Raw genomic sequence first — 288,358 nt, forward strand, 5'->3', positions numbered from 1 at the left:
TGCCCGAAGAAAGAGGCGCTTCCCGCCCCCTGCTATGTACTTTACACACTGAAAGATAGTACTGAAGTGGCCCGGAGACCCTAAAATCAGCAGTTTATATACTCTCGCGGAAAGTTCGAGGCGTTTGAGGAATGAGAACACCTTCCCACAAAAACTTTATTGGCTAGGGTTAAGCAATATATCCCCTCTGGGGAAGATACACCTGATTGGTTATAACTTAATTAAAGAAATTCGGGATTGGCTAAATTCAAAACAAGGGGAAAGAAAGGGTTATACAGCCAACTTAAACAATAACCGAAAGAAATTTAACAAGAAACAAACTTTTGAAATAAAAATTTCTCCAAAAAACAGTTCTTTCACTTCGCACTAGGGTGCACTTTTGTAGTTCTTCAGTAGTGTCCTCTAGAAGAGAAAGTTCACACTTCTTACTACAGGTAAAACAAAAATACGTCGAAAACGACCCAGTTCAGAAACTTCAAAATTTCCAAGTAGTGACATCTTCTGAGAAACTTGAAAATTAATACAGTAGATACAGTTCAGACTTCCTCCAGCAGAGGAGTTTCAACAGGCGCAAAGTTTGAATTAGCGGCGTGGAGGTGTACCGCCCGGTACACTAGGTATAGAAAACGGTGTAGTTTAATAATAATAAAAAAAAACAATTTAGTTCCGCAATCGCAGCAGATATTGAAACACCGGAAGAGTACTGCTAGTTCTATTATGTGTCCCTTGGTAATATTACTGCAAGTGAAATCAGAACGTAGATACATTTAACCGTTTACGTGTTTTGTAAGGCGAATATTTTAACTTACCATCCCTGAATATTTGACTCTAATAATAGAAATAGTTATTCATTTCTTATGGTAAGGAATTACAGGGGCATTATTTGAAGTATTCAATGGATTGTCGCTCGCCCGGTCACGCTCGCCCGGTCACCTACCCTGCGAACCTGTATCCCGCCAAGCACTTTGCCATAATGCGTTGCTCGGCGCCACAGTTCCCCTCCTTTGTAGTCTGCTGAGAACTTTATCAGCGTAAAGTTCAGTTTAGTCAAGTGTTCACGTGTTTAGTGCTCAGTGTATTGTTCTAATGCCATTTTCATTACGTGAACGAGTGTATATGCATAATATCTTCATAAAATTCAGGAAATCTTGTGCGAAAACACTCCATGATCAGTGCCGGGCGAGCACTGGCCACAATACGACAAAATGCTTGGCGGGAGACAGGCTCGCAGCGCAGGTGACCGGGCGAGCGACAGTCCCCTGGATAGATAAAATAATGTCCCTTTATTAGCAAAAAAGGAAGCTAACTTGTAGTTTTACTCGTCATTTCATATCGTGAGCATAACCATGGGACCCCCAGTTGTATTAAATTTTGAAAATTACTTGTTGATGGATTGTCACTTTGCTGGTAAGCGAGTAATGATATAATAGGCTGTTACGTCTCAAGTAATTTTTTTTTTTTGCAAGTTGCTTTACGTCGCACCGACACAGATAGGTCTTATGGCGACGATGGGATAGGAAAAGGACTAGGAGTGGGAAGGAAGCGGCCTTGGCATTAATTAAGGTACAGAACCAGCATTTGCCTGGTGTGAAAATGGGAAACCAAGCAAAACCATTTTCAGGATTGCCGACAGTGGGGTTCGAACCCACTATCTCCTCAATACCGGATACTGGCCGCACTTAAGTGAATGCAGCTATCGAGCCGAGCTTGGTAAAATACTTTTATGAACTTAAAAAGTATATTCTATCAGTTCTACACTCCAGTGAAATCAGGAATGCAATGGTGCCGGAACGCAGCGGAACGGATTCTGAAAACTATCTGGAAAGGCGGAACGCAGCCTGAAACCTATTCCCCTTTAAATTTACTGAAGTTCCTTTGTTTTATAACATTTTAATGTTTTAAATCTCCCGCAGTATATCCAAGCTCAATAGTGAATAATTTCCGTATCAAATCACTACCGCCAGCTGAATTTCTACTTACACTGCTTCATCAATCCCTGGAATGTGTGATATCGAGTATTACCTACTTCAAACTTCTCAGTGTGGCATAACTTTTCATTTTTAAATAAACAGTAAAAATTACTAGCCGTTTTCAGTAGTATAATTTCTTTCTGTTTTCTTTATTTCGTTTTATCCTTAATTCCGCTTGGGTCGGTTGTTCTACAATTGGCTTTACGTCGCACCGACACAGATAGGTCTTATGGCGACGATGGCGCAGGAAAGTGCTAGGAGCGGGAAGGAAGCGACCGTGGCCGCACCAGCATTTGCTTAGTGTGAAAATAGCAAACCACAGAAAACCATCTTCAGGACTGCCGACAGTGGGGTGAGGATGGTTGCCTAGTTGTACTTCCTCTTAAAACAATAATCACCACCACCACCACCACCACCACCACCACCACCACCACCACTACCACCACAATCACCTGCCGACAGTGGGGTTCGAACCCACTATCTTCCGAATTCAAGTTAACAGCTGCCCGCCCCTAACCGCACGGCCAACTCGCTCAGTGGGTCGGTTTTTGTTTCTGGAAGTCTTGAGTCTTGATGAAGTTTATAAACTATATAACAAGTTACCTTTAATAAACAGCGAATGTCTATTCACGAAGGTGAAGAATACCTTGTTCAAGAATCTGGAGAATCTACTCACCAAAAAGAAGTTAGAGATGATGGGCACATGGTTATTGCAGTTGATTTAAGTTCAGATGCCAGTAGTAGTTCTACATGTAAGCGAAAGTTTGCCTTCATATCCAAAGTACTGGACTGCTCAAATCTTAGAAAATTTCTTGAATGCAAACCCTTGGCTAGTTATTGAGGATCAGAAAGTTTGTTGCATGGTTGTTCAAAGAGACTGGAAATTGGTCTGGGTAGTGAAAGTAAATCAGAGCTCTATATTTCAAAACAATGGGAAAACACTGGAGGTAAGAAGGGGGAAGAAAATATTTTAATCATAAAAAGCCAAGGCAAACAGAACAATCTCACATAAAGTGAGATCTTGCACAGAAGCAGCAACTACATCATCATCTTATTGGTTAACAACTTGTGATGTTTGGAACATCACAACATGTACTAAATTATCTAACTGTGTAATTAATTGGATATATGTATATATTAAATTAGTGCTAGGTCATTTTAAATTATTATGTTTATAATGTCATCCATGTCACATCACCTTCTCATTTCTTTGTATCACGGCTGTGACGTATTCTGAACGAACGACTTCTTGAGGAAGGTATTACAACATCAATCGTATTAATAGCTTGAAGTAAATTTCCAGTAGCCGAGGTTAGGTGACCGGACTCACTATGCTAATTTTAGCCCATTACCAGGAAACAGACGTCATCAAGCTTGCAAGAGTCCTTACCCCATCCTTACTCTGAAGAGACAGTTAAAGCCTTGTTAACGCTTACTTTTCGAAGTTCGCTACATGACGCTTTGATTGCCCGGGAAAGTTATGGAACAAGATGATGGATATACACCGATGGATAGGAGAAGGGATAGTACATAAGGTCTTACTTGACCATGCGATATGGTACATGGAAGGAGATTTTGGAGCCTATATACATCCACGACAAGAGCTGGAGAGGGCAATACTGTCGAGCAATTCTGATCTATTATATCATTACAACGGAGAACGTCTTTAGATCGGAGAAGGTATTAACTGCTAAAGATCTTAACTTCGTTCACTTCGCATCTGAATAGGGCACTACTCAAAATTACTCTCATTGAGACCTGATTATTTCAATGACGAGAGGTAAAGTAAACGAGAGACCGGTTTTGACTGGTATAGAGCAGGAGAAATTTTGTTATGTATTTACTTACGCTATACGGAAGAATACAAGTGTATTCTCTCCATGAACGTAACCCAAGTTGATTTTGCTGTTAAAATTAGGACTCATTACAACTTTATGTAAGGCGTACTGTAGGTAGTATTTAAGTCAGGAAAGTCATTGTTCAATTAGTGAGCTATGCACGAATTAGAAATAGGACTGTTACCTACAACGAGAGATGACGACGCCAACACGAGAGGTCCATCAAACCTCGGCTGCTACATAGATCGTGTCCACATAACAGAGTCTACAAATGGTTAGCTAATGGCATAAATTACTGCAAGTCTCCGCGCAACAGTTCAGTTTATTAAATTATATTTCATTCAATTTTTCTTTTGCTTCCGTAAGTTCAGAGTTCATATATGCGCCGTCACGTTTTTCATCCTAATAAATAGTTATTTAAGTGGTTCTTGCAGCAGTTCTTATTAACGATCCTTAATTTCCAAGTGAGTGTGTACTTAATGGTTAGGGTTCCGTCACCCCACCTCTGGGAGTATTTTGAGTCTCATTACCTATTATTATTAATTATCAACTATCGTCTTCAAGCCATAAATTTGAAGGCTGGCTCCCATGGAATATTGCTTATGGAGAAGTATATGAGCAAGTATTTATTTATATTAAAAATCAATTGACCCGACACGTCACATATTGTCGGACATCTGTGGGCAAGAGTGGGTACGTCACAAACTCAGTAAACAGCATGCAGATATCAATAAGGTATTTCGTATAGCACATAGTGTAGCAAAAATTTCATTTCATACAAAAAATACCCTGTTAATAGATCTACAGGTAGCCAGTGGATTGGTTAATGGTATAGACCTCCAGAGTCGTACATCAGCCTGCAGTATAACTACTTGTATTAATATTATGCAAGGAAATAGTTGCAGCTGATTCTAAATTGTCGGTTATTATAAATGAATCGACAAAAATATTATCAAAAATACTTATAATAGTATATATCCGTGCATATTTCATTGGTGACGAAACAATATTTTTCTTTAAATTGCTAAACAGTAATTGGAATTCTGCTTCTTATAACTTCTTATTATATTCTAGTGGCCTCTCTCATGCATTTTTAGCAAAACTTTACATAAGATGGTGCGAATTCTATTATGGGTAAAAATCTGGTGCACTGAAATTAATGAGTCTGAAGTATCCTACTATTACTAAGTGGTACAGTCTGTGTCATAGAATAGAAATTGGTAAAACCGCAAACTACATGTCTGGGGTAAAGTAATTTTAGATTTTCATGGATAAAGTCTATTCATTGTACCACAGATACCCAAAAAATCAGTATCAACTGCAGGCAAATGACCTTCGACTGTAAATAGCGAAAGTAGGAAGAATTCTATCTGTGCGTGGGTAGCTTAATCTAACAGAGCTGCTGAGGCAATCGTAAGGAGTATGAATATCTCCTGATTACATGACATGATCAGAATCAGAGTTCTATGTATAAAGGTCTCTGCCCTTTTATTTGTTCATACGAGTTCGTGTTTGGGAATTACAGTAGTGCTAAATTAAAGTGATGCTGCCAATAAATCAGAGTTTAAACACCACCGATGGAACAAATCAAGCAATGGAACCTTCTACATGACCAGCAGACGTAAAAAAAAAGAGAGGGGAGAGAGAGAGAGAGAGAGAGAGAGATATGTGTATGTATGTATGTATGTATGTATGTATGTATGTATGTACGTATGTATATATATATATATATATCTGCATGCCATTTGACATGGTTCGTGAAGACTTCAGAGATTTCATAAAATAGAAATGGTTAATATATGAAAGGCAATTTGAATAAAGTGAGACTAGATATATCAACGTTGCCAATAACTAGCGCTGACTGTGAAAGGGGATTTAGCACTTTGAATGTTATCATACCACCATCCAAGTACCGTCTTTTGAGTAAAAATATGCCTAGTTTGATGTTCAACTTATTCGGGCCACGAGTCTGTGTGATCCAACACATTATGAACAAAATTGGTCGCTGAAACATAGGACGGTTGATGACATAAGAATCAGACAGCGTCAGCTTCAAGAAAATGAAGGATACTAGACTCTCTGTTAGCTCCTTTGACTGAGTATTTACATTTTATTGCCATTTGAAATTAATTTCTCATATAAAGTATTATCATGACAAATACATTGCAGCTTTTATGCTGTTTTATGTTTTTTTTGTTGTGTAGAACTATATTATAGGTTGAACTTTTATGTGAATTTGAAAAATACCTTCGCTAACGTTTTGCTATTATTGCATTAACGTTATACTTCTTATTGTTATTCACCAGATAATCTAGAACATTAGTAAGATGTATAATAATAACTAATTGACAGTGCTAGTGGCAAATATGTCTTAACATTGGTTTTTGTGGTTTCCCTATAACTGCATAGCCTTTGGTGATGCTATTTGAGGATCCAACCAGCCTCTGCGCTGATGACCTAACAGACAGACATGGAAACCAGCTGCAACTGACAATGCTATTCTACATAACCGTTCAACCCGTTAGTTACGGTAACAGCAAAATAATTCTAACCTTTGGCTACAGCTGTGTTGTACAGCTTTCTTGTCCGTGTGATGTCACATTTTCTTAATATATACAGTGGTATATTGAGACATTTAAATACTTACAACTGATTTAATGCAGTTGTTTTACTGTTTTCATTGGTGGAAAGCCCTTCTCAGTAATCCGTTACACGCTCGCTCATCTTTGTCATTTCACGAATGAGTCTGAAACCTATTTCTATTACCACTACAGCCCTGAGTGAAATAGTTAACTGGGGAGACCCAGCTTAACACGGGGAAAATAGACCAATATTCACTCGGTTGTTATATATGCTACAAACGTTGTTGACAAATGCTGCACATATCCCAGTATTGACATGCTTCCTGGCACTCAGAAGCAGCTTCAATAATATCAAAATTCTAATTATATCAAATTTAAATAATATGTTAAAAATTTCCCACCTTTTTAACAATTTATCACGGTTTCCTTCATAACTATCTTACAGTTTCACAGATAACTATGTAATTATGATTTGTTCAGTCTTTCTTCTCATAGTGTTGTACTACAATCTGTACCTCATTCAGATCAATAGGATTTACCCATATATTATATTTTATAAACATATTTATTTACAGAAATATTGATGTTTTCAGGTGTTCGCAATAAAAACTCGACAAAAATATCTAAATCACAGTCTATGTTAGTGATTGAGGTTCATTTTGTAGGTGGAGGTTTGACACACACTTTAAAAAAAAGGATAGTTTGAAAATTCTTATAAACTTGGAATTGGGAGATTTTGAACATTTTATTTTAAAATATTATAATTATTGGAATTTTGACATTATTGAAGTTTCTTCTGGTTGCCAGGAAGCATGCCAATACTGAGATATGTGCAGGAATTGTCAACAACAATTGTAGCATATTTAACAATCGAATGAATATTAACCTTTTTTTCCTTTGTTATGCTGGGTCTCCCCCCTTAACGAAACTACATGTGGAACATTATAGAACTTTATATTTACTAAGAAGTCAGTTCAATATTGAGCTGGTCATTGTTTTCAAAGAAAAAGTATTAATAATTGGGTGTACTTACATTCCAGCGTTGTCTTTTATGAAAGTGAGAGATTTAATTTCCTGGCACCAAACGGTTGTGTTGATGGGATAGGAAAATCTCTCAGTCAGTAAGGCCACTGGTTCACCGGATCACGAGCTTAGTAAAAGTACAACCCACTTCGGTATAACAACTACTACCTCTAAAGGAACTAAAGGTCCTTTATTCATAAAACTGTTAATATTTTCCAATATGACTAGTGGTCCCAAATTTATTCTTGTAATATCCTTTATTTTATTAACTCCCGTGCACATAGGCCATCTTTGAAGAAAATATGGAGTAACGTTTCACTTTTAACATGGTTTCCTCACCTCGCTGTGTAATATATATAGAGGCATGATTTTTTCGTATTAACTTTAAAAGTGACAAATTTTTTGAAGCGATTTTGAAATATCTTAATGAATCATATGATTCTGATTAAGAAATTAGTAATTTCGCTTTCGCGAATTACAACGAATTAAAGCGAAATTTACTTATTTCGGTATAAGTGTGAAAATGCAGCGAAATTCATAGAAAATAACGACCTTGAAATTGTACTCCAATATCACATGTGTGAAGGGAAACAAGACAGAACAAGGATTTCTCATTTCGACAGAAGTATCTCTTCGTATTAATATTCCGTTAACTGCCTTAATGGTGTGGCCATACAGGGTGAACGCTCTGGTCATGTAGGCTGAAAGGGTAATTTGCTATCTCGATTAGGGCTATATTATAGTTCTAAGGAATAATGAATTATTATAAATTTTGTTTCTCTTGATTTATCTACCTTTCACATAAATAATTCAAAAATCTCATAAATAAAACTTTTTATTAATAACTTTAGGAAAGGATTAAAGCGAAATTAAAGCGATGGGGTCAGTTCTATTTCGCGAAATAAAGCGAAAGTTGTTTCTTTCTCGCGAAATCGAACATAAATTAATGCGAAAAAAGTCATGTCTCTGGTAATATAATGCAAACTTGAAGATATAAAAAGTCAGTTAAGGAAATTAGACTGGAACTTTAACACGACGATGACTTTGCTGGTGATTTAATTTACTGTGAAGGATGCATCTCCTGTGAAGATGCATTGTTCATGATAGTGTTCACAAGACAGTAGACGTATTTGTATGCATGTCTGTATATTTTCTTGTTATTCACTGGATTCAGGTAGTTTTCAATAAACCACTTACCTCTGTGCAGTGTCACGGTGCCGTGAGCGTTCATTCATACCATAAGATGACCGAAAAGCCGAATTTGAGTAAAGTCTATGCTTTTGAGTGAAGCTTTTATTCTTTGGGACTGGAATCAGGAGAGGGGCTCCGGGTTTAGGAATAAACTAATCATAATGATTTCGAAAAGAAATAGTGCGGAAAAACCTGATCAAGTCTACATTAAAGATGACTGTCGAAGTTTAGTACATAGGCATTCAATCTATTCAATGAATTTCAATTCTTTCATACATACTGTTAACTATGCTAAAGGAAATTAAATGTTAATGAAAATAGAGCAGACGACATCTGTGTACGTTCATCGAAGAGGAAAAGGAAAAAAAAGGAAGAAAACAATCACCATCATTATCACAAAATATCATCCAGTACTCTTGAGAATGTAGATCGCCAAAGGAAAAGGAAAGGGGTTGCTGTGAGAGAACACGTGTAATAGTTGAATGTGAGCAAGTAGTAAATTATGTTTGTAAAGCTGACATTGCTGGAAAGTATCTGTAGAACTTTATCCTTCATAGGTTTTCCTCAAGAACCTTGTAAGACACCTGCTTTGTATTCTGGAGTATATTTAAAAGTCAGGGTGAGTAATAAATGCAACAACTTATTTGTAATTTCTTTATTTCATAGTAAAATTAAATCTTATGTTGTCATGTTTGGTCTTGTGTGTTCATGGAAGTGACTGAAATTGCAATATCGGGTTTTTTTACGAATATTTAAAAGTATACTTTGTGTTAACCAAATACTGCACTGCCCTTCACTGTAGCAATTTGTTCTTTGGAATTTACGTTGCACTGGTAGTCTGTAGTGATCTTAGATATATAGTTCTTCTACGGAGTCATATTCTAATACTCCAGTCCGTCTAGAAATTTTGCTTCTTAAGCGCGATTTAAGACTGATGCAAAGGCATAATATTAATCTGCTTTAACAGTGTTGCTTACTATCAAGAGTATATCTCATTTTAAATATGAGTCGTAAGATAAATCTTGTCTCAATATTGATTACAACTCTTTCAAATAGAATTAGTCACGTATATGGACTGGAGAATGAAGAGGTGATTAGATAGTTTGATAGTAATTACAGTAAAATATTTTGAAACTTGCTCTTTCCAGTGTCGAGACATTGGTGAAATATGATGCACTTCCATGAAGCACACCTTAATTCAACAACTGCACAAAATGATTCCAAACGTTCTACTGAGAAAGTAATGATTACCTTTAAGACTAGAACTCAGAACCTCTGATGTTCCATTCTGGTGCTGCAACATTAAATATGGAATATAACAAGGAAACACCCATGAATTTTGTATATACATCTCAGAAGTGGAATTATTATTTCATGTTTTTAAAATCAGAGGCTCTGCATTCCTGCTCAGTTGAGGAGAATACGTAATACCGGAAAGACATAGTTAAATGGGTTGCTTTTGAATAACTGTTTCTTTAAATATATTTGTATGTTTATAATCTGTGTATTATAAGAATATTTTCATCATTTTCAGTCTGATTATTTTGAGTTATAGTAAACAGCAAGGGGTTAAATGACGACAAATGCAGCCTTGTTGTCCGCTTTAGGAGTTGTCATCCACCACAGTTTCCACCTGCAAAAGAAAACAGAACTCGACTTAATTAAAGTATAAAGGATGGACAATCAAATCTCTTTTTTTATAAGTTGTTTTACGTCACACCGACACAGATAGGTCTTGTGGCAACGATGGGATAGGAAAGGGCTATGAGTGGTAAGGAAGTGACCGTGGCCTTAATTAAGGTACAGCCCCATAAAGGGTGAAAGCTCTGGTCATGTAGGGTGAAAGGGTAATTTGTAATCTCAGTTAGGGCTATATTATAGTTCTAGTCAAGATTACGTAAGGAATACCTGGTGTGAAAATGGGAAACCATGGAAACCATCTTCAGGGCTGCCGACAGTGGGGTACGCACTACCTCCCGAATACTGGATACTGGCCGCACTTAAGTGACTGCAGCTATCGAGCTCGGAAAATCATATCTCTGTTAATATACAGGGTGTAATTGAAATACACGAAATCCGATATATTGGTGGTGGAAGATGATACTGTAAGCAAACTTCTTCAAGTATTTTACTCCTATCTCAATTAGTGTAGGGTACGAGAAATTAAATCACAAACCTTCGGTCAATGTTTTTGAGAAGTCAGTAGACTGGATACTCCTCGTCAATACAACAGATTTCCCCATGTCGCCATCCCCTCCGAGGCTGTACAATGTTCTATGTAAGTGTGTGTCGAGGTCAGTGCACTGCGACCTGCAGAAAGGTACACTGCGTTCTATAAGAGGCCCGGAGTCAGAACGTTGGCACGCACTACCAGACCAACAATGCAAGGATAACACACAGCTCTACTTTCTTTATACCTGAGCTAACAGAAGTGCTATTATTCAGATAACAATTGCACTTGAAACACTGAGGTCAAGAAGTAATGAGTGAGGTGTTTTTATGTTTTGTATCGCGGCCTTTTTAAATTTGAAGACACTGCGCCTATGAGCAAGATGGTTTCGTCGCTGCAAAGTGTGCGTTCGGGGTGATGATCACCACATCGACCACATTTTGTAAATCGAGGGTCTGATTCCCATTTTGAATTAGTGAAGGAAGTGCATTTTTTCATTTCTGATTATTACTTATTTCTGTTTGGTTTTCTTTTCAGCAATCTGTAGTAACTATTAATCATAACAGGTAAGTACCTAATTTTTTAATGTACTTGAAAGCTGATTAATGATGCAACTTTAATAATGTCAGAATTTTAATAATTTTAATATTTTAAAATAAAATGTTCAAAATTTCCCGCCTTTTTAACAATATATCACTGCTTCCCTTATAAATTCCAAGTTTATAATAATTTTCGTACTTTTCCTTTTTTTAAAGTGTGTATCAAAACTCCAGCTACAAAATGAACCTCAGTCATTAACATAGACTGTGATTTGGATTTTTTGTCGCGTTTTTCTTCCGAACACCAGAAAATCTTTATAGTTTTTTAAATAAAAATGTTATATAAAATCTAATTTAAATCCTATTGATCTGAACGTGGTACAGATTGTAGTACAACACTATGGGAGGAAACTCTGAAAAATTCATAATTATCCGTGAGTCAATAAGAGGGTTATGAAGGAAACCGTGATATATTGTTAAAAAGGCGGGAAATTTTGAACATTTTATTTGAAAATGTTATAATTAGAATTTGGACATTATTGAAGTTGCTTTTGATTGCTCTGAAGCATGCCAATACTGGGGTATGTGCAGCATTTGTCAACAATGTTTGTAGCATATTGCACCCGCTCACCTCCTGAGTCCCAGACTAGCCTTAATCTCAGGGGTGATCAGTTCGAAAAAGATTTTTAAAAACATTTTATAAAGAAAATATAATTATAAATCGGCGCACCAAATAAACACAGAGATGAACGGGGCATGCAAATTAAGGTAACGGGGACTGCTCATTCATGGATAAAAATTTTAGACTCCACAATAGGACTGGGAAGTGACAACTTAAATTCCATAACTACAATAAAAGAATATGGAAACTGTTTCCTATTGAAATTGCAATGAGGAGCAATTTATTCACTTATTTTGCAAACTACACATGATGACAATTTTTACATTGGGACACTTCCATCCTGAAAAATAAATGACATACTACTTGGATTTACCCCACTACTCTGGTAGTGTAAAACATTTGGTGAATTCGCCCCAATTGGTTACTGGGGGTCGAATTCACATCCGTATGAGTGGACGTTTCCCCGCTGGAGATCTTCTTTCGGAGACGAAGGCATGACAGTAACCTTTTAGTGTCATCTCCTCGTTCCGTTTGGACATGAGACACTTCCGGTACGTACATTCTGGTGAGCCGGACACCCACCGTGGAATTGTTATCGTACCGAAAACGGGAATTTATAGTACGGACAAACTCTAGCCTATTATTTCCAGATTCACAAACATGCCAGGGAGAGCTCAGTAACTCAAAGCCTATTTCAATATTTACACTTGTCAATACGACAAGACGTACGGAAAGGTTCATTTACTACGCTCTGACAACGAAGACATGTGCCGCCCGTGGATTATTCCGCATATACCGCTGACAATCTCCCACGTGGAAACCCATCATCTGGTTCAGACCAGTTCGACACATGACGACTGTCCCTATCATATCCTCCTATGATTATTTTATCATTATCATTCTTTATCTGATCATTATCATATTCTGTGATTACTATCAAATATTTTATTATTATCATTAATTTCAATTATAATCCTACATTTGATTATTATCATTTGCCATCCGGGATGATTATATGCCAACCCTTGCCGACGTTTCAAACGAAGGGTCGTTCTTCTTCGTAATTTATCCGCACAATTCAATGATCAGTTTCCTAATAAAATATTATTATTATTATTATTATTATTATTATTATTATTATTATTATTATTATTATTATTATTATTATTATATTCGTAACAATGAATCATCGTCCAAAAATATCTTAATTTCCTTTCATCAATAATTATTATTCTTAAAATACTATTGCAAGTTCTTCATCTTCTGCTTCTTCAACTTTTCATTATTATTATTATTATTATTATTATTATTATTATTATTTCCATCAGTGGAGATTATCATTATCGCATCACTTATTCATCATGGGTTTAATATTTTACATTCATCTCACCATAATTATTCTCAAATTAATCGAATAAATTCTTCATATTATTATTATTATTGTTATTATTATTATTATTATTATTGTTGTTATGGTAACTTAATTACACGTGTTACACTACCGTTAGCGATATTTATGTTTAAATGCATAAGCTTTTACAGTTTCAGTCTACTTTGGTACTAAGCAATTGATTTAAAACAAGATTCTCTTGGATTATTATTATTGTTATTATTAAAATGGGAAGTTGGATATTTTAATCTCCACTCTTTAGAATTCAGTCACATATGTTAAATCCCGTTATGAACCACCAAGATCTGCTTTATATCGGTCGGGACAACACGGTATTCGATACTGCAACCTTCAGTTTTGTACTGCCGTTAATTTTATGGGGACACGTCCTCCCAAGACACATCTCACAACCCATGGCACGTCGCGGCTGGGCAAATACCTCTAATGCCGGCGATTGCTGACTATTCCTTCCTACTCGTTTGAAATCCAACTTTTTCTTATTGGAACTCTTCAAACATTTAATTCATAAATTACTCCTCGGTGCGTGGATTCTGCCACTCATAACACCGGAATATGCATTTTATACCATCTTAGGCCTTGAGATTCATCTATTTCATCATTACAAACAGTACGGCTCAATTTTATTTCATGCCGAATTCTCGTCCATCATGACTTACAACTCTAAATATGGGCTCAAACCACTCTAGGCTTTTAGCATATCGTGACCATTCTAATTCACGTACCTTTATCGCTTTTAAACAAATTTTAATGGTTAAGATAAAGTCCAAAAACGTGAAATCAACAATTTACGTAAAATCATACTGATTACCCGAATTAAATTCTTTAACGCTCCATGTCATCTCCACATTGATTATTATTTGCACTAGCCAACTCACGAAGCACTGTCATTATTATTATACTTTAACTTGCAAACGCACCAAATCTTATTATTATTATTAATAGTAATAATAATAATAATAATAATAATAATAATAATAATTTACTTTCCTTTGCCACTCACAAAGCACTGTCATGATTATTATACTTTAACTTGCAAACGCACAAAATATTATTATTATTATTATTATTATTATTATTATTATTATTATTATTATTATTATTATTATTATTATTATTATTATTATTATTATTATTATTATACAACTTGCGAACAGCCAAAGCAGATAGAACAGTATCATTATTATATTTATGACCTTCCGTACGCAACACAAATTTTACATACTCTGGCACTTTCATAATCTGGCTGTCTGGTAGCAAATATTCCTAACTAAAATACAAAAAATCACTGCAGTGATTGAAAATCAAATAAATGGGTTAGCACAAAAGAAATTTAACACTTGAAATGAACTTAAATCAAAGTATTACAAACAGCATGCATTAACTGAAAGAAATATATCCCATATTTACATTATATACAACAAACAAATACTCAATTAATTAATCTAATCAATTATTACGTTAATATACATTAGTTCGTCCGTCTAACAAAAAATAAAATCATGGATTCGGGAGGCGGACCATGTTAAGTAACCATAATTAATCTACATTGAACCCCGTTTAGTCGCGATAACATCCCCAAATATTAAATTTGTGTACTCATTCCTATGTAGAATTCCATTGTCTCGTAGCGGATGAGAAGCCTTATGGCCCCATTGTAATTTTACTCGTACTTCATATCGCACTTTATAAATTTAACACAATAAAACAATTCTGGGCGACTACCCATGATTAATACCTTACTAGAGAATTTACACTAATTTATACAAGAATAAAAAAAAAGACACTTATAGGTGCCTCTAGACCCATTACATTTGCACAATTATTCTTCCTTGAGCCCGAATCACACGTCGTGGCACATTACGATGAAGTGTCGTTTCATTCGAACCGGCGCGTATCGCGTTCTTTATCCCGCACTTCCTGAAGTATACGATGCCGTCTTGTGATCGCCTCGCTCCTACAGTTCCCTGCTACAGTAAACACCGTCTATCATGAAATATTTATTCCAGGCTCTGAACACTGCCTTCAAAAAGTATTATCGGCGTTCCTGTCGATCCTTTAAATTCCAACACATGAAATGTTGAGAAATGTATTAATTTCACATACAGTGATACTGATAATTTACACTCGATATACTGAATAATTATCACTGTTTGTCTTCACCTTCATGACTACTAACGTACTTTCAACTCTAACAAAATCTATAATGCGTTTTCTGGTACTGAGTTACGGAGTCACCGTGCCAGCGTATCAAATTATTTCAAACGACTGGTTTATGTGAAGCTCGACTGGTCACAACTGGTAACTGGTAACAACTGGTGATATGAGGTCCCACTGCTGGTTATTTATGGACGATATGGTTTCCCACTGGGGTCATCCGTGGTCATACCAGGGAGAGGGGGTTGGTTATCCTAAATCGGCATGTGCAGGTGGATTTGGATCTCTTAATTTATCCCACTTAATAAACTGGCGATACACATTCATGTGTCGTATTCTGAACTCATATCGTTCGTTGATCATGGAAATATCACTTGATTCCTGTCCTCCACCTTTCGCGCGCTAAGTCGGCGTTCCTGATGGCGTGCTCATCTTGACCAATGGCGAGATAGCGTGGGTCATTTCCAAGCACTCATTACTTTAATTTATTACAATTACAATTAATAAACACGGGAATGATATCACAAAAATTCCCTCTATTCAATTATGTGGTTGGAATAATTTAATTATTGTTATCGGAGAAGCTAACTGGAGTTCACTCTGAGTTTCTCTTATGTTGGTTTATCTGCGAGCCTCTGATAAATTTTGCCATTGGTCAACACCGTATCGGTTAGTTTAAAATCTCTTCGTTGCAACTTGACAACACAGAATGCCTCGAGGCGTTGGAAATACTGGTACGTCATATTCTTCGTATCGGTGGTGCACCTGGCCTCGCCCCTGTTCAGAAATAAATGCTCTTTCACTTCCTTGTAGTCATTACTTCTGTTGTTGTGAGCTCTAGATTTAATCCTCTTAACTTTGGACCAAGAATATTCTCCCCGTAATGACAGGCTTAACTGTGGCGACGGATTGTCGTGACCACGTCTGGCAATGTCGAAATTCTTCTTTCCACACTGTGATAGTACATATATCACACCCCCGAATTATATGTAGAAGTTAGAGATATTATTGTCAGTATTTGATTTATTATTATTATTATTATTATTATTATTATTATTATTATTATTATTATTATTATCAGTATTTCATTTGTATATTTTGCCGTTTATATTGGTAAGCTGGAAGATATCCACATATGTAGGTATGAGTAATTTGTTTTGCATGAGTGGGAAAACATTGCTTTAATAACTCTGGTAATTTGAATGAGTCATATGGCTACCCCAGTGTCTGTTGTGATGTACTTTTGACGCACTGTACGGGAAGGAAGTGGTGCTGATACACGGTACTGGAGTGACACGGCTGCAATGGACTGGACTTCAAACGTTCGTGGAGCGTAGTCTTGTTACGTTTGTGGAAAGTGGCTGATTGTGGAGAGTGCTTGCGCATTAAGTATTGTAGCACTTGTGGCGGCCTAGCATTATATGTTGGTGAAAGCTATCTCAGACTTTCCATAAATTTATGTTGAGGATCGACAGACGTGTGTATATATCTTTACAACAAGTGTTAAAATATGTGAACACAGTAGTACAAGGTACAGTATCTGTGTGATGTGATAACTGCCGATTATGAGAATCGGTAAGTCGAATTGATATAGAGACAGTGAAGGGTATTTATCTTCATACATGTACATTGTTCATCGGACTATCTACAAATGGTAGCTTAGTTCTCGCTTTCGTTTTCCCACGGTTTTCATTATTGTTGTTGTTGTAAATATGGGGTCTTCCAGCAATATTTTATGTGTGTATTATATGTATAATGTTGTATGTTGATGAGGTGCTCATGCACGGAATTTGTTCAGAATATAGTTAGCTATTTTAGAATCAGTGTTATTGATAAACCTAGGTCCAGTTCCTACCTAATTAGTCGTTTTCAGGAGGTTGGGTAAGGCCTGCAGCAGATGTACCAGTACGCAGCATTATGTACACGCCCTGGGATATAAAGTTTATCATGCTCTTATCTAAATTCGAGGGATCCATTCTGGTGAACTCTGGCGCCCATACTACGGACATTTTGGTTAATTATGCTTATTAATTTTATTAAGTTTTTGAGTAATTTTATTTATATATTTTATTCATTTTATTTATCAGTAGTCATCAAATTGTTACAACACCAAACTGACACTGTGCATAATTTAATATTCTGCATTTATCTTATAAAATTAAAATCATGAAAACTAGGGCCTATCTCATCCGGGTACAATATATAATAATCGAATGAATATTGGCCTATTTTCCCCGTGTTAAGCTGGGTCTCCCATCTTAAAGGGCATCAGTTACCGAGGTGAAATTTTCTTATACCTCCCTATCTTTACGCGATCAAATTTAAGTCCAGGCTCTGTAACTTTTGAAATCCGTGTTGTGCAGTCTTACCAAGTTATTACTGAAACAATGTTGTCAAGACACTTTACTCGGTTAATACCACTTCATTTTTCCATTATCTATCATTTTGTAAATTAACTTATGGGGAGTGGGTATGAATAGCCTGGAACTTCCTGTATGTTTGTGAAAAAGGTATGATTCAGCAGGTTACTCATCGCTGAAATAGGTGTAATGTATTCTTTCAATGAAGAATTGTACATAGATTGTTGCCTTAGGAGAGCTCAAACAACAGCCGGGTTAAACGTAATAATGTTATTTGTTTTACGTCCGTCTTAAATGCCAGTTCTTAAGAGGCCGCGGTGTCGGAATTTCGTCCCGCAGGAATTATTTAACATGTCGGAAGTCAACGACACGGAATCCTTACTTTTAAAACACCCTTTTAAACGCCACTGACCTGAGCTGGATTTGAACCCGTGAATGACAGCGGCTAACCAAGTGACCCACTCAGGATGGCAGTCAGGTTGATGGATGAGATGTATCCTGCACTAATTAGAAAACCATAACACCCTTGTCCGGCACAAACTTCACGTGTACCGACAGAGATTTGAAACTGGGATGCAGCGTTGAAAGGCTGATGTTTAACCGCCTGATCATTCCCTTACCCCCAGCAAAATGATGAGCTTTATTTTATTTTATTTTACCTTATTTTATTTTATCCCCTAAACCCCCGCATTGGGAAGAGCGAATTTTTTCTCCTAATTATTCCCCACTGAATATGCGTTCAAATGTCGGTAGGACCATGCGACATGAATATAGGACAGTGGTTGACAGATAATGCATTAATATACGTTTCCTTTCTTCCATACCAGACCTCATTATCGAAATTATTTTGTCCAATCAATCAATCAATCAATCAATCAATCAATCAATCAATTTTACTAGGTGGGCTACTCAGTACTACCGGTGTAAATATCCCAATCCTTTATGTGAAGCTGCAACAACGATAGCAATTTCCTTACGTGGGGATTTTCCAAGACGAGCAGCACTATCATCATATCATACCTCTCCTCTTCACCCCTGCCAACAGGCAGACATGCCTGTCGTGCGCACCTTCCCCTCACCAACCATGCCTCGCACCAAGCCTTTCTAGCTACAGTAGACGTACTTCGCCACTGATGCCTGAAGAGTTTTATACCTTAAATTTAAAGATAGACCAAGGGCTTGACTCCCTTAGAATGGCCTAATGTACCACCAGTTTGACGGACATCACTGATTTCATTTACACTCTATATACGAGTCTCGCGGTGTACGACCCATAGTTCGTTCTAAGATTTTGAATCCTGATCTGAGGAATGGAACGGAGTTCATGAGGTCAACTGAAGAGTGGACCATATGACACTCCGATATATGCAGAACCATATTGAAGGGCTGAAGACAGACCGCTTGAGTTGTTTGTAAGTATGACAAGTGTTTGACTAAATCTATTTGAGGCTTGTTCAAGGTATTCGTACTATTAAGGATTATAAATATTGCAGTCATCATACTCGGGTAAGCCCCTGCCGTATTTGAGGGAAGAGAAGGGGAGGGGATGTGAGTGTATGATGGAGACAGAGATAATGCTCCGCGCGAATGCAAAAGATTTCTTGTTCGACTCGTACAGGAGTTTCCTTGTCTCTTACAGGCAATATCCACAGTTCGTTCACTAAACAGTCGTAACTGAACACACAGTACAAGATCACACTGTCATTAAGACACACTTGCCAGTCAAGGAATGCACCAGATCATTTCTCCTTTCGTCTGTAGTGTTCTTTATTATTTAACATGCTCGAAGATGCAACGCTGTTGCCCTACAGTTGTGTATTCCGTCACTCACAACATTGTAAATGGAATGAAATGCTGAACGAAGGAAACAATACGCCAATGGTTTGACTACAGTAGATGTTCAATATGGACTCTGTTCGGGATGTGTGGTGTGTCGCGCATTACCTGTCTCCCACTTGTGGCGTATTTGTCAATGTGGGGTGCTAACAAATATTATGTTCATACAAATGGCTAAAAGGACGAAAATCTTAGTATAGATAATGATAGGATGGTCGGCCCACAACATCAAAGATCGTCAAACGGTAATCATTAGGACACCATAACGCTGGAAGCAAGCAAATGTTATTTCACTGGTGGTGACTTGTCGGACCACGGAAAGGCATGCGCTTGATGCCTCGTTGGGTCAAACCTAGTATATCAGACTTATTATTCATCAATCAGCAGAGTCAGTGGACGCCACGGCGGGCTAACCGAGAGGGCTGTCCGTGGTAAGTACAATGTTCAAAAAAAAAAAAAGAAAAGGAAAAGGTAAAGAGTGAGAAAGAACGTACAACGAACCAAATGTAAGAAAGGTGGATTGATTTAAAACAAATTGTATTTAAACTTCAAATGACTAGAATAGGCAGTGTATAACAAACAAAGAATGGGGATTACAAACATTTAGCAAGGGCTCAGCCCGTTTGACAACCAAAATACAATCAATATGAATAATAATTAAGAATTCTTGGGAATAACGATTATGATTTTCAAGAAAAGCCCAAGACCAGAGTTCAACAGAAAAAACCAGAATTAGCACCTATTTAAATATACTATACCTTTTTTTAAATTAAAAAACACATTGGTTAAGAATAAAAGGGGGGGGGTACATTAGTATATTTGGAAATAATGATTTAAGGCCACCCTTAAAATCTTCATTTGAAACCCAAAAGAGGGCAAGAGAGTTAAAGCACGTCGGGAGGCAAAATTTTTACAACTCAATACCGGAAAAGAAAAAAGGGAAAGAAAAAGAAACAGAGTGAGAAGGGAAGAAAAGAGGAAAAGGAGGGGGGGAAATCCTTCCAGGCTGCTTAAACGCTATCACGTTGGCAATGTAAGCGACCACTCGGACCTGTATAAAAAGTCCAGGATGTGGCAACACTTCTATCACTTGTCCAAGCACAGTTTATTTTGGTGTATGAAATTGATGAAGGTATCAGTCTGAAGGACTCAGTTAGAATGGAGACCATGAAGCCACCAAATAATTTAACATTCAAAGTTCAGATCTTGATATTGAACCCATGACCTTTGTGCCCTAAGAACATTATGCATAATTTAACAATGAAATTAAAAGTTGGATTCTTGATAGCATGGATTTGACACGTGACGAGGGGGTGATTACCTTCGGTCCCACGCTCTGGGGTACGTGACGTCAGCCACACGTGTCAACGGCGGAAGAAACTCAAGTCATTTTTGTGAACTATTTCAAAGCGCGTGTACATGGCGTGAACCAAGCCAAGTCAAAAAAATATAGTGCCTATCATAGGGGGTCAATCATCTCGCAAATCGAACCCGTAAAAATTTTAAATGTCCATGAACACTACCGCCAGAAATGTAGCAAGCATGTAGTCACTTTCAAAACTCTTGAAATTACAGTTTAGTTAAGTCAGAAAATTTATAGAAATTTTTTTGGCGGCAAAGGGAGATATCCGAAGAGAGGGGGTAACTGCTATAAATATGAAGGGACGCCATGACGAAGTCTCCTTCTCCGGCATTTGTGATACAAAGCGGACGAAAAATTGTTGAGCTGCTCTGCGAAATCAAACAACGAAAGTAGACTGATGAGTTCAACTCCAGAGTTCAGCCAGTGTGGCTAGGTCTTGTTTCCATGAGGAGATAGTTTTCTTGAGTGAAATAATTGTACCAGATAGGACGGTCAAAGTACTGAATAAATTCTAATGTGATTAAGTAATTCGTGTGCGGGAATAATTATAGTCCATCGTGGGCGTTCAGCAAACAAGTGAAGGGTATTTTCTTTTTTTTAATGCTTTATTCCAGGAAACCTGAAGAAAATTAATAATGAACTGTGAAGCCATGAATGTAAAAATGGCTAAATAAAATGCCAGGGTCGCAGGTGAGCCCTATGACTACATGAGGTAGGTGACTTTCCATCTTACTACCTCTTATATCGTGTCTCATGATCTCTAAAAGTGTATTTGAATGGGGATATACGCAGTGGTCACCCCTCCTAAGTTTTGTAAATGTGAGAGTACGACTAAAAGAGTCATTTGTTTTATTTTCCACTTGGATAAATTTTTGAAGTCTTGCGAGTGCCGTATAATGTTGTAAAAGGTTATTGAATAGGGTTTCGAAGTGATATCACGTCCAATGTAAATCGTCATCCGTGTGAGTGTACTGCCTATATTTTGTGATGTCAAATCAAGATGTTCATTCGACGTAAAATTTTTCTGTCTGCAATTTGACGTTAATAATAATAATCCATGGTCACTCATTTTCAATCGAGTGGAAGCGCGCTGTCGGGTGAGAACCTAGGGTGATGAATTTGGTCACGGAGAGAAACGTTTTTCTAGGCCCATTTTAAACTGTGTCTGACTGACAATAAAAGATCTAGTAGAATGTTTCAGTCATTTTCTCGTAAAAATCAAGTTATAAAATACGATATCATTTATGCGAAGTTATTCATGATTAATGCATTGTGCGATATTAGACGTCGAGATTTCTAGTAAGGATTTTATTCCAGTTCTTTGTCGATGATAATTGTGGAGCTGGGAAACAGAGGTTAGTTTTGTTGATATGAGATTTGTGAATCAGGTTGGACCTGTCATTGAAGCCGGGACATGGAAGCCCGAGGTATATTTTATAATGTTCGGAATGGAAAGAAATACATAGAAATCCATAGCGGTATTAATTGGCGACGCGTATAATTAGTGTGAGCATCTTGAAGCATAATCTGTGCATTTTGTTGGTTAGAATATCGTATTTGTTTAATTTTGTCGGCAGAGTTTAAAGAGAGCATTTTGAGAAGCCAATCAACTGTGAATAAACCAGGTGTTTCATGTAACTGCCAAGCGAACTTGGGGGGCGAGAGGCCTCAGCTGTGATAACGGGACAGGCGTGGAATTGAGATTGTACTGTATTCTCGGCCAGGGAAAACGTTAAAATGCTGGATTTAGTTGAAATTCATAGCCGGTAATGGTCTGAGTATTGTGAAATACTGTAATTGGGGATGTAATGAACATTTGAAATCACGAACTTCGATTATAAGGAACAGAGTAACCAAATTCAGGGTTGTCCAAAATATAGAGCGATGGTTGTGATGACCGGTTTTTCTGTGAGGGGTGTGCAAAATTCATAATGGTATGACGAGAGATGACATCGTAATTATATGGCGAGTTGTTTGGTTTGTACGTAGATTCATAGGATATCCAAGTTTTAATAATGGTTAAGACTAGATTAGATTTTAAAGTGTGAAATCATGAGACAAGATATATAACTGGACATGAATTATGTAACAATTCTTTTCCAGCCAGATAAACATCGCAATATTGAATTTACATCACAGCTGCGTAGGAATTTGTGAAGAAACCAGAGTCCGCGGAGATAAAATTTACTGATCTTTAACATTTCGTTAAATCATTTAAATTTATTTAATTATTAAATTCAGTGAAACCGCATTTTGAAATAACTTTAATCAAGCGAATAACTTGGAGATGCATTCTGGAAATTTTAGTTTGTTTTTCTGGGGGAATATTAAAATATAAAGTAACGATTAAAGGGACATATCCGAAGGAAATGGATTTTACTGCCACAAAGTTTGTGAGCATTGCTATTGTTGTAATTATTGAACTTTGATTGATTGAGCAGTGAATGTGCTGGGATAGTAAAGTGGAAACTTTGGTCATCAACCGATGTAACTTAATTGTGTTTAGCCTTCAGCCTAGAAACTTGGATGGTCAGGGGTCATCAACCTCAGTGACTTAGATTAGGGCCATATGCCATTGTAGCATCATTTCCTTGCGGTCATCATCCACAATGACTTTAAAGTAACTTAGGAGATTAGATGTCGGTCCATGACATAGACGCAGGTCACATCGATTCAATTAAGGGTCCATGCCGTAGAACCACTGTGTGGCACACACCGATTGGACGGCCTTAATTATACCCAGAGTCCAGAGTTCGTGTTACGAGGGCTGGACCATAACGAATCACTATGATGGTACATGTGGTCTCACATGGAACCCGAATTTAAGGATTTCCAGACTTTCCTTTCTTAAATAATTAATAATTAAGACAATGGTTTCTAGTATGAATGCCCGTCAGGCAGTTACGTTAAAGTCTCACACCAGTGTTCTGACGTTTATGTAAAAATGATTGTGGTGTCCAGTGGACACAATTGACTACTATGATACCGTTGACATATCGGCATGCTTCAGAATTTTCCTGGATAAATAGGAATCTTTTAAATAGACCTTTCATTCCAGTAGATAGATTAGAATTACTGAACCCTACCTTTACCTCAGCAAGTGACGAAGAACCCGATACGACCCAAGAGACAGATCTCATGAACTTTGCTGATAGGTAAGAAAGGTAGGTATCCCTCAATATGGACCTAAAGGGTTCAATATAAACCACGAAAGATATAAAAAGTTGTAACATTTTGCTCACCCAGTCTGTTGATAAACAATGCAGCTATTCACAAATTAAAAGTAGGTAAAATGTCGCAACGGGCCAGCCGCTAGCGAACAGTTCCGCTCTCTCCACTCGTGTTGTTTTCCAATTCAATGTCTGACCGGGGAAACTAAGGAATAGCTTGCTTATATACGTGGTGAAGAGATTCGAGAAGTTACTCGATGAAAAATACGTAGGTGTGACGTCACAACGAGGGAGCAGCAACAGTGCCGGAGAACAGGCCAGTCAGTGAACAGCTGGGCGAGCAAGCAGATGGACGGTAGAATGCGACAGAAGGCAGAAGGTAAGATGTAGTAGAGCGATCGTAACACACTTCTCCTCCCTTCTTTTCCCTCCTCTGACGCACAGCAACATGCAGCGGCTGGCTGTCTGGCACAGCAAATACGGCAAGTTCATCAATTTGAATTGCGCCCCCGTAAGTAACAAAGTAACCTAATTTTCTTGAAAAGGTAAATTATTTCCGCCAATTAGATTGTGCCATCGTTCTTAACGAAACACAAAGAGAATCCCTGACTTCTTGTGATTCACCTGTATGTATATGTATTTTTTACAAATTGCTTTACGTAGCACTGACACAGGTCTTATGGCAACCATGGAATGGGAGAGGGCTACGAGTAGGAAGGAAGCGGCCATGGCCTTAAGGTACAGCCTGGTATGAAAATGGGAAACCACGGAAAACCATATTCAGGGCTGCCGACAGTGAGGTTCGAACCCATTATCTCTCGAGTGCAAGCCCCGAGCTGCGCGCCCCTAACCATACATATTTGGAATTAGCTCTGGCAAATCTTCCGGTATAAAATTGTATCATTGGTGTAATAACTTTCTCCCATACTCTTTGAAATCAAAAGGAGATTCAGAGCAAGATTGTATTACTAAAACTAAAAGGAAATTCACGAGCAGGAAAAAAGGAAAATAGGGAAGAAGGGGAGAATGGAGCACTTACGCTTCCTCACTTGATTATTTTTCATTTGTATTTGTAATTGCCTTAAGTATGAATTAAGAAAAACATATCTATACTCTAAAATGATCCAAATTTTGTTTGCCAAAATGGGGCATATCGAATAAAACTGAAAAAGAAAAGACATCTTTCAGAAAAAAGAAGGGTTCCTGAAACAGAAACATATAGGCCTAAACGAGTAAATTGTCAGTACAAAATATTAGAGACACGAGTTAACTGCAGATTTTGAAATTTAAACTTTATGCTTTAATATCTCAAAATGTTTGTTATGGTCCTTAGTTCCATTTTGTAGTAAGGATATGAAGGAGAGGGCGTGTAAATAGAAAGACGCCAAATAGAGTTTGGTTCCCTCACCAGGATTACTTGATTCGAGAACTGGAAAGGATCTAAAAGGAAAGCAGCACGATTTCTTTTGGATGGTTTCCGACAAAACAGTAGTTACGAAAATGTTGCAAACTTTGGACTGGGAAGACTTGGGAGCCGTATATTCCGAGCTGTGAGTAGAGAGATGGCGTGGAATGACATTAGGAGACGAATAAGCTTCAATGAAGTTTTTAAAAGTAGGGAAGATCACGATAACACTGGCGTGTGGCCTCCAGAGAGGCCAGGTGCAAGTCTTTTGATTTGACTCCCTGCGCGTCGTCATGAGGATGAAATGATGAAGGTGCCACATACACCCAGTCTTTGTGCCAAGGAAATTAACCAATTATGGTTAAAATTCCCTGCCCTGCCGGAATCGAACCTAGGACATTCGTGAAAAAAAGGTAGCACGCTAACCATTTATCCATGGAGCCGGACAAAAAGGATGATAATATCAAGATAAAGTTGAAATTCAAGAGGACCAATTTTGACAAATATTCGTATACAGGAAGGTGATTATTAGAGATTGGAATAATTTATCAAGGATTATGTTTGGTACATTTCCAAGTTTTTGGAAATCATTTAAGAAAAGATTAGGTGAACAATTGAGAGAGAATCTGACACCTAGGTGACTGCCCTAAATGCAGATCAGTTGTGACGATTGATTGATTGATTGATTCATTCATTCATTCATTCGCATGTGATCATCCAGTTGAAGATTCACTGTCTTAGCTTTCCTACATGTTTGATTTTATTAGGCGTAAATATATCTAAATCAAGGAATATGTTTTCTTACATATAAACAAACAGACATACAAAGAAAATTCTTGCTTCCTATGAGTGGTATGGGTATAATGGCCAACAGTTCTGTGTTCTTAGTGTGTATAGCCTCTTAAACTATGTAGTAATAGTATTTATACTGGAGTATGCATTTGGAATTAACTGTGATTTAGGATTGGCAACGAAGCGGCCGTGGCTAATATTTACTACCTCACGGTCACCTAGTTTTGAAAAGGAAACTCTTGGAAACTACTTTCAAGATGACCAAACGTGGAATTATATTACAAATGATTATGGATCAATACTGGAATGAACGTGGTAAGGAAAACTTGAAATCTCTGTTAATATCTATCCCACACTTACGTATTCGAATCCTGTCTTAATTTTATGTGGTCACGGAGGTTTTAATCGAGATGCTTAAGTTAAAGGTCAAACTATTTCGATCTGAACCATGACACGGGCTTCAGAATCACCATAATAGAATGATACCACGATATACCACGTCGTTTAGCCAAGAAGCTGCAGCTATGCGAATTTCTATCTTTTGGTTCAATTAGTTTATTTACATTAATGTTCATAAAATCTCATCATAATATTATATGTTGTAAGCAAAAACTGAACCTTGTACCTGTTACGGTAACTAAATGTTTTTATGTCCCATCAATTACCGTAAAGATTTTCTGAGACGCTGAAGTGCCGGAATTTTGCTCTGCTGGTAAATTTACGGACACTGGGCTGAATGTACTTGAGCATCTTAAAATATCACCGGACTGAGCCGAAATCGAATCCGCCAACTTCAGAAACCAATGGAAGTAAAGCATAGTAATTTGTGTATAATAATAATAATAATAATAATAATAATAATAATAATAATAATAATAATAATGGCGCCCAGCTGTGAGCTTGCCGGGAGATAGTGAGTTCGAACCCCACTGTCGGCAGCCCTGAAGATAGTTTTCCGTGGTTTCCCATTTACATACCAGGCAAATGCTGGGGCTGTACCTTAACAACAACAACAACAATAATAATAATAATAATAATAATAATAATAATAATAAGGTAATGTATTTATGGTATGAGAAAAGAATGGTGTATCACTATCATAAATTATGTTTAATATCAACTGTTTATCATCGAAATCATTAACCTGTCTTATGAAAAGTTTCTATGGCTACTTTAAATATCTGACCGAATGGTTGGTCTTAGTTTAAAATATGACATCCTTGGGAATTTTGTGGGGCTTGTTCCTGAGGAAGAATCAACATACAGGCTGCTATTAATAACGAAAAGTTGATTTTGTGAGTTCCTTGTGAATTGAATACATCACAGTAACCCATTACCATCGACGTTTAGAGAGGATTCGAATTTGATTTCCAAGGGTGGCCATATCCTCAATTCCTTCGTTTTAGAAGAGTACATCTTGTAAAATCGAATTTTTGATGATAAATGGCATGGAAGAAATGACAATTTTGCCACCAAATATTTTATAATATCTTTTGTCCATTTAAACGTAAAGTACTTACATCAGGAGGTACTTGCATTCGGAGGATATTCAAGCTTTCACTTGTAACTACGCAGAATGGCTCTTAACATCCTTCTGATGTTTAGACTCTTCTGAGCTAAAAACATGGAGTTAAATATTACTTTCCTTTAACACATTATTTACATTAGATCTGAAAAGAGAAACATATATGTAAGAACTTAAATGTTACTGATTTTTTACACAAATTATTCTTGAAGCTCTACTAGCGGCTCAGTGATCCACATACTCCACCATAAAAACTGATTCATTTAAGTTGAAATTATCACAGCTGATGGAATTTATAGAGGAACTACCTGATGTACCCATGCTTCTTTATGGAATTCTACATTGTATACAGAATTCCAGGTGAAGTAGTGTACACGTTGCGAGTAGGTTTTCATTAAATTCCATATCTCTTAGCGTTATCCCAGAAACAAGACGGGGAGGTCACAATACGTCGTTTCTCTTGTTAAGACCGGGTTAGGTAGTTTTCATTTTAATGGCAGATCCCTTGCATACTGCCAGTCACAACCAACTTGGGCAGTTTTCATTATAATGGTAAACATTCACTCTCCACCTGCCTTTTTATATCCTCAGAAATATTGTCTCTGTGATTTTCGGAAAGAAAGGATCTGCCAGTAAGCAGAAAATCATTTACAGACAAGTTTTACACGACTTCTGTAGTTGTCAATCCACTATTTATCTAGGCCTATGCCTTTCTTGCAGTCTCCAAATGCGGGAGCAGAAATACATTTCACTCTAACGCATTAAAGTGGTGTTTAAATACGTATAAAATACGTGTACGTTCAAGTACATATTCAAAGAAAAAAATATTAATATTTTGTTACTGGGATATATGGGATTTGCCTGCGTAAAAATATCGTGTAAAACGGTTGTCTACAGAACAGTGTGTTTCGAAGACATATCGCTAAAATTTGTCGTAAGAACTTGGAGAATGTTAAGAATCAGTAAGACAGTGACTTACGTTAAGTGCAGTATTTTGCATGGAACCTCCTCTGTGATAGCTGACGAAATGTGTTTCTGTTTTTGTTTTGTCATTTGTTTAATCTATTCATGTTCCTTGTGAATCAAAGGCATTTAAAATAAGATAGAATCCCACGTGGTACTGGTGTAAGGTTCTCAAATTGAAACGGAGCCAGTTGTATACGGTTCGTACGTGGATACTGCAAAAAGTAAAGTAAAAGCGAACGCGTGAGTGGGCGCCGTGAATAGCACACGAATGTGTGGAACGGCTCTCGAATCAAATGGTGCATCTTACGCCATTTTACGACTTATTTTATTCATTTCAAGTAAGGATATCACACTCCGATGCTCAAACGTTTACGCCAAAACACAGTAGAACAATCTTTCCCGCAAACGATTGAAGTTACGAAGAAAATCGAATTTTAAGCACACCTGCTCTGCTGCAATATTTGATAGGACTAACAGTTCAGACAGCTTATTCACTTTTAAGGGTACCTGCCGTATGTTTCCCTCTGACTTGCTTCAAATCATCTTTCACTACATGGCCCGTAAAAGGGATAGTGCGATAGTAAAACACCGAATAACATCCTTTACTGGAATACTACTAGAATTACGAAGGAAATGCTTAAACACATTTTTCTAGTAAATCCAATGTTAAGTACACTCGCTAACTGCAATATTTATAACTGCTTAGGCATGGTATGCCCTTTTAAGGGTCCCAGGCGTACATTTTTTACGACTTGATTCACATTTTATTTCCCTGAATGGCTCCCTTAAGATACGTTGTAATACTTTAGTAAGTAACCTGAAAGTTAATCAAAGGTTCCATCTGTATTAAGGCCCGTCAATTGGATTTCATGTGAAAGAAACCAAGCCAAGTGTCCAAGCATGCTCCAAAACACAGAAAAATATGTTTAGAAAATTTATACAAATTCTTTTATGGGAAATCGAATTTCAAACGCACCTGGTGTGTTCCACTATTCAATAGAATTAACCGTAAAAATGAAATGGCGTATGGCTTTTAGTGCCGGGAGTGTCCGAGGACATATTCGACTCGCCAGCTGCAGATCAATCAATCAATCAATCAATCAATCAATCAATCAATCAATCAATCAATCAATCAATCAATCAATCAATCAATCAATCAATCAATCAATCAATCAATCAATCAATCAATCAATCAATCAATCAATCAATCAATCAATCAATCAATCAATCAATCAATCAATCAATCAATCAATCAATCAATCAATCAATCAATCAATCAATCAATCAATCAATCAATCAATCAATCAATCAATCAATCAATCAATCAATCAATCAATCAATCAATCAATCAATCAATCAATCAATCAATCAATCAATCGCTACTGATCTGCATTTAGGGCAGTCACCCAGGTGGCATTTTTATCTAGACTTTTCATGAATGATTACAAAAAATTTACATTTATTGAACATGTCCTTTGGTAAGTTATTCCAATCCCTAACTCCCCTTTCTATAAATGAATGTTTGCCCCAACTTGTCCTCTTGAATTCCAACTTTATCTTCATATTGAGATCTTTCCTACTTTTAAAGACACCACTCAAACTTATTCGTCTACTAATGTCATTCCACGCCATCTTTCCGCTGACAGCTCGGTCTTTTGATTTGACTCCCGTAGGCGACCTGCGCGTTGTGATGAGTATGAAATAATGGTGACAGCGACACATACACCCAGCCCCCGCGCCAGCGAAATTAACCAATGGTGGTTAAATTTCCCGACCCTGCCGGGAATCGAACCCGGGACCCTTGTGACCAAAGGCCAGCACGCTAACAATTTAGCCATTGAACCGGACAGGACTAACCGTTTAGGCAACGTATTCAATGTTACGGGTCCTAAGCGTACCTTTTCCTCAGACTTGTTAGACATTTTCTTTCGTTACATAGCCCACTTAAATTGTAAAACCGGTCTGGTACTTTGACATTACCCATTACATACAAAAAAGAAACTTAGTCTCTCTTTATACCTACTGTATTAGTATAGATATATAGTGGAAAACACCCCTGTTTCAACTTCTGTTATCGTTCGAGTGGAACATCAGATCTAGATTGATTAGGGGAGACGGGTGGGCTCAAATGCAACACTCAACCCTTCTTGGACTGGTATTACAACATAATTATCTCTTCACAAGTCAGAAGGGTGACAAATCGAAGGCCATGGTTAGCCAACAACGAACCTCGCCATAACGAATATATGTGTTGGGGTGTTGTCTTTTTAAAGATCATTGACCACTTCTTTTCCAGTTACCAGTTCAAATTTAATAATAATAATAATTTCCTCCTCCGGGCAGCTTCATTTTTCTACTTGGTCAATTTTCTACCCAGAAGATGAATATTTATAACAGCTTAGAGCTAGATAAGTGTCATACCGAATCTTTGAAAGACAAGAAGCTCTCAACAGCAGCATCTGGACTCCAGAGGCCTGACGGTAGACAACTAAAAGGTACCTAAATAATTTATCCTCATATTTGTGAGAATATCCAGTGTTAACTTACCGTTATACGCATAAACGAGGAACACCATTATGTACTTCTAGCGTGGAATGTAACTATATGTAATACGATGTGTCTGGATGACGTTCCTGGATGTCCGTCAATTTGGTGCTGAATCCGAGATCTTCCTATAAATGTTGGAAAGAAATAAATTATGAATACATGATTACACCATCACAAATAATAAACTTATGCATATCTAAATAAGATAATATTTTTGGTTTATAGCTCGTGAAAATAAACAAGGAGAATTCTTTCCATTTCGCGAATAATTTGCTCCACATCCTCAGAAGAGATAGTCCTTCCACCAACACTACGACTATTTCAACAGTGCAGAAAAGTTTGGACTAGAAAATAGATCTCAGAGAGTTAGAGTAGGTGAAGCTTTGTCTGACCCTGTAATAGTTGAGAGGGGAGTTCCTCAGGGCAGTGTTATCGGACCTTTATGTTTTCTTATATATATAAATGATATGAGTAAAGGAGTGGAATCGGAGGTAAGGCTTTTTGCGGATGATGTTATTCTCTATAGAGAGATAAATAAGTTACAAGATTGAGAGCAACTGCAACGTGACCTCGAAAATGTTGTGAGATGGACAGCAGGCAATGGTATGTTGATAAACGGGGCTAAAAGTCAGGTTGTGAGTTTCACAAATAGGAAAAGTCCTCTCAGTTTTAATTACTGCGTTGATGGGGTGAAAGTTCCTTTTGGGGATCATTGTAAGTATCTAGGTGTTAATATAAGGAAAGATCTTCACTGGGATAATCACATAAATGGGATTGTAAATAAAGGGTACCGATCTCTGCACATGGTTATGAGGGTGTTTAGGGGTTGTAGTAAGGATGTAAAGGAGAGTGCATATAAGTCTCTGGTAAGACCCCAACTAGAGTATGGTTCCAGTGTATGGGACCCTCACCAGGATTACCTGATTCAAGAACTGGAAAAAATCCAAAGAAAAGCAGCTCGATTTGTTCTGGGTGATTTCCGACAAAAGAGTAGCGTTACAAAAATGTTGCACTGTTTGGGTTGGGAAGAATTGAGAGAAAGAAGAAGAGCTGCTCGACTAAGTGGTATGTTCCGAGCTGTCAGCGGAGAGATGGCGTGGAATGACATTAGTAGACGAATAGGTTTGAATGGCGTCTATAAAAGTAGGAAAGATCACAATATGAAGATAAAGCTGGAATTCAAGAGGACAAACTGGGGCAAATATTCATTTATAGGAAGGGGAGTTAGGGATTGGAATAACTTACCAAGGGAGATGTTCAATACATTTCCAATTTCTTTGAAATCATTTCGGAAAAGGCTAGGAAAGCAACAGATAGGGAATCTGTCACCTGGGCGACTGCCCTAAATGCAGATCAGTATTGAATGATTGATGTAGAAAAAGACGTTATCGTTGATTTATTCATTAATTGATACTCCCGTCCGACTCGTTGGCTGAACGGTCAGCGTACTGGCCTTCGGTTCAGAGAGTCCCGGGTTCAATTTCCGGTCGGGTCGGGGATTTTAACCTTAATTGGTTAATTCCAATGGCACGGGGGCTGGGTGTATGTGTTGTCTTCATCATCATTTCATCCTCATCACGACGTGCAGGTCGCCTACGGGTGTCAAATAGAAAGACCTGCAGCTGGCGAGCCGAACCCGTCCTGGGATATCCCGGCACTAAAAGCCATACGACATTTCATTTCATTGATACTCCCGTTGGTAAGCAAATGGCTCACAATGCGCTATTGTATTGGGAGTAGGAATTGATGTCAGCATTATTTTTCTAATTGGCGTTACGTCGCACCAACACAGATACGTCTTACGGGGACGATAGGATAGTAAAGGCCTAGGAGTGGGGAAGGAAGCGTCCGTGGCCTTAAGTAAAGTACAGCCCCAGCATTTGCCTGATGTGAAAACGGAAATTAACGGAAAACTATCATCAGGGCTGTCGACAGTGTGGTTCGAAGCCACCATCTCCCGAATGGAAGCTCACAGCTGCGCGGCCCTAACCACACGGCCAACACGCTCGGTACAAGTGACTTCAGCATACCGTGTTCTTCCAGACAGCATTATTGTACACAAAAGATATGTAAATTGAACACTTGTCAACTTAAAATTAACTCAGCCGAAACTGAAGAGAATCATGAAGGGCGACAGTGAGAGTCTGGTTGTACTTTCGTTCGTATCTAATGAGAAGTGTTGTTGAATTTCATAATAATCTTTTTTGTTTTATGGCTTTTGGACATGCCGAGGTGATGCAAGCCGGCCCCGCGGTGTAGGGGTAGTGTGTCTCCCTCTTACCCGGAGACTCCGGGTTCGATTCCCGGCCAGGTCAGGGAATTTTACCTGGATCTGAGGGCTGGTTTGAGGTTCACTCAGCCTACGTGATTACACTTGAGGAGCTATCTGACGGTGAGATGGCGGCCCCGGTCTAGAAATCCAAGAATAACGACCGAGAGGACCCGTCGTGTTGACCACATGACACCTCGTAATCTGCAGGCCTTCGGGCTGAGCAGTGGTCGTATGGTAGGCCATGGTCCTTCGGGGCTGTTGCACCATGGGGTTTGGTTTCGTTTTGGGAACCCGTTGGATGACCCTCCAACCTCACTCGGTATCAGCGCTGGACTGAAGACCGAGGGATCGGGCGACGGATTTATACTTACTTCAAATGTTTTCATTCCCCACCCTGAAGGGGTGGGGCGGGCCACCCAGAGGGCAACACCCTCTCTCTGGCCATGTCAACGGATGTATGCCACCACAGAAACTTCGTGAAGGAAGCGCACGTGGCATCGAGAAACATCAGTGACGCAGCGGGTGACGTAACCCAGTAGTAGATCAGTATGCAGTGAGCTGTCCAGCAGGTCGGGCGCAAAGCGAGGCCGCAGCGAATGTACAAGGCCGGTTACATGAGTGTTCATAGCGGCGAGTAGAGCAAGACAAGTGGAGTTCGTCATAACGCAGCCGTAATTAGGTGAGTGGCCGTTACAGTTTTGGAGGTCATGTAAGTTCGTCCCGAAGGAATCTTATGTGTCGGTAGGTGTATCGACACTAGACTGGAGATTGGAGAACCTTCAAATAACACGAGACCAAGCCGGGATCGAACCCGTTAACGTGAACGCAGTAGGCTAGCGCTTCTATAGTGCGAGCTACTCAAGCCAAGCTAATGAATTGCAGTATGATCTGCATTCTGCAATCTATTTAAATTCGACCTGTTAACCCTTGACGGATCATCTTGTTTGAATTGGGCATTGAAGTATATTAAGTCAAAACAATAGTTTACCACATGAGCGTAGTTTGTATTCGAAATATCGCAATACTACCTATTTTCTCACGAATCATTACAAATATACTAACTCCCAGCTCAGACCGGTCGAATTTGAAGGTGCTCAAATACATCAGCCTCGCGTTGGTAAATTTACATGCGCATAAGAGAACTACTGCTGGACAATATTCCGGCACTTCTATGTCTCTTAAAACCATGTAAGTAGTTAGTAGAACGTAAAACCAATAAAATCATAATAATAATAATAATAATAATAATAATAATAATAATAATAATAATAATAATAATTTAGATGACCGAGCTCGATAGCTGCAGTCGCTTAAGTGCGGCCAGTATCCAGTATTCGGGAGATAGTAGGTTCGAGCCCCACTGTCGGCAGCCCTGAAAATGGTTTTCCGTGGTTTCCCATTTTCATACCAGGCAAATGCTGAGGCTGTGCCTTAATTAAGGCCACGGCCGCTTCCTTCCCACTCCTAGCCCTTTCCTGTCACATCGTCGCCGTAAGACCTATCTGTGTCGGTGCGACGTAAAACAACTAGCAAAAAAAAAAAAAAAAAAAAAAAAAATTAGATGATGTTTTTGCTTTCTTCTTCTATCAAAATCTCTTCATCCTCTCACTAAGTTTTTTCCTGCATTCTTCTTCTCTTCTATTATTATTATTATTATTATTATTATTATTATTATTATTATTATTATTATTATTATTAAATCTGCTAACTGGAGTGAAATATTACTAAATTGGTAATAGGGTCACGGTTTCCTTTAAGTAGAATCCTGCCAACGACTATTGGTTAAGACAACAATTCTCTATACTGCAAAGAATGACCAAGCCTTTTTATGTGAAACTACTACATCTAAATTTATCACGGGTTAATCCTCGATAGAAAGATATGGACAATTATTAATTCGTCTTAAAATGACCCGTACTTATACAACCTGAATGTTTTCATAATTTAACACTTAAAGAATTTGGTGCATACATACATATTATCATTATAGACTGTTATGCCTTTCAGCGTTCACTCTGCAAGCCTCTGTGAATTTACTAAACGACGCCACAATCCTCGATTTGCAACTAGTGTTGTGGCCTCATTTAGTTCTGTACCTCTTATCTTTAAATCGTTAGAAACCGAGTCTAACCATCGTCGTCTTGGTCTACCTCTACTTCTCTTACCCTCCATAGCAGAGTCCATTATTCTCCTAGGTAACCTATCCTCCTCCATAGCCCTGAAGATGGTTTTCCGTGGTTTACCATTCTCACACCAGCAAAATGCTGGGGCTGTACCTTAATTAAGGCCACGGCCGCTTCCTTCCCACTCCTATCCCATCGTCGCCATAACACTATCTGTGTCGGTGAGACGTAAAACAAATTGTACAGATAACCACATAATCTACATACATTTATTACCACATGATGTAAAAACTTCGTGTGATAGAGTTAAACCGGAATTGCAAATATCACGCGTAAAGTAGTCACTTTCAGATCACCGAAGATTAGTGAAAATTACAAAGTTCGTTACTCGAAGTGTGCATCCGAAGTACCGTTCTTACAAATCCTTATGACATATGTATGTAGCCTATATAATATAGTCAACATTCGCCCAGCTTCTTAGCCGAATGATCACTGTACCGGCCTTCGGTTTAGAGGGCCTCGGGTTCGGCCCGGCCGGAATAGGGGTTTGTATTCGTCTTAATAAAGTTTTCTTCATCTGTATACAGCGAAACAAACTACCAAATAGCATAGGAATATGTACAGCGAATTCATCCCTCTACACAAGCCTTGTAACAGGAAGGGAAACCGGCCGTAAACCTGGACCAAATTTACATCCGTGGCAATCCAAATAAATTGGGGAAGAGTCCAGGAAGAAGTATTGTAGTCAGCATTTCATCCACAACCCGTTATTTTATTTATAATAATAGCTGTCTTCTTTCAGTAGTGTGATGCAGGTTATTAATGAAGGTAAGGCCACGGAAATTATTTTTCTCCTTTTCGATTATGCCAGTGTAGACGTCGGGTCCTTCTATCCACTTCTATGAAATTTGATCTAGTGCCGATATTTTCAAGTTCTCTCGTATCAGTAAAAAGGTATTAATTTAACACACATTTCCCTCTTTTCTGGGTCGATTAAAATTATGCTGGTTCCAGTTTAACCTGGATCATTCTCTTCCTCTTCATCCGTTTGGCCTAAATTCAAAAATCTTTCTTAGTTTTATCGTTCGGTCCATTCTAATGAGATTCCTGAACCAGTATAGTACATTTTTTATTAAGTACAATTAAACATTAATTTAAACACTAAACTAAACATTAAAAAATAAACATGAGTTTCCACCACTGAACAGACTATGCGAAGGGTATGCTGCTACTCTATAAAAACTGCCAAACATACCCAAATTCTGAATGGTAGAAGTTTCAAACATCATGAAAAAATCATAATTAGCAAGTACCTACAATCCTTAAATGAGCTGTAGATTTAGAATGTGTACTTTTATTGGTACTAGCAAATGTACCCGTGTTTCGCTATGGTGTTCTGCATTGTATACGGATTTCGAAATAAATTATTGTACACGCAGTGAATAAGATATACATTACAATATGTATTCTTATCTATATAGGGGCCTAAGTAAAATCGTAACGACCATGTGTCTGTGACTATTTTGGCGAAATTTCCGTACAGTTATCCGTTTCAGGTGTAATAATGACCATCTGCATATACTTTTTTTTGCTTTGGTGTCTGCTTGTCTGAGTTCTTATATACTGAAAACTATTGGGTATTTTTCTACCAAACTTGATATTTAGAATCCACCTGTCCTTGGGTAGGTTTTAGAGCCAATATTGTTTCTGAATACCTAAATTTACTGGGGGGTTATCCGAAACCGAAACCATGATTTTGCACTTCCGCAAAATATGCACATCCAGAATTAATGGAAATCAACCATCCTTAATGGAAATCAATTTCTAAAACTTTTTCTCATATGCATCATTTCGATAGGAGGATTAATAAGTGAGATATCGTTAACGGACGTTTTTTAGCACAAGACCCAAGAGACTTAACTCAAAAGTTGAAAAATACTGAAGATATTTCAACCAAACTTGATATTTAGCATCCAACTATACAAAGATAGTTTTAAGGTCCATACCATTTTAAATTACCGGAATGGACTGTTTTTTTAGCTAGTGGCTTTATGTCGCAGCGGCACAGATAGGTCTTATGGCGACGATGGGATAGGAAAGGCCTAGGAGTTGGAAGGAAGCGGCCGTGGCATTAATTAAGGTACAGCCCCAGTATTTTCCTGGTGTGAAATTGGGAAACCACGGAAAACCATCTTCAGGGTTGCCGACTGTGGGATTCGAACCCACTATCTCCCGGATGCAATTTCACAGCCGCGCGCCTCTAACCGCACGCCAACTTGCTCGGTGACGGGGTTTTTATAGAGGACCGAAACGGTGTTTTTACTCTCCCACAATATATACAAGACCAACCTGACTGAAAATCGACCAACCTTGATAGAAATCCATTTCTAAAACTTTTTCTCATGTGCATTTTTTCGACATGAGGATTAATAAGGGAGATATCATGAACGTTCGGTTTTGCAGTTTAAGTCCAGCGAACATAGCCTAAAAGAGGTACGTGGAGCAGACTCTTTATCTATCTATATTAAAAATCGCAACGACCGTGTGTGTGTGTACATTGACTATTTGACGAAATTTTTGTACAGCTATCCATTTAAGGGGTAATAATGACCATCTGCACTAATTTTTACCGCCTCCCCCAAAATGAAGATTGCGGCACAATCTGCCAGACGAGCTAGAAAATTGAAATTTGGCAAAATTATAGCTTTTAGCCTGTAAACGACGGAAAAATTCCAAGATTTTTACATTTTTCACTTGTTATCCCCGAAGAATATCGAAATATGGAGGCAGTTTTAATGACGGTGCAGACCTTCCTTTCAAGGTATTTGGTGGCTAGACGGTAAATCGTATTAAACAACGGATATCACGATCTCAGTTCAATTTGGAGTGATCTACAAATTTGGTCCTATGACTTTGTCGTGTCTCTATCCCTTATACGTTAAATTTGTCTATTTATCAATTGTAAGTAAATTTTGCACTTTTTACACGCATAATTTATACTTTGAATCACTTATAGGAAAGATAGAATCATCAAGGATAGAATAATCAAATTCTACACGAACATTGGTCCACCCAGTATCCATATGTGAGCCAAATGCTATGTTTGTAGCTGTCATATAATTATAAGAAAAGTAATGCACTGTGAAACAATCTTACCCAAATTTCACCCTTTTAACCTTTCTAACTCAATTTCAGATATGAATAGATGAGATACGAGAAAATATCATAGGACCAGCCATTTAGACAACCGTTTGTCGATATGACGTACCGTTTAGCAGCAGTTAATCTGTAAACTGGAGGTCTACAATATTGTAAACATGCATATACTTTCGTATGTCGATCTATATATATATAGATCATTGATGTCGATTTGTAGCGATATAAAGTGTGTGTCTGCTATTGTGGTCAATACTCTCCACTTCGATTTTGACTGGCAGTAGGAATAGGGTCCTTCAACTCCTATGTAACTGGCATTAGTAAGGAGGGCCTACCATTGTAATGAACAATTCCCTTCTCGATTTGACTTGCAGAAAGAAAGGGAGCATGCAATTTTGTTCAAAACTCCCCTAACCGATTGTGTTTGGCTGTAGGCAAGGTGCCCGCCATGATAAACAAATGTACGCATCTAAAATGCGACTGGCATTAGATATAGTTGTCTGCTATCAAAATGGAATCTCACAAACCCGGTTTGACTAGCAGTAAGCTGGCTGACAGGAAAAGGGGACTGTTACTATAACACCACCACAACTCAATTTAACTGGCAGTAGGGAAGTTGACTGCCATTATAATAAAAACTCCTCGACTGGAATCTGTCTGGAAGTAGGAAAGGGGGCCTGCCATTTTAACGAAAACTTCCCAAATAGATTGTGACCGCGTAGTAGGAAATGGGGCCTGCCATTATAATGTTAACTTCCCAACTCGGTTGTAAATAGCAGTACGCAAGTGAGTCTGCCGTTATCATTACAACTCCGCAACCCACACTTTACATTGGAAACAACGTATGGAGACCTCCCAATGCTGTTTCTCGGATAACGCTAAGAGACATGCAATTAAAAAAATATCTAATTCTCGGCATGTACAGTAATTTACTTCGATATCCGTATACAATGTAGAACACCGTAGCGAAGAACGGCTACATTTGCTAGCTGTATATATATAACTAGCTATTACCCACGGCTTCGCGATTTCGGTACTGCACTAAGACATTATCTGGAAATCCCTAAAGTGTAAAAACACGCTGAAAAATTGCATTTCATTTACGCCAGAACCTCTTTGTAAACCTCGTTTGTGGCATTGCCTTTTGGGACTAGGATGACCAAGCTACTGACTGAGCTAAATCCGGAACATGCGACATGGAACTCTACATGCGAGAAAACAGTCAAAAACGGGGGTTTCTTTATTTCTAAAGGAGATTACAAATACCAATTTTCACGCCTGGAACAGGTTGAGTTTATGAGATATACTGTAAATATAATAATTTTAAAAACTACCCCACTCCTTGGCTGAGAGTTCATCGTTGAGACCTTCGGTTCACAGAGTTCCGGTTTCGATTCCGGGCTGGGTCGGGGATTTTAATCGCGTGTGATTATTTCTTCTGGCGCGAGGACAGGTAGTTTGTGTTTGTCCCAACACTCTCCTCTTCATCACTCAACACGCCACATTACCAAACACAACAGGAATACGCAATAGTAATTACATCCCTACACATAGGGTTGGCGTCAGGAAGAGCATCCAGTCGTAAAACAGCGTCAAATCCACATGTGCGACACAGTTCGCACCCGCGACTCCACAGGTGTGGGGAAAACCGGTAGAAGAGAAGAAGATACTCATTTTAAAATATCACCCGCTTTTTAAAGATTTTTCATCCCGTAAGTGGATTTTCTAGGAAAAGTGCGTTCATTTATTTTTAGAAGAAATTCCAAGAACAGCCTACCAATTTTAACGTCTGTAACATCTTCCGTTTCTGAGATGTATGTATCCTCGTATAAATAATTCAACTCCTTCCTCAATTCTTTTCAACCCTTACTCCTTAAGTGGATTTTCGGAAAAAAAATTGTGTTCTTTTATTTTAAATGAGATTCCAAATACCAAATTTTATGTCTGTAACATGTTAGGTTTTTGTGATATGTTGTAGATAATCTCGCTGCGTAAACATACTGGAGCTGATGGTGCCATGGTTACGGCAGTTCATTTCTTTATACGATTCCTAGTGCAGGGGTAGTGTGGTTTCAATATCTCAATAACGGTTGGTTTTAGGGCCTTAAAACATGGTTTTCGGGCCCTCAGGGCTTAACGAGTTTTGTTCTTTGAGTCAAGGGGCTTAAAATGAGCTTTGTCTCGTCCTTGTACGACAAATTCGATATTTCGCCTATATTAGCCTAGTATTTTTATATCTCCCCACGCGCTTCTCCCCTCGAGTTGTTTTGAAAATAAAATATAACCAATAGCACTCAGGGATAATGTATCTTTCTATTAGTGAAATAATTTTTAGAATCGGTCCATTAGTTGCTGAGATTAGCCTTTACATACAAACAAACCTTACCTCTTTATATATTAGCATAAATAACATTGTCTGACAACTAAGTTCTAAGGACAACACAAACTGAAATGGAAAAATTATCCTTTCTTTTATAAAAAAGGAAGTTTTAAACTACATGTATGACCACTAGTTTAAATAAGGCAATAAATAATTATTCTATTCTATTTATTGTTTTTTTCGAGATTTGCGGCAGTAATTAACCTGCTGCCTTTCCACTTGGAAGGCCGAGGTTCGAATTTCAGCACACCATACGATGGAGTTTCCACCCGAAGCATAAAATGGTGTTAGGACGGAGATCACACTCTAATCCTACGGCCAAAACCCAACTGGGAAGGTATTTTTATTTCTTAGTTTAATTCATTTTTTAAATTCTGGTAATTGACGCGGGAGCTGCATTCAGTTAAACGTGGGAGCTGATATTGTGCGTAGCGCTGACAGTACTTTTTTTTTTGCTAGGGGCTTTACGTCGCACCGACACAGATAGGTCTTATGGCGACGATGGGATAGGAAGGGCTTAGGAGTTGGAAGGAAGCGACCGTGGCCTTAATTAAGGTACAGCCCCAGCATTTGCCTGGTGTGAAAATGGGAAACCACGGAAAACCATTTTCAGGGCTGCCGATAGTGGGATTCGAACCTACTATCTCCCGGATGCAAGCTCACAGCCGCGCGCCTCTACACGCACGGCCAACTCGCCCGGTGCTGACAGTACTAATGTAAACGAGCTACTCAATAATTCGCTTTGCTTAATTAAAGACTTCCCATCGGCCGCGAAATTTGGGACGTAATACCAGTAATACTGTAAGTTAATGCTATTTCGTGTTAGGACGACGCATTCTTATCGAACTTATTCAGCTATAGGTTATACTGATGACTGCCAAGAAGTTTAATTTCCACTCAACCTATTATTCATATCTATTGCAGATTAGTCAGTATTTTGGCCTTTGGAACCCCGAGTACGATTCCCGACTGGGTCGTGGGATTTTAATGTAAACATTTAAGTTCTTTGGATGGGGGACTGGGCGACTGTGATGTCTGCAATATTCCTGCAACTCTCATCACTATAGCCAATTGATGAATACGCTCGACTGAGCAACGAAACCCCTCTAACATGAATGAAAATTTCTATTTGCAGTGTTTTAGTAACTTACTTCACTCGCTTCTCTTTAGAGGTACTTCCACTTATTATTATTATTATTATTATTATTATTATTATTATTATTATTATTATTATTATTATTTTACAAGTTGCTTTACGTCGCACCGACACAGGTAGGGCTTTTGGCGACGATGGGATAGAAAAGGGCTAATAGTTGGAAGGAAGCGACTGTCGCCTTAATTAAAGTGAAAATGGGAATCCACGGAAATCCACAGTAGGGTTCGAACCCACTATCTCCCGAATGCATGCTGATGGTTACGTGACCCGAACAACGCAATCACTCGCTTGGTACTTGCACTTATCTCAAGTGTTAACTACTAAGGGGTTAACTTCGGACGTTATTTGATTCTGATTACATAATTACTGTATTTATAATATATTTATAACTATTACAATTAACATAATATTCTAATATAAAATTATTTAATGTAACAGTGTTTAAAATGCACAAATAGTAAACGAAACAAGTAATATGTAAATAGACAATTTTTTCACTCTGAAGTTATACTTAACAGTGGTTTATAATAACTGTAGCCGCGGTATAGTACACGTATGCGCTACTACTACTAAACTGTTTTTATTCCTCCCCTGAAGGGGGAGGCGGGGCTCTTAGACGGTGACGCCGTCTCTCAGGCCGAGAGATTTGTTGCAGTGAAGGAGATGCACGAAGGTGAGAGGGTTGGTGGCTGTCAGAGCATTCGGCTTAGTGCAGGAGAATGAAAAACTACGGAAAACCATTCTCAGGACAGCCATGAGCTCCAACCCTGTCCTGAATGCACGGTAGAGCCGTGGCCAATCCTCCTCACATGCGCCATCTGGCTGTTGATAACGCAGTTCATGTGTCGCGTTTGACCAAGTACGTCCTACGAAAAAACCTCCAACATATTGTCACATCAACAGTGCTAAGACAAAAGTTATAAAATTTAGAAGGGGAGGAAAACTGGGAACATTATGACATTTTCTGTAACGGAAATGAACAACTCGAGATCGTGTCATCATTTAAATACCTGGGTATCACACTGCAGACCACAGGCTCAACCTTCACAGTGCACGTAAAGGAAAAAGCAGCGGTAGCAACCAAAGCAATGTACGAGATCCCCAAGCCCCAGAACGTCTCAGTGAACACTGCAATGGCACTATTCATGCTTAAAGTGGCCCCGGTAGTTACGTATGGGATACGATTAATATGGCACAAACTAACTGTTGCAAACATGAAAAGAATTGAAAATATAAAGGCTAGGTACTTGAAACGGATCCTATAGATCTCAAAATTTACAGAGAATCGAATGACATACATAATGGCTGGCGAAATATTCTTCCTGGAAGACATCAAACAAACATTCGGGCTACCAGACACCGCCGCATCGACTGCCGTCCTTGAAGAAAGAAAGCCCAGCAGACACCTGAAGGTTTGTACGAAACGGAAGTAATGAAGAACAGTGAATGGAAGCGCCCAAACTACAAACTACGCCATGTATACACACGCTTAGGTGTCCACGGATTCTACGGGAAAATATGCCTAACCACCAGATTTCACGCCCCAAACGAAGAATGTATCTGCCGTCTCTGCGGAAAGACCTGTCCTAGGTACCACCTGATGAACTGTACTGAACAAACACAACGCATCAGCACACTTGCCAAGGACTTGTAAGAAAAAAACAACGAAGTGTTGTACCAAAAGAAAATAATAAATTGTAACCTTTAATACATATGTACACATTGTGTTTAATTTCAATAAATTAAAATGTTAGATAGAGACACCCACTGAAATGATGAAAAAATTTCAAAAATTTACTTACTTGCAGTAGTAGCGTTGAAGACTCGCTATAATTTATTCAGCAAGGTGGCCGTGGAATGGTTGCTGTCCCACTCTGTCGGCGTGCCAGCCAACACGCCTCTAGCAGGGTAGTACACACAAGGGCCAGGAGATGGAGCGCGTGGCACTCTCGTACTTCGTCGAAGAGTGCTACTACTGGCGGACGAAAACGAACTACCATTACGCACGATAGTGGTACCAGTTCTATGAAAATGACTCGTACTGCGCAAAGAATACGTCCTTCCTTCACTGTTTGAAACAAGACTGTCGTCGTGAGTGGCTCCATCTGGCGATTCTCTTCCTCCGGCGACCGCCTGCCATAGCTTGTGGGAACAGAACAGCTTTAAGAACAAACGTTTGAACTTCTCTCCGAAGATAACGTAGATGATAAAGTTGACAGAAGAGTTTATAGTAATAAGGAGGTTGCTGGTCTTCACCAGTTGGTCAATACTTATACAGTAAAATGCTTCGACGACGTTGTTCACCAGCGCTAAGATGTTGCACAGAAAGAAGACGATGACTACGCAGAACAACATTGTTGCCAGGCCAATCTCCTTCTTCTGGAGCCTCGACAAGCGCTGCCGTTCTTTATTAGCTTTGCGTACCTAGAAAGAGAGTATGCAGTTAATATTCTTATAACTGAAATGATCAGGGGTGTAATTTCCAGTGTTACCTGGTTACAGTCCAAAATGAAGGAAAACCCTATCGACACATTAGATCAGAACATTCAATTGGCATGAGAGATTCACTACAATACATGATGAAATAACATGTCAATAGGCTTCCCCCTTAAACACAGGAATCTATCACTACAAAGTAACAGGTTATGATACTCGAACAAATATAGGGTTCTTCACTATTCAAGGCTTCATAATAATTGAGACTCCACTGAGAAATTAAATTGTAAAATTGAAATGACCAGAAATTGTTTACAAATATCAAATAAAAATGTCTTAAAATCCGTGGAATTAATTTGAAATTAAGGGAACGTCATGTGCAGTAGTATGTTTGGCCTGTGTGTTGTATGCGATGGAGACCTGGTCCCTGAAAGATTAAATATTTGAAAGATAGAAGCATTAGGGATGCGGACAAATCGTTGCTGTTGAAAGTTCCCTGGAACGATCGAGTACGGAATGATTATATCTTGAAAAAAATGTGGGAAACAGAAAATCCAGACAATTAAACACAGAAAAGCATTTTGGTCACAATGAGAAATATAAAATACTTCAACTAATTCTTGAAAGCAAGTTAGTTGGATAGTGAAGTGCAGGAAGAAGATAAATGTCTTGGTTTAAACACGCACATAATTCGACATGAATGAGAACAGCCGTCCGGCTCTATGGCTAAATGGTTAGCGTGTGGCCTTTGGTCAAGGGGTCCGGGGTTAGATTCCCGGCAGGGCCGGGAATTTTAACCATAATTGGTTAATTTCACTGGCACGGGGGCTTGGTGTACGTGTCGTCTTCATCATTATTTCATCCTCATCTCAGCGCGCAGGTCGCCTACGGGAGTCAAATCAAAAGATATGCATCTGGCAAGCCGAACTCGTCCTTGGACACTCCTGGCACTAAAAGCCATACGCCATTTCATTTCAATGAGAACAGCTGGTGAACTACTCCATGCAGCCTCTGACATAATGAAATTCCTACATTTCGTTGCCAATATCTACGGATAGTAGTGAGGAAGAAAATAATACTACGTATCAAATAATAATAATAATAATAATAATAATAATAATAATAATAATAATAATAATAATAATAATAATAATAATAATATTTTTTAATTTCGTGTGGCTATTACTAGCCGATTGCAGCCCTTGTAAGGCAGACCCTCCGATGAGGGTGGGCGGCATCTGCCATGTATAGGTAACTGTGTGTTGTTGTGGTGGAGCATAGTGTTATGTGTGGTGTGCGAGTTGCAGGGATGTTGGGGACATCACAAACACCCAGCCCCCGGGTCATTGGAATTAACCAATTAAGGTTAAAATCCCCGACCCGGCCGGGAATCGAACCCGGGACCCCTCTGAACCGAAGGCCAGTACGCTGACCATTCAGCCAACGAGTCGGATATAATAATAATAATACTCCAGAAATACTAAATTCATGTCTAGTCATAGGTTGTTTGATGGAAAATAGATAAATAAGTTAACTTCTGCTGTCGGTTCTTAATATTTCTTTTAATTTTGAATAGTGATGTGATCAAAAAAATTTGTGTCTCTCAGAGAACGGTTGGTTTTAGAATATTGAAGTCAAATACAGTAAGCCTACATACCTGGCGGTAGATGGCAGTGTTGAGCACGGCGAGGCAGCTGAATGGTAGGAAGTAGAGGAACACGAGGTACAGCCAGTGGATGTACACGGAGATGTAGGTGTGGTTGTTACGGAGTTCTGTGGGAACAACGATGTACACCGTGGTGTTGTACTCTTCACTGTATTCAAGTTCCCGTCGTACCTCCCAGAAGCGTGGCAGGTTGTACAGCGTGGAGAACACGATGATGAGAACTACATAGAGTCTAGCTCTACCGTACGTACACAGTGAACGGGCTTGCAAGGGATGGCACACGGCAACAAAGCGCTCTAACGTCACTGTAAGAGTCAGATACACCGACACTGTCTGCGCTATTAGCGCCACGGGGAACACTGCAGGAACTAGGTGGGGGTAAACTTTGAAGAAATAAGTGAACATCGCTCCTGTGTACGTGTAAATGGCTGGCAAGCCGAACAGGAGAATAGATGTGATTATTAACACTGTATCACATCTAGCTAACCATATCAATAAATAATTGATAGAAGATTTCATTTGTGGTCTTGAAAGAATAATCATTGAAATTATATTACCTAGGATACCAAATATACCAATGACATTTAATAACACTCCGTTGGTTACGAACTCAAATAGTTCTATTCCCCCCAAAGTAATAGACCATGAACACGAGGTGTGGTTTACATATGTGGAATTGTCCATCGTGTTTCGCCCTCGGCGACCTTACATGTGTATAGAATCAATCTGTAACAAAAGTTAAAGTAAAGTGCTTCAATCTGTATGCGCACATATCACAGTCCCATTACCCTTAAATTTCACAACCAATTTCATGTCAGTCTTTTTAACTATCTCCGCAACATCTTTAAGTGAAGAAGTTACTAAAGGTAATTTCAGTTATTCTCTACACTATATATTTTACACTATATATAATGTTTTGTTTGACTCGTGGCAAAACCAATGCTAGTTGAAATCACAAAAAAACCAGCAACAAATACGTGACTCAGTTTACTGTAATATATACTGAATTGCTGATTAGTTTGTCAGTTGTACTTAATTCGGTTGTTTAGGTACTCTTGAAGTGAAAATAATGAGAAAATATGGTCCCTTTGTTTGTTAGTATGCTTTTGTACATCAGTCTGTAATTGTTAATGAAGACCGTAGGAACTGAATTGGCTCCCATTATTCATCATCGTCTATTGATTTCATTTTAGTAGCACTCAAGTAAAGAGCACTCTCCTTAAACTGATAAACATTAGCGACACTTCCTCAGTGATCGTATTGGGTTTGATGACTGTATTTTACTGAATGTATTAGTTATTTTCATTGTAGACACTTCACTTCTATATATCTCAACGTGATTTTTAGCACAATCAGTCGAAGCCAGTCGAATTTCTCTAGCACAGTGCCGATACAACACAGAGCAGCCCCTTCATGAAGAAAGACTTCAAGATGAACTTCTACAATCTTCAGTTATTTGCCGAGTTCTTCGGAGCAGAAAGGATAAGCCCTAAAAGGAGATAAGTCGATATTAGTAAATATGTCCTAGAATTAGCATACATTTTGAACAAAAATGGAATTTTGTAACACGAATGCTATTTTTAACAGAAATATTATACATAGAGTAAATGCCAAGAGTAAACAAAACTCTGAATTTTAAAAACTTTCTCAATGTGTTGTTCTTATCAGCTAAATAAGAGGGTTAACGCCAAATCTCATTTATTTTTGTATCCCTTAATTCAAAAATAGTAATCAACTCCAAATCACAATGATTTCGACGACGGAGTTTGTAAGCTTGCCAAATGGAGCTGTACAACTCTGAAATCAAGCAACTACGTGCTCATTGAGCTGAATTAGCAGATAGGAAGTTAATGTTTATGCCTCTCACTTCCAATACGAACTAAGTTTGATTACTTCAATAGTAAGAGAGGATTTGTATTCACAGAGTACAACGACGCGTGAAGTGTGAAGCAAAGCGAATTAACATTATGCCATTACTATAGGCAACTTGCTGCACATTTATGCAATGCCGGGTAGCGCTCCGTTAATATTTCAGGCGCGTACACTGTTGTGTGCTCAATTTCGCAGTCATAATTCAATGCCAGGTATTGTAATATACTGAACATTAACTAGGCGAACATGCAATAGTTTCTTGTACACATACGTACAGAAATGGTTCAATGAAGTAAACAAGTTTTCTCTTTTTTCTTCACCGAAAAGAAGTAGAGGTGTAGATTTCGTCTTATAGTACGCATTTGATGTGGACATAGTGAACTATATCATGCACCATCTACTATAGCATATAAACAATGCAGCACATGACACTATGATAATAAAGGAAGTTTGTTAGTTTGTTTACGGATGGTAATATTGGGAATCATTCAACCCGGTAATTCTTTCACCATTTGAAAGATTATTTCACATTATTATTCTTCCTCTTCTTATTATTACAGGCTATATAAGAACGGGAATATTGCAAGTCGGTTTTTTTCTCAAATTGAGACATTTGGATCAAAGATCGTAAACCTTGTACGTCAAGATTAACGATGAAAAGTAGAAACACTGACTTATATGTACTGCCTCCACCAGGGACCAATTAGTAAACCACATAGGTCTGAGTAGACAGAATTTAGTGTGAAATAATCGTTGGCCATTGATAATTAAACATATTAGAGTTTTTTTTTTTGCTAGTTGCTTTACGTCGCACCGACACAGATAGGTCTTATGGCGACGATGGGACAGGGAAGGGCTGGGAGTGGGAAGGAAGCGGCCGTGGCCTTAATTAAGGTACAGCCCCAGCATTTGCCTGGTGTGAAAATGGGAAACCACGGAAAACCATCTTCAGGGCAGCCGACAGTGGGGTTCGAACCTACTATCTCCCGAATACTGGATACTGGCCGCACTTAGCGACTGCAGCTATCGAGCTCGGTATTTTAGAGTTTGTTGTCTGTAATAATTGTTATTTACTACTATTAAACAACAAATGAAAGGCCAAGTTTTCAAACCACCTATTACAGTCATATATATTTAGTAATATTTTGGAGTAAAAATTAAATTATTTCCACGTTTCATGAGATATGAGTTACATATACCGGAATATAATAAAAAACTCGCAATTCTGAAGAGCGTAAGTATGAAAAACTACGTTCTGTAGCATAAGTAGTAAGTAAACGTTTTTTACGTTGCCAGTAAATCCTAAATAACCGTTTGTAGAGTATCTTACTAGATAAGCTCTCTAACGCACTAGCGGCAAGTAATTCACATCTGTTTAACCAAGCTAGCAGAATTATGTAGACAGTCAAATAAAGGTTTCAAGTATTAATATTACCCTACATTTAAACAACATGTAACCGGCCAAGATTAACAAATTAAGTCATGTAGGATCTTAATCTTTTAATGAGAACTGTTTATTCGCGAAGCGGTGGGTTACAAGAAACTCTTTACCATCCTTTGACAGATCTTCCTTCGAAAATCACTTACTATACAGGGTGTACCAAAACTCGACGGCAAAAATTTAGGAATGGATTCCTCACACAGGGAGAAGAAAAAAAGGTTATGACAACATGGGTCCGGAAGCGTAAACTTACATATTTATTCAAACTTTGTGACACAAATTAATTTTAGTAATAACTGGCATGTCCTCATGCAATTAGCTAACCGTCTCATCAACAGAGGTTCGCCATTAACATCTGGGCAGGCATTGTTGGTGATTCCTTGTTGGGACCCTACGTTCTTCCGAATAGGCTTACTGGACAGAACTACACGGATTTCTTGCGTACTGCATTGCCTGATTACTTGGAAGACATGCCACTTGCATCCCGTCGACAAATGTTTTACATGCATGATGGTGCTCCCGCACATTTCAGTCTGCTGCCCGCAGGTACCTGAACACCCATTTTCCTGAGCGCTGGATAGGTAGAGGAGGACCGATTGTTTGGCCAGCACCACGCTCTCCTGACTTGAACCCTCTGGACTTTTACCTGCGGGGACACGTTAAGTCTCTCGTGTATGCGACTACTGTTCCTGATGAAGCAACTTTATGTGATCGCATTGTGACAACCTCTCAGGCAGTACGCACTACACTAGGCATTTTTGATCGCGTGCGTAACTCCATGCGACGACGAGCGGAGGCTTGTATTCAAGTATTCCTAAATGTTTGCCGTCGAGTTTTAGTATACTCTGTATATGCAGTAGTAATAGTACAGGTGAGGACTTATGATCTGATGACATTTTATGTATTTAATACACCGAGTGAACAAATATATAAATCATGAAGGTTCATTTAAAACTCATATATTACTGTAGATGGTTCGTGAAGTAATGACTAGAACAAGTTAACCAAACTGACGGTATGAAGAATGTCTTGACCTGGAAGAGTCAAATACGTGATTATTTAACACAATCACGTTACTTATGCGGAGTTTGTACAAAAACTATAACAAACTCATAATACATATGCAATTCATGATTTTGAAAATATTACAACAAGAAAAATGTTTGTAATATATTTTTACATTTAGACATTTGTAATACATATATACCAGAATGTAATTTTGTAAAAATGGTGACATCGGCGTTCATATATTTTGGTATGATAACATCAGAAAAGTACTCTGCAAGACGGAAGTTAATTCATGCAACGTATATATCACATTTTGCAAAATGATAGTTTGGTGAATTTAGAAAATGATAAGAAATGATCAAAACAGGAAATAAGTTTTGTCACAGTCATCTTGTTCAGGGTAAGATATTCCTTCCACACTAAATGCAAATGGAACTGTTTCAAGCCAGTCAGGTGGATTGATGGAACAGCCTAACTTGTAGAAAGCATACTTTACCAGATTGACATATCTCGGACAATTAAACTGATGGCAAATGTAGCTGTGTAATTTTATAACTGTCGTTTTCTTGTGTAAATTGTATTCCCATTTATCATACAAAACAGAACCAGAAATTATATGGTAGTAGTAGTAGTAGTAGTAGTAGTAGTAGTAGTAGTAGTAGTAGTTCTATACGGGAGAAAGAAAAATATATCCAAAATACATCCAAATTTTCCATTTTGCTTGTCCTTTTTGGTGGAATTATTACAATGTCTGTTGCAAAACACACAGGTGCTGTTTCTTGCAACAAGGAAAAACCTATTTCTACAGCCAATCCATGAATTGACAAGAAGATGATTCTTGGGTCCACATGAAAGCCAAAAGTAGTTAAGAAGGAAGGAACGCCACAATTAATTAGCTTGTGATTTTACCGTTGCTGCTAGCTACTGCATATTACCAAGATAATTAACGAATTCACTAATGCCTGCATTTAGCGTCTTTGGGAAATTTACTTATGACCCTTTAAGAATAATAAAAAGTTTATCTGCTAATTTGCTATCCAAATGCATTAATGGCTGAATGGTGTATGGATGGATGGTTGCGTTTGTACTGATGGCTTGAGCACGCACTTGCATTTCACCGTATTTTTTTTATCAGGAGTTCACATTATGTGCACATCTAATTCATAAGCAGTTTGGTCTATGTTAAACATATACCGTTCTCCATAATAAGGATGCATATGTTTAATTTTTGTCACAAATGATGTTGTTGTATCTTGAATTACTTCATCGTCGCGTAGTGAAGATTTTGTTTTCATCACAGTTATCTTCCTAGATGCAAGTCAAAACCTTCTCTTAAAATAGTGGAACCATTTGGCACTAGGTAGAAGTTTAGTTCTATAGCAATGTCAATGCCCAGAGCTGTAGGTCCGTATCTCAAAATGAACATGCTATCTTTTTCAGACATTATTGAGATACGGATTAAACAACACAGAGAAAGAAGAATTGTCTACAATCTGTGTAAAAATCAGTCTGCAGTGGTGAAAATCGAGGGCTTTGAAAAAAAAAAAAAAGCAGCAATCCAGAAAGGAGTGAGGCAAGGCTGCAGTTTGTCCCCCTCCCTTTCAATGTTTGTATAGAACAGGCGGTGATTGAAATCAGATAGAAATTTAGGAAGGGAATCACAATCCAAGGAGAGGAAATCAAAACCCCGAGATTTGCCGACGATATTGTTATTTTAACTGAGACTGCAGAAGATCTGGAGAAATTTCTGAATGGTATGGACGGAGTCTTGTTGAAGGAGTACAAGATAAAAATAAATAATGGAGTGCAGTCAAACGAAATCGGGTGGTGCAGGAAATATTAGATTAGGAAATTAAGTCTTAAAGGAAGTAGAGAAATGTTGTTACTTGGGTGGTAAAATAACTAACGATGGCAGAAGTAAGGAGGACATAAAATGCAGACTAGCACAAGCAAGGAAGAGCTTTCTTGAAAAGAAATTTGCCACTTCGAACATTGATATAGGAACTGAAAAGAGGTTTTTGAAGACTTTCGTCTGAAGCGTGGCTTTGTATGGAAGTGAAATATCGACAATAACTAGCTCAGAAAGAATAGAGATGATGATGATGATGATGATGATGATGATTGTTGTTTAAAAGGGCCTAACGTCTAGGTCATCGGCCCAAAATGGTACGGAATGAGACGAAATGGAATAACAAATTAAAAGTCCAAAATTCTCCACTGACCAAAATTCAAAACGTGAGGACGAAGAATGAATGGATGGATATGAATTTAAAACAAACAGTGGATACGACCCGCAATGTCTCGCATTCACAGAAACTGACGTGAAACAATAGTAGGCTATTACTGACCAAGGGACTGCGTCTATGGCATAATACTGAATCGATGATGCTTTTAGTCTAAAGGGGTCCAAAATCCAAGTCTACGGCCCCTCATAATGGTACTTATCGCTAGGAAAGTAGAACCATGGAATATGTCACATTGCGGTACTAATCAAAAGTAGCGTAGACTCGCGGCATTCCACACAGAATGGTACTACTCAAAGATAATGAAATTCGCACATGGAATACAGACCTATGGTGTTTCACACATTGCGGCGCCATTTATAGGCAACGCAAACCTATGGTGTTCATCACATACGTGTACTAACCACAGGGACCCGCACTATCCCGTGGTGTTCCTAATATAGTGCGTACTAATCATAGGCAAGCCAGAACCATGGTGTCGTTCCCAAAGTGGTACTAATCACAGGTACTTTAGAAGCCGGCAACGCACTCTGTTGCTACTAATCACAAACCTATTTGGTACCTAACATAGTGGTACTTCGCGCAAGTAATAGCGACCCATGGTGTTCCCCGCGTGGTGGTGCTAATTACAAGTAGTTTCATGGTTCTAATACAATCATCCCTTGGTCACCCCTTTTGGTCGCCTGTTCCGACAGGCAGGGGATACCATGGGTGTATTCTTCGTCTGCGTCCCCCACTCACAGGGGGTTGTGTGTTTGGTCCGCGAGAGGTATTTTATTTCCCTCAAGTCCGCCGGCAAGCGGGTTAGGACCCCCCTATCCGCCACTTGGGACGCGCCACGTGGGAGTATCACCTCTCCCCCTGCTACGCCAGCGTAGTAGGTTCGTGGAGACAGAATAGAAGCTTTTGAAATGTAGTGTTACAGAAGAATGTCGAAGGTGCGCTGGTAGACTGAATCACGAATGAAGAGAGACTGAATCGAATGGGTGAGATGAGATCGGTTTGGGTAACTTTGACGAGAAGAATTGATAGAATAGGACACATCGTAAGATGCCCAGGACTTGTTCAGTTATTTTTTGAGGGAGGTGTAGGCGGTAAGAATAGTAGCTGTAAGCCAAGCTATGAATATGACAAGCAGATTAGAGCAAATGCAGGATGTAGTAGTTACCTAGAAATGTAAAGGTTAGCACAGGATAGGGTGGCAAGGAAAGCTGCATCAAACCAGTCCATAGACTGATGACGCAAAAAACAATACGAACTTCTCAAACACTTGTTGTCGTAGTAACTGTGATTTGTAGTTCATGACATATCCTTTTTCTGTTTCCTTTTAATGCGTCTAAATGTTGATTCTGGAAATTACTGCAGCTTGTTTGTGGGTTGGGTGTTCCATGTACGTGAAAAGATTAATTGTTTTCTGAGTACTAATTCTATCGCAGCTGTTATGTGGTGAGCAATGGTAACCTCTTCACTAGATTTCTACTCATTAAGCATGCGTTCTTCACAATGAAGGGTATCAAGTTCTTGGTACACCTCTTCATTATCTCTGAAAAATTGCTACTGTACAAACGATAGAGAAGTACCTGAACACTACACAAATCTGAAGCTTAAATAATAAATAAGCGATTAAATTAAATATTTCGAATTGTCAAATTCCGCTTTACAGTATACTGGCCCTGAGTACAACCTCTGCTGCTTCGGGTCAATGTCTCTTATCCTTTTGTTCAACTTTCTGAAGTTAAAACAGAAAACCTTACAAAGACAATAGTGCAATACCCGTTTCCCTTTCCGAAAGGTCTGTGGCTTTCTCTTGGAAGCCCATCTTCAGTTCTTCTATAAGAAAAGAAGCAATACTAACTTTATAACTCGCCTTTACTGTTACCCGAGAGTGTGTTATCTTTAGGATTCACTTCAGGTTTAGCTTCACTAAACTCTTTCCATTCAATTTGTTTACCACTGACAATGAACCACACACAAGGTCATAGCAACGTGTGTGTAGTGTGGACGAAGAAAACAGACAAGTCAAGATATTCTTCCCCTCTGCTCTCTGAAATTCTTCGCCATTAGCTGCTGAGAATTTGAATACGAGTTAGTAATTTATTGGACTTCATATCTGTCAGTTCTCATTTCGATATCTGGAGGATTGATTGGATAGGGTCCCTTGTCGATAGTTGAGTGAATTATAGCGGTTCAGTTCAATCAATGGTAGTCAAGGCAGCTATGTCTTCACAGTCAGCACCGTCATTGGTTCATCCACAACTGAGTTACATTATTTACTCGTGGATGTTTGAGATGGATATTGCTATAAGCCGATAGATTGCGTGCTCTTCTGTATGAATTGTCCGTGCGCGTGCCGCTTTGTAATGTTGATTTGGAAGTAGCAGGTATTCTCGGAACTGTGTTGAATATCACCACGTCCTCTTATATTGAGCCTGTAGTTGCTCATATGTTGTTAAATGTTATATGGAAGAGAACATTTGACAGTTAAAGTTTATAGTTAAAGTGTGCGATAGTATTGGCATTAGCACCGATATTTTGTATTTGTTCGTCGAAGTCCACTTTTACAGTTGAAGTTATGATTTACGGATACCCCATTTATATTTCCCATGATTACTTTTAATGATTCGACCACGATAAGTCGTGTCTCAATGCGAATTACTTTAGACATCTTTGTTTTCCCATGAGAAATATACTCCATCCTTAAATTATTTCTCCTGCGTTATTCCTGACGCATAATAAGCGTGCGTGTCATATTGAGATGACATGGGTTGAATCGATCTACATGTTTGTATTCCACTGTATAATACTTGCGTTGGTTTTTCGGCATCTTTCAATTATAGTTTCTTCATGATGAATTGAGGACACAATCTTCTATTTAGTTAGGTACGAATCCCAACCATACTTGGGCTATTAGTATGAATTTAGTTTATGAACTGATACATTTACTAAGTATTATTCGAAAATAGTGTTATTTGCTTCATCTCCCAAGGTGCATAAAATACTGATGTCTGGATAGGATCTAGCCAGCAACAGTAAATTTTAATTTAAACTTTAAATTAAACTTTAATTAGGATACTTCAAATGAGTAATGTGTGTCTAATAACGAATTCAAGGCGACTTTTGCCAAACTTTGATTTGAATCTAGAACATATATTTAATAACATAAAACCAAATTTAACCTCGTTTAGGAAATGAGTTATGATAATTTCCACAAAATTACTTTTATATTAAAACTTTAATTTGTAATTGAAAGGTCAGGAAAAAAAAACAGGTAAGTTAATTTTTTGTCGTAATGGAGTTAGCGATGACATACTAGACATCGGACCAAGCTCAATTCATTTTACTACATTTCGAACTTCAGTTATTCAAAGCAAATTATTCTGCAACTGTTTATTTATCTTGTAAGGTTTTGAAATTAAAATTTTGTACCAGGCAAGTTGGCCGTGCGGTTAGGGGCGTGCAGCTGTGAGCTTGCATCCGGGAGATAGCGGGTTAGAATCCCACTGTCGCCAGCCATAAAGGTGGTTTTCCATGGTTTCCCATCTTCACACCAGGCAAATGCTGGGGATTTACCTTAATTAAGGTCACGGCAGCTTCCTTCCCACTCCTAGGCCTTTCCTACCCCATCGTCGCCATAAGACCTATGTGTGTAGGTGCGACGGGAAGCAAATTGTAAAAAATATAAGTGAAAGTTCCTCTAAAATGTTCATTCAGGTTTGAATTGGTTTGTTCTTAAATAAAACATTGCAGTCGAGCGTATTCATAAATTGGTTCTACTGATGAAAGTTGCAGGCATGTTGGAGATATCACCCAGCCAGGGAAATTAAATATTTTCCATTCGATTCCCAAGACCCAGTCGAAAATCGAATTCAGGGCTCCAAAGGCCAAAACAATGATCAGCAACCGCTATGAATATATAACTAATACGTTGAGAGAAAATTAAACATCTTGACCGTCATCAGTATAGCCAATTGCGGAACAAGCTCGATGAGAATGCTTCGTACTAAAACGAAATTAACTTATTACTGGTATTAAGTTCCAAATTTCGCGGGCGATTGGAAGTCATTAATTAAGCAAAGCGAATTATTGAGTAGCTCGTTTACATTAGTACTGTCAGCGGTACGCACCATATCAGCTACCACGTTTAACTGAATGCAGCTCTCAGCTACAACTCACCGGCCTAGGCCCTGGCGGCACCTCAGTTGGAAAGGCCTGCATTGGCTGAATGGCTAGCATGTTGGACTTCGGTCTAGAGAACCCTGGGTTCGATTAGATTACATTTTCACCGCGTCTGGTTAATTCTCCTAGTTCGATGGCTGGGTGTTTGTTTTCGTTAGCTTGCATTCGGGAGAGAATGGGTTCGAACCCCACTGTCGGTAGCCTTCAACTTGGATTTTTGTGGTTTCTCATTTTCACACCGGGAAAATGCTAGGGCTGTACCTTAATTAAGGCCTCGGCCACTTCCTTCCCAATACTTGCCCTTTCCTATCCTATCGTCGCCATAAGACCTATCTGTGTCGGTGAAACCTATAACAACTTCCTGTGTGTTTGTTTTCGTCTTATACAACTTCATTTGCATACAATATATGGCCTAGAACTACGAACCACCTCAGAAACACTTGAATGAATACATGCCTCCGCATATTGTTGCTGTCAGGAAAAACATCCGGCCGAAAATTAGGCTAATCCCGTACAAAGTGCCGAATCCAGGTGATCCGGAAGAAGAAGGATATCATCGCTGGGTGATTAACAGAATGCACAATATTGCCCTGTTAAATATTTACTTTTTCGGCTCGGTGCCTCTTCTGCGGTCTTACCAGAGAAAACGTGTGAAATTCAGACTGCACGGGATTACCAGGAGAAGTCTATAAATTATAAGCGAAAAATGTTTCGTGGTATTGAATTTTGAATTTATCGGGCACATTTAGGTTCTGAACTAGACAAAGAAACAGTCGGAAGATCAGGAAAGGGAAGGAGTATGAAGGGGCGAATGAATGATGCAGAAATGATGAAAACATGAGATATTGTATGCCTGGGGATGATAACAAGCAGCATTGGCAAATGAAAAGAGCAGATAAAAGGAAGAATATTCAGAAGTTAGTGCTTTGGCTGTATGGATAGAAAGGTGCCGATAATTCTTTTAATAACTAGATTTGTGTTAGCCATCCATCACTTCACATTTCGAACGTTCGTCGCCCTTTTCCACACCAGCTCTGTTTTTCTGTGGATTAATGTTAAATTCCGCTCTTTGTAATAATTTTCTTCTTTCTTGCTAGTGGTTTAATGTCACACTGACTCAGGAATGTTTACCGTTAATATGGGGTTGCAAAAGGCAAATACTAAGGAAAAAGCGGCTGTAGCCTTAATTTAGGTACATTCCCAGCATTTTCCTCGTGTAAAAGTTAGAAACAATGTCATATTAAGTGGCTCAAACCCACCATCTCCCGAATGCAAGCTCCCAGCTGCACGGATTGTATCACGCAGCCAACTCTGTAAGTAATTTTTTTCATCTTACTAATACTATTTTGCATGTTGACAGGTGTTAATGTAAGTAGAAGGATATCGTCCGCGACGATCAGGCCTGTAATATGCTTGTTCTCGAAGCTCCTTTCTGAAAGACTTTTGAGTGGAAAATATCATTACTAAACAGTAAATGTAATAAAAAAGTATGTTCCAAGAAGGATACCATAATTATAAACGTTATCGATTTCAAATGTTAGTCATTTTAAGATGTAGTGTCTCAACGATGCACTAGCCACCGGCGTCTTGGAAAGGTGTAGCAAACCAACTGACGAGCCGACTACTACACTGGGGTGAGACACTGTTGTTTTACGATTGAAAAAACCTAAAGAGCTTGAATAATAATAATAATTATGTTTCTAACTGTTTTAAACCCTGTTTGATGCCCATCTTAGTAAATAAAGGTAATACTTCGTTACTACGGTATTACCCCAACTTTAATCTTGACAGGAATTTTAAATTCTGTATAGGTATTTTCGATTGTTCGCATAACAAGTACACGTGGTTGATTCTCATTAAGTCCATTTCGTTAATAATTAAGCTAGAGAAGCATCGACAACAACAACAACAACAACAACAACTACTACTACTACTACTACTACTACTACTACTACTACTACTACTACTACTACTACTACTACTACTACTACGATGATGATGATGATGATGACTGTTGTTTAAAGGGGCCTAGCATCTATGTCATCGGCCTCTAATGGTACGAAATGAGACGAAATATAATAATTAAAAATTTCAAAATTCATCCACTGACCAGAATTCAAAACTTGATGATGGAAAATGAAGGGATGAATATGAATGTAAAATAATGTCAGCGTACTGGCCTTCGGTTCAGGGGGTCCCGGGTTCGATTCCCGACTGGGTCGGGGATTTTAATATATATATATTTTTTGCTAGTTGCTTTACGTCGCACCGACACAGATAGGTCTTATGGCGACGGTGGGACAGGAAATGGCTAGGAGTGGGAAGGAAGTGGCCGTGGCCTTAATTAAGCTACAGCCCCAGCATTTGCCTGGTGTGAAAATGGGAAACCACGGAAAACCATTTTCAGGGCTGCCGATAGTGGGGTTCGAACCTACTATCTCCCGAATACTGGATACTGGCCGCAATTAAGCGACTGCAGCTATCGAGCTCGATTTTAACCTTCATTGGTTAATTCCAATGGCCCGGGGGCTGGGTGTTTGTGCTGTCCCCAATATCCCTGCAACTCACACACCACACATAACACTATCCTCCACCACATTGACACGCAGTTACGTACACATGGCAGATGCCGCCCACCCTCATCGGAGGGTCTGCCTTACAAGGGCTGCACTCGGCTAGAAATAGCCACACGAAATTAAAATTAAAAATGTAAAATAATCAGCGGATCCAACTCACAATACTAAAAGCTAAAGATAATACTAAAATCAATCCACTGACTAGAATTCAAAAAGATGACTATGAACAATGATTGTTTTAAGTTGATAATCAGTGGATCTGACCCGAATACCCACCTTCCTAGAAACTAACTGAAAACAAGGGGTATATACTGACCAAGGGGTTACTTCTAAAGCACAGTCCTGGTGATGATGATACTTGTTGTTTAAGGAGGTCCAAAATCCCGGACAAAGGCCCCTCATAATGGTACTTATCGCTAGTAAAGTAGAACCATGGTATTTCTCAAGTAACGTAGGCTCACGGTGTTCTTCACATTGTGGTACTACTCACAGCTAATGTACTGCGCACAGGTAACGCAGACCTATGGTGTTTCTCACATAATGACGCCATTCATGGTGTTCCTCATGATGTTGCTCATATAGTGGTACTAATCACAGGCAACGCCCAGACCCGTGGTATTCCTCGAAACGCAGACCCATTATGTCGACAACCAGATGCTGAAACACCTCAGCGAGTGTAACCTCATTTTTTCTCCTTGGAGTGTTCCAGCCAAACCTGGACATAGGGGAGCCTCCGTCATAGTGGCGGATACTATACACGGGTACTGTAAACCCATAGTGATCCACCCACAGACCCAGGGTATTCCTCGCGTGATGGCACTAATCACAGGTAATTCCATGCTTCAAAATTCAGTATCCCCTCGTCGCCCCGTTTAGTCGCCTCTTACGATAGGCAAGGGATAACGTGGGTGTATTTTCGGTCTGCGAACCCCATCCACAGGAAATGACTACTACTAGAACAATGAATATAAATTTAAAGAGATCGAACGAGTCGTCTCCGCTGTACGGGAGATGGGGATTCGAACCCCTTCATCGGTTGTCCTGAATATGGTTTTCCATGGTTTTCTATTTTCACACCACCCGGATTCATGGCTAAACGGTTAGTGTACTGGCCTTTGGTCACAGGGGTCCCGAGTTCTATTCCCGGCAGGGTCAGAAATTTTAACCACAATGGGTTAATTTCCCTGGCACGGGGGCTGGGTGTATGTGCCGTATTCATCATCGTTTCATCCTCATCACGACGCGCAAGTCGCTTACGGGAGTCAAATCGAAAGACCTGCCCCAGGCCTCTCCGAAAGCCACACACAATTATTATTATTATTATTATTATTATTATTATTATTATTATTATTATTATTATTATTATTGTTGTTGTTATTATTTTCACACCGTGCAAATGCTTAGACTGGACATTAAGGCAACGACTACTACTTTTCCAGTCCTAAACACTTCCTATTCTACTGTAGTGTCGCCGAAAGTTCCCTGTGTCAGTGGAACATTACACAGAAACATAGAAAGAACACCTGAAGTTAAAAATATAGTTCATTCAGGTTTAACGCTCCCTCCTTTCGTTCTACAGAAGCGTTGTTAGAACCGGCTATTGATGGCTTTCGCCCTCGTTTAGCCACAACTCTGCGCCCTTAGCTCGAATGTCAGTTCTTTTGCCATACCAGTTGTAAGGCAGCAGTGAATGGAGGTTGACACTGAATAATGGCTGCGTGTTTCAGTTTTACACACTAAAGATAATACGATTTGATTCTTATTAATGGTTCTTCAACCACTATTCCACACCCTTGTAGGACCACGGGCGCGAACTGTGTCGCACATGTGGACTTGGCCCAGTTTCATGGCCGAATGCTTTTCCTGACGCCAAATCTTTTTCGAGGGATGTATTCTGTGGTGGTTTGTGGTGTGTTGTGTATTGAGACAAACCTAAGCACCCAGTCCCCGAAGTGGAGGGATTAACTATACCCATTTAAAATCCTCCATCCAGCCGAAAATTGAACCCGGAGACCTCTGAACAGGAGGTCAGTTACGCTGACCATTCAGCCAAGGAGCCGAATTATTATTATTACTATTATTATTACTAGAATACTTAGGTATAATACACTAGCGTCCAAACGTTAAGCATAAGTTACGAGTAAGCAGGGCAACAGGAAATAGACCGCAAATCGCACAACATATACACCTACCAACCTAACGTGTTCACTCTGTATAGGAAAGGAGTATTATCTGCTTTGACTAGCGGCGTAACCGCTAGGTAAACATAGGCAGTGCCTGCGCCCCACATTCCCTCAGTCGTGTTTGCCCTGTTATAGTGTGCTGATTGTAGTCTCGTGGTGAACCTGACAACATAATGGCACAACGACGCCATCTGGACCCCGTTATGCAAGGTAGAATACTCGGCCGCCTGGAAGCAGGCCAGACACAACCCTGGCTTTGGAAACGATTTCAAGACACAGGAAATGTTAATCGTAGGTCGGTACCAGGTCGACCAAGGGTAACCACCCCACAGCAGGACCGATATCTGGCCTTAACCGCCCGACAAAGTCGGAGTGCACCTGCAAGATAATTGTCGGCGGATCAATAATAATAATAATAATAATAATAATAATAATAATAATAATAATAATAATAATAATAATAATAATAATAATAATAATAATGTTACTTGCTTTACGTCTCACTAACTACTTTTACGGTCTTCGGAGACGCCGAGGTGCCGGAATTTAGTCCCGCAGGAGTTCTTTTACGTGCCAGTAAATCTACCGACACGAGGCTGTCGTATTTGAGCACCTTCAAATACCACCGGACTGAGCCAGGATCGAACCTGCCAAGTTGGGGTTGGAAGGCCAGCGCCTTAACCGTCTGAACCACTCAGCCCGGCTGTCGGCGGATCTTGCAGCCGTCTCAGAGTTTGCCGTTTCCCGGCAAACTGTGTACCAAAGGCTCAGAGCAGCAGGGCTGCTTGCCCGACGTCCAGCGGTGTGTGTCCCGCTCACTCCAGCACAGAGACGGGCCCGTTTACTGTGGAGCCGTCAACTTCGAAACTGGACCATGAATGAACGGAAGCATGTGCTCTTCACAGAAGAATCACGCTTCAGTTTGCAGAACGATTCCCGTCGCACATTAATCTGGAGAGAACCGGGTAGCCGATACAACCACAGGAACATCGTGGAACGGGACCAGTATGGTGGTGGTGGCGTCATGGTGTGGGGCGGCATCATGTTGAATGGCCCTACGGACCTGCACATCTTCATGTGTGGTCCGAGGAACACTGTTAACGCTCGGATATACGGGGACGAGGTACTAAGACCACATGTTCGACTCTTCAGAGTTGCGGTTGGTCCAGACTTCCTCTTAATGGAGGATAATGCCCCACCGCACCGCGCTGCTCTGGTGGATGAATTTCTGGCTTGGGAAGACATTCATCGCATGGACTGGCCAGCGAGGTCTGCAGATCTGAATCTTATAGAACATGCCTGGGATGCATTGGGGAGGCGAATTGCATCCGGTCAGCCTCCACCAAGGACCCTCCAAAACCTTCGCATTGCCCTTTCGGAGGAATGGGATCGACTGCCACAAGAGCTCTTGGACCATCAGATAGAGAGCATGCCACGTCGCTGCGAAGCATGTGTGGCTGTTAGGGGTAACCATACATCCTATTAACAGCATATTTTGTTGTGGAAGACATGCCAATATTTTTTAGTTGTTGTTAAAGGTGTACCTTAGCTATCAGAACCTTTCTGACACTTTTTTTGGACAAGTTGTGTGACATATGGTGTGTGATTCAGCTTCCGTTTGTTCAGCAAACTGTCTGACATTCATATCAGGCGGTATGGCTTCGTTTAGTGATTATGCTTAATTTGGACACTAGTGTACTTACAATTATGAAACATGTATGTAAATCTACGGCATACTTCTTAGTCCCTATCCTTGATGCGGGGTCGGAAATGGTCGAGTCAAATTTATAAGGTATGTTTTTACGACCGGATTCTCTTCCTCACACCAAACTCAGTTCAGGAGCTGATGAAGATGAAATTAATGATAGTGAACGAAACTGAATAAGGAGGTGCAAGGAACCGGTTGTGGCCTATGAATAGAAACTGTCTCGGCATTTGTCTGGAAGTGAGAATGGGAAACCACAGAACACCATTTTTCAGGGCAGTTGAAAGTGTGGTTCGAACCCTTGCGTCTCCCGAATGCAGAGCTTAGCTCCATAGCCGTAACGCGTTAACACTCACGAATACTCCGCTCGGTACACTTGTGAAACAAGTGATCAGTGTTTATTTTTGTGTTTTGTTTCCGGGTGCCAAAGAGATTTTTGTGCTGTTATTACTATTTAAACAAAGCATATGCCAATACATAAAATATTAGGTAAGCCCCTTATCTTGTTAACCTATGATTCAATTTATTAAATAAAGACCTTTTGAATATAGTAACATTCTATGTTCAGACACAACCAACGGGAACAGTACGTGTTGCACTGTCATGCTTTGTTTCTACTCGCTGAACTGCTGCTGTTGCGTCATCCGACCTGGACTTTCACGGTTGCACTGTATGCATCAGGGGGGTGAAACTCCAATAGGGCTTTTGGTTCCAATCTGTAGCTAGCTTCAGGTAGTTTCAGTCTCATTTTCTAGATGGCGCTGGAGGTCATTCATAACGTGTAAATAGTTATATACACGTTCTGTAGATGGCACGCAAGTAAGCATGAAATGAGCGATGTTAATAATTAAAGGCAGTTTGTCTCGAAGTGAAGAATTTGAAGTATTTCAAGTCTAACCTCAATCAGTGGGCACTTCTAACAAATTAATTAGTCATAAAACGTCAAGCATTGTGGAGATAATATTGCTCAATTGCATCGAATTCGACTTGACCCAATCGATTAACTTTGTACGAACTTATATCGATTTTAATCGATAGTTCCCATGATGCTACAGTATTTGTGTTGTTTGAATTCCAAGTGCTCATGTGCTTGTGATGTAAATCTTAGCTCCTTGTGCTTGTTGATTTGAAATATATCTTCGCCAGTCCTCCTGAAATCCTGTATTTCCTGTTTGAGTACACATCAGGGGCTGAAAGCTGAATAGTTCTATTAATGTAGTTCTATATATTTCCTGTCTCAGTGCATTTAATTCTGTTATTTTTATTTTCATGTGGTACTTGGATATTGATATGATACCCCATTGTATTGCATATGGTGTGCTCTGTTGTCTTGCTTTCGAAGGGATTTCTTATTTGTTATAATATCACCTTTGTGTTAATGTGTCAATCATTCATTTGAAGTTAAAGCTGCTTTGAGGTGTGTGGATATGTTCTCAGTAACATAGTATGCTATACGAACTAGGGGTATCAGATCATTATTTACAACGTAGTAAGTACTTGGAAATAAAAATATATGAATTACAATGTATTGGGCATGGAAGTAGTAGAACTGCATTATTATCGCCGTTTAAGGGGGGGGGGGGTTCGAGGGGCAGGGAAAGGAGGAGGGATTAGCCGTAAGCATACCCGGATGTGCGTCACTGCGCCGGATGTTAAGTCTCCGCGCTATCTGTTGATAGTAATACTAAGGTATTACACCAGAATGCACACTGTGGCGCTATCTCGGAAAAGAGACTAAAACTACTAGCGCCAAGTGGCTTGGAACCGAAATTTATCATTGAGTTTCATCTCTATTCTATTCTATCCTCTTTGGTATGCATTCTGGTGGCATTTCTGCTTGCAGTAACTGTTCTATAGGAACCATTCTCATAATCAACAAGCAATTCACAAGAGTTCTTACTCCTTAGAGATTATCATCACACTTGGCATGTGCACATATACAGTAATAATGGAGAATGAAAAGAGAACACCATGAATCCCCCCTCCTTGCAGATAGGAATTTTTCTCATACACTAAAGAATCAAAACCGTGGCGCTGCAGCCCATGATTATTTTGGCCCACCAAGAAGACTGCTGCCCTACCACATAGCGAAGGGTACCGAGTCCAACGTGGTCAACGTAACGATATATCCAGCCCTTTCATACCAGGAGCTCCTCAGCTGGCATCAAGAAACTTAATAAAATCGCCCCAGCCCTAGGTGCAGAATTAAAATCCCAAAATTGGCCGGAAATCTTACCCGGGCCCTATAGGTTTCAGGCAGACACGTTGCCCTTACACCACGGGTCTGCCTACTAAAGCTACCGTATACAAAGATTGACAGGAGCCCATATTCGTGTGTATAGAACCTGCAGGGCATATATCAAGACCATTAAAATACCCTCCTCTATAATAATAATAATTATAATAATAATAATAATAATAATAATAATAATAATAATAATATAGGTTTTAGACCCACATTACTTTTACGGTTTTTGAAGACGTTGAGGAACCGGAATTTCCTCCAATAGGAGTTCTTTCACCTGGCAGTAAATTACTGATACGAGACTTACGTGTTAGACCTTCATATACCGTTGCACTGAGCGGGACCCGCTAACTTGGGCTGAGAAAGCAAGCGCTTTTACCGTCTCGAATCATTCAGCTTGGTGTCCGGCTCTATGGCTAAATGGTTAGCGTGTTGGCCTTTGGTCACAGGGGTCCCGGGTTCGATTCCCGGCAGGGTCGGGATTTTTAACCATCATTGGTTTATTTCGCTGGCACGGGGTCTGGGTGTATGTTTCGTCTTCATCCTCATTACGACGCGCAGGTCGCCTACTGGTGTCAAATCAAAAGACCTGCACCTGACGAGCCGAACATGTCCTCGGACACTCCCGGCACTAAAAGCCATACGCCATGTCATTTTATTCAGCCTGGTCCTTTAGTATCAATGCAGGCAATAACTCTTGTATGGAAAGTTTCGTAGACTACGTCCAATCTAATACCATACAGGGTTGATAATAGCTTGGTCTGTTGATATGCTGCTATGGAATTTGCTGTGCAGATTGGTTTACACTAGCGGTATGAGGGCGATTAGCACATCTTCTTGTTATTGTGTGGATCGCAGGAATTTTAAGACGTGCTGTGGTCCTTGTGCAAACATACATTGCAAACTAATGGTTTTGATACGATTCCAGTCATTTCGTGTGCGTACAGTATGTATCAAGGAAAGTGTCGCGCACCTGATCGGCGCTTCACATGCGACCATTAAACTCGAAGGAACCATCTGCTTCTGTCATTGAACACATCGTTTTTCCATTCATCACTCCAGCCGCTGTGTTCTCGACCCAACTGAAGACGGGATCGAGAGGCAGGTGAAGGTCTATGTAGCAGCACAGAGGATCATAGCCCTCCGTAGCGTAACTGTTAGTGTTATTAGATGCCGTCCTCGGGATTCGGGTTCGTTTTCCGATACTGCCAGAAATGAAAAAAATGTGGTTGAAGTGGCATATACAGCTCAGCTCTATTGGAGGTCTGCTTAAATATGGAGCTACACCACATTTTCATTGATGATTGAAATTTCTAAAAATGTATTATTATTATTATTATTATTATTATTATTATTATTATTATTATTATTATTATTGTGATCATCCGTACATAGGCTAGATTGAAAATATTTACAAAAAACATTATAAATATGGGGCAAACAACTGATAGGGAATCTGCCACCTGGGCGACCGCTCTAAACTGCAGATCATTGATGATTCATTGGTTAAATAAATAAATAATTGATTGATTGAAAACTTCCAGCATATGGTCCAAGCCGACAACCGAAACGCCGACACAAATAGGTCTTGTGGCGACGATGGCACAGGAAAGGGCTAGGAATGGGAAGGAAGCGGCCGTGGCCTTAAATAAAGTATAGTTGGGGACAAAACATGACGACCTCAGTTCCTAGAAGCGAGCTGGAAGCCAGCAGTCAATCACACCCTGCACCCTGCTCAGTTAACGAGTTCTAAGTGATCCTTGTTTGTTTTGGAGAGGCAGCCAAACCACTTTCTTCCTCACTCTCTGTAGTATTTACCCTTTCTTCGTGTAGAGTGCAGTAGCCGATTTGGCAACTCTGGCTGCAGTAGAGGTAGTAAATTCTATTAGCCCCTAATAGACACCGAGCTGCCGCTGGAAAGTAGTGGTTTGAGGCGAGGTCGTCATGATTTGTCCTCAACTATACAACCCCAGCATTTGACTGATGTGAAATAGAGAAACCACAGAAGATCATATTCAGGGCTGCTGAAAGTGGGGGTCGAACCCACTATCTCCAGAATACTGGATACTGGTCACACTTAAGCGACTGCAGCTATCGAGCTCGGTAGTTTGTTCCATTGTCGCTGTGGAGTACGCTATGAACATTTATACAATAGCTGGCCAGACGGTTGAGGCGCTGGTCTTCTGACCCCAACTTGGCAGGTTCGATCCTGGCTCAGTCCTGTGATATTTGAAGGTGCTCAAATACGTCAGCCTCGTGTCGGTAGATTTACTGCCAGGTAAAATAATATCTCTTACAGAACTAAATTCTGGCACTTCGGAGTCTCCGAAAACCGTAAAAGTTGTTAGTGGGATGTAAAGCAAGTATTATTATTATTATTATTATTATTATTATTATTATTATTTATACAATGTGACTGTCTTGCCATTCACACTGTCCACAACCAGGAATAAGGTCTCGTTCATTTTTCTCGAGGATTGACTAACATTTGACACTTTTCACCCGAAGCGCTGCTCAGTTCTTCGGCTTGACCATCCGGCCTCGCGGATACAATTGCCGGGCTGAGTGGCTCAGACAGTTGAGGCGCTGGCGTTCTGACCCGAACTTGGCAGGTTCGATCCTGGCTCAGTCCGGTGGTATAAATGAAATGTCCTTACATTATACTAATACGTCGAAACGTTTAAGGGGTGACTGCTGAGGATAAGGGTTATATAAAGGACACAAAACCAAAGGTAAGATTTTGCTATTGTTAGACACTCCGAAATTTGTCCGGCTCCTTGGCTGAATGATCAGCGCAGTGGCCTTCGGCTCGCGGGCCCTGGGTTCGATTTCCGCTTGGTCGGAGAATTTAACTTGTATCCTTAATTCCTTTGTCTCGGGGACTGAGTATTTAGGTTTACCTCAATACATATCTTCAACTACACACAACGCTGCACAGTACTCACCACCATAGAAAAACGCAACAATGATTATATTCTTTCATATAGGGATGGCATAAGGGAGGGCATCAATCTTGGCGTAAAACTAGGCCAAATCCACACACTTAACGACCCCAAGAAATTGGGAAAAGGTGAAAAAGAAGAAGAAAGTATAAACTTTGGAGAACATGGGGATAAGTTTCCTGTTTTGCATTTGTGGTCAAATTTAAAGGTCACTCCCGCGCTTCTCTTTAACCAGGCACCCCGTTCAAGCTTTGATTTTCCTCAAAAGTAACGTTTACTATGAACAAAACGCTTCTGATAAACCAGTTGTAATCCGATTAGCTTCAAACTTTACAGAAACGTGTACCTGTATTCTGCTCGTAATTTGTAGGATTAACTTTTACAATGGTTGACGACTACCAGAAATCCCTGGAGTCAACGCAAGCAAAAACAACGATTCACAAAACAATGTTTAAATACACTCAACAGCAACTGAATTAGAGATAGCTGCCCTAGTGGGGAAATGGCGCTATGCTTGGCTCCGCGAATGGAATAGGAAGGCGTCAGATCTCGTACGGGCTGTTTGAGAACTGTTGACTACAGGTTGGGCGAGTTACGAGGCCTCAGCGCATTTGACCGAGGCCTGATTGTCGGCGCCGGAAGTAGGGGCCATTCCAAGTCGTGCAGGCAGCGGGCTTTATAAGGGCTACCGTATCAAGAATGTACCGTGAGTACGTGGATTCGGGGTAAACCACGACGGTCAGGACCAACTGTCTTGGTGTATGACGCGTTGACGACTGGGGTTGCTGTCAGCTAGTTCTGATCGTAAGAGTGGATAGGCGGGCCACAGTGCAGCAGATCACCGCCAATTCAATTCTGGACAACTGCGACGCGTGAGCAGTCACAGCATTCAGAAAAGTCTCATCGCCGTGCGGTACAGTATCAGGCGTCCCACCTCTGCTTAAAGACCGTCACAATGCACGACGACTGACATGGGCAAAGGAACACCAGCATTAGATGCTTGAAGCACGGAGAAAGGTAATCTGGACAGATGAGTAGGGTAGCAGTTGGTACGGAGTATCGGGTACGAATGCGTCTTCAACCACATGAGGCAATGGATCCCTCTTGCCAGCACGGGGCAGTTCAGACCGATCGGGTTGGTGGTGGTATCGTTGTGTGGGGTCTGTTGACATGGGACCAAATTGGGCCCTTGGGACATCTGACAATGTCCCTCACCGGCGAGTATTTCACAGGAACCTTCTGACAGGTAACATTCACCCTCCAGCACCCTTCAGTACCTACAGCAAGACAATGGTCCAGTCCATCGCTCCTGAATTGTAGCTGACTGGTACGATGAGCACTCCGCGGATGTGAAGATGCTTGCCTGGCCCCTGAGGAGTCCCGATCTCAATCCCATTGATCACATCTGGGATGCTGACGAGAGAGAGCTGCGCACACTGGACACTGTTCTGACCAATTTTCGCGGATTATGGGAGGTTGCGCAGCGATCATGGATCAGCATTGCTCACTATCACTTTCGGTCCCCCTCTGGGGATTTTCCAAAGAATACGCGAATCATTGTTACGTCGATGTGAATTGTTCCACCAAGTTGCAGGAAGACATTTCGAACATCTGCTCTGAGGTCCATTGTTTGCAGATAAAATCTAAGCTAAACGTAAAAAGTGTGTCACGTTTAATCTCGAACACCTGGGAGGTGTTGCAACTAGATGACTATACACAGTGTAGAAAAACTTTGCCTTGTAAATTAAAGGAGTGATGGTTGGTACAAATACACGTATTGTGAACATAGGAACCATGGGTCTGTGGTGATTAGATTCGGCGCCCTTAAAGCTTTCAGCTTAGCTGTCAATCTTCCAGGTGTTCAAGCGTACAGAAGAGATACAAAGATATGAATCCCGATACCCAGACGCCTGCCTTGATCTCTAGTGACTTCCATGTTGATGCCGGTGACCCACAGAACGATTCTTTCTTCAATGTCATGGTCGATGCATTCTGTCCCCAACCGTAATTTTTGTCTTATGTTGTCTTATTTTGAGAGGACGTTGAATCTATACAAGCAATATCGTTTATTGCTATATTGGAATCTGTAAACAGACAGAAATGCTGTTCATTTGACCTTGACAATCTTACACAGTAATACATATGTTGTGTCAAACAATAAGCGCCCTTGTTCATTAAAAATAACGTTTCACAAATTCTAATTTCTTACTTCTATTTTGTCACTTTGGTCAACCTTCGACTTTAGAACTTTCGAAATTGTTAATAATACTTCCAAATAATAATGGAGCTTAGTAAGGAGGTAATTTAATTTATAGGGAATTGCTCGTTTGTAGTGTATAATGGATATATTCATATCGTGAAGATAAACTGTGAGGCATTGTATTCTTTGATGTTATAAAGAAAATTTGTCTAGTTTTGAATTAAATATAATTAAACTACGGGCTAGTGGTTGATGTGCTCTAGACATTAAAATATATAGTAGCGGACGAGTTGGGCGTGAGGTTAGCGACGCGCGGCTGTGAGCCTGCATTCAGGAGATAGTGGGTTCGAACCCCACTGTCAGCAGCTCTGAAGATGGTTTTCCGTGGTTCCCCATTTTAACGCCAGGCATATGCTGGGACTGTACCGTAATTAAGGCAACAGCCGCTTCCTTCCCACTCCTAGTCCTTTCCTATCCCATCGTCGCCATAAGACCTCTCTGCGTTTGTGTGACGTAAAGCAAATTCTAAGAATGGTGACTACCTACAATCTCGATATGCATTAAAATTTCTGATCTGTATTCAGGAAAAGCTACAAATGCCCTTGTAGGATGGACCTAAAATGATGTTCCTCGAGTACCTTGAGCCGCACATGCGAACTATCATTCTGTACAAATTGAAACGGGGACTAAAAATACAAAGAAAAACACATTTCGTAGGATTGTATGCCCTCTGTAGTCAGCTGATTATGCTAGGCACGTTTATAAATTTATTGATGGAGGCGATGTAGCGTTGTTCATTCAGATAGTGTTCTTGAATTTGCGACCACAACATCTAATTGTTTTTCCTACACGTTCAAAGAATTATGTCACGCTATAAGTACATCCGGCGGAGAAAGCGTGGTCATCTAATTCAATTTGAGTCTCATAAAATAGCTGGTTGATAAGTTTATGGAGAAAAGGAATCCAGCCGTGTTAGAAAAGGTGATTAGGCAATGGGTGTACCTCGAACCTTTCATCAGTACCAGAACTAGACTGTCACATGATCCCTCCCTGAATCAGAATTAATAAAGATTGCTAAGTTAATGATGATGCAAAGGAGAAAATCGATACTTCACCACTCTAGCCAATAGTAATAGGACCTAGAGAGGACCAAACAAACAACTTAGTAAACTCACTTCACGCCAACATCTGACGTCAGCGGGCAAACATTCCTGTCCAAGATATACTGGTCTTGATATTCTCCATCTCATGTATAAATTTGTGCAGACAGTTATACAACATACCGTCTGGCTCCTTTGCTGAAAGGTCAGCGTAGTGCTCATTGCCTCATAGCGTCTCCAGTTCAATTGCTGGCCGGGGCGAGGATTTTAAATGCGTACGGTTTATTCCTCTGGCTCGGGGACTGGGTGCGCGTGCCGTGGGTCCCATCCTCACAGGTCGCCCATAGGCCTCTCCGGAGTCCATATGTCATCATTATTTACGCACGACACAACATACCACACTACACAGAGATACACAGTAGTGAAACTCTCATTATATCTTCCTAAACAGGGTTAATTTTAGGAAGGATATGCGTCCGTAAGAATGTACCAAATCCACACGAAGTCCCGACCCCAAGAAATTGAAAAAAAAATTAAGGCCAAGCAATAGAAGTTTTACAACACTCCGCGTAATTCGTTTCATATCCGCGATTTGCAGATGAAGGGAGACAGTTCTTTATAAAACTTATATTTTGTGTTGCTGTTGAAGGAGAGACGGTGGGTATTAGACGAGACCGGAGAACTTCCTCTCAGGCTATACCATAGTTGGGTGCGTTATGTCACAGGTTTGTGTATAGGAAAGTAAGTTTGGAGGACATATTGAAATATCCTTCTGACAGAGAGAGAGCTAGCTTTGGAGAGAAAGTTTTTAGCTGGTGCCTGGGCAAAGAGAGTTACTGAAGTTTGACTGTCAAATTTTCTCGTAATGTCCTCTACCCCTCAACTGTACAGGAATGTACCGTAGGCAGTAGCGTAGCCAGGATCGGCCAATGGGGGGGGGTTACAGTTACAAAATTAAGATATAACATAATGAAAGTGCTTGTGCGTGTCTGGTACGCGCATGCATGACTGTCATAAGGATACTGATACAAGAGTGAATTACTGTATGTGATATTCAGATTGCAATACATTACAAAATTCTTACTTTAAAATACAGAACAAGAACAATATGATCGAGGTCAGCAGTTTTATCTCAAACGGTATGTTCAGTTTACAATCTAACATCTAATTTTTGAGGCTTCCTAGAAAATAAATTTAACACATCTGTTGGTTTTACAACTATGTCTCTGTGAATGTTCAAGGGAGCCAACCCGTTGAGTCGACTTTCACTTGTGGTATTTCTGAGGTAGGTTTTAAGGCGTCTTAATGTTGAAAATACCGGGCGAGTTGGCCGTGAGCGTAGAGGCGCGCGGCCGTGAGCTTGCATCCGGGAGATAGTAGGTTCGAATCCCACTATCGGCAGCCCTGAAAATGGTTTTCCGTGGTTTCCCATTTCCACACCAGGCAAATGCTGGGGCTGTACCTTAATTAAGGCCACGGCCGCTTCCTTCCAACTCCTAGGCCTTTCCTATCCCATCGTCGCCATAAGACCTATCTGTGTCGGCGCGACGTAAAGCCCTTAGCAAAAAAAAAAAAATGTTGAAAATGATCTCTCACTGGCTGCAGTGGTGACAGGTAGGGTGGCAAACACTCTCAACAAGCAGTAGATTGCAGGGAGTTTATCTTGATCACATAAAAGAAATTTATTGTTTACTGTCAGTTTCTATTTATTTTCTTTTTGTGAAAGTTCAATGGGGGGGGGGGGGTTCTAACCACCAGTAACCCCCCCTGGCTACGCCCCTGACCGTAGGTAGCAGCATTGAGCTTTTTACTGCGTAATATAAAGGCAGATGCGCCAATGCAAAAATTTCAAGATAAACTCATCCCTGCAGTTATTGTTATTCTCCTAATGATGTCTGTTAATCGGATTAGAATTACAACCCAGATACTCCCGGTTACAGTACTACTTGAGCAACCGACCAGTGGGGATGTGCGGTAAGGCGAGTGCAGTATAGCATGATTGGCATTGAGGAATATCGGGCGGCGATAGGCGGCTGGCTGGGCAGGCAGAAGAAGACGACAGGGCATGCGGCGAATAATGGAGAACTGGGGAAGATCGGCGGGGTTATCTTGGCAGCAGCGGTGATAACGGTGAAAGGGGGAGTGGAGATTAATCCAGGCCCTGACATGAGCTGGAAGGACTGGGAGAGAATCAAGGGGATGATAGGAGACGTCGTTAAAACACATACCGGAGAGGCATTGGTAAATGAATTTAGAAAGGAACAAGCCAAGGGATTTGAAGATATGAAGGAGCAGTGGGGAGCCACGGAAAAAAAGAATAGAGGAGAATGAGAGATCACCGGGAGTGCTAAAAGAGCAGGTAAAAAATCTGGAAAAGGAAGTGACTGAAGAATGAGCTCGGCCTCGACAACCAAGAAAGGATGAAGAAATGTATATATATATATCTATGGATTACAGGAAGAGCGAAATGAAGATAAAGTGAAGCTTATATATAAAGTGGTGGACCTCGTTCAAAATAAGCTGAAACTTAACTTCAGTGAAGTGGATATGGACGATATCGAAAGAGTAGGAAAAGTGAAAGGCAGGATTTAGTGAAAGTGAAGTTGATGTCAACCATAATGGCGGCCATAGTGTTAAAAACGCAAGGAACTTACAAGGTGAAAGGATCTGGATAAACAAAGACTTGGGAAGAAAAGGGATTGAGAATATAAAAAATCCTACTCCCGGTTAAATCTGTCCAGCATGACTCGCAATCAAGTTTGTAGTTCTATGTGACTGTTGACATCGTGATGATAGCCAGAGGCCCCCACATGGAAGTGACTTTCCATTTCAAAAACCCCACATACATCAGCCGGGAAGTGGAACGAGGCCGCTCTGGTAAGGAGCCAGTGACAATGCCACTAGGCTATCACGTCTGCAGCATGATTTTTAGGAGTGGAACTGAAACGTTACGGTTTATCATACCAGAAGCCGTAGAGATTTCGCTTCTCGGTTCGGGTCGTCTAATAGCTTGCATTTGGGAGACGGTGGGTTCGAACCCCACTATAGACAAGCCCGGTTATGTTATTCTTTTGTTTCAAGACGGCGTTTACCGAAGTCCATACAGCATCGACCAGCTACTGAAAGTGAAAATAGGTTTAGGGTGTTAGGTAAACTAGAGAGAGAAGAAACTATGCCGAGTATAAACAGGTAGAAATTCTCAAATTCGACATCAGCTGCTATAAAGAAGAAGAAAAAGAAGAAGAAGAAGAAGAAAGTAGTGGGAAGGCTGATGTGAACGAATCCCCAAGTCGTGATATACAGTAAGTGGATAGTCGTGGAAGGATCATAACAGGGGAGGTGAAGGTGAAGTTAAGGAACAACTCTAGCAAAGAGTCATCAGTGCAAGTACTGGGTTCAGTGAAGTCTGGTGCTAAAACTAAAGAAGACCGGGCGAGTTGGCCGTGCGGTTAGGAGCGCGCAGCTGTGAGCTCGCATCCGGGAGATAGTGAGTTCGAACCTCATTGTCGGCAGCCCTGAAGATGGTTTTCCGTGGTTTCCCATTTTCACACCAGGCAAATGCTGGGGCTGTACCTTAGTTAAGGCCACGGCCGCTTCCGAGTGCAGCCCTTGTAAGGCAGACCCTCCGATAAGGGTGGGCGACATCTGCCATGTGTAGGTAACTGTGTGTTATTGTGGTGGAAGATAGTGTTATGTGTGGTGTGTGAGTTTCAGGGATGTTGGAGACAGCACAAACACCCAGCCCCCGGGCCATTGGAATTAGCCAATGAAGGTTAAAATCCCCGATCCGGCCGGGAATCGAACCCGGGACCCTCTAAACCGAAGGCCAGTACGCTGACCATTCAGCCAACGAGCAATGAGGATACATATATCGACATTTCATAAATGTAGATTCATTAACAAATTGTCTCTTTGGTAGAGAAATGTTCCAGATTGAAAATTATAATATAGAGGAAAATAGACAGGAATTGTACAAGTAGTCATTGGCTGTGTCACTGGTATCTATCTATATATATATATATATAGCAAACCATCTAACCTAGATTTTTAATTTTTTATAGCTTTCATTCCGTACCCTGATGGAGTAGGGTGGGCCTCCTAGGAAGTGACTTCCCCTCTCAGGACAGTCCAACCACGTAATTTTAGCACCATGTGGAAAAACATCTAAAATCATTTACCGAGCTATTATAAACGAAACTAATCTCGTTCAGCCACGTTCTTATAAAATATTACATCAACTTTGAGATACGATGATTTTGTCTGGCAGAAGGCAAGGGAGCCTGCTGAAAATAAAACTGTTCTGCAATACCATTACACGCAGGAATATGTTTTAAGGAAGTCTTAAAATTGAAAATGGAAGCTGGTCTGCACTGAATTTAATGAAATAAACACTTCTTTTAAAGCCTACATCACTTCATACTTTACAAACATAGCAGCCATTACTACATTCAAATGTTTTTGTATTTCTTAAGTGTCCAGCAGATGGAACTGCCAGAAAATGGCCGACATTTTCGACAGTAAAGTCTGACGTAACATACTCGTAGCAGAACACTACTCAACAATACCAACAAATACAAACCTCTTGCTTACAAGTCAAGTCTGTCAGGAACTCTCGCCGCTCGACCACTTCGAGTAACAACTGGATCACCACTGTTGTCATCCCTTGGTTCACCTGAACAGTCACAGTTTCTAGAAAGCACAATAGGGTCATCAGAAGACACTTCCAATGGATAAATCCGTTGTATTGGACGTAATAACTCTCCCTTACCAGTTCTGAGTTTCACTGTTCTGACGACACCATCCTTATCTGGTAAAACTTTAACTATGTATCCCAATGGCCAGTTTATACGCTTGAGATTATCACACCAGATCGACACAACTTCCCCCCAGCTACAGTACGGGTGCCCTCTTTTTCACGATGTACCACCAACTGCTCCAAATATTCACTTCTGAATATTTTCCTCAAATCCCTTTTCAAAGTTTGCCTGTACCTAAACCTCCTTTTGAGGCTCTTTTTGTCTATCTTTTCAGCCCTGCGCCGATATACAAATATTATCCGCATCCACTCCTCATCCGCGTATGGTTATCCGCATTTGCAAATGGTTATCCGCGGATATTGTAAATATTTAACTACAGTATATTACACCACCCAAGGTATTGAAACGGATAGATCTGTTAACACAGGAATTTCTCTGCGACAACTATTTTACCGACGTATTGACTTTTGTTACTTCCTTCCGTTAATTGCGGGGAGGATCCAGTTAGGCTTAGGTCCTATTTACGGATTTATGGTCTCAAGACCACCATTCTCCCATACCAAAGTCAAAGGTCGCCTAACCACAAGCAAAAATAAGAATATAGCTGAGTGAAAATCATACACTTCATTATTCAGAAATTGTTAGCATAATTATTCGCCCTGCCATTCAGTTTGCATGCGCTAAGCCACTAACTGCAACGCTCTAACTATTGAATCGAGGTCAGATATACCAACCTCCCTTATATCTTGCAGGAATAAAGAAGGGGAGAGAGGCACTAGTTCAACACCTTCTTCCATAATGTAAGTCAAAAGTCGACAATTCATCAAACTCTCACAGTCACATAATGTAGTCATAGTCTCCTCGTAAGTAAAACATGACCTGCCCAACAACCTCTTCAATAAATCCTTGAGAAGGCGTATCAAGCGCTCCCATCATCCACCCTGCCAAGGTGCACTGGGGGCATTAAGACGCCATTCAATGCGCCTAGCAGTGCTGTACTTAGATATTTCTTCCCAGTTCAGAGTTCGAAGCTAATTAGAAGCCCCGGTGAAGTTCTTCCCATTGTCATTGTAGATAACAGAACATCTTCCTCTGCGAGCCACAAATCGACGAAGTGCTGCAAGAATGTTTCTGTCGAGACTGACGATACCAATTCCAGATGGACAGCTCTAAACACCACGCAAGTAAAGAGGCACACCCACATTTAAATTCAACCTTGTAGATATAAGGGCCCGGTTAAATCCAGTCCAACGATCTCGAACACGGCAGCATCCCGTACTCGAATGGATGGAAGTGGAAGTGAAATAACTTCAAGATATCTTTCACTGTGTCTCCTGTATATGACGCACTTGGACAAAACTGACCTTATATCTTTCTGACCATTTAAAATAGCGTTCTCTGAGGTTTTTTTTAGCAGCATTTGCAATCTTACGTGTCGTATCTTGTGTTCCGCCATGATTAACCTCTTCATTAACTCGTGTTGTGGTGGAAGTACTGCAGACTGACAAAGGTCTTCATGGTCATCTCTGTAGGTGATCTTTGTTTTCAGTCTAATTATTCCTTAATCATCTTGAAACACTCTGAGCGTTTGCAGTCTATCGTCCCTCAACCCAGAGAAGGAGTACTCTTAAATAAACTGAACAACTCTTCTTTCTGCATTGGCATATTCTTCCACAGTTAATTCCCATCTCTGACGTAGATCTATAGGTAAACGGCTATTACGTAGAAACATTGGCAACCACCCCAACATGCGGACAATTCTTACAAAATTAGAGAAGCATTGAAATACCAGTCCCTTTGAATCTCCGAAATCAAATAGTTAACATTCACAACAGCTGTGGATCTGACCTTTTCCACGTTGACATCGTCTTCTTTTGGATCATCATTGCGAGAAAACCACTTTCCTGGTGATTCCTTCAACCATGCAGGTACCTACCACTATCTAGAAGCAACTAATTGTTTAGCTTTGCAGCCCCTGGAAGGTAAATCTGCTGGGTTAGGTTCCCCTGGAACATACTTCCAAGATTCTGAATAAGTGACATTCCTAATTTCATTAACTCGATTTCTGACGAAGACCGTCCATTTTTCTCCCCTGGTAATCCACGCAATTACTCCAGAACAAATTCTTCACATTTTCCCATCCTAATCCGTCCAGAACTTAGAACGCAAGCCTTGCTCCTATAGTTGCAGCCATAATCTCCAAACGAGGCACAGACATCTTTTTTATAGGAGAGACTCGTGTCTTGGCCGCCAACAGATGAAGTTTAACATTGTCGCTTGTCTGTACCCTGAGGAAAACTGCTGCTGCATATGCCTTTTGACTGGCATCGCAAAAGATGTGTAAACTGCATTCCTCTACATTCATAGGTTTCTGTACCCATCGGAGGATGCCAGTTCCTTCTAACTGAGGGATTCTTCATACTCTAACAGAAATTCTTTCTTGATAATACCGTCAATTCCGTCCCAATCAAGTTCCATCTTCCTAATTTTTAGCCGAAGCAATTTGAGACACAATATAACAAGGACAACTAAAACCTATACGGTCAAGCACGTTGTGAGAAATCGACAGTATTTTTCTCTTAGTAATGGTGTCAAAATGGAAATCTTTTATCCAACTCATGTTTTCTTTGAGTTCATCACTTTCTCGATTCTACAACAAACCCAATACTGCAGAATAAAAGTTCTCATCAGCATTCTAACGTTTTTCATTTTACTATTCCCAACCCCTAAGCTCAAATTTGGCCTATGCCATGATTTCGACCGATTCTGATATGAATGCATTGAGTTCAGCTTCAGTGTCCACACTAGAAACAACATTTATTATCAACATAAAAACTGTGCAGTAACTGTGCTCCTAAGAGGAAAGGAGTACACTTTACACCAAATTCCACTCTTGCGTGCCGGAATACCCTCTCTCTCTTTCTTAGCATTAATCCCGACTTGCAGGGTCTGCTGCTTTGCTACATCTCCTCCATTTCTGTCTGTCGTTGACATCTTCTGGTGTTAAGCCAACACTGTGCATGTCTGCCCTGATGTTGTCAGTCCATCTCTTTGCCGGTCTTCCTCGTGGTCTTGTTCCCTCTGGGTTGATGTGGAGCGCTGTTTTGGCAACTGAGTCGTCCTGTTTTCTCATGACGTGGCCGTACCAGCGGAGACGGGCTTCCCTCACTTTGTCTATGATGGGCGCGACACCAAACCTTTGCCGGACGTCCGTGTTCCTTATGTGGTCACATCGGGTCAGCCCCATGGACCATCGAAGCATCTTCATCTCCATGGTTGTCAACATTTGCTCCTGTTGTTTCGTCATGGGGCGACATTCAGTCCCATAGATCGCTGCTGGCCGTACCACACTCTTATAAACTTTTGCCTTTAGATATTGAGGCATCTTTTTATCACAGAGGACTCCAGTGACCTGTCTCCACTTGAGCCAAGCTGCATTTACCCTCATCCGAGTATCAGGAGTGGTGTCACAGTTTGAGGTGACGACGGATCCTAAGTACTTAAATTGCATGGTCTTCTGCAGGTCTTCTTCACTGATACTTATGGTACCTCTGGTTTGGGGGCCACATTCCAGGTATTCTGTCTTCTGGATATTGAGGTGCAGTCCATTTTCAGCCAGTCTGTCCTTCCACGTTTGAACCTGATGCTGGAGTTCAGGACGGGTTTCTTGTGCAAGTACCACATCATCGGCATAAAGAAGGGTCCAGGGATGTGAAGTCTGTATGTCAGCTGTTGCCGTATCCATGCAGAGGATGAATAGCAATGGTGAAAGGGCAGAACCTTGATGAACACCCACAGTGATATTGAAAGGCGGAGAGATTCCAGCAGGACTCCGGACAACACTAGTGGAATTGCGATACAGAAGTTGCACCCAGCTTACATACTCTTCAGGGACGCCATGACAGCGAAGAGCTCGCCAAATAAGTTCGCGTGGGATACGGTCAAAAGCCTTTTCTAGGTCTAGAAATGCCATGTGTACACTCTTCTGTCTCTCTCTGTGCTTTTCCATCAAGAGGCGTGTGGCATGGATTGCATCGGTGGTACTGCATCCCTTAATAAATCCACACTGGTTTGGTGTTACAGAGACAATACATCTGAGTCTGCTGTCAAGTACACGTTCAAAGATCTTGAAAGTATGACAGAGGAGTCGTATAGGGCGATAGGTCGAGCAATCACTCACATCTCCTTTTCCCTTCCAGATTGGAACTGTTGTGCTAGTTGTCCATGTGTGTGGAAGCTGTTTCTCGGCGATGATTTGGTTGAAGAGTGAGACAAGGAACTCTGAAGCAGGCTTTCCGAGCATTTTCCAGATTTCCGCTGGTAAGTCATCTGGACCAGTTGCTTTTCCATTTTTCATTTTGCTAATGGCAAGCATTACTTCCTCGGATGTAATTGAGGGAACAGGGCCTACGATAGGATCAGGACTAGAAATTGGTGGATGCGTAAATTCTTTGTTGCTGATGTTATTAAAGTAATCTGCCCAACGCTGGAGAATGGATTGTTGATCTCGTAGCAGTTTGGCGTCGGCTCCCTTGATGTGCATTACGTGTCCAATGTCCTGAGTTGAACGGTGACGGGACTTAGCAAGACGATATATATTGTTTTCTCCTGATGGTGTGTCAAGCTGGTCGTATAGTGACTGGTAATAATGGTCCTTTGCTGCAGCTACAGCTCTTTTTGCTGCAGATTTCAGGTCGCGATATTGCTGAAGATCAGTATCAAGACGTGAGTTCCACCAAGTCTTGTAGGCTATCTTTTTCTCCTTGATTGCTTGCTTGACTTCGTCTGTCCACCACCAGGTTTGTTTATCAATATATTTTCGTCCGGGTATGGTTTTTCCCAACGTTTTTGTCGCCGCCTGATGTATTTGTTCCACAGCATCTTTCCACATGTCTTGAACCGATTGATCGGACTTCACGGAGAAGTTTGCCAAGGCTGTCATCAACTCGTTTCGTTGGGCATTCATCCGCCACCACTTAATTCGGTCAGGCCCAGTCTTAGGTTTAGGTTTGGGTTGTGTAACATTGCTACGAATATCGAGGAGAAGCAATCGGTGTTGAGGGGCAATGCTGTCATACGGAATTACTTTAGTGTCCGTTACCAGCTTAAAATCTTGTTTAAGGATTAGCCAATAATCAATCTGAGTACCATGACCACCGCTTGTATAAGTAGCCAGATGTGTTGGCCTCTTTTTAAAATATGTGTTGGTAACAATCAGATCATGAGCCTCTGCGCAATCGAGTATCCGACATCCGTCATCGTTTCGCACACCAAACCCATGTCCTCCATGGCATCGCATATATCCTTCTTTGTGAGACCCGACATGTCCATTTAAATCTCCTCCAAGAATAATGGACTCATCCTGGGGAATTGCTCGAAGGAGGGCATCCAGACTGTTCCAAAATTCATCCTTCTCATCCTCAGTGCATCCAGTTTGAGGTGCATAGCAAGATACAATGTGGGCAGTGATGGAAGTTGAGTCAATCTTGATAGACATAAGCCTATCTGACACCCTGTTGACACTGGTGACATTGTTGCAGTAGTTCTGGTCGACGACTATTGCTACACCATTTCGTGTACTGGTACCATGATAGATGAGTTTGTAGCCATCTCCGATTTCTTTTGCCTTTGAACCTTTCCACTTGGTTTCCTGGATGCAGGCAATGTTGACACGTCTGTTTTTAAGCATTTCTGCTAGTTCACGATGTCGGCCTGTCAACGTACCAATATTGAGAGTAGCAAATCTCAGTAGTTGTTTGGGTTGAACTAGCTTCTTTAGCCTACCCCGTCCATGAGTAGGTAACCCTTGCTCATTTATCACGTCACTCGGGCGTAAGTGGCGCGCGTCGCTTTGAGGGGACGCCCTAGTATGTTCCGAATTTAGAAGAGACGTAGCCATAGATGCGACAAATGATTCCTCAACCGACGGGTCGCTTCGTCTGTCGTTGAGGGCATTTTATAGCTACTGCCAGCATATAATTAGGCCGCCCCTAACCTGGAGAACAGACGCCTTTTGCAGCCACCCCTCTGGGGTACAGACGCTGCAGCTCAATGGTATTTCAGCAGCATTTCCTCTGCTGAGGGCCCATTACCCTCCCACAAGAGCTCATCCGCCCGAAGCCGTTGGCTCTTGTGGGGAGTCAGGTTATTTTCCGCCGCCCAACACTCGGCGTCGAGTCCCTGGCTGTACGGTCTACTCGGTTACCGTAGCATGGCAAGCATGGCCAGACTCATGCGTGCCGGAATACCCTAACCTCCATTTTTTACAATAGTTCCACCATAAAAACATAGATAGTTCCTGTCTTCAGGGTGAATACCAATTTGTAAAAATGCTCCTTTAATATTAGCAAACACTCCTATCTTCTCTTCTATAAACCTTAACAGAACATTCGGGATGAGTTCAATCAGACTTGGACTAGTTTTAAGACAGTGATTTTAAGATGGAGAACTGCCTAGTTTTGCCGAAGCATCAACACGGTCTAATTCTTGTAGTTGCACTGTTTTCCTTTACAACTGGTCTATGCGTTAAGTGGTGACAACAATGAATACCTTCAGATTCAGGCACTTCTATAATTCTTTCAGCCAACCAATCTTCAAACACTTCATTGTAATCTCGAAAATGATCTTCAGATAATTTTTTCCTCATCGAATCCAGTCTTCTTTCAGCGAGATTCAGATTTTATGGCAAGACGGTATGCCTCTCAGTCCAAGGTAGCTGAACTTGATATCGACCTTCTTCAGTGTGATGAATACTTTAGAGAAAGTGATCTTTCACTGCAGTTTCCCATTACCTCTTCGTAACTTTCTCTACAGGATCCGAAATTCCTATTACATCCAACTTCCACAAATCAGTAATTCTTGCCTCTTTAATAAACATGGAAGTTACAAGCAAGCCTTCATTTTCTTTCACTTCTCTTGGTATTAGGAATATTTTCCATCACAGTCAAGTCTAACAATGTCTCTACAGCAACTTAACCACACTACAGCAATTCTCTTCTTCCTGTTAGAAGTTTGGCAGCCACGTCTGTCCCAATAAGTATTTCTATAGGACCCAAACTTGCCTCATTATCGATGATATCTATCTTCAATTTCTTCAGCTCGTTCATCCATTCCCCTAACGTAACATGTGAAATGTCTCCACAGAGATCACTTCTTGGTCTAGAGCTTCAAAGTTACACCGATATGCACCGTTCAGGTCTCCTACACGCACCCTGTACACTTCATGTTCATTCCGTTGTGTTGTCACACCACCAAAAAGAGAATGTGAGATGGTTTCCTTCCGTAGCGAATAAAAACCCATTTTAAAAACCGTCTTTTGCAAAATGTATGACTTTTGGGAGCCCGTATCCACTAAAGCACGAACACATTCAGTCTTTCTATCGGATCTTGTTCTAACAGATTTGTAACAACACCTTAGGCGAAATGGAAACATTTGCCAACATGACTTCCTGAGTTGCATTTTCTTCGCTGTTGATAACTTCTTTGGGGACAGCATGTTGTTTTTCTAACAACTGTCTGCACATTAAAACAACATGCTTCCGACCACAAACTATACATTTTATGTTTTTCGTCTTACAATTCTTTACCATATGTTCTGATTTCAGACACATATAACAACGTCCCTTTTCTGTTAACAGTTTCTATCTACTTTCCATTGACATTTTCCTAGCAGAGAAACAATCTGCACTGGCGTGATGACCCTCACGAAACTCACATTTGTCATCCTTGCGTTGATTTGATGTTAATAACCTCATAGCTGTAGGGATGTTGTCCTCTGAATCCTTCCCCTTGTGATTCCGGTTTTCTTTTATTCCTTCAAACTTCAAAACCAGATGTAGCAAGGTTTATTCTCTGTTCACCCTCCACCTCCGACTTCAGAAACTTCATCATTAACTCCTCCAGACGGTCTTTCTCATTCGTAGCAGAGGTAAGTGGAATACTGAGTAGCCAAATTATTAATAAGTCTTAGGGGAGGTACGATTCAACAAGGGGAAATAGCATAGAGGCACACTTGTCCGTTGTGATACCATGTCATTCTAGTGATCTGAACTGTTTTTCCAACTGATCATAAAGTTGAGACAATGCAACTCTGGATTTGGATTGCGAGGACTTGTGTAAAACTAATCTCAACATCTCACGTACATAAACCTACACAAGAAGATCTTGGCCAAACCAAGAATTTAGGTTTTCAGTTGCTTTGCTGGAATTTATTCGTGTTGGGGGGAAATTATCAACTACTAGCTAGCACGTGATCCTTTTCCTGTTGCCTGTATTAAATATTGAAATTCATCCTTCATAGATATTTCAGAATATTCATCTGTTGTAGAGAACTGACCCCAGAATGGTAGCGACTCCTTTAAATCCCCTCCAAAAGTGCCAAATTTTAACTTCGGCAAATTGAATGTCTTGGTTTGTTGGTTGCTGGACCTACTACCAACACCACCTGCTTCATATTCGGTTAGTTGAACCTGTATTCCCGAAATACGCAGTTTAAAGACCAAATACTTTTTCTGATATTCATCAACCCCTTCTATTCCTTTGTCAGTATCAGTCTGGTCATTATCGAAAAACAAATCAAGCACTTTCGAATCCAATTCGTTCAAAATTTCCATCTTGCTTTCTAACAAGTTGGATAACGTTTGAACATCCCTAATATTAGCATTTTCTTCTTCAGTCAAATCAGTAACCTATATAGCAAGTTTCGTAAATGAAGTCCTTGTCGCTTTCTTTTGCTTCAGTAATTTATCGAGGATTTCGCGCTCCATATTCCACGTGGGTACGATGATTATTCCTTCTTTAAGTCGTAAATGTCCTGTTACGGTCACCACTAAATGTTGTGTAATACCATTACACGCAGGAACATATTTTAAGAAGGTCTTACAATTGAAAATTGAAGCTGGTCTGCACTTAATAATTCAATGAAAAGGACATTTATTTTTACAGCCTACATCACTTCATACTTTACAAACTTAGCAGCCATTACTACATTCAATTGTTTTCCTTTTTCTTAAGTGTCCAGCAGATGAAACTTCCAGCAAATGGCCAACAGTGTCGACAGCAAAGTCTGACGTAACAAAAACTCCCGAGGCAGTAGGCGAGGGGACCTACCGAACATAAAAGTTTCCATGAGAAATGATAGATAGTCACCCCTTCACGGTGTTCCTCGAGCAGTGCTAATACTACATATTAAGCTTCAGACAAAAGTTCCTCATTTTCGTCCAAAATTAAAAAATAACGCAATGTCTTTTGCGAAGAACGGGCATTCAGCTAGTCCGATATAAGTACGTTCAGTAATTATTATTTAACAACCATATCTCGTAAGGAAGAGGCTCAATATGACATCACGAAAATGAGATTCGTTTGTTGCATATTTGGAAGGGAAAAATTGCGTATATACATAACAGAATGTTGATTTGCTATCTATAGAAATAAAATAGAGTATATATACACATGACAGATTGTTGAATTGCTACCTATAGAAAAAGATCACACTTTTACCTTTGGTGTCAAAGTTTTTACGGATACTTCATTTTTATCGTGGATTGCTTATACAAAATTCGAAAGTGGGTTCAGTTCAACTTTTGTCTCTCTGTTCGGATGGTTCTGTAAATATCACGGGAAAAACTGCTTTATATATTTCCTGAAACTCTGCATTTAAATTCAGGGGTATCCGGAGAGTGCAGTAGGCTATACATGATTTGATTAGTGGACAGTCGTGGTGTAGCAATATTAAGTGGACCAAGACGAGAAATGTCAACGTCGTCCATAAATTATACAAGTAGTGTAAAATATACTTTTCGAGATTTTATATTTTACATTGTTTTCTTTACGAACAGTAATACTAACGAGTATTTTGAAAATTTCACAAAACTTTCAAGTATCTCTGAAAATATGTTTTCTGTCTAAAATGAGTTCATAGCAAAATAAGTATGAAGTGTAATTTCCGGTAATTTATTTTACCGCTCACGCTACGATAACAGAGATATTTAGTCATTTAAAGTTTTAGTGCTAAGTCCATCAACGCCGAATATCATTGATGGAAATATTGTTCAGTTGTCACGTGACTTAAATAGTGGTGATGATCGTTGTTGTTGTTGTTGTCGTCGTCGTGACTGCTTTGTAAGATACTTCTTTTGACATTGTGCTTTACGTCGCACCGACACAGATAGGTCTTAATGGTGACGATAGCATAGGTAAGGGCTACAAATGGAAAGGAAGTGGCCGTGGCCTTAATTAAGGTAGAGCCTCAGTATTCTCTTGGTGTGAAAATGGGAAACCATGGAAAATCATCTTCGGATGCAGACAGTAGGACTGAAACCACTATCTCCCGAATTATCGAACTGAGAAGGAAAAGGTGAGTACAAGTAACACGAAAAAATGGAGTCGTGAACGGAGATGAAAAAAAAAATGACTGCCTTGACTCCGGATGCTCTAATGTCACCGAACCGGTAGAAAGCGACATACAGTGGCTTACAGTGCCTTAGGCCCATAAAATTGATCAACAACGACATGTGCTCTTTTTTTCTCTGTTGCGCTGCTAATACTCTCCGCTAGATGGCATTTCGGGTGCAATTGTATAAAAGGTAATCCCGTGAACGACGGTTCAACTGGTATTTTATTACGTGGGACGCTGATGTGTGGTAATTATACGAGAACAAGGGAGGTTATGGAGTGACAAAAGAAAGCTGTTAAAAGGAATCCTAAAAATGGAATCGTGTAGGCCTATCTCCAAGGAACTAAGAATAATGACACTAACTTCAATTTACATTTATCACTTTCCTTGATATTAAAGAAAATCTTATAAACTGTTCATTAAGGACGGAAGTACATTCATACAACACAAGAAAGAGACGGCGTAGATACTTCTCCTGTATGGTAATTATACTGGAACAGGAAAGCCCAACTACCTCAAACAGGTATGAAATTATTTAACAAGCTTTCCCTGGAACACCGAACTAAACCAATGAAGCTATTTAGAAGAATCTAGAAGTTCGGCTGATAGTGAGTAGGATTTAGAGTGTATATGAATTTGAGAAAAAATGACGCACCACCATAAGGAAATATGAAACACTACAATGCTCAACGCAACGGTGTCATCATCACATCCATTGTCCAACTCGTTGGCTGAATGGTCAGCGTACTGACCTTCGGTTCAGAGGGTCCCGGGTTCGATTCCCGGCCGGGTCGGGGATTTTAACCTTCATTGGTTGCTTCCAATGGCCCGGGGGCTGGGTGTGTGTGCTGTCCCCAACATCCCTGCAACTCACACACCACACATAACACTATCCTCCACCACAATAACACGCAGTTACCTACACATGGCAGATGCACAAGGGCTGCACTCGGCTAGAAATAGCCACACGAAATTATTATTATCACATCCATTTATCAAAAATATATTTCCTCTCCATTTCACTGTTGTCTTTCTTCCACTCCTCTTCCATCATCACTCTCCAGTCCAGGTCGCACTGCCTTATGCTGCATTTAATTAGGTCCATCAATCGTAATTGGGAGCTTCTTCGCTCTTTTTTCGTTTTCTCGTCTTTTCTTTTTTTTCTCTTCATTATCTCAAGATGTTCATTTTAGCATTTTCATAGAAGACACTCGTTACATTCTCTAGTTGATTCCCACATATTGTCTTGAAATCATCTTTACTTCAATTTCCCATTGCTCAAAGTTCTTCAGATATTTCTAATTTCTATTGATTTTTCCTTTTTCGCCATCTCCTCTTGCTACAATAATAAATAACTTCCAAATAATAATGGAGCTTACTAAGGAGGTAATTTAATTTGTAGGAAATTGCTCGTTTGTTACGTTGGACATTCATATCGTGAAGCTAAACTATGAGGCACTGTATTCTTTGATGTTATAAAGAAACTTCATCTAGTTTTGAATTAAATTTGAATTAAACTACGGGCTAGTGGGTGATGTGTTCTAGACATTAAAATATATAGTACCGGGTGAATTGGCCGTACGGTTAGGGGCGCGCGGCTGTGAGCTTACATCCGGGAGATAGTGGGTTCGAATCCCACTGTCGGCAGCCCTGAAGATGGTTTTCCGTGGTTTCCCATTTTCACGCCAGGAAAATGCTGGGGCTGTACCTTAATCAAGGCTACGGCGGCTTCCTTCCAACTCCTAGGCCTTTCCTATCCCATCGTCGCCATGCGACCTATCTGTGTCGGTGTGAAGTAAAGCAACTAGCAAAAAAATAATGTTATTGATTTTACGTCCCACTACCTACTTTCGGACGATTTTTGGAGACGCCGAGGTGCCGGAATTTTGTCCTGCAGTAGTTCTTTTACGAGTCAGTAAATCTACCGGCACGTGGCTGACGTATTTGAGCACGTTCAAATACCACCGGACTGAGCCAGGATCGAACCTGCCAAGTTGGGGTAAGAAGACCAGCACCTCAACCGTCTGAGACACTCAGCCTGGCTCATCCGACTTTACTCACTCCGTTTCACTATCTCAAATATCAACTAACAAGGGATTAAGCTCGCGCAATGTGGTCTTACTGGGAGAGCATTACTACTTGCAATGCGTGTGTAGCTATTACTAAAATTAGCACTATATTCTAATAATGTTATTGGCTTTACGTCACACTAACTACTTTTCTACAGTTTTGGGGACGCCGAGGTGCTGGAATTTAGTCTCGAAGGAGTTATTTTACGTACCAGTATATCTATATGAGGCTGACGTATTTGAGCACCATCAGGTACCACCGGACTGAGCCAGGATCGAACCTGCCAAGTTAGTCAGAAGGCCAGCTTCTTAATCGTGTGAGCCACTCAGCCCGGCGCACTTTATTCTAATAGAAATATTATTTGCCCTAACAGTGTTTAAAATATACAAATAGATAAACGCAACATGTATCGTAAACAGGCCCCTTTAACAATGGTTTATAGTAATTATGACATTTTAGAGTACAAGCATGCGCTATGCGCTGTTGATTTCTCTGTCCGTATGTGCTTTTGGTCAAGTAGTACCTCCGAAAATAAATCTACGTTAATAACATACCAGAATCTTTTGATTAGATCATAGGATACATGTACACGGGTGTGTTAAGATCGGTCTTAGGAATGAAGCTTCTTGTTGTGCTAACTCACCACTTTAGCACAACAGTAGGCAGCAGTTATCTACGTCAGGCGTCAATGTTGCAGTAGATTCTTTCTTCTAGGGCCTTGAGGCATTGTACTTTTTTTTGCTAGTTTTCTTAACGTCGCACTAACACATGGAAGATTTTTGGCAAAGCGTGGATAGAGAAGTAACAGGATTGGGATGGTAGCGTACATGGCGTTAATTAAGGTATAGCACCGGCATTTGCTTAGTGTGAAAATGGGAAACCACGGAAAACCATCATCAGGACTGCCGACAGTGGGATTCGAACCCACCATCTCCCGAATGCAACCTCACAGTTACGCGACAGAAACCGCATTGCTAACTCGCTCGATGACATTAACGTAAACACCCTTGTATATTTACTGTGTGCTATGGATAATCATCAGTGCGCTCTGGCGACCCAACCAGTGTTAACGAGTTCGTATGGAATTACACAGAAAAACCACAAGAAAGCTGTACTGTACCAACATCCGCCATCATTTATAAGTATTTGAACAAATTATGAATCGAGGTCGTCAAGATGGCATCTACCATGTGATGTAGATGAAGAAGACGGACGTAGTATCGTGCTCTTTCTTACTCTTTTAGAGCATGAATGAGAACCTCGTAATCGCGTCAGCAAATTTTCACTGCTTTGATATAGGTCCTTAGTATGTGGATAGCAGTAAATCTATTTTTACATCGTATCCTTTAAGTCATTCTATATTGCATGTCAATACAGGTAAAATGTACGGATCTATTATCTACTGGCGTCATAATAGTAACACGCTGAAAACAATTTTTTCCATTCTTATTGTATGGCCGGACTGAGTGGCTCAGACGGTTAAGGCGCTGACGTTCTAACCCCAACTTGGTAGTTTCGATCCTGGCTCAGTCCGGTGGTATTTGAAGGTGCTCAAATACGACAGCCTCGTGTCGGTAGATTTACTGGCACGTAAAAGAACTCCTGCAGGACTAAATTCCGGCACCTCGGCGTCTCCGAAGACCTTAAAACGTAGTTAGTGGGGCGTAAAGCAAATAACACTTTTTTTTAAGTTGCTTTACGTCGCACCGACATAGATACGGCTCATGGCGACGATGGAACAGGAAAGGGCTAGGAATGGGAAGGAAGCGGCCGTGGCCTTAATTAAGGTACAGCCCCAGCATTTGCCTGGTGTGAAAATGGGAAACTACGAATAACATTATTATTATTATTATTATTATTATTATTATTATTATTATTATTATTATTATTATTATTATTATTGTATGACTAATCTCCTATTACTGAAAAAGATTAAAGAAGTGTTAAGCGTCGTTAGAGTTTAGAAACGAATAAACAGTATTATATACATCGATGCACGAAGGAACATCAAACAACGAGATCGCACCGAACCATGCGTATAGTGTATAGAGGAGATCGTTATTCAAATTACGGTGTATAATATACAGCAGATACCTCTAGGGGGGCACACCAGGTTGGTATTCAGCTCTAGTGCACAGAGGAAACAAACATTTAGCGTAAGCGTGGCTATCAACTGGTGTGTCTAGTTCAGAGAAGGGAGGATTGCCATAATAAACAGGTACTGTCACAATCACACATGATAAACACTACACAGAAACCCCCGCCAATAGCACTACAGCCCTTGAAGGGCCTTGGCCTACCAAGCGACCGCTGCTCATCCCGAAGGCCTGCAGATTACGAGGTGTCGTGTGGTCAGCAGGACGAATCCTCTCAGCCGTTATTCTTGGCTTTCTAGACCGGGGCCGCTATCTCACCGTCAGATACCCCCTCAATTCTAATCACGTAGGCTGAGTGAACGTCGTGCCAGCCCCCAGGTCCAGGTAAAAATCCCTGACCTGGCCGGGAATCGAACCCGGGACCTCCGGGTAAGAGGCAGGAAGGCTACCCCTACAACACGGGGGCGGCTTACTACACAGAATAAAGATTAAAATAATGTTTTTGCAGGCATATTTTAACTGCTAATAATCTTAACGGACGTCAGGGTGATGGAATTTTATTCCACATCATGTCGGACAAAGAACGGCGAAAAAGTGTACTTTTTCTTTCCTGTGATTTCAAAATTTTAAACATAGATCTAATGCGTCAAAATGAGGATCACGTAAAATAATTATTTACGTAACAAGGGCCGAAAGTGACGTTTTATGTATGAGTTGAGACATTTAGGGTCGGTCGGAATTTCGAAACGAATACGTTAAAACTCTTTCGTCCTTGTACAATATTTCATTTTATGCCACGTTCAATTCCTTTATTTTTGTTTAAGTAATATTAAAATTAACTCAGGATGCTCAGTTCACTGCCCACCAGTCAAATAGTTGGCTTATTCCACGAAAGAATATATAGAATGTAATAATCAGTCGACAGATATATTGCCCCGCTCACATGACGCGGTGTAACCATCTCGTACGCATCTAAGTAACTATTTCACAAGCATTGAAAGAGACTTCTGATGGTATGCTTTTATGTTGTAGAACTTGAATGCGGTAAGTAACTACAGTATCGTAAAATTCGATCTTTGACATTGTTTCAAAGAACGTCACCATATATATTTGGCACAATATGAAATAAAACATATTTCCTAACGAACAATACTCATCGAAGAAGTCAACATTATTGTGCCATATTTTTGACGTACAACACGTGTATATTTTCGGGCAGTGAATGTTACATAGACGCGAACGTTTTAAAATTGAGGATAGGTTACTGTAAAGTGACTCGGATTTATCTTTATATTTGCAGTTTTTTTACAACTTTGCCTTACGTCATCTCGATACAGGTAGGTCTTATGGTGACATAGAAATACGGGGAGGCCAACCCAAGGGACAATTACATTATAAGTTACAAAGTTCAGAAGAAAAGGTATTGCTTCCGAAACAAAAGTACAATATCTTAGCTGGAAAGCTAAGTCATTGCGACAAATTTAGCCGTGAACGTCAAACTTGAGGATAAACTCCTGCGCAAGGAAAGGAATTATTACATTTAAAAGAAGTTGAAAATCGAAATAAACTTAGAAACAGTGCTTACCCTGAGACCAGGTTTTCCCGCGAAGGAGGAGCACGATCGCTCACTAAGATGGTCAGATGATCAAAGACAGATCTTACCTCGCTCCTACCGAAGGAGCGGGGTAAGATCCAGAAATAGGAGATGGTGCAACCACCAAAGTGAACCAATGAGAATTTAGAATTTACCTTCGATTTTCACAGACAGCAATTACCTTAACTGTTATTTTCCCGAATCAAAAGTCTCTCCGTTCTTGCTGACACAGTGATAAATGCTCGAGAAAAGTCTTCGTTTACGGAACAGGAAACGCGCTTCCAGAACTGCGCGTGTAGGTACTGTAACCGTCCAGGCTTCTCCAGCCCTACTAATTTAATATAATATCATTTTACGCGATATCAAGTTTATCCGCCATCGGCAATTATTTGTAATAACATATTTATTCAACGTCAATCATTTGTAATCAAGGCTTTTTGTAATCATATTGTATATATAATAACATCGGTTTAGTATTTAAATTATTATATTATGTAGGATAAGAATTCATTATGTTGTAAATACGGTCAATATGTTGAGACATAATTGTTTTCATTTCATCTCATGTTTGTGTATACGGAGGGTTATTCTTGAAGCTTGGGATTTTGCGTTAGTCATGGGTTTATCTTATGACCAAGGCTAGTAAACAGCGACCCGTGCGCGAGGCTTGCAAAGCTGGTCAGCTATATCATCGCCACGCCTTCTGGACTTGTCGAGGAAGGGAAGGGGAGTTGATGCTTCGATCTATCGAATCAGATACTTCGTTGTATATGAGTTTTGAGATTGAACTGTTACCAAGAGTGGGGGTGAGCCCGGATATATACTGATTCTCAACACGAGAACAAGACCTAACTAAGTACAACTTCTGCTGTGAAGCTAACATCCTAACGAGATACTCCATCACTAGTACTTCTACTGTGAACATCTACTTTGAACGACGTGATTTGATATTTGAAACAGTGTGTGGTCGCTCCGCGACATAGTTATTTTGTACAATGTGTTGTCACTTCGATACAGTACTTAGTTGCGGTAATGTTATCGGATCTGCGTGACACGAAACAAGCTTACGGCTTGTGTTATTTTCAGTAAATATTGTGGACGAAGAACTATGTTTAGTTCAAGTCTACGGAATTTTGGTACAAGTCTGTATCGTATAAATAGTATAGCTCAGTTGGATTGAGATTTCTACTAATATGGAAAAAATTCATATGGCTGAATTTTCTCCTCATACGATCAACGCTGATCAGTTTTTACAAGTATAGGGCCAATGTCTAATTTAAAGACTAGGCAAGTAGGGAGTGTTAGTCCAGATAGCCCGTACCATATCAGAGAAGAAAGGAAGGATGACCATGGAACAAATTCTACATCGAGAAGGAGAGAACGAGTAACCACGGAAACCAGATGACTTCATCGGAAGCTGCAATTGGTGAGCTTCAATTAGATAAAGCAAGCAATGGTAAATTTAGTAAATTATAAATTCCTCCACGCTTTAAGGAAACTTTTCCGATTCATCTCATTTTTTTGTATAATAAATTCATTTGTATTTTATATTGCGTTAATTTTCTTTTTTCAAGCGATACTTAATGGTTAATTATTTAAAATCCTACCCCTGTGATTTAAGTATAAGTCTCTATGCTAGTAAATATAAATTTTGGTTTACAGTTTTATTTAAAACTGTAACCATGGCGCCCAAACATTACATAGAGAAATGGGGAACCATGGAATGTTAATTGTTTCTATTTGCGTGGCAATTTGCGGGCAAGCCACAAATAGTTTATTTGATATTCATGTGTTTCAAAATAATAACTTTCATCTCCCCAAGTGTTATGACGAGGTGGAACAGTTACAGTACATGCAGTTTCACAAATTTTGACAATAAAAACAAAAATACTAAAATTCACAGATAATTTAGATACAACCTATAAATAAGAGTTTCTAAAGCAGAATTCTTCCAAATCCAAAGGTCAAAACAAAATAAAATCTTATACAACAAAAAATAATTTTTAAAACAATAAATTAAGAAATTTCAATCAATTCCCACTGCTGTATTTATACTGCCATAAGTTTGATATTTTGTTCCTTTATTTTAAAGATATTGGAGGAAGACCAGTATCCACATCCATGAGTTCCAAATCATTTTCCACTAGTGGGGCAGGAGATGTGCACGGCTGGGGCTCCAATAGCGTGGAGCTCTCCTCACGACGTTCGGCCGCCTTAATTTTGAGACGCTCCGAATTCGCGCTTTTGGACTTTTTGGATTCTGTCAAGCCACTGTCTCCTCTCCAGAGCGTTTTCGGTAATTTTGAAGACATTTGTTGTCCATATGGCACCCGATTATACGAAATGTGGCTAAAAGTTACTTTAGCTCTGGACTCTGCCATGGCAACACGTTGGGTGAGGTGTCGTTTGTTTCATCTCAAGTTCAAGGCAAAACAAGATCAAATGCTGAACATTTGAGAATTTTGTTCATCTGTGATTACCGAAGATCATATATTAATTATTCATTTATTATTTTCTTTCTTTTACAAATCGCATTACTTTGCACCCATATACAGAGATATTTTTGGCGGCGATGGAACAGGAAATGGCTGGAAGGAAGGAAGGAAGGAAGGAAGGAAGGAAGCGACCCTGGCCTTGTTTATGGTACAGACCCAGCATTTGCGTGCTGTGTAAATGGGAAGCTACAGAAAACCATCTTCGGGAAAAATCATATTTTCTTTTGGATGTATGTTAAACAAAATATTATGTTACCGATTAAAATTCCAGTTAATAAACATGTATCTTTGTAAAACAGGTTATCCTCCCTATCTCTCTTTCCATAATAAGACTGAAAATTATCCATTATTTTTCTCAGTGTTAATTATTCTGAGGGGGAAATCATTTATAGATTAATGATGTTTACTATCACAGTTTCTCTGCAGTCCTATTACCTGAAGATTATTTATTTAAATGTGAACGAACATAATGTTTTATACATTTACGTACAATATGAATTAAACTTCCATTTTAAAGTATCCTGAGGTTATAGAATTCTGTTTCTACTGTAGAGACTTATGCGCGAACAACACCACGACCTAGGGTAAAGTACGTCTCCAGCAGCCGTTTGACATGGCAGCCATACATGCCACAACCCTCTCCTAGTGGCCAGAGTCCCTGACAGGCCTGCTCTAACCTTTGAGCTATTCTTGTCTGTGGCGTATATGGAATCTGGACCGAAATCATTTGAACACAAAAGTGTTAAAGCTAAGCTAGGCAGTGACTCTGAACTGGAGACCCATTACAAAATCTATTTTCAAGTACACTGACTGACAGAGCAAATGCAACACCAAGAAGGAGTGGTCAGAACTTTATGCCAATTGCAGGGTAGACTGACGTCACTGAGGTATGCTCATGATGTGAAATGCGCCGCTGTGCTGCGCACGTAGCGAACGATAAATGGGACACGGCGTTGGCGAATGGACCACTTCGTACCGTGATTTCTCAGCCGACAGTCATTGTAGAACGTGTTGTCGCGTGCCACAGGACACGTGTATAGCTAAGAATGCCAGGCCGCCGTCAACGGAGGCATTTCCAGCAGACAGACGACTTTACGAGGGGTATGGTGATCGGGCTGAGAAGGGCAGGTTGGTCGCTTCGTCAAATCGCAGCCGATACCCATAGGGATGTGTCCACGGTGCAGCGCCTGTGGCGAAGATGGTTGGCGCAGGGACATGTGGCACGTGCGAGGGGTCCAGGCGCAGCCCGAGTGACGTCAGCACGCGAGGATCGGCGTATCCGCCGCCAAGCGGTGGCAGCCCCGCACGCCACGTCAACCGCCATTCTTCAGCATGTGCAAGACACCCTGGCTGTTCCAATATCGACCAGAACAATTTCCCGTCGATTGGTTGAAGGAGGCCTGCACTCCCGGCCCCGGCGTCCGCTCAGAAGACTACCATTGACTCCACAGCATAGACGTGCACGCCTGGCATGGTGCCGGGCTAGAGCGACTTGGATGAGGGAATGGCGGAACGTCGTGTTCTCCGATGAGTCACGCTTCTGTTCTGTCAGTGATAGTCACCGCGGACGAGTGTAGCGTCGGCGTGGAGAAAGGTCAAATCCGGCAATAACTGTGGAGCGCCCTACCGCTAGACAACGCGGCATCATGGTTTGGGGCGCTATTGCGTATGATTCCACGTCACCTCTAGTGCGTATTCAAGGCACGTTAAATACCCACCGCTACGTGCAGCATGTGCTGCGGCCGGTGGCACTCCCGTACCTTCAGGGGCTGCCCAATGCTCTGTTTCAGCAGGATAATGCCCGCCCACACACTGCTCGCATCTCCCAACAGGCTCTACGAGGTGTACAGATGCTTCCGTGGCCAGCGTACTCTCCGGATCTCTCACCAATCGAACACGTGTGGGATCTCATTGGACGCCGTTTGCAAACTCTGCCCCAGCCTCGTACGGACGACCAACTGTGGCAAATGGTTGACAGAGAATGGAGAACCATCCCTCAGGACACCATCCGCACTCTTATTGACTCTGTACCTCGACGTGTTTCTGCGTGCATCGCCGCTCGCGGTGGTCCTACATCCTACTGAGTCGATGCCGTGCGCATTGTGTAACCTGCATATCGGTTTGAAATAAACATCAATTATTCTTCCGTGCCGTCTCTGTTTTTTCCCCAACTTTCATCCCTTTCGAACCACTCCTCGTTGGTGTTGCATTGTCACTGTCAGTCAGTGTAATAGCTTTCACGTGTGTATAAAATGAGTATATATTCTCACGAAAACTTTAAAACACCTCTGTAAATATGTATAAATTCGTGTTGACTCTGGGTGCATACTACGACTCACATCCTCAAGTTCCCAACAAGGCATATTAACATCATATTGAAGGATTATTTGTACTACAAAAACATGGATCATAAGCAACATTCAGAACACACGACTTCTCCGAAAGTATCATAATTAACTATACATTAGCGAATTTTCACACGCACTTGTCACAAGATCCGTGCTGAACGTAAGAAGACATTCAAATCTTGTGTCGTAGAATGGCGATCCTAGCGGGAGAACTGACAACTAAATTCGGTGACCCCACTTCTCATTGTTCATTTCCCAGCCTTGTATAATAGCGCAAGCAAATAACAGAACAGGGAGCAGAATTGCCAACTACTCCATCTCAAAATATGGTCCGCCTACCACAACACACAGAAAGCCACGGTAAGAGATATGAAAGCTACCTTGCGACGTAGAAAGTAACTGTTATTGCTGCCGACGACATAACACTGAAAATTATTGCTGATTTTTTTACAGTTGGCTTTACGTCGCACCGACACAGATAGGTCTTATGGCGACGACGGGATAGGAAAGGCCTAGGAGTGGGAAGGAAGCGGCCGTGGCCTTAAGATACAGCCCCAGCATTTGCATGGCGTGAAAATGGGAAACCATTGCAAACCATCTTCAGCGCTGCCGACAGTGGGGTTCGAACCCACTATTTCGCGGATGAAAGCTCACAGCCGCGCGCCCCTAACCGCAATACCAACTCGCCCGGTTTTTTCGTTTTTAACATCTTGTTTATACTTATGATCTAAAGAAAACCTCCATGTCATACTGTCTATCACTCTGATCGTTGGATGATTTCTGAGGTAAAGAATGAGTAGATAAGTGGAATTCCGAATTTTAGTGCATAGATTTCTCTTAGGATATGCCCATGATTATTTTGCGCTATTCCCTCCCGTTTCAGTAGGGCCAGGTCATTTGAATTATCAACGTTAATCATATTTCAAAATCATCTTATTTTCAGTGACGACTATAACGTAGATGAGAATGGAAATTCAATACTTGAAGATAGCTTCTTCATCAGGCGTTCAGACTTAACGAAAAGAGGATTGACTGTACGCTGATCTGAGTAGTTCGTAGGATATACTTCCCTTGTGAATCAAGCTGATATGCCGGCCCTGTGTTGTAGGGGTAGCGTGCCTGCCTCTTATCGAAGGCCGCGGGTTCGATTCCCGGCCAGGTCAGGGATTTTTACCTGGACCGGAGGGCTGGTTCGAGGTCCACTCAGCCTACGTGAGTAGAATTGAGAAGCTATCTGACGGTGAGATAGCGGCTCCGGTATAGAAAGCCAAGAATAACGGTCGAGAGGATTCGTCGTGCTGACCACCCAACACCTTGTAATCTCCAGGCTTTCGGGCTGAGCAGCGGTCGCTTGGTAGGCCAATGTCTTTCAAGGGCTGTAGTACCATGGGGTTTGGTTTGGAATCAAGCTGATGTGTTACTGCGGCTGAATTGATCAGAATTTAACAATAAATGATGGAGAATCTGAAGATATAATAATATTGTAAATATAACTTATATGAAAAAATATGAGAGCAAACAAGCTTGTCCATTCATATTACCGTCAATAATGTGGTAGTAAGCCAAACGTCGCAAATATGAATTCCAATATTAATTAATTACGTGCTCAATGATAACCAAAATTTAAAACACTTTGTATTGGTTACCCATTAAATATATTTTAAATTAACTAGATTTGACATGTACAGTAAATGAATTTACCAACTGACATGATTTTTTTTTACAATTTGCTTGACGTCGCAACAGGACTTTTAATATTAACCATTGATTGCTTATACTTCGTGTTTTAAAATGTAAAATGTTTAATTTCGAGCTATATTTTATGAGAACGATTACAATTTAATAACAACAACAACAACAACAACAATAAAACAACAACAACAACAATAATAATAATAATAATAATAATAATAATAATAATAATAATTTCCCGAGCCCAATTTGGCGGGTTTCATGCATATCAGTCCAGTGGTATTTGACGATGCTCATTTCCCTGCGGTACAAACTTTCAGCACTTCACCGTCTTCCAAAACTTCAGAAATAATTTGTGAGTCCTAAATCCAATAACTAACTTAATGTTACTTGGAACGGTCACTCCATTATGGCTATATGTAATGTTACCTGGCTCCATCACCTTAACACGGCTATTGAATGCCCATACCTGCTTCAGTTGTGAGGTGATTATCACTACGTTTAGCTGAAACATCCACAGATGCCCATGAGAAGCCAACATGAGTTATCGGGGTTCGAACACGACATGATAGTAGTTACCAGACGTATGGGGCATTTAATCTCTGAAATTGTGAAGATAATCCGTATTCATTGCCTCACGTGTTCTGGGGATATCTCGTCGTAATTCTTACGGTCCATTGTGGACACTAGCCGACCGCATTTGCTTGAAGAACGAAACTATTGATGTCTGGCTAGACATCCGAGGTAAGTACCTTTGTTAACAGCTAGGCAACGGACAGCACGACATCTTGGCCTGTGAGGTCATTAATTTGAACTCTGAAGGACTCAAGAAGAGAGAGAGAGAAAAAAAAGAAAAAAAGCATGGTCCAACAAGTCAGGGCATACCTTTTTTTCAAATTGATGATAAAATTCATGTTTTGCACATTTTCAGTGCGACCATGGATCCCACTTGTGAACAAAGCACCATGCAGGACAGGACGATGGTGGTCCATCAGTTCGTCTAAGCACGTTAACCTATTAAATGATAATAGTGTGGCGTGGAAAGCCGCCACGTATGCCATACCAATGTACAACTACAGGAAGGAGGGGCGGGAAGGCAAGCTAGCCAGCTTCAATCGCACGTACATCACCAAGTAAGGCCCATCCTCTCCCAACTACCGACACCAGGCAGAGAGCCGGTCGTGGATTGGTCAGTGCTCCCACTGTTGCTGTCTCGATCGTCCTGCTCCCTCACTGGAGACCTCCGGCGTTCTGGAAGAATCTGGACGGCGCGCCGGGAGTATTCGTTTTCGGGAAGACTCTGGGAAGCGTGACTCTTCTCGAAGCATCCAGACGGGGTGGGCCGAGGTATGTAAGAGTAGTGACTCGCAGTCAGTTAGTTGGAGTGGAGCTCAGTCAGTCAGTCAGTGGTTGAGTGAGAGCCACATCCTGAGTTAAGTGAGCCAGTCTGTTGGAGTGTCCTCCTGCATAACTGAGGACTCGTTCTGTATGTCTGTCGCCGTGGGTTGTATCTCTGGGGACAGTTGCTGTGAGCGAGAGTCATGTCTCTGTTGCAGCTTGGGAGAGAACACTGAGTACAGGAGTGAGAGGACTGCGGGATTGTCGTGTGCGGGCTGTGAACTGAGGACTGCGATAGCGGCATTGAAGTAATTGTGACACAGTAAGAGAGTGCTGCAAGTGAACGAAGGCTGAGTGAATTAGTGAGACCTGAAAATGAAAACCTACAACCTGTTTTCTAGTCATTGACCGGGTCGGGGATGGAATGAATGAAGCCCCCATCTTGCGGTGAGGATAGGAATTGTGCCGGCTGCCGAGGCCTGTCGCACTCCCCTGGGGCAATGCTTAATGGATGACAGATGAAATGAAATGATAGTGGAGAGTGTTGCTGGAATGAAAGATGGCAGGTAAAACCGGAGTACCCGGAGAAAAACCTGTCCCACCTCCACTTTGTCCAGCACAAATCTCACATGGAGTGACTGGGATTTGAACCACGGAACCCAGCGGTGAGTGGCCGACGTGCTGCCGCCGGAGCCACGGAGGCTTCTGAATTAGTGAGACCTAGCGGTGAGAATTCGAGAGACAGCGCGTTCTGTACTATGAGTGTAAGTTGCGATGTCGTATACCTGTGTGTGCTGATGTGTAGATTACGTAAATAGTTCATAAATTTAGGAGTTTAACGCTACCATGTTCATTTATCTACCTCACAAAAGCGTAACGATAGAAACAAAGCCCTTGAAGACCATTTACTGCCCTTCCTTGCGCTTGTTTCCCGGTACTGATGGATAACGCACTGCGTCATCAGGCCAAATTTGACCGGGGAATATTATGTAGGATTGCAACAAATTGCGTAGCCAACATGTTCACTCGGCATGAACCCAACCGATCATTAATAGACCGTGGTGGAGTGGTTTATTCACAATCATGATCCTGCACGCCCACATACCAAGGAGCTGTGGGAAGGTAACCAGACATCATGACTTAATATTGAACCCATAATTCTACGGATTCGAAAGAACCTCAGTGGGAGCCACGGGAAGAAAAGCATCCATTTTGTTGTAGAGCGAGCTTCCTGGTCGAAATTTAGATCCATGTTTATGGTTTGCTTTGCTACGCGTCACGTGATTCGGACGCCGAACAAGAGCGGGAGATTTCGGAACATCTCGGAAAATTATACTAGTATTAATCATTAACGACTAATAATCTGAAGATATTTCGGCTTACTGTTAAAATGGTAATTATTAGAAATTTCTGAAAGTGTTTTACAAAATTTTACCTCGCAGGGAGATATACGGATAATTATATCCATGATATAAGTTCCTCAATCAAGCACCAGAATAAAATCGACACGTAAAAATGATCTCATAAAACCACGGGAAAATCAGCTAAGAATTTTGAGTAATTATGCCCCCCGGGGAAACGGGAAAAATTGGCAAATACCGTACCGAGATAATGATCAGTGTAATGTGAAGAATGGCTGGTGTAAAATTAGGAAAAATAGGCCCAACGGTGTAGGAAGTTGTGTGTTGTGGTACAATAATAGACGCATTGCTTAGCGTCATAGGATTTCTCATAAATACTCCCACTCCTGTGGACCCGCCCAATCTGATTTCATTGGTCCGAGAGAGCGAACCTGCGTTAGCAATCATCAAGAAAAGGGACATGTATTCAATTCCAGAATTGGGTGATAGACTTTACATTTTAGAAACCGTACTGGCTTGAGAGGCGGTGAAAGAGGTGAAGTCTTAGGGGAAAAAATCAAGTGAGATCCAAGTATGATTAATATTTTGTTTACAGTAATCTTATGGTAGATGTGTGAGTGCGAAAAGTATTATGAACTTCTGCAGAGGAGTGAAATAATAAAGTTATTTTGGGGTTGCAAGAAAGAGTTAATGCGATTTACGTTTACCTGGCCGCGATTAGTTACGTTTGGGTCAGATTGGAAGGCGAGAAGAGGGCTCTCTTCCCACAGTGACGAGATAAGAAACGTATGGTCAAGCGGTAATAATTTTGCGTGTGCCAGCAATCATCAGTACCAGAATTTGTTATGCATATTATCTGTCACGTGAGGAGAGGCTGAAGTATATTGTATAAAAAGTTGTGTGCATAGAATTAAGAGTTTAACTAGAAATTCGCATCAAGATGTGTGCAGAATCTGTATAAATTTAAGTTAATGTAAGAGAAGGTTCATCAGATCATGAGGCAACAAATGTATATAGCCTAAATATGTCTACTATCAGCCTTAGGATGTAAGCCAGATAGAGGTAGGCGGCAGAAAATGTAGACAGGACCACCTCGTATTACCATGCAGCTACAGGTCTGTGTATTTGTGTATGTTTTATAGCAGGGCCTCTCAAACGCCCAAAATCTCACGCGTGCAGAGCGAGGCGCAAGAGCTCCGTGCACTGTGCATCGGTGTCGCTCGGTGCCGCTCGGTATGGCTCGGATCAACGCTTCGTCTCTGGGCTACTCGGCTATGCTCGGCTCTACTCGGCTATACTCGGCTCAATTCAGCCCGGATTTGGAGCGCTACGGCGCAAGTGGGGCAGAGGGAGACAGGCGGAGCGAGCGAGAGAGGCGTGAGGAAAGAGAGAGTTAGCGCTATTGCTCCAAATCGAGGAGTGGGGGGTCTGCACTCTGATCAACCAAGCCAAGTCGTCTTTTGCACCGTGCGCAGTGCATGCACCACGCGCATGCACCCTGAGAGGCCCTGTTTTATAGTGTAAATGCTTGTCCTCTTAATATGTAAATAATCATGACACGGTGTCATACTTTTGCATGTGCTACTTATAAGATATTATCAGAGTCATTTTGTGTCATGTTGCGTGTGAAGTGAGTTCCCGTGGCTTCAGCTCAGGTCATTTTCGTAGCCACGAGGTACGTAAAGTAATAATAATTTTAAATCTTGAAGATGACAGTCACGGTAAAACTCACTTCATTTCGTTTATGCCGGTTAAACCTGTAATTTAATAATAATAATAATAATAATAATAATAATAATAATAATAATAATAATAATAATAATAATAATAATAATAATAATAATAATAGAAGTAAAATCGCGACGGGGATAATATATTTAATAATGTCAAAGATATTTACGAGGCCATTAAGTTGCAACATTTTGGAATTTAAATCAACGTTTTTGAGCCTCCGTGGCTCAGGTGGCAGCGCGCCGGCCTCTCACCGCTGGGTTCTGTGGTTCAAATCCCGGTCACTCCATGTGAGATTTGTGCTGGACAAAGCGGAGGCGGGACAGGTTTTTCTCTGGGTACTCCGGGTTTCCCCGTCATCTTTCATGTCAGCAACACTCTTCAATATCATTTTACTTCATTAATAATTCATTAATCATTGTCCCAGAGGAGTGCGACAGGCGGTACAATTCCCATCCTCGCTGCTAGAAGGGGGCTTCGTTCATTCCATTCCTGACCCGGTCAAATGTCTGGAAACAGGCTGTCGATTTTCAAGTCAACGTGTTTATGTGACAACGTGTATTAAAGAGCTAGAGTCACAGCATTTTATTTCCTTCTTGAGGTCTGGAATAATTTGGGTTTTTTTTCTGATATCTTAATGAAATTTATTGGGTCACGGGATCATTTGTGATTGAAATATTTGAGCTCTGAGATGAAGAAATGAATTTAATGGTGAATATTTAATGAGAAGGAAGTTTTGAGGCAGGCTGTGCTGGGAAAAGCCCCTGTATTTTTACGAGAAGGAAGTTGTGAGACAGTCTGTGTTGGAAGAAGCCCCACCTGTGCTCATGGTTGACGAGCGATATTTCCGAGACAGGCTGTGTAGAGACGGTGACCCTGTAATATTGTAGATTCAGGGATACAGAGCTGAAGGAAGTGGTGTCGAACCCATTATTTTGATTCCATGCGAATCGTAAGTTAATGTCATTTACATCTATGTGACGATTTCCTCTAGTGAGAGTGAGAAGTTGTTCAGCAACAGACCTAAAGCATGAATTAGGCCTATGTTTCGATGCAGTGTCAAGGTAGCTAACTGCTGTTTCGAAATATATTTCTGCTTATTTCACATCACTGAGAATAGATTTTACTTAGGAAACACTGCAGGTTAGCAAAGCAGGCTTTGCGGACCGAATAGAGCCAGTATGTAGAAAGTTAATGCGTGTGAGTTTAACAGAAAATGAACTTTGTTGACTAACTTGAATCGTCACACGTTAGATGTTGGCATTGTAGGCAGTTTGGATCTTCAATATTTTCGGTCATTTACAGTTAACTTTAGGTGCGTAATCACTGATTTGAGTCTACCACGGATCATTGTGTGAGGTCATAAGTTTACCTTGTAGTGGAACTTTATGATTTGATCATTCAAGATACAGTTGGACTGAACCGTCTGTTTGTTAATTTTATTTTTGTTTACACTCAATAGTCAGGGACATCGTGGATAGTGATTGTTAAGCTCAACGATAGGATTGGGGTGCTGTGGACATTTCTTGTTGTGGATTAGTGACATCGTGGATAGTGATTGTTAAGCTCAACGATAGGATTGGGGTGCTGTGGACATTTCTTGTTGTGGATTAGTTGTTTAGATTGATAGCTTGGACGATGGTAGTTTCTGTAGTAGTGGACTAAAAATGCATTAGAAGGATTTATTCAGACCATGTTTCGGCTTAACTCTTGCTATCTGTGAAGTACTTCCCAAGTAGTGTTGCACCATTGTCGGCATAAATGTGAAGGTTATCCCACGTGAGAGCCTGGCTGATGAGGACTGATCCCTACAACTTAGCCATGAGTATTCAAGTTCGACGATTATTTTTTCATTGTGTATTCCTTTCCTTTTATGGATTTAATATTTGTGTAGGTGATAGGTTAGGACAGTGCGTTGTGTCTGACATTTGGTTTTTGAATTTTATTTGGATAAAACACTACGAATGTGGGTTCGATTCGTCAGCTGTTGCGAATTATTTTATTATTCTTTGCACGTTGCGCTTTTATTATTTAGGCGAGACGTTGGTGTACCGTTATAGATTTTAGTTGTAATTTAAGAGGACGAGCGTAGGAAGACAGACTTGTAGCTGTAGTTACTTTATATGGAAAGAATATCATGTTTATATTCAAGGAGTTGTGGACTTTTAATTTGAATTAGCTTCATGACGTTAAATGTGTACAACCTGGAAGTTAATTCATTAATAATAATTTTCAAATGATTTAACACTTGTTTGTTTAACTTCAGTATTTGTCGTTTCTTCTAAATGTATAATTAAAGAAGCAATTATGCATTTGAATTTTTGTTCTTTCTGAATACGTAAAAAACGCAAGATCATCCTGGAACAAGTGGTGTTGGTTCCTTCTGAACACCTGTTTGGGGCGATGCATATTTGAGCATCGGGGTTTGGCAGTAATTTAAGAATGTCACGAGATGACAACACATGGTGCGATTTTATTTTATATTTTGATTATTGCTATTAATCTGTTACATGCACCATGCTTTGGAATAAATATTTCATAATCTGCCCAGAGCAACTGGAGGTTAATTTGGTTCGATTAAGAATCCATTCTGGACATGTTCCGGTATCCGATAGGATATACGATTGGTGGATAACATTAATTAAATGTAAATTTGAAATTCCGTTGTGAAGGCCAGAGTTTCCATGGATCGTGTGCGTAAACTCACAGCTGTTATCGTTTGGAGTCAGTGTTATCCAATTTTCAGGTTTCTGCGTTTTCTTTCTGGTTTTGCTGTCCGCATATTTTTCGCTTTTGTATTTCAAGAAATGTTGTAAGACTAATGTAATATTTTAAGATATTTTCAATATATTTCTCGTCGAATGTGATTGTTAATTTGTGACAAATGTCCAATTTAATTGTTGTTACTTTTATAATTGTTTCCTTTGATCAAATTTAACTTGAACTTAATATTAATAAACAAGTTTCAGTAAGCACATTTGCCTATCATTTGACACAGTTATGATCTCCTCTGAACCCTGTCGACCGGTCGGCGACGTGACAAGGAAGAACCCGGAACACCCTTAAGATTTCAAGATTTGAATGTCCTACCGGAGGAGCTGAGTCAGACGACCGACGATCGACGGGTGACCCAGGAGTTCTATATCTTTACAGAGAAGTTCTCTCCATTTAAGGAATGTTCAATCCTACTCCAAATCACCGGGGCCCATACACGTCATTACATATGCATCATATGACAAAATATGTTCAGATAGTACGACCGTCAAGTAATACAAATTCATGTGTCAGGTTAGCTGGAACACAGGGCGTGTAAGTAATTTTCGTACCAAGGATATTTATGAATATTCATAGATATGCTTTGGGAAATTCTACAAAATAAGATGATTGACAAAATAGACATATTTTGGCGAACATATTGTTATACTCCCGAATTTTGGATTTATCTGTTAAAGAAAATAATATTAATTATTTAACGAAAAGTTATCTCATCTCAATTTTTATATATTGACTAAGCATGTCGTGAAAGAACTTCAAGGATGTGTTATCTTTAAACATTGTTTTGTATACGAGGACCATAAGACCGATGTGGTTATGTTGGAACGAAATCCGTAACGATATCCATAAACACCAAATCGTCCGATTCGTTGACTGACTGGTCAGCGTACTGGCCTTCGGTTCAGAGAGTCCTGGGTTTGATTACTGGCCGGGTCGGGGATTTTAACCTTCACTGGTTAATTTCAATGGCCCGGGGGCTGGGTGTTTGTGCCTTCCCCAACATTCCCGCAACTCACACACCACACACAACACTATCCTCCACCACAATAACACGCAGTTACCTACACATGGCAGATGACGCCCACCCTCATCGGAGCGTCTGTCTTACAAGGGCTGCACTTGGCTAGAAATAGCCACACTAAATTATTACTACTATTATTAATATAACACCAAATCGGAAGTTAAAAGTAACAACCCGACATTCTTAGGAGTTGAAATGTTAATGCCCATGTATGATGACCATTATCTCTTGTGAGATTAAGTAACCCCCCCCCTCTCAACTTTGGCGCCCCAATGCACTTAAAGTGTACAAGAACGGTCTATCTTTTATCTCTTTTACAGAAGGATATCAAGACCTTACGAGGATCAGCGAGAGTTATTATTATCCACCAACATTCTGTCTACAGCATTTAATCGCGTGACTTGCAGTGAGATAGTGCCATTTGGATATATCCAGCGAATATTAAAAAAAAATGTGATCCTATTTTCAGTATGAATGCCCTTGACGACATTAAGACACATTCCTTGGTTCAATAACCCAACAAGGTCTCCATGGAATACAAAGTACAGTCATGGTAACCTATGAAAAGCAGTACATTGATAGACCACCTCAAAATTGTGAATGTCTAATGCAACAGAGTCTTCCGTTCAGGGAGTCGTGGTAGTATGGGGCAGGTAAATGTGAGTGAATAATAAACCCGAACTGGTTGGTGTGGACACGCAAACTTATCTGCCTTGTATCTATCTTTTGTTCTTGGTCATTCCGCAAGGAAAGACATCAGTACGGAGCGGATGTTGATTAATTAAAAATCACTGAAAATGATAATTAAAATGCCATTCAATTTATGGAAAAATTCTATGAGAGAACTAAAAAAAGACATGAAAATATTTGACTATGTAACAATGACTTTACAATTGGTAGATACCTGTTCTATTTACTGCACAGGTCTTGTTTTTATGGAAAAAATAATCTCTTAATTTACTTGGAAGTGTATATAAATACAAAATAAAACATGCCCACCTGATGTAAACACGTCTTTTACAAATTAATCCACTAGCTGATTTAAAAAGACACTTTGTGATGGTTTCACTTTTGGCATTTTTCTTGCACACAACATAAGTCAGTATTCTGAAAGGGGTCGTCATGTGTATTCCATTGTGTTCAGTATGGTAGTATGAGTATGAGTAGTACCACGTTATGTACAACACCATGGGTCTACGTTGCCTGCGGTTAGTACTACTATGTGAGAAACACCACGGGTTTGGCTCACGCCCGTGATTAGTACCACTATTGGAGGAAAACCATTGGTCTGCGTTGACAGAGAATAGTATAATTATGTGAACAACACCATGGGATTGTGTTGCCTATGATTAGTACCACTATGTGAGCGACCCCATGAGTATACGTGGCCTGTGATTAGTTCCACCAAGTGAGGAACACCACAGGAATACCGGCGCCCGTGATTAGCACCATTAGGTGAGGAGCACCATGGGTCTGCGTTGATTGTGAGTGGTGCCATTATGTGTGTGACGTACTATAGGTTTACATTACCTGTGATTAGTACCACTGTAGGAGGAACACCATGGTTCTGTTTTACTAGTGATTAGTACCATTATGAAGGACCGGTGATCTGGATTTTGGACTCCTTTAGATAATAAGCTTCATCCCAGTAATTAAGACATTGAGAACTGGATCCACTGACTGCTTTTGTTTCACGATCATTTTCTCATCGTTTTAGATTCTAGTCAATGGATACATTTCGATGTTTTAATTTGCATTTCGTTACACCTCGCACCATTAGGAGACGAGGACCAAGCTGTTACGCCTTTAAACAACAAACAACAAACATCATCATCATCATCATCATCATCATCATCATCATCAATTCATTACTGAAGTGGGAAATTATATATTTGTTGTTTCCAATCCCTTCTCGTCTCCATTGGTTGTTGGCCTTGAGGTATGGAGGGTGAATGATTAGCTGTAGACGCGGGTGTATTCCTGGGTCTGAGACACGTTAAGAATTACTTTCTCTTAATTTATCAGAGTTCTGTATTGTGTTCCTGCACATATCTTAGAAACGCAAGACTCACAGGTACAAATCCTTTCCTTACCCGTTCTTAGTCACAGCAACTGCTACCGAGCTCGATAGCTGCAGCCGCTTAAGTGCGGCCAGTAGCCAGTAATCGGAAGATAGTGGGTTCGAACCCCACTGTCGGCAGCCCTCAAGATGGTTTTCCGTAGTTTCCCATTTTCACACTAGGCAAATGCTGGGGGTGTACCTTAATTAAGGCCACGGCCGCTTCCTTCCCATTCCTAGGCCTTTCCCATCCCGTCGTCGCCGTAAGACATATCTGTGTCGGTGCGACGTAAAGCAAATAGCAAAACAACAACAACTGCTGCTGGTCAGTTTGCTTGGCCATGAAAAGGATTTTAGGAAATTTAAACGTACGTAAGAAAAAGTTTGAATATTCTATGTAGTAATTTGTGGACCTTTATTAGTCTGAAAATAAAGAATACATGCATAAATTAAAAAAATGATCTAAAATTCTTCAAAATGCTGCATATTGACCTAAAACCTTTTTGAAAGTTGAAATAATGACTGCAAGAAATGTGAAATAAAAACGTGTTATTACAGCTTGTTATATCGGGGAATGAATTTCTATACTAATAAACAACATCCTAATACAAAATAAAAGAAGACATTTCAGCATCATCCGAATCTACAGTCGTAATAATGAAAGAGGCATTTTGACAGTTCTTAGAGGGAGGTCCGTTTACTGCCTGCTTGGGTGGGGGAGAAGGGAGTAGAGGGTATGGTTTCCATGGAAACGAGGGCGGACCCAGTGCGGTTGCCATGGAGATAAGCCTCCTGGCCGGCTCGTGTTGCTTGGAGTTGCCAAACCTCTCACTTGTGAGTTACGTACAACAGAACACAGCGGTATGAACGAACGGATAAGTGAGCCCGAAGCGAAGGAAAGAAGAAAGGAATGCAGGAATGTGGCAGCACCGTGCAGTGGCACGTGCAATGCTTCTCCCTCCAGCCCTAACTGTCAAAGTGCTGCTTTACAGGTATAGACATCATTTTACTTTTACGTGAAGTCATCTCACGTCATCGCACGGAAAAGCCTATCTATCACGGGTTGTTTCTGGTAAACTGTATGTTATATTGTATGTTCGATATTCCGATATCCCTAGGTAAACGAAGCCCTCAGCAAAGTGTCACAACAATAAATTACGTGGGATGATGTCATAAGACCATAAGACAATTAGCGTTTGTAAAAGAAAAAGAAAAAAGCGTTCATTGGTGTTCAGCATCTAACTGCAAAAGCAATTAAAAATAAAGACGTAGACCTAACCGGCTTTTCCAGCGTTCCGAAAGGTGAGCTACGGTAAGTTTTTATACCTACCCTCATGTACCGAGTCCAAGATGATATCACCACGTTAGTTGCCTCTTCCCGCGGGGGCGTTCGTACTTTGAGCGCACGATCAAACGCACTCAGTACACTTCAGAACGTCCAGAGAATGGAAACTTCGCTTCAATACGTGCACCAAATCTTGCATATCAATGACCAGTATCCGCCATGTTGAAACTGGGTAAACTGTTGTCATACCTAGCTTTGAGTGAACGCTTGTTTTACACCTTGCGAGTTTAAATTTGAAAACAGTGAACAGCTACAGTATGAACCTTCAAGTGAATACTTACCTTATAAATAAAATGCTAGGGAGTCCACTGTCTAATATAATTTATTTCGCCAAATTTTTATATACTTATTCGCTTTAGGTCAACGCGAGATCATATCAGTAGTTTTTAGCTTTCGTGTCTGTTTGTTTATTCCACCATCACGGGTAAACGGATGGATAGATCTCAACCAAACATCATATTTAGAGTCGACCCATCCAGGAGCATGTTCCAATATGCATATCGTTTAAAAATCACTGAGCAGACTGGAGGTTTATAGGAAGACCAGAAGAGACTTTTCAGCTTTCTCTTACACTACTGACTAATCTCTAACAAACTTCATATTTAGAGTCTAATCATCCAGGGGCAGGTTTTGTTATGCACATCCTTTAAAAATTCACAGAATAGAATGGGAGTTTGTCGGAATAAAAGGAGAGTTTTCAATTCTTTTTACACTATTGGTTGTATCTCGATCAAATTTTATATTTAGAGTCTGATCATCTAAGATCACATTTTGATATGCATATCATTTAAAAATCACTGAATAGACTGGAGGTTTATAGGAAGAATAGAAGAGATTCAATTTCCTCTTACACTATTGATTATGTAAAATCTGTGGACTATATGTGAAACGGCCTTTCATTTAAAATAATTTTTGTTATATGGGCTTACATAATTTCACTTACTATTTTCAACGGGATTCATGCTCTGCAGCCAGTGACGGACCCCCTCGCACAACTACAGTTATTTAAAGGATTTATAACATGAAAAAATCAAAGGATTCATGATATTTCTCTCGGTTTTAAAATTACCCCCACCTAATGAATTTGAACACCGAGGTAACATGAGGTAGAACTTTTCTTTTTGGAGTCTGTCTGGTTATGTATCTGTTTGTATATTCCTAAAAGTGGAAAACTGCTGGACATATTTCAACCAAACCACGTATTTGTTTTCTACTTACACAGGATTGTGTTATCTGGTGCATATGATGTCATGGTAATCACATGGAGTTGGTATTTATAGGAATATTATTCTCAAATATTTTCGTTAATATTAGGTCTATCAAAAGACTGTATACAACAAAGTTTAAGAATATGTCGTTTCCGTTCCTTTATGCCATGCACTTTGAAAAGGCTTTTGACTCGGTGAGCCACGCTGCTGTTATGCAAGCCTTAGCCGAACACGGCGTCGATGCTGCCTATATAAGAGTACTCCAGCGTATCTATGAAACCTCTTCAGTCTTCGTGAACGTCAGTGTGCCAATCACGGATTTTACCATTAAAAGAGGTATAAAGCAAGGCGACCCCACATCTCCCGAGCTGTTCTCAGCAGTATTAGAAAGGGCCATGTCGAAAGTCAACTGGCAAGGTACAGGAATCAAAATCAATGGGAAAAGGCTGAACAATTTAAGGTTTGCAGACGACATTACACTTTTGGTCAACGACATCGATGAAATACAAACTCTAATACAAGATCTTGTCTCAGCTTATGAAAAAGTGGGGCTATCCATGGACCTTTCTCAAACCAAAGTAATGCTCAACAAATGGACCCCAGCAGGAAAGCTACACGTGAGTAACTCCACACTAGAACAGGTCAATGAGTATGTCTATCCTGGCCAGATTATAAACATGAAAGGTGACTTTAGACCAGAAATCTACCGACGTATCAATCTAGGATGAAAAGTATACGGAAGAAATTCTTCAATCTTCAAATCCAACATGCCAACCCACTTAGTCTTTGACCAGAGTGTTCTCTCTGTACTGACTTACAATTGTGAAACCTGGACATTGAGCGAGTTTGTTAAGCAAAAATTCCGAGCAGCCAAAAAGCTATGGAACGGTTTATTCTAGGCTGCACGAAGAAAGACAGGAAGAGAGAAAATTACTTCAGGTCAGTCACAAAGGTCAGTGACATTTTAGAAAGGGTGGCTAACCTAAAATAGCAGTGGGCAGGCCATGATGTTAGGTGGACAAAGCTTGTGCGTGAGTGGAGTCCGAAAGATCATCTGAGACCAAAGGGAAGACTACTGGACAGATGGGACAAACATCTGGAAGATTTCTGGGATCAATTGGCAGAACACCGCTCAAGACCGTTCCAGATGGAGAGACCTCATGAAAACCTACCTTGCTTCGGACTTAAAGAGGCCACATCACAAAAACGATTGAATATGGCTGATATAGTGATGCCATGTACGTATTTGCCTTACGACGGAAAATAACGCAGATGATTACTACGAAAATTTGGATTTTTAGTCCATGTCTTGTGGGACATGTCGTGCATGCAATTTCAAGGTGGGCAAAGGGAAAAACTAAAGAGCCATTTTACTCTTTTCGATAGGACAGATATTAAGAAAGGTATTATCAAGATCAGAGCCCCACACCAGTGGTCAGGTATTGTAACCGTTCAACACCATGCTGACAGACATGTCATGATGCCCAACCAGACATATATGCCGTTTTCCCCGTCATTCTTCGACATATTTGATTGTAACAAGCATTTTATGCCCGGTCCGGGATACGAGTTGCGCTGCGCTAGCTCGAAGGTGGAAATTCTAATTGCGCATACCGAGAGAGAGAGAGCTCTCAGTACAGCGAGACCTTCGAATAACGCTCGCTATAGCGCAAGCCAGCGCAAAGTAGGACGCCACGCTCAACTACTGCCTAAGTCAGGAGGTGGAATTAACTCTACAGGGTTCCAACCTCAGAACTGGATATTCTCACCGATTTCCCTGCATATTCGTGGATACCAACCCACAAATTTCGCGCGTCAAATAATAATAGTAAAAATTAGTTACAAACCTTAGAAATTTACAAGTGAGGACTCAACGAACTCAGCACAATTTACAATATTTGATAACATGAGAAGATGTATTCCTTAACGAGCGCATTGCTAATGAGGCACATTAGACAGATGTGAGGGAGACATGGGAGTCCCCACCCCCACCTCTTCGCGCGCTGAAACCAAGGAGAAAGCTTGCGAGATTACCAGAGAACCTGCAATGCAAATTAAACGAAAGTAGGTCAGTTAAAAGAGGAAGTCGAAATCTACAAAATGAATATATATACGACCCTGAGGGACCATTATTAGCGGAGCGATTTGTCCCCTGTGGGCGAAGCTTACCCCCTCCATAGACGACGACCCGCATCTTCTGTATAAGGACAACAGGACAGCCGTTAGTAACTAATTCATTGACTCATTGTGATTCAGTGCTGTTCATTACTAGTCAGTGTGACTCAGTATTCTCCATAGTGGTTAGACAGAGGTCTACTCTACACCAGTCCGATAAACTTTCATAATACAGTCACATTTTCTTGTGCGAAGTGATAATTGTGATGTGTGGATATGTGAGATACTAATCCCAGTATACGTCATGGGAATGCAGACGATAAATGGTAGCGTCGGCTAAAATGAATGTTTCAAAAGAACGAGTAATATTCCAAAAATTGTTACGACTTAGTGAGTTACTGACTATAGAGTACCAGTAATTACTGTGATTAAGGTATGTGCAGTTTAAGAGACAATAAGCATAACCAGTAAACGTTGTAAGACTAGCCAGGAAGTGCTCCATAAATGAACAGTGATGAATTCAATAAGTATCTCGCTCTATAACGAAAGGGAATCGAGAAGTTATATTCAGGGACAGCAACCGCTACTTGGCTAGACCATTCGAGTCTATGAGTGGGTCTATGAATGTCATGTTATTCGAAGACATAAACAGTGCTTCAAATAACCAATTCCCAATTTATTTGCATGTATGTGAGTGCTCGTCGAACCCAGCATTCGATGATGATGATGATGATGATGATGATGCTTGTTGTCTAAAGGGGCCTAACATCTAGGTCATCGGCCCCTAATGGTACGAAATGAAACGAAATGAAATAACAAATTAAAAGCCAAAAACATCCACTGACCACAAACCAAAAACGTGAGGACGAAGAATGAATGAATGGATGGATATGAATTTAAAACGATCAGTGGAACCGACCCACAGTGCCTCACATGCACAGAAGCTGGCGTAGAACAATAGTATTACTGACCAAGGGACAGCTTCTACAGCACAATTCTGAATCGATGATACTTGTAGTCGAAAGTGGTCCAAAATCCAAGTCAGCAGCCCCTCACAGTGGTACTTATCGCCAGGAAAGTAGAACCATGGTATTTGTCATGTTGCGGTACTAATCAAGAGTAGCGTAGACTCGCGGTATTCCACACATTATGGTACTACCCATAGGTAATGAAATTCGCACATGTATTACAGACCTACGCTGTTTCGCACATTGCGGCGCCATTTACAGGCAACGCAAACCTATGGTGTTCATCACATAAGGGTACTAACCACAGGGACCCGTACTATCCCGTGGTGTTCTTCATATCGTGGGTACTAGCCAGAACCATGGGTTCCGTCATCCCATGGTGTCGCTCATATAGTGCTACTAATCACAGGTACTGTAAAAGCCGTCGCGCTCTCGTTTGCTACTAATCACAAACCTATTTGGTACCCAACATAGTGGTACTACGCGCAAGTAAAAGCGATCCATGGTATTCCCCGCGTGGTGGTACTAATCGCAAGTAGTTTCATGGTTCTAATTTGATCATCCCTTGGTCGCCCCTTTTAGTCGGCTCTTACGACAGGCAGGGGATACCGTGGGTGAATTCTTCGTCTGCGTTCCCCTCCAACAGGGGGTTGTGTGTTTGGTCCGCGAGAGCTATTTTATTCACTTCAAGTCCACCGACAAGCCGGTTAGGACCCCACTATCCGCCACCTGGGACGTGCTACGAGGGACTATCACCTCTCCCCTGTTACGCCAGGATTCAGCGCCAGCGTAGTAGGTTCGTGGAACCCAGGAACGCTACAGGAACGCGCCTGTGTGTCTGTGAAATTCCTGTCGAAGACAACGTAGAACTTCCAACAGTATGAGACTGCAGATCAAGACATCATGGCTTCAACCCCGAAGGAGATGAACCTAGGATATGCTGCTAACGAGGCGCCAGTGATGGAGAACTAAGTCCATATAGGTGCCCTCAAATTACAGCAGGTTACACACAGCAATGATAAGTACATTCCATGATATTTCTAAGCATGAAATTCAGAAATGCCGTATTAATATGTAAAACTTAACTTGCAACTACAGTTTTTCATCATGCATTTTGATATCTGTTATAACGTGTAAGTGACGCAATATGCCCATTTCAATGGGGGAAAATTTCTTTAAAAAATGTATTTTTGTCTTCTGTGATTATTGGTTAATCACAAAGTTATTCCATGGATTTTTTTGCATGAAGTAGTATATGAGGCCCTATAGTTTATTATGTTTCATGGTGTAGGTTACTGTAGTCACGTCCTAGTTCGTAAACCATGGGCAACGGCTGAGTGGCCCAGTAAGTGGTCCTGAGAGTCGTGACACCAGTTGCTATGGAATGGGAGTAGGCATCTCGGACATATTCTGAGTCATGGCCCTCCTTGTGCTCAGGCGGCTAGGACTATACAATCCACCGGTGGTCAATAACCCGTTAGAGGAGAGATCCTCACTTGGACTATGTGTTAGTAGGGTCACACCATGCTTCATGAATTTACCGAGCTCAGAACATTTTAAGCAAACCTCGGACCTATGGGAGTAACGGAGTCCCCTCCGATTTGACAGGCGGGGGACCCCTTGGAAACAACTTGGCGAACGAAATGGAATTCGATGGGGAGCTATCAATATTAATGGGGTTTATGGAAGAAAGAAAGTAGAACTGGCTGAGTCAGCAAAGATGATGTATCTGGGTGTACTACGAGAAAGTGATATTCGGGTAAGGGGAGATAACGAGGAACAGATAGGAGATAAAGTGTATTGACGGGTGTTAGAAAGGGAAGGGCAGAGCCTGGGGTAGGGCTGTTTATCACGAATACCATTGCACGCAACATAGTTTCTGTTAGGCACATAAAGGAGCGAATGTTGTGGGTAGATTTTGCAGTTGGAGGAATCAGGACTAGAACTGTCTCAGTGTATTCACCATGTGAGGGTGCAGATGAGGATGAAGTTGACAAGTTTTATGAAGCATTGAGGACATCGTGGTCAGGGTAAACAGCAAGGATATAATAATGCTAATGGGCGATTTCAATGCGAGAGTTGGAAATGGAATTGAATTAAACGAAAGTGTGATTGGTAATGTGGGGAGGATATGTAAGCTAGTGGGCATGGGAAGCGTTTGCTAGAGTTTTGTGCTAGTACGGGTTTAGCAGTTATGAATCCATTCTTCAAGCATAAGGCTAGCTACACATGGCAGGCTAGAGGTACCAGATCCGTAATACACGGTATCTAAACCCATTTCGAATTCAGGAAATCTGCTGGGAATGTACGAGTTTTCTGGGGATTTTTCGATAATACAGACCATTATCTGACCTGTAGTGAACTAAGTATCTCTAGGCCTAGGGGAGAGAAGGTCTGCAAACTAATAAGGGTAGAAAATCTCCAGGACGAGGAAATTAGAGAGAAGTACATGGATATAATTAGTGAAGTTTCGAACAGTAGCCAGTAAGCAGGTTCAGGATATAGAAAGAGAATTGGTGGCATACAGGGATGATGTAGTAGAAACAGCAAGGGAATGCCAAGGAACAACTGTGTGTAAAGATGGGAAAAGGCGAACATCTTGGTGGAATGATGAAGTGAGAGCAGCTTGTAAACGTAAAAAGAAGGCTTATCAGAAATGGCTCCACACAAGGCCCAAAGCAGACAGGGATTTGTACGTAGATGAAGGAAACAACGAAGCAAATAGTTGTTGAATCCAAAAAGAAGTCGTGGGAGGATTTTAGTAATAACCTGGAAAGGCTAGGTCAAGCAGCAGGGAAACCTTTCTGGACAATAATAAAGAATCTTACGAAGGGAGGGTAAAACGAAATGATCAGTGTTTTGATTAATTCAGGTGAACTCAAATATATATCCCAGGGAATTCCTGGAGAGGTGGAGGGAATATTTTGAGCATTTTCTCAACGTAAAAGGAAATCGCCCTGGTGGTGTTGCGAACAGCCAAGCTCATGGGGGAGGAGGAAAATGATGTTGGAGAAATTACGCTTGAGGATGTGGAAATGATGGTAAATAAACTCCATTATCATAAAGCAGCAAGAATAGATGAAATTAGACCTGGAATGGTGAAGTATAGAGGGAAGGCAGGGATGAAATGGCTTCACAGAGTAGTAAGATTAGCATGGAGTGTTGGTAAGGTACTTTCAGATTGGACAAAAGCAGTAACTGCACCTATATATAAGCACGGGAACAGGAAGGATTGCAACAACTATCGAGGTATCTCATTTATTACTATACCAGGCAAAGTATTCACTGGGATCTTGGAAGGAAGGGTGCGATCAGTCGTTGAGAGGAAGTTGGATTGAAAATTAGTGTGGTTTCAGACCACAGAGGGGCTGTCAGGATCAGAATTTCAGTATGCGCCAGGTAATTGAAAAATGCTACGAGAGGAATATGCAGTTGTGTTTAAGTTTCGTAGACCTTGAGAAAGCATATGACAGGGTACCGAAGGAAAGGATGTTCGCCATACTGTGGGTCTATGGAATTAAAGGTAGATTATTAAAATCAATCGAAGGCATTTATGTTGACAATTGGGCTTCAGAGAGAAATGATGGTAGAATGAGTTCTTGGCTCAGGGTACTGACAGGTTTTAGACAAGGCTGTAATCTTTCACCTTTGATGTTCGTAGTTTACATGGATCATCTGCTGAAAAGTATAAAATGGCAAGGAGGGATTCAGTTAGGTGGAAATGTAGTAAGCAGTCTGGCCTATGCTGACGACTTGGTCTTAATGCCGAAAGCCTACAGTCTAATATCTTGGAACTTGAAAATAGGTGCAATGAGTGTGGTATGAAAATAAACTCCTCGAAGACTAAATTGATATCAGTAGGTAAGAAATTCAACAGAATTGAATGTCAGATTGGTGATACAAAGCTAGAACCGGTCGATAATATCAAGTATTTAGGTTCCGTGTTCTAGGATGGTAGTATAGTAAGTGAGATTGAATCAAGGTGTCGTAAAGCTAATGCAGTGAGCTCGCAATTGCAATCAACAGTATTCTGTAAGATGGATGTTATCTCCCAGACGAAACTATCTTTACATCGGTCTGTTTTCAGACCAACTTTGCTTTACGGGAGCGAAAGCTGGGTGGACTCAGGATATCTTATCCATAAGTTCGAAGTAACAGACATGAAAGCAGCGAAAATGATTGCTGGTACAAACAGGTGGTAATATTATTATTATTATTAATTATTAATAATAATAATAATCATAATAATAATAATAATAATAATGTTATTTGCTTTACGTCCCACTAACAACTTGAACTGTCATCGGAGACGCCGAGGTGCTGGAACTTAGTCCCGCAGGAGTTCTTTTACGTGCCAGTAAATCTACCGACACGAGGCTGTCGTATTTGAGCACCTTCAAATACCAACGGACCGAGCCAGAATCGAACCTGCCAAGTTGGGGTTAGAAGGCCAGCGCCTTAACCGTCTGAGCCACTCAGCCCGGCACAAACAGGTGGGAACAATGACAGGAGGGTATTCGGAATGAGGATATAAAGGCTAATTTAGGTATGAACTCGATAAATGAAACTGTTCGCATAAACTGGCTTCGGTGATGGGTCATGTGAGCGGAATGGAGGAGGATACGTTACCTGGGAGAATAATGGAATTTGTTGTGGAGGGTAAGAGAAGTAGAGGTAGACAAAGATGACGATGGTTAGACTAATTTTCTAACGATTTAAAGATAAGAGGTATAGAACTAAATGCGGCCACAGCACTAGTTGCAAATAGAAGATTGTGGCGATGTTTAGTAAATTCACAGTCTTGCAGACTGAACGCTGAAAAGCATTATTGCATACATGTATGTATATATGTATGTATGTATGAAATATTCGTGAGGGTGAAGATAGATAATTCAGCGGACTTCATAGTCCATTCTAGTTCCCATCAGCTGAGTTGGATCTACTCAATTTTTCAAATATATATATATAATACAATGCTTCACAACTTCACTGCATGCATACAGTTATTCTCCCCTTTAGCCTTAAGGATGGTGGTGACTGGGGAGGTTAAGACTGACTCGTGGTGCGAATTAGTGAATTTAGATAACTACGCGTGTTAGTGTTATGCTAAGTTAAATACATGTCTATTAGGATATTCTCGAGGCCTAAATAACGAGGATTTGAGGTACACGTGTGTGAAAATGAAGGGTAAAACCGTATATGTGAAAATGTTTAAGGTGACAGATTGAAATATAATAATACCGGTAATGATAATGATGAAGTGAACCAATAATGATTATGGTTGAAGCAGTTAGATAAAATAATAATAATAATAATAATAATAATAATAATAATATGCCTGGATAATACGAGAAAATTGAACTAAGAATTTCGTATTTAGATTTGGGTGAAGGTGAATGTGCTCGCCCAGCTACGAAGCAGTCTGTTCTTTCTGATAGAGATTTATGGCCTTCAGGATGGATGATAAGAGGGGAGACACCAGACCCAAGCGACTGGTCCCGTTATGGTCTGTCAAGTGCTTGCAAAAATCACACAAGCTGTTTCGCTCATTTTTACACTTTATTGAATATTCACATGTCAATGATTTGTTACCATCAACGCTGTACGTTTAATGACCCGGTAGGTGAAGTAATTTTCCAATTTTTGTAGTTAAATAAGACCATAGTAGGGATTTTCAGATAGCACCTCGAAATCAAGCTAGTGTGGTTCGATACCCGATCGGTATCGTAGTCCTTGGATCGACAGCAGGAGACCTGAATGAGGTCACAGGTTCAGAAAGCATTAAAGCGTGTGGATTATATGATGTGTTTCTGTATTTCCTCCCGATTGACTAATTTTAAATTGATACTATCAAAATAATTCGAATCGCACGAACATCCATGTTTCATTTTATATGTGCTTATATTATATGTATTACGTCAGTGTATGGTGATTTATGGTGATTTACAGGATACCAACGTCGTGTGCCCGCTTTTTGAAAGTATTAGAATAAGGTATTACTCCGGAGAACTGCGTATACGCGATAGTGTGATGTATAATTAATGTGATATGATAAAGTTGACTTTATTAGTGAAAACCAACGACATGATTTTCATAATTGGGTAGATATGCGGAACTGTGTTTCATAAAATGTCCTAACAAAACGACTACACTATAAGATATTATTGTTCTTCTCGCGAAAATGCCGTCCTTGTCGTATAACCTTTGTATTGTCATGTAATAATATAGTGGATACCCACGGTATCAATATTTACAGTAGATAGAGGGACAGATCCCTAGTGATAAATAATTGAATTGTATATGTGTAGTGTTAATGAGTTAATTGCCAGAATGAGATTCAGAAGTGAAAAAGACTGACAAAGGAGATTTAACGGCATTTCCCATATAATTAAGTTTAGTGTTAATATTGTCACGTAGGCAATAATATGGAATTTATCTTGTATTTTCATGTGACTATCAGTTATTAAAATTATGATTTAAATTGAGATCGATCCATTCTTATTATTTAGTATAGTAGCGTATTCCTCTTACTATAGCACCCTACTTTCAATATATTTAGAGTAAGTGCCCATTTTACCGAACAGAATCATTGACCCGTATGCTCTTGAGCGTAGCCGTTGTGCCAGTTTAAAGTAGGGAGGATGGGACATCGATGCTCGGGTCTGATCTCCGAACTTCAGCATCAAGAAGATTTCTATCCAACATGATATTTGTGAAAGTAAATTTATATTCAGCCCTCTGTCGAGCCCGGGACAGGTGCCGTATACAATAGGCAACCAGCGATCCATGGAGAATTTCGCACAACTTTGGACCAGGAACTGATGATGATGATGTTTGTTATTTAAAGGGGCCTAACATGTAAGGTCATCGGCCCTTAATGGTACGAGATGGACGACATATGATAATTAAAATTTTAAAATATATCCACTGACTAGAATTTAATACAAATGAAGATGAACAATGATTATGAATTTAATATAATCAGTGGATCTAATTCGCAATGCCTTATTTTCGGTAAAATGATAGATTATGGATTATGGTAGAATAAGACATTGCCTTAAAATGCAATAATATATCATGCAAATTACTATTTTAAAAACTCATTAAAATGCACAAAAAGTTCAAACAGAGTCAAATTATTATAACGAAGTGAACAATAATACAACGATTAATACGAAACACTACGTTTATATGCGATAAGAAAGAGATGAAACGGCGTATGGCTTTTAGTGCCGGGAGTGTCCGAGGACAAGTTCGGCTTGCCAGGTGCAGGTCTTTCTGTTTGACTCCCGTAGACGACCTGCGCGTCGTGATGAGGATGAAATGATGATGAAGACCAGGCATCGTCAATCGAGAGCGAAATGCCTTCGGAGCCAGTTTGCTCCCCGCTCTCGAGGAACGAGAGCAGCTTAGCGAGCAAGTAGGGGAAGTGCATGACGTAGTACGTACTGAAAGCCAGTGGCGCAAGTACAGTACGGCCGCGGTATGCAGCCCGCATAACTACTGCTCTTGTCACGTGACAAACACCCGTCCCGAGCGGAGCAAGTAACTCCGGCTCCCTAGAGCAACTACGTGATGACATCTGATGAAGACAACACATACACCCAACCCCTGTACCAGAGAAAGTAACCAATGATGGTTAAAACTCCAGACCCTGCCGGGAATCAAACCCGTGATCCCTGTGACCAATGGCCAGCACGCTAACCATTTAGCCATGGAGCCGGCCTATGCGATAAAACAAACCACTATCCTTTATAAAATGGATGACGTGGTCTAGTGACTGCTCGTCATTTCGCAGGATGAGTGAGATTGTACTCGGGAGTTCTAGACTACGGCGCAGATCGACCAGGTCCACACACTCCGTAAGGATGTGTAAGGATGTGTACCTCAATTACACACCGGAGGGGGTTCTCCTTTCAGTATATAAGAGTGTGTTACCTATACCGTGGCCGATCTAAAGACGACATAATACCTCTGCTTCCCTCCGAGATGCCCGGTGTACCTTTTATCACCCTCAGCTTATTTGGAAGTTGATTGGGCTGCCACTCCATCTCCCAATGGGACATAACCAAATGTCTCAGCTGAGAGCGAATATCACTTGCTGGAACCTTGTAACGTAACGGGGGAATGTAACAGACTCCTTGGCAGCCTTATCAGGTAATTCGTATCTCTCAACACCCATGTGGCTTGGGAGCCACATAAACGTGATTGTGATGCCGGCATCCGAACACTCGGCCGGCAGGTCCTGGATCAGCTGCACCAGAGGGTGCCTAGCGAAATATGTATCAAAAGATTGTAGAGAGCTCAAAGCGTCGGTACACAGCAGAAAGTGCCGGTGCTCATCGGACAGACCAGGAACTGTACCGTACAATAAATTTGGAATTCGTCGTCATTCTCTCTCGACTTTGTTCAGCTTCATCATATTTCACGTTATTGTCACGCGCTTTCTTATGAAAATAACATTTTAACATGTCGCATTAAACGTATGAACAGAGAGTAAATTCCTGAAGGTAATATGTAATCCACTGTAAATTCCCAAGCGAAGAACGGGTACAAATGCTAGTATATTGATAATTTTGCACTCTTGACAATTGATGTTTGAGAGAAATAAAAGAAAAAAATGTGGTCGTTGATGTTCAACACCTAACTGAAAATAAAGACATACAAACATTGCATACATATATACACTGACTGACAGAGCAAATGCAACACCAAGAAGGAGTGGTCAGAACTATATGCCAATTGCAGGGTAGACTGACGTCACTGAGGTATGCTCATGATGTGAAATGCGCCGCTGTGCTGCGCACGTAGCGAACGATAAATGGGACACGGCGTTGGCGAATGGCCCACTTCGTACCGTGATTTCTCAGCCGACAGTCATTGTAGAACGTGTTGTCGTGTGCCACAGGACACGTGTATAGTTAAGAATGCCAGGCCGCCGTCAACGGAGGCATTTCCAGCAGACAGACGACTTTACGAGGGGTATGGTGATCGGGCTGAGAAGGGCAGGTTGGTCGCTTCGTCAAATCGCAGCCGATACCCATAGGGATATGTCCACGGTGCAGCGCCTGTGGCGAAGATGGTTGGCGCAGGGACATGTGGCACGTGTGAGGGGTCCAGGCGCAGCCCGAGTGACGTGAGCACGCGAGGATCGACGCATCGGCCGCCAAGCGGTGGCAGCCCCGCACGCCACGTCAACCGCCATTCTTCAGCATGTGCAAGACACCCTGGCTGTTCCAATATCGACCAGAACAATTTCCCGTCGATTGGTTGAAGGAGGCCTGCACTCCCGGCGTCCGCTCAGAAGACTACCATTGACTCCACAGCATAGACGTGCACGCCTGGCATGGTGCCGGGCTAGAGCGACTTGGATGAGGGAATGGCGGAACGTCGTGTTCTCCGATGAGTCACGCTTCTGTTCTATCAGTGATAGTCACCGCAGACGAGTGTGGCGTCGGCGTGGAGAAAGGTCAAATCCGGCAGTAACTGTGGAGCGCCCTACCGCTAGACAACGCGGCATCATGGTTTGGGGCGCTATTGCGTATGATTCCACGTCACCTCTAGTGCGTATTCAAGGCACGTTAAATGCCCACCGCTACGTGCAGCATGTGCTGCGGCCGGTGGCACTCCCGTACCTTCAGGGGCTGCCCAATGCTCTGTTTCAGCAGGATAATGCCCGCCCACACACTGCTCGCATCTCCCAACAGGCTCTACGAGGTGTACAGATGCTTCCGTGGCCAGCGTACTCTCCGGATCTCTCACCAATCGAACACGTGTGGGATCTCATTGGACGCCGTTTGCAAATTCTGCCCCAGCCTCGTACGGACGACCAACTGTGGCAAATGGTTGACAGAGAATGGAGAACCATCCCTCATGACACCATCCGCTCTCTTATTGACTCTGTACCTCGACGTGTTTCTGCGTGCATCGCCGCTCGCGGTGGTCCTACATCCTACTGAGTCGATGCCGTGCGCATTGTGTAACCTGCATATCGGTTTGAAATAAACATCAATTATTCATCCGTGCCGTCTCTGTTTTTTCCCCAACTTTCATCCCTTTCGAACCACTCCTCCTTGGTGTTGCATTGTCACTGTCAGTCAGTGTACATTAGATAAATTCATACATTACATACACACATCATCATTATAGGCAGTTATGCCTTTCTTGCTAGTTGTTTTACGTCGCACCGACACAGATAGGTCTTACGGCGACGATGGGACAGGAAAGGGCTAGGAGTGGGAAGGAAGTGGCCGTGGCCTTAATTAAGGTACAGCCCCAGCATTTGCCTGGTGTGAAAATGGGAAACCACGGAAAACCATTTTCAAGGCTGTCGACAGTGGGGTTCGCACCTACTATCTCCCGAATACTGGATACTGGCCGCACTTAAGCGACTGCAGCTATCGAGCTCGGTGTTATGCCTTTCAGCGTTCAGTCTCAAAGCCTCTGTGAATTTACTAAACATCTCCACAGACCTCTATTTGCAACTACAGTAGTGCTGTGGTTGCATTTATTTCTATACTTATTATCTTCGTTAAAAACTGAGTCTAACCATCGTCATCTTGGTCTCCCTCTACTTCTCTTACCCTCCATAACAGAGTCCATTTTCTCGTAGGTAGCCTACCATCCTCCATTCGCCTCATATGACCCCACCACAGACGTCAGTTTATGCGTACAGCTTCATCCATCGAGTTCATTCCTATCCTTTATCTCCTCATTCCGAGTACCCTCCTGCCATTTTTCCCCACATGTACGTACCAACAATCATTTTCGCTGCTTTCATGTCTGTTACTTCTAATTTATGAATAAGATATCCTGAGTTAGGCCAACTGCACTCCCGCAAAGCAAAGTTAGTCTGAAAACAGACAGATGAAAAGATAGTTTCGTTCGGGAGCTGACTTCATACAGAATACTATTGATTGCAACAGCGAGCTCACTGCATTAGCTTTACGGCACCTTGATTCAATCTCACTATGTAACCATCATGGTAGAACACACATCTTGAATACTTGAAATTATCTACCTGTTCCAGCTTTGTATCGCCACTCTAACATTCAATTATCTTTCATTTCTTACCTAATGACATCAACTTACACTTCGAAAGGCTAATTTTCATACCATAGTCATTGCACCTATTTTGAAGCTCCAAGATATTAGACTGCAGGCTTTCGGCAAAATCTGCCATTAAGACAAAGTCTTTAGCATAGAACAGACTGCTTACTACATTTCCACCTAATTGAATCCATCCCTGCCACTTTATACCTTTCAGCAGATGATCTAGTAATGCAATTCAAATACAATTAAAACAAATAAAAACTTCAAGCTTTTTACAGCATTTCAAAAGATGATCAACGGTAAGATTTTTTAATACCTATCCTTATGTACTTTTCTACACACCGACTTCCATTATGTTTCGAAAAATTCCCGCAACACATTCACGGGGTTTGATATTAAAAATTAATTTGGACTTTCAGGAAGCGTTTAAGCCCGTAAAAACCATAGGTCATCGTACTGAAAATACCATTTTCCAATGAGTGAAAAATGAGTAGGTTAATTTGTATGCATATGGATTTTTTGCTCTCGAGCCCCAACTCCTACCAGTTCGAGCACCTAGGAGAATTCTGAAAATTATATCATTTTCAAGGGATCTTGGCGGTATGAGGTTATCTGGTATCAAACTTTTAAGTTCCTAGATTGCATGGAAGTGTCTCAATTAACCTCTGTCTCGAGTTTACTCTGTTTCAACATGGTGGTTGGCGGTGTGTTTTCGTGACTACGGTACTGGTCAAAAGAGCCGTCTTCAGCTTTCCATTCTGTAAGTTTCGTACTCTGCGGTCTTATCGAGTGAACACATCGTCTGATGTAAAATACAGGCTAAGGAATATAATCGACATGATAGCGAGTACAAGTACAGTTCTTAAATAAGCGACTGTAAACTTTGAAAATTGCAATAACGTTTTGAAAATTGGTGATTTGATTACCTAAATATAAATTTAGACCCCTTATTTCTGATTCCCTGAGGGTCCAAGATGATAACACGATGATTGCCGTACAACCCTTAGGTACAAAGTTGTATGGGGCAGGAAACACGAGAATGTCTAACTTGCTTCATAGCAACTTCTGAATGTAAATTCCGACTCATGAGATTATTACGCGCGACGTAACGATATGACTGCGGTAGACTTAAGATAATTACGACAGAAGTTACATGGTGTACAGCATTGAAACAGGGGATGCCTATCCCAGGTCGTAAAGGCGTGCTTGTTCAGATGGAAGAACGTTGGTCGGAAACACTATGAAACTAGGTTCACTCAGCCTTCATGAAAAATGATTACCAGGTTAATTCCTGGGGGCAGAAGTGACCGGGAACAGAGCTGACCTCTCTATCCAACTTAGTGTCGAGGTTAAGAACTGAAATACACCTCTAAGGGTTTTAACTCATTTACGGAGTTGGTTTGGCTCCCTTTTGCTTTACATCCTTGAAACCTACGCTCGGGCTATATAGCGATCTGTGTCGACAGAGGTCCAGCCAGATAAGTTGATTCTCGATATAGGATGCCAATCATATAACTTCCGTAAACACCGAGCGAGTTTGCCATGCCTTTAGGGTCGAGCAGCTGTGAGCTTGTATTCGGGAGATTGTGGGTTCGAATTCCACCGTCGGGAGCCCTGAAAATGGCTCTCTGAGGTGTCCCATTTTCACACCAATCAAATGCTGGGGCTGTACCTGTAACAGCAACTACCTTCCCAATCCTAGCCCTTTCCCATCCGTGCGTCGTTGGAAACCTTTGACGTGTTAGTGCGATGTTAAACCACAAAAAAAGAAAAAAGACCAACCGTAAAGATAAATTCAGTTAAACGGATTTTATTTATTGATAAGTAAATGGCCTTCAGCAATAACAAATAAACTAGATTTAAATAGTTTGTGTACAAATGTACGCATTTAATAACTGAAATTTATACAATCAATTAAACTCTATGAAAAAGCATAGAGAGGTATTGCCATTCGAGGTAAGGAAATTACTAGCACAAAGTAATCTTTGATGACTGTGACGTAGTTAACAATAAACTTATGCCTATTGCGCACGGTAAAATGTTTCGTAAAATTTGTTGTACAATTCATTTTATAAAAATTTGGTGAAAACAAGTTGTGTTGCTCACGGTAAAATTATTTTATAAAATCCGTGGAAGCACCAGGATGGCCATCTACGAACTCACTTCTGAACAAGGGTGTGCATGTGCTGCCATCTATCGATAAACTTTTAAATCAAGAATCAGCTGTTCAACTTACAGTGTGTTTTGAGTGTATGGCTTCAACAAACAAAGCAAAACTTGCTGCTTTAGCTGCAATTGTATGTTGTACAGTCGTAAAACGGATGAAGAGAAATGCCAGTTAATACTGGACTCGGGATTGGATCAAAATAAGAGAAGAAGGTAGAGGATTGCTGTCCTTGGTTGAAAATTAGTTGAGGTTAGAAGACCAGCAGCATTCATATATGAATTCGGCGATTGTGTTTTTTTCCCCTCTCCTTGCATTTCTGTTGTGGTAAAGTGGCGTTTTAACTTCGTACAAACAAGGATATTTCTAGTATTCGTCCAGTATAACACTAACAGCATCCTTAGTCTACTCGGATCTTGCCATTTCAGAAAGAAATGTTCGTTTACAATCGAGCATCACAATCTTCTCACGACGTAGCGCCAACATCATCGCGATGTCAGCTTCGCTGATTGATTCGTTTCGTAAAATTAACTTTACGGAATAGAATATGTCCTATTTTATGACAAGTTTTATCAAAGGTTTTATAAAACTTGAATTTGACCATGAGACATTTTATAAAATTAAATTATAGAACAATAAATTTGACAGAGTATTTTACCGTGAGCAATAGGTATTAGCATATCACTTTCCAACAAAAACCAACGAGCCAATAATGCACCCGTTAGATTTATCCTCCATGCACCACCGTTCGATCAATATCTCCGCAGTGTTCTCCGACCTCGAATAGTTACGTTTAAAAGAGTGACGGAGTCTTCAATCTGTCACCACCTTACATCACATACAGACCCTAGTTGTAGGTATAATTGTAAGTAAAATGTCACATTTCAAATACACGTGAATATATGGTCGGTCAGAACGGCAGGATGCATAGCCTGACTCCCGCAATGCATTATAAGAACACGAGAATCCACAGCCTGTTTCCATTTTCGAACGGTTCAAGAATGGATTGAATGAAGCCCCCAACTTGCGGCGAGAATAGGAATTGTGCCGCCTCTCGAAGTCTGTCGCACTCCTCTGGGGCAATGATTAATGGCTAACAGGTGAAACTAAATTATATCGGAGAGTGTTGCTGGAATGAAAGATGACAGGGAAACCTGAGTAGCCGGAGAAGTACCTGTCCCGCCTCCGCTTTGTCCAGCATAAATCTCACGTGGAGAGGGCGGAATTTGAACCACGCAACCCAGCGGTGAGAGGCCGGCGCGATGCCACCTAAACCACGGAGGCACCATGTAACAAACAAACAAACAAACAAACAAACAAACAAACAAACAAACAAACAAACAAACAAACAAACAAACAAACAAACAAACAAACAAACAAACAAACAAACAAACAAACAAACAAACAAACAAACAAACAAATAAATTAATTAAAACTACAGCAGCAAAAATTCACAAGAAAATATTTCTTAATAAGAAATTAATCATATCAATGGCCTTCAGTAAATAAATGGCAATCATGGAAAACTGCTGTAGGTGACTTACCTTAATACTTCCTTCCATCAATTATCTTTTTAATAGTGTTAAACTTTGGCTTTCTATAGTTTAAAATTCTACTAAATTCATCTAGGGTGACACACCGAGACAAGAAAAATGTTTCCTATGGACTACTCAAATCAATATAAAATAGTTACAGTCCTTTGTTCGTGGGTTGAAATGAAGATACCATATGTGTAATACAACGTGTCGGAATTGATCAGAACACAAGTGACGGAGCGTCGAAATTTGCGAGACTTTTATCTGAACGCCGAGTGTAAAAATAACTAAAGGTAAGATATATTTTGAATAATGTAATAATACTATTGGCTTTACGTCCCCATAACTACTTTCAAGGTTTTACGAAACGCCGAGGTGCCGGAAGTTTGTCCCACAGGAGTTCTTTTACGTGGAAATAAAACCTACCGATACATGTTTGAGCACCGGAGTGAGCCAGGACCGAACGTGCCAACTTGAGCTCAGAAGGGCTCAGCTACTCAGACCGGCATTTATTTTGAATTATGATTAAAGTTGATGCGCAATTCGTATGATTTAAACTATTGAGACTATATATCCATTTTTCTCGATAGTTCCTCAAAAGTTTTCTCAGCGGTCCGGAAGGATGAGAAGGCCACTGCTCTTCAGCATGAATCACTTGCCCTGGCATTATTTGTGCTGTTGGTGATGGTTACCATTTTAAAGGGGAAATACAACTGGCCAACCATTCTGTCTCAATACTAATCCGAAATAAAAACTGAAGGAGTCGAATACTTCAAAGAATGAATGTGCCGGGAAAAGAATGGGAAAAGCCATGAAGGACATGAAAAGGAAAGACTCACTAGGTCTGATTAAACGGTCCGTAGGCATTGGAAGAAAACAAGATTTGGCTGGATGAGGTCGGATATGAAAGCTGAAGGTGAGGAGCCTGTCACTTGTAAGTGTGTAAGCAGTGGCAGACTCAGCTAGAAGCCCCACGGTTGTAAACCCATGTTCCGAAGTTGAGAACACTTGGGGGTTCTACTTTCAGTCACCTCTTACAGTAGGGAGGGGATATCGTTGATGTATTCCACCATTCCCGCCCACAGCGGATTCCGGCATTATTATTATTATTATTATTATTATTATTATTATTATTATTATTATTATTATTATTATTATTATTATTATTATTATTATTATTATTATTATTATTATTATTCAATACTGTCTCCGACAGCTGAAATTACTGAGTGGAAAGTAATTGGAAATTCGAAATAGAACGTGTTAATGCATTTTATGAATGAAATCTGTCTTAGTTACTAAAGACGTTGATAGTAAAGCCCGGATTTTTATGCAGTAACAGGTTAGACTGCAAACTAATTTGGTTAATAGGAAGTGTCGGCCACCCGCTCATCCCTATCGTAGCAAGAGTAACATAAATGATAGGGGGTTCTGATGGGCCGTACCCCTCATGTTTATGCAAACCCCATAGCACAGTCGTTGTGAAGGTAGACTATACTTGCTACTCGCTTCAGTAAGTTTGCGTTCTAACCTATTAATGCATAAAAATCCGGGCTCTAGTGATAAGCATTCTAGCAGATATATCCAGGAAAATAATAAAATATTGGTTAATATTAAGAAGGGGAGAAGGGAGGAAAATACTGAATTTAGCATACGAACAATAGATGGAACACGGAGGATGATTACCGGCCAACAAACATGAGAAGAATGCTCGAGAGAATAGGAATGGGAAGCTATTGGGGTAAAGAGATCCAGTATAAGGATAAGGAATTCAGTAAGAAAGTAATGGTCAGGGTGAAGGATACTGAGAAACAGATGATTATGGCTGAATGTGGAACTAAATGGACACTGCTAGAATTTGTAAAATCAGACACAGTATGGCAATAAGGAGAGACAGGCTTCCTAACAGAGAAGTGAGAGGAATGGTGTGGTGGATAATGGGGATTTATAAAATTAAGGGTCAGAGAGAGAGAGAGAAACGAAAATCAGTGTCTACTCTGTGGAGAAGAAATGGAAGAAGCACATCTATTAAGGGTTTGTAGGGAAACCAAAGGCACTGAGAGTAAAATATCTGGGAAGTGAAAATAAATCAAAAATAGAAAAAGAGAGAATTCTATGCAATTGAAAAATATTAAATAAAGAGCAGATTACGCCTGTAAGAACAGCAAAATTTTTTGTATTTTAAGAACTCTGTGGAAAAAGGGAAATAAAAACATCAAAACGGATACAAACGAGAGTAAGCAGGGATAAGATGGATAAGAGGTCTGCGTATCCTAGAATAATGAATACATTTAATTACTATTGGGTTAAAAATAATGTTAAATATAGTAATAATATAAATTGTATTGTGCCATTATGTTATATTAATAATTCGGCCGTTAAGTAGGGCATGTTGTTAATGGTAGGATACTCCAAAAAGACTTGTGATGCAAAAGTAAGCATTAAGTAAGCTAAGGAAAGATACGTGTTGTCCTAGACAATATAGTATTTTCAGCGTCTAGGACAAAATAAATTATACTTAGTGTAGTAACAGAGGAAAATGTAAGGCATGTATCAAACTTTAATGAATTGCAATAAAAGAGTGCTCTCTCCCTAATTTCAGGCGATCTGGAACTAGGGGATGGGAGTGTTTTATTCTGTTCTAAAGATGGTGATAATTTTGTTCTTTGAACCAAACTGACAAGCTGTTGAAATGTGGTGTTGGAGGGGGAGGAGGCTTACAATTTCTTCGGAGTGCTCGTCGCTAACATTTGTCTGATTTGAACAACTTAAGATACCGATTCATCTGACTGACATGGTCTCCGATTGCATTTTAGCGCTATTTATCACACGTCACGCATTGAGCAGCCTAGAAAAGCTGATCAGGAAGTGTAAGTTGAAGGAACATGACGACAGAGTATGTGTCTACAAAATGGATAGGTATGGTGCGTCCGTCACCTTGCATCAAACTGCCTTACAGGGAGCATATGGAAATCTTTCGATTGAGAGTTGTAGCAAAAATTGGTCCATCAACACGGTGTGTCATGGTTGCCACGATGTTTCTGTGATATGCATGAGGACAATAATAAACTTCCTCCGAATATTTAGAGTTGTCACTGCATGTGTATTTGCCATAGTTTTGCTGCCGGATGCCCATTCCGGTACCAACTTAATGTGAAGGGATATCTTTAACGTTACGTGCCCCTGTGGCGATTTGTAGTGTGATGCATTGTAGAAATGAATCCATGCGCATTAAAACGAACACAAACAACCAGTCCCCGAGGGAGGAATTAACCGGACGTGGCCATAATCCCATCTCGACCGGGAATCGAACCCGGTATCCTCTTAAACCAAGACCTTTTCGCTTATCATTAACCAAGGCGTCCGACGGCGACGTTGGCGAGAACAACCCGTATTCCTAAAATCTCAGAACAATAACATTACATGGTTTTTCACTTCACTAGCCAACGGCCGTAGCCGTGTTGAAACACCGGATCCCGTGAGGTCTCCAAAGTTAAGCAACATTGGGGATGGTCAAGAAGTGGATGGGTTGCCACACACTGTTGGTGGGGGGTAAGGGACTGGAGGAGCGGAAAGGAACTGGCCACACTACCGTACGTAAACTCCGGCTCAGGTACACCTCTGTGGAGGTTCGGACCTGCCTTCAGGCAGAATACACCCTTACCTTACCTCATTTCACTACGTAACCAGGGAATAGGCCTAGGCAGAGCGGTTTTACGCTCATGCAAACTTTCCATTGCACAAAGTTTCGTTCTGAGAGTTAAAGTGGCAATCCGATGAGAGAAGGGACATTATAAGTGTACGTGACATGTAACTCTGGTATAAGCTACACTCTCTAATATTTACGTTGGAACCGAACCACAGGAATGGGCTTTACAATTCGGAAATATGAGATGAATTGATCGGAATTCCAAGCACTGCCAGCTTGATGAGAAATTATATTGATGAAGGTACTTTCGGGACGGACAAAACACTATGGTTATTGAACTGAAGTGCATGGTAAACTCGTATTGAATTTTTAACAGAAATCTGCTGATTATTCGAGGGCTACACTTTATCGCTAGCGAGAAGTTTGTTGTAAATAAATAAACACATTTCGGACATTACAGTTGGATTTACACAGCTATTATCCAAACTGTGCGATATAGTTAGATGGAAGTTTCTATATCGTATTCCATTCAAAAATGGACATATTTCATATACCAGCATCGATCTGGAGGATGAGTAAAGTAGTTCCCCGCCATTTTCAATGCTTTGCTCCGCCATGCTTTTAAACCTAGTCTGAAGGTCCGAATGCACTCAGTATTTATTGTTAACACACTGTCATAGAGCTAAAATCTCACTCTGGGGCATTATAAGAGATTTCAATACTCGAATACCATGGGAATGTCAGGACGGTTCGCTACATATACGTCTCCTTACCTATTCTGGCTCAGTTATACATGCAGGGTTCGGCTCAATGGCTAAATGGTAAGCGTGTTGGCCTTTGTTCACAGGGGTGCCGGGTTCGATTCCCGGCAGGGTCGGAAATTTTAACCATAATTGGTTAATTCCGCTGACAGGGGGTTGGGTTTGTGTGTCGTCTTCATCATCATTTCATCCTCAACACGATGCGCAGGTCACCTACGGGTTTCAAATCAAAAGACCTGCATCTGGCGAACCGAACTTGTCCTCGTACACTCCCGGCACTAAAAGCCATACGTCATTTCCTATAGATATAGGGTGAACCAAAAGTCTGTTAACATTTGACGAGGCAATACTTCACGGAGTATTGGCGGTAGAGAGGTAATAATTGACACACATGATTGGCATGGCGTGGGGTTTTATTGACACCAAAATAAAGTAAATAAAGCTTCACTAAGAACGCCGCAATTTCAGGCGCATTTGACGCACTCCCTCAAGAAAGCTCCTTTTATACCATGCACGGGTCTCATGTGGCATCACTGACGTGTTGCTGTCCATCACCATCTGTTGGCCTGTTTGTGTCAATAAAACCACCATTTCATGTCAATCATGTGCGTCAATTATTACCTCTATGCCTCCAATATTCCGTGAAGTATTGCCTAGTCAAATGTTAACGGACTATTAATAATAATAATGTTATTTGCTTTACGTCCCACTAACTACTTTTACGGTCTTCGGAGACGCCGAGGTGCCGGAATTTAGTCCCGCAGGAGTTCTTTTACGTGCCAGTAAATCTACCGACACGGGGCTGTCGTATTTGAGCACCTTCAAATACCACCGGACTGAGCCAGGATCGAACCTGCCAAGTTGGGGTTAGAAGACCAGCGCCTTAACCGTCTGAGCCACTCAGCCCGGCAAAAAACGGACTATTGGGTTACTCTGTACACTCATAAGAATGGCATCCGCACAATTAATACACACGCACGTATACTCGAGACTGTTGTTCGAGATGCCTCGGGCCATTATATAAAGCACAACAACGTGCTTATCTCCTGAAATGTGATTGCTGAGCAATATTTATGATTCAAGGGAAGGACAAATTGAAATCTCTTATCTCATGAACCGTGATTGTTGAGCAATTTAAGAGGCCAGAGATTTAAGGGGAAAAACAATTATAAATCTCTTATCCTTTGAAACGTAACCGCTGTGCAATTTCAGAGATGGGATGGTTCACGTAATGGAAGAAAACAATTCTCCTGACCAGTTTCATGTGATCTTTAATATTAACATGCCACACGGCATGCAGTTTCTATTTGACTACCGTAACACCGCACTGTCAGGTAGATTTTAGGCGACGATGGGATAGAAAAGGGGTGGAAATGGGAAGGAAGTGGCCGTAGCTTTAATTAAGATACAGCTCCAGAATTTCCCTGTGGCGAAAATGAAATCACGCAAAACGACATTCAGAACTGATGAAGACTGGGTTCGAATCCACTAACTCCCGAATGCAAGCTTTCAAATTTCACGGCTTGTATTGCGCAACCGGCGTTCTCGGTGACATACAGTTGAACGTTCAATTGGATACAAAGGAAAATGGCTTTACAATCGTAAAACACATTTTAAAAATTGGTTTTACGTCGCATCGACACAGATCTTTTGGTGACTATGGGGCAGGACTGTGAAGGAAGTGGCCGTCGCTTTAATATGGTACCGCCCCAGCATTTGCCAGGTGTGAAAAGGGAAACTATGGAAAATCATTTCAGAGCTTTCCCAATTCGGCCGTAAAAGCATTATCCGGTATTGTATGCACTGTCGTCCTGGTGAGAAGCTAGCAATATTAGCGAGCTAACACAAAACAGTATAGTTACTGAACTGAATATATCAATCTCACTATGAATACTAAGCGAGCTTCTGATGTGTTCAAAAAGTGCCCTCACATGCCGATGTGAATGATTTAACGAGCCATGAATTTTTCTATGGATAGTACTGTAGTGGATGAGTGCAATGGTATAAATGATAAAACCTTAGAGTGCTGGAAATATTGAGGAGCCAGTAATTTAATAATATTAACACAGATTTCTTGCATTTAAGCACTGTTGCCTGCGGCAGGTTTCATTGCAACAACCTTGGGTACAAGAACTAAACATGAAATCAACTCTTCTACGTTAGCTGTAAACAAGGATGGGTGAGAATGAGGCAGAATAGAGAATCTGCTCCCAACATTGCAAATAATGAGGTTGAGGGTTGGGGGAGTGTTTGCGGTGAGGACTATTCACAAGGCGGGTATTTTCTTAACTTGTAAAACTCTTAAGCTATGCTCCTTTGAGTGCGTAAACTAATGTTTGGTTACATAATCATCTAATTACAATAAGCTCTCACGACTCACGAGTAATTGTTTCGTTCGCTTTAATTGCTAAGGTCCTCAACAACAGCTGGGTAGTCAGAATTTAAATGTCGTCTAACACACCAACGCATGTTAAGGAACTGCCAAGGAAAATATTTCGGTACATTATCATCTCTTAAAATCTGTAACCCCCGAAGGGAGATTTGGTTTTAAGTCTCAGTTACTACTTTTTGTAATTTCGTTCGGCGGGATTTTTTTAACGTAAAATCTACCGCAACGGAGCTTATGTTATGACTACCTTCAAATACAACTGGCCTGTGATGGAATCCGCTAGCACTCTGCCATCTGAGCCACTCGCCCCACACTTTCTTAATTAATTCAGTCCAATCACACTCCATAATCATTCAATTGTCGTCCCGAAGGTGTCGAGCAGTCACGTTTCCATACCTGGATGCAAGTAGGAACATAACGCTCCGCATCTTGCTGATGGATGAAATATGTTCAAGTGAGGTCTCTAGCAATGAGAGCGTTCTGCAGTTCTGTAAGAAATTTATGTATTAGTAAATGAAATGGCGCATGGCTTTTAGTGCCAGGAGTGTTCGAGGACATGTTCGCCTCACCAGATGCAGGTCTTTCGATTTGACTCCCGTAGGCGACCTGCGCTTCGTGATGGGGATGAAATGATGATGAAGACAACACATAAACCCAGCCCCTGTGCCAGCGAAATTAACCAATGATGGTTAAAATTCCCGACCCTCCCGAGAATCGAACCCCGGATTCCTGTGACCAAAGGCCAGCACGCTAACCATTTAGCTACGGAGCCGGACGATGCATTAGTGTTGGTTGTGAATAATTTGACTGCGTGTTCTGAAAGTGAAGTACTGTAAACCTAAACACATCAGCATCATTCTGAAATACGACATGATGTGTTCAATTTTCGGTTGAGGCATTGTTTGTTTACGTTAACATTATAAACCCAAGCGTGGGGTAATTACAACTAGATGTGACGATTGGTGCCGATGACCTTCGATGTTAGGGCCCTTTAAGCAACAAGCAGCATCATAGATATGGTGATTAATAAATACTTATTTATATTAATGCTTAATATCATAGTACGGTCTACAAAGTCAAAAATACAGGCCGAGAGGATTCGTTGTGCTGACCACGCGTCAACTTGTAATCTGCAGGCTTTGGCTGTGCAGCTATCACTTGGTGGACCAAGGCCCATCACGGCTGTTACACCAAGGGGAATTTTTTCTTAATATGATAGGTTTATCAAGTGTTGGTACTAGCAGTTACTCAATACAACCTTGTACATTTGTAAAGTCAAAACATAGGCAAAATGATTTATATTATTTTTATACATGACAATGATATGAGAGTAAGAAATATTCCGATAATGCAATTAGCGAGCGAGTTGACCTTGCGGTTAGGGGCGCGCAGTTGTGAGCTTGCATTCGGGAGATAGTGGGTTCGAACCCTACTGTCGGCAGCCCCGAAGATGGTTTTCCGTGGTTTCCCATTTTCACACCAGGTAATTGCTTCGGCTGTACCTTAATTATGGCCATGGCCGATTTCTTCCACTCCAAGCCCTTTCCTATCCCATGGCCGCCATAAAACTTACCTGTGCCGGTACGATGTAAAGAAAAATTAAAATAAAATAAAATAATAATGCAATAAAATCGAGTGATATTGAACGGTTCAGGGGAGTTAACCTCTGCTGCAGCTGTGTGCAAACGTGTCGAGCGACAACGTATTATATTATTTAGTGAATTGTCTGCCTCTCTGTTGTAGTGGTTAGTGTGATTAGCTGCCACCCCCGGAGGCCCGGGTTCGATTCTCGGCTCTGCCACGAAATTTGAAAAGTGGTACGAGGGCTGGAACGGGGTCCACTCAGCCTCGGGAGGTCAACGGAGTAGAGGTGGGTTCGATTCCCACCTTAGCCATCCTGGAAGTGGTTTTCCGTGGTTTCCCACTTCTCCTCCAGGCAAATGCCGGGATGGTACCTAACTAAGGCCACGGCCGCTTCCTTTCCTCTCCCTTGCCTATTCTATTCAATCTACCCGTCCCCACCAAGGCCCCTGTTCAGCATAGCAGGTGAGGCCGCCTGGGCGAGGCACTGGTCATCCTCCCAAGTTGTATCCCCCGACGCAATGTCTCACGCTCCAGAACTCTGCCCTTGTGGCGGTAGAGGTGGGATCCCTCGCTGAGTCCGAAGGAAAAACAGGTTATGAAGAAGAAGAATTAATGAATTAATTGTATTGTTTAATTAATTAAATCTTTCTATTCGTTAACATTCAAACTGATTTCATCCTGAACAACAGGGTATCCGATTGTGTTTTGTATAGGATATTCTATAATCAATTTTTTAAAGATAACCCTTTGAAAGCCTTGTTACGCGAGTGGTATTTTATATTATCTGCAGGTAATAAGATAATAATAATAATTCCTTCTCAATAAGACAGAGATTGAAATCATGGGGAAAATTGTATTCACTATCTTCGAAATAAAGAGTCTCCGTGGCTCAGGCGGCAGCGCGAAGGCTTCTCACCGCTGGGTTCCGTGGTTCAAATCACGGTCGCTCCATGTGAGATTTGTGCTGGACAAAGCGGAGGAGGGACAGGTTTTTCTCCGGGTACTCCGGTTTTCCCTGTCATATTCATTCCAGCAACACTCTCCAATATCATTTCATTTCATCTGTCACGCAGGAGTGCGACAGGCTTCGGCAGCCGGCACAATTCCTATTCTCGCCGCTAGATGGGAAGTTCATTCATTCCATTCCTGACCCGGTCGAATGACTGGAAACAGGCTGTGGATCTTCGAAAGGATTTACGAAGAATTGGATTAAACCCCGTAGGCCTACTGGAACCTTAATTGCTTGTTGATCCACTTGTTTTTATGAGTTATTCTGATAATGAATTAAACACTTTAATATATAATTAAATGAATACAGGATGGATGAAAATGATTAATACATAAATATTTGAATAATAATAATAATAATAATAATAATAATAATAATAATAATAATAATAAAGATTATATTTTAAAATTCGCAGAAGTGAGAGATTTCGTACCTAACGGGAATTATTTACTTTTCACTTAATTTAATGACTGTTATTTGTCAACCGACTGCACAAGTATTCGATTCCGCAACATTGGGCATAGAAACTGAAAGTTTAAAGACCATTGTTGTAGATAATTCAATAATCGGCAATTTATTACGTTCCAAGATCACATACAGTATTTACAAAGCGAAACATGGGTCTTTTGATTTAATAGAAAATCCTCAAATATGAACTAATATGCTGGTATTCGAAACCACAACCTGCTGGACAAGACGAAACCACCTCAATCAAACCAACTGTGCCACATTCAACTTGTGAAACTTTTGGAGCAGTGAAATGCCGCTAGAAGAGTTGACTTTATTATAACGTTTAAAACGAATATATACCCTGACATTATGATTCGCGTTTTACGACAATATTTACTCTATTTAACTAATCCCGTTAAACCTAGACAGATATTTAGAAACTGAACTGTACTGAATACATTGGCTGTGATATTTGTGCTGCGACCATCTTTTCAATAATCTACGATCAACAAAGTTAAAATAAGAAATGGCCTCTTTAATGCGTTAACTTATTGTTCGGTCACTATTTACTTTTGTAAAGATTAGAACTAATTGAATAAAATTACTGTCGTAAGAAGTACTCACCAGTTTTGAACTCCTCAATTAGATTGTCTTTCTCCCATTCGAATGTGAACAAAAATACAGTAGGAAAATCGGTGAGTTAAAAATTTACTTATAGTTCACTTCTATAATTCACTGAACTTTCAAATAAGATACATTGACAGTTGATAGGTAAATTCACACTTAATGGAGGTCTTCATATGCATATAGGAACATAAGGTTATGAATCAAGCACTTATTCACTAATGTTCGATGTCCACTCGTTTGGTCACCGAGAAGTTAAACGTTTTGTAAATATTCTTAAGAATGAATCTTTGTGACACGTATCGATAAGTATCTTTTCCACAGATTCACTGACTTAAACATATTGCGGGAGGGTAGCGTAGCGAGCGATCCAGCCCGCGGGCGGATAGCGACTGACACAGGGGGCTATGGAACAAAGCCAGCACATCTGCCGCCTCTATCTCTCTCGCACTCGAGTGGGCAGATCGCAAGCCTCATATTCCTAGAGACAATGACTAAGTCTTCTTTTAGACGGAGGTCGTACAATGCTATTTGGTATTTAGAATTAAAAATCATTGTCAAGTTGTTATTAAAAGAAGTTTGGATAGCTCAGTTGGACTCAGCGCTTGCTGAATATTGCTGTTTTGAATTCTGCGCACTGAACATATTTCTTTTGTTTCTTTTTTACCTTTTTGCAAGTTGCTTTACGTCGCACCGACACAGGTAGGTGTTATGGCGACGACGATGGGACAGGAAGGAGCTAGGACTGGGAAGAAAGCGGCCGTGGCCTTAATTAAGGTACAGCCCCAGCATTAACCTGGTGTGAAAATGGGAAACCACGGAAAACCATTTTCAGGGCTGCCGACAGTGGGGTTCGAACCCACTATCTCCCTAATACTGGATACTGGCCATGACGAAGCGACTGCAGCTATCGAGCTCGGTGAACGTATTTCGAGCGAACATGATTTCTGACGGTGTGGTAGAATATGGACAGCTCATGCATATGAAATGGAGAGAGAGGTTAGGGGAAGTACTCAACATTTACTGTTTCCGATACTGTTAATATTAGCGGAGAAATTTCATTCCAGTTTGGCTCTCTTCTTATTTTTTAATTGAAAAGCATTCCACACTCTGGCGGCATTACTCGAAGAAACATTGCAAACTTGTTACATAGAACAGTGTTTTAAATTCTTCTTCTTCTTCTCTACCTATCGCTTTTCCCACACCTGTGGGGTTGCGAGTGCGAACTGTGTTGCACATGTTTACGGTCGGATGCCCTTCCTGACGCCAACCCTATATGGAGGGATGTAATCACTATTGCGTGATTCTGTGGTAGTTGGTAGTGCAGTGTGTTGTGTGAATATGAAAAGGAGAGTTTTGGAACGGACACAAGCACCCAGCCCCCGAGCCAGTAGAATTAATCAGAAGCGATTAAAATCCCCGACCCGGCCGGGAATCGAACCCTGGACCCTCTGAACCGAAGGCCAGGACGCTGACCATTCAGTCAACGAGTCGGACTTTTAAAAATATTATTGTAATACTCAAAATATTTACAGAAGCACATGACATACAGTAGCCACAACTGAATTCTTATATCCTTATTACCATTATTCGCTGGGCTGAGTGGCTCGCACGGAGGACTTCTTAGACCAAGTTGGCGGGTTCGACTCCTGCTCATTTCGATGGTATTCGAAGGTGCTCACATATCGCACCTTGGGAAGAAGAGGGTCACAAGTGCAAAAATGATAATTCTGTGATACAGTAATTGCAATGTAAGATCCATAAAGGTCCAGTAAATTCAGCTTAATGCATTTTTATATATTTTATGTATTTACATAGTGTAATGTAATATTTTATCTATTTTTATATTCTTAATACCCTATATTTTTACATTTTTACATTGCAGTTATCTTAGAAGTATAATTTTTGCATTTGTGATTCTCTTCTTCCCAAGGTGCGATATGCAGGCCTAATGTCGCTAGATTTACTAGCACGCAAAGGAACTCCTGCGGGACAAACTTCGGCAGCTCGGTGTTTCCGAAAGCCATAGAAGTAGCTGGTGATGGTGGTGGTGGTGACTATTGTTCTAAGAAGAAGTACAACTGGGCAACCATCCTCTATATACCTCTAATCGGAGAGAAAAACTGGAAGGGATCCGACACTTCGAAAAATGAAGGTATCGGTCGTAGGAAGGCGAGGGCCATGAAGAGCGTGAAAATAAAGGACTCCCTACACTTCGCAACCCAATAACGTCGGGGTCGGAAAAGAACAAGAGTTGACCAAGGGAGGTCGGAGAGGATAGATGAAAGTGAGGAGCCTAGCACAAATAAGTGGAAGCAATGTTCAGAGTTTCGTGGTCGCCAACCTACGCTCCCAAGCAGAGGACCCCTGGGCCCTTTTAGTCGCCTCTTGCGATAGGCTGGGGATACCGTGGGTGTTATTATACCGCCCCCACCCACAGGGGAAGTAGCTGGTGAGTGGGTTCGAACCACACTGTCGGCAGCTCTGAAGATGGTTTTCCGTGGTTTCCCATTTTCACACCAGGCTAATGCTGGGGCTGTACCTTAATTAAGGCGACGGTCAATTCTTTCCCATTCCTAGGCCTTTCCTATCCCATCGTCGGCATAAGACATATCTGTGTCGTTGGACGTAAAGCAAATAGCTTACTTTAGTAGTTGGTGAGACGTAAAATCAATAACAATATTATTATTTATCCACTGAGTAACAGATGGTATTATCGAGAGAAAATAACATGGTTCACAGTTATATTTACTGATTGAGAAGGAGTACTATTGTCAAATCGATTGAATGGAATTTCATCTTTCTGTCGGATTCAGAATAGATACCATGATTGATGCGGGTAGTGCTCAGTTTAGTCCATGTTCTCTTTGTAAGATCAAACCAAGAACCAAGAAAATCTACTAGAGCTAGGGCAAACTGCTTAGGTCCATTCTTCGCTCCATTTCTATGTCATTGTATTATTATTAGGCCAACATTAGTATAGCTCGTACAGTAAAATGTATCACACAAAAATATGGGAAACTGGATTTGTTTGTTTGTTATATATTTAAAAGTAGCACTGACATTTCTGGAGATAAGTTATCTGGAAGTTCATAATAATAATAATAATACTAGTAATAATAATAATAATAATAATAATAATAATAATAATAATAATAATAATAATAATAAACAATCGCTAATATTTCCATTCTTATCTATATCTAAAACACTAGGCTGATTTTTGTGACCGTGAATTTGAGGAAACGGCTGAACAGATTGACATCGTAAAGCATTCTGACGAAAGCTCTTGGCCTGTAGATTCCAGAGTGTCTTTAAAAGCATAAATATTTATTTCCGTATATTTTTAAATTATTAAAGAATAATGTAGGATTCTGATTGGTCAAACGCTCGCCAGGACTTCAAGGCCACCTGAACTGTAAGAGCGCCGAGCGCTGAGGGGAAGTGGCAGGTTGTAGGCAGGCGTGTTCCTGGTCAGCTGTACTTCGTGGACAGCAATAGCCGCTGTTTTTCTGCCCTGTGATTGAACAGCACGTATTTCATTCAAAGTTCCTCTAAATTTAAATGAGGGATCGCTGTCTGGATGAAAATTAAATTCCTGCAAGTTGCTTTACGGCGCACCGACACAGAGGGGACAGGAACGGGCTAGGAATATGAAGGAAGCGCCGTGGCCTTAATTAAGGTACAGCCCCAGCGTTGTCTAGTGTGAAAATGGGAAACCACGGAAAATCATCTTCTTGCCGACAGTGGGGTTCGAACCCACTATCTCCCGAGTACTGGCCGCACTTAAGCCACTGCAGCTATCGAGCTCGGTAAATGAAATTCCAAAGCATCTGACGATATTCGATTAGCACGGCTCAATATGAGATGGTTTGGCTCCATGGCTAAATGGTTAGCGTGCTGGCCTTTGGTCACAGGGGTCCCGGGTTCGATTCTCCGCAGATTCGGGAATTTTAACCATAATTGGTTAATTTCGCTGGCACAGGAGCTGGGTTTATGTGTCGTCTTCATCATCATTCCATCCTCATCACGACGCACAGGCCGCCAACGGGTGTCAAATCAAAATTGACCTGCACATGGCGAGCCGAACTTGTCCTCGGACACTCCCGGCACTAAAATCCATACGCCATTTCATTTCAATATGCGATAAAGCCCCAATAGCAAATAGTCATTCATTAATGTGTGTGAATCGTCTTCTAAAATATATCATACCGGGCGAGTGTGCTATGCGGTTAGGGGGGCGCAGCTGTGAGCTTGCAATGCTTTGCCACATGCTCTTTGCTACGGTACCATTCAAGTTGTAATTTTCGATTTTCTTACAGATACAGGACAAATAACATAACCAATACGCATTTGTTCTCACAATCATTCCTAAGCGTGTCAACACTCCATCGTCCTAGATTTCGAGCCTTTAACCCTTTACATCAGTGATTTCATTGAGATATCATAGCGTAACGATGCAAGTTACAGACCTGAAACTTGCGACATTGTGATCCTCTCTTCAAAATCTATTACTTGAGTTAATACACTTATCTTAATATACGTAATAAAATTATTTTACTACACAGATTTCCATCTTTGAAGTCGAATATGCCGGAGTGAGCGGCTCAGACGGTTGAGGCACTGGCCTTTTGACCCTATCTTGGCAGGTTCAATCCTAGCTCAGACCGGTGGTATTTGAAGGTATTCAAATGCGTCAGTTTCGTGTCGGTAGATACAATGGCACGTAAAAGATCTCTTGTGGGACAAAATTCCGGCACCTCGACGTCTCCGAAAACCGGCGAGAATAGTTACTGGGACCTAAAGCAAATAACAAAAAAAGTAGTTGAATCACTTCTTACCCTCTTACAGGTACTCCTGAAGCCTGTGGTTATGGCCCACGTAAAATAAACGGTGGTTGGTACGCGTGGATGTTGACGGGGTGGAAAGAACCTTTGGTTGTAGGGCTGTGTTGTCTTATGTTATGTAAATAAAAACAAGGCATCACTGGGATATGTGTTTAATTGACTGTATAGTTGAAGGTGTGCCGTAAAACTACCTCTGTCTACAATATTTATCCATTTATACAGGTGAAAAGTTATTTGTTGCTTAACGGCAGCAGTATGCAGTAGAGGGTGAATTTGGTGCATTAGTTACCTCCTACAATGTATGTAATATTACTGATTGTTCTGTTTTTCACCATGTATTTAGCAAGTGAAATAAATGATTCCTTTATTTTCAGCTAGAACGATGGCCTAATTATCTCCAATATTTCTTACTTGCAAACGATTGAGCCATTGACTTCTAAGTTTACTGATCATTCCCTGAATAATAATAATAATAATAATAATAATAATAATAATAATAATAATAATAATAGTAATTATAACTTACTAAGCGTATAATATCACATCTCTGAGGCCTTGGGTTCGATTCCCGGCCAGGGATTTTTATCTGGATAAGAGGGCTACTTCGAGGTCCACTGAGCCTATTTAATTACAATTGAAGAGCTGTCCGACAGTGAGATAGCGGCTCCGGTCTAGAAATCCACAAGTGGCGGCCGAGAGGACTCGTCGTGCCGACCAGGCTTTCGTGCTGAGCAGTGATCGCTTGGTAGTGTGATAGTACATATATCACACCCCCAAATTATATGTAGACGTTACAGATATTATTGTCAGTATTCGATTTATTATTATTATTATTATCATTATTATCAGTATTTCATTTGTATATTTTGCCATTTATATTTGTAAGCTGGGAGATCTCCACATATGTAGGTATGAGTAATTTGTTTTGTACGAGTGGGAAAACATTGCTTTAATAACTCTGGTAATTTGGATGAGTCATGTGGCTCCCCCAGTGTCTTATGAGATGTATTTGTTGTTGTCATCGGGATGTTCTATTAGTCATGTATATATCCCAGTCTGAGGAGATGAGCTTGTTGTGGTACTAGGGAAATTTGTATGACTCATGTGATATACCCGAGCGTTTGTTATTGTCTTGAGACCAAGTATGAGTTCAGGGCTTGGTCTTGACTAGAGATCACTCATGATTGGCTGGAAAGCACCAATCCAGACGTATCATCTGAGAGGAGGGGGATGTTGATGTCTATAAACGCGTATCATACGGCGGCAACCAGGGACATTGTAAAGGAACGAGAAGGAAGACAACTACAACCAATCACTACGGTATAAGAGAACCACTCGGTACGGACAAGAAGGACAACTGACACACTGTACGAGAAGGAAGTAGTGCTGGATATACGGTATTCGAGTGACACGGCTGCAATGGACTGGTCTTCAAACGTTCGTGGAGCGTAGTCTTGTTATGTTCGTGGAAAGTGGCTGATCAACAAATTGTGGAGGGCGTACGCATTAAGTGTTGTAGTACTTGTGGAGGTCTGGCATTACATGTTGGTGAAAGCTATCTCAGACTTTCCATAAATTATGTTGAGGATCGACAAGCGTGTGTTACTAAAATGTATATATCTTTACAAGTGTTAAAGTCTGTGAACACAGTATTACGAGGTACAGTATCTGTGTGATGTTATAACTGCCGATTATGAGAATCGGTAAGTCGAATTGATATAGAGACAGTGAAGGGTATTTATCTTCATACATGTACATTGTTCATCGGACTATCTACAAATGGTAGCTTAGTTCTCGCTTTCGTTTTCCCACGGTTTTCATTATTGTTGTTGTTGTTGTAAATATGGAGACTTCCAGCAATATTTTATGTGTGTATTATATGTATAATGTTGTGTGTTGATGAGGTGCTCATCCACGGATTCTGTTAAGAATATAGTTAGCTATTTTAGAATCAGTGGAGTTATTGATGAACCTAGGTGCAGTTCCTACCTATTTAGTCGTTTTCAGGAGGTTAGGTAAGGCCTGCAGCAGATGTACCAGTACCCAGCATTATGTACACGCCCTGGGATATAAAGTTTATCATGCTCTATCAAAATTCGAGGGATCCATTCTGGTGAACTCTGGCGCCCATACTACGGACATTTCGGTTAACTATGTTTATTAATTTTATGAAGTTTTTGAGTAATGTTATTTACATATTTTTATTTATATATTATTCATGATTTTATTTATTGGTTGTCATCAAAATAGTTACAGTAGGGGCTGTTTCATCATGGGATTTTATAATATAGTAATAATATATTAATACATACGTACACCATACATACATCATCATTATAGACTGTTATGCCTTTCAGCTTCAGTCTGAAAGTCTCTGTGAATTTTCTAAATGTCGCTACAATACTGTATTTGCATTTAGTGCTGTGGGCTTATTTAGCTCTATACCTCTTATCTTTAACTCGTTAGAAACTGAGTCTAACCACCGTCGTCTTGGTCTCCCTCTATTTCTCCTACCCTCCATAACAGTCCATTATTCTCCTAGGTAACCTATCCCTTTCAGACCTGAAAGAAAACTGGAGGTGTGAATTTTTGTTTGTATGTCAAAACTTACTAAAATGCTCCTCAATACACATATTGATAGTTTATTTTACAAAATAAAAACTAACATCCGAAAAGCAGGACCCACACAGTTGTGCGTATCAAAATTCAAAACCTCGTTGTATCACATACGATGATGTATCTGCAAAATTTACGTTCACTAACCAATGTGCACACTTCATTGAACATATTCCGGTATTCAGTAAAGCTTCTAGATTAATATACATGCAATAAATAAATACTTAATTTTGGCACTACTGCTTCCCGTCATCTCGCCGATCAACTGTGCTTTTTAAACTCTTCTTCCTTCACCCTGGTGGTCAAGCGCATACTAAAAGCAATTGAAATACACGCCACGAGTCCCGCACAATCACTGCAGTCCGGTCTAGCGCCGAAAAAACATCAACTACGGCCAGGGATAACTAAAATACGAACCCGCACAATTGTGCGTACTCGGTCTGAAAGGGGTATCCTCCTCCATTCGCCTCACATGACCCCACCACCGATGCCGCTTTATGTGTACAGCTTCATCAATGGAATTCATTCCTAACATGACCTCCATTCCCTCATTCCTAGTACCCTCCTGCCATTGTTCCCATATGTTTGTACCAGCAATCATTCTCGCTATTTTCATGTCTGTTAATTCTAACATGTGAATAACATATTCTGAGTCCACCCAGCTTTCGCCCCCGTAAAGCAAAGTTGGTCTGACAACAGACCGATGCAAATATAATTTGGTCCTGGAGCTGACTTCCTTCTTATAGAATACCGGTGATCGCAACTGCGAGCTCACTGCATTAGCTTTACTGCACCTTGATTCAATCTCACTTACTATATTACCATCCTTGGAGAACACACATCCCAAGTACTTGAAATTATCTACCTGTTCCAGCTTTGTATCACCAATCTGACATTCAGTTCTGTTGAATTTCTTACCTACTGACATCAATTTTGTCTTGGAAAGGCTAATTTTCATACCATATTCACTGGACCTATTTTCAAGTTCCAAGATATTAGACTCCAGGCTTTCGGCACAGTCTGCCATTAAGACTACGTCGTCAACATAGGCCAGACTGATTACTACATTTCCACCTAACTGAATCCCTCCCTGCCACTATATACCTTTCTGTAGATGGTCCATGGAATCTACGAACAACAAAGGTGAAAGACTGCAGCCTTGTCTAACGCCTGTAAGTACCCTGAACCAAGAATTCATTCTGCCATCAATTCTCACCGCAGCCCAATTGTCAACATAAATGACTTTGATTGATTTTAATAATCTACCCTTAATCCCATGGTCCTCCAGTATGGTGGACATATTTTCCCTCAGTACCCTGTCATATGCTTTCTGTAGATCTACGAAGCATAAACACAACTGTCTTTTCCTATCGTAGCATTTTCCAGTTACCTGGTGCATACTGAAAATCTGATCCTGACAGCTTCTTTGTGGTCTGAAACCACACTGGTTTCCATCCAAGTTCCTCTCAACGACTGATCGCGCCCTCCCTTCCAAGATGCCAGTGAACAGGCTACTTTGCCTGGTACACTAATTGACGAGATACCTCGATAGTTGTTGCAATCCTTCTTGTTCCCTTGCTTATAGATAGGTGCAATTACTGCTTTTGTCCAATCTAAAGGTACCTTACCAACACTCCATGCTAATCTTACTACTCTATGAAGCCATTTCATCCCTGTCTTCCCACTATACTTCACCATTTCAGGTCTAATTTCATGTATTCCTGCTGATTTATGACAATGGAGTAGGCCTGTATTAATGTATATGAATATATTAAAATAATAATAATAATAATAATATTAATAATAATAATAATAATAATAGGCCTAATAAGAGTTGATAATATAATATAATATAATATAATAGAAAGATGTGTAAGTGTTCAAATACTGTATAAAATACGTTAATCATTGTTATCTGAGTAGAGATGTTATGTTTTTGATTTAATATATTCCTTGACTTCATCTTTTACTAAAGTTGTGAATATTTTAATTGGTTAAGCTTTCCCTTAATGACCTGTGTATAGAATGAGGAACTTACTAGTAGTAAACAACAACAGAGTTTTTGAGAGAAGAATATATTCCCTTCACCTTTATTTCTCTTGAGAGTTCTCCTGCTTTCGATTCTCTAGCACGCAAGTTAGTAGACCCAACTTAAAATCGAATTATATGAGCTGTAAGACCATAAAAATTTCGGTAAGATCACTTGCATTTCATGGTATTTCATAAGATGGCTTGTAATTTTATTTCTTCACATTAAGAAAGTAGAGGTTGCGTAGTCAGACAGTTTCTGGCAGGCTTGGTTCATATGGAATGGCACGGACTCCATTCTTAGTCATGAAGACGAGAAATGAGAATTAGCACTTGCGAAGAAACATATTTCAAGAGGAATATTTTTCTGTGCGAGAGAGAGAGAGAGAGAGAGAGAGAGAGAGAGAGAGAGAGAGAGAGAGAGTAAATTATGATCTCCTTAGACGTTATTTAAAGGGAGAAAGGTGAATATTGCACCGCGATCATACGGGATGGCAGAGAATGATACTTACAAAGCATACGTGGAAGCAGTTTTAATTTTTCGCACATGATGTAGTAAAACACAATCATTTTATGTAAGGTAATACAATAGGTAAGAACATGCGCAGCAATACAGTGGTTTGCTTCTGTATGCTGTGAGTCGCTCCAGCCGCAAGGTCAAGCGACCTGTTAGGGCAAACACAGCTCACCTGGACGAAGAAGCACACGAACCGATTATTGCTAGACTGACCACGGACATGGTGTGTCTGTTAACTGCAAGCACAGTATAACTGTAACCTGTTCTTGCTTCAAAAGTGGAATAGACGAGTTGGCGGATATGCTTCCTTGTTACGGTGAAGCTCATCGTAATTGAGAAACTGCCGTCCAATTGTACAGAGAACGATTTCCTGATCGCCGCAATCCAAATCTACTCTATGAACGTTCGTTGCTGCGTACCAGCGAGTACGCGATACTATTAGTACATTATTGTCCTATCAAGACTGCATTAGGCAAAGATCGCGGCAAATGTTAGCAGTAGAAGCCGACTTTTTGGTCATAGCTGATTGGCATCCGGAGATAAGTACGAGGAGTTCAAAGAAAACAGTTACATTTTTAGTGCATCCCTGGTCCACATGATCTGGATACTTCTCTGTCATCAATTAGTTTTTTTTGGAACTCCTTTTGTTCCTAGCAGTCTTCTATAACTCTCTTCCAGCATTTTTTCACTTTGAGGCCCCTCCAATGCAGTTTTATGAAATACTGTAACAGCGATCATTCCAGTCTAGATGCCCAGTTTCCTCAGTGTTTTAAATTTCACTTTACTTCCTTTTATGTAGGTAGCTATAGCATCATATACACCAAAGTGAAGAGTTTTAATGTTGAGAAATAACTTTTTAGAACACGGCTCCATATTACGTTATTCACGCTTTCATAGGGGTTTTGCGTTTTTCTATGCCTGCATTTCTCCAAGAGAGATCAGGACCAGGCAAGTCTTTTAACATCTCGCTTACCTATTCTATAAGATCAGCTGAAAACTGTATGGATGGTGATTCACTAGATCTGTTCCTTTGTATCTATTGTACGAGTATTTACAACCACGTGTTTGGAGAGGATGGTACATGTCATCGACCACTCCAACACATCGGTTGCAGTATGCAGTTAAACATTTAATTTCGTATGTTTCCGAAAAATTATTCCGTACAAATTATATATCCAATTAGTCACGGCATTTGGCGCTATTTGTTAAGCTAAGAAACAGAAATTTCCAGTTTTCCCCAGATTTTCCGAGGCCGGCTCCCCTTATAGTTACAAACTGACATTCAATAATTTAAAGGATGCTATATTTTTCGAATGGTCTGTAGTCACATGGTGGGAACGATACAATTGTTCAGAATCGTTTTCAGGATGTACTGTACTTACAGTGAATTAGTGCCATATGGGTTGCTAGCAGAGGAATATCAAACTCACGTCTAACTCACACGTTTGTTGGGCTTCGGAACAAAATATAGATAGGGGTGGCTTATTGGTATATGGGATGTCGAACTTAGGAAATGTGTCTGTACTTACTGTACATTGACACATGATGTTATCTGATCTCGCTGGTGAAGCCTGTTAGTCATTGACCTTCCGTTCTCCGGTTTGATCTAAGGTATTGTCAGTAACATCTGAGAGCACTTAAATTTAAATACAACAACTGTGAGTCGTTGTTTAAGGTATTTTAAAGAACTCGTGTGGGGTAAAATATACAAGGATATTCATAATAATAATTATCACCATCATCAAGCGGGTTGGAAGAGTGAAGGGGGCCATGTAGCTGTAAGTTCATATTTACATTGAGATTAAACCCCCCAGTAAGCAGCCATGAAGTTGATTCTTTTCTTTTTACAGTTCACTGTTTCCACGCAATGGAAACGCTGTTCGTTAATTAATTAACTATTATCGCTTCCTTCTTACTTCCCGATCCTAGACATTTCCCATCACATCGTCGCCGAAAACATGTATATATTACTACTACTACTACTACTACTACTACTGTACTATTACAGTAGGAGAGCAAAGCCGGTCCTGGATCATTAGTCAGCATTTTTCTGCTGAGTTAGCACCCGAGAGCATTGACCCCATGACCACGTGACCATGACGTCACGACCACGTGCTTTTGTTTGTAAACAAAGCCACGTGATTTTGACAGCTGTCATCTTGACGGACACTATCCTCACTTTTTCGGACAAGTAAGCATCGCTAACCTCAGTGCTGCCATCTCAACAAGGCCTAACCTCACTGCTGCCAACTTAACTGCGTGGAGCGCGGAATTTGAAATCCACGCGCTTTTGACAGCTGTCACGATGTCAGGTCCTAACCACGAGGGCGTGGAATTTAATCAAGTGAACGTAGCTAACCTCAGTGCTGCCATCTTAAGAAGGCCTAACTTCACTGTTGCCATCTTAACCACGTGGAGGGCGCGGAAATTAAAATCCACGTGCTTTTGACAGCTGCCATCTTGACAGGTCCTAACTACGTGGGCGCGGAATTTAAATAAGCGAACGTGGCTAACCTCTCTGCTTTACAGTAAGTTGCCCTTCCCGACGTGCATTTTACATAAGAGAGCATGCCTAACTTCACAGTTGCTATCTTGGAGGGGTCTAACCTCAGTTTTACGGGCAGATGCCCCTTCCTGACGTAGACAGTCGTCATCTGGGATAGGCCTAACCTCAGTTTTACGGGCAGATTCTTTTCACGAAATGGACAGTCGTCATCTTGGAAGGACCTAACCCCAGTTTTACGGCTTGATGCCCTTCCCGCCGTGGACAGTCGCCATCTTGAATTAGCCTACCCTCAGTTTTACAGCAGATGCCCTTCTTGACGCGGACAGTCGCAATCTTGGAGGGGTCTAACATTAGTCTTACGGCTAGATGCCCTTCCCGACGTAGGCAGTGACCATCTTGGAGGGGTCTAACCTCAGTTTTACTGGCAGATGCCCTTCCCGACGTGAACAGTCGCTATCTTGGAGGGACCTTACACCCTCCTCCTCCTCAGCAGGCTGCCCTTCCCGACGTGCTGCGGTATTTTTGAAAAAGTTAACGGGGCATAGACAAGGGGAACTAACTTCAGAGTTTTAAAGCAAGCTGCTCTTCTGGACATGACCCTTCCCCGATGTGATTTTGGAGAGAGGATTATAGTTTCAAAGCAAGTTGTCCTTCTCGACATGGTCCCTTCCCGACACGATTTTGGAGGGATGATTATAGTTTTAAGCAAGCTATCCTTCTCGACATAGTCCCTTTCCGACACCATTTTGGAGAGAGGATTATAGTTTTAAAGCAAGCTGCCCTTCTCGACACCATTTTCGAGAGAGGATTATAGATTTGAAGCAAGCTGCCCTTCTCGACATCAGAAATTATAATTTTGTATACAGTTAAAGAATTAACTCATGACGATCTCCTAATCTGGTTTGCAAAGAATAACGGATAAGAGGATTAGCAGGCATTTATCGTTAGTATTATATTTTACCAGATATACTTACGTTATTGTATTAAACTGGAAAGCATGCTGTCCTCTTGTTCTTTTTACCTCCTAATATGATGTGACGCATAAGTTTTTACTCTTTTCGATTGATAAAAAAGTGGAGGGAGCGGTAAGAGGAGGAGGAGGAGGAGGAGGATGCGGTAAGGAGAAGGCAATATTTTTTCACCCTCTTCAATTTTTTATATATTCATATTTTTCCTTTCCGAGTGCAATCAGCACACACCCAAAAGTATAGAATTGAATGTAGGATAAGCAAATGCTGTATGTCTCCATCCGAGAAGACAAAACATGTTGACCATCTGTCATGTTTAATCCTGTTACAGAGGACATAGAACATACTGTTGTTATATTACAGTAAATAATAGGATTCGAACTCTGTTCCCTTTTTATTCAGCATTAGAAACATCTCTAATACATGCATTATGGGATTCGAACACTAACCTCTTTGTTTAATACGGGCTATACATGATACCAAACGCATTTCTTTAAGTTATATATGCAATCAGCACATACAGAATTGAAAGAAGGACAAGCAAATACTGTATTTCTCCATCCGACAAGATAAAACATGTTAACCGTCTGTACAGGTTCAATCCTGTTACAGAATGCACATAGCACACACGCAAAAATATAGATTTGATTGTAGGACAAGCAAATGCTGTATGTCTCTATCCGACAAGACAAGACATGTTAACTATCCGTACAGGTTCAGTCCTGTTACAGAGGGCAATTGTTATCTTACAGTGAAGATTTGAATAGACAGCATACGTTACCTTGATTATATGACAGGAGGAGGACAACACGGTATCTGGTTGATTGATGGCATTTTGTAACTTAACCATAATCTAGTTTTGTATAAATAGAAGGAAAAGAGAGAGAAATAGATGCATGATTAGTGTACAGTTGTACTTCCTCTTAAAACGATAATCACTACCACTATGCAGATAAAATAATTTTACCCTTCTAGTTACTACTTAGCAGGGGATGCCATAAAAATCTTTGTCCTACCTACTTGTATTCTACATTGTATTGTGTTAAGGAGATGGATTTGCGGGTATTCGAACGCTGACACATGCAGAAAAATCTGTATTACAGATATATATTCGAACGTTGATCTCTTACTAATTTAGTCCCTGTAAAATAAGGAATCCCTATGCCTGATCAGGAATGGGCTGCCATATTGCGCATTACTTCCTAGGCCGTCAAAGTAGAAAAATACATTTTGAATAAGCCAGGATAGAATATGCTAAGTTGTAGACAGATAACGTTGTGGTAACGGAATTTTGCTCGAACGTGAACACACATCACAGTACTTACTTGGAAACGTAACCAAAATGATTTATTGTAACGGTGACGTACAGTTGCCTGACGAACCTGCCTAAGCAAATGCTAGAACTGTATGTTACAGCACATAACAATATATTTACGTTGATCAGCGGTCGCTTGGTAGGCTAAGGCCCCTGAAGATATAAAAGGAAAAATATACACACATTTTAGCTACACATCACTAACCGCGTAGCCAATTCGCTCGGTATAGTTATGTTGCAATGGCATTAACACATACTGCTACTAGAACTTTATTTTATAAAAATACGTTTATTATTACTCTAATATTGCAAAGCTTACAGCTTCACATCCCTAACCGCGTAGCCAATTCGCTCGGTATAGGTGTGTTTAAATGGCATTAACACATAATGCTACTTGAACTTTACGTTATAAAAATATTATTATTATTACTCTAATTGCCCTAATCGCGCAGCCAATTCGCTCGGTATAGTTGTATTGCATTGGCATTAACACATACTGCTACTTGAACTTTACAGTTTAAAAATATTATTATTACTCTAATCACCCTAACTGCGTAGCCAATTCGCTCTGTATAGTTGTGTTGCAATGGCAAAACACATAATGCTACTAGAACTGTACAGTATACAAAATATGATGATTATTACTCTACAGCTGCGCTAAGGTACAGCCCCAACATTTGTCTGGTGTGAAAATGAGAAACCACGGAAATCCATCTTCAGGGCTGCCGACAGCTGGGTTAGACCCCGCTATCCCCGTATGCATGTTGATAGCTACGTGACTCAAACCACGCAGTGGGAACGCCCGTGTTCTTAATTAAGGTACAGTCCCAGCATTTGCCTGGTGTGAAAATGAGAAACGACGGAAACCCATCTTCATGGCTGCCGACAGTAAGGTTCGACCCCGCTATCCCCGAATGCATGCTGATAGCTACGTGACCCAAACCACGCAGTGGAAGCGACCGTGGTGTTAATTAAGGTTTTCCCACCACAAACTTCTGCCCCATCTGAACAAGTTATTGGTCATAAACGACAACTTCCATACTTCTTCATCAGTAACGCAGCTATCGAAGCCTCTCAACATCTAGCGCCATCTCCGGTAATATAACCAGGTTTCAGTAGTTTGCCTCACCTGTTAGCCATGTTGCTGAAGGGCATTTCAAAGTTTTCAGTCAACTCTAGTAATGATGTAGGCCTAATTGCTTTTCTAAGGATTCTCGTGGAATTTCAGGATCATGCATTTGTGTTTACCCTCTCATATTTCCAAATTTTAGAAATCATTTACCCATACTCTGTTGGTGTTTTCTCTGACAAAATTGTAAAGGCCATCGTGGATAGGAGTTCTATAGAAATCTTCAATGCCCATCTCTTAGGTAATTTCATTCCGGCAAGAGCCAAGTCATCGTTAGTACAAAAGTTCTACTTCTGAGTCCAAAGGCTGGACACTGAAGGGCAAATTGTACAGACCTTTGTCGAAGGGATTTCTCCATCTTACAAGTCGTATTTGTGTATTGCTTCTCGGCCCCGAACATTTTCAGAACTTGAGGCTATGGCAGTGTCCGCTGAGGGAGTCAGGTACGCAGATACTTTACGAGTCACTAGGGAGCCTCCACAACCATCTAATAGTTCTCAGCCACCACCTCGCCTAACCTTCTCTCCCCGCAAATGTTATGAGTGTGGATCGGCGGACCATCTTCAAAATAAGTGTCCGTTTGTGAAATGTAATGGAACTAGGAATAGAGCAGAGCCATGCCAGGGATGTTTTAAGTGTGGATCATTGTTCACATCTTGCTAAAACTGTACTTCACCTAACAGCACACCTTCCTGTTCTACTTCTGGTGCTGCCTCCGCTAGGAAGTGACTAGCGTGTCTGGCTGAGTCACCAACTTCAGCTTCTCGAGGCTCAGCCTAGGTCAGGTCCGGCACCGAATTCTCTGAGGAGAAAAGACCCTCTATTATATTATCTTTTGAAGGTCCGAGAGAATACCTTAAAAACCGCCTCTGAGACCCTAGGATTTGTGCCTTTCCTCAAAATTGAGATAAATAATGAAAGAGTTACGGCTCTGTTAGACTCAGGAAGTGTTTGATCTATTATTTCTGTAGATTGATATTCTAAATTGAAAGTTTATTGTAAATTTCCTGACTATTCTTCTGTTAAATGTGATTCGTCGACTTCTTCACCTTTAGAAATTCTACGATTTATTCGTGCTAAAATTCGCATTTTCAAATTGACTTGGAAGTTTAAGTTGCTTGTTACCAAACATTTGTCATGCTCTGTGATATTAGGGACAGATTTCATGTAACATTCTGGTCTTGTGCTCAATCTTCAAATTAAGTCTTGCACATTCAAATTTGAAAGTAATTTCCATGTTCCCCTTTTAAAATGTAACTCTGTATCATTTTCTGTGATTTCGCCTACGCAGAGTGAGATGTCGTTAGACCTTAGACATCTACCTGGGGATCAGGCTGATAGTATTCGAATTAGGGTTCTGTAAAGACTAGGTATGCTCGCCCGTCATTATGGTTCATTCCTGCACTACGTTGGTAAGGCAGTTGACTGCCCCAGCCTTCTATATCTTTCTTTTATTGTTGTTCTCCACGAAGAAAATAATGCTAAACTAAAACACTGTAAAAATACTCATTCTCAGTACTACTCAAACGGTTACTCAACGTAAATATTAGTATATTTCGTACATTATTGTGTAATTTTTACTCAAGATGGTGATTGTAAAAGCAAGGTCATTGATAATTTGTATTTTAATAAATAAACAAACTAGGCATGTACTCTCACTGGAGAAATATTAGAAAAAATAGCTTACTAATAAATGGGTTTATTATTATTATTATTATTATTATTATTATTATTATTATTATTATTATTATTATTATTATTATTATATTTTTGATAAGTAGAATAGGCTGTTCGTAAGCTATGAGCCGCGGTACCGTCAAATGAAATGAGGGACACCATGGTACTGATATAGGCTACTGTAATTCTGAAATTGTGGAATATGACGTGGTAATCGGCCAATGTCTAAGATATATAAATTGTGATAGATTTTCATACCATTATGATCTCAGTCGGTATTTCATACTTGCGTGAAAATGATTCAATGTTGTCGAAACAATAAGAAAAAGATTCTTCGATCAGAAATAACGCTGAAATGTGATGTACGATGAAAAACACACCCAAGTAACTGGGATTCTTTATTTCTTTCTTTTAAGATTTAGTCCCTTTTCTTATTTACCAGTATTTGAGAAAAGACATTCTATGTGCAAAATAAACTAAAGTTTTGGTGAGTGTTATGAATCTCATCTGCTTATGCAGTTGTAATGAACAGAGGATTTTAGTTTATTCAACTGAACATTCATGAAACATATGTTATGCCATTATAAATTACATTCGGGAATAAAATAGGAATAGAGTAACTACTTCTATAGCTGAAACTTCTCTTCCAACCTGATACTCAGTTACCAGTGACTTGTAAGGGGAGTGACCCGCGAGCTATGGAGATTATTGAAAAATATTGACTTTGGCAAAGTTAACAGAACTTTCCTTTCTTTTTTACAGAGATTCCTCTGGTTTGTTGAAAAGTAGTATTATTTCTCAACACGACTCATCTTATTAAACTTAAAAGGGTTGCATCATTAGTTAATTTGCTCACACAGCACATTAAAAATGATATTTAAGTAATAATTTACAAATTTACTGTCTCCTTTTATTACAGTATTTACAAAACAATAACATTCCATTCCTTGTTTACATTTTATCTTCTTTTTCGAAGTAGTCCCATACATTGTACCTCGTTTCCGTACATTCTTGTTAAAGTCCACAACAGCATAGGCTCGAATTTTGAAGAAGTGTCTACCAACTTTTTCTTTTAAATTATAGCACGTTGGAGAACATGTACTGGTACATTTATCATTCAAAGTTTTCTCCATTACAAGATTTGCACCATTTTGCATTATATAATGCTTATAGTTCCTATAGAAGACCTCGCAGTTAGAAATTAATTTCATAACTTCATAATTTGGCTTCTTTAGACCACCCATTAAAAAATGCTCATGTTTCAGAGCTTGAGTCAGAAAGCTCACAGTTTAAAAACTGTCTGCATATAGACCTACCACAGATCTTGGTTTTCAAAATAATGCATTTGTTGTACTACCACCAAAGTTAAACAAATTATTTTTGTCATATGAAGTTAGTTTGACAAATATTGTAACTGTGGTGTTTGGAATTTGAGGTTCTGTTGTCGGACTTTGGGGGCAGAGCTGAATATTGAATAATCATTGTGACTGAATTAAGGCGTGTAGTAATGTCAGTGGGAGCTGGATGCAGGTATAAGTCAGCAGTTGTAGTAGAAGGTGTAGCCGGGGTAGTGGAGGCATAATGCAGACCAGAAAGGAATCTAAACAACCTGTATCCCGCAGTAGAGATATTACTACAATTGGGTGCAGAACAACCCATCATTATGCAATAAATATACACACAAATATAGAACTACTCTGTCCATGGAAGCAATGATTAAAGTAATACGTTCAATGTGACGAAGCGAGCGCTCGTAAGAGAAACTAGAGTTTGATCACATGGCCCATTGCGCATGTATGAAACAAGATGGCGGCTAAGCATATCCATCTTATAGAGCCTTAATTCGCATGTTATGTCAGTCTTTTCCGGATGTATTTTCGGAAACCCTTTGTGTTACTGATTTAATCGAATATAAGATCGAGGTGATGGATTCGATCCCTGTAAGGTTTCCTCCATATAGGCTATCTCCACGTAAAATGAAGGCCCTTAAAGAAATTATTGATCAAATGTTGAAGGGTGGTATCATTCAGCCTTCAAAGTCGGCATATTCATCGCCCATCTTTCTTGTACCGAAACCTCAAGGCGGCTTCAGGCCAGTTATTGATTACAGGGCGTTAAACCGTAAGCTAGTATAGCAATCAGTACCCCTACCTGGTTCGCATTCATGTTTTTCTTGGTTTCGGAATGCTAAATTCTTCACCGTCCTAGATATTAACCAAGCATATAAGCAGATACCTCTTTCGGAAGAATCGAAACAGCTGACTGCTTTGGCTACTGACTGGAACGTGTAAGAATACAACCGCGTGCCTTTAGGGCTCCCCACGGGTGCGGCTGTTCTTACCAGACTGCTAGACGGAGTCTTCTCCGACATCAAATTCGAATATCTGTACCATTATCTAGATGATGTCGTGATTTTCTCTGAAATCTTTGAAGAACACTTAGCTCATCTAGAGGAAGTCCTAAGTCGCCTTCGTAAAGCAGGATTAACATTTTAGTTATCATTTATCTTTCGCCAAGCAATCCATGTCTTTCTTAGGTCATATTGTGTCACCCGATGGAGTTCAATCGATCATTCCAGAACGCAGGCATTTCGTGACTTGAAGCCTCCTAAAGATGTTAAAGAAATTGCCAGATTTATCGGCATGGTGAATTTCTTCAGGAAATTCATTCCCAACTTTGCTAATAGTGCGGTGCCACTAAAACTACTCCGTATGAATGGCGTCAAGTTTGAATGGAGACCACCGCAGCAAGGTGCGATTGAAGACTTGAAGTTAGCCCTCTGTAACGCCCTAGTTTTAACTGTTCCAGATTTCTCTAAGAAATTCATCGTTCAGACCGACCCCTCATCTTCTGTAGTCTCTGCCGTCCTTCTTCAAGAATCTGAACTCGGAATGCGGCCAATTGCCTATGCATCTAGGACGTTATCGGCTCAAGAAGCCAAGTACTCCATATATGAGTTAGAAGGCCTGCCATCCCGTTTGTCTTGGAAAGATTCCGCCTGTATCTGGAACATGTTATGTTCGAATTAGAGACTGACAATCAGGCTCTGGGCTGGGTTTTGGCTAGTCCCCGTCGTACAGGGCGAATAGCCCGTTGGGTTATTGGAATCTTGGCGTTTCAATTTGACGTGCGAAACATTCGGGGACACGAGAATGTGGTGGCAGATGAGTTAAGCCGTATGTTTTCTGGCGAGATTGATTCCATTGACACCGAGCTCGATAGCTGCAGTCGCATAAGTGCGGCCAGTATCCAGTAATCGGGAGATAGTGGGTTCGAGCCCCACTGTCGGCAGCCCAGAAGATGGTTTTCCGTGGTTTCCCATTTTCGTACCAGGAAAAGCTGTACCTTAATTAAGGCCACGACCGCTTCCTTCCAATTCCTAGGCCTTTCCTATCCTACCGTCGCCGTAAGACATAGATGTGTCGGTGCGACGTAAAGCAAATAGCAAAAAGGTTCCATTGACATCTCATTCTATTTCCATACCTCCTAGTGTAAGTGCCGTTTTGACTGATGCCCCTATGCTATTCCGTGCCATCACGACGAATCCTCTCTGCCGTCATTTTTGGCTTTCTAGAGCGGTGAAGATCCAATGCTGGCTTCTATTATGGAAACCCTTTCTCCTGGGGAACATATTGTCCCTTATGTTCTGAGGAATGAGGTTCTGTGTTGCCCTTCGAGGCATGATCTAAAGATGAAAGTCGTTCTTGTGGCTATGATCTTCAAGTATTATTATGAGACCCCATCGGGAGGACATCTGAGCATCTTCAAAACTAGAGAAAAAGTAGAGAAATGTTTATCTGGAAGAGTATGGACGTCGAAATTAGGGAAATGGTTAAAGCTTGTAAATCTTGTTTGGTTAGCAAGCCCACGTTGTCTACTAAGCTAGGGATATTATCATCTCATCAAGCATATCGCCCTATGGAGCGATTGAGGATGGAATGGTGATCAAGGCGACACACACACACCCAGTCCCAGTGCCAGGGGAATTAACCAATTATGGTTAAAATTCCCGACCCTGCCGGGAATCGAACCCGCACCCTAACCATTTAGCCATGGAGCCGGACTATGGAGCGATTATACATAGATTATATCGGACCCTTCCCTCAATATAAGGGGAACGGGAACAAATTCATCTTTGTGTTTGTAGATGGTTTCACACGGTTTTCATAGCTATGTTCGACTAAGCTAGCCACCGCTCAGTTAACAATTTCTTGATTGAATACTATTTTTGCTTCTTTTGGGCCCTGACAATACATAGTCTCTGATAATGCCAAGGCATTCATCTCTTATTTATTTCGCAAATTCTGTTTTGATCTATCCATCTCACACGTAACAACGTCAGACTATTACCCACAACCATCTCTAGCTGAGCGGGTTAACCGTAATCTCTGATCTGTCTTGATCGTTTTTCATCATGTAGATCATTCTCGGTGGGAAACTTCACTGCATTGACTATCTTTTGCATTCAACTCAGCGGTTCACGAGTCACACAAGTTTTCACCCGCATCTCTTATGTTTAAGTTCGGTCCTAACACTCTGTTTGTCAAATTTGTGGTCAATCAATGAGATTTTGCCAGAGACAATAGACCCCGATCATATCAGGGATCTGTGGCGAAAGGCCAAAAGTAATCTTAAAGCCTCTCATGAGAAAGTGAAAGAGAGATATGATCGTGGACGGAGACTCACCAATTTAAAGGTTGGAAACCAAGTTATGGGGAAAAAAATTCGTTCTTGTAGGCAAGCTTGCTCCCAGATTTCATGGCCCGTGCATAATTCTTGATTTTCTAACGCCGGTCACCCTCTTAGTGATCAATTCAGAGACAGAGAGGGTTTTTAGGGTTCATCTATCCCAAGTAAAATCTGTATAAAATCTGTGCTTTCGATGTTAGGCCACCAAGTGATGGCACTGCCAATTTAATTATACTTCATTCCTTAGCAGCTTAGAACCTTAAGTTTTCAGAAGTAAGTTTACGTTTCCAAAGTTCATAGTGAAACATTATAAGTTTCTATGTTCGGTTCAAAATGTACATTTTTGGTTTCTATCCTCTTGTAAAAACCTTCCCTTCAGCAATTTTTTGTCCTGTCTGCCATAACCTTTCACCTGCCTCCGAGGCTGAGCCAGAAATTCTGTGTACTTGACCTATATGCCACCAACCTTAACTGCCAACCATTAAAGAAAACAACAAATGAAACACTCTCCATGAAATAATTTACTGTGGCCAAGGAATTAATTGTTGCAGTGCCCCGATATCATCTGAATTCGCGTTGTAACAGCCGGCGAGATGTGTCGGTGCGGGGCAAGGGCCCGCCTCGTGCCGGCCCAGTCTCCTTCACAACGGCGAACTTGGGCACCATCGTTAGTGGTAATGGCTGGGATGCTGTACCAAAACCACCCACTCCATCATTGGGCATAACTACGATATTTGGTCCTTAGTGACCATCACCATGGCTCCCTCTGAAAGTAGCGGGAGAGAGGTATCTGAGGGTACTTGGGAGTTCGAGGGACCCCACCCGACTTCGGCCGTGGCGGCCACTCTTGCCGTCAACATTGGACATAACTGGCCGGACTTCTACGAATTCAAAAAACACTTCAAGAATTATTTTACTCAGATATCTTGTGATTGAACTCTCCATCAAGAAATTTCCGGACTTCGATCTATAATTTTCAAATTTTCTAAATTACAAGTTTTCAAAACTGTACCAACTGTGGTAGAACTTTACGGGGTGGAGGTCTGTACCGGAGGTACACCTGCTCCGCACATTTAAACTGAGCGCATTTTAGAAGGCCATACGTAATGTGAACCTTGAACTGTGTATTAGAAGAAGTTCCGAACTTAATCTTCAGATGTCTCTACTATCGCCTTATGTGCCCCCTCTGGTGGGAGGATGGAGAATTAATTTTCAAAGAAATTTGTAGTTTCTAAGTTTAATAACCTGAAGCGTTTGTAAATTGCTTTTGTGTTCTACGGTTACTAGCACTTCTATCTCTTCCTTCTTCATGAGATTATTAGCCAATCAGAAATGTTGGTGTATATAATAGGTAGCCAATCAAAATTAAGGGTGTGTACAGGCCTTTGGCCTAGAGAGTTCTGGAACCTTCCCCTCTGCTATAAAAGCTGGGGGTATTTGGGCCATGTTGTCTTTTCATCGCTCCAGTCTTGAGGCCTAGAGTGCGTACGTAGCGGAGGCAGGGAAAAATTTGGCCGCCGTCGGAAGGTCCACCAGCTCAAGGTAATGGCAGACATATTTTAGTTATGTGATAGTTTCAGAAAGCTGACTTGAGGGGAAGGTATCAAAATTACTTCTTAATGTAAATTTCTAAAGTTCAGTATCATCTGTTAAATGTAAATTCTCAAACATGTCTTAGGAATTTATCAAATCCCTGTTGGGCAAAATATAAATGAGCGAAAAGAGAGTGTTCACCCTCTTTTAATTCCCATTCAGCTTGGTATTTGGAGTTACTACGATTTTGTAATACTTTAAAATTGATCTTTTCTTTGAACTTGATATTTTTCTCCATCTAGTCTCCCTCCGTAGTATACAGCAGGCTTAGCCTCTGTAACTTAGGGTATTAAGCCCAGATAGATAGGATATTGAGTGATTCAAAGTGTATTTCCAAAGGAGTGCAAGTGTCAGCCTCCTAGCATTTTGTTTATGGCCGATATCTTAAACCTTTCCTTTTGACCTCTAAGGCCATTTAATATGGGCACTTATCGACCCTGTTTAATTTCTAACTGTTTATAGTCAAGTGTGAATCAGACTGTCGAGCGGGTAAGACAGTAAAGCTGTTTTGTAATGATCTAACGTAAAATTTAGATTAGAAAGTTGTGCCTTGGAGATGTTAGACTGTAATAGGCTTTGGAGCGCAGTCTCCTAGAGTATTAATTGAAGTGAGCAACGGTGCTCTTTTGAATAACGTAACTTTGTAACTTTGAAGCTACGAGCTCATTCTACAACTTATCGTGTGTACCTTAACTTCGATCATTGCTATCATTTGATCCGACGAGCTCCTGAATTTTTGTGGTTTATCAAAGTTTAAAGTCAAGACAGAAAAGCAAAGTAATAAAATTTCAAATTTTAGTGTTTTAAAATATGATCCGATCTTTTCTCTGTCCACCCATTCCCCCAACATCTTCTTACACCTCTGCTTTCTACGATATTTCCGTAATAATAATAATAATCATAATTTTTCAAGGTCTGCTTTAAAAATATTTCAGTCATCCAACTCAAATTTCAAAATTCGCCTTAATCCAGAACAGCGTGTCTCCTTCCCGCCACGTCGTTACGTGTTTTCATAAATCCGTAGTGTAGTCAACTGCAGAGCAATCGAGGGCAGAGTTATTCCAAAATCAGGTGGTAGCGTCTGGTGGTGGTTATTGGTTTTTTCTGCTATTTGCTTTACGTCGCACCGACACAGATAGGCCTTATGGCGACGATGCGATAGGAAGGGCTTAGAAATGGGAAGGAAGAGACTGTGGCCTTAATTGAGGTACAGCCCCAGCATTTGCCTGGTATGAAAATGGGAAACCACGGAAAACAATTTTCAGGGCTCCCGACAGTGGGGTTCGAACCATCTATCTCCCGGATGCAAGTTCATAGCTACGCGCTCCTAACCGCACGGCCAACTCGTCCGGTAGGTGGTACAAGTAGGCAAGTTTTAGGACTAATCAGAAGGGAAAAGGAAAATCGAACCTGCTGATCAATGCAGGCATTGACAAAATAACTTTTTTTTTTGCAAGTTGGTTTACGTCGCACCGACACAGACAGGTCTTATGGCGACGATGGGACATGAAAGGGCTAGGAGTGGGAAGGAAGCGGCTGTGGCCTTAATTAAGGTACAGCCCCAGCATTTGCCTGGTGTGATAATGGGAAACGACGGAAAACCATCTACAGGGCTGCCGACAGTGGGCTTCGAATCTACTATCTCCCGAATACTGGATACTGGCCGCACTTAAGCGACTGCAGCTATCGAGCTCGGTATTGACAAAATAAAGGAAAGCGTCGTGAAGGGTGTGAAAATGAGAGACTACTTTCTCCTGGTAAATCTAATACTGTACGATATATCTCCTGGTCCCTTGCGACGTTCTTTTGTGATCACTAATGTTATTGGAGAGAAAATAGTGCACTGGACAGGAAACGCAATGCAGTCCCGAGATTCCGGAAATAAGTCCAAGAAGAGCACTTAGGTTGCGAGAAACGAGGTTCGGTCCTGACAGCGTTTAAAACAGTTCTTGAAGATTAGCTAAGCGCACTCAGGTATTCTGTCATCTTACGATCTCCGAAGTTCAAAATACTGCTATCTTTGCAATACTCGCACGATGCTTATTAACGATGTCCGACTCCGTATTTAACTGATTAGGATGGTAGCTTTTGGTCCAAGGCCCGGGTTCGATTCATGGCTGGGTCAGGACTTTTCGGAGGCCATACATAGTATTCCATGCGAAATCGAGCAGTAAGAAGAAAAACGAGTATTGTTTAACTTTGAAATAGGCCCTCTCTTAGAAATCTAAAGTGGTTGGAAATATTAATTTCTGCGCAATATCAGCTTCCTCTGTTCAACAGTATTCATTATATTATACGTTAAATATAGTATACTTCATCGGTACTGACTATTTTTTTTTACAGAAATGTCATGAAAAAAGTGTTAAACATAGACTTTCTCTTCTTTACAGTTATGAAAATAATAATCATCATCATCATCTGTTTACCCTCCAGGTTCGGTTTTTCCCTCGGACTTAGCGAGGGATCCCACCTCTACCGCCTCAAGGGCAGTGTCCTGGAGCTTCAGACTCTTGGTCGGGGGATACAACTGGGGAGTATGACCAGTACCTCGCCCAGGCGGCCTCACCTGCTACGCTGAACAGGGACCTTGTAGGGGAATGGGAAGATTGGAAGGGATGGGCAAGGAAGAGGGAAGGAAGCTGCCGTGCCCTTAAGTTAGGTACCATCCCGGCATTCGCCTGGAGGAGAAGTGGGAAACCACGGAAAACCACTTCGAGGATGGCTGAGGTGGGAATCGAACCCACCTCTACTCAGTTGACCTCCCGAGGCTGAGTGGACCCCGTTCCAGCCCTCGTACCACTTTTCAAATTTCGTGGCAGAGCCGGGAATCGAACCCGGGCCTCCGGGGGTGGCAGCTAATCACGCTAACCACTACACCACAGAGGCGGACTATGAAAATAATACTATGTAAAATACAATAATAACTCCCTTTAGAATTTAGTAATTTATTAATATGTGCAGAAAATATATTTATTAACTTTGAACGACATCCCCACATTAAAAATATTTTAAAATTCAACACGGTTTCCCCTTCAAAGTAGGAGACAGGCTGCGTTTACCAAACCTTGGAAATCTTCCTGTAATTGAATGGATGCGAATTTATTTGTTTTGTTTTCGTAACTCGAGCCTGAATTTTGCAACTCTACACGAACTGCTGTCTCAAGAATTCATCTGAACTTCATTGTTACCTGTTTGCTGAGTATCTTGACCGAACTCCACCTCACCATAGTAACTTTTTATTCATGTATCACTCATGGTCCCCTAAATTTGACAACGCAGATTTATTCAACTGTCGAACCAAATGGTTTCATATTTATTGTACATTGCGAAATTAACATTCTGATTATTGAGTATCACTGTGAGCAATACACATAATTTACACAGAATTACGAAGCCTGTATTATACGTGTGAAAAAATACAACATTTAAAATTCCACCTTTGAGGGTACTGAGATGTGAGCCTCTGGAGTCAGGAAAATTAATGTAATACGATCAATTTAACGACCAATTCCGTGAGTGCTATTACAGCTAGAAAAATTCTTTAATTAAAATCTCAAGTTTATTTTTTGCAGAGTTTTGTTCATCTTGATCAAACGCCGTTACTATTACTACTAACGAGTGATTATTGTTTTAAGGATACATAAAATGGTGACTATCACCTTTTAACACTGCCGAGAGAAAAAATGAAAGAGGTGCGATCCTTCGAAAAGTAAAGTTATTGGCAAAAGAAAGAGAAGGTTCACGAAAAGGGTGCTAACTTTATGCTGTTGGAGTAGGAAGAGAACAAGAGCTGATCAATGGAGGTCCGATAGAAAAAAGTGAGGAACCAAACGTAAGCAAGTGAAGAAAACGCCAGACTCAACTAAGAGCCTCGTGGTCGTCAAACCTCGCTCCGAAGTTAAGAGCCCCTTATTTTTTTTCCATTTTACTCAGTTTTTACGAGAGGTTAGGATACCGTCAATGTATCCTATTTTCCCTCCCACAGGGGGATATTGTAATCCAGGAGAAACATGCATTCCATTGCGAAGCGCTCATATTAATTTTTATCCTGTGTAGCAGATAGGCCTATACTGTACTACATTGGGCAATAAGAGGTTAGTCGTTAGACTAGAGGAACATTCCTTCTAGGTCTCTACTTCTGTTGCATGGCGAATGATCAGTAGGAAGCAGGGTAGTTTTAACGTCTCTCGGGCCATTTAAGGTTGAGTGGCTGTGACATTCCAATACGGTTTTCGAGAGCTATATTCAATTTTCCACGTTCAATTCTCTTCGAGCTATCTGTCCCACTGCACTCGTTGCCTTCCAAGTTAGCCATAGCCATAAACATAGTCATAAATGCGTGAACAGGAGCAGGAACCCGTCGATGGAAATAATGATTATTCTCACGAGTGAAGGTACAACCTGTCTGGAAAGTAAATATAGGCTACATATAGCGTATGTCTTGAGCAGTGAGATGCGATCGCTAATCTTATAAAAATTAATAATCTCATAGAGCATAGCGTCTCTTAATGCCTCCGTTTGCTTACATGACTGAGCTGAGGAGGGGGACTATTCTAGATTCTTTACTGTGTTGTATGTACCACTAGTTTGTCTTCTATTATTTATGAATGCCAGATGGTCTATAGTAGTTAACGGCATGCGAGAGTGACAGTCAATGGCAAACATCTACTGCGGACGGAGTCTTTCAGATATTTGGAGTCTCATCTGCAGGATTATATCGATGGAAGTGAGATCAAGGGGAATGCTGGTTGGATGCACTGGAAGGAAATCAGCGTTCGCCAGTAACGAAGGAAGTAGAGCACCAATTACATGTCATAGAGGTGCGTATTTTACGGTGGTCAATGTGAACCTCTCGCTTTGATGACATCCAGAATGCTGTCATCAGACGGAAAATCGGCATCGTACCAATTAATAAGAAAATGCGGTGTGTCACCGTAGGCATTGTTTCTGTTTGGACAGTACAACGATTTCATTTCAGTATGAGTACAGGGTGGCGTCCTCATCACCAGCTGTTTATCTTTCCGTGTGGCTAAATGTCTCAGCAACTAACAGTAAAGTGTGATTTCTACCTGTTACTCTCAAAGGAGAACAACTATTTTTTTTAAACTTGCTTTTACGTCGCACCGACACAGATAGGTCTTATGGGGCGATGGTATAGAAAAGGACTAGGAGTGGGAAGGAAGTGACCGTGGCCTTAGTTAAGGTACAGCCCCGGCATTATCCTGGCGTGAAGATGGGAAACCACGGAAAAATCTCAGTGCTGCTGACAGTGGGGTTCTAACCCGTTACCTCCCAAATGCAAGCTCATAGCTACGTGACTGAAACCGCGCGGCCACTTGTTCCTAACAACCGTTTTACACACGTGTGTAATGTTGGGAAATGACCTGTTAGGAACATATTAAATGGAACAGATAACTGAATATTTTCATATAAATTCCTCTAATTCTGTTAAAAATGGTCAGTAGTGTTGTTTATTGTAATTATTTGGTATTTCCTTTCCGAATTATTAGTTACTAACCATTTGAAATATTTTACATTTATCATTCTTTTGCGCGAGGTAGTAGAAAAACTTGATCAATATGGACTTAACCTGCATAATAGTAGCCTTCAGTCACTACTGATCTGCATTTATGGCAGTCGCCCTGGTGGCAGATTCCCTATCTGTTGTTTTCCCTGCCTTTTCTTAAATGATTGCAAAGAAATTGAAAATTTATCGAACATCCCCCTTGGTAAGTTATTCCAATCCCTAACTACCCTTCCTATAAATGAATATTTGCCCCAATTTGTTCTCTTGAATTCCAACTTTAACTTCATATTGTGATCTTTCCTACTTTTAAAGTCACTGCTCAAACTTATTGGTTTATTGATGTCATTCCACGCCATCTCTCCACTGACAGCTCCAGGCCAAACTTTGAAACATTTTTGTAACGCTACTATTTTGTCGGAAATCACCCAGAACAAATCGAGCTGCTTTTCTTTGGATTTTTCCAGTTCTTGAATCAAGTAATTCTGGCGAGGGTCCCATACACTGCAACCATACCCTAGTTGGGGTCTTACCAGAGACTTGTATGCCCTCTCCTTTACCTCCTCACTACAGCCCCTAAATACCCTCATAACCATGTACACCCTTTATCTACAATAATATTTATGTGATTGCCCCAATGAAGATCTTTCCTTATATGAACATCTACGTACTTACAATGATCCCCAAAAGTAACTTTCACCACATCAATGCAGTAATTAAAACTGAGAGGACTTTTCCTATTTGTGAAACTCACAACCAAGTACAAGTACGGCAGAAATGATTTGTTTGGTATTGTTCTCTTTTCCTGACCTTGTTCCCATTCCCACCAATGCATTTAAAAAATAAAATTCAATGAACATGTTTCCAGGTGGGAAAGATTTATAAACGACCTGATACAGAAGGATGACGATTGACTGCGTCATTTAGGCCAACTGTCTTGTTTCATATTGCTTCTTTTATGTAAACGTATTAAAGATAACTTCTCTTAGTACCCGGTGCATGGGTCTTTGCAGGCGGAATTCGAGCGAACTAACACTCGTGTGTGGTCCAGTAGGTTGAACCAGAGCGCGAAGAGTTCCCATCTCACAGCAAGAAGTTAGTATAATGTTCTACAGTTTTGTAAAGAGGAGGATTTATCTTCAGAAAGCTATGGAGAGAACTAATGAAGATATCGGTAGTTGTCAAAGGACTGTGCGTAATATTGCTACGGAGAGTGAAAAAAGCGCAGAAGATAGAACTGTTATTCGTATCACAGGTAAAAGACGTCATCGTCGGAGGAGAACAGACATTCCTGGAATTTTATGAAGTTGGCAAAGAAATCCCCACTTTATCGATCGATAACTGTTCAGAATATAAACATATCCACACGAGCCTTATCCGGGCTAATTTATTTCTAGAGCAATCATGGGAGCAATTTGATGTCACATCTGAGCAACACGCATCCAGACGACTTCACGACAATTCAAATGGACAACGAAAGCCTTAAAAGATCATCGAAAATTCACAACGAACTCAACGCATAGAAAAGGTAGAGGTGTTGACAAGTTATTGAGTAAATCTGATAACTGTTCCGAGCAGACCAACTGTACTGCTGGATGACTCAGCCTTCTGTAATATCATGTCTGATTCCCCTGGATGGTTGAATCCGTATGCTAGTGTTTTCCACTGCAGCATCCCAAAATCAAAGCTGGGATCCTTGATGTCACACAAGTAGTGTAGCGCGGCTGGACATCCCTTCAGGATAGCCGCGCGGTGTGGAGGAGCACTGCAATTAGCTGAACAGGCATGACGGAGTCTTTCGCTGCGAGTGTTTTAAAGATTACTACTTTTGAGGGGTGAAAGTAAAGCAAAAATTACTGGCAGTGCTGGAAAGTTCGATACACAAGTCTTTTTGACACCTTGCACAACGAAACAGCAATTAATTGCCACACTGTTTCTCGCGTATTTTATTTTTAGTTTCTGGGCGGTATTTAATGGGCACTACATACTCGGCATGAATATTTTATCATGTCGCGGAATCTTGGGGATGAGAACCAAAAAAAAATATATGTAAAATGAAAGACTGTAATTGAATCTTAATTAACACTAAAGTCTTGACGAGTTGGAATTTTTTCAGTGGTACGGGTAGGAATGCGAAGTAATTCGATGAGTTTCCCTGGTGGTATGTCCTGAAGATAAGCTGTATGTGGTCCAGGAGTCAATAATCAGAGTACAACTAGCAAGTACATACGAGAAGAAGCTTCTTCAAATCACTGTCTTAACTCTCCCTTTTCCATTTTCCTCTGATTGTGTAGCTGTGGCAACAATATCATCAGCTTTAAACTTTTCTTTTCCAAATTTCAAATTCGTCACTCGCGACAGGTTTTCGCTACCGACTGGGATTTCTCCGCTTTCTCATGTGTCTGATGTCATATATTTTGTTTTATTTGATTGAGTCGTTGACAAATTTGCATCAACCGAATATTCAATTCTTGATTCTGGCGTTACAGGTTAGTCTTGTTTTGGATGACTAATAAGGAGGGTTCCAAATTATATCACAGTGCTCGTCAAGGGCGAACAGAAATGATCATAGGGCCGATTCCTCGCAGACGTCGAGTGTTATCGGAAAGATATCGGACGCTTCTGAAGATGTTTAGACATAGGTCCTTCGCATGATATAAACCAGCTACACTCAACAGGTAAAGCATTCAGGGATACAATGTAGCCGAAGTGTTAGCAAAATCAAGTCTTGGAAAATGCAAACGGGAACTTATTCATGTATGCAAAGCGAGATGAGGTAGTTTACTCTTCTGACGACGTTTCTCAGTTAGGTGGTGTGCAGAATGTAAAGCAATCTTGTGCTGCAATGTTTCACAAATTCAATTTTTTTTCACACTTCGAATCCGTATTTTTCGATGATTCACTTGAAGACATTTATCTCACGGTATGAGGTAAGTTAACTAGGAAATTGAATCAAGCAAAGAAGTCAGCTAAGGATAAAATGATGGCAGGCGTAATTGGCAGTCATACAAATTTTAGTGAAAAATGGACGGGTATGTATAGGTACTTTAAGGCAGAAAAAGGTTCCAAGAAGGACATTGCAGGAATCATTAATGAACAAGGGGAGTGTGTATGCGAGGATCTTCAAAAGGCAGAAGTATTCAGTCAGCAGTATGACAATATTGTTGGTTACAGGGATAATGTCCAGTTAGAGGAGGTCACTAATACTAAAGATGTGTTAAAATTAACCTATGATAACAACGACATTTCAAGTAAGATACAAAAGTTGAAAACTAGAAAAGCGAATGGAATTGATAAGATTTCCGGGGATATATTAAAGACAATCGGTTGGGGTATAGTACCATATCTGAAGTACTTATGTGATTATTGTTTGCATGAATCAGCTATAGGCTACCAAATGAATAGAGAGTTGCTATTGGAACCTTTCCCACCGTCCCCCATGACTCATGGGACCATGTGACAACAAACCAACCCTTTCGGGTTCCGAACACATGGGACCATGCTCCACGGAAGTCGATAGTCAAGGGATCTTTTTGGTCTGTGCCGATTTCCCCTCATTGGGATTGTATACTTAATCCACTCACATGAAAAGTTATCGACCATTCGACTCAGCTAGATCAAAGCTACTCTCCCGTTCCTGAGGTCTGAACACGGACTCCTCAGGGCCGAAGAACGTTCGCGGCATATAGAGGCTATCAAACATAAACTATCTTAAAGGCCTACAATGAACGGAAGAGGATTCTGGATGCATGTTTTTCGGTATAGATAGGCATGAAATCGTTTAGAACAATTTACTATTCACTCGGCAAAATATACAAAATTTACATACACTCTTGATACTTCTTACACAATTGATATAAGCAATCACTTATTTCAGCAGCGGAAAAATCCGTACTGCCATTGACATCCGCTGTTACCTCCACATTCCACAGACAAAATCTATGTGAACGGCAACGTTAGCTGTTACTTTCTCTAATCCAATAAATTTTCCTTTTTGACACAGACGTAAATATCCATATCCCTCTCTACCAAAACAGAGAATTACCGAGAGGTTATTAATATGATCTCACTTTTTCACATACTATCACTTTGAATTGCCTGTGTCCTATATTGCTTACATAACTATTACATTAGTTTGGATGTATGCTACACAAATTGTTTTGTGTATTATCGCGATTGTTTTGTGCGTTCTATCACCCGGTTTGCCATAAACCATTGAGTACGACATACACAATAAAATGACCCTACCATATTCACAAAACAAAACAAGCCATGTTCCCCCCAATGCGAGTATTCCATGGGACTGAATCCCGTATTACACATTTGACTCTATTTACACAAAGGAAAACTGTCCGCTTTTTTTGAATGGTCGGCTAACTTAAGAAATCATTAAAGTAAATATTAAACATAATTAATCCGAACATTCTGACCATATCAGAAATCCGTCACTAAAACACGGAGAAGGAAAATAAAAAAATGGACTCAAGTCTTCCATATAAAATTAAACAGATTTGAACAACGAAATATCATTTGCAATCACTACCAGTGGACTTTCACGAAGTCTAGATTCAAATCGACATCGATTATAAGTAAACAAAACACTTCCTGGAAAAGAAATATATCAAACACATGTATCAATAAAGACAATGGCTGTAATTAACCCGTTGTAACCCGCTGTCTTAGCGAGCTGTTGATCCCTGCTGTACTCACACGAGGTTTGAACCTGAGATTCTGGTCGTCTCCATCCAGGGTACTGTAATCAACCCCTAATTAATCTAATCATGTATCGAACAGTCATAACAAAAATAAACATCTATATTGCTCTGTGGGTCATGGTCTACGGCGTGGCAATTAAAGAACTTGCTGTCTTTATTCTCAAAAGGAAACAGACTGTTGGTCCGACCAACCTTTCTGCTTGTATCTATTCCTCCCTGTTCCAGATTCTCCCCCTCTCAGCCATAAATTCACGGCTGACACTTGTCCCACGGTCCGGAGACTAAAGACACTATTCAACCTGCTTCCCGCTAGGATTTTTCTTTCTGTGTCCATCAAATTAATTCATTAGAAAACTGGCACATTTCATTCAATGCTCGGGCCAGCCCACATAACTTCAGTACACGAGAATCATTTCTCAAATTCGACCGTTAATTCACATTTCACTCTCTCATATCTCTGGAGGTCTGGAGTTCGACTCGTATCTTCTCTCCTTCCAAAAGTCCACCATCCGTTAGACACTGACCACAGCAATACTCCTATTTCTCCGCCTCTGAGGCGAGAGTGTGTACCTATCAGATACTACCCTATTGCTCGAAATCTATCGGTATAAATCATCAATCAAAATACCTTTGGTAACTTAGGCAATTGCTCAGATGAGATCTACATCATTAATCTACATAGCATTTTACTCCTTTTCCCCCTCAATTCCTTCTCAGCACTAAATAAACAAAATATGATAACATGCAAATATAGCCACTAAAAAGGGGTCCCATATTCTATACACTAACATAGGATCACTCCCTTCCCATATCTAATTAATTAAAACCAAAATGAATAAAAATTCCCGACCATTCTTAAGCGGATTTTGCCTATATAATCCATGTTATTAATAACCCTATACCTCATGACTGTTATTTACAAAGGGAAATACTAGCATTGGAGAAGAAACAAACTTTGTACTCAACGGTTGATGTCTTCGGCCCCGTCCGGAGGTTCCGGAGGCCTACCCATGTTGGATTACTCCATGGCACCGGATCCTGGAGTCCTGGAGTTCAGAAGTTCCATATCTTGTCTCGTGTAATCCATTTTAGTAGCACACGGATCACTGAAATTAGATTGTAATTTACACAATTTATCAATTTCTTGCATACGTGTTACCATTCACTCCTATTACTTCTTTGGCTACCCACTGCCAGTTACATGGAGATGAATATACCGGCTACTTTCAGCTAGTCTACCCGAATTGCACTGTTAAGCCGGACATTCCCAGCATCCGTATGATGCAGAACTCTCTACCCCTATCTTCTGTATGGTTTAATAGTTCAGGAACACTCCTCACTAGATTGTTAATCAGTTAATAATCTGACCTGCGCTTTATTCGGAAACAGCGTGGATTTATACAGTTCTATGTTCTCCTACAGAAATTCTGCGTACTTTCAAGTAGTTGTTATACAAAATCCTACTTCATATTTCACGCAGTCTTAGTCTATTTTGCAACCGATATCTTAAGTCCATCTCATTACCGTAATCGTCTGTTGCCTATCACAAATTATAAGCGAAAAAACTGAAAAAATTCACTCCCGCTTCGTTCACATAGTATACAAAGGCGCAGTAATTCGATAGCGAACTGGCCGTCGTTTCCCGTCGAAAGCTCCTCAACGAATGCTGCAGCTTCCTGGGACTGCAAAAACTTATACTTGACCCGGCAGTAGGGGCGGTTTAGTGAGCTCATCCCCACTCTTATTTCGACTGCTCCTGGATAAATCAGCCTGTCGAAATTAGCAATACGCTAGACTGTGTGACTTGGTTATGCACAAGTACGCTATGATATGCGGAGTTGAATATGTTCGGCGGATCTGCAGTAATTAATTTATCAGCTTGGAGGGGAAGTAGGGAGTCCCCGAAGGCATCTGGTTTTTCACTAGGCGTACGTACGCTAACGGAGTTATATAAGTTGTTTACCAACGCCTTTCGCTTGGAGAGTATTTTCTATCAGAACTCCTGACTTTATAATTCCACCAAAATCCAGCACACTGCTCTGACGGGTGCAGTTTTGCTAATCAAGCCTTATTTACGCCGAAAATGCATTAAATTTAGCCCGATCGCTTTGGCATCGCTGTACGCTGGCATTTGTTTTCCAATAGGGAGTCGCTAAATAGTGTTCTTCTCCTGCTTCTTCTATGACGTGTGCCTAGTTCGGGGATTCTTTAAGCCACCCAGTGGGCGGGTGAGGCGCCTCTCTGGCGGGCGTCTTATTGCACAACCTGATGATACACCCAACATCCACACAAAGAGAGCTAGCTGCCTGCTTTCTAACCAAGCATATCACTTGAAATAAATACTAATTGTGCCGGTACGGTCACACTATAGTAGCCCCTGTGCTTAAAGGAAAGGGTGATAGACGTAAAGCTGAAAATTACAGACCAGTCAGTTTGACATGCATAGCATGTAAGCTTTGGGAAAACATTCTTTCTGATTATATTATACATGTTGGCGTAATTAATAACTGGTTCGATAGAAGGCAGTTCGGGTTTAGGAAAGGTTATTCCACTGAAGCTCAACTTGTAGGATTCCAGCAAGATATAGAAGATATATTGGATTCAGGAGGGCAAATGGATTGTATAGCGATTGACCTGTCCAAGGCATTTCATAGGGTGGATCATGGGAGACTACTGGCAAAAATGAATGCAATAGGACTTTACAAAAGAGTGATTGAATGGGTGGCTATATTTATAGAAAATAGATCTCAGAGAATTAGAGTAGGCGAAGCTTGATTCATCAAGGCAGTATTATTGGACCTTTATGTTTTCTTATACATATAAATGATATGAGTAAGGCAGTGGAATGAGAGATAAGGCTTTTTGCGAATTATGTTCTTCTGTATAGAATAAGAAATAAGTTACAAGATTGTGAGCAACTGCAAAATGACCTCGATAATGTCGTGAGATGGACAGTACGCAATGGTATGGTGATAAATGGGGTTAACAGTCAGGTTGTGAGTTTCAAAAGTAGGAAAAGTCCTCTTAGTTTTTATCACTGTGTTGATGGGGTGAATGTTCCTTATGGGAATGATTGTAAGTACCTAGGTGTTAATATAAGGAAAGATCTTCATTGGGGTAATCACATAAATGGGATTTTAAATAACGGATACAGATCTCTGCACATGGTTATGAGGGTGTTTAGGGGATGTAGTAAGGATGTACAGGAGAGGGCATATAATTCTCTGGTAAGACCCCAGTTTGAGTATGGTTCCAGTTTATGGGACCCAGACCAGGATTACTTGATTCGAGAAATGGAAAAAATCCAAAGAAAAGCAGCTCGATTTGCTCTGGGTGGTTTCCGACAAAAGAGTAGCGTTACAAAAATGTTGCAAAGTTTGGGCTGAGAAGACTTGGGAAGAAGGAGACGAGCTGCTCAACTAAGCGGTATGTTCTGAGCTGTCAGTGTAGAGATGGCATGGAATTACATTAGTAGACGAATTAGTTTGAGTTGTGCTTTAAAAGTAGGAAAGGTCACAATATGAAGATAAAGTTGGAATTCAAGAGAACGAATTGGGGCAAATATTCCTTTATTAGAGTTAGGGATTGGAATAACTTATCAAGGGAGATGTTCAATAAATTTCCCATTTCTTTGCAATCATTTAAGAAAAGTCCAGGAAAACAACGGATAGGGAATCTGATACCTGAGCGATTGCCCTAAATACAGATCAGTAGTGATTGATTGATTGATTGTTTGAAGTAACGAAACTTCCATACCGAGGCATACCTTTAATTTTGACGGTTCATTCCGTGTTATGTAAGGGGAGGTGGGGGTGGGGGTCGCATGAAACAATGCGCTGCCGCTTTGAACTGGAAGACTGTAAAAATAAGGGCCAAAATACAGCTATAAATTATGTTTGATTGTAACTGATTGAATTGGGCGACCTCAGCTGCTAGCCGGTCGCCAGCCTATCTGCTGATGTTTGAGCGAGCGCCGAGGTAAGCCGGAGTGTCGTATCCATTGTATCAGTTTAACAGGAAGAAATACTGTATAGCTACTTTAAGGGTTGTTTAACATAAAAGGTATAAGTAGCAATTTGTTCCTTCCGCGATAAAGGCTTTTCTTCTTTTCGAGGAACAGTGAAGAAATGGGTGAATTTTTAATTGATTTCATGGACGGTAATCAAACAGACATTCATCGCCTTATAGATATATAAATAAGAGCAGCAATGATAGTGACAGCTGCAGTGCTTTTGATCGCGAAACTCGTTCTCCGACCACAAGTAATGATGGAGGACGGAGATCGAGACTCCAACATGAATCCCCGGGATCTAGTGGTGCAACAGGTCTCTCTCCGAGTTCCAGCCATAGCCTGTCCTTAATTCAGGAAAGAAACCTTAAGGGCCCACTATCAACAAATAAGGAAAAACTATGTTCTGGATAAATACATGTAGCAGGAATTTAATTACAAACGTTCAAAGACACTTTAGCTTGGTTAAATCGGAACGTCTACTTTATATGTGGTAGAAGCAGGCGGAAAGTCAGTTGATAAATCAAATTGGAAGAAAAATGTATATGAGAACCTTTATTCTCGCTTTTTTTCTTGCTATTTGTTTTACATCGCATCGACACAGATATGTCTTATGGCGACGATGGGAGAGGAAAGACCTGGGAATGGGAAGGTAGCGTCCGTGGCCTTAGTTAAGGTAACAGCCCCAGCATTTGCCTGGTGTGAAAATGGGAAACCACGGAAAACCATCTTCAAGGCTGCCGACAGTGGGGTTCGAACCCACTATCTCCCGAATACTGGATACTGGCCGCACTTAGGCGACTGCAGTTATCGAGCTCGGTAAATTCTCGCTTTCAGGAGGCTAGGGACGTAAAAAAGGAATGTTAGTGATGAAAACTTGCGACGGTAGGTTCTAGAAATTTCGCAAGAACTTCCGCATACAAAAAGGTGATTTCTGCCCATCTCACGCATAGACTGATCGATTGAAAGAAAAAAACAACAGAATTCAGAGCAGGAAGATTACTAAATTTGTTTCACGATCCCATGTATTTGGTATATAAATGTGCTTAAATACGTCAGCTTCGTGTTTGTAGATTATCTGATACGTAAAGGAACTCCTGCGGGACAAAATTCCGGTAACTGGGCGTTTCCGAAAACCGTCAAAAGTATTTTATTTAATTTTTTTACGTCGTACCGACACAGATACAGTAGGTCTTATGGGATAGGAAAGGCATGGGAGTGAGAAGGAAGCGACCGTGGTCTTAATTAAGGTACAGTCCCAGCATTTTCCTAGTGTGAAAATGGGAAACCATGGAAAATCACCTTCAGGGCTGCCGACAGTGGGGTTCGAACCCTCGCACCCACTATCTCCCGGATGAAAGCTCACAGCCGCGTGCCCCAAACCGCACGGTCAACTCGCCCGGTCGAAAGTAGTTAGTGGGACGCAAAAACAAAAACATTAAAATAATTTGTGGAGATAGCCAGAGGGCGATTTAATAATTTATTACCCTCTTTAATTTACAACATGGACCAGAGTGGATTTGAGCGAAAAGTGCGTTCTAAACGATCCTATCTTTTCGTGGTGAAACACACACGTACACGGTAGCACAATCTATTACTGCAATAATGACTACGGTCAGCATGGACGGTTACCTCTTGCCGTGTATTTTTATTGTGTTGCTGAAAGCTTCGGCCCAATATTTTAGAAAAAATGATATTAAAGCCGATGATATTTTCACAGCTACAAAATCGCGAAAAAATGTAAAAGAGAGAGTTAATACAGTGGTATAGAAAAGCTTCTTCCCGTACTCAGGTGACAGTTGTGTTCTGATTCTTAACTCCTGGACCACATATACTGACACAACTTGCCTTCAGGACACAGCACCAGGAAAAACCATCGAGTTACTTCAAATTTCACCCCGTATCATTGAAAAATGCAATCCCTGGATAAGTTCTTCTTCCAGCTATGGACATATTTATACCATAGAACGTTGCAGCTTATGATGATCCGTCAAGACGTTAAAGGTGAACTATGGATTAAATTATAGTATATCATTTTCTTGGTTCTCATCTTCAAGATTCTGCGGCATGAATAGATATTCCTGCCGAGTACCTAGTGCCCATACTGCCTGGAAGCAAGAAATAAAATACGCGAGAGACAGTGTGGCAGTTAAGTGCTTTTTCGTTCTGCAAGGTGTCAAAAAGACTTGTGTATCGAATATTCCAACACTACCAGTAACAAATGTTTTAAAACACTCGTAGAGAAAGACTCCGTCACGCCTGTTTAGCTGATTGCAGTGCTCCTCCTCACCGCGCGGCTATCCTGCACCATGTCCAGCCACGCTGCTCTACTTGTGTGACATCAAGGATTCCAGGTTCGATTTTAGGATGCTGCAGTGGGAATAAGTAGCATGCAGAATTAACCATAAAAATTAGAGTCGGGTTTCAACGAGAAAACTTTCGATACTTCCCTCCTTAGAATTAGAATAGGGCAGCCTTTAGTACGATCAACGGGAGTTTTCTTTCTCTTCGAAGATCACGATGACGTACTTCTATCTAACGTTCGTCTTTGACCTCCAGAAAATATCCAAATAAGGCAAATACTAGACTTTTAAAATAACCGAAACAATGGGGTGTAGAAGGTTCCTTTACTTGCTACAACCATAAGTTCAATGACAGAAGTCGTTCCTACTGTAAATGAGTTGGGATGAATCATAATTGCTTTCATAGAAGTGCTAAGATGTAGGTAGAAATTTAAAATTGAATTATTTCACTTCTTTGAATTTATATTAGCACGGTGTTTCGCGGTTGAGTTACACTCTTCTGATATTCTGTAACACAAGTTCTGAGTTCAGTCTTGAGTAAAAGGTTATTCCGATATCCCAGATGATATATTAAGATGAAGATCACAATTTTATTCCTCAATTGGAAAATACAATAGCATATCTATATAACGAGTGAGTTAAAAACATCACTACATTCGGAACTCGAATCAGAAATTCTCACTCTCCAGACGGGTGAGACCCCTGGAACAACTGTTGACACATGTAAAGACATTTGGTGTAGAATTGGCTGTCTTTGGAGACATCGGCTCGGCGAGAACTAGAGTGAATCCATTTATGATATCTTGAAAGCTCTCTTAACCATACTAGAAAGTTATTACATTTTTGAAACTTATAAAAGACTTCAGAGAATGGCATCCAATTTCATCAAGGGTTCTTTATATTCCAACTACTATGTAAGAATAAAGAATGTCTATCTGTGAGAGGATCATAAAGGAGTGGGACGCAAGGAGTAAATTCATGGATCTTTCAGGCTAAAGACATAGCAGATAGATCTAAGGAACAAATATCCTTCCTTCAGTGTACGTCTAATCTAAATTAACGCGAAGCGTCCCATCAGAAAGATTACTGGAGCTCAGCGGACACCGTACAGCGACTTGCACTTAGGGGAAGCGCTCGTATGTCCCTGAGCACCGCTATTAGATGGTTCGTTGCTTCTCAAGGCTCGTGTTAGTACTGAACAGGACAGGATAGAGAATCCTTCCAAATTGGTTAAGAAAAAAAATGAGATGAGTTTCATGAGAAGATGAAAATAAAACCGTTACTGACATGTCGACACATAATAATAATTCGTCGTGATGATGCTGATTGATAGTAATAGTGCCAGAGGTAGTGGTGATGATTATGACGCAGATGAAAATGATTGTGGTGATGATAATGTCCACGACGACGACGATGATGATGTAGCTTTTGCAGATGATACAGTAATCGTTATAATGATGGCGATCCCTCACTCTCGTCCGTCGAGTTGGTCCTGTACCAGGTTGGCATATACGTTCGGCAAGCACAGATAACATTTTCTCATGCAGATAAATTTAATAGAGAGGCTAATCGCAAACTCCAAGTCAATGGCACGATACCAGTCTGCACTAGTTGTATGTGCAGACATTTTAAGACATATAAAAAAGTGATGGCATTGTGCAGACTGAGAACTAAAAATTTAGAATCCATTTTAGATTGAATTTATTTAACTTTGCTACTATGTCCTTGGTAAACGAAGATGGAGATTTCACGTACACATATCGTCAACTTTCCGCCCCAGTGTTCTGATCATTTTATGGTTCTTCGATTAGTTAACGTGGTGACATGCAGTGGCCTACGAGATCCCCAGACCTCAGCCTGTTACTTTTACTAATGCTGCTTTGCACCATAAAAATATACAGAATGCTGAATATGTAATCGCAATCATTCCGCTCCTTGACTGAATGGTCAGTGTGTCCTAGGCTCGATTTCATGTCGGCCTGGACATTTTATCCTTCTTCTTCTTCTTCTTTATCTGTTTACCCTCCAGGGTCTGTTTTTCTCTTGGACTCAGAGAGTGATCCCACCTCTACCGCTTCAAGGGCAGACTCTGGGTCAGGATACAACTGGGGAGGATGACCAGTACCTCGCCCAGGCGGCCTCACCTGCTGTGCTGAGCAGGGACCTTGCGGGGGGATGGGAAGATTGCAAGGGATAGACAAGGAAGAGGGAAGGAAGCGGCCGTGGCCTAAAGTTAGGTACCATCCCGGAATTTGCCTGGAGGAGAAGTGGGAAACCACGGAAAACCACTTCCAGGATGGCTGAGGTGGGAATCGAACCCACCTCTACTCAGTTGACCTCCCGAGGCTGAGTGGATCACGCTCCAGCCCTCGTACCACTTTTCAAATTTCGTGGCAGAAGCGGGAATCGAACCCAGGCCTCCGGCTATGGAAGCTAATCCCACTAACCACTACACGAAAGAGGCGGTCATTTCATCCTCTTCTGGTTAATTCCTCGGGCTCGCGGACTGTGCGTTTGTGTTTGTCTTAAAACACATCTCTTCATATACTCGCAACACACCACATTACAAGCAGAAACATGCAATAGTGAGTACATCTAGGATGAACATTTTCATACGTGAAGTATGACGGACAGGAGTGTCAAAAAAGGGGGACATGGTAGAATATTGATGGACACACCTCGTCATAAAATGATGAGTTTTCCGTGGTTTCCCCTTTTTCACACCAGGCAAATGCTGGGGCTATACATCAATTAGGGCCACGGCCGCTTCCTTCCCAATCCCAGCCCTTCCCTGTCCCATCGTCGCCATAAGACCTATCTGTGCCGGCGCGACGTAAAGCAAAAAAAAAAAAAAAAAAAAAAATGATGAGTCATATTACAGTCCTCCTCCTACTTTTCTCTTACCATAGAATAAAGCACGCTTGGTGGCCATGATCGTTAAGGCGTCAGTACTATATTGTCTTCCACCGCGGTTAGCCGGTTCGAGTCCCGTTGGTCGGGAAAATTTTCAGCATCAGAATGTTGGCCGGCAGGGTACGAGAGGTGGTGGTATACAATTTATAGTCACTAGATTTCATGCAAAACTCTGGATTAAATTCCAAACCTTTCCGCAGTACTCACATGGACTGAGGGCATGTGACGATGTTGATGGTGATTCGTCCGTCGGATGGAGACGTAAAGCCTTGAGCAGACCCCTTGGTGCTATTCGACAGGAGTAGGCTATGTTCCGGCACCGGGTTTCACCCTCTCTCTTCCTACTATCATATATCGCGTCATTCATTTCATATCATCTACTCCTCTGTCCGGTTCCATGGCTAAATGGTTGGCGTGCTGACCTTTGGTCATAGGGGTTCCGGGTTCGATTTCAGGCAGGATCGGGAATTTTAACCTTAATTGGTTAATTTCGCTGGCATGGGGGCTGGGTGTTTGTGTCGTCTTCATCATCATTTCCTCCTCATCACGACGCGAAGGTCGCCTACGGGCGTCAAATCAAAAGACCTGCATCTGGCGAGCCGAACTTATCCTTCGACACTCCCGGCACTAAATGTCATACGCCATTTCATTTATTTCATCTACTCTTCTGATGAGGATGATACCAGGAAGGGCATCCCAACCGTGTAAAGAAACGGGATAAGGGTTAGACATGGACGTCATGTTATTTTATTTTAGGCTTATGTTTACGTTTTTAATTGAACAATATTATTTTATAATAGCGAGTCTACCGGGCGAGTTGGCGGCGCGGTTAGAGGCGCGCGGCTGTGACCTTGCATTCGGGAGGTAGTGGGGTGGAATCCCAATGTCGGCAGCTCTGAATATGGTTTCCCATTTTCACACCAGGGCTGTACCTTAATTAAGGCCACGGCCGCTTCTTTTCAACTCCTAGTCCTTTCCTATCCCATGGTCGCCGCACAGAGACTAAAAAACAAAAAACAAAAAAATGGTCATGTCATTACAGCCTCCATAACCATTAACAAATGTCTTATTACAAATTATATACGTAACCTTGTACAGTTTACGTAGACATGCTGTCAAGATTGACGTTTTAATTTCCCACTTACAATTGTAAGTACATAAGAGATTATTACTTCTAAAGGTTCTTCCCAGTTTTATCACCCTCTTAATAGTACTATTTCTTATAAAACTATCACCATAATAATAAATTTCTTCGTTCATTTTTACAAAATTACAGTTTTGGCTGAACCTTTAATTTCAACTTTACCGAGCTCGATAGCTGCAGTAGCTTAAGTGCGGGCAGTATCCAGTATTCGGGAGATAGTAGGTTCGAACCCCACTGTCGGCAGCTCTGAAAATGGTTTTCCGTGGTTTCGCATTTTCACACCAGGCAAATGCTGGGGCTGTACCTTAATTAAGGCCACGGCCGCTTCCTTCCCACTCCTAGCCCTTCCCTATCCCATCGTCGCCATAAGACCTATCTGTGTCGGTGCGACGTAAACCAACTAGCAAAAAAAGAAAAAAAAAATCAACTTTGAAACAGCCAACGGCAAAAAAGAACCGCTGTACCAAGCTATGCTTCTACCACTAGATTTTCGGCATATCATACATTCAGGTGGTAAATTGCTTAACGTGGATGGCAGCACGGGCAACATATATTATTATTATTATTATTATTATTATTATTATTATTATTATTATTATTATTATTATTATTATTATATGTAATCCGTTAAAGGAGGTATTCTCACTGGGACTATGTGTAAGTCCTGATTCACAACATTTAAAGAGCTCAGCACAAGCATCGGATCAATGGGAGTAACGGAGTCCCACTTCCATTTGCCAGGCGAAGGACTCCTTGGAAACAATTTGGCGAACGAAATGGAATTCGATGGGGAGCTATCAATATTAATGGGACTTAAGAATGAATGAAAGAAAGAAAGAAAGAAAGAAAGAAAGAAAGAAAGAAAGAAAGAAAGAAAGTAGAACTGCTGAGTCAGCGAAGAGGATACGTAGAGGCATGATTTTTTCGCATTAATTTTTGAACAATTTCGCGAGAAGGATATTAATTTTCGCGTTATTTCGCGAAATAGACTTTGCCGTATTGCTTTAATTTCGCTTTAATGAAATTCTAAAATTAATCATTGTTTCCTTGGTTGGTTGGCTGTGGGAAGGTCTCCAAATCCTAGCCAATAGAAAAAAGAAAAATCTTTATCAGAAAGAGGTCTTGGAAAACCTAGTCTTACTATCACTGATCGTTGATTGTGGAGGTTTAATTGATAGACTGTACATACCTGGTACATACTTTTGAAGCCTTTTCCGGACTGCAGGGTCGTCTACCTTCTCCTGCGGGATGTTGGCTTTGAGTAGCATCGCTGTTGTTTCGTGAATAAATTCTTTTTTTTCGCTCTTAGCTTTCTTTTGCATATCTAATGGGAGTTCTATTGTTGCCTGTCGTTTCACTGTTGGAGTGCTAAATTTACGTTCTGAATGTTCCTTACTTTTAAAACAATGTTTTGAGACAGTATCTCTTTTCTCCCACTCGATACGAACATTACAAAATCTACACATTAAAATATTGCTTTCCGAAACCTATAAACCTTCACTCGCAAACTGTTTAGCTCTGCTGTGCACCGTAACACTTGTCGAGCGACCCATCTTCGCTACTGTCTGGAGCCAACTCTTTTTCTTTGATGCCATGTCTTAAAGAGATTTTCCAGAACGTTAATGATAACATATTTCTTTCCTGTTGATGAATCTTTGTTCGCTCTTCCTTTTCTTTTCATATATAATCTTGGAACAAAATGTCAAGTTCGTTATTCATTACAGATTTCGCTGTAATATCGCGCTTATCGCGAAATAATTGAATTTCGCTTTAAAATGGTCTTATCGCTTCAATTCGCTTTAATTCGCGAACATAATACCCATATTTTCTTAACCAGAAACATATGATTCGTAAAGATATCGCAAAATCGCTTCAAAATATTTTTTTTGTCGCGTTTATCGTTAATGCGAAAAAATCATGCCTCTAAGGATACGTATGGGTGTGTTAGGAGTTAATGATAGTCTGGTAAGAAGATTTTTTATTTTTTTATTTTTAGAATTTGCTTTACGTCGCACCGACAAGGATAGGTCTTATGACGACGATGGGATAGGAAAGGCCTAGGAGTAGGAAGGAAGCTGCCGTAGCCCCAGTATTTGCCTGGTGTGAAAATGGGAAAACACGGAAAACCATTTACAGGGCTGCCGACAGTTGCGTTCAAACGCACTATCTTCCGAATGCAAGCTTACTGCTGCACACCCCTAACCGCACGGCCAACTCGCCCGGTCGGGTAAGAAGAGATAGCGAGGAATAGATAGGAGATTATAAAGTGTTAGAGAGGAAGGGCAGAGTGTGGGGTAGAACTGTTCCGTCAGGGATATTATCGCATGCAAAGTAAATTCTGTTAGGCACTTGTGAATGAATGGTGTAGTTAGCAATCGATTTTGGAGGCATTAGGATGAGGATTGTCGCTAGGAATGGGAAGCGTTCACTGGACTCCTGTGCTAGTATGGGATTAGCAGTTATGAATATATTCTTCAAGTATAAGGCTATTGACCGCTACACATGGGAGGGTAGGTGCATGAGGTTCATACTAGACTATAACATAATTCATAACCGAGTGTGATTTCAGGAAATTTGTTAGAAATATTGAGCTATTCCGGGAAATTTTCGATCATACAGACCACCAACTATTCTTTTTTTTTTTTTTGCTAGGGGCTTTACGTCGCACCGACACAGATAGGTCTTATGGCGTCGATGGGATAGGAAAGGCCTAGGAGTTGGAAGGAAGCGGCCGTGGCCTTAATTAAGGCACAGCCCCAGCATTTGCCTGGTGTGAAAATGGGAAACCACGGAAAACCATTTTCAGGGCTGCCGATAGTGGGATTCGAACCTACTATCTCCCGGATGCAAGCTCACAGCCGCGCGCCTCTACGCGCACGGCCAACTCGCCCGGTACCAACTATTCTGTAGTGAACTATCTCTGGTCTTGGATAGAGAACGTGAAATCCGCCTGCTGACGAATACGGGTAGAAAATCTCCAGGATGAGGAAATCAGATAGAAGTAGGTCCGACATGGATACGATCAGTGGAAATCTCCAAACAATAGACAGTAAGAAGTTTCAGGATATAGAAAGAGAATGGTGGCATGCAGGGATGCTTTCTTTTCTATTTGCTTTACGTCGCACCGACACAGATAGGCCATATGGCTACGATAGGACAGGAAAGGCCTAGAAATGGGAAGGAAGCGGCCGTGGCCTTAATTAAGGTACACCCCAGCATTTGCCTGGTGTGAAAATGGGAAACTACGGAAAACCATCTGCAGGGCTGCCGACAGTGGGGTTCGAACCCACTATCTCCCGGATGCGAGCTCACAGCTGCGCGCTCCTAACCGCACGGCCCACTCGCCATGGAAGGATGCTGTAATAGAAACAGCAAGGGAATGCCTAGAAACAACTTATAATAATAATATTGATTTTACGCCCTGGTAACTACTTTTACGGTTTTCGGAGACACCGAGGTGCTGGAATTTTGCCCTCATGAGTATATAGGTATAGGGGTAGCGTACTTGCCTCTTACTCGGAGGCCTTATGTTCGATTCCCTTCCAAGTCAGGGATGTTTACCTGGATATGAGGGCTGGTTCGAAGTCCACTTAGCCTACGTGATTACAACAGAGGAGCTATCTGATGGTGAGATAGCGGCCCAAGTATAGAAGGCCAAGAATAACGGCCGAGAGGATCCGACGTACTGACCACATTATACCTGGTAATCTGCACGCCTTCGGGATGAGCAGCGGTCGCTTGGTAGGCCATGGCTTTTCGGTACTGTTGCGCAATAGGGTTTGGTTTGGTTTCTTTAACGTGCTGACACGAGGCTGGCGTATTTGAGCATCTGTCAATTCGGGCTCACAAGGCAAGCACTCTACAGTCTGTGCTACTATGCTCTGCTAGGAACAACTGTGTGTAAAGGAAGGGAAAAAGAGAACAGCTTGGTGGAATGATGAAGTGAAGGCATATTTGAAATGGCTCCAAACAAGGACTGGTGCAGACGTAGATAAAAGAAATAGAACGAAACAAATAATTGTTGAATCCATGAAGATTTCATGCGAATATTAATAAAGAATCAGAAAGGAAGGGGAAAAGGAAATGAATAGTGTTTCGGGTAAATTAGCTGAACTCACGGTAGATCCCGGAGAGTCACTGGACATGTTGAACGAATATTTTGAAAAACTTCTCGACGTAAAAGGAAATCTTTCCGGTGACTTTGCAAAAAACCAAGCTCATGTGGAGGAGGCCAATAATGTTGATGAAATTCTGCTTGAGAAACTGGAAAGGATGGTAAATAAACACATTTTTTATAAAGCAGCAGGAATAGATCAAATTAGACCTTAAATAGTGAGAAGGCGGAGATGAAATGGATTCAAGTATAGCATGGAACCTACTGATTGGACGAAAGCAGTAATTCCACCTATCTGTACGTAAGGGAATAGGAGGGATTGCAACAACTATCGAGATATATCATTGATCAGTATAGCAGACAAGGTGTTCGCTGGTATCTTACAAGGATGCGATCAGAGGTTGGTAGTAAGTACAATGAAAACCAGTGTGATTTCAGACCACAGAGTGGCTGCCAGGATCAGAATTTCATGATGCGCCAGGTAATTGAAAATTGCTACAAGAGGAATAAGAGGAATAGATAATTATGCTTATGTTTCGTAGATCTAGAGACAGCATATGACAGAGAGGCGAGGAGGAAGATGTTAGCCGAACTGGGCGATTGTGAGATTACGGGAAGATTATTAAAATCAATCAAATGCATTTGTATTGATAATTTGGGCTGCAGTAAAACTTGGTGGTGGGATGAGTTCATCGTTCAATGTATTTACAGCGGTTAGACCAGGCTGTAATCTTTCACCCTCGTTGTTCATAGTTTATACCGACCATCTTCTGAGACGTATACAGTGCAAAGGAGGGATTAAGGTGAAAATATAGTCAGCAGTTTGGCCTATGCTGATGACTTGGTATTAATGGCAAATTGTGCTGAATGCCTGCAATCTAATACTTTGGAACCTGAAAATACGTGCAATGTGTATGATATGAAAATTATCCCCCAAGACTAAAGTGATGTCAGTAGGGAAGAAACCTCGGAGAATTCAACGTCAGACTGGGAACAGGTAGATATTTAGGACGTGTATTCCCATAGGATGGTAGTATAGAAAGTGAGACTGAATCAAGGTGCAGCAAAGATAATCCAGTTAGCTCGCAGTTGCGATCAATAGTATTCTGTAAGAAAGTCAGCTCCTGGACGAAACTATCCTTACACCGGTCTGTTTTCAGACCAACTTTGCTGTCAAAGCTGGATGAACTTGAGATCTGTTATTCGTAAGACATGAAAGTAGCGAGAAATGTTCGCTGGGACAAACAGGTGGACACAACAGTAGGAGGCTACTACGCGGAATGTGGAGACAAAGGCTGAGCTGTTCGCATAAACCGGCTTTGGTGGTGGGGTCATGTGAGGCGAATGGAGGAGGATAGGTTACCTAGGAGAATAATGGACTCGGAAACCAAGGCGACGATGGTTAGACTCTGTTTCTAATCATTTAAGGATAAGAGGTATGGAACTAAATGGGGCCACAGAGCTAGTTGCAAATAGAGGATTGTGACGGCGTTTAGTAAATTCACAGAGGCTTGCACACTGAACGCTGAAAGGTATACGAAAACCCATTCACTCATTTTCCTCCTCTGTAAGCTTACCAAACTGATTGAAGGTATGAAAGGTGCCGCATCTAATATCTCGGGAACAACTAAACAAGTCAAACCATACATAGATAAACAAACATGGTGATGGAATTACGAGGTGCAAGCTGCTATGAAAGAGAAGAAGCGTGCCTACAAAATTTGGCGGGACACTGGCATTGATGACGACCTCAAAATATATAGGAGACTTAAGACTCAGGCCAAAAAAGCAGTAGCTATATCTAAGACTGCTCAATTTAAGGACCTGTATGAGCGTTGGGATACGTTGGATACCTCAGAAAGGAACCGGGCGAGTTGGCCGTGCGCGTAGAGGTGTGCGGCTGTGAGCTTGCATCCGGGAAATAGTAGGTTCGAATCCCACTATCGGCAGCCCTGAAGATGGTTTTCCGTGGTTTCCCATTTTCACACCAGGCAAATGCTGGGGCTGTACCTTAATTAAGGCCACGGCCGCTTCCTTCCAACTCCTAGGCCTTTCCTATCCCATCGTCGCCATAAGACCTATCTGTGTCGGTGCGACGTAAAGCCGCTAGCAAAAAAAAAAAAAAAAAAAAAAGATACCTCAGAAGGGGAAAATATATTAACCGATTAGCTCGATTACATCATCGCCCATGCCATGATATTGGCCATTAAATGTATATCGATGATGAAGCGAAGAACGTACTCTGGAAACATAATGCAATTCTGGATCGCTGGCAAAGGCACTTGTCCACGATCTGCTACGAAGTATTGCCGCATCCTCCAAAACACAGTGAATCACCAATCTCAGGACCTGTCCCACTTATCACATCTTCGGAAGTTCAGGAGTTCATGAAAATGAAATATATCAAGGCCACTGGATCTAACGATATTCCAGCTGAAGCGTGGAACTGCTTGGACTACAAGATGCTGAGTTCATTGCAATCTTGTTCAACCAGTTTGTCATAGGAGAGGTGCTACAATCGTCCTGGTCAACAAGTATTACTGTGTTTATTTTGAAGAGAAAGGGTGAAGTCAATGATTGCGCTAATCATCGGCCTATTCGCCTACTCTGTAAAGTCATGGAGCTCTTCAAACACATCATAGATCAGCGGCTATGGAGTATTATCAACGTCACTCCGAACCAGTGTGGATTTGTGAAAGTGTTTGGAATGATTGATTCGATTCATGCAGCTCGGTTGCTTATGGAAAGACACCGGGAAAAGAGCAACAGGCCACTCCAAATTGCCTTCGTGGATCTGGAAAAAGGCCTTTGACCGCGTTCCTCATGAACTGATTTGGCATGCCCTAAGATCACACGGCGTCCATTAGGTCCCTTAGTCTGTTGGATAAATTTGTGCTACCAAGACTCTACGAGCGCCGTCCTATACCCTGCTGGAATTTCACTGCCATTCCCACTTCGGGTTGATGTCCACCAGGGATCGCATCTCTTCATATTGTGTATGGCCACAGTCACTTCTGATATCCAGTCATCACCCCGAAGTCCACACCTGTATGCTGACGATGTCCTACTGGCTGCTGAAGAGGGCCAACAGAATCAAGATCAGGTTAAGAAGGACTTCGACTAAACACCATGAAAAGTGAATACATGGACTGCGGTCCGCAGACGGATGGAACCATTCAGATTGATGGCCAAGATCTCAATAAAGTAGAACAGTTTAAGTACCTTGGTTCTTTGGTCAACACCGAGTGTGACATTATTCCAGACGCTCGTGAACGAGTAAATGCGGACTTGATGAATTGGCGGAAAACTACCGGTGTTCTCTGCGATCGCCGAATACCAATCCACCTGAAGCCCAAGATTTACAGGACTGTTGTTCACCCAGGCGATCTGTATGGCTCTCAATGCTGGCCAGTGTAAGTCAAGCACGAACAAGCAATTCATGTCATTGAGATGTGCATACTTCGCTGGGCACGTGGCCTGACCCGCCGATATTCTGTCACCAACATGGAAGTCCTGAAAAATCATGGGAATTGCTCCCATCATAGAAAGAGACGTGAAACCTGACTTACGTAGTATGGCCACGTAATGCGTAGAGAAGGTGCATCTATTGTAAAAAGTGCAATTTGCATTACGCCATTTGGAAATAGGCGACATGTTCGGCTCAAGAAACGCTAGGTTGATCGCCTTCAAGAGGACATGCATTATGTTCGTCTTGTTTCAAGCGATGTTCTTAATAGATCCAAGTGCAGATTGGCTTGCAAAACAGCAGACACCGCTCCATTGAGGAACAAATGGTAAGAAGATGATGAGTAATAATGAGATACTGTACGTCCAAATGAATCTGCAATCATGCTTAGGACTCAAATCGAAAACCGTGTGGTATGTTGCCATGAAAATTATCTTAAGATGTATATATATGATAGAAATAGGAAAACACCACAATCTAGTGACACTGTAATAAATACCTTTTCTAGAAATCAAGGTTAATACCGGTAAACATCCAAAATTGAAATAAGTTACAGGAGTCAATTTTCTTTGGAATATTTGTTTATAAATTCTGGGTTCGATTCCAGATTCTGTTAGTGATTTGAGATTGATAAGGTTGGGCTGGTAGTATTTACAAAGATCTGTACAACTTCTAATGTTATGAGGATACCAGAAATATTTATTTAGCCACTATCTTTATGATCAGCACATTTTATTACATACATTAAGTCCCGAGCAAAAACTGATAGCTTCCAACCAGCTCTGGATTTTGCTAAAATCAGACGTGGACTCTGACCACAACTTGTTGGTCATGAAATGCCTCGTGAAGATGAAGAAATTGAAGAAAGGAAGTAATTAAAGGAGGTGGGATCTAGACAATTTGAAAGAAAAGAGTGTGAGAGACTGTTTCAAGGAACATGTTGCACAGGGACTGAATGAAAAGGCTAAAGGAAACACAATAGGGGAATAATGATCGGTCGTGAAGAGTGAGGTCTCTAAGGCTGCTGAAGAAATGATAGGAAGAAAGGAAAGATCCCATAAGAATCAATGGATAACTCAGGAGATACAAGACATGATTGATTAACAACGAAAGTATGCAAAAAATGAAAAGGGCCGAAAGGAATACAGGCGATTAAAGAATGAAGTGGATAGATAGTACAGGACAGCTAAGAAAGAATAGCTGAAGGAGAAGTGCAAGGATGTTGAAAGTTGTGTGGTCCAAGGAAAAGCAGATGCTGCATACAGGAAAATCAAGGAAACCTTTAGAGAAAGGAAAACTAGGTGTATGCATATTAAGAGCTCAGATGGAAAAACACTTAGGGAAAGAAGAAAAGGCAGGAAGATGGTAGGAACATAGCCAACAGCTGTATCAGGATAAAGACGTAGATGACATGGTTCTAGAACAAAAAGAGGCTGTTGATGCCGATGAAATGGGGACCCAATTTTGAACTCAGAATTTGACAGACCTTTGAGAGATCTGCATAGGAACAAGGCACCTGGAATTGATGATATTATATGTGAATTACTGACTGCCTTAAAAGAGACCAGCATGACGAGGTTATTCCATTTAATGTGTATGATGTATGAGACAGGAGAAAGCCGGTGTTGACAAGTGTGAAAACTACCGCACCATCAGTTTGGTATCTCACGTCTGCAAACTTTTAACACGTATTATTTACAGAAGAATGGAAGACAAGTTGAAACTGAGTTGGGAGGAGATCAATTTAGCTTCAGAAGAAATGTAGGAATACGTGAAGCAATCCTGACTTTACGTCTGTTCTTAGAGGATCGAATTAAGAAGGCCAGGCTTACATACATGGCGTTCGTAGATCTTGAAAGGGCATTCGATAATGTTGATTGGATCAAGCTATTTGAGATTCTGAAGGGAATCGGGATCAGATTCCGAGAACGAAGAATTATCTACAATATGTATAGAAATCAGTCTGCAGTGATAGGAATCCAGGGATTTGAAAAAAGAAGCAGCAATCCAGAAAGGAGTGAGGCAAGGTTGCAGTTTATCTTCCCTACTTTTCAATGTTTATATGGAACAGGCAGTAAAGGAAATCAAAGGGAAATTTGGGAAGGGAATTGCAATTCAAGGAGAGTAAATCAAAACCCTGAGATGCTGATAATAGTGTTATTTGATCTGAGACTGCAGAAAACGTGGACAAATTGCTGAATGGTATGGACAGATTCTTTGGTAAGTCCAAAACAAAATTAATGGAGTGCAGTCGAACAGGCAGTAAAGGAAATCAAAGGGTGATGCAGGAAATATTAAATTAGTAAATGAAGTATTAAAGGAAGTAGATGAATATTATTACTTGGGTAGTAAAATAAATAACGATGGCGGAAGTAAGGAGGACATAAAATGCAGAATAGCACAAGCAAAGAAGGCCATTCTTAAGAAGAGAAATTTGCTCATTTCGAACATTGATATAGGAATTAGAAAGACGTTTTTGAAGACTTTCGTCTGGAGCGTGGCATTGTATGGAAGTGAAACATGGACGATAACTCGCTCAGAAAGAAAGAGAATAGAAGCTTTTGAAATGTGGTGTTACAGAAGAATGCTGAAGGTGAGATGGATAGATAGAATCACGAATGAAGAGATACTGAATCGAATTGGTGAGAAGAGATCGATTTGGTTAAATTTGACGGGAAGGAGAGATGGAATGTTAATACATGTTTTAAGACACCCAGGACTTTTGCAGTTGATTTTTGAAGGAATTGTAGGCGGTAAGAAGGGTAGGGGTAGACCAAGGTATGAATATGACAAGAAGATTAGAGCAGATGTGGAATGCAGCAGCTACGTAGAAATGAAAAGGTTAGCACAGGATAGGGTGGCAAGGAGAGCTGCATCAAACCAGTCTATAGGCTGATGACTCAAACAACAACAACAACAACAGTTGAATTGTATCTCAAATGGTATGGAAATAGCGTGGTCATTGGGAATATGAAAGATTTTTCAGTCAGCCGACCAAAACTTTTACTCTAAACGGAATTCGACAGAAAACTTGAAATAGTAAATTTAAGAATGTTTCATCCAATCAAATAGACATTCTCATATCCGTCAGGTAATAAAAAAAATACAAATCACAGCTGAAAAATGAAGATAGTTGATTGGTTGCAAGTTAAACATTGCCCACGGGCTGTGAGTATTTTACTGTAGCGGTATTGTAGAGTGTACGTTGTTGGAATATTTAGCTTATTCTACAATTCCTCTTGTATGTCAGGTACACCGTGAGAGGACATATTATAGGAACTGTAGAACAAGCTAAATATTCCTGTATCGTACGCTCCACGCCAGTTCAGTACACATAATATTAGGTTTTTAATTCGTAGGGTAATAACAATCTTGCAAGTATGTAACCAGCCTTTATTTCCAAGCACAACAGCAAGTTCACAATTGATAAGGCATCTGCTTGTTGTACAACTTTCGTGATACTTTTATTCCAGTTGAGTAATCTGAAGATGTCTGCCTGTTTGACAGAAATATGCCACTCTGTATAATAATAATAATAATAATAATAATAATAATAATAATAATAATAATAATAATAATAATAATAATAATAATAATATTGCCATTGACGCTTTCACGGCCCGTACATATAGTCATGATGTAGGCTTTTAGGCTTACGTCGTGTCAAGAAAATAAGATGAAATTCTGTAGGGTTTTGCAAAGAACTTTGCTCTGCGTCTTCAGAAGAAAATCTCGACTGTCCACGGGAAAGGCTTTTCAAACAATGAGGTTTGAATTTATACGTTTTAATAGAAGTGGAGGAGGTACGTTCGTTCGTCACCATATGGCTCCCCGGACGCGGTACAACGCTAGCGTTCGAAGTGGAAGCTGAAGGAACCATCAGAATCAGTCTGAGAGGGTCACATAACATAACAAGTACGACATTGACCCATGAAACATCCGGTGACGAGGAACGTACGAATTTGGAAAACACCGAAGCGAAATAACAATAGTGAAGGGACAGATTTTCTTCTAAAGACGCAGAGCAAAATTCTGTGCGAAACGTAAAGAATTTTATCTTATTTTCTTGACACGGCATAAGCCCAAAAGCCTATATCATGTCAATAATAATAATAATAATAATGATAATAATAATAATAATAATAATAATAATAATAATAATAATAATAACCATCATCATCATCATCATCATTCATTTTGTGGTTTTAGTGATGTTAAGGTGCCTAAATTCTGTCTCACATGGGTTCTTCTGCTTGATAGGAAATATACCGACACAGCGCTGAACTGGGATAAAAAAATCCAACCTGTCTTCAGAAGACCAGCACTCTGCCGTCTGAGCTACTCAGCCCCGATTCTACTCTCTTTAATAACGCTTTTCTTAAAGATTTTAGGTCTTAATTATTTGTTTTGTTCTGTTGTGTTTTACTCCATTCAAGCCCTTCCTGGGGCAAATGCCTTGCCCAACTTCTTCCAGATTCCACTGTCAGGTGCAGTTCTCAAGCAAATTGAACGACATCTTGTGTCTCGCTGTCCATTCTGTGTCCACCTCGTGAGATCCATTCACGTAATATGACCTGCTCAACTCCACTTTTGAGTGCAGATTTCTGCTCCGGTGCCCTTTACTCCTGATTTTAGTGTTCCGCAGGCGGTCTTTCACAGAAATTCTTCGCAAACTTCATTCCACTCTTCTTCGGCAAACACTCAGTTCATTAAACTGTCTGTCTAATACAGATCAAGTCTGAGCATCATATGCAAGAACAGGCAGTACACACCTGTTGAATATGACCCTTTTGATGCTCATGGAAAAATCATTTTTGAGGATAAAAGTTATCTATACTGACGCCCAATATTTCCTTTTCTGCTTCTGATCTCCTTGTCTTTTCTCTTAAGGAATAAAGCTGTCTGCCTAGATATGCTTAATCTACACATTCTGTACAGTTACCAATGATCTTATTTTCTTCTTTAAAGCTTTTGGTCGTGAGCTTAGTTTTCACTTCAATAATATTGAATCTAACTTGCTTGCTCTGCTCATGTAGATCGTATATCGTCATCAAATTTCTAGAGAACTCATCGAGAAAACGAAGATAACATCTGCGAACTACTAACCGATCAATTGTGTCAGAAAAATATCTTATTATAGCAGGTATGTAGCATAAGAGATATATAGTCTCCCAGAAGAACTCCCTTCTCAACTCTAAGAAATATTCCATTGTATTTTTTTTTCAAGTTGCTTTACGTCGCACTGACACTGATAGATCTTATGGCGACGGTGGGATAGAAAAGGGCTAGGAGTAGGAAAGAATCATTCGTGGTGTGAAAAACGGTAAACCATGGAAAAGTATCTTCAGGGCTACCGACAGTAGGGTTCTAACCCACTATCTTCTGAATGCAAGATCACTGCTGCGCGTCCCTATCCGCACAAACAACTCGCTCGTGTCAATGTATTCGGACCCGAACCTTGCTTTCGGCAGTAGATATTTTGTATGATCTTGGTGTAACTATTCTGAATATTAACATATGAATTCTGCTCTGCCTCTCCTGAGAAGTCGGTACTGAAAACCATAATTTCTACCTAATCAGCGTGATTTGATATGTATGCTACATACAGTAATTATGGTTATATTCTATTTTTGTTACTTCGAGTGTATATTGATGAATTTCACAAAAGATCATGTAGACGCATGTTGACTATAAAGGTATCGAACATGGATATAGCTACAGCATTAAGTAAAGTGTTTGCAAATGATGAACAAAACACGAGTTGAAGCTCCTCGTTTGAACACTTAATACTCCTCAGTGTTGATAGTTATGATATAACTCAGTGGAACTGATCAATTGCACCTTTGGGCGAGTTTATGTTTCAATAATAAACATTAAATAGCGCTAGTGCCAATTACACTTCCATTAGATCCGTAAACAATGACCCTAATTACTAGTTGAATTCTGATTCGTCCCTCTCTCTACTGAAGCGAGGGCCTACATTGAATTCCAGGAATGAAGATTTGAATCGATGGATGAAACTGCATGCATAACACGATAGCAATGATTGTTGTTCTGTTTTAGGAGTGGTGGTGAGTATTATTTTGAGAGGAAGTATCACGAGATAATCATCCCCTTTTAACTTTAATCAAAGGAAGAAGATTATTTAACCTTCCTGCTATCTGCAGGGAGAGGGTCAATTGGGCTGAAATGTAGTAAGCACTTTGGCCTATGCTGACGAATTGATCTCAATGACAGATTGGTGAAATTCTGCAATATAATATCTAGGAGCTAGGAAAGACGTACAAAGAGTATGATATATATATATATATATATATATATATATATATACTGACTGACAGAGCAAATGCAACACCAAGAAGGAGTGGTCAGAACTTTATGCCAATTGCAGGGTAGACTGACGTCACTGAGGTATGCTCATGATGTGAAATGCGCCGCTGTGCTGCGCACGTAGCGAACGATAAATGGGACACGGCGTTGGCGAATGGTCCACTTCGTACCGTGATTTCTCAGCCGACAGTCATTGTAGAACGTGTTGTCGTGTGCCACAGGACACGTGTATAGCTAAGAATGCCAGACCGCCGTCAACGGAGGCATTTCCAGCAGACAGACGACTTTACGAGGGGTATGGTGATCGGGCTGAGAAGGGCAGGTTGGTCGCTTCGTCAAATCGCAGCCAATACCCATAGGGATGTGTCCACGGTGCAGCGCCTGTGGCGAAGATGGTTGGCGCAGGGACATGTGGCACGTGCGAGGGGTCCAGGCGCAGCCCGAATGACGTCAGCACGCGAGGATCGGCGCATCCGCCGCCAAGCGGTGGCAGCCCCGCACGCCACGTCAACCGCCATTCTTCAGCATGTGTAAGACACCCTGGCTGTTCCAATATCGACCAGAACAATTTCCTGTCGATTGGTTGAAGGAGGCCTGCACTCCCGGCGTCCGCTCAGAAGACTACCATTGACTCCACAGCATAGACGTGCACGCCTGGCATGGTGCCGGGCTAGAGCGACTTGGATGAGGGAATGGCGGAACGTCGTGTTCTCCGATGAGTCACGCTTCTGTTCTGTAGTGATAGTCACCGCAGACGAGTGTGGCGTCGGCGTGGAGAAAGGTCAAATCCGGCAGTAACTGTGGAGCGCCCTACCGCTAGACAACGCGGCATCATGGTTTGGGGCGCTATTGCGTATGATTCCACGTCACCTCTAGTGCGTATTCAAGGCACGTTAAATGCCCACCGCTACGTGCAGCATGTGCTGCGGCCGGTGGCACTCCCGTACCTTCAGGGGCTGCCCAATGCTCTGTTTCAGCAGGATAATGCCCGCCCACACACTGCTCGCATCTCCCAACAGGCTCTACGAGGTGTACAGATGCTTCCGTGGCCAGCGTACTCTCCGGATCTCTCACCAATCGAACACGTGTGGGATCTCATTGGACGCCGTTTGCAAACTCTGCCCCAGCCTAGTACGGACGACCAACTGTGGCAAATGGTTGACAGAGAATGGAGAACCATCCCTCAGGACACCATCCGCACTCTTACTGACTCTGTACCTCGACGTGTTTCTGCGTGCATCGCCGCTCGCGGTGGTCCTACATCCTACTGAGTCGATGCCGTGCGCATTGTGTAACCTGCATATCGGTTTGAAATAAACATCAATTATTCATCCGTGCCGTCTCTGTTTTTTCCCCAACTTTCATCCCTTTCGAACCACTCCTCCTTGGTGTTACATTGTCACTGTCAGTCAGTGTGTATATATATATATTAAAAGTAAATCACTCCCAAAGTGATTTTAATAGGAAATAAACCTTACAGGATTGAATGCCTGGCAGGGAACACGAAACTGGAACAGGTGGGCCATTTCAAGTATTTATGATTTAACTAAAATAAATTGAATCAAAGTGCAGCAAAGCTAATGCAGCGAACTCGCAGTTGTGATAATCAGTATTCTGTAAGTATAAAATCAACTCCCGGACGAAACAATCTTTACACCGGTTTGTTTTTAGACCAACTTTGCTGTACGGGAGTGCAATCTGGATGGATTATTGGTATATTATTCATAAGTTGGAAGTAACAGACGTGAAAATAGTGAGAATGGAAACAATGGCAGGAGGGTAATCGGCACGATGAGCTGAAAGCTATGTTATGAATAAAATGGATGAAGCATTACCCATAAACCGGCTTCGATGATCTTGTAATGTGAAGCGACTGGAAGAGGATAGGTTGCCGAGGAAAATAATGGACAACGCGATGGAGGGTAAGAGAAGTAGAGAGAAACCAAGACGACGGTGGTAAGAGGTCATTGAACTAGTTGCGGGAAATAGGATTATGGAGGCGCTTAGTTTATTTATATTTGCAGACTGAAGGGTCCGCGTCTGTGGTGTGGTGGTTAGTGTGATTAGCTACCACCCTCAGACGCCCGGGTTCGATTCCCGGCTCTGCCACGAAATTTGAAAAGTGGTACGAGTGCTGGAACGGGGTCCACTCAGCCTCGGGAGGTCAAGTGAGTAGAGGTGGGTTCGATTCCCATCTCAGCCATCTTGGAGGTGGTTTTCCTTGGTTTCCCACTTCCCCTCCAGGCAAGTGCTTGTATGGTACCTAACTTAAGGCCACGGCCGCTTCCATCCCTCTTCCTTGCCTATCCCTTCCAATATTCCCATCCCCCGTAAGGCCCCTGTTCAGCATAGCAGGTGAGGCCGCCTGGGAGAGGTACTGGTCATACTCCGCAGTTGTATACCCAGACGCAGGGTCTGAAGCTCCAGGACACTGCCCTTGAGGCGGTAGAGGTGGGATCCCTCGTTGAGTCCGAGGAAAAAACCGACCCTGGAGGGTAAACAGATAAAGAAGATGAAGTAATGTGCTGTGGAAAAGATAAAAATGCTTAGTTAACACCTGAATTTTCTGGGAAGTTTTTGATATTTCCCACATGAATGCATAAATGTAGCCATCAATATTTTTACCCTAGCTTCACCTTTTATGATGTGACTTACCGGACGATGATGATGATGTTGATGATTACTATTATTTATGAATACTCTTTTAAAACGATGATTTAGGTCTTAGTTAAATTGTAAATAAGAAAACAATTCTCTTCCGCAACAGTTCAGTTGTCCAGGTCCTGACGAGTCGCATTTGTGTTGGAATGTGTGGGAGTAGACATTGATGTCGGTGCTCTGGTTCCTGCCTTCCATCACAGACTTGTATTTATTTGTACTACACCCGATCTATGTGACGAGAGTTGTAACACGCAGTCAGATATTTTTGTTTTAATCTATTATCCAAAACGTATTTCTTCTGCGTTTATTTATACTATGAAAACCTTGAAAATCATTATCTTAAAGGCAGTTTAGTTTATTTCTTAGTTTGCGGAAAGTTAAACGCTTTTGACTTGAGAACTTCCAGAGCGAGTGGCTCAAATGGTAGAGCGCAGGCTTTCTGAGCTCAAGTTGACGGATACCGTCCCAGATCAGTTTGACCGGGTGAGTTGGCCGTGCGCGTAGAGGCGCGCGGCTGTGAGCTTGCATCCGGGAGATAGTAGGTTCGAATCCCACTACCGGCAGCCCTGAAGATGGTTTTCCGTGGTTTCCCATTTTCACACCAGGCAAATGCTGGGGCTGTACCTTACTTAAGGCCACGGCCGCTTCCTTCCAACTCCTAGGCCTTTCCTATCCCATCGTCGCCATAAGACCTATCTGTGTCGGTGCGACGTAAAGGCCCTAGCAAAAAAAAAAAAAGAGATCAGTTTGAATGTATTTGAAGATGTTCAAATACGCCACCTTCGTGGCACGTAAAACAACTGCGGACAATTCTGGCTCCAAGGTGTCTCCAGAAACAGTAAATATATTATTATTATTATTATTATTATTATTATTATTATTATTATTATTAGATAAATCTGTTCAGCGGTTCCTGATTTATGGAAGGCTCTTAATGTACCTAGTCAGGATTTGAATAGTTAGAAATAAAAATTACCGGGTAAGTTGGCCGTGCGGTTATGGTCGCGTAGTTGTAAGTTTACATTCGGGAGATGATGGCTTCGAACCCCACGGTCGGCAGCCCTCAAGGTGGTGTTTTTTGCGAGGTTCGCCATTTTCACACCAGGCGAATACTGGAGCTGTACCTTAATTAAGACCAGTGCCGCTTCCTTCCCAATCATAGCCCATTGTTTTCCTTACGTCGCCGGAAACCTTCAATGAGTTAGTGCGACGTTAAACCACTAGAAAAAAAACGAACGAGAAAAACATTAAATGTGTTATTTTGGCCGAAATTTTAAAGAGTAGGTATGGGGTGTAATGAATTTTTGGTAGTACATTTTATACCCTACAAATCGTATGCATGCAATTTGTGGACATCTTTAACGGTTTAACCCGAAGCCCTTAATCAAATTTATACAACCACAAACTGGAACACATACCACAGATGTTTATATTAGTTTTTTTTTTTTTTTTTTACAATTTTGCTTTACGTCGCACCGACACAGATAGGTCTTATGGCGGCGATGGGATAGGAAAGGGCTAGGAATGGAAAAGAAACGGCCATGGCCTTAGTTAAGGTACACCTCAGCATTTTGGTGTCAAAATGGGAGAACACGGAAAACCGTCTTCAGAATTCCCAACAGCGGGGTTCGAAACCACTATCTCCCGAATGCAAGTCCACGGCCACGCGATCCTAAGCCGACGGCCACCTGCTCGGTTGTTTACTAGTCAATTGACCCAAGTAGTAGGCAAATGAGTCTGAGGACTATATTATCCCAGTTGGTAATTAGAACAACGGTAACATATATTATTTTTGTGAATAAACATAGTTTTTACAGAATTATCAGTTCTAAGTTAAAGTCTCATTGAAAAATATAATGTATGAATTCTTGAAAGCCTGTTTTAATGAACCTGTGACAGAGAGGAAACGTTCCTATTCATACAGCTTCATAATTATCAGTCGAAATCAAATACAATATGCAATGTACCTCATTCACTCCTTTTCGCATGAAACTCTTCTCTAACTCATTAGTGAGATAATAGTAGACTGTTCATTCTCTCCCTTTTGTTTTCCTCACCTCAACCATATAGAATTCACCAGGAAATACTTTGTTATTAAAAGAAAACATTTCCATTTCCTGTTATTTCGAACTTTATTTATTTCTCTGGATTATTATTAACTTCATTAGGACTACAGAGTCTGCCTAGCCGAGTCGATGAACCGTGCCTGATTCATTCAAGACAGGATATGGAGAAAAATAGAAACGAGTCTTCCATTTGTCGGGAGGCAATAGGCCCTGAGGTTCACTAAGCTGCTGCTTCTTTTTTCCTGGTCTTCTCCCAATTATATGTGCTCGGCATTTTTGAATGGATTGTTTTTGCTAGTGGCTTTACGTCGCACCGACATAGATAGGTCTTATGATGACGATGGGATAGGAAAGGCCTAAGAGTTGGAAGCGGCCGTGGCTTTAATTTAAGGTACAGCCCCAGCATTTGCCTGGTGTGAAAATGGGAAACCACGGAAAACCATCTTCAGGGCTGCCGACAGTGGAATTCGAACCCACTATCTCCCGGATGCAAGCTGACAGCCACGCGCCTCTAACCGCACGGCCAACTCGCCCGGTATTGAATGGATTTAGCCCAGTTTTAGAGCTAAATGCCTTTCCTGAATATTGCGTGTTTTTGTGGTGGTTTGTAGCGTGATATTTTGTATGTAAACGATTACGTGCATTAAGACAAACAAAAATCTAGCCCCTGAGTTTGAGCAATGAACCAAACGTGGTTAAAATCCCTGAACTGGCCGGGGATCGATCCCGGAGAATCCGATGAAGCGGAAGGTACGATTCCACTACCTGCGGCAAAGGGTGACATGTAGCATGCGGCTGGCAACAAGTGTTGCTCTTTGTAGCATGCAGCTTGTTGTCAGTGGGGCAGAAAAGATGTACCGAAGACCAGTACGCTGACCTTTCAGGGAAAGAGCTGGACTTAAGGTTCACTTAGCGTGCAACAAAACTAATGGGGCAAATGTGACCGGGGTATTCCACTTAGTGCCAAGGTTACGGATAGTGGGAGCTTATTCGGAGATGGCCTTGCTTTTCATTTTTACTTGAAAACTACACAATAATGAATGAAAAGAACACACGTTACTAAAGAAATGTTCGAAGAACTGAGGATAGGATCAATTACCTCTATATCCTTACGTTTATCCTTATAATTTCACAAGCGAGAGGCGAGGATAAATATGAATATATACAATGGGTGAACTAATCAATCCCACTCAGAAATGCAAGGTGCTTTAATCAGTAAAATAAAAAATCAGGTTGCCAATGCTTCATATTTCAGAGGACAAATATGCACTTAATAATACGAGGGCTACTTTTTTCAACCTCCGATCGGTCGCGAAAGTAAAGACACAGTGAGAATCCGATGAAGCGAAAGGTACGATTCCACTACCTGCGGCAAAGGGTAACATGCAGCATGCGGCTGGCAACAAATGTTGTTCATTGTAGCATGCGGCTTGTTCTCACTGGGACAGAAAAGATGTGGTATTCTTCATGTGTTGCCGGGTGTAGCATGCGTCACTTGTGGAGACGAATCGCCAGCTACAAATGTTTTTCCAGTAAGGCAACCAAGGCAACAATTTCTCACCCGACTTTGGCCGAGAAGGATGCCTTTGCAGATTTTTTTTTTGCTATTGGCTTTACGTCGCACCGACACAGATAGGTCTTATGGCGACGATGGGGCAGGAACTGTCTAGGACTGGGAAGGAAGCGGCCGTGCCGTTAGTTTAGGTACAGCCCTGGTGTGAAAATGGGAAACCACAGAAAACCATCTTCAGGCTGCCGACATTGGGGTTCGAACCCACTATCTCCCGAATACTGGATGCTGGCTGCACTTAAGTGACTGTAGCTATCGAGCTCGGTCCTTTGTAGACTATTGCGGCAGCACGGTTGTAGGTGAAAACGGATCCGGTGTTGGAAGCGAGAAGTATTCGTTCGATCGAATCAAGTACAGTACAGCATGCATAATTTGAGAAGTTGTTGGCTGGCGACAAAGCGCAATTCAATTTTTTTTACATGGATGAGCCGGAAAGGTTTTGCATTTTTGTTAGAGAAGGTTGGACCGATGATTGCAAAGTCCGAAACCAGTTTTTGTGAAGCAATACCGCTAAAAGTTAGACTGATGCTTATACTTCGATTTTGGCTACTGGCGACAGCTATACTTCCTTGTTGTACCGTACTTGTTTCGAGTTTCTCAACCTATCATCCCGGAGGTGTGCATGGCGCGGAGTGATTCAGGCTGATAAAGGCATGGAGCCCTTGGCATACAAACCACGTCGGAATTCTCAAGAGGCGAAGGCCATTAGAGATGAGTTTATGGAGTACTTTTTCAGATGAAGGCCGTGTACTCTGGCAGGATCGGTATGCCAGAAGATTTATAAGGTTCTTGTACACTAGAATTTAATAATGTATTTTTTATTAAAATGTATTAGTTATAAGTAGAATATCCTAACCATATTCTGATTACTTTACTCCCCTATAGTTCATATTTCTAATAAACTTCATACCAGGAGAATGAAAGATAATTCGTGGTAACAATGGCAATGAGCAGATATAGTGAAGAAGAAAAAGACTCTGATGAAACATTGGTGGAAGACTTTGCGGAATTAGATTAGCGGTGAATGGATTTCTGAACAAAAAGTAGATTAATGTTTGTGTGTTAACAGTGTAAAAGTGAAAAGTGTTTGTTGTTATGCTGTTAAAAGGTGTATTTACGAGAAATCCATAGGAATGAAAATATCATACGATACTGATACGGAGAATATATATATATATGTTGCACTTGTCCAGTGCTCCAGTCCAGAGATAATAATAATAAGTCATAAGAGCGGTGGCTGAATGGAATGTGTTCAATGATATCTTCGAAAAACAATCCCGGAATCGAAGTCCCATCTGCCCTACATCATGGTATCTGGGGCTTGACTCGACAGCAAACGGGCCGATGGTTTGTTTGTAAAAATGGGCATTAGATTAAATATTTATAAAGTAGGTGAATATAAGAGGAATACAACGTCACTACTAAATTAGAAGAATGGTATTCCACGCTTTCAAATATAATTTTAATAAACGGAGAAAACACACATAGAAATTGCCATAAAAGTGCCATAAAATTTTACTCTAAAAGAAAAATATATGCTGGATTCAAAATCGATGATTCAATGTCTATATGTCCTTGCAAAATGGTTTTTTGCATCTTATAACCATATAACACTTAAGAGGCGTCCCTCTTATTATCACTTAACACTTACTAACACTCATCATTTAAAATACATATTAATTAATGAATAACTACATATAATAAAAAGGCACATTCGCAATTACATATTACGTCTGTATCATGAATTCATATTTGTAAATTAGTAGTTCATTGTGTCATGATATGTGTTCTAGGCATTATGAAAAGCACACCTCCGAAGCATTTGAAAGTCATATCATAACATTAGCCTATAAACGCTCCTTGAAGATTATTTACAATCATAAAATTATCGCACACGCTTGTTTCGATATCAAATCCGGCTTTATCCAGCCTCATTTCAATGTGGCTCTAATCAGCCTCATTGCCATTATCATCCATGCGGAATAATACCTCGTACTTAACATAAATTCACTTGGGAGACTCACATTTCCATTTCGCTTTAGCCTACCAGACTTTAACATGCAAGCCGCCCACTGTTCAAATCCCTACATCTCAGGCACATGCCCATTTGTACGAACAAACCATCGGCCCGTTTGCTCTCGAGTCTAGTCGCCGATACCATGAAGTAGGGATGATGGGGCTTCGATTCTCGGGTTGTTTTTCGAAGATCTCATCGAACACATTCCATTCAGCCACCGCTCTTACGAGTTATTATTATTATCTATGCACGGGAGCCCTGGACAGGTGCAATATGTAATTATTATTGTATAATAATAATGTTATTGGCTTTAAGTCCCATTATTACTTTAACGGATTTTGGAGTCCCGCAGGAGTTCTTTTATATGGCAGTAAATCTACTGACACGAGGCTGACGTATTTGAACACCTTCAAATACCACCGGACTGAGCCAGGATCGAACCTGCCAAGTTTATTATTGTTGTTGTAGTTAGTACTATGATGTAATTAAATTCTATTTTCATTGTTATCTCTAATGCGTTTATTTCTAGTGCAAACTATTGCCAGTACTAATAACGAGAAAACCAGGCATTGAATAATAATAATGTTAATAATGTTATTGAATTTACGTCCCACTAACTATTTTTGCGGTTTTCGGAGACACCAAGGTGCCGGAATTTAGTCCCGAAGGCGTTCTTTTATGTGCCAGTAAATCTACCGACACGAGGCTAACGCATTTGAGCAACTTCATATACAACCGGACTGAGCCAGGATCGAACCTGTCAAGTTGCGGTCAGAAGGCCAGTGCCTCAATCCTTTGAGCCACTCAGCCCGGCAGGCATTAAATAAATCACAAAAGTTAATAAGCAGTTAACATTTCATTTATTCCAGTAAAAAATGAAATGGCGTATGGCTTTTAGTGCTGGAAGTGCCCAAGGACAAGTTCGGCTCGCCACATGCAGGTCTGTTTTTGATTTGATGCCCGTAGGCGACCCGCGCGTCGTGATGAGGATGAAATGATGATGGAAACAACACATACACCCAGCCCCAGTGTCAGCGGAATTAACCAATTATGGTTAAAATTCCCGACCCTGCCGGGAATCGAACCCGGGACCCTTGCGGCCAAAGGCCAGCACGCTAACCATTTAGCCATGGAGCTGGACATTTATTCAAGTGAAACCAATTCACCTCACGTTCCTCATTGTCACCTGACGTTGAAGTAGTTTTCCTCGGAACATCGATGTCAATAAGAAAGGTAAGTAGATTTTTCCCGAACCACATTTTTGCTCTCAATGGAGAAGCACCACTAGTTTTCATTTTCTGAATTCTTTTAGGCTCTCGATGGAAAGCTGAACGCATTTTTAAATGTTCTTCAGTCCCTGGACACTGTCGTTATATTTTTCTGAGAGCCGTTTCAACGTATCCCATCTTAATGCTATTGTTTTTATAATCACTCAAAGTTACATTCAACAATTCCGGAGCATTGTGGTAATCATCAATTAAATTCACAGTGTTTTCACCCACTCCATCTTGCCGCACGGAAATTGTAGCACCGATCCACACACTGTCGGATCAGTGTTGCCAACTTAACGGATTTTCCGCTGAATTTGGCGGAATTAGAAGACTGTCGGCGGAGAAATATATAATTTAAGTGACAGCGGATTTTTTGGCGGAATTCTAGATTTGTTATAGTACAATTTAGTGTTTTATCCATTTTACGTTTAAAAAAATTTGTACTCCAGTCTGTCTCCGAGCTATTCCGTATTTCTTGTCAGGAGCTAGCAGTCACACGAGGAAGGCATGTTATTTGAATTTGATGTTATATATCATGTTATCATAAATTTTTAATGCGTGAGGAAAGGTTACTTATACCTTAGATGACGAATGACGACAGATAATGAAACTGTGAGAGAGTAGCATTCTTATCTATGTTATGAAGGAAGACCGTTTAATGAACTGGCCTGTTTTGTGTGTAGCCCTTGAGGTAGGGGATTCACCTAGTTTGCACCCGGCACTAAAACGCCTACAAGTTTTAGCTCGCCGGCTCGCAGGCAGGGAGTTAGTCCCAGTGAAACTCACAGATCAGGTGAGTGCAGACATTTACTTTTATTATTATTATTATTATTATTATTATTATTATTATTAGACATCGGATTTCTTGGCGGAATTTTAGCGGATTTTAGTAGTATTTAGCGGATCTTGAAAACATAAGTTGGCAACACTGTGTCGGATCCCGGGCGACACTGTTCGACAAGCATATTTTTGAGGCATGCGACACCAGAGAGTGTTCTATTGCTCTAGGCATGTTTACGTGCTCACTGCGCACTCAGAACTAACAAGTGCGACGTGGCGCCATCGACGGGCATACTAGGGACACTGCGCAACACATCTGCGTAACGCTTCATCGGATTCTCATTGTGGTTTCCATTTCGCAACCGATCGGATGTTGAAAATAATAGCCCTCCTAATATTGCAATAATAGTCCGCCTCTGTGGTGTAGTGGTTAGTGTGATTACCTGCCACCCCCGGAGGCCGAGGTTCGAACCCAGCTCTGCAACGAAATTTGAATAGTGGTACGAGGGCTCAAACGGGGTCCACTCAGCCTCGGGAGGTTGAATAGAGGGGTGTGTGTGTGTGTGTGTGTTCGATTCCCACCTCAGCCACCCTCGAAGTGGTTTTCCGCGGTTTCCCACTTCTCCTGCAGGCAAATGCCGGGATGGTACCTAATTTAAGGCCACGAACACTTCCTTCACTCTTCCTTGCCTATCTCTTCCTATCCTCCCATCCCCCACAAGGCCCCTGTTCACCATGGCAGGTGAGACTGCTTGGGCGAGGAACTGGTCCTTCTCCCCAGTTGTATACCCCCGACTCAAAGTCTCACACTGTAGGACACTGCCCTTGAGGTGGTAGAGGTGGGATGCCTCACAGAGTCCGAGGGAAAAGACTCACACTGGAGGGTAAACGGACTAAGAAAGAAAGAGAGATAAAGTGTTTTTTTTTGCTAGTTTTACGTCGCACCGACACAGATAGGTCTTACGGCGACGATGGGACGGGAAAGGGCTAGGAGTGGGAAGGAAGCGGCCGTGGCCTTAATTAAGGTACAGCCCAAGCATTTGCCTGGTGTGAAAATGGGAAACCACGGAAAACCATTTTCAGGGCTGCCGACAGTGCGGTTCGAACCTACTATCTCCCGAATACTGGATACTGGCCGCACTTAAGCGACTGCAGCTATCGAGCTCGGTAGAGAGATAAAGTAATATATTTTTTAAAATTCAGGGACATCTTGGCTGGTAAAGCTGACACATGTGGATAGCTGGTCAAAAAAAAGTGTTGTTCTATGGTTAAATATGACGAGCTGTATGCATTCAACCACACAATAAGACTTCTCTTAAGGCATATTTCTTCTCAGAAAAAATAAACAACAAGCCGCGCTAAAATTGGAGCGATGGGCATATATGCGATGTACTATAATGCATTCCTGTAAACCTCTGTGAATGGACCATGTGATTCCACAATCCTCTATTTGCAGATATTTCAGTGATCTCAAGTAGTTCTGAAAGTACCCGATACCAGTTTTTAATGAATGAAAAATGAATGAAAACCTACAACCTGTTTTCCAGTCATTGACCGGGTCAGGGATATAATGAATGAAACATATATAGGCTGTTATTACAATGGGGTCGCCACTCCCAAGGTGATTTCTTAATGAGTGATAAATGCTATGAAATGATAATGGAGAGTGTTGCTGGAATGAAAGATGACAGGGAAAAACCGGAGTACCCGGAGAAAAACCTGTCCCACCTCCGCTTTTTCCAGCACAAATCTCACATGGAGTGACCGGAATTTGAACTACGGTATCCAGCGGTGAGAGGCCGACGCGCTGCCGTCTGAGCCACGGAGGCTAGTTACCAGTTTTTAAACCAGTCTTAAATTCTTAGCAGAGCCACTGCTGGTCCAGTCCGAGCAACTGACTGGGCAAAACGGATACATACTAACCTTTAGACTACGGCGGCAGACTCAAATGTGGAACTGACATAGGTGGCCCAGGGGGGAAATAGTTACTGAATTCCGTTCACGGCATCTGCGAAGTGGGAAAAACCAACCAACCGACCGACCGACCGACCAACAAGCCTTCTGTGCAGGCAGCGTCATAACTGACTTGTCCAATCAGTAATCAGAGCGAAAGGAATACAGTAGACTGGTAGAGGAAACAAACACTTTGACGCTACAGTTTGGTTGTCGGTCTTCAAGCAGAGAACATCTCAAAATGCGAATTTGAAACACAAAAAGCTGCATAATACAGTAATTTATAACAGACGTCATCACGTACTTGCTGTAGGGAGCCGGTGTTACTTGCTCCGCTCGGGACGGGTGTTTGTAACGTGACAAGAGAGCAGCAGTCAGGCGGGTTGCATACCGTGGCCGTACTGTACTTGCGCCACTGGCCTTCAGTGCATACTGCGTCATGCACTTCCCCTACTTCTTCCCCTACCTGCTCGCTAAGCTGCTATCGTTCCTCGAGAGCGGGGAGCAAACTGGCTCCGAAGACATTTCGCTCTCGATTGACGATGCCTGATTTATAATAATGATAGACTAAGAAAAGTCAGATGCGTCACATCAGAATTTGGTTTGTGTTCTGCAGATTTTTGTTACTTACGATATGTACGAAACAGTATGTGGGACCCTCAGAGCTTCTTTCTTGAGACTTGCTCGTAGTGAATAAAGTGAGAATGCGCTGCGATGGTCCACCCTCGCACTTCAAACAATGAAAGTATTGGAAAAAAGAAACAAAGGACTGTGAAGGACATGAATATGATGCACTCTCTATGCCTCGAATACTGTCAGGCTTAGAAAAGAAGATTTGAGCTTAGAGATTGGATAGGAAAACTATTGTGAGGAACATTACAAAAGTAAGCAAATGCAATACCAGACTAGCAACGGGGCTGCTAGTGATGACTCCACCTTCTCCAAGTTGAGAGCGCTGAGAGTCGCCTCTTTAACCGAGGAACTGGCAGCGCGGTTTCGGTCACATAGCTATCAGCTTGCATTCCGTAGGTGCGGCACCTGTCGGTACTGGAGATGGTTTTCCGCAGTTTCTCATTTTTACACCAGGCTGTACTTTCATTAAGGCAACGATCGCTTCCTTCCCACTTCTAGCCCTTTCCTATCCGATCGTTGCCGTAAGACTTATCTGTGTCGGTGCGACGTAGGTCAAATTCTAAAAGAAAAGGCAGGGGATAACCTGGACCCATCCATAAAGGTAACTGAGGAGGTATTTAGTTTAATATGCTGATGCAGTCAATTAGCCATTGGCCTCTTGTTCTCAAGATTTCGGGTTCAATACTGAGTGATATTAGTGGAATTTAAACGTGACAACTTCGTTTCATTGTCTTCTGTCGCGTTAAATAACTCCTGCTGTAGAAAATTCCGATACTTCCAAATTTGTTTTGATCGTTGTGGGTTTTTGCTATTTTCTCTCATATTCTTTTAAATATCTTTATTTTCCTATCCTTTTCCAAGTGAGCTCACCATTACCTAAGGCAACAGTTCCAACCAGCCTGAAAATATAAGACGCAAGGGTCTCCGACGTAGCGAGAAAATTAATAGAAGACGCTGAAGAACAGTTGATCCGATTAACTCAACATTTGCCAAGGGCGATATTCTTGGTACTCCCAGCTGATCTGATAAAGAAAAGTCAACTTATGGTTACAGAGTAATTTGTATGACTTCCATTGGCAGTGACAGAAGGAGTTATTTTTCTATGTTTCTAAACTCTCTGATTTCTTATTTCATTTTTTCTTGTCACTTATGAATGTTCTCCTCGGAACGTTTTCCTCTCCTTAAGAACAGATGATATGCACGCCAAGGGTGACTGGTATGGCAGCGTGGTAGTAAAAAGAAAGCAAAATAAAACGTAACGTGTAACTTTTCTTCAAATTTACCAATCAGCAATTTTGAAAAGTTTTACTACTACTCCTCCTCTTGTTGCTTTTACGTTTTGGAGACGCAAAGGTATCAGAATTGTGTCCCTCAAGTGCTTTTACTTCCCGGTAAATGTGTGGATAAGTGGCTAATGTATTTCTACTTTTTGCAATTTGCTTTACGTCGTACCAACACAGATAGATCTTATGGGCCTTAATTAAGGTACAGCCCCAATATTTTCCTGGTGTGAAAATGGGAAACCACGGAAAACCATCTTCAGGGCTGTCGACAGTGGGGTTCGAACGCACTATCTCCCGGATGCGAGCTCACAGAGCGCGCCCCAGTCCGCACGGCCAACTCGCCCGGTTCTAACGTATTTCAGCACGTTCAAATACCAGCAGACTAAGCCAGGATCGAGCTCACTAACTTGAACTCAGGAAGTCACCTCTCTACTGTCTAAGCCATTCATTCCAATGAAACACGTGGGATATGGCAATGTGAAGGTAACATAGGGTGCATATCACACTATAAAAGCGATTGATTCAAAAGCTAATTTCTTCTTTTCTGACATTAAAGGTAGCAAATACTGAATCTTTGGTAATTTCTGCTAGGAAAGAGAACTACGTAAACGATCAAGGCAAACAAATTGACAATATATTAGTACAGCTGGTAATTTTCGTCATCATAATTTATAATGACGTAATTTTCGTCATCTTAATTTATACTGACATGGCCTGTAGCCAATTTTTAGAGCATTTCCTTTTAGCAACAGTATGTAACACCGATGGACGCTTTTGTAAACTACACGATACCCACAAATTTGCTACCACAAGAGTAATGATTTGTTCACTTTTCTAGATCAAGTAGTCTGCACGCTGTGAATGATAACATCAGTTTACAATTTACATTATCAGCTTTGAAGTTGCTGTCTCCACGACAATCGGCGTCGTGAAACGGAAGATCCTACTCACTTCTTTTCCTTACATAAAACATGGGTGTGGATAGAAAAGATTATGGCACGGAACCTCCGACGGTGGTTCGACATCAACGGTGCGGTAAATCTGATACTGGATCTCAAAATAGGCTAAAGATATAGAGGTACGTACTACGTACAGCTGGTATAGAGTTATATACTGCCCGTAAAATATCTGTCGAGTATTGTAATTGTCTCATTCATTTTGCAGACGTACTTTTGGTCTTTTTCGACTCCTCATTTAGTTTCCTCGTGCCTAAGTTATCTATAGACTTTTACCCATTTATCAGTCATATGTTTGTAAACTATGTTACAATTCGTCAATTTTTCAGTAGCATCAACTTCAATATTTGTTTTGAAAATTACGATCGGATTTTAAGTTGATGGTGTTTTCTCGTTGAGAAAAAACAAATCAAATGACACCTCACTCCTCCCTGATAGACATATCTACCGCGTAGTAACTGATTTTCGAACAGTAAAAAATACTTGAATCGGGAGGCCATCTTGTGATGACGTCATGAACATTATTTTAGCTAACATGATAATGTCTTGTGAACTCACCCTTTTGCTTTAAAATAACATACCGGGTGATCTTCTTGCGCATACTAATTTTCTTGTCTTGTGAACTCACCCTTTTGCTTTAAAATAACATACCGGGTGATCTTCTTGCGCATACTAATTTTCTTTTATGCAGCCCAACTAACCGGCGGTTTTATAATCTACAGCATTTAGAAAAAAACAGGTAAGTCTATAAAGTAAGTTTCACAGGAAAGCTATTTAAAGTTCATTGCTAGCCCCAAAATCAACACACTGAAGCACAGAATTAAAATTTATAAAGTATGGTTATTTTGACGCCTTCTTTCAATGGGATACTATGAAAATAAATGTATGTATACCATTGAAGCACAAACTGACTTCCACGGTTTTTCCCTACTAATGATCGGCAAAAATAACTTACTTTGTTTTGAACTTTCATTCTTAAGACTGCCAAAAAGTGATTTATGTAAACGATGTTATTAAACAATGTGAAAAATACGACATTTGGAATAAACAGATTGTACTAACAGAAACATACAAGTCATTGTACTTCTGAAAGTTCCTTTCATGTATCAGCATGAACATCGAGGTCTGGATCATTTGTAGGAATGGCAGCAACCGATAGATTCTTATAATGAAATATGCTGTCATTGAGAGGAAGGAAGTTGTCGTAGGTACGACATCGTAATTGGTGTAAAACAGTGGCGGCTTGTGGCTGTAAAGTGTGGTGAAGAGCTGTTACCCGTTCTGTTTCGAGTGACAGATTTAGGAACTTTCTTTCTTTCTTTCTTTCTTTCTCTCTTAATCTGCTTACCCTCCAGGGTTGGTTTTTCCCTAGGACTCGGCGAGGGATTTCACCTCTACCGCCTCAAGGACAGTGTCCTGGAGCTTCAGACTCTGGGTCGGGGGATACAACTGGGGAGGATGACCAGTACCTCGCCCAGGTGGCCTCACCTGCTATGCTGAACAGGGGCCTTGGTGGGGGATGGGAAGATTGGAAGGGATAGACAAGGAAGAGGGAAGGATGCGGCCGTGGCCTTAAGTTAGGTACCATCCCGGCATTTTCCTGGAGGAGAAGTGTGAAACCACGGAAAACCACTTTCAGGGTGGCTGAGGTGGGAATCGAGCCCACCTCTACTCAGTTGATCTCCCGACGCTGTGTGGACCCCGTTCCAGCCCTCGTACCACATTTCAAATTTCGTGGCAGAGCCGGGAATCGAACCCGGGCCTCCGGGGTGGCAGCTAATCACACTAACCACTACACTACAGAGGAGGACAAGATTTAGGAACTACGTGTTGTTTTTGGTTGTTTTGTACTCGTACCTCGCACCTGTGACTGGCGGAGGGTCCAGCACGTGACCACGATTTATTGAATTTAATGTTTCGTCATGACCACGAAAAGCTAGTTCTTGCTTAATTAAATAGAGCACTGGATCAATTACCAACTGAAGGAAAAGCCTATTTAAATGTACATTTTCACTGAACTGTACAATTACAATATACAGTTTGGCATTTTCCTTCAGGACATCAGAGATCGTATTTTGGTTTGTTTCCAATGTCTTGAAATCTAGCTGCCGTATTTTATGTTCTGCAGAGTCTGAGTGCTTACGTAAAGAACGTGTTATGTTCAAAAGGGCTTATTCCATACGTTATTCTTATTGATAAAAGGCAACCAGGCCCAACAAAACCACTTCTGTAGAGCTGGAGAGGAGCACAACCATGGAAATCCCTTAAACCACGATCGTTTGAAACTAAGATTGTAAGATTTACCGGAATATTTCATTTTTTTGTAGCACAAATTTTCAGTGATTCAGTAGGGCGATCAAAACGTAGAACTTCATTCTGATCTTCGTTTATCCAACGTGAAAATGGTGTTTCTAATGAAATACACACTGTCATAAACAGGATACATGTTTAAATAAAACAGCACAACACTACGAATGAACCACGATGCGTTAGTACTCGTACTTTACACAGGATGACGCAGCGAAGACAAAACATTCCGATCTTCCCGCAACTTCACTTGTACATTTCGCACCGAGTTGAGTACGCGGGTGACGTCACGGTTGTCATGGCAACCGCCAAGGCCAAGCGGCACTTGGGAGGTAAAGCCAGCTGCTGAATCTCTAGTCTTCACTCAAGCTCACGCGCCGTACTGTGGGTGGCCAACAGCCGGCGCTTTCGTGAGTTTCCCTGGTTCTCATCAAGTAATGCGAACTCCTGGTGCTCCAAACCCCGTACAAAAAAAAATTTTCTTTCCGTAAAACCAACAAATGTCATAAGAAAAGTAAATTAAAAAAATCATTCTGGTAAAAATAAATGGTGAAGTGGCACTTCACCTACTTCACCTGAAAAGCCGCCCCTGGTGTAAAACCTTCAATTAGTATGGTTAATATATTTTAATTATAGTTTATTTAATGCTAAATTATCTTTTATTAAGTGTTAAACATGACTAGTTTATGGTTTCTCTGTAAATATGTAGTGTAAAATTGTATAACCTCAAATACGTATTGTATAACCTAAAAATCTATAGAGTCGAAAACTGTAGAAAATTCCATAATGTTCGTATATTAGACTTATTGTAATATATTTGGTATATCTGAAGGGTTCTGGAAACTTACTGTAAGGTTTTATTATCCACATACATGTAGAGACATTACGAATGTTGTAGATATTTCCATGTACATTTTTAAATATCGAAAGAACATTCAAGTACCCATTCGACTAGCTGGTCGATCGATGATTCGAGTGTGTTTCATTAGAGTGTTGTAAGAACCCTTTCAGAAGTCGATCATTCTAGATGGTTGGTCGAGTAGTATAAATATCGAGCTGTCAGTCAGTGAAGGCAGTTCTCAGTTCTAAGTTCGCAGATCTTGGTTCTTGGGACTCAGTTAAGTGATGGACTGGGAGTGACTGTTGGGCTCCGAGGTGGAGTCAGATCATTGGACTCGAGTGAGTGAGTGAGGCGGGGAATTCAGGAGAGAGTATGTTATAGTGCGCGCGTCAGTGTTGTTGATATCTGTACTTGTCAGAATCGACTTCAGGGTACTCCGCTATTGGATGTTGTATATAGCGTCATTTGCTACTGTGTAAAATTGTGTGTTGTGACTTACAGTGTAAATAAAGTAATTTGTATAAGGAAGTGAACGTGTTCTCGTTTGATATTTATTTACGTCAAATAAAATCGCAACGTAGAACGATAAAGTTCAGAAGATTTTTCTTCTTTTCTCTGATTATTGTTACTAGGCTTGCATGGATCACTGGTAGATAAGTTTGTGAAGATATTCTTCCTCGTGTTCTAAGGCAGTTCTCGGAAATTTTACATCCTCATTGAAGGTGTCCCTTAAGAAAATGGTATTTACAGGCTCTTTAACATACTTCAGCCAATGTGTTGTGTGCCAGCGAAATGTATATCCCTCAGTATCAACCTTCTTAAATTGAAATGGGCCCGTTGTCATCAGGAGGGTTGAGAAATCCATAACAAACACATCGAAGGGATTTTTGCGTCTGCATTACCTCACTAACTGGTACCAGTCATTCGGGTGGTTGATCTTCATCTCAGTTTTATTCTTTTCCTTCTCAATTATTGAATGATCTGCATCACATTCCATGTGAATATGTCCACATTGGCCTTATTCTACTCATCAGTTAGTTTCGTCGTGCCTAAGTTATCTATAGGCTTTTACCCATTTATCAGTCATTTGTTTGTGAACTATGTTACAATTCGTCAATTTTTCAGTATCACCATCTTCGAGACCTGGATCACTTGTAGGAATGGCAGCAACTGATAGATTCTTATAACAATAATGAAATATGCTGTTATTGAGAGGAAGGATGTTCAGAAGATCTTTCTTCTTTTCTCTGCTTATTGTTACTAGGCCTGCATGGATGACTGGTAGAGAAGTTTGTGAGGATATTCTTCCTCGTGTTCAAAGAGGCATTTCTCTGAAATTTGTGGTGTATTTCTTATAACATATGTGAGCATTGAAGCTAAAATGCAATTTATTTTTTGACCACCACAACAGTCTGAATAAAATACTACAGATCGAATATTGGCAGGCAATCAGAAAATGAACTGGTATGTACAGGAAACAACTTGATTTCCACTCCTGCCAGAAGCACATTCATACCACATGAAACATGTTGCTTTATTTGTATTCAAGTCATGCACGGTTAGGTTAAATGTCCATAATTGCCGTTTGTAGAATGATACTGAAGTAGTCAGAAAGGGCTTTCATCCAATAGGGCTGCCATTTTGTCCTGGCGTTGTGCATTATAAGTTGCTTCTACAGCCTTGTGGTGGGCATCACGTTCTTTGATAAACTCTTCTTTGGCATCCCCAGAGAATGTTCTCATTTTCGTGTTAATTAAATCACACCTGTGATATGTGTCTTGTTTAGGATTCTTAAAAGTCAGATCCAGCTTACGGAAGCATTAAGTATAGATACTCAAGGACAATGGATTATATGTACACTGTTTATAGAAATAGTACATGTTACTAATGCTCAAGTCTGGGGATAGAAAGCTTTTTGTTGCCCTCTATTGACAATAATGACTTCCATAACTTGGAAAATATATGCGTTTTTCATAATAATTTCTAGTTCACTGTCTGATCCTTTATTTGAGGGTGCTGCTTTTCATCTTCCATCTCAAGGCCCTATTCCCGTTGATGAGATTCTTTTTTTTTTCCTTCGCGAACCTTTCTATAAAACCTGTAGTCTCTCCTAATGTCCGCCGAAATCATTCCTTGCACACTTGATGACTTATGTCTTCCAAGATGATATTGTACTTACAAGCACGCACTCTCGATTTCCCTCGACACTCTTGCCAAACTCTGCGTGTTTCGAGTGCCGGAATTGTGGTCAGAGAAGATGGGTCCGGACTCTGTTATAATGATATTACACTGACTGACAGAGCAAATGCAACACCAAGAAGGAGTGGTCAGAACTTTATGCCAATTGCAGGGTAGACTGACGTCACTGAGGTATGCTCATGATGTGAAATGCGCCGCTGTGCTGCGCACGTAGCGAACGATAAATGGGACACGGCGTTGGCGAATGGCCCACTTCGTACCGTGATTTCTCAGCCGACAGTCATTGTAGAACGTGTTGTCGTGTGCCACAGGACACGTGTATAGCTAAGAATGCCAGGCCGCCGTCAACGGAGGCATTTCCAGCAGACAGACGACTTTACGAGGGGTATGGTGATCGGGCTGAGAAGGGCAGGTTGGTCGCTTCGTCAAATCGCAGCCGATACCCATAGGGATGTGTCCACGGTGCAGCGCCTGTGGCGAAGATGGTTGGCGCAGGGACATGTGGCACGTGCGAGGGGTCCAGTCGCAGCCCGAGTGACGTCAGCACGCGAGGATCGGCGTATCCGCCGCCAAGCGGTGGCAGCCCCGCACGCCACGTCAACCGCCATTCTTCAGCATGTGCAAGACACCCTGGTTGTTCCAATATCGACCAGCACAATTTCCCGTCGATTGGTTGAAGGAGGCCTGCACTCCCGGCGTCCGCTCAGAAGACTACCATTGACTCCACAGCATAGACGTGCACGCCTGGCATGGTGCCGGGCTAGAGCGACTTGGATGAGGGAATGGCGGAACGCCGTGTTCTCCGATGAGTCACGCTTCTGTTCTGTCAGTGATAGTCACCGCAGACGAGTGTGGCGTCGGCGTGGAGAAAGGTCAAATCCGGCAGTAACTGTGGAGCGCCCTACCGCTAGACAACGCGGCATCATGGTTTGGGGCGCTATTGCGTATGATTCCACGTCACCTCTAGTGCGTATTCAAGGCACGTTAAATGCCCACCGCTACGTGCAGCATGTGCTGCGGCCGGTGGCACTCCCGTACCTTCAGGGGCTGCCCAATGCTCTGTTTCAGCAGGATAATGCCCGCCCACACGCTGCTCGCATCTCCCAACAGGCTCTACGAGGTGTACAGATGCTTCCGTGGCCAGCGTACTCTCCGGATCTCTCACCAATCGAACACGTGTGGGATCTCATTGGACGCCGTTTGCAAACTCTGCCCCAGCCTCGTACGGACGACCAACTGTGGCAAATGGTTGACAGAGAATGGAGAACCATCCCTCAGGACACCATCCGCACTCTTATTGACTCTGTACCTCGACGTGTTTCTGCGTGCATCGCCGCTCGCGGTGGTCCTACATCCTACTGAGTCGATGCCGTGCGCATTGTGTAACCTGCATATCGGTTTGAAATAAACATCAATTATTCGTCCGTGCCGACTCTGTTTTTTCCCCAACTTTCATCCCTTTCGAACCACTCCTTCTTGGTGTTGCATTTGCTCTGTCAGTCAGTGTAAAACATTATTGCCGGCCTAACTCTGAGATTGGTTCGCTGCATTTCATACGGTGTGCTTTCTAAGGCAACATTTGTCTTTCTTTAACTCTCTTCCTTTTCTTGTTTCGTAAGCTAATCCCTTATATCCAAGTTCTTTGTTGAATCTCCTTTGATATCTTGATGTTATCAGTCTTTCGTGGAACATGTTTAACCATACGATTTCCTGCTTTCTGTAGGCTTTAACTGCTGTTATTTACGTCTGAATCTTGGTCAGGGTTACTGGAAACATGTTATTCAGTGGTACTCTCTGGGGCAAAATCTAGATCCTTCGCACTCCCATAGAAATTAAAGGCACTATCGCCGTCTTCGTTTTCCAAACTTTCAAGTTTCAATAGCACCGTTGACTCCAAAACTGGCAAATCTGGAAAATAATTTGACAGTCACGAATACGTTTTGCATTTTGTTTCTTTCCAAGAATAAATATATATTTATAAAATCCTAAGAAGAAACTTGTGAAGAATTACGAAAGGTCGGTAGAGCTAGGAATTCAGTATTTCAATACCTTAACTTGGCTATCCTTGATATTTCTCCATTTTATTAACAATTTAACGCTAAGTTTAGTCGGTTGAGATGAAATAATACATGTAAGAAATTTCTAAAGTATGGCATTAATAATAACAATAATCGTACCTTGGTCAATCAGCACATCATACTTTTTATGCTCTTCCCTCATTCTCGCATTCATATTATTGGGTTTAGCCTGTGGTACTGAGGCTAATGTAGAAGAATCTAAAATAAAATATAATATAAATATTAATAATATCATTTTAAATATGATTAATACATCAACGATAGTCATAGTACAATAATAAAAATAAAAAACTCACCGGTTTGGTTTCCACCACCATTTTCCTCTCGATTCTCAGTCCGTACTTCCGTATTCATTCCATCAGAACATGAATTTAATGTTATTTTAGCCAAATAAACTAACCATTGTCCACGACTAAGCATATTTCCACACCCTTCCATGTTAACAAGGGAACTACAAAGACCTACACACAAGCCAGTGTCAGAATGATTAAAATGTAAAGGAAATCGACAATGCATGTTATTAAATGGAATTCTTTTAAGAACTACCGTACCTATTTTCGTAAATTTCATGAATGGATTTAACACGAATATTAAACTGTCTATTGCCTTTACTGTTCAGTTATAATACTAATGTATTTTGATTTCCGTTTGTTATTAGTCACCACTTAATACTCTGTAGCTTAATAAACCATACAAATAGACTTACCCGCTTTTAACAGCCACTACAATAATGATTCACAAGGGCCGAAACAATGTAACTAGACTTACCCATTTGTTCCTTTTTCGCAGCTTCCTTTGACCAACATCAAGTAAGCTGTCTTGCCCTACAAAAGCATACTGACTTACATTGAAAATGCGTAATAATGGCGCCACTTTTTACAAGATCACTTATCCGTTTTTATACGATGCGGGTATCATTGTAAGATTCTTTTTACAATTTGATTTACGTCGTACGGACACGGGTAGGTAGAATGGCGACGATTAGATAGGAAAGAGCTAGGAGCGGGAAGGAAGCAGCCGTGGCCGTAATTAAGGTACAGCCCAAGCATTTGCCTGGTGTGAAATTGGGAAACCACGGAGAACCATCTTCAGGGCTGACAACACTGGGGTTCGAGCCCACTATCTTCCGGATGCAAGCTCACAGTTGCGCGGCCCTAACCACACGGCATCATCGTAAGTGATCGCTTGGTCAACTTAACTCATTTTCTACCAAAAAGTGGACTTACCTGGTTTTTGTCTAATGCTGTTTTATATGTCATGAAAATATCGGATTTTCTAGTACACACAGCAAAAACAAACAGATATCTTAGCATTTACCGCCTAACTATGACAGGAAGACGTTTACTGGAACATTATTACATTATCTCTAAATTATATGAAAATGGAACGTCTGCGAAACATGACGTGGGCATTGTAACCGCGTTAAAACTGTTAGATGAGCTATAATCTGCACAAACTGTGTCACAGTGCACTGTAGTGTAATTGCTAAAAGCAAAGAAAGCGGGAAGGTCTTGCGTGTGATGTGGGCGTTTCGAATCCGGGCCGAATAATTTAAATGTCTGCTTTTGTAATTTTTACCTCAATGTACGTGAAATATCTTCTTTTATGCATATTTCAAGGGAATTACAGTAGATATGGATCTACGAAGGACCGATTCGACATCAGGGCCGGATAAATACGGAATTGGAAGTAGGGGGAACCAAACTATACTGACAATGGTTAACTAAGATAGCAAATGCTCGAGGTGAAAACCTGCTTGGTTTCTGCACATCTGGATCAGCTTTTGAATAGGTCTTCTAACACGCCGAGGCATGGCCGGTGTTATTGACCTGCTAGTTTCGGTGAAGTTTTGGTGCTGGTGATCGGGATATTATGGCGCTTGAGTGTAAACATTTTGTTTAAAATGCACCCCACCCCCACCAGGAAGAAGTCAAATGGTGTTCAATTCAGTGAACTGTCGGGCCATGTTCCTGGATGTATCTCATTCAGATGAGGAGCTCCATCCTGCTGAAACCACATCCTTAAACGATCTCGAAGTGGTACATATTCCAGTGTAATTGCGAGTTCATGGAAAATAATGTGCAGGTCGCGTATGCCTGTTAAATGTTGTGGTGGTTGACGGTTCAGTTATTGTGGAATCGCGACTCGTCTGACAACACGAATTTTGACAGGAATGCTGCATCATTTTCCACATTTCCTCATAGCCACTAACAGAAATTCGATGTTCGAAATCTCGCCTGTGGAGCTCTTGGTGTAGCTGTAGATGGTAGGGGTGATATTTATGTGCATACAATATTCGCCATATGGACGGCTGTCTGATGTTCAACTGTTGTGCAATTACCCGTGTGCTCGTGTGTCAGATGTTACAGTTTTCTCTCGGACAAGTGGTAGTCTTTCAATCACGTCCGTTGTCCGTATACGTCTTACAATACTGCTGAAAGTCTTTGCAATCGGATGTCATCTGTCTGGATACCTTTTCTGGTACAGACGTAGTACCTAGCACTCATTTTTCCTTGCTTCCCCATAGATTAGGACCATGTCCACGTATTCATACGTGAACATTACGAATGACTGAAGTGACTCATTCAAGACGTATAGCAGTGCAGCGCACAATATTAATAACAACGGTGTTCTACTGTTTGCATGTGGCACACAATGGCCTATGCCAAGTATTCAAACGTCATATCGATGCAAAAAAAAATTAAAAATGTAAAATTCGAAACATCAATGATATTTTCTGTTAATTGCAAGGCTAGCACTTAACCACATGTATTACCCCACCAGGGAATTGTTACCGCTAGATATGGAGCGGGGCTGTTGTGTATACATTACGTAAGCTCGCCGCGGCTCGGCTGCCGGTTTACTCCGCCTTTTCAATGTCTTTCAAAATATTTCTTACGTTTTTTTTTGACTTGCCAACCATATGTGCAGCCCTTAAAATTGCTTTCTGAAGAGGTATAATATTACTTTTTTCTCTTGCTTACAAAACTGCACGACATTGTATATCATTTTCTTCTGCGCGGAATGAGTCCATTTCCCCCCTTTTCTGTTTCGGAGTTTCCATTATTATTATTATTATTATTATTATTATTATTATTATTATTATTATTATTATTATTATTATTATTATTATTCGTACTATGTACTATATGTTAAAGTAAATTTACTCCACTGCTCAACGAACAATATAGTCTATTAACTGTTTTCACTTACGTACACGGGTTCACTAATCTACAACGCGCAATGCACGACCCAGCACGAATCATTCGCTCACACGACATGCGATGAAGTTTCGCTGGCGACGACTGCACTCCTATCGCAGGCGTGTGGCTGGGCGGAGCGCATTAGTTCCGATTTCCATCACCGGCAACAATTTGTTGGCTGGGTAATACTACGGTAGAGAGGTGAGTGTGTGCTTCTTGTATTAATAATAGTTTAGAGTGCATTGCTCCGACAGATCACTATTTTATATACTCCTCACATCACTGTAGCCTCGTTTTAAGCATGAATTTAGTCCTTTGATACACCCGGTCATTAAGCACGGCATATTAACATGGTAGACTGACGCAGATAAATGATTTAAATGATGTAATGTCTTTCGAACGGACTGTAGTAACTGTCAGTTGTGGTCACAATCGCTTGTATGCTGAGCTTACGGGGCATTAGTATAACAAACAATGCCAGTATGCACGTATCGACCTTACGATGTTTTCACACGTTTGTTGGGCTGCATAAAACAAAGTTAGTAGGCGCAAGAGAAGTCACTCTGTATAAACAATTTCCGTATATGCAATAATTTGAGATCGAATCAATTTGCATTACATAAAAAGTGGCACATCGTCCTATTTGAGTGGGGCTGGGTAGCTCAGACGGTAAAGCGCTGGTTTTCTGAGCTCAAGTTGACGCCTGCTATGCCGGTTCAGTCTGTTGTTATTTGAAGGTGCTCAAATATGCCATCCACGTTTCGGTAGATTTATTGGCACGTTAAAGAACTCTAGCGGGACAAATTTTTTATTATCATAGTTCTCTTTACCGGAGGCCCCAACCTCTATCTGAATGGCGTTGCACGTCATAAATAATAAACCATGGTTGTCGCTGACTTTCTGAGAGGATACGGTACGAGAAGAAAAATACCATTTCATATTTAACATGGATTAATATTCTTTATCTACCTTATAACTCTTCAGCCTTTAAGGGATACTTCCAAAGTCTAATTCAAATTCGGCGCCTTTCTTGAGTAGCGTTGTGTGTAAATATCGCGCTAGTTTTCCAGTCTCCGGTTATAATAAAGTGATTGTACAAATATTCCTTAACATTATTATCTCAAGAAGCAGGAGTCGACGGATGAGCGTACTTTTAATACTGTATAACTAACACAGAAGTCTTCATACAATCGAATATACAGTTTAGGTCCTGCTGTAGGCGTGGAAGAGTTCGCAGAAGGTGGATAGACCATATCAAATAGGCAACTCACGCTCTTCTTCGAGTGATAATCCGGAAAGCAGAAGACCGCAGACATTGGGGACACCGTCAAATAGTAAAAGTAACCATGATATCACGATACTCAGACATGTGTTATGCGACTTAGAAGAAGAAACATTCAAGATCGCTGCCGTATAAGATAATTTATTATTTGGGCATTCTTTTTCTTTATTACATGTCGTACTGCACTGGACATCGGCCAGCATCTTTCACAATTATCTGTTTGTGTCTGCTTCTATTTTAGTCTCTCTGTTGAGTGCCAGCTCAGGTGCGGTAATACGTACAATGGGGGATTTATGCGTCTGTGTAGACCAGCTGAATGGACGTGTGAGCACGAAACACGCGCTTTTAGTTGAAAGTAAGCAGTCGAAATAATAATAATAATCTATATAAATAACATTGTAACGACCGTGTGCCTGTGCATTGACTATTTTGGCGAAATTTCCTTACATTTATCCGTTTCAGGTGTAATAATGACCATCTGAACACTTTTAGCTTTGGTGTCTGTCTGTCTGCTCGTTTATAACTTGAAAACTACTGGATATATTTATACCAAACTTCATATTTAGAATCCACCTCTCCTTGGGTAGGTTTAAGGACCAATATTGTTTCTAAATACCTGAACTGACTGGGGGTTTATACGAAACCGTAATTTTGCACTCCCACAAAATATACACAACCAAATTTTATGCAAAACTACCTGCCTTAATGGAAATAAACTTCTAAACCTTTTTTCTCATGTGCATCATTTAGAAACGAGGATTAATAAAGGAGGTATCATGAACGGTCGGTTTTTCAGGCTAAGTCTAGCGGACATAGCCACAAGGTGCTGTATGTGGAGCAGATTCCTTATCTGAAAACCTACAACCTGTTTTCCAGTCATTGACCGGGTCAGGGATGGAATGAATGAAGCAGATATAGGCTATTAGTACGATGGGGTCGCCACTCCCAAAGTGATTTATTAATGACTGATAGATGCTATGAAATGAGAATGGAGTGTGTTGCTGGAATGAAAGATGACAGGGAAAACCGGAGTACCCGGAGAAAAACCTGTCCCGCCTCCGCTTTGTCCAGCACAAATCACATGGAGTGACCGGGATTTGAACCACGGTATCCAGCGGTGAGAGGCCGATGCGCTGCCGTCTAAGCCACGGAGGCTCCCCAGATTCCTTATCCATCCTTGCAATTAAAAAAAAATGTTAATCACTGCAGGTACAGTAATTTACTTCGATGTCCGTGTACAATGTAGAATACCGTAGCGAAGCACGGGAACATTTGCTAATAATAATAATAATAATAATAATAATAATAATAATAATAATAATAATAATAATAATAATAATAATAATAATAATAATAATAATAATAATAATCGTTCTTTCTTAATCCGTTTACACTCCAGGGTCGGTTTTTGCCTCGGACTCAGCGAGGGATCCGACTTTTACCGCCTCAAGGGCAGTGTCCTGGAGCGTGAGACTTTGGGTCGGAGGCATACAACTGGGGAGGACGACTGGTACCTCGCCCAGGTGGCCTCACCTGCTATGCTGAACAGGGGCCTTGTGGGGGAACGTTAAGATTGGAAGGGATAGACAAGGAAGAGGGAACGAAGCGACTGTGACCTCCAGTTAGATACCATCCCGGCATTTGCCTGGAGGAGAAGTGGAAAACCACGGGAAATGACTTCAAGGATGGTAGAAGTGGGAATCGAACCCTCCTCTATTCAGTTGACCTCCCAAGACTGACTGGACCCCGCTTCAGCCCTCATATCACATTTCAAATTTCGTGGCAGAGCCGGGAATCGAACCCGGGCCTCCGGGGGGTGGCAACTAATCGCACTAACCACTACACCACATAGACGGTTAATAATAATAATAATAATAATAATAATAATAATAATAATAATAATAATAATAATAATAATAATAATAATGTTATTGGCTTTACGTCCCACTAACTACTTTTACGGTTTTCGGGGACGCCAAGATGCCCGAATTTAGTCCCGCATGTGTTCTTTTACGTGCCAGTAAATCTACCGACACGAGGCTTACGTATTTGAGCACGTTCTAATACCATCGGCTGAGCCAGGAACAACCCTGCCAAGTTGGGGTCAGAAGACCAGCGCCTCAACCGTCTGAGCCACTCAGCCCGGCAACAATTGATTACAAAGGCTCCAAATTTCTAGAAGTCCCTCGCCTTATAACATAGCACACACATTGTTAAATTATATTATACAAACTTCAAAATAACATGTCACACGGTCGTATTTGCTCTCTCTGTGGGTCTTCCAGTCACTACGTGTCCCAGAATGTAGTGCTATGAACCCCACTTCATTTTCACTCTTTTAATGACATCTCACCACTGGCCATGTCCGGCTCCATGGCTAAATAGTTAGCGTGCTGGCCTGTGATCATAGAGGTCTCGGGTTCGATTCCAGCCGGGGTCGGAAATTTTAACCATCATTGGTTAATTTCGCTGGCACGGGGACTGGGTGTGTCGTCTTCATCATCATTTCATCCTCATCACGACGTGCAGGTCGCCTACGGGTGTGAAATCAAAAGACCTGCACCTGCCGAACCGAACATGTCCTCGGACACCCCCGGCACTAAAAGCCATTTCATGTACCACTGGCCATGGCGCGAAAATTGTTATAACGTCATTTGTAGATATACAGCAAACTCGTTGGACAAACATTGTGACAAGGTTTCTTATGATCATTTCCGTTTAATGATAGTATATATATATATATATTTCCTTTTGAAGAGGGCCGAATTTAATGATTCGCTACGTTGTTATAGCCTTCTCCCAGATGGAAAGGTGAACGTGTTCCCTTGAGCTGACATTACTGTGGTTACGGCCGGTCATTTCTTGATACGATGCCTAAATCGGAGTTAGTGTGATGGTAATATATCGAAAACGGTTGTTTCTTATGCCCTTAAAACGTGATTTTCAGGATCTCTCTAGGCCTGCCTAGGTTTGTTCTTCGCGTAGTGAGGTTTCAAATGAGGTCTACCTGGTCCTTGTACGATAAATTCGACAATTCGCCTGTATTAACCTCTACTAATGTGGCAACGGGAATGGAGAGGTATTTATCAATTTCTTTTAGACAGTGTTACTCGCAGGGTCTTAAATGGTCAGTATGCAAAATTTGGTTCAGCATGGCGAAACGGTATAAATGTGTATAACAGACAGACAGACAGACAGACAGACAGACAGACAGACAGACAGACAGACAGACAGACAGACAGACAGACAGACAGACAGACAGACAGACAGACAGACAGACAGACAGACAGACAGACAGACAGACAGACAGACAGACAGACAGACAGACAGACAGACAGACAGACTCTCTGTCTCTCTCTCTGCTTTATACAGGACATCCTTGAAAACGCTCCAATATCTAAAGAGGAGGCCGCACAAACAAACGAAGGAAATAAAGGTCCTAAAAACAGTGATCGCAAACCCAATATCTTCGGAGTTACGGTCCGCTGCCACTACCATCAATGATCACCATGTCTTTGACGTACACTTCACAACATGCTCGATATGACTGCCGTCCATTGCTATGCAGCCTTCCACCCTACATCACATGGAATCACGCATTCTTTGGAACACCCCTGGCTGTTTCCGGATTGCATCACAGGCATTGAACACGCGTTCTCGTAGTAAATCCACATCACATACACCATAGTATTTACAAAGCCAAAAGTATAATGGGTTAAAGCCAGGCGAATGGGCAGGCCAAAGTGTTGGCCCTCTCTGATCAATCCATCGCTCATGGAATACCCGTGTTAGAAGTCGCCTAACCCTACGATGAAATGGTCCAGTTCTACATCGTAACAAGGCCATAAAAACAACACGCTAGTACGTTTACGACCGTTGTTTAGGTGGGAACGTGTTTTCGTTTTTTGTTGCTTACGACCTTCCGTAAATTATTGCATCATCGTGATCATTGATAGTAGTGGTAGTGGACCATCACTCTTGAGATCTAGGGTTTGCGACTCATGTTTATAAGACCTTCGTTCGCCTCTTCTGTAAATACTGTAACCTTTTTCAAAGACACCCTGTATATACTGTAGAGAAAATTTGCGGAGCACGACATATACCTCAGGATATGTTTCAAATTACTAGTGCATGTGAATATACCTACAACGTGCAATGTCCCGGATTGCAAGTCGGGTTACGATAAACAGTCGAATGAAGAACATGTCTTTCCACTCTCAGAAAGTCCCCACGACAAGGTCTTCATTTCCGTGTTAAAAGCCGTATCGATGACCTGCTTTTTACGGCCGAACTAATAAAACAATGTGGCAGTTTTGTTATTGATGGCAAAAAAGTAGAATTTCGAAGACAGTGATGCACATTGTATCCCACAGCAGTCCCACACGTTTATAAAAATCTTCCGAATATTTATCAAGAAACATCGTAGTACGAAGATCTCCATATCAACGCCAGTCTACCAAATCAGATATTCCTTCCACTCATGATTATTCCATGCTGGATTCCGCTATTATTGTCTCTGTAGGCTCTACAACTGGTGATAAATCAAGTGTTAGTGCTGATAATCAGATGGAACTTATATTTAAAAAGAGAATTAAGCATCTGCAGAGGGTAGTTATTTTTCTTAGCAGAAAATTGAAAGAAGAAAAGAAATAGAATGCTGAACTATGAAAGAGAGCCTCAAGAAATTAAATCATCATTATTTTAAGAAACATGTAAATACCACCAATGAAAGACGAAGTAGTCCACCTCTGTCGTGTAGTGGTTAGTGTAATTAGCTGCCACCCCGGAGGCCCGGGTTTGATTCCTGGCTCTGCCACGAAATTTGAAAAGTGGTACGAGGGCTGGAACGGGGTCCACTCAGCCTCGGGAGCTCAACTGAGTAGAGGTGGGTTCGATTCCCACCTCTGCCATCCTAAAAGTGGTTTTCCGTGGTTTCCCACTTTTCCTCCAGACAAATGCCGGGATGGTACCTAACGCAAGGCCACGGCTGCTTCCCCCCTCTTCCTTGTCTATCCCTTCCAATCGTCCCATCCCCCTGCAATGCCCCTGTTCAGCATAGCAGGTGAGGCAGCCTGAGCGAGGTACTGGTCATCCTCCCCAGTTGTATCCCCCACCCAGAGTCTGAAGCTACCGGACACTGCCCTTGAGACGGCAGAGGTGGAATCCCTCGCTGAATCAACCCTGGAGGGTAAACAGATAAAGAAGGAGAAGAAAGACGAAGTAGGAAACAGAATATACCATACTGAAGAAGAGCAATACTAACAGTTCAAAATGCGTTATACGTTATAATGAGGAACTTCTACCGGAAGCACTCCTATTGAAAATTAGGTTTCGAAGGGTTACAGACATTGTAGACAACATGACCATCTGCCGCTGCCATCAGCATCACATGTTTGCAATCTGTTGAATGGGCTGAAATGTTCATACGATATCAATCATCATCCAGTCAGTGCCAGGCCTTTAAAACACTTATGGTGTTGATGACAACAACTGGTTAACTTAACAACCACTGGGCGAGTTGGCCGTGCGGTTAGGGTCGCGCATCTGTGAGCTTGCATCCGGGAGGTAGTGGATTCGAACCCCACTGTCGGCAACCCTGAAGATGGTTTTCCGTGGTTTCCCTGGTGCTGTACTTGAATTAAGGCCACGGCCGCTTCCTTCCCACTCATAGATCTTTCCTATCCCATCGTTGTAACTAGCAAAAAGTAACAACCCAACCCAAAAGTACGTGTTATACTTTTCCTATTGCCGTCCATTACTTAGTATAACCGCCGGCTTGAGTGGCTCAGACGGTTGAGGCGCTGGCCTTCTGACCCAACTTGGCAGGTTCAATCCTGGCTCAGTCCGGTGGTATTTGAAGGTGCTCAAGTACGTCAGCCTCGTGTCGGTAAATAAATGGGACTAAATTCTGGCACTTCGAACTCTCCAAAATACGGAATAATTGTTAGTGGGACGTAAAACCAGGCAATGGCCATAAAGCTATGTTTGTACATTAATGTGTAAATACATTTTTGTTTCCTTCCATTAGTACTGTATTTTTTCTTCGCAAAAAATACCTATTTGAACATCTATACTCCTGGACTCTATTAGAGACATTTGCACTTTCGCACTCGAACATATTCTGCGTTGTACGGGTAAGCATAGAATTGTAGATATGATCTTGGTATCTCATCTTTTAAGTCCGAAATATATCCATGATTCTATCCTTTTCCATATAACATAGAAATTAGTTCCCTAAATTTGTTGTTATTTGATTGCGGATACTCTTCCGGCGTCGACTGTATGTGGAGGGATGTATTCACTACTGTGTGAACAGATGTGTATTAAGACGACTACAAAAACATGGTCCTAAACAGATAGAGAATCGAACTCTGGACCTTCTGTGCCGAAGACCTCGACACTGGTCATTCAGCCAAGGCGCCAGGTTATTTTCACATTCCTCTAGAATTACATTAATAAAGAACTTATGAATATTCTATAATATACTGACAATGGTTATCGGTATTCGCCATTCTGGTCACCGCTTTAAAACACTGATATGTCTGTATTTTCTATTTGCGACGGGAACTTTGTTATCAATTATGTTGAACTTTGATAGCATATGTAAAGGTTAATTAATTTCTAACTTTTTAAAAGATAACGGGCCTCCCTGTATTCTCTATAGATATTTTGCCAGAGATGCTGGCCGGATAGAAATCTCACTGCTGCCCGCTGACAGGTAATAGAGAAGGACTCCTTTAGTAAAGTGCCGTACACAAGTTGGCTTTTTCTTCTGGGAGAGCAACTTCATCTCAAGAGAGAAGAAAATCCTGGTAATGTAATTTAAGAGACGAATGGTGTTACCAAACTTCCTTCTACAAAGTAAAAGAGGCTAAGGATATTTGACGGACTTAGCTCTAGCTAGAGACCTCACATTTCCCTCGTGGATTAGCATTCTTAACTTTAATTGATGCCCTGCTTCGCTGGTTCTCCATGAAGAATTTTACAGATTTCAGCGTAAAATTATTCTGCGAGTAATCAGTTCATGGTTTAGATGAATGGAACTATTTTGTTCGTATCATGAGTTGTAGCTAGAATCGAGGTGGCTGCATTTGGAATTATTAGGACAAGGTAATTTAAGGATTTTTCTTTTAACAAGGAAGTAGTGATCACGTAGCTTTGAGACCTGAGTAACAGATATGGATCAACAATAACGAAGTATGTGTATTAATACCTTAAGCTCTCTCCGTGGATCAGTGGCAGAGTGTCAACCTCCGGATACCAAGATCGCGGATTAAAACCTGGCAAAGATAGATGGATTTTTGAAGGGTAGAAGAAATCCATTCCACACTTCATATCTACGATGTTGATGTGTACCTGACAAACTTTAACATAGTACATAGTACATAATCATAGTATTGACTAGGTGCGATTAAGCCAATACGACACATTACTGGCCATTATGGTCAAGATTATTAATAAACGCAATTAAAACAGCCATACATCGACTATGATAGATCTGTTTCTCCGCCATCTGATAAAGTAAAAGGGGATTGCGAAATTGGCATGTAGTTAGCGTAGATGGCGACAAATCAAAATTCTTGTCCGACTACTTGGCTGTATGATCAGCGTATTGGTTTTCTGTTCAGAGGGCCCTGAGTTCGATTCCTGGTCCGATCAGTGTTAATTACTCTGGCACGGGAACTGGATGTCTGCATTTACATGAATAGAGCCTACACATCTCATTACGTACTCACAATACATCACGCTACCAGGCACGCAATATGAATACATCCTTCCACATAGGCAGGGGGTAGAATCAGGAGGGCCATCCGGCCATAAAACTAGCGCCGAAATCCACAGGACATGCTGAGACAAAAAAAAAACTGAAAACAAGGACAATACTAATCTATATGTATAAAATCAAAAGTAATTTTGTTTGTTCGTTATGCAAATCAACACGACGCCTCCAGGGCTCATGAGGCACTCCGTCAGGTCGTAGAGTTATCACATTATCGAAGACTTAATAAAAACATTGGTCGTAATATGTGATATACGGGTTGAAGGTTTTATATGCTGATGCTATTTTGAAACCAAAGCTCTTAAGGAATAGACTGGACACACGAAAAGCATGGGACTTAGAATAGGAAGGAAACCTAATGCAGAGGCACAGGACTAAACTCTCCGTTGGTATTTCCTGAATTTTTCTTTATGATGCAAACTAGCGACTTTTTCTCTAGAAAATTAACACAGATAGGTCTTATGGTGACGATGGGATAGGAAAGGGGTAAAAGTGGGAAAGGAGCGGCCGTGGTATTAATTAAGGTACAAGACAGCTCCAGCATTTGCGTGGTGTGAAAATGGGAAACCACGGAAAGCCACCTTCAAGGCTGCTGACATTGAGGTTTGAGCCCACTATCTCCCGAATACTGGATACTGGCCACTCTTAAGCGTCTGCAGCAACCGAGCTCGGTGTATAACTACTCGGAATGGAAGAAAAGCGCGGTTATATTCATATGTTCGTAATTTATATCATTTGTAAATGAATAAATCAACCGATTGCAACCAGATTACCTTCAAAATTCAATTCTGGACACATGTAAGTAATTTAAATAATTTTCAAAGCAATCTTATAATTATTTCCTCTTAACAATGTCTTTACCACAGCCGTACATTGCAGTAATTGGGGTCTGTTATGAATCTTTCACCCCAGCTCCATTAATGCTTTCGCATTTAGAAAAGATTTACAAAGTTAAGGAATCGACATCAATAATTCGCAATAAGTTCAGAAAGTGCAGAAAAACAAATGTAATTCAATTTCGATTTGCGATGTATTTTCACGTATTTCTTGCTATATTACAGTACAGTATATTTCAACAACAGTTCATATTCTATGTTATTTCATTACCTCGAAAATTTCAGGTACACCCGTGGGGACATTAATGAACACAACAAGATACAAATCTTGTAAACACCACGGAAAATAATAATAATAATAATAATAATAATAATAATAATAATAATAATAATAATAATAATAATAATAATAATAATAATACAGCCAAATTTATACACCAAGAAAACGCCCTGACCCGAACTTTGATCCAGAACGGAGTGCCTTTCTACAAATACTTCCCACTAAGTGTACTGGAAAATGAAAATTTTAAACTCTACTGGGATCAAAGGATACAAACAGATAAAACAACTCCGCACAATAGACCAAACATAACATTAACAGACAAAAAGAATACACACACATATCTCATAGACATCGCTATCCCGAACGACTACAATATGAAACAGAAATACAGGGAGTGCGTCGATAAATATACTCCTCTGGCTATGGAAGCAGCAAGGACCTGGAAACAAGACGGAGGGGCAATTCTTCCATTTCTCCTTTCTCCCACTGGACTCACCTCAAAATCATTTCCAGAAAATTTAATGACACTACAGCTCCCCATCTACACTCACAATGTGCCACAAAAGGCTGCAATTTTGAAGACCTGCACCATCGTCAGAACATTCCTGAATGCTTAGTATGGACCACAAATTGAAAAGGCTGCAACCTTTATAACGAAGAGAATAATGAAGGCTTATATTATAAAGTTATGTAAATTATGATTATGCTCTATTTCTTATATGTAAAATATCGAAATACATGCTATATTACCAAGTATAAAGTTGTGAAATATATAAAAATAATAAAGACAGAAAACCGAAAAACTTAGATAATGTAGACTTATTTTGTGTCTAATATCCATAAATTATACATTATAGTCATATTTGTTCCATTACGTATCTAAATGGTAGCATGGTTTGGCACGAGCTTACCTAAACAACTGTTTCTGTTTTATGATTATTAGTAAAATAATTTACCAATAGTTTGGAAAATAAGTCATGAGGTCATTATTGGGAACTGATCGAACAATTGAGATAAATGATCCAAATGGGAGACGAAACGATGGGAATGTTACAACAGTCACGACCTGTCATTGGAAGAAGTCAGAAGGAGGTGGAGACAAGACGGTAACGTACTCGACAGCTCGCGCTGGACGTACAGCTTCAATAAGATCGTGGGGATGTTATCGAACACAACAACGTTAGAAAAACGGAGTACTTACACAGAATAAGATACAAGAGAGACCAAATCATCATTGCCAGACTCAGGTGGCCGAACGAAGCTCTGGACTACAGGTACTGGGTTAAGGAAGTGAAAAATCAGCGGAAAAATATAAGAGACAATGGGACTCCTTTTATGCGAGCATACGTGGACAAGAAGGGTAGAAGAAAGAAAAAGCATGAAGAGAACGTCTTTAACGAGAGGACCAGTACGAGAAAATGTGGATAAGAGACGTTCTAATCCAAAGAAAATATTCATTCATCATACTGTAAATATGTACTGCATATATTATTTTTATTTTTGTACAAATAATCATTGTGTATTAGATTAATACTATTACTACACATTTTCCAATGCCAAAAGGAAATAAATAAAACTACTACTTTAATTATACAGAACAGTTAACATATTTTCACAGTTTCTTTACCTCAAAATACAATATTTATCCATCGCTTCTCAACAACCAAAGTTTGAATCGAGCTGCTTTCAGTTACGATGTTTCAATTGACTACAATGCCTACCAATGCGTTGCTATTGGATCTATGGACTCAGTTTGCCAAAATTGTAAGGCATTGAAATACAAAAATGAAGCCGCTGGATTGTGTTGCGCAAATGGCAAAGTGAAATTAGTGCCAGATCCATTGTACTCTTTGGTTTCAGGTACAGGAACAGATTCCATATATTTCCTTACAAATATCCAAAAATATAACAACTGCTTTCAAATGACTTCATTTGGGGCAACAAATATACTTCGGGGCAAGTTCATGCCAACTTTCAAGGTGACATATAACAATGCTTTATTTTAACATATAACAAACAGACTTATCCCCCATATTGCTTTGTTTATTTTATTTTATAGTTTTTGTGACAGAAATAATAAACCTGTCCTTCTTAATTTACAGATTTTTGAACTGGCTGGATTTGCCAGGATTGCCGCCTCACATTCTTCAATTAAAGGTCGGATCAGTAGTCATAATGTTGCGAAATATCAACCAACCGCGTCTTTGTAATGGCACACGGCTAGCGGTGAAAACATTCTGAAGAACGTGATGGAATTAGCCATTCTAACGGGGAAGTATAAAGGAGAAGACGTTTTGATACCACGCATCTCTATGATTCCGACTGACATACCATTTAAATTTAAAGGACTACAGTTTCCAGTGCGGGTCGCTTTTGCTATGACCATAAATTAATCCCAGGGGCAGTCATTGTGTGTTTGCGGCATTAATCCTGAAAACCCATGTTTCTCGCATGGCCAATTGTATGTTGCATGTTCCTGTGTTGGAAAACCATCAACTTTGTTTTTTTTACGCGCCAGGTAATCAAACAAAAAATATCGTGTACCGTGAAGTTTTACAATGAAAAATATCTTCATAGTGTTCATTTGAATCAGTGTTTTCTATGATAGTTATTTCCTACGAAGAAAGAAGAGTAACTTTTGCCACATTATCTTCGCGCCATCAACTTATCAAATTACTTGATTTGCAACGGGGGATAATTATGGCTCTGTGAGGGATTTGAAGACCTGCTGAACATTTTCCATCTATGTTACAGTCAATCAGGGTTATTTCTGGGTGGTGATATGCTGTGACCTATTTGAGCATTTCCTTATTCACAATCAAGATATTAATATTGCAGGTATTGAAAACACGTTTTTCCAGTAGTTTGTTACTAACTTTTGGTAACAGTAGAAAATTAACTCATTTGATGTTGATAATGTAGTCATTTGCATTATTCTGTTTTTTGCGTGCAGTACAGACTGAATTTCAGTTCGTTCCATTGTCATTTATTTTTGACAGAACGACGTCTGTCGGGTCAGCTAGTTTTTATATAAGATTGAACGCTTCAGGATTTAAAGTCAACACGGGGCCGAAGCAGTAAAGTTATTTGTAGAACTGAATACTGTTCTGTTTACTTGTTATTGGCCCCGATGTCCGGAAAAGGACTCACTTCTGCTGGGGTGAGTCCTTTTCCGGACATCGGGAATTTAATTCAACCAGTTTTATTGATTATAAAACTTGCAACTTTAACAAAGTTTGCCAATATTTTATTTTAAATGTTTTATCATATAACAATATTTTAATGTGTCTTTCCAATTTAATAAAGTAATTTTGGTATCTGATATGTTATTGTAGTTTATTATCGCTGATGATGTCCCTTAGGGGACGAAACATGTACTAAACGTAATAAATTGTATATGTATTGAATAAGCGGACCATTTAAATATAATATTTAAGTTAATCTTAAATATTCGCTATTTGTAATTTTAAACAGTGTTGATCTTAACAATTCGAATATCTATTTTGTCTTGGTTACTGCCACCGCGATCTTATTCATTACGACTTTGCGTTACTCTCAATTCCTTGATATCTTATATAATTTATTCATCGTGTCTAACTTGATTACTAGTAATCGCGTTCGTCTTAATTCGATTGAGCTTGATTGCTGGAATAGTGGAATGGCACAGCAGCAAGGAGTTACACTGGACGCGCTGCATTGTGGTGTTCCTCTTGAATAGTTTCCATCGTCCCTGACGTCCTGCTAAGATCAAATGATACCCAGGCCCTATCATGGCTGTGAAGGGAAGGGAACCACAGGGCCCAGATCTTGGGCCAATTTGACTGTACGTGAACGTGCCGCTAACAACGTGCTTTCTGAATTGAAACTGATCCATCATCATGTTAGATTCAAGAGTGGTACAGATTCTACATAGAGCTAATCTCAAAATATTGAGCGTGTTCACGAAAATAGGTCAGTACCATTATTTGGAAGTAATTACTGGCTTGTGTTGAGTTACGAAGCTATCAACCAAATCCACGCCACCCATGTGCTTATTGTACTTGTTTATTAGGCGAGGATGTTCAACCTGAATGTGCTGCTTCTACCGTGGCTGTATCTCTTGGCTTGATTTGTTGGGTACACTGTATCATAGTTTGTCACTAGACGTACCACCTGGTATTTGCATAAAAACATCTAAAATGGTGACAAATGATTATGATGATCGCTACTCACTATGGCAGTTAGTGTCCTCACGTCAGACAGAGCTCATATGAAGGAAAATGAAAATCTACAGCCTATTTCCAGTCATTCTACCGGGCCAGGAATGAAATGAATCTAGCGGCAAGGATATGAATTGTGCCTGTTGCCGAAGCCTGTCGCACTCGTCTAGGGTAATGATTAATTGCTTACAGATGAAATGAAATGCTGGTGGAGAGTGTTTCTGGAATGAAAGATGACAGGCAAAACCGGAGTACCCGGAGAACAACCTGTCCCGTCTCCGCTTTGTCCAGCACAAATCTCACATGGAGTGACCGTGACTTGACCCACGGAACCCAGGGGTGAGAGGACGGTGCGCTGCCGAACTCATATGAAGGAATAAAAAAACCAAACCCCATGGCACTACAGCCCTTGAAGGGCCTTGGCCTACCAAGCGACCGCTGCTCAGCCTGAAGGCCTGCAGATCACGAGGTGTCGTGTGGTCAGCACGATGAATCCTCTCGGCCGTTATTCTTGGCTTTCTAGACCGGCGCCGCTATCTCACCGTCAGATGGCTCCTCAATTCTAATCACGTAGGCTGAGTGGACCTCGAACCAGCCCTCAGGTCCGGGTAAAAGTTCCTGACCTGGCCGGGAATCGAACCCAGGGCCTCCGGGTAAGAGGCAGGCACGCTGCCTCTACGCCACGGGGCCGGCCATATGAAGGAATACCGTCAAAAATACTGTTGTCCTGACTACTTTGATCTAACTAGCTACACACTGGCACTCACAATATTGGTAGATTTGACATCTTTTGTTCTCATTGTTCTCTACTGGAAACAATAAAAATTAGCTGTATCTACTGATCCATGAACACCTCCATGGCACTTAAGCTTAATCCTGTTTATAAAGAAGACTACATAGGATTAAACTACCACAATATCAACTATATATAAACATTTTGCCTTTAATTTGAAAATACGGCAGAAGACGTAGCGTAGAAAAAAAAACATTCGAGCTTACGTTTCACTACTTCTGTTTGTCAGAAAAGTGGGAATAAACATACCACCAGTTGACCACAACTATTATCGCTCACTTTTCAACTAAGTGCTTCAGTAACGAAACATGCCACCTTGATCATAAAATGGTTACAGCGTAAAAAAGTACGTTATTCAGACGGTTTTTCCTTCTACTGTGCGAATTTTGATACTAATGGTCTTCTTCTTCTTGGCCTTTTCCCAGCTGCATAAGATTAGCACTAACGTAGATTAAACTTATCTTTCACCGGGTGAGTTGGCCGTGCGCGTAGAGGCGCGCGGCTGTGAGCTTGCATCCGGGAGATAGTAGGTTCGAATCCCACCATCGGCAGCCCTGAAGATGGTTTTCCGTGGTTTCCCATTTTCACACCAGGCAAATGCTGGGACTGTACCTTAATTAAGGCCACGGCCGCTTCCTTCCAACTCCTAGGCCTTTCCTATCCCATCGTCGCCATAAGACCTATCTGTGTCGGTGCGACGAAAAGCCCCTAGCAAAAAAAAACACAAAAAACAAACTTATCCTTCTACCGAGTGCCTTTCCTGACCCCAACCCCATGTGGAGGGATGTATTCACTACTGCATGTTTTTGTGGTGGTTTGTAGTGTAACGTGTATTAAGACAAACACAGACACCCAGCCCCCCAATTTGGAGGAATGAAACACATACGGTTACAATCCATGGCCCTCCTGGGTCCCTCTGAGCCGAAGTCCGAACGCTGACCATTCGGCCGATACGTCTCATACCTGGTGATGTATTGAATATTATGAACTTTTGAAGAATTGATAACAGATAAGCTTATACTGGCCACGCATTCATGTGTAAAATATGAATTATGTTCATATCCATGTGATCACAGGAAGCAATCAAGATATAATGAGATATTCGTTTCAATAACATATTTATTCATTCATAGTTTATTGGAGACAAACACAATGTTGTTTTTTCATTTACTTCAGAATGAAATTGTCACATCGTTCGGGCGTTCGTGGAGCAATGGTAATGAAACATTCATAGGGTGTTACTGAATAGTGTACTAACATGTGATCTGCAATGTGTGTATTATAGCACTTGAAACACTGGAATTAATGTTATTGAATACTCCCACACGTCATTGAGTTTTACCGATTTGTTCTAACAAAGTGTTCACAGAATTTAAAAAGCATGCAAAGCTGTGTTTTTCGTGGATGTTTATACCTTGATCATACCTATGGCACCTCCGGTTTTACGAAGAATCGGAACCAGAGGGACATGACGTTGATTTCAAGACTTCATTCTGCATTGGCCGCGATTTGAATGATAATAATAATGTTATTTGCTTTACGTCCCACTAACTACTTTTTAAGGTCTTCGGAGACGCCGAGGTGCCGGAATTTAGTCCCGCAGGAGTTCTTTTACGTGCCAGTAAATCTACCGACACGGGGTTGTCGTATTTGAGCACCTTCAAATACCACCGGACTGAGCCAAGATCGAACCTGCCAAGTTGGGGTTAGAAGGCCAGCGCCTTAAACGTCTGAGCCACTCAGCCCAGCGGCTGGGATTTGAAACACGGCCAACGTTATGGGAAAATAGTACTATACTGCTACGCTATTACAGATTTTAAAGCAGATTCATATCATGGTTGAAAAATGGTGAAAACTTGAGTTATCTTCGTAATTAATAAAACTATAGAAGATCGCTCGAAGGAACTAATACAGAAAAAGTACTCGTTGTATTGAAAATGTCTGGCTCCTTGGCTGAATTTTCAGTTCAGTTCAGTTCAAAGGGGTCTGCTTTGTATTCCCAACTCGGTTGGTGATTTTAATTGTGTATCGCTAATTTCTCTTGGGGACTAGGGACTGGGTGCTTTCAATCAAAACCCACCACACTACTAAATACCACTGAAACACGCAACATCAATACACCAATTTACTCATGGTTGGCAACTGGAAGGGCATCAAACTGTGAAACTGAGTTAAGTATACAGGTGAGACACAACTCACATCCGTGACTCCACCGGAGTGTGGAGAAAATTGTACTGGAATTGAATGTGTATTTTACTCTTTAGCTTTGCAAGGAAGTCCATCTCAAAGATCTCGAAGATATGACACTAGTATGGTAAGAAGGGTCACATGAAGAGACGTCACCGTGGACTTACTAACCACTACTATTGGCATACCGACTTATCTATTTTAAATGAATAACATCCACCAGCGCAGCAATATTTAGGGGTGTAGACTACTTGTATCTTACAGTAAGTTAATTTGGGGAAAGTTCATCATCATCATCATAAGTGTCTGAAGGCAATGCTTCGGAGCGTGGGTTGGCGACCACGGGGCCCTCAGCTGAGTCCTGGCATTGCTTCCACTTACTTGTGCCAGGCTCCTCACTTTCATCTATCCTATCCGACCTCTCTTGGTCAACTCTTGTTCTTTTCCGACCCCGACGCTATTAGGTTTGCGAGGGCTAGGGAGTCTTTCATTTTCACGCCCTTCGTGGCCCTTGTCTTCCTTTGGCCGATATCTTCATTTTTCGAAGTGTCGGACCCCTTCCATTTCTTCTCTCTGATTAGTGTTAAATAGAGGATGGTTGCCTAGTTGTACTTCCTCTTAAAACAATAATCACCACCACCACCTCAGCTCCTCGTTTCATTTCATAATAAGAACCATAATGGAGAGACTGTGCAAAGTTGTGACGTTCCGGGTCACCTTCATTTCAATATAAATAAATACTCGCTCATTTCCCTCTCCATAAACAACATCTCTTGGGCGCTAGCCTTCGAACTTATGGCTTAGAGACGATAGTTGATAATTCATAGTAATAAGTTGTGAGACTCTAAATACTCCCAGAGGTGGGGAGATAGAACACACTAACTAGGAAACTAAGGATCATTAATAAGAATTTATGGAAATACCAATTAAAATAAATATTCATTAGGTTGATAAACGTGGTAGCGTATTTACGAGAACTGAACTTACGGATACAAAACAAAAATTGAATGAAAATAAATTTAATAAAATGAACTGGTACGCGGAGACTTGCAGTAATTTATGCCATTAGCTCACCATTTGTAGATTCTGGTATCTAGACACATTCGATGTAGGGGCTGTTGTTTCCTAGTCCACTCGTACTGGCGTTGTCATATTTCGTAGTAAGTACCAGACCTATTCTCGTTTCATGCATTGCCCACTAATTGGACAACGACTTTCCTGACTTGATCACTTCCTATAATCGTCTTGCAATACTCATTACATAATGTGGTAATGGGCTCTAATTTCAATATCAAAACCACCTTGAGTTGCGTTAATGGAGAGAATACCCTTGTATTCTTCAGTATTACAGAAATGTAGCGTAACTAAAGATATAACAAACATATCCCCTGTTCTAGAAAATTCAAAACCGGTCTCTCGCTAAATTTATCTCTCGTCATTGTGATAGCCAGTTCTCAATGAGAGTAATTTTCAGTAGTACTCTATTCAGATGTGAAGTGAACTTGTAAACTGAACGGAGAACTGCCCTATCATCTCTCTTAAAACAAGAACGACGAGAAAGACCTTCTTCCGCTATAATTATGACCATCAGACGCTAATACATTCCATAGTTGAGACCTTAAGACCATCAGCGCTAAGACCTTCAGACGCCAAGGCCTTCAGACGCTAAGAGTTAAGACCCTCAGGAGCTCTTGTCGTTGAAGTATATAGGCTCTCAAATTTCCCTCCATTTCCCATATATGAAATGGGCCATTGAGATCTGATGTTCTATCCCTTCTTCTTTCCACCGCAGTATATCCATTATTTAGTTTCGTAACGTTCATTCACATAGGTTGAAAGTTCGTGGGCTTCGTAAGCGTCAAATAACCAGCTTCAAAATGTAGGAGTTGAAAAATTCCAACTGGCTCGCTCGAAATTGTTGGGGCAGGGTAAATCTGTAATATCGATGACGTACTTTTCGTGGTAGAGGGATAAAATGATCATGGCGTGTCCGGTCGACTGACCTCGGGCTACTGGAAAAATTACTGCCAGCTATTAATACGGGTGATGTTGTAATACCTTACTCAAGACTTAACTCGTTCAGATTTCGTTATTGCAGTGATACAAAGAAATACGATCATAATGTGAAATTGATGACTAAAAACCCTATATATACGCATTATAATTTAGAATGACCTACCATAAATTAAATATATACATCTTTCCAATTAATTACACAGTATGATAATTTTATGTACACGCTATAATGTTCATAACATCACAAAGTTTTTAAGGAATTTTTTCCTCGGTCGTCCTCGGCCTTTCTTCACCGTGATTTTTCCTTTCAGCAGCTTGGTAAGAAAGTTATTGTGTCGCAAGGTGTGGCCAGTGAATTTGGCCTTTCTTCTCAGTATCTGGGGAAAGTTAGTATTCCAAATTATTACTGTTAAAACGCAGGATGTATGTTGGATGGGCTCAATCCAATGATATTCGAAGGTGCTCAGATACAACAGCCTCGCATCGATACATTTATTGGCAGCTGCATGAGTGATAGGAGCTCGTGGTGGCTAGATTTGAGTCACAATGTACTGACACAGAGTGAGTATCTGAAAGTTCAGAGGCGATTGGAGCCGCACCTGGTTGAATCATCTTTTTATTTTTCTATAATTTGCTTTACGTCGCACCGACACAGATAGATCTTATGGCGATGATGAGACAGGGAAAGCCTAGGAGTGGGAAGGAAGCGGCCTTGGCATTAATTACGGTACAGCTCCAGAATTTGCCTGGTGTGAAAATGGGAAACCACGGAAAACCATCTTCAGGGCTGCCGACAGTGGGATTAGAACCCACTATCTCCCGGATGCAAGCTCATAGCTGCACGCCCTTAACCGCACGGCCAACTCACCCGGCCTTAAATCCTCTAACTGAATGGTTGTATTCGTCTTCAGTTTACATCGTGTCTTATACAAACATTCCAAATCAGAATTACATACAGGTTGAGTATCCCCACTACAGCAAAATGCCGGGAGGTGACTGGAGCGCTGATAAGTAGGATGGCAAACCATGAAGTATGATCCAATACACTACTACAGTTGGTTAATCATAGAAGAAGTGCCCGGCACAGCGTAGACCCTTTTACACGAGGCTCACTCATCAACAGCCTGTCCGCAGACTGGATTAAGAAAAGGACTCATACACACCCACTATTCACAATTATGCTTAAAATGCGTATGTTATGAGTGTTGCTAATGACTAACAGTTGCCTTAAGGTGATCAGATACAAGTCTGGATGCGCAATTGCTGTCTTAGCAGCATACAGTGTTAGTACGACAACAGTAATGAATTGGACTATACATTGTTGCTTTGTTATCTTCCTTATCACCGTTCGAATCACCTCTTTGCTTTAGAGTAAAGACTTACCCTGTTAATACAATAACAGTTGAAATAAGATTGATTAATATGTTTCAAAATGTAAATTGAGACTGGTTGTATGATTGAAAAGATCGAGTTTAAAATATTTTTAAAAAATACGCAATGTGTTTGAAAGACTGTAATTTCGGGCGTTGATTTCCTTCCAATGGACTCTTCACACGTTAGAAATAAGTATACCACTTAATTTGGTTAATTTAAGACTCCTGTACTGGTAGATAGAATCCGTATAGTCATCATCATCATCATCATCTGTTTACCCTCCAGGTTCGGCTTTTCCCTCGGACTCAGCGAGGGATCCCACCTCTACCGCCTCAAGGGCAGTGTCCTGGAGCTTCAGACTCTTGGTCTGGGGATACAACTGGGGAGAATGACCAGTACCTCGCCCAGGCGGCCTCACCTGCTATGCTGAACAGGGGCCTTGTGGAGGGATGGGAAGATTGGAAGGGATAGACAAGGAAGAGGGAAGGAAGCGGCCGTGGCCTTAAGTTAGGTACCATCCCGGCATTCACCTGGAGGAGAAGTGGGAAACCACGGAAAACCACTTCGAGGATGGCTGAGGTGGGAATCGAACCCACCTCTACTCAGTTGACCTTCCGAGGCTGAGTGGACCCCGTTCCAGCCCTCGTACCACTTTTCAAATTTTCGTGGCAGAGCCGGGAATCGAACCCAGACCTCCGGCGGTGGCAGCTAATCACGCTAACCACTACACCACAGAGGCGGACATCCGTATAGTTTCATTTAAAATTAGTGAGTTGACTACGCAGTACTGCTCGTGTAGGTGTAAGCCTGCATTCGGGAGATGTTGGGTTCGAACAAAAAGTCGGGAACCCTTAATATGACTTTAAATAATTTTTTTATTTCCATACTTTAATTTAAAGGGGCTGCCTGGCCGAGGCGGTAAAGGCGTGCTCGGTTCGCCCGGAAGGACGTGGGTTCGAATCCCCGTCAGGAAGTCGTAAAAGTTAAGAAATGAGATTTCCACTTCCGGAGGTGCACATGGCCCTGAGGTTCACTCAGCCTACACCAAAAATGAGTACCAGGTTAATTCCTGGGGGCAAAGGCGGCCGGGCGTAGAGCTAACCACTCTACCCCATCAAGTGCCGAGGTTACGGTTAGTGGAAGCCTTTACCTTCCGCCCCTCCAAGGGCCTTCATGGCCTGTACGGAGATGACTTTGCTTTTGCTTTTTTTATACTTTAATTTAAACCGGTCCACCTCTATGGTGTAGTGGTTAGTGATATTAGCTGTCACTCCCGGAAGTCCGCGTTCGATTCCCGGCTCTGCCACGAAATTTGAAAAGTAATACGAGGACTGGAACTGGGTCCACTCATCAGTCAACTGAGTATAGGGGTTTTCGATTCCCACCCTAGCCATCCTCGTTTTCCGTGGTTTTACTTCTCCTCCAGGGAAATGCCAGAATTGTATCTATCATAGGGCCACAGCGGCTTCCTCTGCTCTTTCTTGTTTATTCCTTCCAAACTTCCCCCCAGCACAAGGCCCCTGTTCATCAGGTGAGGACACCTGGGCGAGGTACTGGTCCTCCTTCCTTGTTGTATCCCCGATCAAAAAGTCTCACGCTTCAGGACACTGCCCTTGAGATGGTAGAGGTGGGATCCCTCGTTGAGTCCGAGGGAAAAACCAATCCTGGAATGTAAACGGATTAGGAAAGAATAAAATAATGAATTTAAGCCACGGCCATTACCTTCTATTCCTAGGCCTTTTCCGCCCCATCATCGCTAAACCCGGTGAGAGTTAGTGCGACACTAAGCTATTAGAAAACGTCCATTATAAAATTAATCTTACAGTCCCACTGTCCTCTATGTTGACATAAATATGTCTTAGAGCTGGGGTATCCGAAAGTTTGCGTAAGGAAATAGTGTCATGTAACAACCTGTGTGACACGAAGTTACCTAGCAACAATACCTTGAGAGCCGTATGGACCATGGATCTGTATAAAGAGAACTGCTGAGTCCATGGATCAGTATGTCATGGCCATCTAGCAATACTTTACATCACAGCCTGCACCTGTTGCTAGGTAAAATCGCGTCCCACACTTTTTTGATCATTTGATTTTACAGAAGGGAAAATTCTAATAACCTGTTAACTTGTACCGCTTTTTCTGTTTTCAGTAAATGTTCCGTTTTCATCTTTACATTTTGGTCTCAATTACCGAGTATTTCTTGAATTTCCAGCTTGTAAAATCTAGAGATGCTTAAATGTTTCCCAAAATCCTCCGAATCCATCTAACTTGCACTGACATGATTTTTAGGATTTAAAACGGGTAGAATTTCAGCGATATTCTGGCGTGGGAATAAGGAGGATGATCGACAAATTTGCAAATACGAAAATAACTCTTAGACATTGTCTAACTAGAGTATCGAGAGATGTGCGGAAGATGCTACTGTCTTTTATGTTAACCAGAGTCGGACAGCCCCTCAATTATCTAGGGGAACAAGTGATATCCGTACCAGAATTCTGAGACAAGAATCCCAGACAAGTATGAAGATCGAACCTACGACTAAAAGGAACGGCATTTAGGCACTCTAGTCACTTCATGTCCGGCTCCTTGGGTAAATGGTCTGCGTAATCGCCTTCGCTTCAGAGGGCCTCTGGTTCGGATCCTGACCGGGTCGGAGATTTAAACCTAAAATGGTTATTTTCTCCAGCTCGGGGACTGACTGTTTGTAATATCTCCAACATCCCTGTAAATCACACACCACACATAACATTATCCTCTACTACAATAATCACGCAGTTTCCCCTAAATGGCAGATGCCACCCACCCTCCTCGGAGGGTCTGCCTTACAAGGGCTGAAGAAGGCTAACAGGAGCCATACAAAATTACTATATTATCACTTCATGAAAGTAGTGTTTTCCTTATAAAGGGTCTTTTTCTTACATCAGGTCCATTAAGATGATAATAATAATAATAACGTACACCCCTGTAGAGTAACGGTTAGTGTTATTAGCTGCCGTCCTCGGGGTCCGGGTTAGATTCCCTGTATTGCCAGGAATTTAAGAATGACAAGATGGCTGCTGCGTGGTTGAAATGGTACATGAAGCTCACCTCCAATGGGGGTGTGCCTGAAAAGAGCTGCACGACCTCGAGATGTGGACAAGAGTTTACTTTGTAATAATAACAATAATAATAATAATAATAATAATAATAATAATAATAATAATAATAATAATAATAATAATAATAATAATAACACCTGTTTCACATCTTGTGGTCTCTACAGTACTGACGTTACCTGTTCGACGGAGACCTTCTTGCTTGCCTTGTTTCGGATGGACAAACAATAATTATATTCTTCACTGAAATGTGTTATGTAACGTTCCACTTTGAAAGTAATGAACGATCCGTTCTGCAACCGTTCTATTAAATAACACATTTGTACGGCTGTGAACTTCGCTTCACACAGGGGTTCTGCCACGTTTGTCCTCGTATATTACGTCTATACTAGCTGTTTACAGTCATTTAGCATGTAACATGATTGCATTTTTGTCGATCCTTCATGTTATTCTTGAGATTCTGCAGCACGTAGGCGGACATACCTCTCCCTGTCAGTGGCTTGTTGTGACGTACTCGCTTTCTGGTTCTCTCTTGCACTTTGTAGTTTAATCCTTTTTTTCATTGTTGCTGCTCTTAATTTAATCTAACGGCCGTAGCCATGTTGAAACACCGGATTCCGTGAGATCTCCTAAGTTAAGCAACATTAGGCGTAGTCAAGATTTGGATGGGTTGACACTCGCTGTTGGTGGGGGGTAAGGGAATGAAGGAGCGGAAAGGAACTGGCCACCCTACCGTACGTAAACTCCGGCTCAGACACACCTCTGTGGAGGTTCGGTCCTGCTTTCGGGCAGAATACACCCTTACCTTACCTTTACCTAATTTAATCTCTTCTTTCCGGTATTAAAACCAAGTATCAGGTTAATATTCAAAGAGTACAGATATTAAAAGTCTTGAAAATTGTATAGGGACGATATCCATAGCAACTCATCACAGAGATAGTTACAGGCTCTTGGACTTACCCTTTCACACGACCACCACTTCTCTTTCCATTATCTTTCGCCATGTCGGAAACTTTTATATGCAAATTTGGAAAAAAATTGTCGAAATAAACATTGTCACGAGTAAATTTCGTGTAAACTCAGTCGTAAACGATATACATAGAGTTTTATGTTTCAGGCAACTTCTGTAGCCCCCACCCGTCCTGCTGAATGTTTTGAACAACTAATAGCTAAGATTATATTCTCCTTTATACTAATGTAACGGGCAGACAAAAATTAAACTGAACCCGATATAGGCCATTACTTGTCCTGTCCGGTATGAAGACAGAGTATTACGTCAGCATTAAAACAGTACAGTTAAAAAGACGACATTTTATCCCTTAAATGCGTAATTTATTTCTTCTTTCAAATATTATGGTTTTCATTCCAAAAGTAGGCCTAATACATTATCTATATATTAAAATTTTTCTGAAAACTAAGTCAGTCTATCCGGTCGATTTCCTTCATTTTTTTAAAAACTGAAAGTTATTCATGCACAGATTTGTCATCATGTACTATAAACCACTTAACTTCCGCCTTCCTAAAATTATTTGATTTTCAATTTTTTGTTTCTTTAAAGCAATCATATATTTGGTTCTAACTGAGTTATGGAGCTTGTTTTGGCCTAAGAACACTCAGTGGATCATGCTATTTCATTGCAGCTCTTAACTATTCAAATTGGTTGATTCTGAGGAACGTTATGAGTGCACATTAAATCTGACGTCTCATTTCTTCATCATTTTTTCTCATTGAAGCAATCATATCTCTCATTTTAATTGAGGTACGCAGTTGTTTTGGTCTAAAAACACTCAGTGGATCAAGCGCTTTCTTTTGAGGTAATAACTAATTAAATTGGTAGATTCTGAGAAAAGTTATGAGTACATTTGTTTCCATGACAAAGATCTTTGTAGGACTTTTTAACAGTTCGGCGCGTAGTGTCGTTCCAAGGAACGTTTAATTCAATTTCTTTGTGTGATGTATTTTTAAGTGTTTTGTTGACGTAATATTACACTCTGTTACCACAGCTGATCATGTGCTTTATTTCATTAACTCGAAACTTTGCAAATACATCCTTGAGGATAGTAACGAACAACATCATACTTTGTACATTGCGGGTGGAGCCAGCGGGAAACTGCTAGTTATTGTTAAGAAAATTTCATTGATCACAGAGGGGTAAGATGTTGCCGGGGTGAATGGGCGAACAAGGAATTAACTAGAGCATAAGTTAACACAACGAAATTCGATATTTCATTTCTTTCCGTAAAAAAAAAAAAAAAAAAAAAAAAAAAAAAAAAAATCAAAACTTGATAACTAGAAGATCTGAATGAACAATAACAACTTATAATGAGCTCGTGAGCTCCAACAACGATGATTAAAAGTCCAAAACATCCGGTACAAAACTTGAGAGAATTATCAACATGCTAATGTTCAAGGGGATGAGCATTGCAGCTCTGAACAGGTACACTATTTTATAAAGAGCATGTTTGCTTCAAGAGTTAATATAGTCCAGCCTCTCAGAGGCATGTTTCTTACAGCGTGCAAGGTTATACATGACAATCTTCAAATACGGTATTTACAGTCACGCTGCCCTGGTTTGGGCTCAACAGTATTTCACTTTATTTTCTAGAAACATAAACAGGGGCAATGGAATCCATACTAATTGGCTTTGATAAAAAAGGAAAGGTTTAAACATGATTGGCAATGAACAAAAGGCTAGGAGACGAAACACTTGCACTCCTTCTAGAAGTTCTTTTTTGAAGCCGTAAGGTACAGAGGCTAAGCGTATTCTACGCCGGGGTGACTAAGTGAGAAACATTAAATACCGAAAGAGTGTTAAGAATTTCAGAGGATAAGAAACTTTAGTCACCCCATACCAAGTTAAATTGGAATCAACAGAGGGTAATCACTCTTTGTTTTCTTCCATTACACATTTCCCAGTAGGGAATAAAACAGAGTCCTTAGACTGGCCGACAATTTTACATTTAAACCACCAAGTTTAGAAATTGACATAGAATAAAAGAGGTTTTAAACCTTCCCCTCAAGCTATTTGCCGGAGGTAAGAAAATTCTGCCATTACCTTGAGTTGCTGGGTCTTCCGAACGCCGGCCGCGGCCCCTGCCCCTGAAGAACACGCCGCACTCACTAAACGGGAGCGATAAAAATGACAATACGGCCCTGAAGCGCCCAGCTTTTATAGTATCTCGAAAGGAAGTTTCCAGAATTCTTTACAGATAGGCCGGATTTCAGTACACATACCCCATTTTAATTGGCTAGTGAAAATATTTACCAATTTCTGATTGGTTGATAGCTATTGAAGAAGGAAGCAGCGAAAGTGTTGACAACTTTGATACATGAACAAAACAGTCTTCAAAAACTAAGCTTAGCCAACAGTAAAAATCAACTTTCCCTTAAGAATTAACTATCGTTGATCCCGCCAGACGGGGCACTTAGACCGATGGTAGAGACATCTCACAACTGAAAACCAAACTATTTTGTATAACATCAGTTCAAGGCAGATCACCTAGATGGCCTCATAGAAGGCGCGCACTTTAACAGGCCGGAGAAGGTGCACCTCCAGTACAATTATTATCATCAGAAAAGTATTTAAAATATATTTACGTCTAAATACATATTTTATTTATTTGTTTATTTGGATCATTCAAAATGTTAATAGCTTTGCATATTTTACGTATCGGTATATGCAAAGCTGCCACATTTCAGTCTTAGGGATGTCCTTACTCACGAATGTTCTGAGTTAAACAACATTTTAATATTTTTGACCTTAGCTGTTTAACGTTTGTCCCACTCCAGTTGAATAGAAAAAAGAACATTCCGACCATACCAAATATATTCCTGACATACGTAGCCATCCACTGACACTATCCTCTGTCTTCAAATAACGACGCTCGTATTAAAGCCTCATTTTCACTTGGGCAATCCTTATATAGGTAGTCTCTTGTATTTCATGGATATTACGTTGATTTTATTGTCCTTGTTATTGCTCTTTCTTTAGTTTGCAAACCGTTCTCATGTCGGACTAACTCATCGAAGTATACAGCAACGACAGGTTAGTTAGTTTTGGAAGCAAGCGGCTATGACGGTTGTTAAGGGACAGTCCCAGCATTTGCTTGGTGTAAAAGTGGGGAACCGTGAAAAACCACTGTCTGACTGCAGATTGTGCGGTGTGAGTTCACCATCTCCCGAATCACCCATTCCTCCGTTTGTGATGGAATTGATGCTCTCGACGTAAATTTCATACTACCTGGAAAACCATCGTGCCCCTTTGGTATTACACGTGCCATGGTTTGAGAGCCATTGGTCTGATCTCAATTCACAACGCTATATTTTTCACGTCACTTCAGCTCGTATCAGCTTTACGTTGGAGTGTGTGGGTACCAGTATATCTACTGTAATTAATCTTAAATGCCAGTTGGAACGATAGTCTGGATTTGTTTACTTAAGAATGTAGTACATCAGGAAATTGACTTGGTCAGGAATGGTGATGCAGTATTTATATACATTTACGAGTGACTCTGGGGTATAAGAAGCGTGTCGACATTTGCCCGCAGCGAGATTGGCAACAAGCACACGCACAGTTTAGCTGCCAACTTCCTCCTTCGCTAGGTGACGTAGACTAAGTAGGGGACAGCCAAACAGTCCGTTCTCTATGGCTTACTTCCCTCACACGGGCAACACGGTGCTTCAAGCCCTAATTATTGAACGTGAACCCTTAGAATATTGACACTTTAATTCCAGAAGCCTGAGGTGTGACAGCCGAGTGGCACTGCTACGGGTACCTCACAGCCTACGGATAAACAGGGGACACGTGGTAGTATGACGAATTCTTCAGCTGTGAAAATGAAAACTGAAAATCCAGTCATTAGACCTGGCCAGGGATGGAATGAATGAAGCCTCATCTAGAGGCGAGGATAAGAATTGTGCCGGCTGCCGAAGCCTGTCGCACTCCTCTGGGGCAATGATTAATGACTGGCAGATGAAATGAAAGGATATTAAAGAGTGATGCTGGAATGACAGATGACGGGGAAAACTGGAGTACCCGGAGATAAACCTGTCCCGCCTCCGCTTTGTCATGCACAAATCTCATATGGAGCATCCGAGATTTGAACCACGGAACCCAACGGTGAGAGGCCGGTGTACTGCCGCCTAAGCCACAGAGCTCTTTCTTCAGGTTATTACTACGTAGTTAAGACTGGATTCCCTACATCTCATATCAGGTAGCCTGTTCTGATGTTCAGACATAGGGTGAGCTTGGATTCGAACCTGTGGTATACACTAAGAGGCAGTCGACTACACCTTCGCCTAGGAACGGCTTTCCTCACATATTCCAAAATAGTAGAAGAGCAAGGGAAGAAAGATAACCTATAATGGCTTCAGCGTTGGAGAAAAGGGCAGCTTTCTTTCGGAGAGAAAGAGGATTGACAAAAGCATTTTTTTTTTTTTTTTTTTGCTATTGGCTTTACGTCGCACCGACACAGATAGGTCTTATGGCGACGATTGGGACCGGAAAGGGCTAGGAGTGGGAAGGAAGCGGCCGTGGCATTAATTAAGGTACAGCCCCAGCATTTGCCTGGTGTGAAAATGGGAAACCACGGAAAACCATTTTCAGGGCTGCCGATAGTGGGATTCGAACCTACTCTCTCCCGGATGCAAGCTCACAGCAAAAGAAAATTAAACTGAGAGCACAATAGAGTGAAGTGTGGCTAACGGAGTATGTGAGGTCAGTGATGACCAGGCTTCTTGAAAATAAAAAGTGAGGGGGCCGCCACGTATCCTGCGGAATACCTGTTACTGTAGTATTTCGTTTGTTCTACTGTCAACAACACACACACTTGGTTAAATTTCACCCGGATTCTTTTCACGTCTCATACTACCAGAGTGCACCTCTGTGGTGTAGTGGTTAGTGTGATTAACTGTCACCCCTGGAGGCCCGGGTTCGATTCCAGGCTCAACCATGAAATTTGAAAAGTGGTACGAGGGCTGGAACGGGGTCCACTCAGCCTCGGAGATCAATTGTGTAGAGGGGGGTTCGATTCCTTCCTCAGCCATCCTCGAAATGGTTTTCCGTGGTTTCCCACTTCTCCTCCAGGCAAATGCCTGGATGGTACATAACTTAAGGTCACGGCCGGCTCCTTCCCTCTTCTATGTCTATCCCATCCAATCATCCCATCCACTTACAAGGGCCCTGTTCAGCACAGCATGTGAGGCCGCCTGGGCGAGGTACTGGTCCTCCTTCCCAGTTGTATCTTCCGACCCAAAGTATCACGTTCTAGGACGGTGGAGGTGGGATCCCTCGCTGTGCCTGAGGGAAAAATAAAACCTGGAATGTAAACGGATTAATAAAGAAAGAATTACGACCATAACTTGACTGTGCCATGATGTTAGTTGACTAGGACGTTCCAACGCTACAGCAGAGGTGTTGTTGACATTAAAGCACACAACAAAATACAGACAGGTACTCCGCGCATAACGTAACGTTCGTTACACGTCAACCTGGTCATTCCTGGTCAAGGTAAACGGGTAACTCGTCTGACTCGTATTGGATAACAAAGGTTCCATTTGGCACCCGAATCTCTCTTTCCCGTCACCCTTTCCCTTAGCCCTGGTCATCCCTGGCGTAGGTAAAGTATTAACGCGTCTGCCTCGTAGCAAGTTGAAATTATACAGGATGAAGCAAAATTCGCGCACTCGGGCGTCGCAGTGTGACTCCTCACATACCAACAATAAAAAGATGTCTCTCACAAAAGTTGGTCCTGCGAGTATATCAGGCAGAAAAAGAACGTTGAAGACTGGCAATTTGGCAACACTGTAACCATATGTACAGTAAGTACCTATGTCAGCAACTACTATCCGTGCTGTACAGTTGGTGCAGGAGGTCGAGGGTTCGATCCTTGGTTGAGGCGCATTTTTTATTTGCTAATTTCCATCGGACATTACATACTGTAATACAGTAAGACACCGTACCTTAGGTCATATGTATCCTACATTTACAACATTTTGTAACGCTGAACACAACAAATACTTTGCTCGGCCTACTGGTAACGTACGGCCCTAACGAAATGTAATGGACCTGAACGAGGCAAGAATAATAGTTGGTACTAATCTATGAGACCATTGGAGGAGGGTACAAAGAAAACAGGTTTCTCATCTACAGTAGTATATGAAGTGGTGCGAATTAATTCACGCCCACGACGTGGAAAGGGCGTCTTTCAAAGCTGACCAATGAAAACGATTGTTCGTCCATGTCTAGGATCGTGGTATGTAAGTGCAAATGGTGTCTAGAGGACCCTCTGCAATAGCTGTTGACGATTAAGATGCCAGATACCATACCACCTGGACTACATTTACGTAAAAAATATACGCTTCAACCCAGGATCGACCTCCTGGATGCTAACCCAAAACTCTATCCACTGCACCAACTGTACAGCACGAATAATAAGTGCTGACAAAGGTAGTTGCCCTACATGTGGTTACAGTGTTGCCAGATTGCCACTCTTCAACGTCCTTTTTCTGCCGGATATAAGTACTTGTCCGCCTCTGTGGTGTAGTGGTTAGCGTGATTAGCTGCCACCCCCGGAGGCCCGGGTTCGATTCCCGGCTCTGCCACGAAATTTGAACAGTGGTACGAGGGCTGGAACGGGGTCCACTCAGCCTCGGGAGGTCAACTGAGTAGAGGTGGGTTCGATTCCCACCTCAGCCATCCTGGAAGTGGTTTTCCGTGGTTTCCCACTTCTCCTCCAGGCAAATGCCGGGATGGTACCTAACTTAAGGCCACGGCCGCTTCCTTCCCTCTTCCTTGCCTATCCCTTCTAATCTTCCCATCCCTCCACAAGGCCCCTGTTCAGTATAGCAGGTGAGGCCGCCTGGGCGAGGTACTGGTCATACTCCCCAGTTGTATCCCCCGACCAAGAGTCTGAAGCTCCAGGACACTGCCCTTGAGGCGGTAGAGGTGGGATCCCTCGCTAAGTCCGAGGGAAAAACCGAACCTGGAGGGTAAACAGATGATGATGATGATATAAGTACTTAGTACTTGCAGAACCAACTTTTGTGAGATACGTTTTTTTATTGCTGACATGTGAGGAGTCGCACTGCGACGCCCGAGTGCGCGAATTTCGCTTCATCCTGTATATTAAAAAGAATATATGGCCCGCCTCTGTGGTGTAGTGGTTAGCTTGATTAGCTGCCACCGCCGGAGGTCCGGGTTCGATTCCCGGCTCTGCCACAAAATTTGAAAAGTGGTATTAGGGCTGGAACTGGGTCCACTCAGCCTCGGGAGGTCAACTGAGTAGAGGTGTATTCGAATCCCACCTCAGCCATCCTGGAAGTAGTTTTCCGTGGTTTCCCACTTCTCCTCCAGGCAAATGCCGGGATGGTACCTAACTTAAGGCCCTGCCGCTTCCTTCCCTCTTCCTTGCTTGTCCCATCCAATCTTCCTATCCCTCCACAAGGCCCTTGTTCAGCATAGCAGGTGAGACCGCCTGGGCGAGGTACTGGTCATTCTCCCCAGTTGTATCCCCGACCCAAAGTCATAAGCCCCCGGACACTGCCCTTGAGGCGGTAGAGGTGAGATCCCTCACTGAGTCCGAGGGAAAAATCGACCCTGGAGGGTAAACAGATTAAGAAGAAGAAGAATATGTGACCGTATACCGAACATAAAATTGTAAAAACAGATATAGAGTACAGAATGAACGTATTTGTTTTATATCGTGGCAAGTCTTGAACCAAAAATAAGCTACATTGCCGCATTAATTGTCTCTACCAAGCTTGACAAAATATAATATCCATAAAATAAGCAGAAAGAGACTAATCGAAGAAGTCTCATGCTGAAATAGAAATGAGGAAAGAAAAATTTGTTGGTAACACATACATAAACATTCTAAGCAAGATCTTTTGAGGGTGAACTGCTGGAATGAGACCAGGGTTGTCGTTATTGTGAGGTTATATTGGACCCATCTCTGAGGCCCATAATCGTCTGCCAGCTATGGTCAGATGGGAAATAAGAGTCAATATACACAGTGAAGCCTGCTTCATTCCACTTACAAGTACTATGATCTCATTCCTGACGGAACGTTCAAACAGGAGCTAGGGTTACTTCACGTCTTCCTTGGAATATGGCTCGTTGTTCTCAGACGCTAATGAAGCAAGAGTTTCAAAAACCATCCGTTGTTTGATCGGAGAGATAATCAAAGCATCTTTATTGACTTAGAGATGTGTAAGGCTCAATGAGGAAGCTGGGATGTATGAGTGCTGGCACAATATGGCTCTGAAAATAGCTGTCTGGCATGCTACCACAATACCTTGCCAAGACTGCCACATACACCGGTGTCTTCATAAAGATGAACGTGTTGAGCTCCTGAAACTTGGTGTTCGGAGAGTGGAACTACTGACGTCAATATCTGTACCATATATAAAAGTTTAATATTCAGTACGCATATAAACTCATAACAGTCCGCCTCTGTGGTGTTGTGGTAAGTGTGATTAGTTGCCAACCCCGAGGCCTGGGTTCGATTCCCGGCTCTGCTACGAAATTTGAAAAAGTGTACGACGGCCGGAACGGGGTTCACTCAGCCTCGGGAGGTCAACTGAGTAGAGGTGGGTTCGATTCCCACCTCAGCCATCCTGGAAGTGGTTTTCCGTGGTTTCCCACTTCTCCTCCAGGCAAATACCGGTATGGTAATTAACTTAAGGCCACGGCCGCTTCTTTCCCTCTTCCTTGCTTGTCCCCAATCTTCCCATCCCTCCACAAGGCCCCTGTTCAGCACAGCAAGTGAGGCCGCGTGGGCGAGACCCAGAGTCTGAAGCTCCAGGACACTGCCCTTGAGGCGGTAGAGGTGGGGTCCCTCGCTGAGTCCGCGGTAGTCATAGGAGGGGGAGGAGGAATATATTGAGAACCTTCAAATACCGGTACCACTGGATTGAGCTAGGATTGAACCCGACAACTTGGCTTACCATATCAGCCATTCAGTCCGACAAGTGAACTTACATTCTTGCTAATTGTTTAAATGGTTCATTATATTTTACTTTTACTCATAGTTTAAATATTTCTAGTGAAAAGTATTTGACAGCTACTTCAGTTTAGCGCCATATAGTGAATTTTGATCTTAATCTCTCCATGAACGGCTTCCAGGTCTGCTACTTCGTTAAAAGAAAGCTATCCTTCCCTATTTAAACTCCATTTGAGAGTTGCCTCCTTGTCCGACTCGTTGGCTGAATGGTTAGCGTACTGGCCTCCGGTTCAGAGGGTCCCGGGTTCGATTCCCGGCCGGGTAGGGGATTTTAATCGCATCTAATTAATCCTTCTGGCTCGGGGACTGGTTGTATGTGTCTGTCTCAGCACTCTCCCCTCATCATATTCAGACAACATACCACACTACCAACCACCACAGAAACACGTAATAGTGATTACATAGCTCCATATAGGGTTGGCGTCAGGAAGGGCATCCGGCCGTAGAACAGGGCCAAATCCACACGTGCGACGCAGTTCGCACCCGCGATCCCACAGGTGTGGGAAAAACGGTAGGGAAAGAAGATGAGAGTTGCCTCTTTGAAGAAGAAAGTTTTGCACAAAATACCCTTAAAATATCTCAAACCATTTAAAACGTTGAGGCCTTCGGTTTACAGGGTCCTGGGTTCGATTCCCGGCCGGGTAGGGGACTGATATCCCTCTTGATGAATTCTTCTGGCTCGGTAACTGGGTGTTTGTGGTTTCCCAACATTCTCCTCTTCATATACAGACAACACACCACACTACCAATCACCACACAAACACGTAATAGTGATTACGTCCCTCCATATAGGATAGGTGTCAGGAAGGGCATCCGGCCGTAAAACAGGACCAAATCGACATGTGTGACACAGTTCGCACCCGTGACCCCACAGGTGTGGGAAAATAAGAATAATAATATCAATCCATCATTACTTACCTAAATCGTAGAGAAAAACAGAAATTTTCATTCACATAAATTCTTATCTGGACTGTAAAACCTTCTGTGAAGTACTAAAATTGAACGTAGTTTACTGATGTAAAATCTTTTTAATAAAAGAGACTCACTGTCCTGGAACGTTGGCAGGATACAACACACTAGTCAAGTGCTTCTATGGCTTTTCACAGCGGCAACCACCGTTCAAATTCCGGCCAACTTACAGTATGTGAGATTTACATGAAAAGTCATGTCCCTGTAGTTCGAAATTCGCGTTAAATTGGAGGACCTGTAGTTATGATATCCAGAGTTACGTAGAACAACAAGCTTCCTTTATATTTATGTCCTACAGGTTCCATGCCGATCACGAGTCTGCTTCTTACCGGGAGACCCTGGGTTCGATTCTTGGACAGGTCAGGGAATTTTACCTGGATTTGAGGACTGGTTCGAGATCCACTGACCCAGCGAGAGAGAACAATTGAGGAGCCATTTGGCGGTGAGAAAACGACCACAATATAGAAAGTAAAGAATAACGTCGCGCTGATTACGTGTCACTTCGTAACCTGCAAGTCTTCAGGCTGAGCAGCGGTCGCTTGGTAGACCAAAACCCATCAGGGCTGTAGCACCTAGGGGAAGGAAAGAAACAGGTTCCGTTAGAATCTTAACTTTATAGCATCGAGCACAATGTGTTCAACTACATTTCTACTGTGAAGGTTTTGAGTTCAAACAATAATGAGATATTCGAAGACATTCTCCTCTTTCAACTTCGTATCCGAAAGCAGTACGTCAAAAGTGATCCCTTTTAGCTGACGGTTATTTATATACCGCAGTGGGTCTGCTCTTTACTTCGTCTAGAGAGCAAGAGATGTCGTTGACTTTTATCTTTTCCATCTCGACGGAGTTTGAAATTAAAACGATCATATCCTAGCGCTACTCCCATATCCACTGGACGCTAGCAACTGAGCAACTGAAGCTAACGTGGGGCATGGTTCATTATTATCTCATACATTAAAGACAAGGTGAAGAAACGGCTATTTCAAGTAACCCCCTGAAGTGTTCATTTGAAAAGTGACCTCGATATATGACCCTTATACACTCCAGTGCTTCATCGAACATAGGTTAGCTGTTTATTCATTTATAGAAAAATAATAATTTATCAAGGAAGATGTTTGATATATTTTCAACTTTTTGAAATAATTTAAGAACGGACTACGTAAAGTACTGTTAAGGAATCTGCCACTTGGGCGGGGACAGCCCTAAATGCAGATCAATGGTGACTGTCCATAGCCGAGTGATACCGTCACTTAATTCTCACGAAGATGGCCACGGTTCGAATCCCTATGGGTGTACGTGGAACTTTCGAAATATACTGTCACGTCTTTGTTATTCGGATTTCTTTAAAGTAGTAAGTCTTACGGCTGTGATCGCAAAATACATGTTCATATAAAATTATAAATTTGCTTGTTTCGTTAGTCTGCTGCAGCATGAATGATTAGCTGCTTTCATCTCATATTTGACGTTCCGGATACGAAACCCGGTACAGAGACCTGTGTCAGTGGATTTACTAGAATGTTGAATAAATAAATAAATAAATAAATAAATAAATAAATAAATAAATAAATAAATAAATAAATAAATAAATAGATAAATAAATAAATAAATAAATAAATAAATAAATAAATATATAAATAAATAAATAAATAAATAAATAAATAATACGAGGACTCTGCTACGAAGAGTAGCCTAATATGATATTAACGCTCTCACAAAAATCCAAACAAAGCCATCTTAGCGGCTTGACGAATGATGGAAGGTAAAATCCTCTGTGCTTAACCTCACTTAAGTGGGACAGAACGGTCCTGTAGCTCTCAGCAATTGATCTACAGTGAGTCAAAGTTAAGCTCATACACCACTGTATCTAGTATGTGTTTATGGAAAGAAATGTGGAAAATGTGGAAAATGTGGAAAATAATTTATGTTCGCATTTTATGTCTGGAACAATAAAGGTATGTCTTGAATTATTAAGTCACCACAGGCTAGTGAGCGTGTCCCTTAACTTAGCAAGATATAACAGCCCTTAAAAGGGCTGTTGGACCTCCCGGGCAAGCCTGGTCGGACAGGAAAGGATAGAAGTCAGGAAAGGGTTAAACTTTAAAGTATAATGTTGCATTACCAAACAAATTTATTAATGAACTCTGAACTATCTTCAGATTTAATATTTATCACAACACCGAGTACGTGTCCCCTCCATAATTTAGTCTATATGTTGCTGGGGCACGTCAAAATGAAACTCATAGTGTCCTACAAGGGCAGATGAGAGGGCAGTACAAATGTTGTATGCTTGTGTTTCCACACCACGTTCAGGTTTTTGTGGAGAGTTGTGAAGTACAGACAAGTTCCGGTGCTATCATAGGGCGTCAAAGTGGACAATCTTCGAAAGAGGAAAGAGAACTGATGATTTTTCACAATAAGAGAGGATAGTCACTTCGAGAAATTGGTGAACTTGTAAACAGGAATCATGCAACTGTACGGGATATTATAAATAGATATAAACGTACACGCAGCATTGAAAAAAAAGACAGAGTGAGTGGGAGAAAAATGTTCAACCCAGGGAGGAACGTTGCATAGTAAGACAAGTGGAGAAAAGTCCAGCGATTAGTGCTCCGAGATTGGCTGTGATGGCTGAGGAACATACCAACAAGAGAGCACATCCATAAACAGGCGTGGACGAATAGCTCGAGAAAACATTTGTTAGAAAGATTAATAGGAGGAAAAGGTTGAGCTTCGTTAAGGAGTAAATAGAAGAAAAGATTTCGGCCTCTAGATAACCATTAGTTTCGCAGATAAAAGCAAATACAATCCTTTCGTAACAGCTGCTAAGGTTAATGTTTGGAGCAAACTAAATGAGAAGTTGAAACCTAGCAATCTACGTCCAAGTGTCAAACATGGTGGAGGTAGTGTAACTGTCTGGGGGTGCATATCAACTAGTGGACCAGGACAGTTGACTTTTATTGATGAGACCATGGATCAACATGTGTATCTAAATTTACTGAAATAACATTTACGACCCAGTGCTCAAAACCTCGGAATACTTGATCAATTTAAGTATTACGAAGATAACGACCCGAAGCACAAAGCTCATAAAGTACGGATGTGGCTGCTGTATAATTGCCCAAAAGTACTCGAGACTCCTCCACAGTCACCAGACTTAAATGTGATAGAAAATCTATGGCATTATTTGGAAGTAGCGATAAAAAAAAAAACCACCAGATTTCGAATAAAGGTGATCTGAAAATGGCTTTATGTGAAGAATTGAAGTACATCGATCCATCTTATTGCGAAAAGTTGGTACAACCGTTTAAGAGCCGTGAAAAGTGCTAAAGGTTATCCTACAAAGTATCGACAGTTAAAAACATTGTGTTATTAGAGATAGCTCAGGAACTACTTGAAGGTGTATGAGTTTTACTTTGACCTGTTTCATGCATGTTTAATAATAACGTGTTAATTTTCTTTGTATCTTGATAGAGAAATGTGTATTTGTTAAACTAGAACCAAGACTAAAATAGTAATGGTTACATTTTTTGTTGAATCAAAATAAACAAGCTTTCCTCTAGTGTATGAGTTTCATTTTGACTCACTGTACTTGTCACCAGTGTTGTTCCTTTAAAGCGCCGAACAGTGCAGCCCTGAATGTGATTTATTGTGGTTTTCCATTTTCGCACGAGGTGACGCTGGGGTGACGATTACTACCTTGCGTCACCGAAAATTTTCAACGGACTGAAAAAAATGGAATGGCGTATGGCTTTTAGTGCCGGGATATCCTAGGACTGGTTCGGCTCGCCAGGTGCAGGTCTTTCTACTTGACTCCCGTAGGCGACCTGCGCGTCGTGATGAGTATGAAATGATGATGAAGACAACACATAAACCCAGCCCACGTGCCATTGGAATTTGCCAATTGAGGTTAAAATCCCCGACCCGGCCGGGAATCGAACCCGGGACCTTCTGAACCGAAGGCCAGTACGCTGACCGTTCAGCCAACAAGTCGGACAACGGACTGTATGTTATACTACTACTCTCGTTACCAGAGTATAAGAAGTTGCTGATTAAATTTCCAGTATCATGCAATATACAGCAAATCGTGTTCTATTTTAGTATTTCTATTAACTTTGTAGAACAATGTCACATAAAATTGCTGGAGGGTAATCTTTCTAGTTCAACATATAACTTGTAGTTCATTTAGTTCAGGAATCATACCTGTGGTGGTTCTTGAGCTCATTCTAGTAGTTGCTGCTTCCAAGATGAAGTCATTGTACTTGTGGCCAATACACTTTAATTTTCCTTCTTATGTTTCAGCACTGAGACGTCTTTTATCCAGCTAATCTGTTAGTACAATTTCTTGATATTCGAACTTGGCCGAAACATTTAATACAGCATAGTAGCGCATTTCTTGTTCAAGACTGAAAAATCTTAATTTTATACTCTATGTAGGCCCCTATATGTCCGGTCTATGGACACATATTCCTTGTTACTGTGTAAGAAAATATTATTTGAAACAATTATAGCCCTTAAGATGCTCCTTTCTAAATTCCCATTTGTGGAGCCAGTCTTGGTTCCATGCTGCGAAGCTGAACGTCAGAGTAGTGATAAATGATCCCTAACTTCTAGACAGAATGATTTGTATCATGGCCATGTTTAGCACCCGACTGTAGTTTAATGCGTGGGCTAAAGCAAGGGGGTGGCAAGAGTGAGGGATCCTCGCCCATTTCACGCAAATGCTGAAGTTATTTTCAGACTTTGGGGCGACTCCAAAAACACTAGTGCATAATAATAATAATAATAATAATAATAATAATAATAATAATAATAATAATAATAATAATAATAATAATAATAATAATAATAATAATAATAATAATAATAATAATAATAATAATAATAATAATAATAATAATAATAATAATAATAATAATAATAATGTATTTGTGCGGCTCCTTGGATAAATAAATAATCAGCGTAGTAGCCTTCGGTTCACAGGATTCCGGGTTCGAATCCTAGCTGAGCCGGGGTATTTTAGTTTCTTTGGCTTGAGGAATGTTTTGACAATTGATGATGATCACGATGAAAGGTTTTTAAAGGGGTCTAGTACTTAAGGAGGACATAAAATGCAGACTAGCACAAGCAAGGAAGAGCTTTCTTAAGAAAAGAAATTTGCTCACTTCAAACATTGATATCGGAATTAGAAAGATGTTTTTGAAGACTTTCGTGTGGAGTGTGGCATTGTATGAAGTGAAACATGGACGATAACTAGCTCAGAAAGAAAGAGAATAGAAGCTTTTGAAATGTGGTGTTACAGAAGAATGCTGAAGGTGAGATGGATAGATCGAATCACGAATGAAGAGATACTGAATCGAATTGGTGAGAGGAGATCGATTTGGCTAAATTTGACGAGAAGAAGAGATAGAATGATAGGACACATCTTAAGACACCCAGGACTTGTTCAGTTGGTTTTTGAAGGAAGTGTAGGTGGTAAGAACGGTAGGGGTAGACCAAGGTATGAATATGACAAGCAGATTAGAGCAGATGTAGGATGCAATAGTTACGTAGAAATGAAAAGGTTAGCACAGGATAGAGTGGCATGGAGGGCTGCATCAAACCAGTCTATGGACTGATGACTCAAACAACAACAACAGTACTTAATTCATAGATCGGCCTCACCGTTGACTATTCATGTCTGATTCAAGGCAAACACCTCTTTATTTACACACAGCACCACAGAAACCTCTATTATAATTGGAGTCAGGAAGTTTATTCAGCCGTTGAACTTGGCAAGTCCACATGCGTGATAGAGATCTTCTCAACTCTCTGGCAAAGATGAGAGAGAAGCGGCAAATAGAGAAGAACATAATAATAACAATAATAATGTGTCTGTGTCCCTTGAGCTACTCTTGGAGGGAGTTTTTCCTCAAAAGGGAATTCCTCAACATAGCTGCAAAATTTACGAAAAACGGGGTTCTTGTTTTCTTCCTTAACTATCCCTTCTGCTTCTCGTGTCTGCCAGCTACTTTCCGAACTCATCTGCAAACCTGGCAAGCTTCTTGACTTTCTATAAAGTCTTTTTCTTTCTTTTTCCCATTTCTTAGACATTCTGGATCTATTTCTTCATGGGACGGCCTCTCGTTCGAGAACATTCGGACTTGGCCTGAAATATATTCTCCGGATTTATTTCTCCATTCATTGTGATATATCCGTCCCATCTCGGAGATTACTTCTAGATGGTATGCCCTGATAATTTCACCTTCAGTTATTCTCTAATTTCTACATTTTGCACTCTGTCTGCTTTGGTTTTATTCTCTGTGTCCTGAAGGTACTTTATTTCTTAGGCGTTCACACTACTTCTATGGTTTTCCAGTACGACCCAGATTTCAGATCTATAGATGAGATTAGGTATGAAAACTCTCTTGTATATTTGGATCTGGGGTTTCTCCTTCTTTCCTAATATACACCGATTCGCATCAGGACATAAAGGATACGGAACATCGTTATTAGGTCAACTGGAATGTAAATATGATAGCCCAGTATTCTTCCTCCTGAAGTATTTTCCTTTTCATCGTGCGTCCATCGTTCTGTAACGTGTCCTCTACTTTGTTCTGTCTAAGGCATCCTGTAGGTCAGGGCCTCTCAGGGTGCATGCGCGTGGTGCATGCACTGTGCACGGTGCAAAAAACGACTTGGCTTGGTTGACCAGAGTGCAGACCCCCCACTCCTCGATTTGGAGCAATAGCGCTTACTCTCTCCTCCCTCGCACCTGTCTCGCTCGCTCCGCCTGTCTCCCTCTGCCCCACTTGCGCCGTAGCGCTCCAAATCCGGGCTGAGTTGAGCCGAGTATAGCCGAGTAGAGCTGAGCTTAGCCGAGCTTAGCCGAGTAGCCCAGAGACGAAGCGTTGATCCGAGCAATGCCGAGCGGCATCGATGCACAGTGCACGGAGCTCTTGAACCTCGATCTGCACGCGTGAGATTTTGGGTGTTTGAGAGGCCCTGCTGTAGGTGAACACCAGTAACTTTCATGTCTTTCACCAAACAGTCCATCCGCCTCCGTTTAGGTCTTCCACCTGGGTTGAGTTCGAGAGTTGCTCTCACTTCCGAAGCAGATGTTCCAAATGTACTTGTTTCTGATTCGGTCCAACCGAGTGACTCTCAGAGACCAACGAAATATCCTCATTTCCATTACACGAAGTGCATTGTGACAGGCTCGCATTCCGCTCCTTATAATGCCTTTGTAAGTGGGTTTTCGATCACACTGAACACCAGTGGATTTGAACAATTTCAACCAAGCAGCATTCATTCGAGTACGGGCATCTAAGGGAGTGTGTCCTTCGGATGTTATCTGTGACCGAAGGTAAGCAAAAACCATTGATCTTTGTAAGTGAAGTACCACCTACAACAATAGTGTCACATATCTCCATTCCACAATCCATGTATTTAGTCTTCGACACTCTGAGTCGCAGTGCATATTCCTTAAATTTACTTTTTCCAGAGTCCACCAGTTATTCGAACTCATTCCGTTGATAGATTGCCAGAATGCCGTCGTGGGCGTAGAGCAAGGTCCATTGATGTTGCATCTGTAAGTCTGCAGTCACTGTGTTGATACACCAGATGAACGGGAATGGTGACAAAACTGATCCTTAATGCACACCTACTCGTATACTAAAGAGCGTGATGTCGTCAGCGGTACATCGCACACAGCTGGTGGTGTTTCTGTAGAGCAACTGCACCTAGTGGACGCATGCCTCCAGAACTCCGTGAGACCGGACATAATACCAGATGGGATTATGTAAAACGCGCTCAAATGCCTTTGCCAGATCTAAGAAGGTGAGGTATGCAGCTTTTCTCTTATCTCTATAAATTTATATCAATAACCCGGTTGCGTGGATCGCATCCGTTGTTCTGTATCCCGTTCACGAAACCACACTGACTTGGTGTTGCAGGTAAAACGATCTTCAGCCGAATCAATCAAACATTAGAAAATATTCACTATATGGGAAAGGAGACAGATAGGGTGGTGCAGTCCGTGACATCGCCCTACCTTTCCAGAAATACTCTGTGATGCAGGTCTGCCAGGTTGACCTCGATACACGTGTTGAAGGAATTCGCTATGACTTCTGTATTTTTTGGCCCATCACATTTTTTACCTCAGACGGAGTATCGTCAGTACCAAATGCTTTAACACGCTTCATGGAACGTGCTGCTGTTGGGACCATGGTCGGTATGATCGGATTTCCAAAAGGAATTGGTGCACGATGAAATTCTCCATTGCAGCAGAAGCGATAATGACAATGCTTGAGTAGTATCCATTGGTTTTCGCAGGAGAGTCATTTTCATCTTTGATGTGAACCAATATACATCGCGGAACATTCTAGGAATCTTACTAACCTGTACACGTAATTTATCCCTAAATGTCTCTTTAAACGCTTCTATATTTCACTGTAATACTGAGACTTGACAGCTGCAACATTTCATTTTGCAGCTAATTTGAGTTCGCATTAGTCAGCTTCTATCCTTGTGTGGATCCATTTCTCGAATGCGTTATTCCTTAACTTAACAGCATACTGAGTCTCATCATTCCACCACCAGATTTGTTTGTTTGTCCCGGGTTTGCCCCACAAACAACATTATTTGATTTTGATCAGATCTGCGAAGTGATAATATCCCGTGATTGAAGATCAAGCTCAGCAAGTAGAGCGCTGATGAAGTTAATAAATTGCTCTTAACCACAAACTTTCTACCACTCAATACGTTCTGTGGTGGTAATACTTCGGACAGGTGGCCTGATTTGAAATCGTGGATCAAGAAACAATAGCTTTACACTGAGGAGCAATATCATCCAGTGATATGACTATGGCATCCATCAATAGTTACATGCCACCTTTCCATATCAACGAGTGATCTATTTGAACACTTTGACCACCACTGTTTTATGTAATGAGATTGAGTGGTAATTTATTTAAGAATGTGCTTGCAGTGGAAAGTTCACTGGCTTCAGCAAGCTGCAAGGCACGTTCGCCACGTTCGTTACATGTTCCATATCAACCACCATTATATTTGTTCAAAGCCATAATCCACCAGCATGTTAGTTAAGATCTCCACCGATCAGCAGGTACACAATTTCATCGCTACCACGAAATTGTTCCTCTAAACTTGACCTAAAGTTACCTGTTCGTGCATTCTGATTGTAACGCGTAACTCGAAATGATGCGGACAGCTGTTGATATACGGATGCTCATTAGACAGACTGTACCGCGAGGTACAGCTATTTGTACCTATCATCGAAGTCGCTAGCATTTAATCCTTTCCATTCGGTTTCTTGTATGCAAGCGATGCCGATCTTGCGGGCCTTGAAAGTTTCCGCTAGCTCAAGGTTTCTTCCAATCAGTTTTTCGGCATTATCCTTCTTGCTTCTTTAATCTGCCCCGGCCTTAAACAAGTAACCCTCGTCGACTTATCACTCCAATCGGGTAGGCTCGGGGCGCATCGCTTGGTGGGATTCTCTAGCCGATACTCCAACATTACCATGCATGATGATGCGGTATGAGATCTCATCTTACTTGTTGCAGAGTCTGACGCCAACTCTCCTCCGTTATCCAGGCTTGGGACAGGCACTAGGATATCCGTGGTATCTCCTAGTAGCAAAGTTTGATAGCTGACTGTTACTGGTCACTGACGAGAGTTTAACCAAAAAATATTTCACAAGAAGGAAAGTATAAAACGCTTATTTTAAGATAGAAGATAAGAACAGGTATGCTAATGTAAAAAATAGATGTGTTTTTATTAGAGCAATGGCATAAACTTCATTTTAATTAAAACCCTGTTATGACGAATTACGTTACATCCTATAGCGACACATATGTTCCAGAAAGTTAATTTAATTAAAATGGTACATGACAGAGGGAAATCAAGTTTATATTTGGATTCAGCATAGTCGAATGATCATAAGAACCTCGGGAAAGGAGGTTAAAATCTAAGTAGGTGTGCGATAGGTGAACAGTATAGTCACCAAGGGAGGATGCGGTTCGAATCCAAGCCAATGCGTATGGGATTATTTCAATGGAAAGTCATGTTGCTGAGGATAAGATTTCACGTAAAACTTTGAAGTACTGTGGCTATGATCATGATATCAACAGTCACGTAAAACTACAAGCTGGTTTGGTTGTATTACTTATCAGCCGTTACTTCACTTGCTATAGGTTCTGGGAGATGAGGGGATGCCCGATCTTAGTAGCACAAGGCTAATGAATAACCACAATAGGCACTCGAAACTTTTTCGTATCTTGTAGGTCCGAGTACTCTGAATTCGTAACATCACATTAGCAGTGAAGAGTGCTGTTATTTACTTAGGAATTACCAAGAACAGTGTATTCGGTGGGCACAAATCATAGCAATCTTTACTAATGTACTAGCGAACAGAGTGTAGGCACGAGCGTAAGATTGTAGACTGCAGAGAACCACTGATAACAGAAAGCCATTCAGTGTATTGCGTGATTCGTCGCATGGAGGAGAGAGGAGAGGATAGGTTGAAATGGTTCTCCTACCCGGAGAAATCTATTAAGATTCGAGTCATTATATCCCCGTAATCTCTGAAATGAACTGAACTGAACTTGTAATATCTGGTCATTATCACGAGAAAAGTTCATACCGTACGTTACATCGAAATAATATTTCAGTGCTATTTTGAAAACGTTCCAAAGTGGACAGATTCAAAATCCACATGATGTACTGCATTTAATGAGATACCACTATAAAACACTTTCCCCTCGGAGTGAGATATTTTGCTATTGAATAAAGACTCACTGAGCCAGAACTTTCTAACACAGCACTAGTTCTACTAGTCCGGACATAATAATCGTGCTCTGAATGTCATTACTCACAAGAAACCCTTCCCAGCTGACCACCTTACGAACCTACGATTCTTCGACAACTTCTCTAACATTTGTACGGGTATCCGCCAATGAGAGGCTTCGTTAGCTACGATGCTGTGACTTTGAATCATGTGTTGTTGTTTGTCTACCCCTTCGCCCCATTTATTGATACGGGGCCGGAGATGAAGTGGGGTTAATTTATATGGTATGTTTTTACGTTTGGGTGCCCTTCCTGCCGTCAACCCCGGTTGAGAAACTCATGCAGATGAAATGAATGATGATGGATATAAATTGGGTAAAGAGGTGGAAGGAATCGGCGGTGGCTGGCCTGGCGTTTGCCTGGAAGTCAAAATAGGAAACCACAGAAAACCATTCTCAGGACAGCCGACGTTTGGGTTCTAACCCACGCGTCTCCCGTAGCGCCTTAATTCGCGAGGCCACTCCACTCGGTGCGGGTATCCACCAATGAGAGGCTTCGCTAGTCACAATGTTGCAACTTTGAGTCACGGCGATAGAAACATTTCAAGATTAAATTCATTTGATTTTTGCCTGTCTACGAATAAACACACATTTAGTACTTTTCTTGGGAGATACAACAATGACAATGAACAAAGTAAATATTGCAAAACCGTCTTTTATGTGAGGTGAAACAAATGAGTTTCCTAGCTTTATGATGTAAGTACCTATGTCGGATGTTTTCTTGCGGTTTATTTATAGATGTATTTATAAACAGTACTTGCAAATAGTACAGTAGCATCTTTCTTTTTATTTTAGCATTATTTCTAGGCAACGAAGAGTAATTCCAAGATCTTATATTTGAAAGTGGTGACGGATCGGACAGGAAATATTAGCGTGACGAAAGTAACAAGGCCAAACCATTTTTTTTAGTATATGGAGCGGTATTCCATCCACAAAAATCTTCACTGATTTTTAAATTCCGAATTTCAACCTAGCAATGTCGATGCATTAAGAGGAAACAGGGGTAAGGCCTGTCACATGCGAATAAATCGCTAGTACTAGGACAAGAATTACTTCAGAAGTTCATTTCTGTCATACAAAGCATGCGTATTGAGAGAGATTCAGACATTCATTGCTGAGTTTTAGAACTTGTTTTCGGCATTATTGAAAAATAATTAAAAACTGGTTTCACAAGTGGCTTCATAACTTCGAGAAAATGTTTCCAATTTTATTCTCGAAGGATGACAAACTCGCAGCTACAGGATGAAGAAAAGATTGAAGAAAAAACCAAATTTTAAAAATTAAGCCAATTAAGCAAAATAAAAAAAAAGAAATTTCTACATTTATGAAAAACGATGTTTGTTTAATACAGACCAAAGTGGATCACAACGAGAGAGGCACCAAGTGTGTACAACTGCCGACTCAAGTCATCAGCTTAAACGCAAGCTACCTGGTCGTATGCCTTTCAACCAATAATTAGTCAGGATTGAAAAATTAGAAGATACAATTATTGTTAGGAAAGGTTCAATAATTTTCCAAAGATTTTAAGAACCGGAATACGCGATTTCGCAAGTGATCTTGGTATATATATGTAGTAGTCAGGAGCAGCAAACCATGACGCTGCTTCATTGCCAACTGCTTTTAGCTGTATTATATTGAGATGCAGCCTCTGAGGGTTGCACGGCAGATTGACATCACTAAAATACAATTTCTGGTAATATGTCCCTTTCGTCCATGCAATGTATTTCAAAATTGTACCTATGTATAAGATTTTGCTTTGTGTGATGATCACATTCTAAATACTTCACGTAACACACTTATAATAATTAAACTGAACCGCTATATTTACCATCACTTTTAGTCTCTGTGATATTAACCAGATGTGGGCAAAATTCCATGACCCAGCTGGGAATTGAACTGGGGCCATCCAAACCGAAGGAAGTGACGCTGCATTTTCAGCTAAGGAGCCGGATCCGGAGGAAGCTATGGAATTAAATATGAAACTAAAATTAGGAATGGATGAAGCACACATCTAGCGGCAAGGATAGGAAAAGTGCTGGCTGCCGAAGCCTGTCGCACTCCTCTGGGGCAATCATTAATGACTGACAGATGAAATGATATTGGAGAGTGTCGCTGGAATGAAAGATGACAAGGAAAATCGGAATACCCGGACGAAAACCTGTCTCACCTCCGCTTTGTCGAGCACAATTTAGTGGATTTTATCTTAGCTCAGTATGGTGGCATTTGAAGGCACGAAAAAGATTTCAAGTAGGAAAAAATTTCCGCGACTTCGGCGTCTTTGAAAATCGTAACAATAGGCATTGGTTCATTGTCGCACAAATTCGGAGAGGTCTCCTGGCGACGATGGGATAGGACCACGAAGGAAGTGACCATGGACTTTGTTAGGTGCATTCTTCCGAATGCAAGCTAACAGCTACACGTCCCGAACCGGACTTTCAGCCATTCGTTTAAAAAATTTCACACACACCCATTCCAAGTTGATGCTCTGAGCAGTGAAGAACTCCAGAGGGCCCAGTCACCGAGCTTGCTTCCTTCACACCGCTAGCTCGCCCGCTTCTTCCGCCAAGCGCTCACCTCACGGTACTCCCTAGTACCACCACGTCGCCGCCAGTAGCGCTTCACCGGCTGCCTGACTACTGCGAGCCCTGGCTCGCTCGCCGCCAGCTGCTTCAAGAGTCGCCCGCTAACGGCCGCCATATTGAATTTCACAGCGCGGTCCGACTTTCTGGATACACTCTGGGAGGCCACCTTTCTGCGGTCTCTCATTTCCACACCAGCTGCTCGACCGCTCACAAGTACCAGCCCAGCCGACTGGCCTTATTAGGCCAAATTAAAGCAAATTTGTCTGCGCTCAGTGTGTGCCTGTTCGTGCCTTGTCCCGGCGCGATCCGTTACAACTACACCTGGCACGACTGGTACCCCCTGAGTGCACCCAGGTCCTCCTCGGAGTTTGACCCTAGTGCTAGTTCCTAACCCACTACCAAGCCTACCCCCCCAACTATCTTTCTACTGAATTTTCTTTCCTTTCCTTTTCTTCAAATTTTTTGACTACGGATATGGATCCCCCCGTTGGACCGAGCAGCTGGGGCCCATATCAAGACTTTAACCTTCCTCTCATCATTGATTTCTCTGATGCACCCACCCGCCCATATGATAATTATCTGGTTATCCCCCCCCTGAAGATATTTCCTCAGCCAAGCTATCTTTTCATAGAAGGCAAATTGCCTCTACTCTTCTTCCCCTCACTAACTTCATTCATCGGATAGATGAAAATGAACACTCCCATGTCATTTTCATCCTCCCTATAGTCCCTAAAGCCATCACCCCTCTCTCAGAAAAGCTCTCCAGCTGCAATATCCCTTTCTGCCCCGCCGACGAACTGCCTGGGTTTGACTACGTCGTTGATGAAGAAATAGTGGAAGATGACACCGGCGAAGAGGATGATGAAGAAGAAGAAGAAGTCGATGTCTTCGTCGAGTCCGAAGAATCCCCCTTCGAGCATCCCTTCCACTATATCCACAAAAACTCACCATTCCCAGTAGCACCAAAGAACAACTTCCTCATCATCCCTCTTACCAACCCCGGCCCCATCCCCATCACTCGTAAATCCGTAATTGAAGCAATAGAACCAGTCCTCAGCAAGCACATAGCCACCATAGAAGAAACTCACAACAACCATCTAATCCTCACCCCTCTTCACAATAAGTCTATTCCAGTCATTCTCCGTAAACTCCAGTACGCAGACATCCCCACCCCCATGCTCATCAATCCAGTCAGTAACACCTGTCAACCAGCTACTCTTGACCGCTCCACTCAAGCCCCCTTCACTAATCCTAAAATAAGCCAGACAGACACCATTCCATGTCAACCTAAAACCATCCAGACCGATACCGTCCCACTTCAAACCCAGGAAGCTCAAACTGATGAACCAACTCCTTCCCCCGAAACTACCCTGACTTCGACTCCCGACCCAAGCTCTATCCCCATACCAAATCTCACCTCCAGCGCCACTCAGACCAGAAGAAGAAGAAGAAGAAGAAGAAGAAGAAGAAGAAGAAGAAGAAAACGCCGGTCATCAGCGCCTCAGACTTCTTCAAGCACCGAATCAGCAACCCCGCCTCAATCCTCCCCCACCCCCCACCCCTCCCTGGTCATTCAATGTTACAATTGCCTCCAGCTACACCACACAGCTGCGACGTGCACCAACCCCACCAGGTGCAATAGGTGTGGTGGTGCCCACCACCACACTGACTGCGAGGTACCTCGTGGCCAGGCGAGGTGCGCGAACTGTGAAGGGAAACATGCGGCCTCTTTCCCAGGGTGCCCGTTCCTCAAGAACGCCAGGCACCTCCGCAAACCAAGTTCTCCACCACCACATTTCAACAGCTTCACTCCTCATCTTTCTCAACCCAGTAACAACAACCCTGCACTACTCTATCTTCTTCTCAACCTTCTTTCCTCTCAATTCTCTCATCTCTCAGCCATGCCTCCCCGACAACTCATTATTCCTTAGTCTCCCCCCCACCAAGAAAAATCGCCTTGCCCTCACTACTTGCCTTCTTCTTCTTGCAATACATCAACATCTACCATCTCCTACCTTGCCAACTAGCACTAGCTAAATTAAATTGAATACTAACAGCGCAGCGAAGAGGGGTTTTCGTTTTCTGACGGGTGAACTTGTTTCACTTTGACAGAGCTGATTTTTCCCCGCTATGTGTACGTCGTGCTGGTGCTGATGTGTTTTTCACATTTCCGCTGATACAGAAGAGTAGAGTGGCCTAGTGTTCGCCACGGGACTCCCTTCTACGAGCTATCAAAAAAAAAAAAAAAAAAAAAAAAAGAACCGGACAGCCAACTCGCTCGGTTGCGGGACGTAAAACCAGTAACTTTATAATAATAATAATAATAATAATAATAATAATAATAATAATAATAATAATAATAATAATAATAATAATAATAATAATAATAATAATAATAATAATAATTTTCTCACGCCATGTTGTGGTGGCAGGTGAGAATTTTGTTATACATATGGACTTGACCCTATTTTACTTCTGGATGCCCTTCCTGACCTCAACTCGGTGTGGAGACACTATGTATTCACTATTGCGTGCTTCTGTGGAGATTGGTAGTGTGGTGCGTGGTATGTGAGCAGGACTGAATGAGGCAAACACAAATGCCCAGTCCCCGAGTCATAGGAATTAACCAGACGCTCATAAATTCCCCAACACGGCCGGGAATGGAATCTAGGACCTCTGAACGGGAGGCCTCGACTCTGCACGTTAAGCCAAGGAGACTAATTATTATTATTATTATTATTATTATTATTATTATTATTATTATTATTATTATTATTATTATTATTCACTGATAAGACATTTTACATGGATCAGAATGTGGCTGTTGGTTTTATGAATGGTACTACAGTACTCTCAACATAAAGTGCAATTATCGGGATACTCTTATTCTGTACGCATTAGATAATTCCGAGGGAGCCGACTGGAGATAGTTCCAAGTTCATGGCCGTGCTATCCAGGAACATTCACTTCCCTACTTACGCAATATCCGCAGAGGAGAGCAAGACAAGCCAAACAATGTTTCCAGATTTATGAATCTCATAAATCCTTTCCTTCAGTGATTCAAATTAGAGCGCGCTAGGGAGAGATTTACTGGATAGTAAAGTTGAAGGTAAGGGTGATGACGTCATAGAACTCTACAAACAAGACAATATGTGTTCATGTCTCTGGATTATCGCATGGAATAGCAATGAGCTCCCGAGCTAAATATAACCCTGGCTCGTTACTGCTCGACGCATTTCCCGACTCAAATTGATATTTAGAACTGTGTTAGCGAGCTCAAAATGAAGAGGGAAGGAGTTGTATGGGTTGCAGAGAATGAAGTTCATACTGGGGGAATTTCCATCATGAATTCATTTGGACACAAGGACTCCGTTAGTTTTTATGAAATATTGGGCGTTCTACAGCTTATGGGAATGTTGTCCGTGAAGAGACGGCTCGTGGAGAAGGCAAGCTCAGAGGATACCATATTTTTTTGCTAGTTGCTTTACATCGCACCGACTCAGATAGGTCTTATGGCGACGATGGGACAGGAAATGGCTAGGAGTGGGAAGGAATCGGCCGTGGCCTTAATTAAGGTACAGCCCCAGCATTTGCCTGGTGTGAAAATGGGAAACCACGGAAAACCAATTTTTTTTGTTCCTCGCTGATTTATGTTTTAATGTCATGAGTTACGACAGTCCCATGGGGCAGAGGTAGCCTACTTGCATCTTATCCGGGGGCCCTGGATTCTATTCCCGTCCAGTGTAAGGATTTTCATCCTGGAATGATGGTGTTCACCCAGTCTCAAGAGACCAACTGACGAACTGCCTGCTATGAGATGTAGTGAACTCAGTCAAGAAAGCCAACCGGAGTCGTCACCCTGACCACGCGTAACTCAAATATCTACAGGCCAAAAGTCCCTCATGGGTTGTATATATAACAGGTTATTTTAGATTTTTCATTTTAAGTTACGACCTCTGTATACTTATATGGAATTATAACCGTATGATGGCGCTATTCCACTTCTAAAATATGAAAATATGAATGCATCTTCTTTTTCTAGGTTTCTCCTAGTTATCCGAGGTCATTACTTCGTATGGTCTCAGTACATTTTCACGGCTGGATGCTTTGCCTGATACCTACCTTATGCGGAGGAATGTATTCACTATTGCGCTTTTCACTAGTGGTTTGTAGTCTGATATATTGTGTGTACATGAAGGTATTTGTTAAAACGAACATAAACTCGACCCCCAAACCAGAAAAATTAACCATACGCAGTTAAAATCATCGGCCCGGTTGGGAATCGAACCGAGGTCCTCTAAAACGAAAGCGAATACGCTGACTATTCATCCAAGGAGACAGACTTCGAAAATGTGAAAGCTATACCAGTTATATATTCACCAAAACATTGCTAAGAGTGATAAACGCAACCAACGTACGGAAAGAAATGGTCATCTTACAAATGAACTAAGGGAACCTTGTAAGCAACGAATGTCTCCTTTCATCCAATGCTAAAAGTGAACGTATTTAGATATATCCTGTAGACAAAATAACCACTATAATATCTCCACAAATATCATGGATGTAGGGAACCACATGTTGACCAATACCATGCAGATTTATTATATTTACACTAGTGAGGTTTGAGAAATAAACTAAATAACCGTGCGAAGCATTTATTTTTTTAAAAAAGAGCAAACTTTGCAGTGTTTTTCATTGAAATATTTCTATTCTGCACTACATATTATCATAAATTTGCATCACTTTCATTATTTGTGTATGAAGTTTAAGTTGTGTAAGTTTCGTGCTTATGGCTCTTATACTTTTCAAGAAACATGTACCTAAACGTGAAAAAAAAATCACTTTTATGGTAATTTGAATTCAAACGTCCCATACAAGAAGATATTCTGTTGCCTTCACAATTAAAACAACCCTGATCCATAATCTGGTTCATCTTCATCATTTGCATCTTCCCTCTTCATTTCTGTGCTCCTTCAATCCTTTCTGATATATTTTCCATTTTCCAATATTTCAACAGTCTCTGTGTCTTTAGTTTTACTGGTCCCCTCCTCCAAATCACTGAACATCTAGTCCAGCTTTTTCCTGGAGACACTTGGCTTGTCTTGGAGGTTAGGTTATCTTTTGCACTTACTGTTGCTTGTTTCAGCAAAGATGTCTTTACCATGTCTGCACTTAGAGGCGTACTGATTACCTCTAACTTAGTTTCAAGGGAAAGTTTCTTTATCCTAGACATTGCAAGGCCATTTTTTCACAGAATTGAGCACTTGAACACAAATGCCATACAAACTGACACTTATTCCCGCTCACATACCCTATCCAGAGAATAAACAAGTGACTGTACACACAGTATTGTCAATAAATGTAGTGAAAAATTACATCTATGAGAAATTTGCTTCTGTGACACTGAATTTAAGATTATGTGTTCTAGTCTCGGCATGTATATCGTGACTTGCGTGGCGCACAGTGGGAGAATATATTTTATATTTAAATCCTAACGGTCCTATTTGCATGAAACAAACTTATATTTATTCAGAAACGTGTGTGTAATGAGGCCAACCAATAAAAATGTCACAAATTCGACCAGTTTAGGCTACAAAGTGCCCTCAAAACGCGAAACGAGAATGTTCCTTTTCTAGCCGCATCCCGAAAATTCTCATACTCCATTACTGTAGACTAAAAAGTAGGATAGCCGCGAACAAGAGAGTTGGAGCTGGGCAGCAGTAGTGCTGGTTGTCTTAATTTGGGTTGATATGCACTTGTCTTCACTGAAGAGTTTTGGCTACGTCAGAAAAGTAGAGACAATTTAAACGACAGCAAGCTCTGCTTGTTTTAACATAATTATATTTTTTAATCGCCTCATCCAAACCTGAACGTTGGCAATCTAGTCATTGCACCCAGCTAAGCCAGGGGTATTGATCAAACATACTCAGCCGGACATTTGCACGGAGCCTTTCACTCTACCTGATGATTCAGAAGTAGATGGTCATACTAACATACATTTTGTATACCTAATCTAATTTCATAGGTACACTGACTGACAGTGACAATGCAACACCAAGGAGGAGTGGTTCGAAAGAGATGAAAGTTGGGGAAAAAACAGAGACGGCACGGACGAATAATTGATGTTTATTTCAAACCGATATGCAGGTTACACAATGCGCACGGCATCGACTCAGTAGGATGTAGGACCACCGCGAGCGGCGATGCACGCAGAAACACGTCGAGGTACAGAGTCAATAAGAGTGCGGATGGTGTCCTAAGGGATGGTTCTCCATTCTCTGTCAACCATTTGCCACAGTTGGTCGTCCGTACGAGGCTGGGGCAGAGTTTGCAAACGGCGTCCAATGAGATCCCACACGTGTTCGAATGGTGAGAGATCCGGAGAGTACGCTGGCCACGGAAGCATCTGTACACCTCGTAGAGTCTGTTGGGAGATGCGAGCAGTGTGTGGGCGGGCATTATCCTGCTGAAACAGAGCATTGGGCAGCCCCTGAAGGTACGGGAGTGCCACCGGGCGCAGCACATGCTGCACGTAGCGGTGGGCATTTAACGTGCCTTGAATACGCACTAGAGGTGACGTGGAATCATACGCAATAGCGCCCCAAACCATGATGCCGCGTTGTCTAGCGGTAGGGCGCTCCACAGTTACTGCCGGATTTGACCTTTCTCCACGCACACGCCACACTCGTCTGCGGTGACTATCACTGACAGAACAGAAGCGTGACTCATCGGAGAACACGACGTTCCGCCATTCCCTCATCCAAGTCGCTCTAGCCCGGCACCATGCCAGGCGTGCACGTCTATGCTGTGGAGTCAATGGTAGTCTTCTGAGCGGACGCCGGGGCCGGGAGTGCAGGCCTCCTTCAACCAATCGACGGGAAATTGTTCTGGTCGATATTGGAACAGCCAGGGTGTCTTGCACATGCTGAAGAATGGCGGTTGACGTGGCGTGCGGGGCTGCCACCGCTTGGCGGCGGATGCGCCGATCCTCGCGTGCTGACGTCACTGTCACTCGGGCTGCGCCTGGACCCCTCGCACGTGCCACATGTCCCTACGCCAACCATCTTCGCCACAGGCGCTGCACCGTGGACACATCCCTATGGGTATCGGCTGCGATTTGACGAAGCGACCAACCTGCCCTTCTCGGCCCGATCACCATACCCCTCGTAAAGTCGTCTGTCTGCTGGAAATGCCTCCGTTGACGGTGGCCTGGCATTCTTAGCTATACACGTGTCCTGTGGCACACGACAACACGTTGTACAATGACTGTCGGCTGAGAAATCACGGTACGAAGTGGGCCATTCGCCAACGCCGTGTCCCATTTATCGTTCGCTACGTGCGCATCACAGCGGCGCATTTCACATCATGAGCATACCTCAGTGACGTCAGTCTACCCTGCAATTGGCATAAAGTTCTGACCACTCCTTCTTGGTGTTGCATTTGCTCTGTCAGTCAGTGTACTTTGACGAAAATGCACATAAATACTGGCCTCTCCTGGAAATCCAATACCACACGCGTAAATGCTTCAACATGCCTCCGTGCCAGCGGAACGAACCCAGAACCCATTATGGTTAAACTTCCAGACCCTGCCGGGAATCGAACCCGGGAGCCCTGTGACCAGAGGCCAGCACGCTAACCATTTAGCCATGGAGCCGGACAATAAATTCCATAAAATGACCGCATAATGACTTACAACTTTATAAAATGATATAATATAAAAATGGCCAAAAATGACAAAAAAAACCCTAATAAATTAGCATTTTTTTTGCTATTTTGTTTAAGGTCACACTAAGACATGGAAGGTTTTCGGCGACGGAAGGGTGGGAGGTTGGGAAGCTAGCCGCCGTAGCCATCATTAAGGTACAGCCTTGATTCCCGGCCAGGTCAGCAATTTTTACCTGAATCTGAGGGCTGGTTCGAGGTGATTATATTAGAATTGATGAGCTATCTGATGGCGAGATAGTGGCGCTGGTGTAGGGAGCCAAGAATAATTTGCCTATTGTGAAAATGGGAAACAACGGAAAACCATCTTCAGGGCTGCCGACAGTGGGGTTCGAACCCACTATCTCCCGAATGCAAGCTCACAGCTGTGCGACTCTAACCGCACGGCCATTTTCTCGGTGATTAGCATTTCTACAATGTGGGAACTATGATAAGGATTTCTATACAAGTTAGCAATGTCTATTTAGAACTAATTAAAAAATGACATGTCACCAAAAATTCTAGCTCTGGTAATCACGGTAGTGAATTTAGATGCAATTTATAAGTAACCGTTAATTTTATAAATGCCGGCCCCATGGTGCCAGCCTCTTACCCAGAAGCTCCGGATTTGATTCCCGGCCAGGTCAGGAATTTTTACCTGAATCTGAGGGCTAGTTCGAGGTGATTATATTGGAATTGATGAGCTATCTGATGGCGAGATAGTGACGCTGGTGTAGAGAGCCAAGAATAACTACCGTGAGGATTCGTCGTGCTGACCACACCTCACCTCGTAATCTGCAGACCTTCGCGCTGAGCATCGGTCACTTGGTAGACCAAGGCCCTGCAAGGGCTGTTGCACCATGGGGTTTGTTTTTCTGGTTAATTTTATACACTGTAAGAGACATTTAGCTGACTTAGCGCCGTTTCCAGGAAACACCATGGGGAGGTAGTCTCTTTGCGTTCCTCATACATATTTTTTTTTCACTTTATGCAAGTTCGTCAAGTTTTTTATTTTTTTAAGTGCTGATTCAAGATATTTGTATGGTTATGCAGTGATATTTCATTGTCACGTTTTCTCTTTATTAATTATGATTCAGAATATTTCTATATTTACAATATTTGCATGATTTACCAATCCTGTTATATTCCAGGGTAGTTTCACAGCAGTTTCTGAGCGTAAGCAACACAAACTAGGAATGATCTTAGTTTGCCATCAACTTCAAGTATTTTTAAGACCTTTGAAATACTCTCATCTATCTTCACTGCTGATTTCTTCCTTCTCTTCCCATCGATATTCAAAACTATCCTGACAAATTGGTGACCGTAGTACTCTGCGTCATCTCGAAGAGTCTTGATCAGCGAATATACAGTACATTCGGGTGCGCTCTCGAAATTAAACTGTTTGTTCTTTGGTTCCAGCCTTCAGAAACGTTATTGGTCCGATGCCGCCTTCCACAACAGTTCCACATATTCCTTGGCATGTGCTCGTTATCCAGCCATTGACCAACGACATAGTCGTAAAACACCTGTAGATTCTGATTTTCAGGCGAGCTCTCGTGAATACATAGCCAACCATTATCAATCATTTCTAGGTAAATGAGCGCTAGTGCTGAACACATTCGAATATGAAGTCTAATTCCTTCATTTTCCCTGTACGCAGTAACAAGGCCACAATATTGTACTTTCCTCCATAGACATTGATTAAAATGATAGTTGCAACCATAAATCTCAGCTTGAGGAAACAGCGTTTTAGCTGATTGGACGATGGCGATTTCGAAGTCCGTAATACGTGTCACAGGGTTCCATCCTAGTACGTTGTTTTTAACAGCTTCTAAGAAACGAACATATGTTTCCCGTTTCTTGTTTGGTAACAGGACGTAGACAGCTGGTATCGTGTTGGTTTCTTCCCAAGAACATCCAAGATCGGCGTGTATGTTAAGTAACAGCCCAAGCTGCTTGCTTGAACTTTTGAAGGTCCCGTCGACAAAGGAGGAAGAGCAACTTGATAAAGCAGATTTTCCTTTCTCGCTGGCAAACACTAATATCCTGACTTTAAGCCCCCTGTTGGCGTCTTCAAGTAGGAATTTTCCACCGTCGTTCATTGCTATGTGTCTTTCCTGTATTATTACAGCTCCAGAATCGATCGGGTTTTTTGTAGGTCCCATGCTTTTCCGTCGGATACGATGTAATGATTGTTTGGCACTTCTATGTGATGGCAGCGATGTCACAAGGTCATAGCCTCTATTGAAAAGCTGGCGTACTTCTTCGGTGTAAACTCTTGAAATCATACTGTCTGTTTCCCTTGCACGTTTTTTTTTTTTTTTTTTTGCATTTACTACACTTTTTTTTTCACTTCATTCGCCGCGTTGTCCGGAATGATGCAAACATGACTTGTCTCGCCTAAAACGGCATTATCTTTCGTTGTTAATTCTTCCTTTACATTTACTTTTCTTAAAATATATGCACCGCCAATAAGTCATTTGATCTTTATTGGTATAGTCCACAATATACTGATGTCCGTCGTAAATCAACAAAGGCGGTCTCAGTGAACTCCATAGCTGCAGAGCAATTATCACCAGTTCAACACGGAACACTAGTAGTCATACAGGTATCAACTGTAGCAATGAATTCCACTTACCGTGTGGGCCTTCCCCTCCCCTGTTTCTGGTTTTCCAACCCTCCTTGGGCCTCCGTGCAAGTGTCACTGTTTGAAATAGCCATGATTAGTAATTTCCGGGAATTTTTGGCTTTCCGTTCAAGTGCCAACACATTCCATCTCCGTGCAAGTGTCACTCCGTGCAAGTGTCACAACTTCACTGTGGGGTACCCATTCAGTCGGCGACCACGTCCATTGTTGCTTAACTTCACTTCAAACTTCCGCCTCATGCTTCGTTCATTTCTCGGATTAGGTATACACAAGTCGGAAAAAGCTTCATCTCATTCAGCATGCAAATGAGCATGTTTTGTTTTTTAGTGGCGTTATATATTTTACCTTTTCGATATAACGGACTACCAATATAATAGGAATTTTGCTCAGATTCCTGCTTGAAAAAAAAAGTAATGTTCTTCCCACTGGCTCTCTGCAGTCAATTCGGCCAGGCCTCTTTTTCACATTCGTTTCTAGCTCTATATTTTGAACTCTGGTATCGCCGTAGTGATCGAGACTGACTGCCCAGCATTGAATTTCATGGCCTGTGACATAACCACAACGTCACTACGGCACAAGCACACACACTGACTGTCCGTCCAACTAGTTATATACTGTATGAGCGCTGGACGAAAAGCCCAGCGTAAGCAAGACTGCATTAAAATATACATTTTACGATTAGTATACAGGGGACTACGATAGGAAGTGTCAAATTTCTCCGTTAATATTAGCTATCGAAGACTGTACATTATAAATGTTGTGCAAATTTGCAATCTTTTGTGTTTGATGCCTTCTTACCGTACGAGAAATAATAACTGATATGTTCGTGATTATTACATTTTTCACATGCTTCCAAATACCTCAGAGATTATTAGTTCAATCTAAAAATATACGTAATAAAAATATAATTTCTAATATCTTACATATACTTTTACCGTACGAACTATAAAATGGATATATTTGCGAATTTAGATTCTTATAAGTCCATCACTGGCGAGCATCGGTAGCTTATTAGTCGTCATGGTAACAAGCTAACTGGCGATATTAGTGTTCGTTATAGTGATTACTTTTATAAGCAACAAAACCGCATGGTCATAAGCCTATATGGCTCAGCAGGATATGATTATTATTGAAAAACGGGAGGGAACGAACAGTAGAAGAATGAGGGGAAATGCAATCATAATGCGGAGATGGGGTTGAAAATCTAGGTCTCGAATATTCTAAGATTGCTGATATCGAATTTAAAGAAATGGTAACCTACAATGTCTCAATGACACTTCACTGACTGACTACTTTTCTCTTACGTTCCATGTACTCTTTTAAATGTTTCAATCTTTTCAGTTTTAATGTGATATGTAACTAGAGTTAATAAATACAATAATTCATTTATTTAAGATATTAATTCATGACGTTTTAATGAGACACATGAACATTCACCACATTATTAAAACATTCATTTCACCGGGCGAGTTGGCCGTGCGCGTAGAGGCGCGCGGCTGTGAGCTTGCATCCGGGAGATAGTAGGTTCGAATCCCACTATCGGCAGCCCTGAAAATGGTTTTCCGTGGTTTCCCATTTTCACACCAGGCAAATGCTGGGGCTGTACCTTAATCAAGGCCACGGCCGCTTCCTTCCAAATCCTAGGCCTTTCCTGTCCCATCGTCGCCATAAGACCTATCTGTGTCGGTGCGACGTAAAGCCCCTAGCAAAAAAAAAAAAAAAACCCATTCATTTATATAACAAATACTGAAATATCGAAGTGCATGGCAAACTAATGAAAACAATGCATTTAGCAATATTAGTAATACATTCTTACAGTTTAATTGTCTGCATCAAACCTTCTTCATTATCTGTACTCACGTATACAGACTTTTCTGAAATTATTTCAGTTTTGTTCTAACACAGAAGTACTTCACATTTTTCAAAGTAAATTAGCTAGCACCTAGAAAATTGTGGAAGTTTAAACATTTTCTACCCGAGGTTGCTTACGATGCTGTCACGAATGTGTCTTAGCGGACAAAAGAAAAAAAAATATCATCGATAGGGCTATCTCAAACTGAATTTACTTTACGTCGTACCAACACAGGTCTTCCGGCGACGATGGGATAGGAAAGGGCTAGGAGAGGGAAATAAGCAGCCGTGGCCTTAATTAAGGTACAGCCCCAGAATTTTCCTGATGTGAAAATGGGAAACCACGGAAAACCATATTTAGGGGTGCCGACAATGGGGTTCGAACCCACTATCTGCTGAATGCAAGCTCACAGCTGTGCGACCCTAACCGCACGGCCAACTCGCTCGGTCTATCCCAAACTCCTTATAATTTGTGTGGAAATTCACACAGGGCATTATAGGGTTAAGAACTGTGTGGAAGGATTCTATCTGGTAATATACTCACTTCATACCCTGCAACTATGAGGCGACATGCATTTCTTCAGTGTTCAATCTGCATCTATCTCTGAAGGAAGGTTGTTGTTAATGATGATGATTGTTGTTTTAAGAGATCTAATGTCAAATAAATAAGGCGCTGTGAAGGAAGAAAGGAAGGAAGGAAGGAAGGAAGGAAGGAAGGAAGGAAGGAAGGAAGGAAGATGGCGAGATTCGTACGTATTATATCAAGTGAAGATTCATCAAGCGATGAGGATACCGTCGCTTGCTACGGCAGTGGACTCCCTCTTAAATGGCCTCGGGTTAACTGGCCGTCGAATTAACCAATCGACCCGGTGAATAATGGCGCTTCCGATTTCTCACAGTCGCGAGCGTCTGTATTGCCTCTCACCGTGCCCCACTCGCGTTAAAATGCTGCTTGTCTCATATTCCTTATCGCTTACAATAGTGGGTGCCATTTTATTTAATTTTCTGATTTATTGAGTGCAGTAACCAGGTGTACTATAGCGAGTGCCAGATAAAGAAAGTGGAATATTTTAACAACCCAGCTAAAATTTAGTGCGTTTGTTGCTTAAAATTATTACTCCGTCCACATGAGTAAGGGAATATGTGGGTGCAAATCTCGCAGGTAAATTTTAACCTTTTCATGTATGGAGTTATAAAGTGGTTTACTTTTTGTATATGACAATTTATCAATAATTAAGGTAGCAATTTGCACCATTAAACACGCGTTCACTCATCGCGTTACTTTATGGGAGACACGAGACTTGAGTAGCGGTGCAGCCTTCCCTGTACGCTGCACAATGGGGCCAAACAAACTAATTATTCTTGGGAAAGGAAGGCTTATTGCCATGTACATGGTAAAAGAGTAGCTTTTGGCTTTTTTAAAGCTATTGTAACAATGAAAGGTAGGATTTCAAACCACAACAAAAGACTATGGGATAATTAATGGAATACATCGTCGGGTACCTTGAGCATCGCTCGCATTGTTGTCGTCTAACACAGAAGGTAAGTCCGAAGCCTGAAGCATGTCCAGAACTTCCTTGTCAACCTGGGTGGAATATTTTTTGTCAGCATATTCCTGAGAAAAGGGATAAACGGATCTGAGGATACCAACAGTACGGGCGGGGACGACCGGCTGTGCAGAAAGGAACCTAAGGTAGGATTTTTCAGCTTGGAAATTTTTTGTGGTTATAAAATTGGCCTTTATTGAAACGTAAATTCTTCTAGACGCAATACTTCAGAAAATATTCGTTACTGACTATTGCCGTTAGGAAATCTGTATTTTGAGAAAAACACAATTGAAGTTTTCACTTATTTTCTTACTAATTGTATAACATTTTCATGACATCTAGTGTGAAGAACGAAAGTGATTCGCAACTTAAAAAAAAATGCTATTTGTTCGGGATTCGCAACTTAGTTTGATAAGAAGACCCATAGGTGCGCAAGAAGTCAAAATATAGAAATTAAATTTTACACCTGAGATGTTCTTGTTAAGCTCAGCTGTAAAATTCCCTTTGCCGACTTTGGATCCTCTGTGCAACTGGTCACTATTTCGGTCTATTTTTTCGAGAAAATTCCCGGATATATCTTTTCTATACTTCTTACGTGGTCAGCTTGCGTGGGGGTTTGGCTCTGAAATGAGTAGGAGCTAAACATAACCCTGCGTGAGACACTGGGGTGGGGGGGCCTCAACCCCGACACGGCGCGTTCCAATGGCTGTTAGGGGACGTCGTGTAGATATGCAGGACAGGTGCGAATAAGGCACGGTCAAATAAGCACCCGCGGATCAAATGAGGCTAAAAAGAAAATGGTCAACGGTCTCTAAGGCGGAAGAGGAAGTCTCCTAACGGCTTGCAGGGCGGAAGAACTAATCCCAAGTGTTACCAAGTTGGTTTCATTCTTGGATAGAAGATATGGACCGAATAACCCCCGGGATAAGGGGCCCTCTTTACCAAGTGCCAACGGCCTCCAAGGAGGGCGGATGAGCGGGTATAGGGTAGGGCACTCTCTTGCCCTTGGAGTGGGAAACTGCTCCTGAAGGCGGATGAACCAGTATGGTCAACGGCATAGGATGGAGAAAGGCAGAGGGAAACCACTCCATTAAAGATCCACTGGATATCCCTTGTTATGCAGCAATGATGGTGGGCTTTGGAACTAAGAGATTAGCGGATTACAGAGAAGAGTGGAGAAGACGAATTGCTGCCAACCAATCTTAGGATTGAGAATTAAGAGATACGTG

At 41.2% G+C, this 288,358-nt stretch overlaps 1 protein-coding gene across 4 annotated transcripts; it reads right to left on the reverse strand.

Annotated features, from left to right (window-relative positions):
- Window positions 1-8,868: 8,868 nt before the first annotated feature.
- LOC136858161 (FMRFamide receptor) lies at window positions 8,869-141,305 on the reverse strand. 4 transcript variants are annotated; one of them, XR_011017606.1, is made up of 6 exons: window positions 140,928-141,305; window positions 46,645-48,142; window positions 44,354-44,975; window positions 31,465-31,589; window positions 27,947-28,042; window positions 8,876-10,237 (listed from the first exon to the last, which is right to left on the reverse strand). XR_011017606.1 is itself a non-coding variant. In XM_068225436.1 (4 exons), the coding sequence occupies exons 2-3, from the start codon at window positions 47,335-47,337 to the stop codon at window positions 44,379-44,381; spliced, it is 1,290 nt and encodes a 429-aa protein (XP_068081537.1). In that variant the 5' UTR covers window positions 47,338-48,142; window positions 140,928-141,305; the 3' UTR covers window positions 8,869-10,237; window positions 44,354-44,378. The 4 variants fall into 4 exon arrangements, 1 of the variants encoding a protein (XP_068081537.1); XR_011017607.1 differs by lacking the exon at window positions 31,465-31,589 and having other exon boundaries at window positions 8,871-10,237; XR_011017608.1 differs by lacking the exon at window positions 27,947-28,042 and having other exon boundaries at window positions 8,871-10,237.
- Window positions 141,306-288,358: the final 147,053 nt, after the last annotated feature.

The sequence above is a fragment of the Anabrus simplex genome, chromosome 1 (genome assembly GCF_040414725.1).
Source record: "Anabrus simplex isolate iqAnaSimp1 chromosome 1, ASM4041472v1, whole genome shotgun sequence".
Classification (NCBI taxonomy): Eukaryota; Metazoa; Arthropoda; class Insecta; order Orthoptera; family Tettigoniidae; genus Anabrus; species Anabrus simplex.

What these genes read in the sequence shown, in the direction of transcription:
- LOC136858161 (XM_068225436.1), bottom strand. Translation starts at nt 47,337, where the DNA reads ATGGACAATTCCACATATGTAAACCACACCTCGTGTTCATGGTCTATT. An exon ending in ACACTGCCATCTACCGCCAG is followed by an intron (nt 44,976 to 46,644) that starts GTATGTAGGCTT and finishes CTCTCTTTCTAG; the next exon opens with GTACGCAAAGCTAATAAAGA.